The sequence below is a fragment of the Xenopus laevis genome, chromosome 7L (assembly GCF_017654675.1).
Source record: "Xenopus laevis strain J_2021 chromosome 7L, Xenopus_laevis_v10.1, whole genome shotgun sequence".
In the NCBI taxonomy this organism is placed as follows: domain Eukaryota; kingdom Metazoa; phylum Chordata; class Amphibia; order Anura; family Pipidae; genus Xenopus; species Xenopus laevis.
In genome coordinates this window covers 1,962,994-2,208,256 of record NC_054383.1, presented here as the reverse complement: position 1 = coordinate 2,208,256, position 245,263 = coordinate 1,962,994, and the positions used below count along the sequence as shown (strand labels likewise).

Here is a 245,263-nt window from a genome sequence, read left to right as displayed (position 1 = left end):
TATTCCAATTTTTTTCCCCCAAAACACAAGTAATCCCCCTGCTGCCCCCCCGGCGGTGCCAGACATTGTTGTGCGAGTCATTTATTTATGAAGCTGAAGGTTATTGCCGACCTGCTGAGATTAATTAGCCTCGTCGTTTGTGGGTCGGCTGAATCCTGATCAAATGTTCATTCCTCCTCTTTTCATTCATGCGCTTTCTGCTCGGCTGATATTAAATAATAATAAATATTAAAGCTGTACCTTTTCATTTACACTGATTTGGTCTCAAACTGATTTCTTCCCCTTTATTATGCTAATGAGCCCTAGAAGTTTGGGAAGCGGATTCACCCGCTGTCACCCCCACTGATCCGCAAGGTCTCCCACATCTTTATGCAAAACTTCCATATTTGAATTATTTATTGTGTTTTAAATCTGCATTAACTCTTTCATCGACAGAGGATAGGGGAGCCCCCTGGCAATGCCGGAATTAGGCACCTCCCACCTGCTGTTGTGCAACTACATCCCACCGACGGCTAACACAAGATAACAGCTGCCTGGTAGATATTAAGGTCCCCATAAACACGACGATTCTTCTTTGGTGAATGACCAATTTCAACGCAGTCTGACCACTGAAATGGATTTCAGTGCAGATTTCTGCTGGAGCAGCACTATTATTTGAAAAAAATATGTTTTCCCATGACAGTATTCATTTAAACTAACCCCAACTCCCTGCACCCTTCATGTACGAGCCTCCAAGATGCCAAGGCCGGGAGTGACTGAAAAGAATTGATTCCTCCCAGGGATGTAAATAGGAAGGAACATTCCCATGCACTTCTCCTCTTCTCTGCAATTTATATTGTACCGCTGAGCTAAACTATAACTCCCCTAATCCCCTGTAACTCCCCTAATCAAATACACACAGACTAGAGTGCTGCGCGGAACCAATTTGTTAAAACCGAACCCAACCCGCGACCTGCAACCCGCTTGGACCCGCTACCCGACTGACCAACAAGAAACAGGAAGTGCTGTCATTGTAAACCAGAAGTGACATCATTAGAAGTAGGAGTGACCAAAAAAAGGAGTAAAACTCGCTATTGAGATGACCTACGACCCGCAGAACCGCCGACCCGCGTTTATACCCGCACCTGAAACTTCTACCCGCAGGTTACCCACTTTTTTCCGCGAGTACCCGACCCGCTGCAGGACACAGACTACTAGAAAATCCCCCCAAAAAAGCTGTGTACAACAGTAGGTACCCCATGACATTTAGTAATGATCTTATTCACATCATTTGAAAGGCTCTGCCCCGAAGAGCTTACAATCTACAGCACACATTCAATTGAACCCTTAAACTGTGGAAGTCATTTCCGACTACCGAATCCAGGGTTTGATTTGGTATTCAGCCTTTTTCAACAGGATTTGGCCGAATACACCCGCCTGGTCGAGCTGAATCTTTAAAACCATGTGACTTTTTGTCATACCAACATGGAGGTAATTTTTTTTTTTTAAACGCACGTTTCTTTTTCACGCTTCCTTGCTATGATTTGCATATGTAAATGAGGCTTCAGATTCTGTTTGGTATTCGGCAGAATCTTTCATGGAGGATTTGTGGTTCAGCCGAATCCAAAAATAGTAGATTTGGTGCATCCCTATTTCTGATCTCTGAGGCAAAAACTGATTCAGTTCTGCCCCAGGGGTTCAGTTATGTCCCCAAATGAGAGATTTATCAAAGGTCAAAGTGAAAATTCTAATTAAAAAAATTTGAATTTCAAGCTAATTCTTGTATACTTTGAATAGGGAATAGTCCAAATTCGATTCAAATTTGAAATGTATCATGTACTGTCTCTTTAAAAATTCGACTTCAACCATTCGCCATCTAAAACCTGCCGAATTGCTGTTTTAGCCTATGGGGGACCTCATTATAGAACCTATTTGGAGTCAATTGGTGAACTTTGAGAAATCAAAGGTTTTTTTTGGAAAAACGTCTAATCAAAATCGATCGAATGCGCTGTTACTTCGATTCATACGATTCAAATTCGATCGAAAATAGACCTATTCACCCAAAAAAAACCAAAAAACTTTGATTTTTTTTTATAATTTTTTTTAATTCGAATTTCGAAGTTATGGGAGTTCAAAAAAAACTCCCATTACTTCGAAATTCGACCCTTGATAAATCTGCCCCTTATAGTCGATTTAGGTAGGACTACACGGACGTTTAAACCGCGATCCGACACGCTGCGACAAAACACCTGCGACAGATCGCATGCAATGGTAAGGTAAGATATAGAAATGTCGGATAAAGTCGCAGCGTTGATCCAATGCGACACGACTGTCGGATGCGGACGCAGCGTGCAGCGTCTGCATCCAACAGTCGTGTCGGATCAACGCTGCGACTTTATCTGACAATGCATTCACTTACCTTATTTCCATCGCATGAGATTTGTCGTTGCGCTTTGGATCACACCGAAATCCCGGACCAGACCCGAACTGCAACCCACATATTTACCCACTTTGATACGCGACCCAGACCCGCAATTGCCTTATCTGCAACCCGCCGACCACCATCAAACAGGAAGTGGTGTTGCTGCAAACCGGAAGTGACATCATCAAAAGTGGCCAGGGACAGAAACCCGTTTTGTAAAATACTGACAATATAACATAAGATAAGAAATCTAGATGAGACCCGCAACCCGACCCACATCTATACCCAAACCTAAAAATCCTCCCCTCATTCTGCAGGGTGCCCGCTTTTTTTTGCAGGTACCCAACCCGCTGCAGGACTCTACCCGTTCAGGAAAAAACATTCATTCATTCATTTATGAGATATTGTTTCAATGAATGTGCCCAATTTGAGAAGCTAAAATCTATCATTGTATAAATTGTGCTGAAACTCCTCCCATCCCGAAACCACTCCGTTTGCTCGATTGTCAGCGAAGGGCTCAATGGCGCGGGGATCCCCAACAGTCTCTGCAGTCGTTCACTTTCAGGCAGCAAAATTTGAAAATTCTTCTCAAATTTTTCACAACAGCGGTGAGAAACGTGGCGGAATTTTTAGTTGTTCTGTTCCATTCTTGTGAAATGAATGCGAAATGTTTTTCTTGCATCTCGCGAGTTTTCCGTAGACGCCGATGTTAAATCAAAGAGAGAATTCCTGCATAAGAGACGGGATAGAAAGAATTCCCTACTCACAAATGCTGATTCCTGTGGGTTTGAATGGATGTAAATTTGTGGTGGAAACCCAGGTTTTTGGCACAATCAAACTATGTTTTTCATCTTAGTCGTTATTATAAATCAGCCCCAATGTGTCTGGAAAACGGTTGTTGAGAGGAAGATGTAATTTGAAAATTCAAAATAAATCAATCAATACATAGCGTTATTTATCCAAAAATTTAAAATTCTGTTACAGGACCCGCCTCCAATATGAAACCACCCATGTTCACGTTACTGGTCTTCATTTTCATATTCTTTCTGTTTCCTGAATAAAGTGACACCGCCTCCTGGAGGAAATGGGAATTGCAGGAAGCCTGGAGGCTCAGCTTGATCATGGGTTCAAATCTGACCAGGGCACTACTTTGATTTATGTACAGACAGGCTCCCGATATGAAAAAATAAAATTTTTTTTTTTTTGGATAATTCTACGACAATTTAAATTTCTCTTATTTATTTTGCAAATTTTGAGAAGGATTTGTTTTTAATTCCTTTTCTGCTTCTTTCCCCCTGCTGGAGGAAAGGGGTAGTGCAGGAAGCCTGGAGGCTCAGCAGGGTCCTGAGTTCAAATCTGACCAGGGCACTTTCTACTTTCGCTTACATACAGGCAGGTTCAGTGGCTCCTGATATATCAATAAGAGAAAATAAAATATGATTTTTTAGGATAATTCTAAGACAATTTACAATTGCCCTTATTTGTTTTGCAAATTTTCAGAATGATTCCTTTAATTTCCTTTTTGTTTCTTTCCGGAGTGCACTTTATATCGCTGCCTAGTTGCTAGGGGCACAATGCAGTATAAGGCAATGGTAAAAACAATAATAAAAGTCTAGTCTGCCAATGAACCTGCTCGGGGTCACTGACCCTGGCAACCGGAGATGACAGAACAGTAACCACTGAGACCACTGGCTGAATCAGTTCGATTTTTATTATTATTCTACATGTATAACAAAAGTCCAATTTTTTCAATGAAGTTCCCCTTTATGATGTGACCCCTTTTCTACCAATGGTGTAAACTGAACCCCTCCCCATCTATTGAGCTTTCTAGCCATCTGAAAGTCATGTAATTATTACAAATAGGATAAAGTGCCATCATTTTTGTATTCTTTCTGTTTCCTGAATAAAGTGCCCCTGCTGGAGGAAAGGGGTAGTGCAGAAAGCCTGGCGGCTCAGCAGGGTCCTGAGTTCAAATCTGACCAGGGCACTATCTACTTTCTCTTAAATACAGGCAGGTTCATTGGATCCTGATATAACAATAAGGGAAAATAAAACAAATGTTTAGAACAACTAAATTGCAATTGCCTTTGTTTGTTTTGCAAATTTTGAAAATGATTTATTTTTCTTTTCTTTCTGCTTCTTTCCAGAGTGCACTTTATATTGTGCTAGGGGCACGATGCCATTGCAATTGAATAAAACCATAGTAGTAGTCTAACAATGAACCTGTGTGGGGTCACTGACCCCGGCAAGCAGAGATAACAGAACAGTAATCAGAGAGATCACTGGCTGAGCCACTTAGATTTACTTTTTTTTATTATTCTACATTTATACTAATTTTTAGCCCAATTTTCTGCTTTACGACGTGACCTGCGTTCCCCTTTTCTACCCATGGCGTAAACTGAGCCCCCCCCCATCCATTGAGCTGTGCAGCCATATTGTTTTGCATAACGAAGGCTTGTAATTATCACAAGGTTAAATACATCAAACACAATCAGAAGTACAAGAAAAGAACCTGCTGCACAAAGAATGTTCCTGGGGAATAATACGAGATATTTCTCTCCCATTACCTCTCCCTCCGTCTCTAATATTCCTCGGCACAATTGTTCCTTTACATAAGGGGGGGGGGGATTTCTATGAGTCTTTTGAGCGCACGTCCCCCCCGTTTCTCTAGTGGAAATCAGGTTGAATTCTGTTCCATTCTGTTCCATTCTGCGCGTGTGAATCGCTTTAAGTTGAAGTGTCTTCCTACTCGGCAGCTCCCCATTGTTTTAGCCCCACTCGGCTTCTCCAAGGACCCTCGTGTTTATGTGGGAAATGAAAAAAGAAACATGAAAAGGAATAAAAGTGAAAGTTACCGACACTGACGTCTTCCCTGCGCTGTGACCCCCCCACCAACCTGCCCCCCCCCCCCCGGGCTTGTTGTCACCTTCACACACAAAGTCAATGTGAGTCAATAGGAAGGGATTCCATTTAGGCAAATTCTGTCTTTTGTGACTGTTTATGGGAGGAAATTATATAAATCAAGGGGAGCCCCCCATCCCCCCAAAAAAGCAGAAGAATGAAGTTTAGGGAGAGAAATCCTGTTTGGTGATTGTTTTGTGTTTTGTGTCAGACAAAGTTTTCTGTGGCACCAGAGTGTTGGGGAAAAGCAGATAAAGTTGTGTGTGAGACAGAGAGAGAGAGTGAGACAGTGTATGAGAGAGTCCAAGAGACTGAGCAAGAAAGAGTGAGACAGAGAGACTGTGAGAGAGTGTACAAGAGACAGAGAGAGAGAAGTAATAAGACAGAGTTTCTGTGCCAGTGACAAGCTGGAGACTTTGTGCTTTTCCCATGATGTGACCCTCCCTCCTCCTCCTCCTCCTCCCCCGTCCCACATAGAGTTCAGTACTTCCCTGTGTTGCCCCTCCTCCCTGTCTCTTGGTCCCTCCCCTTCCTTCTTTCCTCACTCAGTAAAGTGCACTTGTGTCTTTGTGTTGCTGTTGGTCCCCCAGCTGTAGCCTCTCCCTCCCTCTCTCCCCCCAGTCCCAATCTTTCACTTTTCCCCCCACCCCAACACTTTCTCTCTCTCTCTCACTAAAATGAATCATTTTTTTGCGGCAATTTATTGAGGCAACGTCAGCAGTGTGGCCCCGCCCCTGCGCATGTCATTACCGTTTCCCTCCTTCCCATGCCAATAAGCCGGACTCCTCCCCCTGTGCAGCTCCGCCCCCCGTGCAGTTGTCAATCACAGGCGCGTTTGAAGTGAAAAGCTTCTCAGTGGAAGTTGCTGTGAGTGAGAATTGGGGCGAGTGTGAGTCACAAGTGGCCTCTGTGTGTCTCTCTCTCTCTCGCCACTTATTGGGGGCTGCTGCTGCCTCACGACTCGGACTTGGGGGCTGACACTTCTTCGCTCATTTTTGCCTTTTTCTTCTTCTTCTTCAATTCGGAGACTGAGGAGCCGGAGGAGGCGGGGGCCCCTAACTGGACTCTCGGCTACAAGCAGCCCCCCCTGTCCCCTCCCCCCCAGCAGCACAAACAAGGGGGACCCCCCCCAATCTGCACGAGCGGCCGGGGCGGAAGGGAAAGTTGATTCAGTTGCGGATCTCGGGCCGGGAGTTGTTGCCGGGAGTTGCTGCAGGGAGTTGCTGCCGGGAGTCGCGGGGGGCAGAGATGCCGCAGTTGAATGGCGGTGGGGGGACGATCTGGGGGCGAATGACGAGATGATTTCGTTTAAGGACGAGGGGGAACAAGACGAGAAGATCTGTCCGATCAGTTCGGCCGAGCGGGACCTGGCGGACGTCAAGTCTTCTCTGGTCAATGAGTCCGAGACCCCCCACAGCTCGTCCGACTCCGAGGTGAGTGTCCGGGGGGGTCAGGAGTAGAATTAGGGGGGTCAGTAGATTCCGCACAACTGACTTTGGGTCCCAGGGTTGGGGGGAGATTTAGAGATTTGAGTAACGAGTTTGTTTCCCCCGTGTCAGACCGAGCGGCGACCCCCTCCCAGGCCGGAGAGTTTCCGGGACAAGAGTCGGGACAGCCTGGAGGACGGTGAGTGTGAGCGGGTCGGGGGATCTGGGGTCGGGCCCAGTCTCTTGGACTTTCTACTAAAACTTTTCTCTCTCCCCCCGTGTTCAGCTGCTAAAAGACCTGACGGAGGATTATTTAAAGGGCCGACATATGGGGGTTACCCCTTCATCATGATCCCCGACCTGAGCAGCCCCTACCTGCCCAACGGATCCCTCTCCCCTACTGCGCGACAGGTAAGTGGCTCCTCCGGGGAGGGACCAGCAGCTCCGCCCACTCTCTCTACCTGCGCGGCTTCACTTCTATCTCTGCACTGGTACCCCTCCCCCCTCACACTGCCCCATTATTACTCATTAGTAATTACCCCTCACACTGCCCCATTAGTACTATAAATATTACTCATTACTATTTACCCAGGTACCATTAATACTCTCTACTCTTTTGTACTGCTTTCTTACTCATAAGTAATTACCCCTCACCCTGCCACTGCCACCCATAGTATTTATCATTAATAATTCTTACCCAGGTACCACTAATACTCTCTACTCTATTGTACTGCCAACATTATTACTCATTAGTAATTACCCCTCACACTGCCCCATTATTAATATAAGTATTTCTCATTAATACTTCTTACCCTGGTACCACTAATACTCTCTACTCTATTGTACTGTTCCCTTATTAATTAGTAATTACCCCTCACCCTGACACTGGCACCCATAGTATTTATCATTAATACTTACCCTGTTACTACTAATACTCTCTACTCTCTTGTACTGCCAACATTATTACTCACCGCCCTTCTGTGTTTTTTATTAATTCTCTGCCCTGTTACTCTCCCATTTCACGTTAATACTCTCTATAATAACGAGTCAATATCATTCAACCCTCACTGCCCTCTTTCCTTTTGTATTAATACTCCAATAATTTATTTTAAACAACTCTCTGGTCTCAACACCTTGTCTGGGGTTTTATTAATATTATTAGCCGTAGTACTTTCTCTTGTATTGGATTAATACTCAGTGTCTCTGTTTAATGTACAGATTCTCTGAATCCTCTGTTTATTAAATGTTTTCTCCTCTGCACTCTCTCATTAATCTATTTCCTTCTTTATTATTACTCTGATACTCCCCTCCCGGTGTTCTGCTTGTATTAATACTCTGTCTGTTATCTTACATCTTTTCCCTCATTTCTTTCCCTTTCAGTAGCATTAATAACACCCTTACCATTCTATGCTACTCTTACTCCCTCATTATTACTGGTTTCACTATTTGTCTGTTTTTCTTTTACTTAAGAAAATAAATACATTTTTTTCACATTTATCTTTAATTTGTAGCTGAAGTTAAACTACAACTCCCAGCACCCCTTAAAGCCTAAGGGCAGTGGGAAGGGGGGTCACCAGAGTATAAGGATTATTTTTCTTGCCTTTAACCATGTCCATTCACTTGCTTCTTCCCCTGCTCCCCCCCCCCACTTTGGTTTGACCCCTGTGTTATTATTACACATCACTTTCCCATGTTTATCTCTCTCTATAGCTATATATATATATATATATATATATATATATATATATATATATATATATATATATATATATATATGTATGTGGGTATATGTAAGGAGTATGTATCATTCCATATGTGTTTATACTATGCATGTATTACTGTGTGTAGCAGCTCTGAATCTGTATCTATCTGTTTATATATGTAAATAATGATTGTATTATATCCTGTATATATATATGAATTGTGTGTGTGTGTATTATATGTGTACTGTATATATATATATATGTATATAAGTATATATATAAATACACACACACACAGAACGCGGCAGCACTTCAGGGCACAAAGGGCCCGTGGGACGTTATATTTGCGACGCGGCAGCTCGTTGGGACTGAAGTGCTTATTTATTTCTAATTTCTTTGCATTTCCCAACCTAAAGCCAATTCCAATTTTGTGTAATTGCTGGTGATTTCTGTGGTTACAAAAAAAAACAAAAAACCTTTCTCAAGTCTCCCCTTTAATTGCCCTTTTTATTAAATGTCTAAATTCCCTGTTATTCCCAATTCATCCAAGTTTGATGCTGTTGGAATTCACTGGTGGCCGTGGGATATGGCGGGGGGCTCACCAGGCGACTGGTTTTCTTTACAAGACCCCATTTATGGCGTGGGAAGAAAGTGGATGACAACATTTTTCATACTCTCGTTCAAAGTAAACAAAGGCAAAAGAAATCCCGGCCCCCGAGGTTGTGTTGGGGCGACTGTGAGCAGAACAAGGGCTGGAATTTGTGAACTTGGAGGATTTAGTGTTTATTTCGATTGAAATCGGCGTGTGTGTAGTTTGTGTAACAGCACGACCCTCGTGTGTGTTTGTGCCAGTGAGTTTATTGAGGTTTCTCTATGTAGAAATGTCGGCAGAAAAACAGGCAGTTGCTGAACGCCTTGTTCTCGTCAGTCGGCCACACTGTGACCCTTGGGAAAATCCCGGTATTTTGACTCGGGTGACATTCCTGAAGTCACAATGACCTGCCTCAGCCGAGGGGAATTGGCTCAGATCTGCTTTCCACCCCGGATATTTTACCTTCATCGGCTCATTTTGCTTAAGAGGCCGTTAAAGCCCGAGTTTTACCTGAAACCCTGGGGTCACTAGTGGGGACGACTGGCTGAAACCCCCTTTTATCCCCCAGAAAGTCAGCGCTGAGTAAGAGGCAGCTGTTTAGGGAAGAGCAAACAATGATTCCACTGTGAGACTGTTTATTCTGTGCCAATTGTTCTGTACATTCCAAAAAAAACTACACATAAAATAGAAATCCTGAGCCTGTGAGCGAGGTCTGCTGCCTGTGCCCCAAAATATTTATTATTTTATCACTTTTATCAAGATTATTGGCGTGCGGAATGTGCCAATAACTGTGCCGAGTACTTACATTGGATCACTCACTTCCCCTGAAGCTTCTACAGCTCGTTGGGCAGCGAGAGACCCAATAAGGAGCGGAATAAGAATTTACTGCTGTCACTTTGTGTAGCAAAACTGTCACTTTCCCAATAATAATAATAATAATCCAGTAACCCCATTCCCTAAATATCCACAGTGGAACTCAGTGAGGGACAGTATAGGGACACTGTGTTTTCAGAATTATTCTACTAGTTTCCTAAATTGTAACATTTCTTTAGCACATTGTGTGTGTTCATAGGTACGGCTATATGGGGAGTGTATCATATGAGGACATTTATATATGGTTTATATTATTATATATATATATCTACAAACACACATAGAGTCTGTGTATATATATATATATATATATATATATATATATATATATATATATATATATATCATATGAGGACATTTATATTTCCATATATTATTATATATATATCTACACACACACATAGAGTCTGTGTGTCTGTATATATATATATATATATATATATATATATATATCATATGAGGACATTTATATATCAATCCATATATTATTATATATATCTACACACACACTTTAGATAGAGTGTGTGTGTTATATATATATATATATATATATATATGTGTGTGTGTGTGTGTTTATAGATATCCTTTTTTCTGTATTTCTATAGATATTATGTGTGTGTATTTATTAACACATATACCCCATGCAATATATTGGGTGTATATAAACAAATCTACAGCATGAAATACCTGCAGTTTTATAAATAAACACACATACACCCTATATATTTATATATTGTATCTAAAGCGTATATAATATATATAGAGAGAAAAATAATATTTTTGTAAACAAGGCGACTGCATTTCTAAACGTGACACTTTCAGATTTCTCGGATTAAATTATATATTTATAAATTTAGCCGTTTTTTTGTGAATTCGTTGCCGTTTATGTTCGTGGTCCGCGTGACACTTTGAAAGGGAATTGATTTTTTTTTTTTTTTGCTTCTTTCTTTTGTAAGCAAAATGGGGAATTATTGGATATCAGTGAGACAGCCTGTGATGAATTATATATTAAGGCGGGATACTTGCCTAAATTGTAAGAGACTGGCAGAAGCCTGGGAGATTTCATTCTGTGCGTGGAGGAATATTTGTGTGTGCCGGGGATTTGCAGCGCAGTTGGGGTAACGCAGGAGCAGATTTGGGGGGCAGGCAGGCAGGCTATAATATCCCTTATTATTATTATTATTATTATTATTATTATTATTATTATTGCTGTATCTCTCCCTCTCCTCTGGATGGAACGCTGGTCGCCAGGTCACGGGGGGGAAAACTGAGCGCTCTGTTTATTTTGTGGCACAGGAATGAATTCTTTTGTTTATAGCAATGGCCGGAGACATTAGAAGGTGAGAATGAGTCATTTTCAGCTGAATTTGTCAGCAGTGTGTCAGGGTTAAGTTTCCCTTTCCATTAAAATGATGAAATTAAAAAAAAAAAACAAGGAAACAAAAGAAGGCGATTGTTAACTGCATAAAGGCCCCCGTGACAGCTCAGCAGGGAAACATTCATTTTCTTTTTTGGGTTTGACAGTTTAACCCTTTAGTAGTTTTTAAACACTTCTAAATGTCTATGAAATTGCACCCCCTCCCCCACATCCAAAAGTCACACTATAGCAATTACACACATCATTACAATTTAAATGGGGGAATCATTTCACTTTAAATTATCAAGGAGTAATAGCACAGGTGTCTGCTGACCTCATGTTTTCCCACCCAGAAATAAAGCGACACCCCAAAAATAAAATTATTTATATATATATATATATATATATATATATATATATATATATATATATATATATACTGTCGGTTCAGTGGACGCACTCCTTCCGGATTTGTTTCAATCGATGTTGGTGCGTTGGTCAAAGTGTAATACAATTCAGTAAGCAGGACCCGCACTCGTTCAAATTCAGTGAAATAAAAGTGTCTTTATTCACAGGTTCGTTTTCCAACGTTTCGGTCCTCACTGGGACCTTTTTCAAGGATCCTTGAAAAAGGTCCCAGTGAGGACCGAAACGTTGGTCCGAAACGAGGACCGAAACATTATATATATATATATATATATATATAATACACAAAAGCCATGAATATCTTGTAAATTATATCCTTATAAACGGTGAGTTCTGATGTCATCAGTTATAAACGGTGAGTTCTGATGTCATTTCTGTCACATGACTCACTGAAACTTGTGTATTATAATAAATAAAGTACCCCCAGTTGTAAAATATGAGGATATTAGAAGTTACCTCGGAGTTCCATGACCTGTATAAAAACACTCGGCCTTCGGCCTCGTACTTTTATTTGGTCATGAAACTCCTTGGTAATTATAATATCCTTATATTTTACAAGAGGAGGTACTTTATTTACTATATATATATAGATATATATATATAGATATATATATATATAGATATACATATGATATATAGTTCGCCATTAAAAAACTGCAGCAGTGCCAGTGAGACTGGACATAACAAGTATCACATGGATCGTAAAGGCTTTCGCTTTGTTGTGGACATTTTTAACCCATGGGGTACCAGAGAGCTCTTCATTGTGTCTGTAGACACTGACATGGAGCTAATTTTGTTATTGCAGTGGTCTGCAGCTTTAATTTGGTAGAGGGGCCTGTCAATCAGCCTGAGTATTTGCCTCTGGTAGGAAGAGGGTTCAAATCCCGACTCCCCTGTCAGTGGCAGCTATTGGCAGGGCCAGTATTTAAGGTGAGGCAGAAAAGGATGTGTATATATATATATTACATTGTATCACTCGTTGCATATAGTCAGTATTCAGCTGATTGTGAGCAGGGCTGGTAGACAGAGAATGTATGGGGTCCAGGGGTTATCATGCCCAGCAGGCTATCTAGATTGCATTTTTGGAGTATATGGTGAATGAGGGAGATATGGGTCCCAGGGACAGTGTAAATAAACCCTTGTGTATCCAGACAAATGCTCCATGAGGCAAACTCCTTGGCACACGCCGGCACTTGGGAAAGTGGATTTGGAATTCGAGCACATTGGGAGTAGGATGAGCCCACGTTGTGCCCGCTCCCTGCTATAAAGCTCATTTTCCTGTTCCAGCCCGGAGGAACGAGATGTTTATATAAAGTGCAGGGAAGGTGCAAATAATCGTTTGTTATTTCTGCTCAAATCGATTTCACTCGACAAGTAAAAAGCTGCCGTTGCTTAACGAAGACGTTAAACTGGAGGAAATGCACCTAGAGACACAGGCAGCTTGCAATTGGTCATTATTTGTCTTCTATGCTTATCTGCGTTTCCTACAGTTTGAATTTAAGTAACTATGTGGTTGCTAGAGCTCATTTGCCCTAGTAACCAGACTGAGCCAGAATAAAGAATTCTCCATTAGAGCTAGCCATCTCATTTCCAGGCAGTGTCTAGCTGAAGAGCATGCTGGGAGTTGTACATTAACCTGTTGGAGTTCCATGTGCCAGAGCAACCCCTCCTAAATATTTCCTTAACCCTTTCCAGCTCTGGGAAAGAAAATGGAGGCGGGAAGGTTCTTTCTGTTCCCACAGTGATTTCAGGAGTGGGATTGGGTTTCAGAGAAACACAGTGAGTTGTGGCTCAGGATGGCAGCGCATGGCTGATGGGGGGGAGCGGTTAGAGGTCTTGGGTTACACTGGGGCTGTGGAACAATACAGGGGGCTTGTGTTGGCCCGACTGAGTAGCTGCCATGCTGAATGACACTTTGTTACACTGCAGCACACTGTGAATGGATGGGAGGGACGTTTCCATGAAACTCATTCTTTTCTCTGTTCTGTTTCTGAGCCGGGGCTGTGAGCAATGAACTATGGGAGTGGGGCTGTGGGATACTATGCACTTTAGCCCACAGTTACACTCTCTTCCCTTACTATATACAGTTACACTCTCTTCCCTTACTATATACAGTTACACTCTCTTCCCTTACTATATACAGTTACACTCTCTTCCCTTACTATATACAGTTACCAATAGTTACACTCTCTTCCCTTACTATATACAGTTACACTCTCTTCCCTTACTATATACAGTTACACTCTCTTCCCTTACGATATACAGTTACACTCTCTTGCCTTACTATATACAGCTACACTCTCTAGCCATACTTTATACAGTTACACTCTCTTCCCTTACTATATACAGTTACACTCTCTTCCCTTACTATATACAGTTACCGACAGTTACACTCTCTTCCCTTACTATATACAATTACACTCTCTTCCCTTACTATATACAATTACACTCTCTTCCCTTACTATATACAGTTACACTCTCTTCCCTTACTATATACAATTACACTCTCTTCCCTTACTATATACAGTTACACTCTCTTCCCTTACTATATACAATTACACTCTCTTCCCTTACTATATACAATTACCGACAGTTACACTCTCTTGCCTTACTATATACAGTTACACTCTCTTCCCATACTTTATACAGTTACACTCTCTTCCCTTACTATATACAGTTACACTCTCTTCCCTTACTATATACAGTTACACTCTCTTCCCTTACTATATACAGTTACACTCTCTTCCCTTACTATATACAGTTACACTCTCTTCCCTTACTATATACAGTTACACTCTCTTCCCTTACTATATACAGTTACACTCTCTTCCCTTACTATATACAGTTACACTCTCTTCCCATACTATATACAGTTACCGACAGTTACACTCTCTTGCCGTACTATATACAGTTACTCTCTCTTCCCTTACTATATACAGTTACACTCTCTTCCCTTACTATATACAGTTACACTCTCTTCCCTTACTATATACAGTTACACTCTCTTCCCTTACTATATACAGTTACACTCTCTTCCCATACTATATACAGTTACCGACAGTTACACTCTCTTGCCGTACTATATACAGTTACTCTCTCTTCCCATACTATATACAGTTACCGACAGTTACACTCTCTTGCCGTACTATATACAGTTACTCTCTCTTCCCTTACTATATACAGTTACACTCTCTTCCCTTACTATATACAGTTACACTCTCTTCCCTTACTATATACAGTTACACTCTCTTCCCATACTATATACAGTTACCGACAGTTACACTCTCTTGCCGTACTATATACAGTTACTCTCTCTTCCCTTACTATATACAGTTACCGCCATATTTCCCTGATGTTCTGCAGGTCCAACACAGAGAAAGACTGGGGGACTGGGGCACCCCTTTCACCATAATCTCTCAAACTGTAAAGTGAGTGATGGGGTCAGAGCAGGGGCTGGGGCCACACAATCAGATTAGGGACACGTAAAGCAAAACAGAGGCAACTGACAGCTGCAAATTCTTCTGTTAGACGAGTGTGAGACCGAGGGCCCGCCCCCAGCTGTCTGACAGTTATGGGCAGTGGAGCGACAACCAATAGGATTTAGCAAATGCTTTTTCATACAGGAAGTGGCACATTATTGGGGAGCAGGAGAGGGGGAATAACAATCTCTGGGGTTCAATGTGAATTCCTCCATGGACTGTGTGACTGGGAATGAACAGTGGGGGCATTAAAGGCTCCAGATTTCTGCTGAACAAATTACAATTGGGATATTTATTTGTTTATAAGTCCATAATAAATAGGCAATTCACTGGTGACATTGTGAGACAATTTATGCTGCATTTTTATTTTTTTTTGTGTTTTTTTAATTATTTAGCTATTTTGTTTAGCTGCTCTCCAGTTGGGAATTTTAGCAGCTATGTGGTTGTGGTCTGAATGCAGACTGTGAGATGGATAGGAAAGGCTTGAATAGAAATATAAGTAATAACAATAACATTGTAGCCTCACAAAACAAATTATTATTTTTTGGCTGCTGGGGTCAGTGTCCCACATTTAATAGATGGAAAGAGGCAGAAGAGACCAGCAGATAATTTACATACCATATAAAAAGGCCATTCTATAACATACTAAAACTGTTAACTGTTGCCTTACTTTGAACAAAGCTAGATACTAGAGGAAACATTTTTACCCCAATTTGTAACTTCTGGGAAGGGAGTGTGACTGTGGGATAGCAGGTATAGTAGGGAGAGATGGTGTCTATAGTAACAGTGGATAATAGTCTCTGGGAAGGGAGTGTGACTGTGGGATAGTAAGTATAGTAGGGAGAGATGGTGTCTATAGTAACAGTGGGATAATAGTCTCTGGGAAGGGAGTGTGACTGTGGGATAGCAGGTATAGTAGGGAGAGATGGTGTCTATAGTAACAGTGGGATAATAGTCTCAGGGAAGGGAGTGTGACTGTGGGATAGCAGGTATAGTAGGGAGAGATGTGTCTATAGTAACAGTGGATAATAGTCTCTGGGAAGGGAGTGTGACTGTGGGATAGCAGGTATAGTAGGGAGAGATGGTGTCTATAGTAACAGTGGATAATAGTCTCTGGGAAGGGAGTGTGACTGTGGGATAGCAGGTATAGTAGGGAGAGATGGTGCCTATAGTAACAGTGGGATAATAGTCTCAGGGAAGGGAGTGTGACTGTGGGATAGCAGGTATAGTAGGGAGAGATGTGTCTATAGTAACAGTGGATAATAGTCTCTGGGAAGGGAGTGTGACTGTGGGATAGCAGGTATAGTAGGGAGAGATGGTGCCTATAGTAACAGTGGATAATAGTCTCTGGGAAGGGAGTGTGACTGTGGGATAGCAGGTATAGTAGGGAGAGATGTTGTCTATAGTAACAGTGGATAATAGTCTCTGGGAAGGGAGTGTGACTGTGAGATAGCAGGTATAGTAGGGAGAGATGGTGCCTATAGTAACAGTGGGATAATAGTCTCAGGGAAGGGAGTGTGACTGTGGGATAGCAGGTATAGTAGGGAGAGATGGTGCCTATAGTAACAGTGGGATAATAGTCTCAGGGAAGGGAGTGTGACTGTGGGATAGCAGGTATAGTAGGGAGAGATGTTGTCTATAGTAACAGTGGATAATAGTCTCTGGGAAGGGAGTGTGACTGTGGGATAGCAGGCATAGTAGGGAGAGATGTTGTCTATAGTAACAGTGGATAATAGTCTCTGGGAAGGGAGTGTGACTGTGGGATAGCAGGTATAGTAGGGAGAGATGTGTTTATAGTAACAGAGGGATAATAGTCTCTGGGAAGGGAGTGTGACTGTGGGATAGCAGGTATAGTAGGGAGAGATGGTTCCTATAGTAACAGTGGATAATAGTCTCTGGGAAGGGAGTGTGACTGTGGGATAGCAGGTATAGTAGGGAGAGATGGTGCCTATAGTAACAGTGGGATAATAGTCTCAGGGAAGGGAGTGTGACTGTGGGATAGCAGGTATAGTAGGGAGAGATGTGTCTATAGTAACAGTGGATAATAGTCTCTGGGAAGGGAGTGTGACTGTGGGATAGCAGGTATAGTAGGGAGAGATGTGTCTATAGTAACAGTGGATAATAGTCTCTGGGAAGGGAGTGTGACTGTGGGATAGCAGGTATAGTAGGGAGAGATGGTACCTATAGTAACAGTGGATAATAGTCTCTGGGAAGGGAGTGTGACTGTGGGATAGCAGGTATAGTAGGGAGAGATGGTGCCTATAGTAACAGTGGGATAATAGTCTCTGGGAAGGGAGTGTGACTGTGGGATAGCAGGTATAGTAGGGAGAGATGTGTCTATAGTAACAGTGGATAATAGTCTCTGGGAAGGGAGTGTGACTGTGGGATAGCAGATATAGTAGGGAGAGATGTGTCTATAGTAACAGTGGATAATAGTCTCTGGGAAGGGAGTGTGACTGTGGGATAGCAGGTATAGTAGGGAGAGATGGTGCCTATAGTAACAGTGGGATAATAGTCTCTGGGAAGGGAGTGTGACTGTGGGATAGCAGGTATAGTAGGGAGTGATGTGTCTATAGTAACAGTGGATAATAGTCTCTGGGAAGGGAGTGTGACTGTGGGATAGCAGGTATAGTAGGGAGAGATGTGTCTATAGTAACAGTGGGATTATGTGATTTACAGTGTAGGATACTAACATTCTTATTGCTACTCCCCTCTTACAAATATGTGTATACAACTTGCTGGCTACAGAAATATGCATAAAATTCCAGCCTGAAGAATGAAATTACTATACTTTGCAACCGTCTTGGATTTTCTATGAACACCCAACAGAAGAAAGAGAACATTAATATTTTCCCTGGGTTGATTCCTTTATATAAAACTGTTATTGTTTTTTGCAGTGGTGATACCGACCTCCCCGTTTGGGACAAGTACAGAGCAGGGGGTTGTTTATTCTGACGAGTCCCACCCTAACAATGTCGATGATTTATGGAGATGGGGGCACGGGGGGGGGGGTATAGGGATGAACATGAAAATGGAATTGAAGTCCAGTTTTTGTGTTTGGGATTTTGGGCAGGACATGTGGCTCTGTGATTTTACTGATGGGGATTCATTCTTCTCTGGCTGGAAAATGCTTTTAAGAGAATACGTCCCATGCACTTATGTTCCATATACCATGAAATACAGAATCAATGAATGTAATTAGAAAACCGTAGCGCTGTTGAGTATACCGAGCCCCGCCTGCGTCCGGCGCCACATTTGCGGGAGCTGAATGCATATCTTTCATTTGCTACCAGGAAACAATTACATTGATACCATTTAATTACCCCGTGCCGCGAGGAAACGCTCCGCGCCCGAAACCGCGCTGCTCTGTTTTGCAGCTTTCAGTTCCGAAAATGAGACGGTGAATCAGTGGCATATTTGTGAAATGATTCAAACGGATCGGAGGCCGCTCCCATCCCAACATGTGGGAGACTGTAATGTGAATGAGTTGCAGATGCACGGCGAGGACGCACAACGCACCAATAGAAGGACACCATAGATATTTACTGAGGGGATAACGAGGAATTCCGCTGCTCGGCCAATTACGATGTCATAGGTTTTGGGTCCCAGATTTGTGGGTGATTGTGAATAGGAGGGGTGCCTGTGGGACGGGTGGGTGTTATTGGTGACTCTCGTACAAAGGTCGGAGCGCAGGAATGTGCGTGGAAACTGTGATGCCCACATCAATACACATGAATTAATCATGCATAATATCGCCGTGGATACGGGTGAATTAATGATGGCTGATTAATTCAACAACATTGGCCTTAATGAGACAGAATACTTCACTTCTGAATAAAGTTCTGTGATGGGTCTTGTACTGAGTGCAGAGTGCATGCTAAGTACTCCCGTGCAACTACACCTCCCAGCATTCTCTCTATAAAGCTGCAGAGGGTTGCTGGGAGTTGTATGACCCTGGAGGATTCCATTGTTTTCTCGTGCTGTCCATCGGGATCTATACCTCCCTGCCTGAAATGCTTGGCTCTCTTGTTTTAGAAGCATACTGTATGTCTGTACAGAAACCAGTGCAGCCTGCAGCATGAGGCTAAACAAACTTTCCAATAGCGTTGAGAACATAATTGAAAGGGTTGTTTAATGTAAAATGTGATATTCTGAGACACTGTTGTTTTTCATTTTTTATTATTTGTGGTTTTTGAGTTATTTAGCTTTTTATTCAGCAGCAATTCAGTTTTCAATTTAGTTTGCAATTTCAGCCATCTGGTTGCTAGGGTCCAAATTCCCCTAGCAACCATACATTGATTTGAATAAGAGACTGGAATATGAATAGGAGAAGCCTGAATTGAAAGATGAACAATAAAAAGTAGGGATGCACCGAATCCACTATTTGGGATTTGGCCCTGAATCCTTGGTGATAAGATTTGGCCGAATAACGAACCGAATCCGAATCCAAATTTGCATATGCAAATTAGGGGCAGGAAAGGAAAAAGTAGAAAAAATTCTTCTCTTGCGATGAAAAGTGACATGATTTCCCTACCCACCCCTAATTTACATATGCAAATTCGGTTCGGCCAGGCACAAGGATTCAGCCGAATCCAAATCTTGATGAAAAAGGCTGAATCCCGAAATGAATCCTGGATTCTGTGCATCCCTATTAAAAAGTAGCAATAACAATACATTTGTAGCCTTACAGAGCATTTTGTTTTTTAGATGGGGTCAGTGACCTCCCATTTGAAACTGAAAAGAATCAGAAGAAGAAGTAAAATAATTCAAAAAGTATAAAAAATGAATAACGAAGACCAATTGAAAAGTTAATTCGAATTGCCCATTCTACAACAAACTAAAAGTTAACTTAAAGGTCAAACACCCCTTTAATATCTACCGGCTGTGAGATCACAATGCTACATAGCCTACATTTCCCAGCATTCTCAGTCAGCCCAATACATTATCTCCCAGACAGTAGCTGGAGCACCAACGGCTCCTGAGAGGCATAAAGAGTTCTTAGGGCCCCTACAGCATCAACAAGGAGTGTTCATATTGCACATGGGGAGGTTTTGAATTGCTGAGGATTGTGGGATCTTTATGCAGATTGCGGGAGAGCATGTTCTCTGTTCATTATTAAAAACAGCAACACAGCAAGGAAAGGGTTGAACAGCACCAGAGAGTATTTGTATAGAGGCAGTAAATGTGCAGTCGTGCTGAGACCGAGGGGTAAATGGGTCAGTGTAGGATATGAGTACCGGCCACTTAACCACTACTGCTGATCAGACAGCGGAACAGACTCCTTTATTCTTTACAAATAATTCTGCTCTCAGAATCCTGAATGATACCAATAATATACTCAAATGGATTGTTCAGTACGGATCCAGTAAAATGTCATTACTGAAAGCAGCATCTCTCTGTGTATATTCACTGCACTGCTGGCTCTGACTCATGAAACAATGAGAGAGAAGCTGCTGATTAACAGACCGGGAGGAGAAATGACTTCCACTACATTGTATCAAGAGCCAGAAGCAGAGGACATGTGTATATAACTATAATACAAGCAGTGAGAACGTGTAATAAATGGATATTGGGAGGTTCCTTAGTCCTTCTTGTTCCCCTTTATTCCTCCAGATCGTTTTTTATTTACTTATTTACTTTCTGTGCCCTATTCTGCCTGAAACTGAAAGTGCTATCTGGTTGCCAGGGTCACTGACCCTAGAAACACAAGATAAAGAAAAACACTGTAAAGTGAAATTTTCTTCTTAGCAGTTTAAATTCCAAGCATAAGAGCTGCAGACAGGGCCACCATCAGGGGCTACTCCAGTTAGGGGCCCAAGAGACACAAATTGCGGATGGTAAAGGAGTTTTGGGGAGTAGGTTGAGTTTGTGTAGTTCGTAAGCAGTATTTTTCATTATAGAGCATGACCATGTGTACGCAGGGCATTTTTTTAATTCTGTTTGCAGTGGCCTAATAACTTAATTGTCTCACTAGTACTGACGGCATCCCTGGCTGCAGAACAAAAAAATAAAAATATTTTAAAAAAAAAGAAAAGAAAAGGTGTTGAAGATTGCCTTACATGATATTAAAAATTAATTAGTGAGCTTCCCCTTTAAATTGCTCCATTTGTTCCTTAGAGGGCAATGTGAGTGGTCTATAAAGCATAAAGGTGAATCAATCACAGCTCCAAGCAGTAGTTTTAAACTGCAAAATATTTATTAGCAGTGTTTGCGCACTACATGTTTCGGGCAGAGCCCTTTTTCAAGTAGTTTTAAACTGCAAAATTTTTATTAGCAGTGTTTGCGCACTACATGTTTCGGGCAGAGCCCTTTTTCAAGTGTGACACTTGAAAAAGGGCTCTGCCCGAAACATGTAGTGTGCAAACACTGCTAATAAATATTTTGCAGTTTAAAACTACTTGAAAAAGGGCTCTGCCCGAAACATGTAGTGCGCAAACACTGCTAATAAAAATTTTGCAGTTTAAAACTACTGCTTGGAGCTGTGATTGATTCACCTTTATGCTTTATTGATTACTAAGGGTGTAACACAGACACCTGAATCCACAGCCACAAAGAATACAGCAACAGTGACCTGAATCAGAAGCACCCTGTTTTCAATGTGAGTGGTCTACAAGGCTGGGCAGTGCCAATACAATATACAGGTATGGGATCGGTTATCCGGAAACCCTTTTTCCAGAAAGCTCCAAATTACGGAAAGGCTGTCTTCCATAGACTCCATTATCATTATATAATCCACATTTTTAAAAACAATGTCCTTTTTCTGTGTAATAATAAAACAGTCGCTTGTACTTGATCCCAACTAAAAAATAATTAATCCTTATTGGAGGCAAAACCAGCCTATTGGCTTTATTTCATGTTTATATGATTTTCTAGTAGACTTAAGGTAGGAAGATACAAATTAAGGAAAGATCCATTATCTGGAAACTCCCAGGTCCCGAGCATTCTGGATAATGGGTCCCATAATTGTAATAAAACAGTAACTTGTATTTGATCCCAACTAAGATATAATTAATCCTTATTGGAGGCAAAACCAGCCTAATTGGTTTTTTTAATGTTTATATAATTTTCTAGTAGACTAAGGGCTCTTACACACGGCCGTTCCGACCTGCGCTCCCCTGCGTTCCGTTTTTTGGCGTTCAGCCGCAGGGGAGCGCAGGAATAGACGCAAGTCATTATTTGAAATGGGCCTGTACTCACTCAGGCGCGTGTAGGCGCCGAACGCAGGTTCAGACGCAACATGCTGCATTTTTCCTGCGTTCGGCGCCTACACGCGCCTGAGTGAGTACAGGCCCATTTCAAATAATGACTTGCGTCTATTCCTGCGCTCCCCTGCGGCTGAACGCCAAAAAACGGAACGCAGGGGAGCGCAGGTCGGAACGGCCGTGTGTAAGAGCCCTTAATGTATGAAGATCCAAATTAAGGAAAGATCTGTTATCCAGAAAACCCCAGGTCCTGACCATTCTGGATAACAGCTCCCATACCTGTATGTATTTATTTATATATATATAGAGGTATGGGATCGGTTATCCGGAAACCCCTTTTCCAGAAAGCTCTGATTTACGGAAAGGCCGTCTCCCATAGACTCAATTTTAATCAAATAATTCAAATGTTTAAAAATAATTTCCTTTTTCTGTGTAATAATAAAACAGTCGCTTGTACTTGATCCCAACTCAGATATAATTAATCCTTATTGGAGGCAAAACCAGCCTATTGGCTTTATTTAATGTTTATATGATTTTCTAGTAGACTTAAGGTATGGAGATCCAAATTACGGAAAGATCCATTATCTGGAAAACCCCAGGTCCTGAGCATTCTGGATAACAGCAGTTCTGGATATGAGCCTTGCAGCCACCCGTATCTGCTGTTAGATTTACGGGCGCACGTGATAACTGCCGCCTGCTCTCTGGATAATGGACACGGTTGCCGTGGGGATGAAATATGTTAAATTCAGTCCCTTTTTACGACTCCATAAAACAGGCACCTGGTTTGAGCAGCTGAGAGTCTCCCGGACGGGTCCCACCTGTAGCGGAAATACCTGGGACTTTACTTTGAGTTCCTTTCACTTTGCACGACTGCTGAGCGGCTGCACAGGGTTAATAATTAGCAATAGTTAAACACACAAGAGAAACCTGATTGACATCCACTCGCTCCCCTGGTTCAGGCAAAACAATTCTGCTGTTAACTTGCTTTCTGGCCTGAGATTATCCAACAGCTGGTTCTGCCTATTGAAACAAAGTAGCAGAAAGGAAGTTCTCCCCCAGGTCAGACTTCTGATACTTTGTTCCAAAAATCAGTCCGTGCCCTAAATGTTTCTATGAGATTCTCCAGTTGGGCAGTCCCGGAACTTGCCATAGCAACAGCACCCCTATTGGTCAGTAATACGGGGCTCCTGTTACTCTGTCTATCCCAGGGAATAATTATGGCAACTCCCACTTTGCTCTATAAATACACAGCATTGAACTGGATATTGGGACCATTTTACATTTTTTGGAAGCTTTAACTCTTTAATAAGTGGATATTGTATTTACAAAAAGTTGATGATTAAAATGTGGAGCTCTTCTTGCCTGCTGAGAAACTAGAGTATTGTTTTATATGTCCATTATGTATTATAAGGGATAATGTACCCCCTACTGTAAATGATAAGGATATTAGAAGTTACTGCAGGCTGCAGGCTAAGTTATACAGGGAACTCTGAGTATCACTCATGTATTATAAGGGATGATGTACCCCCTACTGTAAATGATAAGGATTTTAGAAGTCACTGAGGGGTTGTTCTGTGACCATATAAAGGCACAAGGCTGCAGGCTGAGTTATACAGGGAACTCTGAGTATCACTCATGTATTATAAGGGATAATGTACCCCCTACTGTAAATGATAAGGATATTAGAAGTCACTGAGGGGTAACTGTTTTGTTTGTGCCCCAGATTGCAGGCGGCGTTGGAAGGGTTACAGGACAGGGAATGTTCTGAGGAAGGAACAAAAAAACTTCTTTGGCTTTGGGAAGTGACAGACGAATCCAAAACACAAACCGCCAAGTGGGATTGATTAATTGTCTCCAGCTGCAGACGATCTAATTGAGTTGAGCGGCAGATATACTTATATATATATATATATTTCATTATTGGGAAATCTGCCCCTTATTTGTGGTGATAATAAAAATCAGATAAAACACAATTCATTCCAAAGGGGAAGGGAGGTAAAATAAGTCCCCCATGTTTATCTTCTAATCTTACAGACCTTGCCTTACTGCAGTGTCACAAATAGTAGAACTAAAATTGATTTAGTCGCATGCAGCAGACTGCACTGGTTTCTGTGGAGCCATGCAAGTACATTTAGAAGCAAGGTGGCAGCTGTGCTAGTGTAATTCCCATGTGAGAGAGGGGCTGCTGGGAGTTGTAGTTCTTGTTGCCTGCCCCTGACGTACAGAATAACATCCCAGGGTCCCACTGGGCAGATTCATTTTAAGCAAATACAAATGTAGACACGGGGTCGTATTTTCAGCCCCAGTGGGGGACTTTTTCCCCTTCTCTATCCATGAAATGTTCTTTTAATTATCCGTGACATTTGCTTTATGGCTGCGCTGAATGTGTTGGTGGAGAAACACTGAGCACAACAGGTGTCTATTCACATTTAATTGCTGACATGGGAAGCCTGCGGGGCCCTTCCCCTGCCTGCGAGAGGGGTCACTCCTCAGTGTTTCCCCCTTAACTGAACTCAGCTGGGAGAATACTGGCCCTGGGAGGAGAGAATGCTGGGAGAATACTCGGTCCGGAGGAGAGAATGCTGGGAGAATACTGGCCCTGGGAGGAGAGAATGCTGGGAGAATACTGGGTCCGGAGGAGAGAATGCTGGGAGAATACTGGGTCCGGTGGAGAGAATGCTGGGAGAATACTGGCCCTGGGAGGAGAGAATGCTGGGAGAATACTGGGTCCGGAGGAGAGAATGCTGGGAGAATACTGGGTCCGGAGGAGAGAATGCTGGGAGAATACTGGGTCCGGTGGAGAGAATGCTGGGAGAATACTGGCCCTGGGAGGAGAGAATGCTGGGAGAATACTGGGTCCGGAGGAGAGAATGCTGGGAGAATACTGGGTCCGGAGGAGAGAATGCTGGGAGAATACTGGGTCTGGAGGAGAAAATGCTGGGAGAATACTGGGTCCGGAGGAGAAAATGCTGGGAGAATACTGGGTCCGGTGGAGAGAATGCTGGGAGAATACTGGGTCCGGAGGAGAGAATGCTGGGAGAATACTGGGTCCGGAGGAGAGAATGCTGCGAGACTACTGGGTCCAGAGGAGAGAATGCTGGGAGAATACTGGGTCCGGAGGAGAGAATGCTGGGAGAATACTGGGTCCGGAGGAGAGAATGCTGCGAGACTACTGGGTCCAGTAGAGAGAATGCTGGGAGAATACTGGGTCCGGAGGAGAGAATGCTGGGAGAATACTGGGTCCGGAGGAGAGAATGCTGGGAGAATACTGGGTCCGGAGGAGAGAATGCTGGGAGAATACTGGGTCCGGAGGAGAGAATGCTGGGAGAATACTGGGTCCAGTAGAGAGAATGCTGGGAGAATACTGGGTCCAGTAGAGAGAATGCTGGGAGAATACTGGGTCCGGAGGAGAGAATGCTGGGAGAATACTGGGTCCAGTAGAGAGAATGCTGGGAGAATACTGGGTCCGGAGGAGAGAATGCTGGGAGAATACTGGGTCCAGTAGAGAGAATACTGGGTCCGGAGGAGAGAATGCTGGGAGAATTAAGAGAAATGTTCAGACAAAGAGGGGGTTTTGGCTGGGAAAATTGAATGGGGGAATTTGTGCAGATTTTACCCACAATTCCAGGCGGCAGGCACATTTATAGGGTAGGCATCATTTTTATGGCAGAAATATTATCAATTGGGTTCTGCAGTCTAAAGGAAAACTTGCCCTGTCTTTTCAAAGACAAATGAGTTTCTAAAAGGTCTTTTTTTACTGCAAGTCTTTTAGACAGCAGAAGTTTAGATTCAGTATTTACTGCTCCTCTCCCAAAAGCTGTCATCAGAGTGATCTAGTCCCTCCCCCTACTTAAAGGGACAGTTCGCCTTTAAATTAACTTTTAGTATGTTACAGAATAGCCAATTCTAAGCAACTTTTCAACTGGCCTTCATTTAGTTTGTTTTTTTAAAGTTTTTGAATTATTTGACTTCTTTTTCTTACTCCAGCTTTCAGATGGGGGGGGGGTCACTGACCAAAACAAATACTCTGTAAGGCTACAAATGTATTGTTATTGCTACTTTTTATTGCTCGCCTCTCTTTTCAGGCCTCTCCTATTCATATTCCAGTCTCTTATTCAAATCAGTGCATGGTTGCTAGGGGAATTTGGACCCTAGCAACCAGATGGCTGAAATTGCAAACTGGAGGGCTGCTGAATAAAAAGCTAAATAACTCAAAAACCACAAATAATAAAAAAAAAACATTTAAATTTACAGATTTTCTGTTCCTCCGCCTGTAAGCTGCCATCAGTGATCTAGTCCCTCCCAGTACTTGAGTTACAGACTTCCTGACTCTCCCCCAGTAAGCTTCCATTAGAGTCTTGTAGTCCCGCCCACTGCTAGAATCACAAACTTCTTGCCCCACCCCTTTTGAAGCATAGTTCTGTGGACACAATAAGCCACACCCATACTGCATATCTGATTTATAGGAAAATACACATAAGTGAAAGGCAACTGATAAACGCAGGACATTTGTGATGAAACGACAAGGAAACATTAGTAGTGGTACTGCCCGTGAGCAGGGAGTTACGTATATTTCACTCTGCGGTTCTGGTTAGTGGAGAGATCTTTGGAGCGAGCTCAGCACATGACTTTAACATGACGCTTTTGTCAAGAAAGAAATATATTTACACGCAGCTGGGCCATTTATATTCTTACTTTATCCCACAATGACTCCCAGGGGGGACGTATAACGCAGGTGCAGGGAGTTATGTTTAGCTTCTAAAATCACTTATCCTAATTCCACTGTCCCTGATACTTTGTAGGGAAAACATTTATTTTGTGCAGCTTTGCTGGAAACAGCGTGAGATGTGTGGTCAGTGCCGCGAGTGCCAAATAATGCACCTTCCTTGTGTGGGAACCCACAGTGCAGCTTGTATTGAACTGGCCCAGTGCCGTGTGTGATTGTGTGTGTCACAATTGTGGGTCTGGCCCTAAGAGAAATGTGCCCTGGGTACCCCTGGACTATAGCAGGGTGACACCCCAATGTTTCTATATATCTGTAACCTTGTTATGAGCTAAGGGGGTCCAGTCTGAAGGTCAGTTAGGGGGAGATTTGGGGTGAGTGTTTATTTGTACCCTGGGTACCCCTGGAACTATAGCAGGGTGACACCCCAATGTTTCTATATATCTGTAACCTTGTTATGAGCTAAGGGGGCCCAGTCTGAAGGTCAGTTAGGGAGAGATTTGGGGTGAGTGATTATTTGTACCCTGGGTACCCCTGGAACTATAGCAGGGTGACACCCCAATGTTTCTATATATCTGTAACCTTGTTATGAGCTAAGGGGGCCCAGTCTGAAGGTCAGTTAGGGGGAGATTTGGGGTGAGTGCTTATTTGTGCCCTGTGTACCCCTGGAACTATAGCAGGGTGACACCCCAATGTTTCTATATATCTGTAACCTTGTTATGAGCTAAGGGGGCCCAGTCTGAAGGTCAGTTAGGGGGAGATTTGGGGTGAGTGATTATTTGTACCCTGGGTACCCCTGGAACTATAGCAGGGTGACACCCCAATGTTTCTGTATATCTGTAACCTTGTTATGAGCTAAGGGGGCCCAGTCTGAAGGTCAGTTAGGGGGAGATTTGGGGTGAGTGATTATTTGTACCCTGGGTACCCCTGGAACTATAGCAGGGTGACTGTTACCCCAATGTTTCTGTATATCTGTAAGAATAGAGCAAGATAGAGAGAACATGGCCACGTGGAGCCCTGTATTTGCAGTTGAACAAGAGTGCAGTTGCTTTAGGTAGGTCAGTCCTGTGTAAATATAATACAAATGTGGACGTTGCTTTAGTTAAATTGTTTTCAGTTCATTAAAATATTATAGTGAAATGTATCCTTGTGTAATTCTGGGATTCCCTGGTATTATGGGATATCAGGGCTATTACATAGAGAACATCTGATATATATGTATAATAAGGAAGGAGGAGAAGTATTTTGCTTGTACTTTAGCCCCTGACGTTACCTGCTACGTGGAATTAAAGTCTGCTGATTGGGCTCCAAAGTGTTTGCAGAGATGATATAAAGGCCATAACCCCCCTTCTATTGTCATTAAGGTTCAATTGCCCTCATAAATTGCGCAACTTTCGCTAATTGCCACACATCTGTTGCCCTTTATTTTTCATTTTGCAATGGCAGCTTGTAGAACTACCACTCCCAACATTCGTGGTCCTACCTGCTGAAACATTGGGCTTCTGGTTATTATTATTTACTTATTTATGAAGCACCAGCATACAGTATACAGTAACATTGTACAGTACAATAAATGGGGGTATCCGTGGAACATACAGACTTAACATACGTGTGGAATTGCCAATAGAAGGGGTAACGAGGCCCTGGTCAAACAAACTTTCAAGGGAAAACACAAGAAAGTAGATTGTATTTAGGAAGGCTATTTATAATATGGCTGTAATATTATTAATGGGCACAGGTTTCAAGGATAAAACTGCCACATGCTTGTTATGGTCACTGTCCCTAGCAACCCGTTACTCGTTTTAATGAAAGACGGGAAAATTAACTTTTATTAAAACCAGTAACTGGTTGCTAGGGACAGTGACCCAATTTTATCTGTAAAACCTGTACCTACATTAATAGCACTAATGGGGCAAATATTGTCGGCATAAATGGGGAATGGCGGTCAATCTGCCCCATTACCCATTGGCTAGCGGCTACTGTTCAGTAAGTGCCTCTGAGCGCTATGATCCATGCGATAGGAGCAGTCGCTGTTTGTTGCAAGATAATGTACAGCCTCGGATTCCCGAAATGTGCATTTAATCACTCACACATGAACCGTATTACTTCCAACCTGAGCCATTATAGTCGCCTTGCTTTAATATGAATCCACATCTGCCCACAATATATATATATATTTTTGGTGGGACCACCCGCTGTGCTGGCTGAGGATGACGCCCCTGCGTCCTGGGGTGAGTGCACCTCGTTGTTTGCGTTTGGGGGTGAGCTGGCTCATAAAGTGTCTGGTGCCCCTGGGAGCGGTTATAGGGGGGGCACTGAGTGCATAGTTTTGCTCTTTGCCCCCCATTCAGTAATATTCTCATTGTGCCCCTGGCTCAGTCGTTCTGCCTTATCCATAGCAACAAATAAAATTATATAGTTGTGTGCCGAATGCCAAGGCTGTAATATAACCCTCTCCATAAACCCTGCGACTGTTAAACTCACAGCGCAGCATCTTAGTCCCATTAGCACCTCGTCCTGCACTAAAGCACTTCCATTATGGCGTGTTAACCCTTTCCATGCCAATATTCCCTGCAGGCGTTTTAATTTATTTCCATTCAAACATGGATTGCTTATTCCCCCCCCCCCATCACATTCACACACAGTAGGGTCCTTTCTTTTAATTAGGGCTCAGACATCACTGTGTTTATGCACAGCCCTTCCATAAGCAGCAATAGAACAGCGCCACCTATAGCTGCAGTTGACTCTAATAACTTCTGCATAATTTGTTCAGAAATGACCCCTATTTTATTCAGCAGCAGAACCCCTGCATCCTACAAGCTCTGCTGAACTGCTTATTGTAGCGTCGGTACTAAAGGGGATTTGTGCCGACGCTACAATAACTCAGCGTGCACAAATGCCCTTCTGTAGAGGCTTCTCTATAAAAGCAGGTGCTGGGGAAGGTCTAAAATAAACTCTTGTGTGAGGTCCATGAATAGGCTGCACAGAACCAATATTCTGCTGCTTCGCTCCGGCATTTTAGGAATTTCACACCTTAAGGAGACGCGCAAACCCCAGCCCTCCTTCCCCCCCCCCTGAGGACACTTCCGCCCAACCAACGTGACACATGGCACAATGTCACAGGGAACTTGCTAAGACACGTATTTAGGGATTCGTGGTGCTGTGAGGTGCCCGTCGTTTGCTGATGTCTTGGGACAACTGGGCACTCACTGCTGTTTCTTCTTCCTTTCCGTCCGGATGGGGAACTGGCCTTTCCAGCTGGAGGCTCATGGACTCTGATGTGGCCTTCCATGGGATAAACAAAAAAAAAATAGATTTGTAAAGTTCATGCAAGGTAAACTTTCCCTTTAATCAGCTCATTTAATGGGGTGGATATTACATGGCAATGTAAAGCTGGTACAACGGGGCTCTGAGAAAGCAGCCATTCAATCTGTGTTGGGATGTGAAAGGTTGAGCTACAGTTCCCATCATGCTCAGCTTGGTAGCATATTCATTGCAGCAAATTTCCAGTATTCTCTACTGGTTGGTAAGCTGTATGGTTCAGCAATTTAACACTTGTACCATAGGGTCCCACAAGTTTGGTGAAATGTTTAAAGTGCCTTCCATGGCATTCGTGGGCAATGCATGTGTACCCCTGCGATGGATCATGCGATGGTGCATGCAAGATCTAAAATCCCTCTGACATTGGCGGAAACAAAAACACATGCAGTTGTCTCTATCACTTGATGGACAGTTAGGGCTCTTACTCACGAGCTGCGCTCCCCTGCGTTCCGTTTTTCTGCGTTTAGCTGCAGGGGAGCGCAGGAATAGACGCATTACATTTTTTCAAATGGGGCTGTACTCACACAGGCACGTGTAGGCGCCGAACGCAGGTTGAGACGCAACATGCTGCATTTTTCCTGCGTTCAGCGCCTACACGCGCCTGTGTACAGCCCCATTGGAAAAAATGTAATGCGTCTATTACTGCGCTCCCCTGCGGCTGGGAGCGCAGCTACAACCGCTCGTGAGTAAGAGCCCTTAGTATCATTGCAAGCTGCACCATTGAGGTCTCAAAATTCAGCCATTTGCACCTCTGCTGCATTAGAAGCAGCAACGCAGTGAATCGTAAGTGTGAAGTTGCGCTGAAGCTGAAAAGTCACGTGACTAATGCTCTGGGCCAATTTTCTCTTTACAGTTGATGCAAATCAGGGTTCGGATTCCTTATTCAGCCAACTCCAAAAATTAGGCACTTGGCGTGTCTCTAAGTGGAAGCAGAAAGTTGGGTCAAATTCATTTTCTTTGGAAAGTTTGGGTTTTTGGTATGTCCCCCAGTTTGGCAGAGACGTATGTTTATAACTCAGTGAGTTGTGCCCACTGGGTGCTGGAACGGGTGCCGTTCCGAGAGAAGCACAAACCCCCAACACCTCAGAGGGGGGAACTCTGTAACCTCAGACTTTGTTTGACCCCCAACACCTTTTGTCTGAGCCTCGGGGGCCAGAGAAACAAAAGCAACAAGAACATTGTTTTCCTAGTCTGGGATCATCCGCTCACCGGGAGCCACGGGCTGAAAGCAGCACTCGGCCGTTCAGATGCCGACAGTACACGTCGCTTTGTCTCCAAGTTACTAAAAGCTTTGCAGTGAATTCAACCCGCTCGGCTCTTTGTCTGCGGCTCTTAGGAACCTCAGTAACCTGTTCATCTGCGCCTCCCAATCTTTAAAGACTCGTTAGGAACGGTGCGGGGCAGACGCTGCTGGAGGGGGCACAGGTAAATAACCACCAACTTGTCATGGCACTTTCACTTGGACACTCTCATGGGAATAAATAGTTGTTTCTTCTGCTTCTGATATTGTATCACATGGGGAAAACATCGATTTTATTAACTTCGCAAAATGTTCTTGTCACTTTGTGCCCCTGTATGGGGTGGGTATTCCTGGGGCTCTTTTCTACCCGACAAACAGTAGAAAAATGTATAGTCTCTCCTTGCTTTACGGCAGGGGTGCTGCATACAGACAAACAATAGGGAAATATAAAGCTCCCTCCTTGCCTTGCTTTACGGCAGGGGTGCTGCATACAGACTAGGGATGCACCGAATCCAGGATCCGGTTCGGGATTCGGCCAGGATTCGCCCTTTTTCAGTAAGATTCAGATTTGGCCGAATCCTTCTGCCTGGCCGAACCGAATTTGCATATGCAAATTAGGGGCGGGAGGGAAATCGCGTGACTTTTTCTCACAAAACAAGGAAGTAAAAAATGTTTTCCCCTTCCCACCCCTAATTTGCATATGCAAATTCAGATTCGGTTAGGTATTCGTCCGAATCTTTCGCAAAGGATGAGGGGGTTCGGCCTAATCCAAAATAGTGGATTCGGTGCATCCCTTATACAGGCAAACAATAGGGAAATATAAAGCTCCCTCCTTGCCTTGCTTTACGGCAGGGGTTCTGCATACAGACAAACAATAGGGAAGTATAAAGCTCCCTTCTTGCCTTGCTTTACGGCAGGGGTTCTGCATACAGACAAACAATAGGGAAGTATAAAGCTCCCTATTTGCCTTGCTTTATGGCAGGGGTTCTGCAAACAGACAAACAATAGGGAAGTATAAAGCTCCCTTCTTGCCTTGCTTTACGGCAGGGGTTCTGCATACAGACAAACAATAGGGAAGTATAAAGCTCCCTATTTGCCTTGCTTTACGGCAGGGGTTCTGCATACAGACAAACAATAGGGAAGTATAATGCTCCCTTCTTGCCTTGCTTTATGGCAGGGGTTCTGCAAACAGACAAACAGCAGATTAATGCCAAATGTTTTTTCCATGGATAAAACTGCTGTTCTGCATTGCCCAACACAGGCTGCTCAGCCTTGACCTGCCCAAGGACAGTCTAACAGAAAGTACAACTCACTTACCAATCTCTGTGCCGAAAAGGGACTTGGTGCCTGGTCTGGTTGTGGCGAGTCAGGTACATGGACTGGTATAGGAAATATAATATAAATACGGCTATAGGAGTCACCAAAATGGTTCCAACCAACTTTCTGTTACAATGGTTTCAATGCCATTTGCCAATTGCTGCTGAAAGTAGTATCTGTCTGGTTTATATTGTCTGCACTCCTCATTCTGACTCCTGAAACCATGTAGCAGAAGCCAGTTCATCAACAGACCCGGAGAACTGACCGCTGCTACATTGTTTCATTGGGTCAAAAGCTCAGGACACACAGTTCCAGCTTTAAATTCACGGAACTGGATAAAGCGTTTGGCTACATTTTCTGGCGCCCTTGTCGTATTTCAGAAATCCGAGACGGATGAGCGACTATGAATTATGCGCAAATGAATTATTATAGTCGGGAACCAGAAGTCGCGGCAGACAAAAAAAAAAAAACAGAAAAAGTGCAGATGTTTTTTTTCCCCTTTCTCTCGATAAACTGGGATTGTTGTTCTGTGTTTGCAAAGACTGGATGCCCAAGTGGCTGAACAAAGGTATTCTGTTTGATCCGTGGAATCCGAATATCTCTCCGTATTGATCCCCTTTGAGTGAGCTGATGGGTTGCACTGGAATAAACAAAGCCAAATGTCATCCCGCAATCACCTGCTTTTATCATCCAAGAATTTAGGCCATGGTGTAAATAAAATCTATGTTTGCCTGTAGGCTCTGCTCCTGCCTCCTCTCTATTCTTCTCCTCTTTTTAACTTTGCTTCTTCCTTAACTCTTTTCTTTCCGCATTCACCAGAACTTTCCCTGGCTCAGCCCGTTAAAGAAGCCCTGTTTATTATAATTAGGGTTCCTAGAGCATCAGTACAGCATAGAATTGGGATGAAGTTTGTAGAGGCCCCTAGTGATCTCTGTGCCAGCTTATTATTATTATTATTATTTTTTTTTTGCAAGAGGACTACACACTCCCATACCTCCCAAAATTTTGGAAGTAAAAAGAGGGACAAAAATTTTTTTTGCCGCATGTAGCGCAGCAATTTTTTGACCACACCCCTTTCTGCGGCCACACCCCCTAATTACCATGTTTGTTTTACAAAATTTGGCAGGTTATGAAAGTTTGAAAATATTTCTCCTTATCTAAACTGTGTTTTTGTGTCTCAAAATTGTTACAAAGTATCTTATTTGCACCTGTTAGCTGTTGTGGGCTCTCTGCTAAAAGCCAATTAAGTTAGAAACTTTGTTTCTTTTTCTGGCTGTTCAGTGCAGAGAAAAGAGGGACTTTCCAGTACAAATGAGGGACTGCGGGTTGAGCTGTCAAAAGAGGGATTGTCCCTCCGAAAAAGGGACAGTTGGGAGGTATGCACTCCCAGCACACAAACAGGGTCTGATCACTTTTGGGTACAGCCGTAACAAACACTCAAATAGTGCACCCCCCAATATGCTGTATTGCTTGGCATTGCTCAGTGGAGTAACTACATGTTACTGGGCCCCCAATATATCCAGAGAATGTCCTGTTTTACCCATATATATTAAAATTGCTCATTATTTGGCCCTCATGGGGCCCCCTATACCTCCTATATCCCCCTGGCATTGCTCTCTTGTGGCACTAGGGTACCAGTCACCATCTTACCCCACTATCCTGCCCTAATATTCCGCTCTCCCTCAGTCTTCCAAATTACTCTGCTCTTTGGGGGCCCTCCTTTGCATGGAACTCCAGGTTGTGTCCCCTGTTTGAGTATCTCTATTTACCCTGTGCTTTCTTGCAGCTTCCCAACATTCCCCCAGCAGGCTGCCCCCCAGCTTATGGCTATGAATTGAGGTTATGGGGCACTGATAGGGAGGCTGCTGTCCCTGCAGGTAAGGCAAAGGGTGCAGGGAATCTGATGCCCCTTGGCTGCTACTCCCTGCACCCTTTGCCTTACCTGCGTTATGTAAACAATTCTGCCCTTATAACAAGCCTTTGTTTCACCATTTACCTTATTAAAGGGGCAAAAAAGGCGATATCCATAAGAATCAACAGAAAAGCGCAGCCACTGGTTACCTTGTTCCAAACACGATGGAAGTATAAAAGGACACACAGTTATAACACAGATTATGCCAGTGACATGGAATGGCTCCCTTTTTTTATTTTGTTGCTGATCTGTGTACTTTTTCCAGTTCATGGATGACGTGTATATTTGTTGTGCACCAAAGGTATAACAATAATAATGATATTATCATTTAGACTTTGACACTTATTATATTATGGCATTACTTTATATGGACAAAGATCATTAAGGCAATCCCTAATGCATTCCTATTTAAGAGTTGCTTTGTAGGGTGTAATTTGTATGAATGACCTTGCACTGTCCCAACAGACAATTTGTAAATCGCTTTTCATTTTTTATTATTAGTGGTTTTTGACTTATTTAGCTTTTTATTCAGCAGCTCTCCAGTCTGTAATTTCAGCCACCTGGTTGCTAGGGTCCAAATTACCCCAGCAACCATGAACAGAGACTGGAATATGAGTAGGAGAGGCCTGAATGGAAATATTAGTAATAAAAAGTAGCAATAACTACATTTGTAGCTTTACAGAGCATTTGTTATTTTAAATGGGGTCAGCGACCCCCCATTTGAAATCAGGAAAGTGTCAGAAGAAGAAGGCGGCAAATAATTCAAAAACTATAAAAAAAAAGAAGACGAATTGAAAAGATGCTTAGAATTGCCCATTCTAAAAGTTAACTTAAAGAGGAACCACCACTTTAAGAGGTGGGAGGGAATAAAGTACTCTGATTGTAAGTTACAGTATTTACATGGGGAGGATAGAGCGTTTGTTAATGAAGCAGTGGGTGGAACTATAAGCCTCTAACGTCAGCTTACAGGGGAGGAGTAGGGAGTCAATCAGTGGGCAGGGTCATCTTTACCGCAAGCAGTGGGCGGGGCTAGAACACTGTAATGGCAGCTTCCAGTAGAGGAGACAGGGAGTTAAAGGAGTTTAGTTTTGAAGCCACAATATTTGGGGTTCACTAAATCCCATTGAAGCAAACATTTCTTTATTTCCCAGCGGCTGAGTGGCCTGTTATATTTTCCCTTGTCATTGTTGTGATGTTGACTCGAGCGAATTCCTACACAATTATTTGCTTACAGAATTGCCGCCACAGACGCACAAATTCCATGAAAGTGGCAGATTGTGTGACTTAGAAATGTCTCTCCCCTGTATGTAAGTGTGGCTGGTGGCAAGTGAAGGCAAGTGAAGGGCAACGAGAGCAATTCATCTTGGGGCCAGACATTGACATACAGTCTGTCATCAGACTAATTGTTGTTTGAATTACCTGTTATGATCCGATGGCAAATCTGTCAGTGGAGTAGAAAATGGAGCCGGAGTCGGGTGTGAGGTTCTCAGGCGAGCGCTGCACTTCAACAAGATGGATAAACACAATTAGGGGCAGAACCTGGAGAGAGAAAATCCATTTAAATCTCGTAATGTTAAGCAGAGCCGTGTTAATTCGTTTGGGCCAATTTGCCGATGATGTATGGGGGCCAGCGAGCATTAGTCCAGGGGGATGTTACTCTTCTCTGCTCTGATGGGTCCCACCGAGTCAGTGTGTGATAGTAATGGATTCGCTTGGCCACAACGACAGAAAGATGTACTGACGCCTATTAGTGCGGCTGCACCCGGCAAATGAGCCAATCAAAACCCACAAAGCAAAACGCCAGCGCAGAGCCCTAACTGATGTCTCGTCCTGCGCCATTTAGCACGGGCAAGTGGAGCCACAAATACATATATCATTCTTTTTGCACATTTATATATATATATAGATAGATACAGGGCTGCGCTATAACTGCCATTTATAAATTAGGTTAAATACGCAATAATCCAACCATTCCACCTAATCCTGAACTTCAACTTTCATTTTAAAGGAAAACTATACCCCCAAAATGAATACTTAAGCAACAGATAGTTTATATCAAATTGAATGACATATTAAAGAATCTTACCAAACTGGAATATATATTTACATAAATATTGCCCTTTTACATCTCTTGCTTTGAACCACCATTTGGTGACTCTATCTGTGCTGCCTCAGAGATCACCTGACCAGAAATACTGCAGCTCTAACTGTAACAGGAAGAAGTGAGGAAGCAAAAGGCAGAAATCTGTCTGTTAATTGGCTCATGTGACCTTACATGTGGTTTGTATGTGTGCACAGTGAATCTTACGATCTCAGGGGGCGGCCCTTATTTTTTAAAATGGCAATTTTCTATTTATGATTACCCAATGGCACATACTACTAAAAAAGTATATTATTATGATAATGGTACATTTACATGAAGCAGGGTTTTACACATGAGCTGTTTTACTCAGTATCTTTTAATAGAGACCTACATTGTTTGGGGGGTATAGTTTTCCTTTAAGAAAAAATGTCTCTTTTCAGTTTGCTGCAGGGAAGGAATTGTTAAAGTGATTTGGTTTGTAGGCTCCAGTGAATGTGATAGGGGCCTTAGATTGTAAGCTCACTGGGACAGGGACTGATGGGAAAGAGATAAGGACCTTAGATTGTAAGATCACATGGACAGGGACTGATGGTAATGTGATAGGGACCTTAGATTGTAAGCTCGCTGGGACAGGGACTGATGTGAAAGGGATAGGGAACTTAGATTGTAAGCTCACTGGGGCAGAGACTGATGGGAATGTGATAGGGACCTTAGATTGTAAGCTTACTGGGCCAGGGACTGATGGGAATGTGATAGGGACCTTAGATTGTAAGCTTACTGGGACAGGGACTGATGGGAAAGAGATAGGGACCTTAGATTGTAAGCTTACTGGGCCAGGGACTGATGGGAATGTGATAGGGACATTAGATTGTAAGCTCACTGGGCCAGGGAGGTATAAAGTAAAGTGCTGTGGATTATGTTGGTGCTATATAATAATAGGATAATAATAATAATAATAATCCTGAATTACACCCAATATAATGTCGTGGCTGGTTGTTCCACATGCCTCAGAGCAATCTGGTGCCACAGATAAGGAGAGGTGGTTCAGACCAAAGTGGTTAATGTGGTGGAGCCGCTTCTTGGTTTAGTGCAGAAAACCACACGTCCCACGGTGCCGGCTGGAGATTTCAGCTCTGAGCAGTATCAGCGGCTGCTGTGTGTGGCTTTATCTTTATCTTTATGGTTTTAGCCCTTCTCTGTAGTTTGGGGTTGGCTGCGCATTCTGTTCTCTTCCTTTCAAGATCTCAGTTTTACTGACTGTGAATCCCATTGTCTTCTTACCTCTACCCACTTGTGTATATATATATATATATATATATATATGTATATGGGACCACAGCAAGAGAAAGTGGTGGCAAAAGGCAACAACTCTATTTCTATTTATACATATGGGAGGAGGAGGTGCCATATTGATTCCCTTAGACAGTACAGTATGAGGGTATAGCTTATTGTGTGCCCAGAACATTCCTTCTCTGTATATTTGTATTTATACATATGGGAGGAGGAGGTGCCATATTGATTCCCTTAGACAGTACAGTATGAGGGTATAGCTTATTGTGTGCCAGAACATTCCTTCTCTGTATATTTGTATTTATACATATGGGAGGAGGAGGTGCCATATTGATTCCCTTAGACAGTACAGTATGAGGGTATAGCTTATTGTGTGCCCAGAACATTCCTTCTCTGTATATTTGTATTTATACATATGGGAGGAGGAGGTGCCATATTGATTCCCTTAGACAGTACAGTATGAGGGTATAGCTTATTGTGTGCCCAGAACATTCCTACTCTGTATATTTGTATTTATACATATGGGAGGAGGAGGTGCCATATTGATTCCCTTAGACAGTACAGTATGAGGATATAGCTTATTGTGTGCCCAGAACATTCCTTCTCTGTATATTTGTATTTATACATATGGGAGGAGGGAGGTGCCATATTGATTCCCTTAGACAGTACAGTATGAGGGTATAGCTTATTGTGTGCCCAGAACATTCCTTCTCTGTATATTTGTATTTATACATATGGGAGGAGGAGGTGCCATATTGATTCCCTTAGACAGTACAGTATGAGGGTATAGCTTATTGTGTGCCCAGAACATTCTTACTTGGCACAGTCATTCTCTATACACAGACATGTACAATATACACCCAGTGCCCTGTATTCTCTTCCATTCTGTTTCCAATTATTAGAATTAAAGTCAACACACACATTTTGTGGAATTGAAAAGGCCCCCCACCCCGTCTTTTCTCGCTAACCACTTCCAGCGCTTGAGACCCTTCCAGACGTTCATTAAAAACATTTTATGTGTCCTCTTAAAAATTGATTTTCCCGGATAAAAAAAGCTTTGTAAAAGCTGATCCCCCCCTTTCTCATGGGTACCAGGGGCTGACTGGCCGCAAGCTGAAGCCGTAGGTGAGACGCAGGAGATACGGGGGATGTAATTATAAGGAGTCAATTTTTGCAGCCCTCCTGCTGTGTTGCAAGTGATCACTGGGCCGGTCCTTATATCTATGCCAGTGACTGGATTGTAGACACATAGGGGCAGATTTATCAAGGTTCAAAGTGAATTCGGGGGAATTTTCTAAGTAAATAATTTTCGAAGATCGAAGTAATTTTTTAGATACTTCAACCATCGAATAGGATACTACGACTTCAACTTTGAATTAGATTAGAAGTAAAATCGTTCAAATATGTGACCATAATCAAAGTACTGTCTCTTTAAAAAAACTTCGACTTCAATACTTCGCCAAATGAAACCTGCCGAAGTGCTATGTTAGCCTATGGGGACCTTCTACAGCATTTCTCTACGTTTTTTTGAAGTCGAAGTAAAATCGTTCGATCGTACGGTAAAATCTTATGAATCGTTCGATTCGAAGGATTTAATCGTTTGATCGAACCGATTTGACTTCGACCGCAGAATACCCAAATTTGATGAAAAATTTGATGAAAAAAGAATTTGATACTGATAAATCTGCCCCATAGGAGTAGCAGGAATTCTGAACTGAAAACTCAGTATTATTATGTGTTGTGGGACTGGTTGTTGGTTCATTAGAAACCAATGAGACTATTGGGTCAATGGAATATTCACTTAATTACCTAAAACTTTACCAAATTCTCCCCAGGACGACCCTGTGTCCCTGAGTAGATTTGTCACTATTAGTGGTTCACCTTTGAGTCAACTATTAGTAAATTATAGAATGGCTAATTCTAAGCAACATTCCAATTGGGCTTCATTATTTATTTATTTTTTTTAGATTTTTTTTTAAAATTATTTTCCTTCTTCTCCTGACTCTTCCCAGCTTTCAAATGGGGGTCACTGACCCCGTCTAAAAAACAAATGCTCTGTAAGGCTACAAATATATTGTTATTGTTACTTTTTATTGCTCATCTGTCTATTCAGCCCCTCTCCTATTCATATTCCAGTCTCTTAATCAAATCGATGCATGGTTGCTAGGGGAATTTGGATCCTAGAAACCAAATGGCTGAAATTGCAAACTGGAGAGCTGCTGAATAAAAAGCTGAATAAGTCAAAAACCACAAATAATAAAAAATGAAAACCAATTGCAAATTGTCTCAGAATATCCCTCTCTACATCCTACTAACAGTTAATTTAAAGGTGAAGAACTCCTTTAACTATTGTGGGATTTGTAGTATTATTATTAAAACTAAAGGGCCTGGCATTTCAGAGGGGGAGCGGTAAGTAATGAAACACTATATAATATAATAGGACGGGTGCAACTGTCAGTTTCCAGAGCCCTTGTGTGTTCCCAAGAGATCTGGGAGCACCAGGGTGAGGGGGGCCATGTGTTTTTTATTTTGCACATTAGACTCTTTTTTTTTTTTGCTGGAAGCTCCCCAGCCCAATTCCGACACCAGCTAATCAGGTTTGTGCTCATCATTCACGTACACTGGCTTTATAGAGCAGCGAAAATCAGTTTGTGTTCCAGAGAGCATCGGGCCTGTCTTTGTTCAAAACCCCTTAATTCCTAAAATGTAATTTAACCCCCCCCCCTACACTTTCACCTTGCAGAGCTCCATGTGAATTACCCTTGTTTTGTTTCACTGGAAAATGCTCCCATTTACCATCTCTTTTAAAGAGACACTGCTCATGGCACAGGGGCAGCCAAGGCCTCAGTATTGGGGTACAGCAGATGGTATAGGGATGCACCATTGTACCAACTGGATAAAATCAGCCTCCAGGCACAGTAGGTAGTCCAGTAGGTAAGTGCCAGTGGCACAGCTATTACTAGTGTCTGTAAACTGCAGACGGCTCTTGAACGGAGTAAAATAATTGATTTCTGTTGCTGTTTTTGGACGACCAAAAGAGACCTGCAAGCCTCATTACGGGGATAAAGAGGAAGGCGTCATTACTTTGATTAATCAGTTCATTTAGTCGGGCACTGGCCAGCGTAGTTGGGGCTCTTGAAGCCGAAGTAAAGCCCCTTTTCTTTTTAAATCCTGCCCTAGACGCAGCTTGGGGCCAATCAGCAGCAATTTCTTCATTCGTAAGGAAAACAGTTTTCATCGGTTCGGCAGTATTTTTAGCTGATTGGCCATGGATGTATTAATGTAGCCACGAGTGTTAAATCAGGCGACGTCCGAATAGTAACCCTGTCGCCATTTACTTTATAGCTATTTATTGTATAGGTATGGGATCTGTTATCCAAAAAGCTCTGAATTATGGGATGGCCGTCTCCCGCAGACTCGATTTTATTCAATTAATACAAAAAATGATTTCCTTTTTCTGTGTAATAATAAAACAGTCACTTGTACTTGATCCCAACTAAGATATAATTAATCCTTATTGGAAGCAAAACCAGCCTATTGGGTTAATGTTTAAAGATTTCCTAGTAGACTTAAAGGACCAGTAATATCAAAAAATGTAATTGTTTTAAAGTAATAAAAATATAATGCAGTGTTGCCCTGCACTGGTAAAACTGCAGTGTTTGCTTCAGAAACACTACTATTGTTTATATAAATAAGCTGCTGTGTAGTAATGGGGGCAGCCATTCAATGGAGCAAAAGCTCAAGTTACACAGCAGATAACAGATAAGCTCTGTAGAACATAATGTTATCTGTTATCCATTACTTATCCTGTGCCATTTAGCCTTTTTTCAATTTCCGCCATTGCTACAAAGCAGCTTGTTTATATGAACTATAGTAGTATTTCTGAAGCAAACAGATCAGTGTTACCAGTGCAGGGCACCAGTACATGATATTTTCTTTACTTTAAAACACTTTCATTTTTTGGTGTTACTGGTCCTTTAAGGTATGAGGATCCAAATTACAGAAAGATCCCAGGTCCAGGGCATTTTGGATAACAAGTCCTATACCTGTACAGATATAGCCAGAATTATCCCAAGTGTAATATCAGGCTACACCGTTGGACTGGGGGGGAGTCCAGGGCCCATTGGAGCCGCCATCTGATTGCCCCCCTAAAATTTGCCTATGACCTGATAGAAATAACCTGAAATTCTTTCAAGAGTAATAATTCTTTTGACATCCCTATTCCTCTTTTGTTCCCTTCCTCTGAAACCAATGATGTCACTGTGCCTTTATTGTGCTGTGACATCATCATGATCATCATCATTGTAGGAAGTCTCTTCTTGAGCCCCAGACTACTAGTCAAACAGGGTCATCTGCTGGAGTCTGAACAAGAATATAAGGAGAGGAGGGGGGCGACAACTTATTCTCTCTCTCTCCGTGTAGCCCCTGGAATCAAGTCTTCAAAGCAAAATGCTAAAGGCTTTCTCTGGAATCATTGGTTGCACACTTATATCTACTCCCTGGATCCATCATGGGCCCCTGTATGGTACCTCTGTTTAGTAGCCACTTATATCATTTATAGTGTATATTTAGGGAGTCTAGCCAGTGTATGTCATTCTCTATACGCTCAATTGATGTATTCCACAGCACTTTAGTCCCTGCACCTGCTGAGCTTACAATCTAACTTCCTTAGACAAGGCAATGTCCTTAGGAGTGGATACAGTATGTCAATATGTTTTTGGCGTGTGCGAGGAAGAAACCCAGTCAAGAGAACGCACCAACTCTATGTACATAGCACCTTGGTCAGAATCAGTTTTAAGGCCTGAGTGCTCGGCAGCCCCAATTCTAAACCCAAATTATTCTGTAACCTCTGCAACAGCCTTGAATAGGTTGTAACAGTGACCCCATTTCCCTATACTGTATTTGGGTTTTAGGAAGTTTCCGGTGCCACCATGCAGCCCCCAATCCGGCTCTTGTATATTCCCACCGCACCCGACCATGAGGAGGCGTCTGATTAGCCCCTTCCAGAATTGCTCTCAGATTTAATCTGTGGCTCTGGGGTACATCACAATGGATTTCTCCGGTTTTTATCTAATAAAGTCTAAATTAACAGCTGGTTTGGTCTGAAGTCTCCCAAGATCTGACTGAGGGATTAAGGGCCACTCTCCAGCGAGCCAATCTAGTTTCATTTATTTCAGCTCCGTCGGAACGAATCGATGGCCGTTTCTTTTGAACATAAATCTGTAATCGCTCGCTGCCCCAAGATGCCAATCTGACGTCCGCTCTCTTTTCCCAGAAAAAAAGGGGAAAATGAACGGCAAAAACTTTGCCTGACGCCACATTATTTTATAAGAATTATAAGAATCCAACGTTTTTGTATCGTGTTACCCTGTGATACGATGTTGTAATGTGGGAAGGTGCAAGACTTGAAGATGAAATATCTGAGGTCCGCGTTCTGTTCTCAGCGCCAGGGGGTGGGACTTTATCAGTGGGCGGGACTAAGCTCTGGCAGATGATACATTCTTCCAAGCGGTGATACTTAAGTTGGCCATAGACGTAGAGATCCGCTCGTTTGGCAATGTCGCCAAAAAAGCAGATTTCACCCCAATATGCCCACATTGAAGTTGGAGATATCGGACTGATCCGATCGTGGACCCTACGGCCCAACGATTGGATCATAATGGATCTGATAGGGGCGGTCAGATCGCGGGACTGCATAGACGCACAGATGTGACAGGATTTTTTAACCTGCCCCATCGAGATCTGGCCGACTCAGTATGTCGGCAGCTTTTATTGGCCCTTGTATGGGGGACTTTAGTACTAGTGATGTGTGGGCTGGCCAGATACCTGCAGTACTCGTTGGTCGGGCAACTTTGGGCCGACCTCATTGCTCCTCTTGTGAGTAGTGGGCGGGTTTGGGTTGAGCTCTTGTGCCTGCTCTCCTCACCGCGACCTTGGATGCCGCTTCCCACTTCCTGTTTTATAGTCGCACCTGTCCCGCCCCTTTTGTGATGTCATCTGAGGGTGGCGAGGGTCTATAAATGGAAGGGGGAAGTCGGACAGGTGCGGGTCCCGGTTGAGAAAAACTGCAGCTCACAGGCAAAGGCCCAGAGCAATGGCCACTCCCCGGGAGAACAGAAAGAGGAGTTTTAAAGTTTTACCATAAGTTGCACGATAGGGCGACAAGTTGTAGCAAGGTTCAGTAATATCTGGTTTTTCATTTTATTTTGTCATTACTTTGAACTTGAGTATGTAACTGAGGCACCCACTGAATCCCACCAACTGTCACTTGTAATCCAGATGACATATTCATACAAGGAGGATATTCCAAGTGATATCTAAGCGGCCTTGGTTATAATGACTGGATCAGCCTTTCTGGACATGGTTCTGTTGGATCTTATTTGTAAGCAACACTTGGAATCTTAAAGGGGAACTAAACACATACGAATCTGTTACAGAAAGTAAGCCCCGGGGGTCATTATTATCTCGGAATCTGAGATCTATAAATCTGGAAACATAAGAGGTGCCAGTGCTCCACCTCCTGAACCGATGCCAACTGCCTTATTACCTGGTGTAGGGAGAGCAGCACCTACAAACCTACTCACAAAGCCATTCCAGAGCACCTACGTACAAAGCCATCGTACAGCACCCACCAACTAATGCATCAAGCTATCAAACCCCACCTAATAACTAAGCACAAAGCCATAGAGCTCCTACAATTTCTGTGTCCCTTACAATGATCTACCTTTAAAGGGAAAGTTAACTGCATTTTCACTTCTGATATGATGTGTGCAGTGGTTTCCTATTGCACAGTGGTGTAAATACATGTTACTGGGCCCCACAGCAAATAAACATATTCAGAGGTCTTCCTTTTTTACCAATATGTGTTAAAATTGCTCATTAATTAGGACCCCTATACCCTCCTGGGCCCCCTGCAGTCACAGAGTCGGCTTCCTTTGTTACACCCCTGCATTTGGTCTTTCATTATTATGATTATGGTCTTAGGTGGGACTTGAAGTTATTTCTGCTGCATTCTGGGCATTACTATGCTCCTGTCCTTAGCAACCAGGCAAGGTTCTGCATAACAGAACAGAAAGAAAAAATAATATAATAACGAAGACCAACCGCAGTTAAATAATTACCTTTGTCTTTGATGTATCCCTTTATTTTCACACTACTTGCCATGCCCCGGGCCCCTGTGCTCAATGATATAACCTGACAGTGGCACATACCCACTTATAGAAGCCCAATCCATTTACTATATATTAATATAAGATGTTAAATTGTCAAAATAAATAAAATGCCGGGACCGACTGCAGCCAAGTAATACTTGATGTCACTTTAGTTCCCCTTTAGGAAGTCAGTATTGTGTTTGCTGTTGCTTAGATCCATCCAACATGTGAATTCTGTCGCTCCCAGAATTCCCCAATGCCTCGTGGCTGTCAGGGAATGCTGGGAGTTGGAGGTGATGGTCCTCTGGGTTTTAAAATGATATTAGTTTTCATTAGTTATAAAGTACTTACCATAAAATGTCATGAAAGTGTTCAGTTGCTCTGCCATCTAAACTGCATCAGTGATGAAGGTGGAGGATCCCATGGCCTCAATGTATCTGTAATTAAAATGAAAGTGATGTTTTATTAAGGACTGGTGCCCAGTATAGACCTGCAGGGTTTTAGGGTGTCATCTATGGAGGAAAATAGCACCAACGTCTGCAGCTGCTGCACTGGAAAGGGAAAGTAAACATTGTAACTTGATGTATTTCTCTCACTGCTGCTGTCAGGCTGTGGCTTTAAAGGGTGGTTCACCTTTAAAGTTAAATTTTAGTATATTATAGAATGGCTAATTCTAAGCAACATTTCAATTGGCCTTCATTTTTAGTTTTTTCTTTTTTTTTTAATTTTTGCATTATTTGTCTTCTTAATTTGACCATTTTCCAGCTTTCAAATGGGGGTCAGTGACCCCCATATAAAAACAAATGCTCTTTAAAGGAACAGTTCAGGGTGAAAATACAAACTGGGTAAATAGATAGCTTGTGCAAAATAAAAAAAGTTTCTGATATATTTAATTAGCCAAAAATGTAATGTATAAAGGCTGGAGTGAGTGGATGTGTAACATAATAGCCAGAACACTACTTCCTGCTTTTCAGCTCTCTAACTCTGAGTTAGTCAGTGACTATAAGGGGGGCCACATGGGACATAACTGTTCAGTGAGTTTGTAATTGATCCTCAGCATTCAGCTAAAATTCAAAAGCAACAGTTATGACTCATGTGCCCCTCCCTCAAGTCTCTGATTGGTTACTGCCTGGTAACCAATCAGTGGAAAGCAAGAGAGCTGAAAAGCAGGAAGTAGTGTTCTGGCTATTATGTTACACATCCACTCACTCCAGCCTTTATACGTCACATTTTTGCCTAACTAACTATATTAGATACATTTTTTCATCATCTATTTTATCTCCTTACCCAGTTTTTATTTTTACACTGAACAATTTCTTTAAGGCTACAAATGTATTGTTAGTGTTACTTTTTATTACTTATCTTTCTATTCGGCCCCTCTACTATTCAAATTCCTGTTCCGTATTCAAATTAATGCATGGTTGCTAGGGTCATTTGGACCACAGCAACCAGACGGCTGGAATTGCAAACTGGAGAGCGGCTGATTAAAATAACTCAAAAACCACAAAGAATAGAAAATGAAGACCAACTGCAAATTGTCTCAGAATATCACTCTCTACATGATGCAAAATGTTAATTTAAAGGGATACTGTCATGGGAAAAAACGTTTTTTTCAAAATGAATCAGTTAATAGTGCTGCTCCAGCAGAATTCTGCACTGAAATCCATTTCTCAAAAGAGCAAACTGATTTTTTTTATATTCAATTTTGAAATCTTACATGGGGCTAGACATATTGTCAGTTTCCCAGCTGCCCCCAGTTATGTGATTTGTGCTCTGATAAACTTCAATCACTCTTTACTGCTGTACTGCAAGTTGGAGTCATATCACCCCCTCCCTTTCCCCCCCCCAGCAGCGAAACAAAAGAACAATGGGAAGGTAACCAGATAACAGCTCCCTAACACAAGATAACAACTGCCTGGTAGATCTAAGAACAGCACTCAATAATAAAATCCAGGTCCCACTGAGACACATTCAGTTACATTGAGAAGGAAAAACAGCAGCCTGCCAGAAAGCATTTCTCTCCTAAAGTGCAGGCACAAGTCACATGACTAGGGGCAGTTGGGAAATTGACAAAATGTCTAGCCCCATGTCAGATTTCAAAATTGAATATAAAACAATCTGTTTGCTCTTTTGAGAATTGGATTTCAGTGCAGAATTCTGCTGGAGCAGCACTATTAACTGATTCATTTTGAAAAAAATGTTTTTTTCCCATGACAGTATCCCTTTAAAGGTGAAAGACCCCTTTAAGCAGTCATTCCAATTGATTGATAGAGGCTCAAGGCAGGGACTCCTCCTTCTTCATCCCTGATGCAACTCAGTTTTGAAACATGGCCGCCTCCATACAGAGACCAAACCGGCTGAATATGCCCAGAATGTTGGAAGGAAAATCTATATTTATAATTAATAAAGGCCGACTTGTATATTTCACCCCGTTCTATCACCCATTAGCCCCAAATGTAACAAATAAAATCAGATTGAAAAATCCATCTTCTTGCTTTTTTATGCTTTTCTGTTATTTATTTTGGGTTGAGCTGAATAGGAAATGGGATTGTTTGTACTGACATATGTTTCTGTTTGTGCATGTAATGTAATTGGAAGCGCTCAGTGCCATGCTTACGCCAGTTTCTTCTTCATCTTAGTGCGTGAATGTACCACTAGATCTGCATTTAGCCTCTTGTTGCAGCCCTTTCATGCAGGTAGGCCACTTTCAAAATAGGCTTGTTGCTATGGTGAATAATAGAAGTAGCTTTCTGTGTGGGTAACCTCTGTCTCCTACTTGGACTCTCCATTCTGCTCTCTAAAAAACAAATTTAAAACTGGGGGAAAATAATCGTTTAGTTATAGTTACAATGTAACAAGTAGTCTGGTTTAGAGCGGCTCACAAAGTGTCCCCAACATCTTTATATGTATTCATAGAGAAGGAATGTTCTGGGCACACAATAAGTTATACCCTCATACTGTACTGTCTAAGGGAATCAATATGGCACCTCCTCCTCCCATATGTATAAATACAAATATACAGAGAAGGAATGTTCTGGGCACACAATAAGTTATACCCTCATACTGTACTGTCTAAGGGAATCAATATGGCACCTCCTCCTCCCATATGTATAAATACAAATATACAGAGAAGGAATGTTCTGGGCACACAATAAGCTATACCCTCATACTGTACTGTCTAAGGGAATCAATATGGCACCTCCTCCCATATGTATAAATACAAATATACAGAGAAGGAATGTTCTGGGCACACAATAAGTTATACCCTCATACTGTACTGTCTAAGGGAATCAATATGGCACCTCCTCCTCCCATATGTATAAATACAAATATACAGAGAAGGAATGTTCTGGGCACACAATAAGCTATACCCTCATACTGTACTGTCTAAGGGAATCAATATGGCACCTCCTCCTCCCATATGTTATAAATACAAATATACAGAGAAGGAATGTTCTGGGCACACAATAAGCTATACCCTCATACTGTACTGTCTAAGGGAATCAATATGGCACCTCCTCCCATATGTATAAATACAAATATACAGAGAAGGAATGTTCTGGGCACACAATAAGTTATACCCTCATACTGTACTGTCTAAGGGAATCAATATGGCACCTCCTCCTCCCATATGTATAAATACAAATATACAGAGAAGGAATGTTCTGGGCACACAATAAGCTATACCCTCATACTGTACTGTCTAAGGGAATCAATATGGCACCTCCCTCCTCCCATATGTATAAATACAAATATACAGAGAAGGAATGTTCTGGGCACACAATAAGCTATACCCTCATACTGTACTGTCTAAGGGAATCAATATGGCACCTCCTCCTCCCATATGTATAAATACAAATATACAGAGAAGGAATGTTCTGGGCACACAATAAGCTATACCCTCATACTGTACTGTCTAAGGGAATCAATATGGCACCTCCTCCCATATGTATAAATACAAATATACAGAGAAGGAATGTTCTGGGCACACAATAAGCTATACCCTCATACTGTACTGTCTAAGGGAATCAATATGGCACCTCCCTCCTCCCATATGTATAAATACAAATATACAGAGAAGGAATGTTCTGGGCACACAATAAGCTATACCCTCATACTGTACTGTCTAAGGGAATCAATATGGCACCTCCTCCTCCCATATGTATAAATACAAATATACAGAGAAGGAATGTTCTGGGCACACAATAAGCTATACCCTCATACTGTACTGTCTAAGGGAATCAATATGGCACCTCCTCCTCCCATATGTATAAATACAAATATACAGAGAAGGAATGTTCTGGGCACACAATAAGCTATACCCTCATACTGTACTGTCTAAGGGAATCAATATGGCACCTCCCTCTTCCCATATGTATAAATACAAATATACAGAGAAGGAATGTTCTGGGCACACAATAAGCTATACCCTCATACTGTACTGTCTAAGGGAATCAATATGGCACCTCCCTCCTCCCATATGTATAAATACAAATATAATATACAATATAACTGTATTATGTAAAAAAAAAATGTTTTTTTTAAAGGGAAGTTTATGTTAGCATGATGAAGCAATCACATTCTAAGGAAATTTGTAATTGTGCTCATTTATTATTTTACATGTTTATTTTATTTTATGACACTGTTTTATCTACAGTTTCAGGTTTGGAAGTTTACAGGTATTTTGGGCATATATTTAGTTTGGGGAGGAGCTAAGGGCTTATAAAGTCTTTGCTGTATGTAAAAGGTTAAGCGGGGTAAGAAGGGTCCTACAGCTTCAGTGCAAATGTTTCAATTGCCCCACACCCTCACAATTTATTAGGAAAGCTTCTCATATTAAGGGGGGGCACATAGAAGATACACTCCCTGTAGCCTGGCTGTTATTTTTTGGTTTTATTCAACATCACTACTTGTTCTTGGAAGTTCTACTAAGTGCCCCCACCTCCAGCTTCTAACACACGGAGTCTGGAATGGAATCTGGGAAATTCATTTTGAGCATAAAAATGTCATTGGGATAAGAAAAGTTTCTACTTAAAAAGTCACCAAAACGCCAGGATTTCTTGGCCTTTCCTGCTGGTGTAAAACATGTTTTTTGTCTGAGTATAAATAAAATGAAAGGAGTGTCGGAGCTGCTCAGTGATGGCTGCTGGGATTGTTCTTGTTATGTAACTCACCCCAAACTTGTTCTTTAACATTGTAACTGATACGTTTCACCTCCCAATGAATCGCTCAGAGACAAGTGAAAGTTCTACTAGTGTTCCGACCGCATTCCGATGAAATCACCGGCTTCTATATCTCTCCCACACCCTCTCATCTCTCCCATTATATAAACATCTCTCCTGTCCTTTCACTTTCACCCACTCAGTCTGGAGAATACAGTTATTGCTTAGCCGCTAGCTGAGGTTTATTGTATATAATTATTATATATAATTATTGTAATTAAGCCACATCTACTGTCTCTACTGACATTTTATACCCTTGTTCAAGGTCCAACATTAGGTTACAAGGTTACAGATATATAGAAACATTGGGGTGTCACCCTGCTATAGTTCCAGGGGTACCCAGGGTACAAATAAACACTCACCCCAAATCTCCCCCTAATTGACCTTCAGACTGGGCCCCCTTAGCTCATAACAAGGTTACAGATATATAGAAACATTGGGGTAACAGTCACCCTGCTATAGTTCCAGGGATACCCAGGGTACAAATAAGCACTCACCCCAAATCTCCCCCTAACTGACCTGCAGACTGTATAATTACTGTTTATATGTCCCTTAAAGTGGCAAGTTGTCAAGTCCTTCTGTGCCACCCAGTTCAATTATCCCCTTTGTTAATTTCGCTGCCCTTCTCTAGACCCTCTGTGCCTTTTGGGAAGTCTGGATGCAGAACTGCGCTGTTCTCAGGGTTCAGTTGAATAAATGATTTACACAGAAAGCAGAATTACGTTGGTATCCCAGGAATTTAGACAATGAAAACTCTGTTTACAGTTTATTTCCCTCCAGTAAAGAAAAAAAAAAAACCCCCCACAAGTATCTCTTGTGCCCGTGTCACATTTTTTGGTGTGTATTTAACGCACACATTTATTTTAGCTGCATTTCTTCCCAAGCTCTGGTTCCAGCAGAGATGATTGTGTAATGTTCACAGAAATGAGCCAAAAACGGAGTAGAATCCAAATTTGGCCTCAAAACAAACCAGAATATTTAATACATTGTACAAGTGATCGGAGGAGCAATGACAGTGACACAGAACTATATGGCCAGTAATAACAAGGAATGGATGGATATTTGGGAATTTGCTTAGAAAAAGAAGCAATTTGCTGCAGTTTCCATTTAAAGGAGAAGGAAAGGCTAAAAGTAAGTAAGCTTTATCAGAAAGGTCTATATAAATACACCAGTAACCCCTCAAAGTAATGCTGCTCTGAGTCCTCTGTCAAAACAAACATCACATTTCTTTCCTCTATTGTGTACTCATGGGCTTCTGTATCAGACTAACTGTTTTCAGCTTAAACCTCCAGGGCTTGGGCTTGAGCATGCTCAGTTTGCTCCTCTCTCCCCCCTCCCCTCCTGTAATCTGAGCCCAGAGCTATGAGTGAACAGGGAGAGACTCAGGCAGGAAGTGATGTCACACCAAGCTAATATGGCAGCTGCTATCCTAAACAAACAGAGAGCTTCTAGAGCTGTTATAGTAAAGTATTCTGCAGAATGCAGTATTGTGACTACTCTATTGGCAATAAACTGCTTTGGTAACTTTCCTTCTCCTTTTTAGTGATGGGAAGAGGAAAATTTTTTTACTTCCTTGTTTTCTGACAAAAAGTCACACAATTTCCCTCCCTGTCCCTAATTTGCATATGTAAATTAGGATTCGGTTCGGCCGGGCAGAAGGATTCGGCCGAATCCTAATCCTGCTGAAAAAGGCCGAATCCCAAACCGAATCCTGGATTCGGTGCATCCCTACCCAATAGTTCAATCTACCAGAAACTAGTAATGGGCGAATAAATTTGCGAAACTGGAACGAAAAATCCACCAGGTTGGAAAAATTTGGGCGCTTGTCATAATAGTCGCGCACATAAACATTGTCATGCGTCAAAATTATTCGGACGCCTGTTGACTTTAAAGGGGTGATTCACCTTGAAACTAACTTTCAGTATGTTCTAGAATAGTTAATTCTAATCCGCGTTTCAAATGGTCTTCATTATTTATTTTGTATAGTTTTTGAATTACTTGCCTTTTTCTTCTGACTCTTTCCAGCTTTCAAATGGGGGTCACTGACCCCATCTAAAAAAACAAATGCTCTGTAAGGCTTCACATTTATTGTTATTGGAACTTTTTATTACTCATCTTTCTATTCAGGCCTCTCCTATTCATATTCCAGTCTCTTATTCAAATCAATGCATGGTTGCTATGGTAACTTGGACCCTGGCAACCAGATTGCTGAAATAGCAGCTGCTGAATACAAAGCTAAATATCTCAAAAACCACAAATAATAAAAAATGAAAACCAATTGCAAATTGTCTCAGAATATCCCTCTCTACATCATACTAACAGTTAACTCAAAGGCGAACAACCCCTTTAATGCATTTGGCCAAATAGGCGTGTGTATAACAATTGACGCAGGCGTCGAAATTGATGCGCACCAAAATGATGTAGACGCCCAATGCATTTCGCACATTTTTCACCGTTTTGCGGATTTCACTGGAAATTCACAAATTTTACGGCAATCGAAAACGGGACAAATTCGCCCATCAGTAACCCAATTACCCCATCCCTGCAGGTAATTGCTGCCATTGGAGGCCCTTCAGTGAGTCACATGACAGGAAGTGTGTTGTGCATAGGAGAATAGGAAAAGCTTTATATGGGCTGTATAGTTGATTGGGGTTTTGCATATATTGGTTACTGTTCATTTGATATAAATCAATGTCTGTTCCTGATTGACTGTCCCTCGTGGTGCAACCTTGTGGCTCTGAGCTCGTCTCTCCCATTAAATTCCTCCGATGAAAGGAGATTCAGAGTTAGTGAAAGAGCTTTTGTCTGCGAGGGTCATGTTGGGTTTGCATCTCCAGAGGAAGGTTACAGGGTTACATGGGGACAGACAAGAGCAACACAAAATGCTGAACCAGCAAACTTGGATCATAGATTTCCAGACAAGCCTTTTAATATTCCATAGAAGACGGGGCTGCCATGTTTGTTGTAGGGCTATACGAGTCGATGATCTGATAACAAGACCAGCGGAATATATTCCTACATCAGTTATTCTCTTATAATGAATAATTTGAATATTTTGTAAGAATTCATCACACTCTTGGTATAATGGACATTGCTTTGGATTTAAAGGGGTTGTGCACCTTTAAATTAACTATTAGTATGATGTACAGAGTAATATTCTGAGCTAATTTGCAGTTGGATTTCATTTTTTATTCCAAATTCCCCTAGCAACCATGCACTGATTTGATTAAGAGACTGGAATATGAATAGGAGAGGACTGAATAGAAAGATGAGGAATAAAAAGTAGCAATAACAATACATTTGTAGCCTTGCAGAGCATTTGTTCTTTAGTTGGGGTCAGTGACCCCCATTTGAAAGCTGGAAGAAGTCAGAAGAAGGCAAATTATTCAAGATATATAAAAAGAAATAATGAAGACTAATTGAAAAGTTGCTTAGAATTGGCCATTCTGTAACATACTAAGGGGGTTACTTATCAAAATCCGAATTTATCTCATTATTTTCTGAAATATACTCCAACCAAATATGCACAGGTTATTTCCCCTTATTTATCAATTAATTTTCACAAAAAATGTGCAGGAAAAAATTAAATCACACAAATTTTTTTTACATTTTCCGTTAAAATTTTGCCTGAAAACAGCAAAATCTTCGGATTTTTGCACGATACCCAGTGCAGATCAGGATATCTTTGCGACTTCTCCCATTGACTTATATGCAACCTCTGCAGGTCTGAGAGACTGGATTTTTGGATTTAGACTTTTTCCATCCCTGGGGTATAATAAATCCTGAAAAATTTAAGGTGTTTTTTTCACTAAAAATTTATATTTATTTATATATTGAATTTTTCAGTTTATGGCATTCGGACTTAAAATTGAAGATGAACCACCACTTTAAGGACCCAGAACATGATGAGTGTCAGCTTAAAGTCACAGCAGTTAACTGCATTGCTGAACTGCAACTTCCATATATTGAGGAGGGGGTGTAATTTAACATGAGGGTACCATGGTGGGTCACATGATAATAGAATTAGATGCAGACAGTTTGCAGTGGCTGATACATTAAAATAAGTGTAAGTGCACTTTATGTGGATTGAATGTCAGCAGTTGAGCGACTAGTATATAAAATAGCTTTACTTGCCCATAAGGGGTATCATTCCTGCTCCTAACCTGTTGCCTGTTATAAATAGTAGCACAAAGTACTGTTCTAGCCCCAGAGCTGCTGCCTATGTAGAACAGTAGAGAAAAGATATTTCTGGTTCCATGGATAGTGCCTGTGCTCAAGATATACAAAGTATCTCTCTTGGCTTAAAGGGATACTGTCACGGGAAAACATGTTTTTTTCAAAACACATCAGTTAATAGTGCTGCTCCAGCAGAATTCTGCACTGAAATCCATTTCTCAAAAGAGCAAACTGATTTTTTTATATTCAATTTTGAAATCTGACATGAGGCTAGACATATTGTCAGTTTCCCAGCTGCCCCCAGTCATGTGACTTGTGCTCTGATAAACTTCAGTCACTCTTTACTGCTGTACTGCAAGTTGGCGTGATATCACCCCCTCCCTTTCCCCCCAGCAGCCTAACAACAGAACAGTGGGAAGTTAACCAGATATCAGCTCCCTAACACAAGATAACAGCTGCCTGGTAGATCTAAGAACAGCACTCAATCGTAAAATCCAAGTCCCACTGAGACTGATTTAGTTAAAGGAAAGCTATACCCCCAAAATAAATACTTAAGCAACAGATATATCATATTTTGATATTTATATCATATTAAGTGGCATATTAAAGAATCTTATCAAACTGGTATATATATTTAAGTAAATATTGCCCTTTTACATCTCTTGCCTTGAGCCACAATTTCGTGATGGTCTGTGTGCTGTCTCAGAGATCACCTGACCAGAAATACTGCAGCTCTAACTGTAACAGGAAGAGATCACCTGACCAGAAATACTGCAGCTCTAACTGTAACAGGAAGGGATCACCTGATCAGAAATACTGCAGCTCTGTTTATTGGCTCATGTGACCTAAGAAGTATAGTTTGTTTGGTTTGTTTGTGTGCACAGTGAATACAGTGAAAGTGCAGGCACAAGTCACATGACAGGGGGCAGCTGGGAAACTGGCAATATGTCTAGCCCCATGTCAGATTTCAGTGCAGAATTCTGCAGGAGCAGCACTATTAACTGATGTGTTTTGACATGTTTTCCCATGACAGTATCCCTTTAAGGTGAATAGTATACAACACATCTTCCCTTTGTATCAGTTCTTTCCCTTACTCTCACTCTTCAGACTTTCAGTGATACATTTATCTATTGAGACTCAGCAATGGGGCTTCACTGCTAGGCCCTGGCACGTTGCTGGATTATGGAGATCTCAGTGTTATTGAGTGACGGCGGATTAAATGACCGAGTCCTCGGTGCGGTGACAGATTCCATCCGCAGGATATCGGGGGCTCAACTTATTATTAGACTTCCCCGTTCGCAGCCAACATGGATCTCAGCTTCACGTTCAGCCACTTTTCAGTCTCTTCCTCCAGGGTGTTCAGTTTGTCCGGCAGACCTGAAGGAGAACTGACTTCTGCTACATTGTTTCAAGAGTCAGAACCAGAAAACACAAATAGAGAAACGAATCCTGCTTTCAATTGCAATTGCAGTCATACATTTCTACAGCTATTACTGTTCCCTCTTTAATTTGGCGCATGCTGCAGCCTGCACTGCTTTGTATACAGCCATGCATCTGAACAGTGTTGCCTTTGTACAGTAGCACAGTGGAAGGGAAAGAGTTAATTGGCAGTTACTGGATAGCTGGGTCGGTGCTCCTGGCCCACATTCTCCTACATTCATGGCCAATTGGTGTGTTGGTGGCCCCCGGCGTGTGTCTGTGGAAATGGGGGACTAAGGGAATCTTCAGTAAATACCGAGGGAAATTGTCAAGGGAGCAATTAGCACTAAACACAGAGAGCTCGTTCTGATCGGTCTAATGAGAAAGCTCTTTGGGAATGGGGACATTTGGCATTCAGACTCTAGGAAATGTCTCAGTGCCAGCACAGTTCTTGGGTACAAATACTCTTACACACAGGGCTGTGCATATATATAGACACACACGGGTATAGCACATATTTATATGCCGCCATATAGAATAATACACAGGAAGTGCAATGTTTCCTGTTTGGTTTAGTTTTTATGCTGTTTAGTTCAGTATTTTCTTGTCTGTTCATCAATTTATGTATTTTATATCTATTGGGTAACTGTTATACAGATCTGTGCAGCCACTGGGACAGAATGTTCTGTTATACAGATAGCTAGAATCTCAGCTGCCATAAAGCAGGACAGGACTGCTGCTTACAATGGGGATCAGATAGGATCTGTGCAGCCACTGGGACAGAATGTTCTGTTATACAGATAGCTAGAATCTCAGCTGCCATAAAGCAGGACAGGACTGCTGCTTACAATGGGGATCAGATAGGATCTGTGCAGCCACTGGGACAGAATGTTCTGTTATACAGATAGCTAGAATCTCAGCTGCCATAAAGCAGGACAGGACTGCTGCTTACAATGGGGATCAGATAGGATCTGTGCAGCCACTGGGACAGAATGTTCTGTTATACAGATAGCTAGAATCTCAGCTGCCATAAAGCAGGACAGGACTGTTGCTTACAATGGGATCAGATAGGATAATCTGATGCTAAGATGTTGCCTATGAGGAACAGAAACATAAAATATCCCTCCAGTCCACTAAGAGACAGTTGCCTATGGTGACTATTATATAATGTGTATTTCCTTGCCCTGAGCTACTGCTTGGGGTATATATAGAGAGGAACGATTTTTATCCTTCTGATTTCTTTTTTATCGGGGATGTTGTGAGCCCCTTGGGCACAGCTTTTTGCGGGCTCACGTTTTATAACCAGGGCACCCGTCTGGGTAAACTCGTGGGTATCATCCCTTTCCCCTCGCTCCTGATTCTGCAGCTTAGTTTTAGCACCTCGGCAAGTAGATCCTCTCCACCTCCTCTTGGCCGGGATTTTACCATATATCACAGGCTTCTGGGCTAAGAGCCGGGGACTATCCCTCACCGCACTGGCAGCCTTTGATCTGTCGCTTTGGAGGTAACATCAAAGGAAAGGCTGAGAGAGGCTCCCACTGTATGAAGCTCAGCTAATAGTCTGTCTATGGAGCGGCGGCCGCATTGCTGAAACTGCACTAAGCAGCCATTTCATTCCCAGCAAAATGCACCACCGACCAATCGCATTTTGTTTTCCCTGCGCCTCTCTATTTGCAATGTACGTGTTAAATATTCCTTCAGATGTCGCATTGGATTCCCTTCATTTCCATTCTTCCAATAACCGGATAGGTTTTATTTTGGGCCTGGTGTGTGAATAATTGAACTTATAGTTAATCTAGTTATAAAGTGGGATCTGGTTGCCATAGTCAGGGGGGGGGCTCACCTGGACGGGAAGCGAATCTCATACCTGGAGTCATTATATACCAGAGTAATTGCACATGGAGACTAATTAGGTCTTCCAAATGGCATTCTGATTGGTCGCTATGGGTTACTATGCCAGTGCCGAAATTTGCTTCTGTTTTGTGACTTCTATTCTGACATATATCTTACTTTTCCTTTAAATGCTAATTCATGTAAATGTTGTAGACCTAATAACCATTGAATCAAATGGGATCTTCACCTCACTTAAAACTGGATACCATATTAGTGGCAATTAGTTTGAATGTATATTCAGAGCTGCAGAAGAACCAGTACAGCCTGCAGCAGGCAGTTTTTATGATTCAGATCTGGGCCCGGTTCTGAAGCCAAGTCACTGTATCAGGGGACCTCATCTGTATTCCTAAATTACAGGAAACCCTCATTTTGTCCAATACACTGATAAACGGCTTCATTGGGGCTTCCCCAAACATGAGCATTAAGGATAAGGATGTTCTAATTAAGTGGGGATGCCCTTAAAGGGATGGACATCCAAAATTAATATTTTTAGCTTTTAGTACAATTTAGGCACTTGGGTAGTTACATGTGACCCAGTGCCACTCAGTTTTATGTGACAAAGCATATCCCTGCTGAGAGAGTGACAAGACGGATCCAGGACTGTAGAGGGCCCAATTCAATGGGCTGCTGAATGATGTGATATCTGTTTACAAAGTTATATGTCAAAAAAAAGAAAAAATGAAAGCCAATTGAAAAGTTGCTTAGAATTAGCCATTCTATAACATTAAAAGTTTACTTAATGGTGAACCAACCCTTTAACATCTTCATATCCTACTGTCTCCATCTTGTCCTACTGTCTCCATCTTGTCCTGCTGTCTCCATCTTGTCCTATTTTCTCCATCTTGTCCTACTGTCTCCATCTTCCTCTACTGTCTCCATCCTATCCTGCTGTCTCCATCTTGTCCTACTGTCTCCATCCTGTCTTACTGTCTCTATCTTGTCCTACTGTCTTCATCTTGTCTTACTGTCTCCATCTTGCCTTACTGTTGTCATCTTGCCCTACTGTCTCCATCTTGCCCTACTGTTTTCATCTTGTCCTACTGTCTCCATCTTGCCCTACTGTCTCCATCTTGCCCTACTGTCTCCATCTTGCTCTACTGTCTCCATCTTGTCCTACTGTCTCCATCTTGTCCTACTGTCTTCATCTGGTCCTACTATCTTCATCTTGTCCTACTGTCTTCATCTTGTCCTACTAATTTCATCTTGTCCTACTGTCTCCATATTGCCTACTGTTTTCATCTTGTCCTACTGTCTTCATCTTGCCTACTGTCTTCATCTTGTCCTACTGTCTCCATCTTGCCCTACTGTCTCCATATTGCCCTACTGACTTCATCTTGTCCTACTGTCTCCATCTTGCCCTACTGTCTCCATATTGCCCTACTGACTTCATCTTGTCCTACTGACTTCGTCTTCTCCTACTGTCTCCATCTTGTCCTACTGTCTCCATCTGGTCCTACTGTCTTCATCTGGTCCTACTGTCTTCATCTTGTCCTACTGTCTTCATCTTGTCCTACTAACTTCATCTTGTCCTACTGTCTCCATATTGCCTACTGTTTTCATCTTGTCCTACTGTCTTCATCTTGTCCTACTGTCTTCATCTTGTCCTACTGTCTCCATCTTGCCCTACTGTCTCCATCTTGCCCTACTGTCTCCATATTGCCCTACTGACTTCATCTTGTCCTGCTGTCTTCATCTTGTCCTACTGACTTCGTCTTCTCCTACTGTCTCCATCTTGCCCTACTTTCTCCATCTAGTCCTACTGACTTCATCTTGTTCTACTGACTTCATCTTGTCCTACTGTCTCCATCTTGCCCTACTGTTTCCATCTTGTCCTACTGTCTCCATCTTGTCCTACTGTCTCCATCTTGTTCTACTGTCTCCATCTTGTCCTACTGTGAAAAGGATGCTGCAGCTTTATCAAAGGCCTGTAGAACTTGTGTGTTTGTGTGTCCAGTGACTAATTCCCCCCCTACACTGTGAAAGGATCAAGCCTATAAAGTTGTATCTGTTAAAATGCAGAAGCAGCGAGTGCTGAGATCCATTTTGCAGTTTGGCGGCTGCTTTACATGTGCATGTGGTGGGGGGCAGGAGATCAGAGGGGTCCGGCGCTCACGCTGTGAAATATTCAGCCGTGTTCAGGAAAGCGCCGCCAAATTGAAGATCGATATTCATGCAATAAAGTAATTTGTAATTATGTGTCTTCTTGAATCTGTGCCAGAGATCAGACCTTTCAGCTCCCATATACTGCCCGGCGCATATATGAATATTTAGTTATTTTCTCTCTCCCTTTGCTACAAACAGAGAGAGAGACATCAAACGTGCGCCCATGAATAATACACTCGCCCTGTGCGTCTGAACCTCGGGGAGCGTCGAGTTCCTGGGCAGAGCTCAGCGTTGCTTTCATTTGGGACTCGTTTATTAAGCAATTTAGCGTCGGACGCTTAAATATTTTTCGTAGTGGATCTGATTTGTTTTGGGGTTTTTTAGAAAAGGGAAGGTGGAAGGAGCCTGGGGGGCCCGGCAGAGCCTCTCCCTGTTGGCGGTGTGGGGCAGACCCGCTCGCTATGGTCTGGGAGCTCAGTAGATGTGATGGATTTAGCCCGAGGCTCTGAAACCTGCGGCCTGCCCAGAACCCCAGAATTACTTTCCTGCTTGCAAATCGCCTCTGGCTACTTCAGCTGCTCTCTCCTTTCTTTCTCACTCGCTTTAAAGGGAAAGGAAAGCTCTAAAAAGTTACATTTGTGTGTTTTAAAATTCTTTGGTTGGAAAAAACTTTCAGTAATTCTAAAATGTATGATCGGACAGAAGTGTTTCTCTGCATGTTAGAAAAAATATGTCTGTCTGTCTGTCAGCTATCTTTCTGCTGCTTCTATCTATCTATCTATCTATCTATCTATCTATCTATCTATCTATCTATCTATCTATTATCTATCTATCTATCTATTATCTATCTATCTATCTATCAACAATCTATCTATCTATCTATCTATCTATCTATCTATCTATCTATCTATCTATCTATCATCTATCTGTCTATCTATCAACAATCTATCTATCTATCTATCTATCTATCTATCTATCATCTATCTATCTATCTATCTATCTATCTATCATCTATCTATCTATCTATCTATCTATCTATCTATCATCTATCTATCTATCATCTATCTATCTATCTATCTATCTATCTATCTATCTATCTATCATCTATCTATCTATCTATCATCTATCTATCTATCTATTTATCTATCTATCATCTATCTATCTATCTATCTATCTATCTATCATCATCTATCTATCTATCTATCATCTATCTATCATCATCTATCTATCTAATCTATCTATCTATCTATCTATCATCTATCTATCTTTCTATCTATCTATCTATCTATCTATCTATCTATCTATCTATCTATCTATCTATCAACAATCTATCTATCTATCTATCTATCTATCTATCTATCTATCTATCATCTATCTATCTTTCTATCTATCATCATCTATCTATCTAATCTATCTATCTATCTATCTATCTATCTATCTATCTTTCTATCTATCATCATCTATCTATCTATCTATCATCTATCTATCATCATCTATCTATCTAATCTATCTATCTATCTATCATCTATCTATCTTTCTATCTATCTATCTATCTATCTATCTATCTATCTATCTATCTATCTATCTATCTATCTATCTATCTATCTTTCTATCTATCATCATCTATCTATCTATCTATCTATCTATCTATCTATCTATCTATCTATCTATCTATCATCATCTATCTATCTATCTATCATCTATCTATCATCATCTATCTATCTAATCTATCTATCTATCTATCTATCTATCTATCTATCATCTATCTATCTATCTATCTATCTATCTATCTATCTATCTATCTATCTATTATCTATCTATCTATCTATCTATCAATATCATCTGTCATCTATGTATCTATCTAAAGTAGAACCTCATTTTATGTTTTTCGGGGAATCAGAAAAAAATGGTGTAAAATTCAGGAAAATGTAAAATCAGGGAAACGTATTAAGCATAATATATAGGTGGTACCACAAAACAACAATGTAAAATGAGGGAAAACATAAAATCAGGGGATGTAAAATTGAGGTTTCACTGTATCTATAAATCATCTAGCTATCTATCTATTTATTATCCACCAATCCTCTATCTTTATTCTTTTTATCTATTGACCATCTCACTATCTATCTTGGGGATTCTTAACCTCAAATTAAGCTTCATGAACCAAAAATTAGTTTAGAACCAGGTATACTGTATGCGTGTTCCTTTAATTACCATTTTACAATGTACAGGTATAGGATCTGTTATCCAGAATGCTCTGGCCTGGGTTTTCCTGGATAATGGATCTAATTTGAATCTCCATGGCTTAAGTCTACTAGAAAATCATATAAACATGAAATAAACCCAATAGGCTGGTTTTGCTTCCAATAAGGATTAATTATATCTTAGTTGGGATCAAGTACAAGCGACTGTTTTATTATTACACAGAAAAAGAAAATCATTTTGAAATTTTAATAAAATGGAGTCTATCCATAATTTGGAGCTTTCTGGATAACTGGTTTCTGGATACTGGATCCCATAACTGTATAAAGAAATTTCAAATGATTTAAGAGTTATGGAAACCCTTATCTGTGCCCAACTTGTAGGTCAAGAATCTCATTCTTATTTCTTCTGATATATGTGTCTGTCTGTCTATCTATCTCATCCCTCTCTGTTTATCTGCCGTATCTGTATATCTATATATAGTATCTGTCTATCTATGGTATATATATATATATATATATATATATATATATATATATATATATATATATATATATATATATATATATATATATATATATATATATATACTGTATACTGTATATAATATATATATATATATATATATATATATATATATATATATATATATATAATTAATGCAGCTGTGTGTGGCAAACAATACAGCAGCCCTTTGCTCTACTTATACTTTATATAATACAAAAGCCACATAGAAGAGAGAGAAAGATTCCAAATAGAGGCATAAAACTGAATCTGAGCCAGCAGAGAAATGTGCCCTGGTGGATATTAGGGAGTTAGTGACATGTACAGAACTTCCTAGAAACCCTTCCCGTGACTTAGAACTGTGGCGTCCAATTAAAAGATGTTATGTACACTTCTGCCTAAGCAAAGCAAACTTTAATTAGCTTTATTATTGCAAAGAAGTGATTAGATTTCCTGTTCTATTTACTCCTCATCATGCCGCAGAATGAGCCGCAGAATGAGCCGCAGAATGAGCCGCAGAATGAGCCGCAGAATTGAAAAGCTGCCTCTTTAATTCTTCTACAAACCCCAATGGCCATTTTGGATTGGCTGTAGTGGGCACTAGTCACTCCGATTGGACCAGGGCAACCATTCCTGTGTGGATGTAGCATATTGGGGGCTTATTTAGGAGTAACTGTGTCTGAATATGGCAGAGAGGGAGAGTAGATAAGGCATATTGGGCTTAGAGGAAGGTGTAATTGGAGGGATATATATATATATATATATATATATATATATATATATATATATATAGTGCCTTGGGGTAATGTTAGTGATGCGGTTCCTCAAATTTCTCCATTGTTTGCGTACATATGGACAGACAGAATAATGCCAAGAGGAGCTGCGGGAAATGTATCCATTAATTAGCACACGTTTTGGTGGTAGGGCAGAAAGGTCATCTTATAATATGTTGTATAAACAAGGCTGCACATGCACCCCCATATATGATATAAGGCACTAAGTTTGCCCGTGAGCAGTGACCCATGGCAACCAATAAGATTCTCACTGGGTTTTAGTTATGTGTAACTGTCATTTCTATTGACATGCGTCTCCTTATGTTCTCTGCACCGCTGGTTCTAACTCCAAAAACAATGTAGCAGAAGCCAGTTGATCAGTAACGTAACTCCCCTCCCCCCCGCAGGGCCTGGATATGAATGGATATTGGGAAGTTGTATCAGGAGTCAGGACCAGCAGTGCAGAGAAGAGAAAGGGACAGACACAATGACAGTTACACAGAACTATAAACCCAGTGAGAATGAGGAATGAATGGATATTGGGAAGTTGTATCAGGAGTCAGAAGCAGCAGTGCAGAGAAAGGGACAGACACAATGACAGTTACACAGAACTATAAACCCAGTGAGAATGAGGAATGAATGGATATTGGGAAGTTGTATCAGGAGTCAGAAGCAGCAGTGCAGAGAAAGGGACAGACACAATGACAGTTACACAGAACTATAAACCCAGTGAGAATGAGGAATGAATGGATGTTGGGAAGTTGTATCAGGAGTCAGAAGCAGCAGTGCAGAGAAGAGAAAGGGACAGACACAATGACAGTTGCTCCAGGACTTATTCATGTAATTCTGTTGCCAGGCAGGAGCAGACAGTGAGCGGTGCAGTATTTCCATATACATGAAATTGCTCTTTTTCGCCCGGAATCAAATAGAATTTTGTATGGAGGGTCCGTGTTGCTGGAATCCCGGCTTGTTAGTAACACAGCTCCTGGGTGCATTGGGCAGTGAGAACTCAGGACAGATGCAAACGCTGGTGCTAATTGGGTGTCACTTCTGCACTTGATACATTTAGTAACAAGCCATGGAGTGTCCAGCTCACCACTACATTTCCCAGCATTCTTAGCAAGCGATGGTAATGTCATCTGCCTTCCTAGAGCAAATACTAACTCCACTAGGCACTTGCACTTTAATTATTCATGTTAATAGGACAGGCATGTAGAGGCCTGTGTCAGTTTTTTACCTTATTTGTAAGATCAAAATGAAGAGAGATGTGTGCTAATCAGGGGTGGTCAGTCGGCCCCCTCTTGCCTTATTTAAAGAGACATAATTAGCTGTTAGATTGACATTATATGGGGTTTGATCCTTCAGTCCTCACTCCTGCTGCAGGAATAGCCTCCCTTCTCCCAGGCCTCCGCCGCTCTTAATTTTTAAGTACTTTCCTCTCAAATGTAATCACTCTCAGATCATCTTTATTCTGTGAGATTCGCATGGCATTTCTTACAATAAAATCACAGCTTTACCTCTGTGGCAGTGGATATTATAATCATACACAGGGATCCTGTAGATTCCCACGTATCCATAACCATTATATTATGATTATTATGATTAAAGGGACAAAAAATGGCCTGTTGGTCCCCAGGTTTTGTTTGACTACAACAAAAAATCCAATCAGGGACAAGCACAGGAATAAATATCAGGCCAGAGGCAAGCTCGGTGATACCATCAAACCAATCAGAGAAAAGCACAATAAGGCCATCAAGCCAATCAGAGGGAAACACATTAATACCATCAAGCCAATCAGAGAAAAGTGCAATAATGCCAACCAGTGGCAATCCAAAGCCAATCCAGTAGCAGGCATAGTAATAAGCATCAAGCCAATCAGAGGCAGGGAGTGTAATAAGCATCAAGCCAATCAGAGGCAGGCATAGTAATAAGCATCAAGCCAATCAGAGGCAGGGAGTGTAATAAGCATCAAGCCAATCAGAGGCAGGCATAGTAATAAGCATCAAGCCAATCAGAGGCAGGGAGAGTAATAAGCATCAAGCCAATCAGAGGCAGGGAGAGTAATAAGCATCAAGCCAATCAGAGGCAGGGAGAGTAATAAGCATCAAGCCAATCAGAGGCAGGGAGAGTAATAAGTATCAAGCCAATCAGAGGCAGGGAGAGTAATAAGCATCAAGCTAATCAGAGGCAGGGAGAGTAATAAGTATCAAGCCAATCAGAGGCAGGGAGAGTAATAAGTATCAAGCCAATCAGAGGCAGGGAGAGTAATAAGCATCAAGCCAATCAGAGGCAGGGAGTGTAAAAAGCATCAAGCCAAACAGAGGCAGGGAGAGTAATAAGCATCAAGCCAATCAGAGGCAGGGAGTGTAATAAGCATCAAGCCAATCAGAGGCAGGGAGAGTAATAAGCATCAAGCCAATCAGAGGCAGGGAGAGTAATAAGCATCAAGCCAATCAGAGGCAGGGAGTGTAATAAACATCAAGTCAATCAGAGGCAGGGAGAGTAATAAGCATCAAGCCAATCAGAGGCAGTTGGAGTAATAAACATCAAGCCAATCAGAGGCAGGGAGAGTAATAAGCATCAAGCCAATCAGAGGCAGTGAGAGTAATAAGCATCAAGCCAATCAGAGGTAGTTGGAGTAATAAACATCAAGCCAATCAGAGGCAGGGAGAGTAATAAGCATCAAGCCAATCAGAGGCAGGGAGAGTAATAAGCATCAAGCCAATCAGAGGCAGTTGGAGTAATAAACATCAAGCCAATCAGAGGCAGTTGGAGTAATAAACATCAAGCCAATCAGAGGCAGGAATAGTAATAAGCATCAAGCCAATCAGAGGCAGTTGGTGCAACCTTACCCAAGGGACTTTCTGGAATTTAGGGAACAGTTTTTCTATTTCACACCCCCAAAGGCTTGAAATGAACCAAATTCTTTTCATCTGACACAAACTAACTGGAGGGGGGGGGGGTTTGCTGGCTTTTTGGAGATGCTTCATTGTGTTTGGGAGTTGGAGGATTTCTGATAATTTACCACAATGCCAATTGCAGTATATTACATATATGATCAGCTTTGTGTGTATTTTCCCTTTATTCATACGAAGCTTGGGGGTTATTGCTAAGTGAGGAGGCAGCACAGAGCCGTAGACCTTTCCCTTAGACAGTACAGTATGAGGGTATAGCTTATTGTGTGCCCAGAACATTCCTTCTCTGTATATTTGTATTTATACATATGGGAGGAGGAGGTGCCATATTGATTCCCTTAGACAGTACAGTATGAGGGTATAGCTTATTGTGTGTCCAGAACATTCCTTCTCTGTATATTTGTATTTATACATATGGGAGGAGGAGGTGCCATATTGATTCCCTTAGACAGTACAGTATGAGGGTATAGCTTATTGTGTGCCCAGAACATTCCTTCTCTGTATATTTGTATTTATACATATGGGAGGAGGAGGTGCCATATTGATTCCCTTAGACAGTACAGTATGAGGGTATAGCTTATTGTGTGCCCAGAACATTCCTTCTCTGTATATTTGTATTTATACATATGGGAGGAGGAGGTGCCATATTGATTCCCTTAGACAGTACAGTATGAGGGTATAGCTTATTGTGTGCCCAGAACATTCCTTCTCTGTATATTTGTATTTATACATATGGGAGGAGGAGGTGCCATATTGATTCCCTTAGACAGTACAGTATGAGGGTATAGCTTATTGTGTGCCCAGAACATTCCTTCTCTGTATATTTGTATTTATACATATGGGAGGAGGAGGTGCCATATTGATTCCCTTAGACAGTACAGTATGAGGGTATAGCTTATTGTGTGTCCAGAACATTCCTTCTCTGTATATTTGTATTTATACATATGGGAGGAGGAGGTGCCATATTGATTCCTTAGACAGTACAGTATGAGGGTATAGCTTATTGTGTGCCCAGAACATTCCTTCTCTGTATATTTGTATTTATACATATGGGAGGAGGAGGTGCCATATTGATTCCCTTAGACAGTACAGTATGAGGGTATAGCTTATTGTGTGCCCAGAACATTCCTTCTCTGTATATTTGTATTTATACATATGGGAGGAGGAGGTGCCATATTGATTCCCTTAGACAGTACAGTATGAGGGTATAGCTTATTGTGTGCCCAGAACATTCCTTCTCTGTATATTTGTATTTATACATATGGGAGGAGGAGGTGCCATATTGATTCCCTTAGACAGTACAGTATGAGGGTATAGCTTATTGTGTGCCCAGAACATTCCTTCTCTGTATATTTGTATTTATACATATGGGAGGAGGAGGTGCCATATTGATTCCCTTAGACAGTACAGTATGAGGGTATAGCTTATTGTGTGCCCAGAACATGCCTTCTCTGTATATTTGTATTTATACAAAACGCCTTAGAATCTATGGAAAGTTCAAGAGTGGGAATCTCCCTTTACCCTTGTCTCTTTAGACTTCCATTAGAAATAAAGAATGTGCCACTGTACTAATCGAATTACATCAACACCCACAGCAAGTATTTAAGCCCAGTGACAGTTTCCCCTTTAAACGCTCTGGACTCTTCTTTGGCATCTGGATTTATTTAGCCGTCCCGGCAGTTGGGCTGAGCCTCATTTCCGCCCCCCAGTAATGCTATAGAGGCAGCGATCCGGCCCCGTCCTAATGTAATTGAAAATTCTGCACGTTGTAGACGCACAGGCCTGAAATGTAGACTCGTAAAATGTTGCCGGTGCTGGAGCCTGTGGAGATTGGATTTACCAGACAATGATGCTTTTATGTAAAGCCCAACATTAGGGATCACTGAGTGGATATTATATTAAGAGGCACCATCATTCTGTTTTCGGGGGTCTGGAGTCTTTAGCCAGTCCGTCTCCTCCTAAACACCTTTACCTACAAGATTCACGGACAGATTCAATTTGCTCAGACTGCAGGACAGACTCTTAGCTAATAATTCAGTTTTATTTTACTGTTTACTTTGCTCTCCTGCCTCCTAATTAAATCCTTATCCTTCAGCAAAATGGGTCTCTCTCCCTCTGGAGACTTCATTATCTTTATTAAATATCTGTGTCTCCCCTAAATAGAGAGAGTGTTCAGAAGTTGTCTGACTTAAGTCCTCTTCTGGGGACCAAAACAGATATATAGAAACATTGGGGTAACAGTCACCCTGCTATAGTTCCAGGGGTACCCAGGGTACAAATAAGCACTCACCCCAAATCTCCCCCTAACTGACCTTCAGACTGGGCCCCTTAGCTCATAACAAGGTTACAGATATATAGAAACATTGGGGTGTCACTCTGCTATAGTTCCAGGGGTACCCAGGGTACAAATAAACACTCACCCCAAATCTCCCCCTAACTGACCTTCAGACTGGGCCCCTTAGCTCATAACAAGGTTACAGATATATAGAAACATTGGGGTGTCACTCTGCTATAGTTCCAGGGGTACCCAGGGCACAAATAAACACTCACCCCAAATCTCCCCCTAACTGACCTTCAGACTGGGCCCCCTTAGCTCATAACAAGGTTACAGATATATAGAAACATTGGGGTGTCACTCTGCTATAGTTCCAGGGTACCCAGGGCACAAATAAACACTCACCCCAAATCTCCCCCTAACTGACCTTCAGACTGGGCCCCCTTAGCTCATAACAAGGTTACAGATATATAGAAACATTGGGGTGTCACCCTGCTATAGTTCCAGGGGTACCCAGGGCACAAATAAGCACTCACCCCAAATCCCCTAACTGACCGTCAGACTGGGCCCCCTTAGCCCATAACAAGGTTACAGATATATAGAAACATTGGGGTGTCACCCTGCTATAGTTCCAGGGTACCCAGGGTACAAATAAACACTCACCCCAAATCTCCCCCTAACTGACCTTCAGACTGGGCCCCCTTAGCTCATAACAAGGTTACAGATATATAGAAACATTGGGGTGTCACCCTGCTATAGTTCCAGGGGTACCCAGGGTACAAATAAGCACTCACCCCAAATCTCCCCCTAACTGACCTTCAGACTGGGCCCCCTTAGCTCATAACAAGGTTACAGATATATAGAAACATTGGGGTGTCACTCTGCTATAGTTCCAGGGGTACCCAGGGTACAAATAAACACTCACCCCAAATCTCCCCCTAACTGACCTTCAGACTGGGCCCCCTTAGCTCATAACAAGGTTACAGATATATAGAAACATTGGGGTGTCACCCTGCTATAGTTCCAGGGGTACCCAGGGCACAAATAAGCACTCACCCCAAATCCCCTAACTGACCTTCAGACTGGGCCCCCTTAGCCCATAACAAGGTTACAGATATATAGAAACATTGGGGTGTCACCCTGCTATAGTTCCAGGGGTACCCAGGGTACAAATAAACACTCACCCCAAATCTCCCCCTAACTGACCTTCAGACTGGGCCCCCTTAGCTCATAACAAGGTTACAGATATATAGAAACATTGGGGTGTCACCCTGCTATAGTTCCAGGGGTACCCAGGGCACAAATAAGCACTCACCCCAAATCCCCTAACTGACCTTCAGACTGGGCCCCCTTAGCCCATAACAAGGTTACAGATATATAGAAACATTGGGGTGTCACCCTGCTATAGTTCCAGGGGTACCCAGGGTACAAATAAACACTCACCCCAAATCTCCCCCTAACTGACCTTCAGACTGGGTCCCCTTAGCTCATAACAAGGTTACAGATATATAGAAACATTGGGGTGTCACCCTGCTATAGTTCCAGGGGTACCCAGGGTACAAATAAGCACTCACCCCAAATCTCCCCCTAACTGACCTTCAGACTGGGCCCCTTAGCTCATAACAAGGTTACAGATATATAGAAACATTGGGGTGTCACTCTGCTATAGTTCCAGGGGTACCCAGGGTACAAATAAACACTCACCCCAAATCTCCCCCTAACTGACCTTCAGACTGGGCCCCCTTAGCTCATAACAAGGTTACAGATATATAGAAACATTGGGGTGTCACCCTGCTATAGTTCCAGGGGTACCCAGGGCACAAATAAGCACTCACCCCAAATCCCCTAACTGACCTTCAGACTGGGCCCCCTTAGCCCATAACAAGGTTACAGATATATAGAAACATTGGGGTGTCACCCTGCTATAGTTCCAGGGGTACCCAGGGTACAAATAAACACTCACCCCAAATCTCCCCCTAACTGACCTTCAGACTGGGCCCCCTTAGCTCATAACAAGGTTACAGATATATAGAAACATTGGGGTGTCACTCTGCTATAGTTCCAGGGGTACCCAGGGTACAAATAAACACTCACCCCAAATCCCCTAACTGACCTTCAGACTGGGCCCCCTTAGCCCATAACAAGGTTACAGATATATAGAAACATTGGGGTGTCACCCTGCTATAGTTCCAGGGGTACCCAGGGTACAAATAAACACTCACCCCAAATCTCCCCCTAACTGACCTTCAGACTGGGCCCCCTTAGCTCATAACAAGGTTACAGATATATAGAAACATTGGGGTGTCACCCTGCTATAGTTCCAGGGGTACCCAGGGTACAAATAAGCACTCACCCCAAATCTCCCCCTAACTGACCTTCAGACTGGGCCCCCTTAGCTCATAACAAGGTTACAGATATATAGAAACATTGGGGTGTCACCCTGCTATAGTTCCAGGGGTACCCAGGGCACAAATAAGCACTCACCCCAAATCCCCTAACTGACCTTCAGACTGGGCCCCCTTAGCCCATAACAAGGTTACAGATATATAGAAACATTGGGGTGTCACCCTGCTATAGTTCCAGGGGTACCCAGGGTACAAATAAACACTCACCCCAAATCTCCCCCTAACTGACCTTCAGACTGGGCCCCCTTAGCTCATAACAAGGTTACAGATATATAGAAACATTGGGGTGTCACCCTGCTATAGTTCCAGGGGTACCCAGGGTACAAATAAACACTCACCCCAAATCTCCCCCTAACTGACCTTCAGACTGGGCCCCCTTAGCTCATAACAAGGTTACAGATATATAGAGACATTGGGGTGTCACCCTGCTATAGTTCCAGGGGTACCCAGGACACAAATAATCACTCACCCCAAATCTCCCCCTAACTGACCTTCAGACTGGGCCCCCTTAGCTCATAACAAGGTTACAGATATATAGAAACATTGGGGTGTCACCCTGCTATAGTTCCACCTCTGCCCCATAATAAGTCTAACTTGCTGTGTTTTAGCCTCTGCAAATAATTAGTTTTTTGTTTCCACCTTCTTGGTATTGACTTGGGAAACTGAACCTGCCTTTAATAGGCTGTACAATTGTGGTTACTATGGCTAGTGACCCTGACAACTAAAAACAGCAGCAAATCCCAAGGTCACTGCACCACATTAAAGTTTAACCCCTTACTTTCCATATTTTGTAAACTTCCCAGCGCTGTTCAGTGTCGGCTCTGTAGATTTTACATTTCTGGGGGTTTCAAGTTTAAAGTCAGTGCTTAAAGAGGTGGTTCAACTTTTGGTATGTTATAGAATTATATCAATAAATAATCTTCTACAAGTAGAAATTGATGACTCACCACACAAGGGAAGAGGCCCAGAATTCTAATCAACTTTTCAATTGGTCTTCATTATTTATTTTTTTATAGTTTTTATTTTTTTTTTAATAATTCTTTGCTTTTTTCCTTCTGATTCTGTGCAGTTTTAAGGTGGATTGTATAGCTGCAAAATTATTGTTATTTCTACTTTTTATTATTCAGCTTTCTGGTCAGGGCCTCTCGTATTCATATCCCAGTCTCTTATTCAAATCAGTGCATGGTTGCTAGGGGAATTTGGACCCTAGCAACCAGACTGCTGAATTTAAAAACTGGAGAGGTGCTGAATAAAAAGCTAAATAAGTCAAAAACCACAAATAATAAAAAATGAAAACCAATTGCAAATTGACTGAGAATATCCCGCCCCAACTTATACTGAAAGTTAACCCCTTTAAATGCTTAAATGCCACGAAACACAAGAAAAAATGAAAATAAAAAGAAAGATGAAGACGGTTACATTTAGATATAAATATCGCAGCAAAAGTATAAGTTGAATTTCCCTTTATAGGGGCTGTAACCGTAGAAATAAAAATATACAACGGTGACATCTTTTTTTATTGGTTTTAAAGCTTTGTGTAAATGTAATTGTTACTGAGCACAGTGTCTGCTCTGCTGATCTTATCTCTAGACATAATGCAGCTGGTTAGAGGGACCAATGAAGAACTTGCTTCTGCTACATTGTGTCAAGAGTCTGAACCAGCAGTGCCAGAGAGTACAGGCCAGAGTTATTTTATGTTGTCAGAATAGGGAGAACTATTAAAGTGATATTACCATTTGTTTAAATGTTCATTTTCGAATCTAATTGTGTCTTCCTGCCCCCCGTGCAGTATCTGCAGATGAAATGGCCCCTTCTGGATGTTCAGGCTGGAAGCTTACAGGGTAGACAAGGAATGAAGGACACCAGATCTCCGTCCCCGGCTCACATTGTTGTAAGTAATCTTGTTTCTCATCAAAGTTGTGTTGTCGATTTAACGTTGTTTATTTTGAGTGCTCGCCCCTTTAAAACTGGATGCAGAAACTCTGTTCTCCATAGCTGCATAGAAACAAGTGTGGTCTGCGGCAAGCGTGTCTGTTATCTACTGTGTATCCTGTGCTTGAATGGCTGCCCCCATGGCTACACGGCAGCAGTTTATATAAACTATAGTAGTACTTATCTGTTATCTACTGTGTATCCTGTGCTTGAATGGCTGCCCCCATGGCCACACGGCAGCTTGTTTATATAAACTATAGTAGTACTTATCTGTTATCTACTGTGTATCCTGTGCTTGAATGGCTGCCCCCATGGCTACACAGCAGCTGGTTTATATAAACTATAGTAGTACTTATCTGTTATCTACTGTGTATCCTGTGCTTGAATGGCTGCCCCCATGGCTACACAGCAGCTTGTTTATATAAACTATAGTAGTACTTATCTGTTATCTACTGTGTATCCTGTGCTTGAATGGCTGCCCCCATGACTACACAGCAGCTTGTTTATATAAACTATAGTAGTACTTATCTGTTATCTACTGTGTATCCTGTGCTTGAATGGCTGCCCCCATGGCTACACAGCAGCTTGTTTACATAAACTATAGTAGTACTTATCTGTTATCTACTGTGTATCCTGTGCTTCAATGGCTGCCCCCATGGCTACACAGCAGCTTGTTTACATAAACTATAGTAGTACTTATCTGTTATCTACTGTGTATCCTGTGCTTGAATGGCTGCCCCCATCACTACACAGCAGCTTGTTTATATAAACTATAGTAGTACTTATCTGTCATCTACTGTGTTTGAATGGCTGCCCCCATGGCTACACAGCAGTTTGTTTAGATAATCTATAGTAGTACTTATCTGCTATCTACTGTATATCCTGTGCTTGAATGGCTGCCCCCATGGCTACACAGCAGTTTGTTTATATAAACTATAGTAGTACTTATCTGTTATCTACTGTGTATCCTTTGCTTGAATGGCTGCCCCCATGGTTACACAGCAGCTTGTTTATATAAACTATAGTAGTACTTATCTGTTATCTACTGTGTATCCTGTGCTTGAATGGCTGCCCCCATGGCTACACAGCAGCTTGTTTATATAAACTATAGTAGTACTTATCTGTTATCTACTGTGTATCCTGTGCTTGAATGGCTGCCCCATGGCTACACAGCAGCTTGTTTATATAAACTATAGTAGTACTTATCTGTTATCTACTGTGTATCCTGTGCTTGAATGGCTGCCCCCATGGCTACACAGCAGCTTGTTTATATAAACTATAGTAGTACTTATCTGTTATCTACTGTGTATCCTGTGCTTGAATGGCTGCCCCATGGCTACACAGCAGCTTGTTTATATAAACTATAGTAGTACTTATCTGTTATCTACTGTGTATCCTGTGCCTCAATGGCTGCCCCCATGGTTTACATACCAGTCCCCTTGTTTCAGCACCAGTCAGTCCTCTTTTTATGATGCCAGTCCCCTTGTTTAGATTGTATCCCCTTTGTTCCACTACCAGTCTCCTTGTTTCAATCCAGCCCATTATTTAGACACTAGTTTCCTTTGCATGTCGTCTCTTTTGATCTTTCCGGACAGAACTCGTTTCAGCAGATGAAAGTGAAACCCAAAACTGACCTGGCACAATGGTACCTATACGTCTGTGTGGTCCAGTGCCCGTCCTTTCTTTAAATATCAGCCATAAAGTCTCATTGGAAAATGCGCAGACTATTCACTATTTGTTTTTCTGTAAAATTGGAAAAATGAGGCGATTAAGCTTCTGATTGTGAGACGAGAGCGATGTGACTGCGGGTAACCCGGGTGTTTGTGTTGGAACAGGAAAGTTTGGCTTGTCAGAAATAAGAGCCTCTTTCTATTGGCTTCATATATTAATTTGCTGATAAAATACCCCTTTAATCATATTATTCTTAAATGACGGGGGGTATATACATTGATTTCTTTGGGTCTGGTTGTGCGTCAGTATAAGAAAACAATGCCCACTGCAAACAGCTAGACTGCAAGCTCATGGGAACAGACTTCTTGTCCCGTCCTTATAAATTGATACATTGTATCAGAATAACGTAAAGCCTTTAACCATGAATTGCAGTTCAGTTGAATTGCCGGTGGAATTTGGTGCTTTCAGGTCCCGTTCTGGTACAGTTATCGGACCTGTTATTCAGAATACTTGGGACCTGAGGCTTTCCAGATGTCTTCATACAAGAAAATCATGTAAACGTAAATAAGGATTAATTATAACTTAGTTGGGATCAAGTACAGGTATGGGACCTGTTATCCAGAATGTTCAGGACCTGTGAAGTCTTCCAGATAACCGATCTTTCAGTAATTTGGATCTTCATACCTTAAGTCTACTAGAAAATTTTATAAATGTTAAATAAACCCAATAGGCTGATTTTGCTTCCAATAAGGATTAATTATATCTTAGTTGGGATTAAGTACAGGTATGGGATCTGTTATCCAGAATGCTTGAAACCTGGAGTTTTCCAGATAACAGATCTTTCCTTAATTTGGATGTTCCTACGTTAAGTCTACTAGAAAATTATGTAAACGTTAAATAACCCCAATAGGCTGGTTTTGCCTCCAATAAGGATTAATTATATCTTAGTTGGGATTAAGTACAGGTATGGGACCTGTTATCCAGAATTTTCGGGACCTGAAGTCTTCCAGATAACCGATCTTTCAGTAATTTGGATCTTCATACCTTAAGTCTACTAGAAAATAATGTAAACGTTAAATAAACCCAATAGGCTGATTTTGCTTCCAATAAGGATTAATTATGTTTTAGTTGGGATTAAGTTCAGGTATGGGATCTGTTATCCAGAATGCTTGGAAGGCTGATTTTGCTTCCAATAAGGATTAATTATATTTTAGTTGGGATCAAGTACAGGTATGGGATCTGTTATCCAGAATGCTCGGGACCTGAAGTCTTCCGGATAATGGATCTTTCCGTAATTTGGATCTTCATACCTTAAGTCTACAAGAAAACAAATTATATTCTTAGTTGGGATCAAGTACAAGCTATAGGAAATCCGTTTTAAAAATCTAGTATTATTTGTATAAAATGGAGTCAATGGGAGACGGCCATTCCTTAATTCGGAGCTGTCTGGATAGCGGGTTTCCGGATAAGGGGTCCCATACATTTATTGGTGTATGTGTTTATGCTTTTTTTTAAATAAAATTTTAAATAAATGTGATAGAATTCTTTCTCTTCATCCCCTACTCATATCCATTGTCACATTATAATATTTGTTTTATAACCAGAATCTTACATATATATTGGTACAGAGTTTCCAGCTATGATCTGTCATATTAATCTTATTAATCTCTAATATCTAAACGTTATTTCATTTGTATTGAGTTGATAGAGTGACACTTCTAGTCCTTGTTTCGTTGTGTATTTCTGGCCCCTGGAGACTCTCTTCTCCCTCGTTGCGTTTGGAAATCCCGGCGCTGACACTCGGAACATTGAAATAAATCTTTTTGTGGTGTTTGGGGCGACAGAGGCTCTTCTGTGGGAAGTCATTTAAACTTGACCTCTTTTGTGCACTAATCGGCCGCCACTATAATAATGAGTCTCTGCAGAGCCAGTCGCTTAATAAATACCAGTCGGAGGGAAGAGAATTGATTCTATTGTGATGCAAATGTCCCGGAGGCCAAATAACTGCACAGCAGGAGATGGGACACAGAGCGCAGAGGTTTATAGTTGCGCCTTCTTCTTACAGGAGGGTGAAAAAGATTCCCTTAAAGACAACGGCCTTCACTACAAACATAATGTGTAATTAAGTGATAATGACTGTCGGGGAGGGCAGATCCGGCCTGTTAATGACCAGCTTCAGGGGCTGCCGACTCGAGGAGTCCGACTTGATCATTAAAACTCTGCCTTTTCACTCTCTGGGAGAAGAATAAAAAGTACAACCTGCCCCCCCGGGACCTTTTTGCTTTTGAAGGATTATATAGGGAACCCCGGGCTTGCACCCATCTAGCGCTCAAATAATTGCGAGACAGCGCTGTGCCATTATGGAGATGCCTTGAGCAAAATCATTAGGGAGAAAATAGAAAGAAATGAGAGTAAATTGTGATTAGGATTTACAGAGAGCGCAGGGTCACTAGCGGGGTCCTAATTATCAAAGCGGCCGATTCATTTCTTAAGGTGAGAGAAGACACGTCTTTATCTCATTATGTTATTAAATGACTAATGAATGTAAATGTCATTCTAAGCAACTTCCCAATATATCTTATTTATTCCACATTTTCTCAGGCTTCCATATTTCATCCCAAGTCCATCGGCTTCTGCAGTTACTCAGAACTATAAACCCAGTGAGAATGAGGAATGAATGGATATTGGGAAGTTGTATCAGGAGTCAGAAGCAGCAGTGCAGAGAAGAGAAAGGGACAGACACAATGACAGTTACACAGAACTATAAACCCAGTGAGAATGAGGAATGAATGGATATTGGGAAGTTGTATCAGGAGTCAGAAGCAGCAGTGCAGAGAAAGGGACAGACACAATGACAGTTACACAGAACTATAAACCCAGTGAGAATGAGGAATGAATGGATATTGGGAAGTTGTATCAGGAGTCAGAAGCAGCAGTGCAGAGAAAGGGACAGACACAATGACAGTTACACAGAACTATAAACCCAGTGAGAATGAGGAATGAATGGATATTGGGAAGTTGTATCAGGAGTCAGAAGCAGCAGTGCAGAGAAGAGAAAGGGACAGACACAATGACAGTTACACAGAACTATAAACCCAGTGAGAATGAGGAATGAATGGATATTGGGAAGTTGTATCAGGAGTCAGAGGCAGCAGTGCAGAGAAAGGGACAGACACAATGACAGTTACACAGAACTATAAACCCAGTGAGAATGAGGAATGAATGGATATTGGGAAGTTGTATCAGGAGTCAGAAGCAGCAGTGCAGAGTAGAGAAAGGGACAGACACAATGACAGTTACACAGAACTATAAACCCAGTGAGAATGAGGAATGAATGGATATTGGGAAGTTGTATCAGGAGTCAGAAGCAGCAGTGCAGAGAAGAGAAAGGGACAGACACAATGACAGTTACACAGAACTATAAACCCAGTGAGAATGAGGAATGAATGGATATTGGGAAGTTGTATCAGGAGTCAGAGGCAGCAGTGCAGAGAAAGGACAGACACAATGACAGTTACACAGAACTATAAACCCAGTGAGAATGAGGAATGAATGGATATTGGGAAGTTGTATCAGGAGTCAGAAGCAGCAGTGCAGAGAAGAGAAAGGGACAGACACAATGACAGTTACACAGAACTATAAACCCAGTGAGAATGAGGAATGAATGGATATTGGGAAGTTGTATCAGGAGTCAGAGGCAGCAGTGCAGAGAAGAGAAGGGACAGACACAATGACAGTTACACAGAACTATAAACCCAGTGAGAATGAGGAATGAATGGATATTGGGAAGTTGTATCAGGAGTCAGAAGCAGCAGTGCAGAGAAGAGAAGGACAGACACAATGACAGTTACACAGAACTATAAACCCAGTGAGAATGAGGAATGAATGGATATTGGGAAGTTGTATCAGGAGTCAGAAGCAGCAGTGCAGAGAAGAGAAGGGACAGACACAATGACAGTTACACAGAACTATAAACCCAGTGAGAATGAGGAATGAATGGATATTGGGAAGTTGTATCAGGAGTCAGAAGCAGCAGTGCAGAGAAGAAAGGGACAGACACAATGACAGTTACACAGAACTATAAACCCAGTGAGAATGAGGAATGAATGGATATTGGGAAGTTGTATCAGGAGTCAGAGCAGCAGTGCAGAGAAGAAAGGGACAGACACAATGACAGTTACACAGAACTATAAACCCAGTGAGAATGAGGAATGAATGGATATTGGGAAGTTGTATCAGGAGTCAGAAGCAGCAGTGCAGAGAAGAAAGGGACAGAACACAATGACAGTTACACAGAACTATAAACCCAGTGAGAATGAGGAATGAATGGATATTGGGAAGTTGTATCAGGAGTCAGAAGCAGCAGTGCAGAGAAGAGAAAGGGACAGACACAATGACAGTTACACAGAACTATAAACCCAGTGAGAATGAGGAATGAATGGATATTGGGAAGTTGTATCAGGAGTCAGAAGCAGCAGTGAAAAGAGAAAGGGACAGACACAATGACAGTTACACAGAACTATAAACCCAGTGAGAATGAGGAATGAATGGATATTGGGAAGTTGTATCAGGAGTCAGAGCAGCAGTGCAGAGAAAGGGACAGACACAATGACAGTTACACAGAACTATAAACCCAGTGAGAATGAGGAATGAATGGATATTGGGAAGTTGTATCAGGAGTCAGAAGCAGCAGTGCAGAGAGAAAGGGACAGACACAATGACAGTTACACAGAACTATAAACCCAGTGAGAATGAGGAATGAATGGATATTGGGAAGTTGTATCAGGAGTCAGAAGCAGCAGTGCAGAGAAAGAAGGAAGGGACAGACACAATGACAGTTACACAGAACTATAAAACCCAGTGAGAATGAGGAATGAATGGATATTGGGAAGTTGTATCAGGAGTCAGAAGCAGCAGTGCAAGAAGAAAAGGGACAGACACAATGACAGTTACACAGAACTATAAACCCAGTGAGAATGAGGAATGAATGGATATTGGGAAGTTGTATCAGGAGTCAGAGGCAGCAGTGCAGAGAAGAGGGACAGACACAATGACAGTTACACAGAACTATAAACCCAGTGAGAATGAGGAATGAATGGATATTGGGAAGTTGTATCAGGAGTCAGAAGCAGCAGTGCAGAGAAAGGGACAGACACAATGACAGTTACACAGAACTATAAACCCAGTGAGAATGAGGAATGAATGGATATTGGGAAGTTGTATCAGGAGTCAGAAGCAGCAGTGCAGAGAAGAGAAAGGGACAGACACAATGACAGTTACACAGAACTATAAACCCAGTGAGAATGAGGAATGAATGGATATTGGGAAGTTGTATCAGGAGTCAGAAGCAGCAGTGCAGAGAAAGAGGACAGACACAATGACAGTTACACAGAACTATAAACCAGTGAGAATGAGGAATGAATGGATATTGGGAAGTTGTATCAGGAGTCAGAAGCAGCAGTGCAGAAGAGAAGGGACAGACACAATGACAGTTACACAGAACTATAAACCCAGTGAGAATGAGGAATGAATGGATATTGGGAAGTTGTATCAGGAGTCAGAAGCAGCAGTGCAGAGAAAGGGACAGACACAATGACAGTTCACAGAACTATAAACCCAGTGAGAATGAGGAATGAATGGATATTGGGAAGTTGTATCAGGAGTCAGAGCAGCAGTGCAGAGAAGAGAAGGACAGACACAATGACAGTTACACAGAACTATAAACCCAGTGAGAATGAGGAATGAATGGATATTGGGAAGTTGTATCAGGAGTCAGAAGCAGCAGTGCAGAGAAGAGAAAGGGACAGACACAATGACAGTTACACAGAACTATAAACCCAGTGAGAATGAGGAATGAATGGATATTGGGAAGTTGTATCAGGAGTCAGAAGCAGCAGTGCAGAGAGAAAGGGACAGACACAATGACAGTTACACAGAACTATAAACCCAGTGAGAATGAGGAATGAATGGATATTGGGAAGTTGTATCAGGAGTCAGAAGCAGCAGTGCAGAGAAGAGAAGGGACAGACACAATGACAGTTACACAGAACTATAAACCCAGTGAGAATGAGGAATGAATGGATATTGGGAAGTTGTATCAGGAGTCAGAAGCAGCAGTGCAGAGAAGAAAGGGACAGACACAATGACAGTTACACAGAACTATAAACCCAGTGAGAATGAGGAATGAATGGATATTGGGAAGTTGTATCAGGAGTCAGAAGCAGCAGTGCAGAGAAGAGAAAGGGACAGACACAATGACAGTTACACAGAACTATAAACCAGTGAGAATGAGGAATGAATGGATATTGGGAAGTTGTATCAGGAGTCAGAAGCAGCAGTGCAAGAGAGAAAGGGACAGACACAATGACAGTTACACAGAACTATAAACCCAGTGAGAATGAGGAATGAATGGATATTGGGAAGTTGTATCAGGAGTCAGAAGCAGCAGTGCAGAGAGAGAAAGGGACAGACACAATGACAGTTACACAGAACTATAAACCCAGTGAGAATGAGGAATGAATGGATATTGGGAAGTTGTATCAGGAGTCAGAAGCAGCAGTGCAGAGAAGAGAAAGGGACAGACACAATGACAGTTACACAGAACTATAAACCCAGTGAGAATGAGGAATGAATGGATATTGGGAAGTTGTATCAGGAGTCAGAAGCAGCAGTGCAGAGAAAGGGACAGACACAATGACAGTTACACAGAACTATAAACCCAGTGAGAATGAGGAATGAATGGATATTGGGAAGTTGTATCAGGAGTCAGAAGCAGCAGTGCAGAGAAGAGAAAGGGACAGACACAATGACAGTTACACAGAACTATAAACCCAGTGAGAATGAGGAATGAATGGATATTGGGAAGTTGTATCAGGAGTCAGAAGCAGCAGTGCAGAGAAGAGAAAGGGACAGACACAATGACAGTTACACAGAACTATAAACCCAGTGAGAATGAGGAATGAATGGATATTGGGAAGTTGTATCAGGAGTCAGAAGCAGCAGTGCAGAGAAGAGAAAGGGACAGACACAATGACAGTTACACAGAACTATAAACCCAGTGAGAATGAGGAATGAATGGATATTGGGAAGTTGTATCAGGAGTCAGAAGCAGCAGTGCAGAGAAGAGAAAGGGACAGACACAATGACAGTTACACAGAACTATAAACCCAGTGAGAATGAGGAATGAATGGATATTGGGAAGTTGTATCAGGAGTCAGAAGCAGCAGTGCAGAGAAAGGGACAGACACAATGACAGTTACACAGAACTATAAACCCAGTGAGAATGAGGAATGAATGGATATTGGGAAGTTGTATCAGGAGTCAGAGGCAGCAGTGCAGAGAAAGGGACAGACACAATGACAGTTACACAGAACTATAAACCCAGTGAGAATGAGGAATGAATGGATATTGGGAAGTTGTATCAGGAGTCAGAAGCAGCAGTGCAGAGAAGAGAAAGGGACAGACAATGAATGGATATTGGGAAGTTGTTTAGAATTACAGTTTATTTTATTAGGCAACTTTTTTTGTTTTTGTTTCACATCTCCTTTAGTTAAATACAAATTTGCAATTGTAACACATTTTGTGATTACTAAGGCTAGTGACCGTAGCAACTGAATAACGGGTGAATTGTAAAAAGACTGAGTAGGGAAGTTTAACAGATAAAAAAGGAGTAAACAAAACTCTTTTTTTAACTGTTTCCCTAAATGCCACGGAAGAGACTGTTGGAATTTATCTGCCGGTTCAGCGACTGGTTATTTTATTCCTTATTTGAACAGAACATGTGACACAGCCTCGCACAGTCATTGGCTGGATCCTGGCACCTGAGCACTGGCACAAAGAACTGACAGTTTCTCTGCTAAAGCAAATACTAAAACAAGGTTACAATGTTTCTCAATATTCATATCAATCTTCTCATCGTCCTCAGAGGACTTGTTGTGCGACCTGATTGCAGTCGTTGACCAAAATAGACATTATTTCCATTGATTTGAATATTTATCCGCTGTGTGTGGTTCTGATTAGTCAATACACTGACGTTCTACTGATGTATGAGCTGATTGGTCATTAGAATTAAAATTTATTATTTCATGGGGTACAATTGCTCATGATTCTTTCTATCCTTTATATTGTCGCATACAACTGGCCTATCGAGTGCATAAAAGCAAATACTGATATAATCACCTTCGATCACAACTCAGACCTTTCTTGTTCTCTGACTGCGATTTTAAGAGGATTTTGGTTGAAATTTATTGCAAACGGTGTATTTGTTTTTTTAAAAAAAAATGAAACAAAATCTCATGTTAAAGTAGACTCCGATGCGCTCAAACACCCCTTTGATGATCTAATGGTTCTGAGAATGTGACGTTGGGGAAAATAAATAAACAAACAGAAAAAAAAAAACGAGAAACGTATTTTCTAACGGCTTCTTGGCAAATTCCCATTGATTTACCGCTGGTGTCAAATATTTATATTGGCCGAGGAGCTGCCTCCTGTGAATTCCTCTTTCTTTTCCTCTTCTGCTTCTCTCCAACGATGCGGCACAAACGGGAGCGGAATAATGTGGATCCCGGGTTCTGTCCCAATACGGCACTTACTAGAAATTGTTATTTTCATGGTCAAAATCAGTTGGACTTTTTAGTGTATTATACAATTGCCTATTCTTATCAGCTATTCAGTTTTTTTATTGTTTCTGAATTATTATTAGATCCAGATGGGGGTCACTGACCCCGGCAGCCAAAAAACGACTGATCTGTAAAGCTGCAATCTTAGTGTTACTTTTAGGGGCAGATTTATTAAAGGGATCCTGTCATCGGAAAACATGTTTTTTTTCAAAACACATCAGTTAATAGTGCTGCTCCAGCAGAATTCTGCACTGAAATCCATTTCTCAAAAGAGCAAACAGATTTTTTTATATTCAATTTTGAAATCTGACATGGGGCTAAACATATTGTCAATTTCCCAGCTGCCCCTGGTCATGTGGCTTGTGCCTGCACTTTAGGAGAGAAATGCTTTCTGGCAGGCTGCTGCTTTTCCTTCTCAATGTAACTGAATGTGTCTCAGTGGGACCTGGATTTTACTATTGAGTGTTGTTCTTAGATCTACCAGACAGCTGTTATCTTGTGTTAGGGAGCTGTTATCTGGTTACCTTCCCATTGTTCTTTTGTTTGGCTGCTGGGGGGGAAGGGAGGGGGTGATGTCATTACAACTTGCAGTAAAGAATGATTGAAGTTTATCAGAGCACAAGTCACATGACTTGGGGCACCTGGGAAACTGACAATATGTCTAGCCCCATGTCAGCATTCAAAATGAAATATAAAAAAATCTGTTTGCTCTTTTGAGAAATGGATTTCAGTGCAGAATTCTGCTGCAGCAGCACTATTAACTGATTCATTTTGAAAAAAAAAATTTTCCCATGACAGTATCCCTTTAAAGTTAGTTTTTTCCCTGAAAATTCAAGTTGTAATTTTTGGTCAAAACTCACATGTTGGTTTAGAAAAAAAAACTTTTTTTTTTTTTATAGAAAAAACTTGAATATAAAAGATTTATTGTACCTCGACCCTGGAAATAGCTTGAAGCTGAAAAAACACCACCTAAAAGCTGTGGAGTTTCTGTAGAAGTCAACGGCAGAACCATTTGAAGAGGTTAACAACCTGCTTGATGTTATGGGGGTTTTTTTTGAGGGTTTTGATAGAAAACTAACAATTTGAGATTTTTTCTGCCGAAAACTCGATCAATTTGATCTCGCAGAATCATGTTTTTGCCATTCCGATTTTTTCTTCAATAAGATACTATTCAAGTTTCGAGGTCATTCAAGTTCATTCGAGGTAAAAAAAAAAACTCTTGACCTTTGATAAATAACCCCCTTAATTACTTATCTTTCTTCAGGCTTCTACTGTTTGTCTTCCAGTCTGTGAAAGGGGTGGTTCACCTTTAAGATGACTTTTAGTATTTAATAGAACGGCTAATTCTAAGCAACTTTTCAAACGGCCTTCGTTTTTTCTATATTTTTATAGTTTTTGAATTATTTGCCTTCTTCTTCTGTCTCTTTCCAGCTTTAAATGGGGGTCACTGACCCCATCTTAAAAACGAATGCTCTGTGAGGCTACAAATGTATTGTTATTGTTACTTTTTATTACTCATCGTTCTATTCAGCCCCTCTCCTATTCATATTCAAGTCTCTTATTCAAATCAATGCATGGTTGCTAGGGGAATTTGGATCCTAGCAACCAAATGGCTGAAATTGCAAACTGGAGAGCTGCTGAATAAAAAGCTAAATAACTCAAAAACCACAAATAATAAAAAATGAAAACCAATTGCAAATTGTCTCAGAATATCCCTCTCTACATCCTACTAACAGTTAATTTAAAGAGGAACAATACCTTTCAGCACCTTTGTGAGCAAACGGTTTTTCAGAGACCGAATTAAAATTTAAGGCTACAAATGTATTGTTATTGCTACTTTTTATTGCTCATCTTTCTATTCAGGCCTCTCCTATTCATATTCCAGTCTCTTATTCAAATCAGTGCATGGTTGCTAGGGGAATTTGGACCCTAGCAACCAGACTGCCGAAATTGCAAACTGGAGAGCTGCTGAATAAAAAGCTACATAAGTCAAAAACCACAAATAATAAAAAATGAAAACCAAATGCAAATTGTCTCAGAATATCCCTCTCTTCATTTGAAGGTGAACAACCCCTTTAAGTAAACCACGGGTTGGTTGCTAGGGGAAACTGAACCCTAGCAACCAGATTGGTGTTGAAATTCCAAACTGGAGAGCTGCTGAGCAAAAAGGGATTGTTCTCCTGGGTGCTTAAGGATACAGAGGCAGGACACTTGTTTTGTTGCTGAGGCTGCGGCAGGACAGTGGCCAAGGTTGCCTTTGGCTGAACAAGTGCCGACTCCAGACTCTTTGTTTCGTAACACAAGTTCATTGGGTGTTTGGCCCCATCCCAGCAAGGCTGTTCCATTGATGGAGAAGCTCAGAGCGGCCAGAGGACCCTTAAATCATTAGTACAGACACATTGGGATGTGAAGGTCTGATGCAGCGGCGGCAGTGTGTGCGCACGTTCATGTTCTGACCCCACCAGAAATGAGAAATTAGGGACAGAATGTTCCGCCGAGTCACAAGGACGGCACCCAACACTCACCCTGCCAACACTTTCTGGCTCCCTCTTCCAGGCACAGAGACTGAGGTTTATGGATCTTCATTGCCCATTGTGTAATAATGACATTTATATTCGATTTACTCGCTATAAAGGGAAGCGCTTTTCTCCTGCTCTGATTGGTCACGTTCACACGGTTATAGGCAAATCACAACTTGGATTCCCCTTGCTGTTGGGTTGGATCCAAGATGAGTCCGTAGTAGTGATGGACGAATAAATTCTCCAGGCGCAAACTGGCGGCGATTCAATTTGCGAAACTCCCATGAAAATTCGCTGGCGTCAAAAAATTTTGGGCACACAACAGTCGCTTGCATCAAAACCGTCACGTGTCAACACTATTCAGACGCCCATTGACTTTAAAACCGCCATCAAAATTAACGCAGGCATCAATTTTCGAGTTTCGCTAATTTTTCACCGTTTTGCAGGAAATTTGCTAATTTTTCGGCGAAAGGGGAGAAATTTTCCCATCACTAGTCAGTAGAGTAAGAATGTGCAATGTTGAAGAGTATTGAGGGTTTTGCAAGATCAATACAAAAGATTTCATGAGTTTGATCCTGACCTGTTCACTATCACTGGGTGTGATCCCCATGTCTGCGGAACTTCTACTCTTTCCTATTTCCTCCAACACCCCCAAAATATACAGGCAGCCTCCTAATAATACTGACCCTCATGTCTATCATTGTAGTTAGATTGTAAGCTCCAGGCGTCAGGAACTGTCTATCGTTGTTGTTAGATTGTAAACTCCACTGCACCAGGAACTGTCTATCATTGTAGTTAGATTGTAAGCTCCACTGCACCAGGAACTGTCTATCATTGTAGTTATATTGTAAGCTCCACTGCACCAGGAACTGTCTTATCATTGTAGTTAGATTGTAAGCTCCACTGCACCAGGAACTGTCTTATCATTGTAGTTAGATTGTAAGCTCCACTGCACCAGGAACTGTCTATCATTGTAGTTAGATTGTAAGCTCCACTGTACCAGGAACTGTCTATCATTGTAGTTAGATTGTAAGCTCCACTGCACCAGGAACTGTCTTATCACTGTAGTTAGATTGTAAGTTCCACTGCACCAGCAACTGTCTATCATTGTAGTTAGATTGTAAGCTCCACTGCGCCAGGAACTGTCTATCATTGTAGTTAGATTGTAAGCTCTACTGCACCAGGAACTGTCTATCATTGTAGTTAGATTGTAAGCTCCACTGCACCAGGAACTGTCTATCATTGTAGTTAGATTGTAAGCTCCACTGCACCAGGAACTGTCTATCATTCTAGTTAGATTGTTAGCTCCACTGCACCAGGAACTGTCTATCATTGTAGTTAGATTGTAAGCTCCACTGCACCAGGAACTGTCTATCATTGTAGTTAGATTGTAAGCTCCACTGCACCAGGAACTGTCTATCATTGTAGTTAGATTGTAAGCTCCACTGCACCAGGAACTGTCTATCATTGTAGTTAGATTGTAAGCTCCACTGCGCCAGGAACTGAGGGAAGTGCTAATGCAAAACAGCAGATGCACAAGTAACGAATGACATTGGAATTTCTCCAAATATCCCACCTTTGGGGCAAATTTTATTTTTGGTCATTATTTTGTGCCTCTCTCTGGCTTGTGAGACTTTATTTTTGTTCCCCTTTAAATTAACTGTTCGTATGATGTAGAGAGGGATATTCTAAGACAATGTGCAGTTGGTTTTCATTTTTTATTATTTGTGGTTTTTGACTTATTTAGCTTTGTGGTCAGCAACTCTCCAGTTTCACCAATCTGGTTGCTAGGGTCCAAATTCCCCTAGCAACCATGCATTGATTTGAAGAAGAGACTGGAATATAATTAGGGGAGGTCAGTGACCCCTATTTGAAAGCTGGAAAGAGTCAACGTCTTCTTCTTTCTCTTTTCAACTTTCAAAAACCACAAATAATAAAAAATGAAAACCAATTGCAAATGGTCTCAGAATATCCCTCTCTACATCCTACTAACAGTTAATTTAAAGGGGAACAACCCCTTTAAGCACCTTTGTGAGTAAATGGTTTTTCAGAGACCAAATTTGCAAATTGATATTCTGGAGGGGGTTTTGGTTATGAGAACAATGTGGTAGTGGCCTGAATGTGTATGAAAATCTCCTCGTCTCCCCTAGAACATGAGCTACTTTCCTGGCCGGGCGCAAGTGTATAAATCAGGCGGCACCTCTAGCTCTGCCATTAGCTTTTGGCACAGGGATGAGATAGAGCTTGACTTTAATCCTGACGGAGGGCTATAAATTGGCAGTTTAGCAGCAGTGAGTGTGCGACAGTTGCACTTATTATTATTCCCAATGTGGTAGTCGTGTAACACAATAGTCGCATCACGTCTGCGAGGGGCAAGTGCTGCTGAAAAGCTCACGGCTAATGAATGTTTGTGGCTTTGGACTCACAGCAGCCCCTGGACCCGGCACAGACAGTCCCATCTCTATGAGGCTGCACTGGAGGTTTAGACTCCGCACACACTGTTCCCTCTGCTATAGCCGGGGGTCTCCCAGGGGAGGAGTAAATCTAACAGTAATATATTGGGCAGGATTTTTTTTTAAATGGGTAGTTTACCTTTAAGTTTATCTTTTAGTACGTTATAGACTGGCCAATTCTAAGCAACTTTTCAATTGGGCTTCATTATTTATTTTTAGATTTTTTTTTTTTAATTATTTTCTTCTGACTCTTTCCAGCTTTCAAATGGGGGTCACTGACCCCATCTAAAAAAAACAAATGCTCTGTAAGGCTACAAATGTATTGTTATTGCTACTTTTTATTCCTCATCTTTCTATTCAGGCTTCTCCTATTCATATTCCAGTCTCTTATTCAAATCAGGGCATGGTTGCTAGGGTAAATTGGACCCTAGCAACAAGATGGTTGAAATTACAAACTGGAGATCCGCTGAATAAAAAGCGAAATAAGTCAAAAACCACAAATAATAAAAAATGAAAACCAATTGCAAATTGTCTCAGAATATCCCTCTCTACATCAAACAGGTTTACTAAAGGGCGAAGTGACTAACGTTTCTGATGATTGGCTAGCGTTACCGATTGCAGGAATTACCTGGGCACAGGCGTCACTTCGTTGCGAAGGAGATAGACGCTAGCGGTGAATCGCACTCTAACGCCAGGCGACTTTTCACTCTGGCGAATGGACGTTACTCCGCAAATTCTCTAAAATGCAGATTTTACTGAAAGTTACCTTTTTTCGCCAGGCTTGCCTTCGCCATCTCAGACTAGACGAAGTGCAATGGAGTTCATAGGTCTTCCTCAATCTTCTGTCACTTACATCATAGAGTCCAAAAACCGTTGGCGTCTAGTGATGGGCGAATTTCTCCCGTTGCGCTTCACAGAAAAATTCACAAATTTCCCGCAAAATTCACGAAACTGCAAAAAAATCGTGAAATCGGAAAGATCACTAAAAATCAGGACATTCTAACGTTTTCACGAAAAAATCTTGAAATCCAAACATTTTCACGAAAAAATCGTGCAATTCGAACGTCGTCCAGGACGAAACTTGCATTTTAGTAAATTAGCATTGTCTGAGCGAATTTTCACCTGCCGAAGTGTTGCGATGACTGCAAAGCCATCGCTAGTGAATTTTCGCTGGTTAGTAAATTTGCCCCTAACCGTTAATTTAAAGGCGAACAACCCCTGTAAAACACAAAATCACCTTACGAAAGTATTGTGGCTGATTTGATACTCTGTACCTTGCTTGGTGCTAATGGCAATAGCAACAGCTCCCCCTGTGGTTAAACAGATATTGCATTGGCTGCCCTAGACAAAAGCTTCAGCCGCAGCAAGCAACATGGCAGCATCTGCCTGTAGGCACAATAGGGACTAACTGAGTATAAATCGGGGCCCATTCCCTATAGAGAGCACTGTGATATATACAGGAGGTCTGGGTCGCAATACTAAGGGTTTATAGGGCAGGACTTGTTACATAACTTTGTGTTTAGCTCTTTTCCACTTCACATGGAAATTATCCGGGATGTTTTCTTTCCAGTCGTGTTGTGTTTAAGTGGCGGCCTAAAAATAGAGTCTGAGAGGTTACAAAATGCCATTCATATCTCCTTCTTTATATACAGTGTATCTGTTTCCTGGGCTAGAAGCAGTCCATAGGTTAATAATTGTCTTGTTCCTTTTAACCCTCTGTGTCTAATTGTGCCTGGAACTGGGAACCAGATGCAGTTTTATTGTATCTCTCCATACAGGCTAAAATAAACATATGGGCTGTTCCTGCTGAATTGTGCTTAGTACAGGGAATACCTATACTGCCATAGTTTTATGGGATCTCTCTGTACAGACTATGAGCAAACTTAGGGGACTGTTCCTGCTGAATTGTGCTTAGTACAGGGAATACCTATGCTGCCATAGTTTTATGGGATCTCTCTGTACAGACTAAGAGCAAACTTAGGGGCTGTTCCTGCTGAATTGTGTTTAGTACAGGGAATACCTATGTGCCATAGTTTTATGGGATCTCTCTGTACAGACTATGAGCAAACTTAGGGGCTGTTCCTGCTGAATTGTGCTTAGTACAGGGGATACCTATGCTGCCATAGTTTTATGGGATCTCTCTGTACAGTCTATGAGCAAACTTAGGGGACTGTTCCTGCTGAATTGTGCTTAGTACAGGGAATACCTATGTACCATAGTTTTATGGGATCTCTCTGTACAGACTATGAGCAAACTTAGGGACTGTTCCTGCTGAATTGTGCTTAGTACAGGGAATACCTATGTACCATAGTTTTATGGGATCTCTCTGTACAGACTATAAGAAAACTTAGGGGACTGTTCCTGCTGAATTGTGCTTAGTACAGGGAATACCTATGCTACCATAGTTTTATGGGATCTCTCTGTACAGACTATGAGCAAACTTAGGGGCTGTTCCTGCTGAATTGTGCTTAGTGCAGGCAATATACCTGTTATCTCTCTGGCTATTAGAAAACTAAAAGATACATTTCTACTATGGGTTGGTCCCTTTGCTGTGAGGCTCCTTTCACTTCTGAACTGTCCAGCCTGAGAGACAATGGGAGCCTGAGGCTACAACTGAGGGCAGAGTCCTCAATAGGAAATTATTAATATAAATTCAATAATAAATGGCACCCCATAACTATTTCCAATACAGAAGCACAAAGAGAAAGTGAACAAGGAAATGCTTGCAGCAACAAAAAAATAAAAAGGCTTCATTAACTTTTAAGTACATCTAATAAAGAGAATTTCTGGGAGTTTTTCTCCCTGTATCTTTCATCCCTGGGGTGTGGGAAGGCCCGAGTTTGACCCGTTCTGGTTATATCTGCTCCTGAGAACAAAAGACATTTCTAGACTTAAACGAAGTTACCGAACAAAAAATAAGTGCCCTGAAGCTGAACAAACTTGATTTTCCACCTGCGTCACAAGAAAAGGAATTTCACTTGTAAAATGGTAAAATCTGAAAGCAAATACAGCAGACTCACAAGTGCAACAGTTTTCATATTTGTATGGGGCTTGTCCTTTTACATGAAATTAGAGTCAGTCCTGTCCTGCTTTATGGCAGCTGAGATTCTAGCTATCTGTATAACAGAACATTCTGTCCCAGTGGCTGCACAGATCCTATCTGATCCCCATTGTAAGCAGCAGTCCTGTCCTGCTTTATGGCAGCTGAGATTCTAGCTATCTGTATAACAGAACATTCTGTCCCAGTGGCTGCACAGATCCTATCTGATCCCCATTGTAAGCAGCAGTCCTGTCCTGCTTTATGGCAGCTGAGATTCTAGCTATCTGTATAACAGAACATTCTGTCCCAGTGGCTGCACAGATCCTATCTGATCCCCATTGTAAGCAGCAGTCCTGTCCTGCTTTATGGCAGCTGAGATTCTAGCCATCTGTATAACAGAACATTCTGTCCCAGTGGCTGCACAGATCCTATCTGATCCCCATTGTAAGCAGCAGTCCTGTCCTGCTTTATGGCAGCTGAGATTCTAGCTATCTGTATAACAGAACATTCTGTCCCAGTGGCTGCACAGATCCTATCTGATCCCCATTGTAAGCAGCAGTCCTGTCCTGCTTTATGGCAGCTGAGATTCTAGCTATCTGTAAGATTATTTGTATTACTGACAGTTGGGGAAAGAGTTTGTGCAGGGAAGGGGGTCGGCAAGGAAACAGGAGAGTGAGCTGAAGAGTTTCATTCCCTATAAATCCCCTAATTCTGGCGGGGGCAGGTACGGGTGAGATTAAACAAACGTCTCTCTTGTTCGGCCTGTGTTTTCTGTACTTGATTTGCCGATAAAACTTTCCTGGCCCCTTTCCCACGCAGGGATGTCGGGGTATATAACAAGGAAGAAAGCCTGATGGATTCTGCATTCCCAGTCCGTCTGTACTTGGCTGGTGTCCCTGCTGCAAGCGGAGTGTGGAACCAGCTGGAATATTTCCCCCGTGCCCTTCAGTTGGGAATAGAGATCCTTTTTACTGGTTATTCCATCGGAATCTCCTCGCTCCTCACTGCACACAAATCCACGGACTGGAAAAAAGAGTTAAGGTTTGATGTTAGGGGAAAAAATGGGAAACTTACTTTGGGTTTGGATTTCCTAAAGTCTTCTACATGTTTTCCGATTTACACGGGACACCCGACCTTATGGAAATGGATTTTGGAGAACTCAGGTGAATTTACCTTTTCTTCTGTCCCAAAAAGCTCTCAGGCCCCATAGAAACAGGTGTGAGAAGGTCAGTACACATTGTCTGAAATGCTCTTCTACTATATGGCTCAGGGATCTACTATCTGGGAACCCATTATACAGAAAGCTTTTATTTATATATATATATAGGTATACTTTTTGTTGATATAACAACTGCATAATTTTCGTACTGCATCATTATACAGATATGGCATACCTCCCAATTGTCCCTTTTTCGGAGGGACAGTCCCTCTTTTGACAGCTCAACCCGCAGTTCCTCATTTGTACTGGAAAGTCCCTCTTTTCTCTGCACTGAACAGCCAGAAAAAGAAACAAAGTTTCTCACTTAATTGGCTTTTAGCAGAGAACAGCTAACAGGTGCAAATAAGAGACTTTGTAACAATTTTTGAGACACAAAAAAACAGTTTAGATAAGGAAAATTATTTTTAAACTTTCATAACCTGCCAAAATTTTTAAAAGGAACATGGTAATCAGGGGGTGTGGCCACAGAAATGGGCGTGGTCAACACATTTCACTGCGCTACGTGCAAAACGTTTTTTTGGTCCCTCTTTTTACTTCCAAAATGTTGGGAGGTATGATACGGGACCTGTTATCCAGAACGCTCAGGACCTGGGGTTTTCCAGATAACGGATCTTTCTGTAATTTGGATCTTCATATAAGTCTACTAGAAAATCATATAAACATTAAATAAGCTCAATAGGCTGGTTTTGCTTCCAATAAGGATTAATTATATCTTAGTTGGGATCAAGTACAAGCGACTGTTTTATTATTACACAGAAAAAAAAGAAATCAGTTTTAAACATTTGGATTGTTTGGATGAAAATGGAGTCTATGGGAGACAGCCGTTCTGTAATTTGGAGCTTCCTGGATAACAGGTTTCCGGATAATGGATCCCTGCATATAATATATGTATATATATATATATATATATATATATATATATATATATATTCATGTAGAAAGCTGACGCGCACTGGGATTTATCAAAATAAAACTTGTTTTATTTTGATAAATCCCAGTGTGCGTCAGCTTTCTACATGAATATACAATTTTTTCTGACTAGCACCTGGGTCTTTGCTTCAGTAAGTGTGTGCCACAGCCCTTCTACATATATATATATATATATATATATATATATATATATATATATATATATATATATATATATATATATTATTTGGGCTTTTATGCAAATATACATAGTAACATGATCCTCAGTGTTTCAGGATAATGAAACTAAATTGATGTTTGCCGATCTTCAGGTATGTCCTGCCCATTGTTTGCCTAAGGAGAAGCCTAAATAATTGCAAAGTGAGGGGCAAAGAGAGGTGAACGTACATTGCTTATCTGAATTAATTTTCTTCCAAATATCAAAAAAAACCTGAACAAAAAAGTACTTTGTTTTGAGGCCTTGGAAGGATTCTCTGTACATTCATTCATCTTAAAGGGGTTGTTCCTCTTTAAATTAACTTTTAGTATCATAATATTCTGAGACAATTTATGGAATTATTTAGCCTTTTATTCAGCAGCTCTACGTTTTGCAATTACAGCAATTGGGTTTCTAGGGTCCAAATTCCCCTAGCAACCATGCATTGACTTGAATAAGAGACTGGAATATGAATAGGAGAGGCCTGAATAAAAAGATGAGGAATAAAAAGTAACAATAACAATACATGTGTAGCCTTACAGAGCATTTGTTTTTTTAGATGGGGTCAGTGACCCCCCTTTTGAAAGCTGGAAAATATTTAAAAAAAAAAAAAGGATAAATATATATATAAATAAAATAAATATTCAGCCGGTGGGTTTTTCAAACCATATGAGGCCGACTCTTCTGGTCAGACCCCACTTCTGATTGTGAATTAGACTATCATTGTGTGCAGCATAGGAATAGTTAACATTAGGGGACGGTTTAATGGGTGGAAATGCTGTATATCTAGAAATAGAAGCAGATTTGTATCTGGGGCTGGGATAGAATCCCCGGCTTGGAATGCACTCGGCAGGCGAAATTGTTTTTACATATTTGGAAAGATAATAAGTGCCGAGAGGATCGGGGTATTGGGATACAAGAGTCCTTTATTTATGGAACTCGTTCAACAGGAAAACCTTCCCCGAGCGTCGGACGCAGCCTCATTCTCTCACGGGGAACGCACGAAAACTCCAGTTCCTTCTCTTTCATCGAATCTGTCGGCCCAACCGCAAACCATCAACACTCGCCCTTTGTTTGTTACGCAATTGCTCTTGTGTGTGATAATGAGCTGTGAGATATACGTTCTGCTCCTGATTTATTGCTTTTATCCACAGACCAATCATTGCACCCCGTACCCTCATACTGTACTGTCTAAGGGAATCAATATGGCACCTCCTCCTCCCATATGTATAAATACAAATATACAGAGAAGGAATGTTCTGGGCACACAATAAGCTATACCCTCATACTGTACTGTCTAAGGGAATCAATATGGCACCTCCTCCTCCCATATGTATAAATACAAATATACAGAGAAGGAATGTTCTGGGCACACAATAAGCTATACCCTCATACTGTACTGTCTAAGGGAATCAATATGGCACCTCCTCCTCCCATATGTATAAATACAAATATACAGAGAAGGAATGTTCTGGGCACACAATAAGCTATACCCTCATACTGTACTATCTAAGGGAATCAATATGGCACCTCCCTCCTCCCATATGTATAAATACAAATATACAGAGAAGGAATGTTCTGGGCACACAATAAGCTATACCCTCATACTGTACTGTCTAAGGGAATCAATATGGCACCTCCTCCTCCCATATGTATAAATACAAATATACAGAGAAGGAATGTTCTGGGCACACAATAAGCTATACCCTCATACTGTACTGTCTAAGGGAATCAATATGGCACCTCCTCCTCCCATATGTATAAATACAAATATACAGAGAAGGAATGTTCTGGGCACACAATAAGCTATACCCTCATACTGTACTGTCTAAGGGAATCAATATGGCACCTCCTCCTCCCATATGTATAAATACAAATATACAGAGAAGGAATGTTCTGGGCACACAATAAGCTATACCCTCATACTGTACTGTCTAAGGGAATCAATATGGCAGCTCCTCCTCCCATATGTATAAATACAAATATACAGAGAAGGAATGTTCTGGGCACACAATAAGCTATACCCTCATACTGTACTGTCTAAGGGAATCAATATGGCACCTCCTCCTCCCATATGTATAAATACAAATATACAGAGAAGGAATGTTCTGGGCACACAATAAGCTATACCCTCATACTGTACTGTCTAAGGGAATCAATATGGCACCTCCTCCTCCCATATGTATAAATACAAATATACAGAGAAGGAATGTTCTGGGCACACAATAAGCTATACCCTCATATTGTACTGTCTAAGGGAATCAATATGGCACCTCCTCCTCCCATATGTATAAATACAAATATACAGAGAAGGAATGTTCTGGGCACACAATAAGCTATACCCTCATACTGTACTGTCTAAGGGAATCAATATGGCACCTCCTCCTCCCATATGTATAAATACAAATATACAGAGAAGGAATGTTCTGGGCACACAATAAGCTATACCCTCATACTGTACTGTCTAAGGGAATCAATATGGCACCTCCTCCTCCCATATGTATAAATACAAATATACAGAGAAGGAATGTTCTGGGCACACAATAAGCTATACCCTCATACTGTACTGTCTAAGGGAATCAATATGGCACCTCCTCCCATATGTATAAATACAAATATACAGAGAAGGAATGTTCTGGGCACACAATAAGCTCTACCCTCATACTGTACTGTCTAAGGGAATCAATATGGCACCTCCTCCTCCCATATGTATAAATACAAATATACAGAGAAGGAATGTTCTGGGCACACAATAAGCTATACCCTCATACTGTACTGTCTAAGGGAATCAATATGGCACCTCCTCCTCCCATATGTATAAATACAAATATACAGAGAAGGAATGTTCTGGGCACACAATAAGCTATACCCTCATACTGTACTGTCTAAGGGAATCAATATGGCACCTCCTCCTCCCATATGTATAAATACAAATATACAGAGAAGGAATGTTCTGGGCACACAATAAGCTATACCCTCATACTGTACTGTCTAAGGGAACCAATATGGCACCTCCTCCTCCCATATGTATAAATACAAATATACAGAGAAGGAATGTTCTGGGCACACAATAAGCTATACCCTCATACTGTACTGTCTAAGGGAACCAATATGGCACCTCCTCCTCCCATATGTATAAATACAAATATACAGAGAAGGAATGTTCTGGGCACACAATAAGCTATACCCTCATACTTTACCTTATACACAGTAAAACATACAGGCTGGTTTATTGGTGCCTAATAAAATGGACTTAACTGTGGGTATGATAGGGACCTCAAGTTGTAAGCTCCTCTGACAAAGATTTGGATTAAGGGAAAAGCATTGGTAAAATGGCTTCTCTACATGAGGTTTACTATTGCAAGCATTTGCGTAAAGGACCTGCTAATACTTTTCCATTCTTTTATTTGTCCTTTAACCCCGTGTGCGCATAACAGAGATATTTCTGCAGGTTGAGTTCCCAGTGAATAATAAGAGAACAATGGTTAAACCCGAGCAGTTTATAATGTTTACATTGGGCTAAAAGATGACAAAGTGAACAAATCCGTTCTCACAGAATGACAGGAAACTAATGTTTCTTTAAAAACTGTATAAACATTTTATTGTTCCACCAAAACTATTTTCATTTCAGCAGCAGCTTATTCCGAGCACACGTCGTGGGCATTTGTAACGTTTCAAATAGTTGTAAAATTCACACGTTTCTAAAATTACTAATCGCCTTTCAAGACACATTGTGCACACGGGCGCACCTTCTTCGGGAAAACAGCTGGGTGCATGGCACCCTGAGAATCACAAACGTGTGCACACACCTGGGAACTGGTTGGACGCTACGTGATTAAAGTTGCCCTTTAATTTAGCAGAATAGAATCAATGGACAGTTGCAGCATGTGACTAGGATCTGCGCACCCCTAAAACTAGATGAGCACAAAAGAAGCGGAATATCACTGTGATTTTATTTTCCTAAATAGCTGATTAGTAGGAATGTATGGGTTTTGGGGAGATGCAATCCATATGGAGGTTCAGGCTCTTTGGCGGAAAACTAGCCATTTGGGAAGGATGAGCGTTTTTGGGAGAGGGGGTCCATATTGGAAGTGAAGAATTTTAAGAGATTTAAGGAGACTCCAGTAGGGAGAAGTGAAGATTAAGAACATGCAGTCAGTAGGGGAAGTGCAGAACTCTGGGGAGATGCAGCAGAAGGAGAAATATTAAGCCAAACGGATGATTGTAGTGATCTGGGAGACACAGGCAGTAGGGCAATTGCAGAGCCTTGAGGAGGTGCAGGTGCAGAGTCTTGGGTAGACATGGGCAGAAGTGCAAGTGCAAAGCCTTAAAGGACAAGGAAACCCCCAGGGCGCTAAACCCCTCCCCCCCTCCCCTGTGCTGCCCCCCTCCCTCCTCCCCCCTGGCCTACCTGTCCCCCTGGGCAAATGCCCCTAACTTTTTACTCACCCCTCTGCGCAGGTCCTGTCCACGGAGTTCGCAGTCGCCATCTTCTCCCACGCGCGTCTTCTTCCTGCTCTGATCGGCGTTTTCTGGCGCATGCGCAGTAGGAACAGGTACCGGTACGGCTCTACTGCGCATGCGCCGAATGTCACAAAGTTTTCCGATTTCACTTCGTGACATTCGGCGCATGCGCAGTAGAGCCGTACCGGTACCTGTTCCTACTGCGCATGCGCCAGAAAACGCCGATCAGAGCAGGAAGAAGACGCGCGTGGGAGAAGATGGCGACTGCGAACTCCGTGGACAGGACCTGCGCAGAGGGGTGAGTAAAAAGTTAGGGGCATTTGCCCAGGGGGACAGGTAGACCAGGGGGGAGGAGGGAGGGGGGGCAGCACAGGGGAGGGGGGGAGGGGTTTAGCGCCCTGGGGGTTTCCTTGTCCTTTAAAGGAGGTGCAAGTGCAGAGCCTTGGGTAGACAACAGAGGAGTTGCAAGTGCAGAGCTTTGGGTAGACACGGGCACTAGGTGCAAATAAAGTCTTTGAGAAGACACAGTGCAGTTCATTTGGGGGGGGGGGGGAGTCCAGCCCATAAGGTAAGTGTAGGGCCTTTAGGGAGATGCAGCCCAATATCTTAACTGCATTGTCAGGATGAATAAACAGGGATTGTGAGCATTTGTTTTGCGGCTCTCGAGATGATTCATCCTCTTGTTATTTTTATTCTCTTTTATGGGTTTTTAGTGCGTTCCGAAGTTCATAAGCATCTCCAAATGATAATTGCTTGTTTCCGGCATTCCTGGCAGGCTGAAAACACGGAAAGCTGTGCATGCTTTTGGCATGTGCTTATCAGAAAGCTCCCAGGGATAGGTGGATTGGCTTACAGTAATATCTCGGCAAACACTGGGCTGAGCAAACGTCTGGCCCAGAGCCCGGCTAAAATGAAACCCTCATTACTCTGATATCATGTCCAGATAAGCAGCCGCAGGGACGGGTCTTTTATGGCACCTGATGGCTGTATGTTTGCACACACACAGATTACCTGGTGACTCAGTCGGGGCACAGATCGAGATCTGGATCTTTATGTGTTGACTCATTGGGGGACGATTACAACAGAGGCGCCATCTGGACACTATGGAGACCACTATTCCTTCAATTCAAGGCACATTGTACCTACTGCATGGTGGACTTTTTGCTCAAATTAATGGATTTTGGTTTCCCTTATCCATGACCCAATTGTTATATTATTCCAACTACGCACTGTGGGACTTAAGGTGGTCATACATAGGCCAACAGGAGCTTGACGGGCTTCCCCCATTGATATGTGGCCAAAAATTGGCCTTATAGCTACTGGACAGGTTGGAAAATCCCATTGGAGCTGCATGGGCTTGTTGACTCAATCCTCCCTCTCACCACCTGTATCTCCTTCCTTGTGATCCAATCAAGATGGAAGTTTTGGGGAAAGATCATTTGTGTGGTGACCTCCCTCAAGTGTATGGGTAACGTTACCTCCTATTAGCAAGGACCAAATGGATCATTCCTTAGCTCTATTCCCACAGGCTACATGGGCTTGGGGTAGAATAAGGCCAATGTCCAGTGGTGGAAAACATCATTCACACAGATACGGCTCTAGAGGTCCAGTACTGATCCTTACAGTGATCCAATAGAGATGTCTCTTGAGGTGCAATAACGTTGCCTACAGAGATTCCGAAATATTAGTCATTTATAATCTGATACTTGCAATAAACCCATTTGGGCTTCTTTATAATTGGGCTCATCACCCAATGCGAGTGGTGCCATTTATTTTTGGAGCAGGTGGCAGTTAGACGAATGTTATGCAGCGACACTTTAATTCGATTCATCCAATAAGGTCTGGTCTATTGACGAAGCCCACCCCTCGACATTCCGTCCAGTCAAAGGGAAAGTTCAACTTACAATGAAATGTATAATTTGATGAGCCAGTTTACAAGAGACCTGTTGTTGTTGTTGTTGAATTGTCTGCACTTTGAGAAGGATGGTTTCACACTGCCTTAGAATTCCATTGTCCTATTTATATTAGACGTTTGCTTTTAGGGCGTCTTTTAAACCCCGGCATCAGCATTGACTTGTTCCCCATAGCTATAATGCAACTTTTATTTTTAACAAACGCTCCCCTTTTTTGCAGCCCTAAGACCCCTTGAACTTTTGTAAGAGAGAGAATGATAAAACTGTTTTGTTTGCATTGAGCATCTCGATTTATACATTTTTAATAAAAAGATTTCTTTAAAAAAAAATTTTTTTTATACTCTTTAAAAAGAAGACAGAAACAAAACCCATTTCTTTTCCCCTTGTCATGTATAGTGCAGCGCAATCAGATGAAAGGATCATTGCTTTTGGCATTGTGTGTATTGCAGCCTTTTTTCCCTGTAAAATACCACGTTTTATGTTTCCTGTTGTTGTTTTTCAATTTAAAGGAACTCAGTCATTTTGCACAAACTTCGGTTACATATCAAAGCTTTTGGCTGGGAGTATTTTCTTAAAGCAGTTGCCAGGAAGCTAGCGAGATTGTGTTAATAGAGAATAACCTACACTGATACATAATGTATATCTATATATATATATATATATAGAGAGAGAGATAAATGGCTACTGTTTGGACACAATCTGCCATGAGTCAGAATTAGACTGGACATTTTTTGAGTTTGACAACAAGAGACGTTGTGCCTCTAGTGGGGCCGACTGAGAGAGGCCGAGGAAAGGAGATTCATGGTTTGGGAAGACAAAAGAACAAGTAATTTGTATGAATTTATTTTTATAGGATGGTTTCGTGCTATGAATGTTCTAAAGTTCTGATTGGCTTTATCCTGGTAGAGCTGGGAGAACTACTTTTCTGGTTGCTTTTGCCCAACGATGGTTCTAATGCTCTGATTGGCTTTATCCTGGTAGAGGGACATGAAAATTAATGCTTTGGTTGGTTGCTCTTGCCCTATGATGGTTCTAATGCTCTGATTGGCTTTATCCTGGTAGAGGGACATGGAAACTAATTCTCTGGTTGGTTGATTTTGCCCAATGATGGTTCTAATACTCTGATTAGCTTTATCCTGGTAGAGGGGCATGATAACTAATTCTCTGGTTGGTTGCTCTTGCCTTATGATGGTTCTAATGCTCTGATTGGCTTTATCCTGGTAGAGGGATATGAGAACTAATTCTCTGGTTGGTTGCTCTTGCCCTATGATGGTTCTAATACTCTGATTGGCTTCATCCTAGTAGAGGGACAAGAGAACTAATTATCTGGTTGGTTACTATTGCCCAATGATGGTTCTAATGCTCTGATTAGCTTCATCCTTGTAGAGGGGCATGAGAACTAATTCTCTGGTTGGTTGCTCTTGCCCTATGATGGTTCTAATGCTCTGATTGGCTTCAGCCTGGTAGTGACTGGAGAACTAATTATCTGGTTGGTTGCTCTTACTCCATGATGGTTCTAATGCTCTGATTGGCTTTAGCCTGGTATAGCGGGGAAAAATGATTCTCCTGTTGCTTGCTCTTGCCCTATGTAGGTTCTAATGCTCGATTGGCTTAAGCCTGGTAAAGACAGGAGAACTAATTCTCTGGTTGCTCCTGCCTCATGATGGTTTTAATGCTTTGATTGGCTTCAGCCTGGTATAGCCGGGAGAACAAATTCTCTGGATGGTTTCTCTTGCCACATGAAGGTTCTAATGCTCTGATTGGTTTCAGCCTGGTAGAGACAGGAGAACTAATTCTCTGGTTGGCTGCTTTTGTCTCATGATGGTTTTAATGCTCTGATTGGCTTCGACCTGTTTGAGCTGTCAGAACTAATTCTCTGGTTGGTTTCTCTTACCCCATGATCATTTTAATGCTCTGATTGACTTCAGCCTGGTAAAGCCAGGAGAACAAAATCTCTGGTTGGTTGCACTTGTCCCATGACTGTTCTAATGCTGTGATTGGCTTCCAGTTGGTTCTAGCTGAGATGAATAATAAAGCAATGACAAGACAGAAGATCCAACTGGCATGTACCAGCCTTTAATGATAAAGTAGACATCCCACTAAGGCCAGCCATCAGACCATCCATGATTGGGGTCATGTTGGACCTTAGCTGGTAAGACTGATCTGCGAGATCCTTATAGACATTTGCTTGTTTTCAGTTGGGGTTCCTTAGGACCCAGACAGCATCAAAGAATCTAATCCTCCCTTATTTTCACATCTCCTGAACTGGGCTGGCACTGGGAGTTCTACCCGGCCCGATACAATAACAGAGATATTCGCCTTCCGCTGTGCACTGGTGAGAACGTCTCTGCCTTCGACTAAATGTACGCTCACCCCTCGCAGGGGTCGGCAGGTTCACTCAGAAAGAAAACATGCGAACAAGTAAAGAGACGCAGAGCAGCGCAGGGAATTCATCTCTTTTTTTTTTTAAAGTGGGAGAAAGGAAAAAAGGAAAGAGGTGAGACATAGAGCAGAATGCCCGGGGCACATAGAGAGGGCAGTGCAATGGGCGTGAAAATGTTCTGAGTTTCTCAAAGAGAATTAGTAATTCATTGTAACGTCCGACCAAAATATCTGAGAAAGGAGGGGTGGAAACGAAAATATGCCATTCAGAGATGACACACAGTTACACAAACAGTTTCAAAGGGAAAGCAAACCCCTATTATTATAAGGCAGAGTTATTTTACATTTATTTCTCTTTAAACAGTAGAGGAATCTACCCTGATACACCTCATTCCACCTGTGTCTCAGTGAGCTGTGTCTTCATACTGTCTAATGGAATCAATATGGCACCTCCTCCTTCCATATGTATAAATACAAATATACAGAGAAGGAATGTTCTGGGCACACAATAAGCTATACCCTCATACTGTACTGTCTAAGGGAATCAATATGGCACCTCCCTCCTCCCATATGTATAAATACAATTATACAGAGAAGGAATGTTCTGGGCACACAATAAGCTATACCCTCATACTGTACTGTCTAAGGGAATCAATATGGCACCTCCTCCTCCCATATGTATAAATAGAAATATACAGAGAAGGAATGTTCTGGGCACACAATAAGCTATACCCTCATACTGTACTGTCTAAGGGAATCAATATGGCACCTCCTCCCATATGTATAAATACAAATATACAGAGAAGGAATGTTCTGGGCACACAATAAGCTATACCCTCATACTGTACTGTCTAATGGAATCAATATGGCACCTCCTCCTCCCATATGTATAAATACAATTATACAGAGAAGGAATGTTCTGGGCACACAATAAGCTATACCCTCATACTGTACTGTCTAAGGGAATCAATATGGCACCTCCTCCCATATGTATAAATACAAATATACAGAGAAGGAATGTTCTGGGCACACAATAAGCTATACCCTCATACTGTACTGTCTATGGGAATCAATATGGCACCTCCTCCTCCCATATGTATAAATACAAATATACAGAGAAGGAATGTTCTGGGCACACAATAAGCTATACCCTCATACTGTACTGTCTAAGGGAATCAATATGGCACCTCCTCCTCCCATATGTATAAATACAAATATACAGAGAAGGAATGTTCTGGGCACACAATAAGCTATACCCTCATACTGTACTGTCTAAGGGAATCAATATGGCACCTCCCTCCTCCCATATGTATAAATACAAATATACAGAGAAGGAATGTTCTGGGCACACAATAAGCTATACCCTCATACTGTACTGTCTAAGGGAATCAATATGGCACCTCCTCCTCCCATATGTATAAATACAAATATACAGAGAAGGAATGTTCTGGGCACACAATAAGCTATACCCTCATACTGTACTGTCTAAGGGAATCAATATGGCACCTCCTCCTCCCATATGTATAAATACAAATATACAGAGAAGGAATGTTCTGGGCACACAATAAGCTATACCCTCATACTGTACTGTCTATGGGAATCAATATGGCACCTCCTCCTCCCATATGTATAAATACAAATATACAGAGAAGGAATGTTCTGGGCACACAATAAGCTATACCCTCATACTGTACTGTCTAAGGGAATCAATATGGCACCTCCTCCTCCCATATGTATAAATACAAATATACAGAGAAGGAATGTTCTGGGCACACAATAAGCTATACCCTCATACTGTACTGTCTAAGGGAATCAATATGGCACCTCCCTCCTCCCATATGTATAAATACAAATATACAGAGAAGGAATGTTCTGGGCACACAATAAGCTATACCCTCATACTGTACTGTCTAAGGGAACCAATATGGCACCTCCTCCTCCCATATGTATAAATACAAATATACAGAGAAGGAATGTTCTGGGCACACAATAAGATATACCCTCATACTGTACTGTCTAAGGGAATCAATATGGCACCTCCTCCTCCCATATGTATAAATACAAATATACAGAGAAGGAATGTTCTGGGCACACAATAAGCTATACCCTCATACTGTACTGTCTAAGGGAATCAATATGGCACCTCCTCCTCCCATATGTATAAATACAAATATACAGAGAAGGAATGTTCTGGGCACACAATAAGCTATACCCTCATACTGTACTGTCTAAGGGAATCAATATGGCACCTCCTCCTCCCATATGTATAAATACAAATATACAGAGAAGGAATGTTCTGGGCACACAATAAGCTATACCCTCATACTGTACTGTCTAAGGGAATCAATATGGCACCTCCCTCCTCCCATATGTATAAATACAAATATACAGAGAAGGAATGTTCTGGGCACACAATAAGCTATAACCTCATACTGTACTGTCTAAGGGAATCAATATGGCAGCTCCTACGTGTATGTAGGAATATGCAGTAGTTTCCTTTTCGTGTAGAAAGTGTGATGGATAGAGAGGAACTGTCTCTCTCTCTCTGTCTCTCTCTCTCTCTGTCTCTCTCGTTCCTATGGACAGCCTGACTGTGTGGGGAAGTAAATGAAACAGGCAGATCATTTAATATGCACAATAATGAGCTCAGTAGAAATAGGCAGAACAACAAGGTCGTCTATAGAATAAATGAGAACAAAGTAGGTCTCCCCCACCTCCAAGCTCAGTTCACGGCTCCCCGAGGCAAAGTGGAGGCGCGTCCCTCGCTGTGTCACGTTGCTACTAACTGTCATACTAATTGCGTGCGAGAGGCAGCGATCAACAATAGGGCCTCATTCTCCTCCGCAACCACAATAGCCACAATCTGCTGAGTGACAGCTAGGCCTGTGAATGGATGTATGAGATTTAAAGGGGAAGTATGATCTCTTAGGGCAAGGTTGCTTTGATTTTACTGATGTGGAGTCCAATATTGCCATCACAAGCTCCCATTTATTCCCATCTACCTTCTGGGTAGCGCTAGAGGTTTATAGATGACTGACTGCAGTTCCGCTCCCCACCACTATAAGCCAAGGCCAGTGTTTCCCATAGGGTTACCCTAAAACTGGGCCACATTCTGAGGATTAGTGCTGCACATTAGGGGTACAAATGGGAAATAGAATAATTTTCGCGTATGTTTCTCCCCAAAAGGGGAGCCTATTTATCATGCTGTGTAAAAAGTGGGGTGAAGCATTACCTGTGATGTTGTGCAGAGCAACCAATCATCAGTTAGATTCCAACAGTTAAAAGACATAAGCAAAGATCTGATTGGTTGCTATGAGCAACGTCATTGGTAATGTTTCACCCCACTTTTTACACAACATGATAAGTATTCCACTTAAAGGAGAACTAAAGCCTAACTAAAGAAGTAGGTAGAAATGTTGTACATGCTGTTTTGTGCTTCTGTACCAGCCCAAGGCAACCACAGCCCTTTAGCAGTAAAGATCTGTGTCTCCAAAGATGCCCCAGTAGCTCCCCATCTTCTTTTCTGCTGATTCACTGATTCACATGCTCTGTGCTGCTGTCACTTACTGAGTTTAGGGAGCCACTCACAATATACAGTACACATAGAATAGAAATGTCACAATATAAGGCTGATTAGTAATTAATACACATAATTACTACATGGCAGCACAGAAACCAGTGCAATTAGCATCAGAATTGAATAATCAGCAAACCTGTAGCATCAGCTTATATTACAGCCAGGGAAGGTCATTTTCTGCTGGATAATTAGTGACGAGCCCTAAGCTTAGCTTCTCAACAGCCAATCAGAGCCCACTGAGCATGTGAGTGTCACAGACACTTTCCAAGATGGTGACCCCCTGTGACAAGTTTGAAGTCCTGGATCATTGCTGCTATTGACAAGCTCAAACTTTAGCCTCGTGCAATAAGTTCACTATATAAAATAGGACATTTTTAGTCACATTCATTTTTAGGGTTGAGTTCTCCTTTAATGTGCTCAATACAATCCAACAGCCTACACAGTCCCCCCAAGAAGAAATAAAATGTGTTATAAAGTAGTTATTTATTAGGGATGCACCGAATGCACTATTTTGGATTCGGCCGAACCACCTAATCCTTCCCGAAGGATTGAGCCGAATACTGAACCCGATCCTAATTTGCATGTGCAAATAAGGGGTGGGAAGGTGAAAAAAATTTACTTCCTTGTTTCGTGTCAAAAAGTCACGTGATTTCCCTCTCCACCCCTAATTTGCATATGCAAATTCGCTTCGGCCGGACTGAAGGATGTGGCCGAATCGGAACCCTGCTGAAAAAGGCTGAATCCTGGATTTGGTACATCCCTATTGTTAATTTTTAATATTTACATCAGAGATCTGCAACCTGCTGCCCTCCAGCTGTACTGCAACTCCCAGCACCTCCCTGACAGCCGCCAGCTGGTATTGTGCTATTAAGGCACTTGTCTGGGTTGGAGCCACTAGTAAATCATAGTAATGGCCATTACTTTTCATTGTGCAGAATTCCCCCCTCGACAGGTGCTTTACACATTTTCCTTTGCACCCTAAACCTGTCACCCAGTCGGCTGTCGGAGTTCCCTTGGATTTATTACTCTCACCTGTTCTGAGCTGCTTCTAAGAGAGCCTTCCCAAATAAGCATGGGAGCCCCTAGGAAATCCCTAGCACAGGGCGCTGGCATGTGGCATATAGTAAATAGGCAGTATGGCAGCATAATATGATAATGATTAAGGGCACAGCGAGTGCAGCAAATGAATATTCAGACTTCACGCTCGGATGACTTGTTCCCGCTGCTGATAATGGATAAGATCACGACATTGGCAAGTTTAAAGGCACGAGGCCCAGGTATCATCTCAAGTAACATCACTCCCTCTCTTGTAATTACTTGGAGATGAGCCACTTGGACGGCCACGAAGGGAGAGCACTGACCCGCGGCCGTGACGCTGGCAACTCTGTGGCTCATTCACAACTTTAATGGCTCAATCAGTGCCGGAGACACGACTTCAGGCATAACATTGGGGGAACTGGGGAGGGGGAACATGCGACAGAGGCCACACTCTTTTGTCTGGAAGACCCAAAAACTTACAGGTTGAGTAGTTCATGAAACCAGTGTTATTATTAATAATAATAATAATAATAATAAAACTGTACCTAGTGTGGGAGTAAAGAAAATGAGATTGCACTTGTGCCCTGCTTTATGGCTGAGGTTTCTTCATAATATTCTATCCATCAGGGGGGTCTCTAGACCCAAGTCTAGTGGATAAAAAAGATCCCATATTATACTATAAATAAATGATGATGATACAACGAGGCATTATTACTTTAAGCAGCAATAGTAAGGTAGGTGCTTTTGCAGCAGGACGGTGTATATTGTGCTCGGAGCAGGTGCTTGATCTGTCGATATCGGTAGTTTGTGAGACGCGTTTGGAGAGTAAATGACTGTCGCTGCTTGTGATCCTAATCTGAGCTTCAGCAGTGCCTCTAGGAGTGAGAGTGATCACTGCACACGGACTCCCATCAGCCTGACGATGCCACTCGCTTCCATCGAATTCACCTTGTGCCTTATTATTATTATTATTATTTGTAGTCTGACGATTGAATTGAAAAGCAGCTGTGGCTGCACCCGGCACATTTATTTTGCCTTTCTCTGCCTCTTCATGTTGGAGGGGGCTCTTGGAATAAGACAAAACATCACTCAGATTCTTATTGTGCCACAACCCGTGTCACTCAGCTGACGGAGAGCCCTTTCTGCTTGACCGGCAGATACACATTATTTTATCTAAGTTATTAGTCAGTATATTGGGGGTATTCGCAAGCCAATAATGTCTTGATTTCTTTGGTATCGCTGTAAAGTAGTCATTAGGCTCAACTTTCCCTTTAATAGGCAAGCATTATGGTGAGGTTATAAATAAAGTATAAATATTTATATATTAATATTGTACAGCTTCTTCTATGATTAACTTTAGCAATACTCAAGGACTGTATATAGTCTAACTATGGTGTCCATTCTAAACCTTCCCCTTTCTCTGCTGGGTTCTGTAGTTTGGTTCCTTCTTACTTCCTGCTTGAGGGAGCCCCATGTCCATCACAGACTTTTTTTCCCCTGTTGGGTTATATGTTTCTTTGTTTACTGGCCCATCCGGGGTCGGACTGGGTCAGCGGGACACAGGGAAAATAACCTGGTGGGCCCTGCTGACCCTCTCCCCGTCTGAAGACTTGTGCAGAGCTGCCCCCTGACCTCCTTGCCCTGATTGTGGCCATGAGAAGAGTAAGGTATTCGCCAGGGTGGAGCGGAGGGGGCCTGCAGCTGGGACGGGGGGATTTGGTTGGTGTGGGGACCTTGGGGTGTGGAAGCCCCTGAAGAGAGAGCCCCAGTTTGCCCTAGAACCCCCAGTTCAATGCTGGGCCCATCTAAGCTACCCATTTCTTGACTGGCTATTAAGCTTCAATCTTACTACAGTTCAGACAGCCCATCAGTCCATCCCATACTTTCTTCCCTTAGTAAAGGGTCCAAGCTGTGCTAATCATAGGCAGCCATTCCCTAAATTTCTAAAGAAGATTTGAAATAATGGTCAATGTTTGCACCAAATATCATTAAAAAGGCACTTTGTGCCCAGGACATGCCACTTATTCTAGTTTGGAGAAACAATAATACAGATACTTAAATGTAAATACATCTCTATGCTCGGTCTGCTATTGTGTATTAATTGGGCCCGGCAGCTTTGTGCAGATAATTCAAAATCAATACACCCTTGCGCCATTTTCACGTCACCGGATTTGACCCAGAATTTCATACTTTAGCGGAACATTATTATATTGTCTGAAACAGACCTAGGCCTCGTTGTCTGATTAGATACGAGACTTGGGGTGCATTATTTTATAACAAAAACCATGGCCTCTGGATTTAAATATTTCATTAGAAGTATTAATTGGTATTAACATCAATATACAGAAAGAATAAGTGGGAGACTGTGAAGTCAGTAGGATGGGAAGCTACAGTGGACAGAGTGGGCATATGGGGGGTAGGGATGGGCGAATTTGACCCGTTTCGTTTCGCCAAAAATTTTTATTTTGACGCACAACACCATACAAGTCTATGGGCGTAATTTTTTCGGCAAAACAAGGTGAAAAAAATTCGCCCATCCCTAATGGGGGGTAACATATAAATGGGAATAGATATCATTCATCTGAAACTTGTTGAGTTTGGTGGGAGCTGTGTACCCGACTTTACTTGTTTCTAAGACTTCAAGTTGTGAGTGCATTTGGCCAGACCATTGACTGTGGGTTTCCTAAAATACTCTTTACTTATAGGTCTTCTATCTAAAGGAAATTTAAAAAACTGATTGGCCATTTAGAAGAACACAAGTCTTAAAAATTAATTCATTATAGTTTCATGGCTTTATTGTGATTGGCGTGTGGTAATTGTATAACCCTTACACATTCCCTACCCCTTAGCCAAAATAAAGAAGCTACTGGGATGGATGGTGGAACTTCTTCAGGATCATGTAGCAAGTCCAGTTGATTTAGATTTAACTACTGAGATATATGATGACCTTGATGAACCCTTCATAGTCATAACTTTGGCCCCAGTACATTACCTACTGGGCACTGTTTGATATTTCTTTGGACAGTAATTAAATTGAGGGAAGAGATGGCCCTAGGAAAGACGTTGAACTTGCAGTAGATGGTGAAATGGAGAAAGTAGCTGTAGGATAGTGTAATGGTACACATAATTTAGCACTCTGGTATAATTGTAATCGAAGGCCATCATTGGAACTGGTAAACTCTATAGGGTGTAGGGAGGAGAAGAAGCACAACTAATTAGTGCAGGTTGATTGGATTGAAGAAGAAAAAGGATAAGCTTCTGTGCAAAGATGGACTTTTAGGAAGAGTTGCTAGAAAGCTGAGCCTTATTGAGTGAGGTAGAGAATTCCATTGATGGGGTGCAGCCAGGGAGAAGATGTGTAGACTGAAATGAGATTAAATTATAAAAGGCCAGCACAGCAGGGGGCTATGGATGAAGTGCAGAGTTTAATGCAGGGAGTGTTTTGGAATAAGATATTTTTCAATGCAGATTTACGAAAGAAGAGTTAGTTTAGAAAACAATGGTCCTACCAGGGGTAGTATCACTAGAGGTCAGGTCCCCAGAAAGCTGATATTCATTCTGCTGCCATTGATTAGGCATCTTGACATCATCTTCTTTTTTAAATGATTATATAATATTTCATGCCAGTAGGTACTGTCTTTTTCATGATGACAACCGCAAACCTTTTTCGAAACACGCATTTATTTATAGCTTTATGAAATGTTTATGAAGGGATGTTGTCAAAGGAGATATTCACTTTTAATGGGAGCTGGATTTTATTTAAAAATGGTGTTCTTAGTAATATGTATCTCTGACCCTCTAAAGTCATCTGATCCACGTTGGCTCTTGGCTTGTGTGTGGAGTGTTTTGGAAGCTGTATCAATCAGCAAACAAAGATGCCATCTTTAGTGGTTATGAGAAAGGGGGAAACAACACACATTTGGCTGCTGATGGATTTATATGAAATACGACTGTTAACCTGTAGCCCCTTGTAAGGTGCAGAGGGTTTTCAACAAGAGCAGAAGCTTTGTAGCTTGGGTAACACTAATGTAAAGTATATTTGTAAGCATCCTGCCCTACTGTCTCCATCTTGGTCTACTGTCTCCGTTTTGGCCTACTCTCTCTGTCTTGTCCTACTGTCTCCTTCTTGCCATACTGTTTCCACCTTGTCCTCATTTCTCTATCTTGTCTTACTGTCTCCTTGTAGTCCTATTGTCTCCATCTTGCCCTATTGTCTCCATCTTGTCCCACTGTCTCCATCTTGTCCCACTGTCTTCATCTTGTTGCACTGTCTCCACCTTGTCCTACAGTCTCTATCTTGTCTTACTGTCTCCTTTTAGTCCTGTTGTCTCTATCTTGTCTTACTGTCTCCTTGTAGTCATGTTGTCTCCATCTTGCCCTACTGTCTCCATCTTGCCCTATTGTCTCCATCTTGCCCTATTGTCTCCACCTTGCCCTCCTGTCTCCATCTTGCCCTACTGTCTCCATCTTGCCCTACTGTCTCTATCTTGCCCTGCTGTCTCCATCTTGTCCTACTGTCTCCATCTTGCCCTACTTTCTCAATCTTTACCTACTGTCATCATCTTGCCCTACTGTCTCCATCTTGCCCTGCTGTCTCCATCTTGTCCTACTGTCTCCATCTTGCCCTACTTTCTCAATCTTTCCCTACTGTCATCATCTTGCCCTACTGTCTCCATCTTGCCCTGCTGTCTCCATCTTGCCCTACTGTCACCATCTTGCCCTACTGTCTCCATCTTTCCCTACTGTCACCATCTTGTCCTACTGTCTCCATCTTGCCCTACTGTCTCTATCTTGTCCTACTGTCTCCATCTTGTCCTACTGTCTCCATCTTGTCCTACTGTCTCCATCTTGCCCTACTTTCTCTATCTTTCCCTACTGTCACCATCTTGCTCTTCTGATGTCTCTACTGTGGACCTCTTACTTTCTGTGTAAGCTTTCATTATTATACCTATTTGCTGTGTGGAACCTTAGCTCTGAGGTCTTGCATTTGACACCAGAAGATTAATAATCTTTTTAGGTTGAATTTATAAAAATGCTTCCATTAACAAATATTTCATTGCTCTACCCGCAGTATCATCAGTAGTGGAAACTGTAATATTCAGTGTTATCTGGATTCTCTAGAGATCCAGTTCCCTTTCACACAATTTATCCCTCTCTTTCTTATTTTTTCAACCTTTGTGCTGTTATTTTCGGATTCCGAAATTCTTGTAGCCCTTGTTTGCTTTGGCTTCTTATTGTAGCGATACCGCATTGTACTTCTGCCTTTAAAAACATTGATTCCAATAGAGAGATTTGTAGGAATTCTGTTTGGATGCGTTCCGTGCCCCTGTGCGGCCGCTGCATTGTGCCGAAGACACCGTTTTCTTTTCAGATCTTCATGCGACATTAGCTTTGTGGGTTAGGAAACGCATCAATTGCTTTAATTTGCAACACAATCAGTATCTGTGACCCCCTACGGCCTCTAACAATGAAGACCTCTCAGAGATAACTGGTAGATACTCTTAGAGAGGGCAATGATCTGTGTTAGAGAAAGACATCCCCAGTCAGACGGCATTAACTGCTCTTTCTTGCGCCATCCATAATATTGCGGAGCCCGGCACTTCCACTCAACTGGGCTTTGTCACTATTAATGACAACTATCCATCAGTCTGCGTGGCCTTAAATGAAGATAAATTGAATTAATACAAAACATTAAATGAATGTTTCCTATAATTACACAGTCAGAGTTGTCTTAAGTGGAGCTTAACGCATTTTGTTAATTGTAGGGTCCTACAAACAAATCGTAATCTCTATCGTTTCCGTTGACTTTTCCACCTGCCATCGGAGTGTGAACATAACTCATTTTTTGTGATCTTTCCACTTTTTTCTCTTTGTGATATTTTTTATTTGTTTGTATGAACTGAGTGTTTTTGTAATTAGGCGCGAGGCATGTTTGCCATATATTTCTTTGCTTTTTTTTACATGAATAAAAAAACCCTGGGAAAATGTTTCATTCTTTGATTTGACATTGAGATAATCGGTTGTGATTTGACATTGAAGGGAAATAGTGAATGCAGACGGACAAAGAATTCTTTATTTTTTTTTCTCCTGCTTCTAGAATAGCAATCAATATACTTTGCTGTTTTCATTTGCTCGCTGCCATATCCACAAATGGTTTCAGAAAATAAAAGGCGTTTGTGCTTGGCATGGTGGGAGTCTGTGATGGATTGTTGGAGATAGATTGACTCCCATTGTCAAAGAACACTTACATCCCACCTATTGTAAAAAATGCCGGTGTTTTGGGAGGGGGGGGAGAGAATAAGGGATTATTTTAATATGAATAAAGGAAGTTCTTGCACTTGTGTTGTGTGTTACCAGAATAATAAAGCACAAGCGTAAAGGTGCCATGCTCTTCAGTAATTAACATCAACTCATTAAGGGGTTTCAGCTTTAAAGATTTAAGGATCGCATTGTGGATTGTAGAAGAATGCGTATGTGTGATTTGTGGCCCTCCAGCCGTTGCAGCTTGAAACACTTCTTGGTTTAGAGTCTTCCCTATATCACTAATCGCCGCCCCGTATACCCCTTCTCTTAGCTCTACGGCAATGGACGCAAGGTGTTCACGATTCAGAGACATAGACAAGTTGTCTCTTCTGGGCATGTCTCAGTATTTTGCTGGGAACGGTCTCGGCAGCAAATTATTCTTTATTGACGGTCGATGAACCATCCGAGCAGAACTTTCTGCCGAAAGAACCTAAAATTAAATTCCACCTATATAAATATTGGATGGACGTATGGAAGGTTATTAAGAGGAGGAGAGAAATATAAATTGTACAGTTATATTTACCAAATACCCCACCTTTCTACTCTTACTTGTAGCCACACGGGCCTTTCAGCATTTCTCTGCAGGGGTCTATGTGTCCATCAACTTCAGACTGATTCACCATTAGATATATTAACCCCTGTGGGATCTCCTGTTATTTTATATATATTGATATAAAATCAGTTGTTTTCCTCCCCTTCATATGCCTGCCCATGTTATTCACTCGTTGGCTTGATTTTGCATCCCTTGTCTTGTACATCCAAAGATCTTACGTGATGCAAGTGAAGTGTCTACGATCACTTAGACAATGTAGGGTTTTCTTCGTAAATAATACATCAATGGATTTGAAGTCTCATCTGATGGAGCCGTATGTGGCCTCTGATTCAAGGACAGCTTTTGGCTGATGAGAGGAGAAGAAAAAAAAAAAATAAGCAACCATAAATCGCCCACCAGCAAAGTGCGGTTGGACTGCAAGGGTCTTCGTAATACCCATCAGTGGCCTTGAACCTCGTGTAGTGATCGCTAACAAAATATCACACGGGTAGGGACCAATAAACTGGACTGAGATGCAAAAAAAAAAAAAACCCTTACAGTTTTCATGAAAAAACTTTGGATTTCTATAATTAAAAATTTTATGTTGGGCTGTTAAATATATATTTAGAATTAAAAACGTATTGGTGTGCATGTATCTATATTATGTGGCTTATAAATAAATCATAACTCCATTTTTTTTACCTATATGTTAAATATATATATAAAAATATTTGGGGAATATTTAGAAAATAAGTCATTGATCCAGTATACAAAAATTGAAATAGTTTCGAGACAATTAAATTAATAATAGATAAAAGAAACTAAATTTTTTACAAAAATTTAAATAGTTTCAAGACAATTAAATTAATAATAGATAAAAGAAACTAAATTTTGCATTTATTTATTTTGTTTTGAAATTCATTTGTAGGAAAAAAAAAATAAACAATCACTTATGTTCCGTTTTGAGAAATTGAACAGATCAGAAAAAGAAAAGAGCAGCAAAAAAAAAAAAAGGCATTTGTACTTAAAAATAAATAATAAATCAAATTGCCTTTGGGATTCCTTGTGGATATTTTTACTTGGATATCTCGCAGCTGTGTGTAATAATGCAGGGTCTTCTGCTAAAAAAACACACAAATGCCCTATCAGAAAAGGCTGTGTTTCTTTATGTTTTATGGGGTTTTTTTCCTTCTCACCTGAGGGTGAAATGAGATTTCTAGCTAAATATATCCATCTGATCTTTTCCTTTGTGTGCCATTATCCCGCACTGTAATCTTTGCCTTAACACAAGTTTCCCCTCCGCTTTCCATGTTACAAAGTTTCAAATCGTTATTAGAAAATATTAAACTTAAAAGTTTTTTTTTTTTTAATGTCTTTAAAAATTGGGGCATTTTCGATTTGGTAAATTCAAATTTCAAAAAGTAAAACCATACTGTTCTTTATGTATATTTTTGTTAACGGGTAAAAATTCAATGAAAATCTATTCAAATTCTGAAAATATTTTTTTTCTTAAAAGAAGGAATTCTGAGCAACTTTTACCAATACAAATTCATTAACAATTTCCAATAGAGAATAGAAAGGGACGGAAGGAAACTGCTTTCAGTTACATTTAAACATATCTTTGAAATCACGGGCAAGTTGGAAATCCTTTATATCGGGAATGTTTTTCTAAAATGTTTTGAAATGTTTTTGTTGGGGTGGCTCACTGTATTTGCAGTATATTCCAGGTATTTTTCAATGAAACTCTTGTGTAGGGATCTATTCAAGAGGAACACAAATTCTAAGATTTGAGAATTGAAGCAAACGATCCGGTTATTCTCCTTACCAGTTCTCTGTGCTACTTAGCCAGTGCTGGGAATCCATCGCCTTGACGGCTAATAGATATTCCTGTCATCTTTTGTTTAGATATTTTTGTCTTCGGTGACATTGAAGAAAATATAAGAGAGGGGGGGGGTCCGGGAAGTAACCCCCCAAAAAATGTCAAAAGATCAGGAAATCAATGGTTTAGTGGAAAGTGATCTGTTCATCTGGGCTCTAGTGTAAGTGCTTTCTGGTAGCCACTAAATTTGCTTTTTATTCTGTCCCTGGGAGATACAAAGGGAAACATTAAAAGGCAACACAACGGCAGAAAAGACAGAGAGAAACCCCCATAGCTGACGACTTTATCTTTGTTGCGTTTCTTTTTTTTCTTCAAAAAAAACCCCCGAAATAAACAGATTTACAATTTCCTTTTGGAGCCCACTGGTCCCATTTTTTATTTTACTCCAAATAAACCGTTTTTTTGTGATTGAAACTTTTGATTTTATTTTTCATTCTGTTTTTTTTTAAGGAACTGTCGTGCCACATTGCTACTGTTTCTCATGGAAGACTTTATTTCTGTGGTTCAGATCATCATCATTTACCCAACATATTTGCTCAATACAATTGGTAAAACCAATAGACCCTAGAACTCACCTTCCGTGGTTTTTCCTACATGTTGCAGGAAAAAATGTGTGAAACTGATACCAGTGCACAAAGACAGATTCATATTTTGGCCCAAAAATATCTTAACAAACTCAGCAGTATTGCTACGGAAACATCAGGCTGAATATTATAAAGTTCCATTAAAGTTGTGGCGTGTTATCATAAAACTGAATTGCGATACTTTGTATTACACTCTGGGATAGCGAGATAGACACAGGATTAAAAAAAACAATTTCGAGCCATTTCTAGATGATAAATTTAATTTTCTTTGCTATTTGGAGGTCCGCTTTGAAAATGCAATTGTAATGAACGCATTCAGAGCTGGAGAATAGATTTACCCTTGGCTTCAAATAGTCGACGTTATCGGTTTCTGTCATTCGTTCCTTCCTATTTTCAAGCTGCTAATTGATGTTTTTGATGTCAGCAAGAAAATTGAAGGAAATGTCATGTGTGAGGCAGTGCGGAAGTTAATAAGATTGACTTCGTTGACAGAATCTACAATGAGCGAAGAGACTGCATAATGGGACCGCTGCGAATTTGTGTGCTCTCTTTGGAGTCACAATGGACACCTCATGCTAGGCCTGCGGTCGATAGAAAGATGGAACATTTGGGGAAGGATCCTAATCTCGTCTTCTTCTTTTTCCCCCTCCAACTTTGGTCTTTGGAGCTTATATGGTGGAGCCAACATCTGTTTATCCGGAGGGCTTTCCTTCTGGACTGAGCCAAAGTCTTAGTTCAATCTCCCAGTGCCCACCAACAATGCAAATTTTTTATGCTCTTTTGAGTTTGAAAGCCAAAGAGTCTGAAAAAAAAAAGGCTAGATTAAGGGGTGTCTCAAGAAGAGATATAACCTACATTGGGCAGAGTTATTTTGTATGCTTAGTCATAGAAGACGCAAATCCCTGAGCACGAGTAAAATGAAAAGGAGCGGGTCCCTGAAAGATTCTTTCACAAAGAATAAAAGAGGGCTAAAGCTGATATTTTTGGTTAAAATGCAAAATAAAGCCAGAAAATCGCAGGGTAATCTCTTTTTGAGTGATGGGGGAAAACTTTCAGGACTAAGCCAAGCTTTTGTTGCTTAATTTTCCAGTAATATTGGGAAGTTTATTGGATTTGCAGCCTGTATAATTATGGAATAGATTAGCTATGTTTGGTTCAGCGCATCTGATTATTTCAGGCCTTTAGAGAGAAGCGCTAAAACCATAATATGTCCACCACCCCCCAAGCGGTCTGCGTTTGAAGCGGCAGCTCAAAATTGCGGTCTTAACAAAGCGCCTGGCCCCGAGGATCATCAGGCAGACATTATTCTTAGAATATCCAATTAATTCCACGGGCAGTGATCAGTTAGCGCTTCTTTTTCCCATTCTCGCCATTTGAAATGCAAACACAATGGAAAAAAAAAATTCTCAGTGGTCTGCATCCCTCGGTTAAGCCGTTGCCGCAGGCAAAGAATATTATCGAGTGATGAGTCCAGGGGCTGAGCCGATAAAAAGGTTACAGTGCGTGATTTGCATGGAGAGTACGATTCGCTTTGGATCCATGAGCGTTAAAAGTTCATTTAACTTTTATTTGACTTTTTTATGCGCGGGCGTGTCTACCAAAAGGAGGAGAGGTCATGGATTTCCAATAGCAATAGATATAAAGTGTTCCAATATGTAATATTTGTTCTAAAAAGACATTTTGATACTTGTATCTACCTGTATTTGTGTACATATATATATATATATATATATATATATATATATATATATATATATATATATATGTGTACATTTCCATACACTCACTTGTACATTTACATGGCGGGTTTTACATAGATGATCATTTTTCTCAACAATAATGTTTTCTTGGCAATGAGAAGTGGTGGGTGGAACTAAAACCAGTAGCCGCCTGAACTGCCCAGACGTTTCAAAAGATTATATTGCTTCAGTCAAATCGGTCTACGTTATTAAAGGTGCCAAATTTAGAAGTAAAAATGGTACAATGTGCAGCGGGGAAGGTGACGCCCTAAGAGAGTCCGCTGAGAACTTCAGCCCGTCTTTAGCAATGTTCTCTAGGTGAGCTTCCCTCCATCTTCCACCTCTTGAATGGAGTAAGTGCTGGGCAGTCTTTGTTGATTTAAAGATGTAACAGATGTGTATTTTTATCCTTTCTTGATCTCTAAAAGTACCTTTTTTAACACTCAAGAAAGCGAGGGGGGGGAGCAGAGGGAGGGATCACCCAACTTCAAACCACATTAAATGCACTAGGCTGGCTACTTGTGTTGGAGCTTTGACATGTTTCATTTCGAATCCTTGGTACCCCAACTGAATCCGCTTGCAGAGGGGATCGGGAAAGCTGATCCCGACTTGGTCCCCTCCTTATTCTTGACTTGTGTGTGAGGAGTGAGGCAGGTGACTCCCCGTAGCTCAGTTTTCATGACAACGTGCCATTAGAAATTGCAGCCCCGTTGATCAATCCTCCGTACGTGACAGTTTTGCCGCAAGGCCTGGTCCTTTGACAACCAGTGCTCTCTGCCTTTTCCCTCCTATATTTTTCCTTCCACTAATTGGGGAAAGTTTTTTTCTCTGTGCTTGTGGCATAAGGAATCCTTTTGAACATTGTCACAATTGAGTGTTGACTTCTTTGCAATTGTAAGTAGGTTAAATAGCCGCATTAAAACACAAACGCTATTACTTTAAAAACCTGCATCAAAGTCCAATTATATCATTTTTTTTGGAGGGGCTATAAAGGATTCATTTCCTATGTTTATTGCTTTATTTGTTAAATAAAAAAAAAACATTTTGGAGTAGTATCTCTATACGTTAACTTTTAATGACATCAATTGTTCTGTCTAAAATCATAAAGCCAACAATCATTGTATTTAGTCCATTTCTGTATGAAATAAACACGTTCTATTTTTAAACGAATAGAAAAAAAATGAAACGAACAAAAATGGCTTTCATATTCAAGCTCGGTAACCTTTAACAAAATGTAAAAAAAAATTGCTAATAAATACCGTGCCAATTTAAATCGTTTTAATTCAATTATATTTGCGGTATCGTTTGGTAAAAACAGAGGTTCTTAATCAAGGCTGATAAGCAGAGGCGGTTGCTTTCTTTACAACACACGGAGCCATTTAAAACACAATTGCTTTTTTCTTTTTTTTTGTGTTTCTAATATGTGTTGGCTGACACGTTCATTAAATGCATCGGCATTTCCACGTCTCCTAAAATTCCATCAAATATTAATGGAATCCATATGACACTAAATGCTACAAAACGGCTCCGAGTTGAGGAAAGGGGAATTATTAAAAAACAAATAATCCATCATGGAATCTGTTGAGGGGGGAATTTCTGCTAATTTCTCCAGCGTTGGTGCGAGCGTGAGCTCTTTAGAAACCTGTAATTGCTGCAATTAGGTTTTTTTTTGTTCCTTTCTTTTTGATTGGTTCGGAAATCATGTTACAACGACGGGTACAATTAATTTTTGCCATTGTACAAATCATTTGCTAAAATTTGCCTTATTAACATTATCAGACTGTGACTGGTATCACATCAGACGCAACGTGGGAGAAGGCCAGGCTTGGGGAGAATTTGGCTTTAAACCCTCCGCAGATCGGCGTGAGGATCAAAGCAGCTTGTTTTATATGGCTGTGCGAGACTTTGAAGTCTTGACTTCACCTACAGCACTCGTTTCATCAAGTTCACTAGTGTCTTAATAGCAGATCAATAAGTTTCAAAGTCGGAGAGTTAATTTGAAACTAGTGCCGATGCCTTCGTGCTGGGGAAGCGGGGGAAAGAGAGAAACGGAGCATTAGAAAAAAGAAAAAGCCGAGTGTGATGTGTACTTAGTAGCTGTTATTTTAATTTGTGAAATCAGATTTGAAACATTAGCAGCTCCAACCTTGCGCGCTCCTCGCAGGATTAAGGACTTTGTAATATTCAAATAAAACAAGAGGGGAAACGTTTCACTCCAAGACGAGTGTTTGGCATCTTCCGACACGTCGCAACCCCATTGTTGTTCCTAAATGAATGGCCATTGCACAACAGTGAAAAGCCAACATCGGTTTCCTTATTCAGAGAAAAAAAAAAAAAACGATATGGAGAATAAGAAAAAAAAAAAGGAGAATTTTTTTATTTAAGTAGCGAAATGCGTTGTTTGTTTAATGTGCAGCCGCGATCGAATGCGGCAATGAATGCGTTTAATAAATATTCATTCTGACGTCACTGAATATTTCCAATCTTCACCTTTTTTGCAAGTGTTGCCCTAATACTGTACTTTTTTGTTTTTTTTCGGCGAGGAAAAAGTCTTCATTGCGCCGCGTTCTTTATTCTTAAATAATAATCCCTTCTTTATTGACAGATCCTTTTCTTTTAATTTGCCCAAAGTGCGGACGGAAAATTTCTGCGACAGACGAGGCTGGGAAAATAGATAAATAGAAAATCTTTTAATTCTTTTTTTTTTGTGTTTTCCCTCCACCTTCTTAAAACCATCTGCATGCGGCGTAGTGTCTTTTTAAGGATTTTTTTCTTATTATTGTGGCACCGGGGGTCAAATTCACAGCCTTCTGGAGCAAGTCTCTAATTTAGAATGTTCATCTAAGGGTTACTAATGGTATTAGGGGCCATTGGCATGGACAGTGGGAGCTGGAGATTAGCGCGGAGCCAAAGAAGCCTTTACCTTGATGATTCATGGGCCAGATTAGCTCCCACATCTGTCATTCTGCCTCCTTGATGCTCCTTTAAATACATTGAAAGGGTAAATAAAACATAAATGCTATGACAAACAAATTACAGGGTAAAATTAAACAATATTATATCCGTTTGCAGTTGAAGAAAACATTGGCGATTTCTATGTGAATCAAAGCGAAAAATATATCATTTTAGAATTTCAGTTGTGAGGCTTATTTACTTTGGCACATGCAATATTTGGTTTTATATAATAGATGGATAGTCCAGTTGCATTTTTATTCTGAAAAATAAAAATCAAAGATCTGGAGCTTAAATCCCCTGTTTTCTTTGAAATTTCAATCCCTTTATTTCCCTCTCCCTTCAGAAAAAAAAGGGACACGTTTTCTGATATGTTTATTAGTGGGAAATTGTTACTAGAAAAGGAAGGGAATGGATTTTTTTTAAAAAAAATTGTGTAAATGCAGCAATTTGTCTAGAAGAAAGTCTGGGAGACACCAGAAGGGGATTGGGAGTCAAAAGAACCGGGGGAAAAAAAGGTGTTTTCCTGGTCAAATTCGTGTAAGAATTATTTACTGTGCAAGGTGCAAAGTGAAGATGTAGAAAATTAACCAGATGCGACTAGTGATCTGTGTTTTTTTTTAAAAAAAAATTAAAAAATCCATGATTTTATTCCAAAACTCAAAGCCCCCCCCCCATAACGAAATAGTTAAGTACATTCTGTGCCACTTCACACGTAATGATCTCTACTTCATTAAAAGCGAATTAATCTGTTCCCTCCTGTCCCCTGGGAGACACCTTTAAGATGATGATGATATTGTATTTCCCCCCCCCGAATTGTTAAAAAAAAAAAATCTAGCAGATTTGGTCCCTGTCAGTCAGAAATAATTGTGTTCTTAATCTTGTCCCTGATGGATGGCTCCGAGTTCAGCAACGGACCAGCTCCAATGACAAATACAATATTAATATTCATTAAGTGCTTTGACAATGCTAATTCTGATGCACTAGTAAAGGCCCTTCCAAAGTTAGCGGCCAAAAGCTTCAGAGCCTCGCAAGGTGGCAAGATAATTTGTGCTGGTTTGCTGAGCTGAAGGCTTTTAAAGTCTTTCGCAAAAAAAAAAAAAAAACACCTAGGTACCAGAAACAAAAAAAAAAACGGGGGAAAAAGTTCTGAAGCATTGGAAGGCAGGGCTGCGGAAATAATACGATCACAGCCCGCGAAAAAATTTGACACATCCGATGAAGCTTCTTTGAGCGAAAATTTCTACAAAGTTGCAACGAAAAAAGGCAGAGCATGGTAAGTCGGCACAATTTCTTTTTGATTTTGTTTAATCTTTTTGATCTTTTCAATTATCGCTATTTGAAGATCAATAGTCATTTCTTTTTTTCCCCCCTCTACTTTCGGAAGACACAGCGGCGGTTTGATATGTGCCAGGATACCCATCGGTTTTTTTTTTGTTTGTTGTTTTTTAAGAGGAGGCTTTTACCTCAAGTTTTTCCCTCTCCAATTTTTCTCCTTCTTGATCAGGAAGGAATTTGCCACTGGACTAGGGCAGAATCAATTCACCTGCAGGCGCCTGGATTTTACCCACTTTTAGGGTAAAAGGAGTAGGGAGAATTTTTTATTCATTTCTCAAAAATGTAGCGTTTTGTGCGGGGCTTTTCACTCGTGTCACACATTGACGGTGTTTGCTTTTATTTTCCCTGGTTCCACTGGCCACGTTTCCGCACCACATTAGGGCTTAGGAACTTCGGAAACAGACGGGGGGGATTTTTGCCTTTTATATTTGCCAAGTCGGGAGGCAGAATATCTGCTTTTGTTTGAACGGAGGGTTCGAAAGAAGGGGAAAAAGGCGGGGAGGGAGGGTGGGGAGAGAGAGTCAAGAATTATGCACAGGGAAAAAAGCTTTCATAAGAGGACCCTCGTTGAATTGGGGAGATCTTAGTAATTATGCTGTTCCCTGCCAACCACGATAATACTCTGAATGCCTAAACTTGAGTGAAGATCTGCTGTGGATATCCTCGCTCGCTCCCTCTGCTCTTTTCTATCGTTTGGCTCGGAGTCATTTGGGGTACGGTGCTGCCCTCCAGTGGAACCACTGGCGACTCCCAGCTAAACACTTGCCCACCATGTCTTTTTGTGGAATACACTAACGGCAGCATGTTCCAGAGCCAGCACACTGAAGCACCCCTAGTAATACTTGTAAATGGTAAGAGGAGCCCGTCCTCCGTCTTTCTACCTGTCTGTCCTCTTTCTCTTCTTTTCTGTCCAGTAAAGTTGCCTTTTTATTAGTATTTCTGCTCAGCTCTGTAGAGTTTCATTGTATCAAACGTTGCACCTCAAGGTCTCCTTTGACTTTTATTGGTTTTTGCCTCGAATGTTGTGCAACTTGAAATGTAGTTTTGTGTGAATTGTGGGGACAGAGCTGCTTAATCCATGTTTAACTTTTGCTTCTCTGTCCCCTTCTTGTTTTAATTTCATCGTTTCCACCAAGGACATTGTACCCAACCAAACCAATGCTGAACCTTAACCATAACCCGTTTCCAAGCTCTGCTGGATATGATCCGTTTCACTTTTCATTTTCCCACATTTTCCCACCCTCTCTCTGATTTCTTTCTTTTTCAACTTCTCCATTGGGGAAAGCATTTCCAGCATTTCCTAATATTTGTTTTTGATTGTTGGGCGTCAGGGCACTGTCCATCAATGGAGAGCAGACTTTTTGGTTTACTTAGGAAATTGCACGTGTTACAAAGGGAGTTGCTGGAGTGAGGTGGCCGCTCTGAATAGAGGGAGGAGGTGGCAATTAGCAGTCTCTTGTTGGCATTTTTACTTGTCAAACCTAAGTCCTGTGGCTTTTGTTAGCCCCTTGTAAAGGGAAATCACTGTGTTTTGTTTTGGTATTAGGGGCCTTTAAGGTTTCAGGCTGACACTGCAGCGCTAGATAATGTGAAAGGGGAAATAAATTTGGAGTGTGTTCCCAGGGGAGGTGAGAGTTCACTCTGTAATTGATTTGTTCCCTCGTTCTCTGATTCACTTTGCCTAAAATTTGCAGATAATCCAGATTATCCATTTTACTCGCTGTCCCCTCTCATTTCCCCGAAGCCCTGACGCTCGCTCGTTGCAAAATGAACTTTTGCGTTTGCTGAAATTCAATCTGTAAAAAAAAAAAAAGCTGATTTTTATTTTCATATCAATCTCGTGGTGACCGACTCATACCATCGTTGTCATCTTAGAATATGTGGGCGAACAAGATTGGAGAAAAATGTGTAATTTGCATGAAATTTACATGACTAAATCTCAGGGCCATCGGAAATGGGGATATATATATATATATTTTTAGGCCGTTCTTAAATGACAACCGGAATCCTGCACATGTCCCGAAAGCTTCTTAGAAGCCCCTCTTCCCCCTTTTGAGTCACCATCATTCAGACAATAGCTGCCGGAGTTGTTGGTGTATGGGGCAGGCTGGAGAATTGACCACTGGGAGTCCAATTTCACAAAAGCCTCCCTGCCATTGTCTTGTTTACTAGTCACTTAAACCAAGATTGAGAATTAATTCTGAGTGAAAGGCAAGAGGGAGGCTGGTGGGATAAAGTGCACAGGCCACACAGGCTCAGTTGGGGACGCTCAGGCAACGAAACCTTCCCCGTCTCCAGCCCATCCTCAAGGAGATTTGACTGTGCAATTCTTTGCTTCTTCCTGCAACCGATTGAGCTTCTTCTACTTTAGCAGTTCTCCTCTGTTGGCCATGGCATGGGTTGGGCTGTGTCTCTAGAATGCAGAGGACTTTTTTTAAGACTTTTTTGGCATGACTGGTTCTAGTGGACGTAGTTAATGAGCCGGCTATGAGGCAGGAACATGCAGTGAAGGCCGGGAAGCTCAGAAGGAGGCACGTGAAGTTGGGATGTAGCAATGTCATTGGGTGTCCAAGTCTAGAACGGAGCTATTGAGTGGAGAGAACGGAAGCCGTGGGAATTGGGGTTAGAGGAAGGAAGGTTGCAATGTACACTGGGGATGCAGCTTTAGTTGGGATGGAGGTACCAAGCGATAAGCAGCCTGTGCCAAGTTGTGGATTATCTCTGCTGCAGGACATTGGCACTTGGCACCTCAATCTAAATTGCTGGGTGAGTACAGGAACCTTTTTCTTATTATTCGAATTAGATTTGTTTTGGGGAAACCTCCATGATCCCCCTTTTTCTCTCAATAATCAAAGTCCCCCCTCCCATTGGTTCATTTGACAACATTTTAACCAGTTAGATGCTGGATGTGGCCTGCAATTTCTTGGCTTACCCTGGCGACTTCGTTCCGCTTATAACCGTTGACACTTGGATTCCTCCTTGTCACAAGAAGTATATTACACCAGCCCCAGCAAGTATAAGGTTAAATTATTCATTGGGCAGTTGAGCGGTGCACATTTCTGGCCTTTGTTTCCTAAAAAGACTCACGTGAATCTGCCGAGAGAGACCCAGGAGGGGAAATAGAATTGGGCCGATGAATGGATTCATGCGACTATGTGAGCGAGGAACAGCCGGGGACGGGGGGAAAGTATCAATCAAGTGCTGTAAATGAACAATTTGGGTGTTAGAGGGAAAACTAGAGTTTAGTGCTTCCCTGGGGATTAATAAAAGGTTAATTCATAAGGGCTGAATGAGATTTCAGAAGGAGACAAATTGAAAGAGGCAGAGAATGATTCTGGTCACTGGCGGTTTCTGCTGGAACCTGCTCCTGATGGATCTCTATCGCATTCACTGTGTCTCAGTGGGACTGGGAAGATTTGGGGCGGAGGTTGAGAGGGGAATATGGGATTTTTAGTAACATCCGGTTTCCATAAAGTAGAGGATTTTATAGAGAGGGGGAAAAAGAAAGTTGGTTTTGGAAACTTTTCCTACTTGAAATGCAGAACAAGATACACATTTCTGGATGTATTACAACTCCCAGAATCCCCCCAACAGCCCTGTAGATTAATGACTGGATCTTGCTGATATTTTGTTGTTCAGACAACGTTATGTGCAGCAGCGTAAGGGTTCATGTCAAATACATTACATACAAAAACTGATAATAAAAATAATTTAATCTCCCCTTTATACATAGCAAAAAAAGCAATATCAGCTGGGTTCCCCCCTAGTTTCTTTTCAATAACGTTTTTCAATGTGCCAATTGCTGGGAGATGTTAAAAATGAGGACCAGGGGCCCAATTATATATATATATGTGGGCTTATTTATCTGACCTACAGTTGGCCTTTTAAAGGAAAAGATGTACTGAAATACAAGTCCTTGTGATGATATGATGACATTTTCTCTTTCTATTGACACCTTGGGTCCAACTGTTGTACCAAACTATGGTCTTCAGAGTTTGCAAATTGTGCTGCTTTTTTTGGGGTTATTTAATGTATTTTTGCAGATTTTAATTGTGTACACTGTTACTTAGTTGTTTTGCTTAACTGCCTTCTGTTGGGGGGGCATGAGACAGGCCTGGGCTGGCAATGTGTTGGTTTTGGCAAATGCCAGAGTGACTGCTGTAAAATACTATACACAGTCCATATTTATTTGGGCCCCTCTGTACTTGGAATGCCAGGGCCTATTTTGGGTCTCAGTCCAGGTCTGGATACGACCAACTGCTCTGGGCCCTAAAACATTTACTGTAGATAGCAATAGAGAGGCATCGCAGGACAACATGGAGACTGTATGGCAAGATGAAGACAGTAGGACAAGATGGAGACAGTGGGGCAAGATGAAGACAGTAGGACAAGATGGAGACAGTGGGGCAAAATGAAGACAAAATACAGACAGAAGCCAGAGATATGGAGACAGTAGGCCAAGAAACTAAGGTAATATGGAGACAGTGGGACAAGATGGAGACGGTAGGCCAAGATAGAGAGGGTAGGGCACGGTAGAGAAAGTAGGGTAAGATGGAGACCGTAAGCCAAGATGGAAGGAGTAGGGAAAGTTAGAGTCAGGCAAGATGGAGATGGTAGGACAGTATAGAGACAGTATAGAGACAGACGTAGGACAGTATAGAGACAGTAGGACAAGATGGAGACAGTAGGGCAAGATGGAGACAGTAGAGCAAGATGGATACAGTAGGGCAAGATGGAAACAGTAGGACAAGATGGAGAAAGTAGGACAAGACGGAGACAGTAGGGCAAGATGGCGACAGTAGGGTAACATGGGGACATTAGGGCAAGATGGAGACAGTAGGGTAACATGGAAACAGTAGGGTAACATGGAGACAGTAGGACAAGATGGAGACAGTAGGGCAAGATGGAGACAGTAGGGCAAGATGGAGACAGTAGGGCAAGATGGAGACAGTAGGGCAAGATGGAGACAGTAGAACAAGATGGAGACAGTAGGACAAGATGGAGACAGTAGGGCAAGATGGAGACAGTAGGGCAAGATGGAGACAGTAGGACTAGGACAAGATGGAGACCGTAGGGTAAGATGGAGACAGTAGGACAAGATGGAGACAGTAGGACAAGATGGAGACAGTAGGACAAGATGGAGACAGTAGGACAAGATGGAGACAGTAGGGCAAGATGGAGACAGTAGGACAAGATGGAGACAGTAGGGCAAGATGGAGACAGTAGGACAAGATGGAGACAGTAGGGCAAGATGGAGACAGTAGGACAAGATGGAGACAGTAGGGCAAGATGGAGACAGTAGAGTAACATGGAGACAGTAGGGCAAGATGGAGACAGTAGGGCAAGATGGAGACAGTAGGGCAAGATGGAGACAGTAGGGGAATATGGCAACAGTAGGCTATGAAGTTGAAAGAAGGGCACAGTGGCAGCAGTACTATTGACATACACAGGCTCATTCTGTGTGGTTGAGTAGCCATTAGCCATGTCTGATTTACATACAGATACAACTACATACAACTCCCTGTATATTCATATATTCATTGTAATTGTCAGGCAGACAGACATTCTTTACAATATTTTGTAGAACATCTTGTAAATTACTTATAAGTAGGATAAAAGGAATACAGCAACTTCTTCTCCCTTCTTGTAATGGAAACAATATGGCAGCTCCCATATTAAATACAGTGCATGTGTGTGTGTATAGTATAAAATGAGTGGGACTCTATAAAGTGTATATATATATATATATGTTTATGTATTAGCCCTTGGCTCATGTCGGCTGTAGGAAAGAGTTTGCCGGGCTCTGGGAATGTGCTGCAGAGCGGGAGATGTTGGGGGGCGAGAGAGTTCAAGCTATTTTTAAGGATCATTTTGGCATGAATTGAAGCTCCCGCTCAGCTCAGGAACAGCAGCTCCAGGGGGCTCAGTAATTCAGAACTGACGGACCTTTGCAATGAAGTGCCAGGGTCTGACCAAACCTCCTCCGTGTTACTTTTTGTGTTATTTGTACTTCTTCATAAAAGCACCCGGGCTCGTCCCCCACTTGTGCAGAAAAAGGAACCTGTAGGGGGGCATTGAGGAGAACTGGGCCGGGAGTCAGGCAGAGCAGTAGCCCAACTTGTTTCCTCCGTCTGTTGATTATCAGTCTCTACTGTGAGGGGCAACCTTTCCCCCCTCCTGGCTTGTGGCTCATAACCATGTATAGAGAACATGGAACTTTCTCTCTTGGCACCTTCCAAAGTAGGAGGAAGAATAGGGGTGTTCAGCTTTATCTCCCAAAGAGCAAAATGTATTTTCTGAATCCTTAACATCATGTCATTTTAAATATATATCTCTGCCCTGGGGCAGTTTCCCCTTCTCTGTATATTTGTATTTATACATATGGGAGGAGGAGGTGCCATATTGATTCCCTTAGACAGTACAGTATGAGGGTATAGCTTATTGTGTGCCCAGAACATTCCTTCTCTGTATATTTGTATTTATACATATGGGAGGAGGAGGTGCCATATTGATTCCCTTAGACAGTACAGTATGAGGGTATAGCTTATTGTATGCCCAGAACATTCCTTCTCTGTATATTTGTATTTATACATATGGGAGGAGGAGGTGCCATATTGATTCCCTTAGACAGTACAGTATGAGGGTATAGCTTATTGTGTGCCCAGAACATTCCTTCTCTGTATATTTGTATTTATACATATGGGAGGAGGAGGTGCCATATTGATTCCCTTAGACAGTACAGTATGAGGGTATAACTTATTGTGTGCCCAGAACATTCCTTCTCTGTATATTTGTATTTATACATATGGGAGGAGGTGCCATATTGATTCCCTTAGACAGTACAGTATGAGGGTATAACTTATTGTGTGCCCAGAACATTCCTTCTCTGTATATTTGTATTTATACATATGGGAGGAGGGAGGTGCCATATTGATTCCCTTAGACAGTACAGTATGAGGGTATAGCTTATTGTGTGCCCAGAACATTCCTTCTCTGTATATTTGTATTTATACATATGGGAGGAGGTGCCATATTGATTCCCTTAGACAGTACAGTATGAGGGTATAGCTTATTGTGTGCCCAGAACATTCCTTCTCTGTATATTTGTATTTATACATATGGGAGGAGGAGGTGCCATATTGATTCCCTTAGACAGTACAGTATGAGGGTATAGCTTATTGTGTGCCCAGAACATTCCTTCTGTTTATATTTTTATTTATACATATAATTTTAATGGCAAAAAAGCATCTCAGTTCTGCTTTATAACTGTGATTCCAGAAAGGATTATAACAGAATATCAGAGGCTAATAAACTAATAGGGGGACATCAGCAGCAGTCAGTAGACCCACCAAGGTTGTTTCTTTCCAGCAATTCCACCTTCAGCCAATAGATGACACTATAGAAGTGTTTATTTGTTTTAATCAATAGGCCAACAGAGTATTATGTGCCTGTCGATACTGACCCATGTCATATATATATATATTGTGTGCCTCAATGTGGCTAGTATGTTGTGACTGTGACTCCTAAACTTTCTTTATTTCCCTAAGTAAACTAAAGGGTTCATGTGTGTGGGGGGTCAATCCTTTGTATCTGCATTTACTAATTGTGTTCTATTCATTGGAGCAAACTATACTAGTACATTAGTCAGAGTTAATTTAGTTGCTACATGGTAACAAAATGTTTTGTCCATTTCTTCTACATTGTTTCACTGACCAAACTGTGATTCAGGTGGCCGGCTACTAAATATGACTTTTGTTTGTCATGTCTGTGTGTGGCTTGTAGATGATGTACAATTGTGTAGCATGACATGTGTAGTATTTAAGAGATTTCCATAATGTGTATTAAATAAACAGCCTCTCACCTGTCACACGAACCTACAGAAATCACAGAATTATCAAAGGCAACAGAAATGAGCTGCTTTCATTTGCTCCCTGCATGTTTCATATCCAGATATTTTAACATAAATCACAGAATTTCAGTTGCTTTCAATGAGTTTGTACGAGCCCCACTTATCTCCTGCTCTCTCATCACTCGAGCTGTCTCCCAAAGTCTAGTGCCATGAGCTTCCTATGTTCCTCCAGAGGAGCAGGGTGGGCAAGAAGCTGGCAGCAACTGGGCAATATGAAGAGCAAGATGGAGACAGTAGGACAAGATGGAGACAGTAGGGGCAAGATGGAGACAGTAGGACAAGATGGAGGCAGTAGGGCAAGATGGAGACATTAGGGCAAGATGGAGACAGTAGGGCAAGATGGAGACAGTAGGGCAAGATGGAGACAGTAGGACAAGATGGAGACAGTAGGGCAAGATGGAGACAGTAGGGCAAGATGGAGACAGTAGGGCAAGATGGAGACAGTAGGACAAGATGGAGGCAGTAGGGCAAGATGGAGACAGTAGGGCAAGATGGAGACAGTAGGGCAAGATGGAGACAGTAGGGCAAGATGGAGAAGGGCAAGATGGAGACAGTAGGACAAGATGGATGCAGTAGGGCAAGATGGAGACAGTAGGGCAAGATGGAGACAGTAGGGCAAGATGGAGACAGTAGGGCAAGATGGAGGCAGTAGGGCAAGATGGAGGCAGTAGGGCAAGATAGAGACAGTAGGACAAGATGGAGACAGTAGGTCAAGATGGAGACAGTAGGGCAAGATGGAGACAGTAGGACAAGATGGAGACAGTAGGACAAGATGGAAACTGTAGGACAAGATGAAGACAGTAGGGCAAGATGGAGACAGTAGGGTAAGAGTGAGACAGTAGGGTAAGAGTGAGACAGTAGGGCAAGATGGAGACAGTAGTGCAAGATGGAGACAGTAGTACAAGATGGAGACAGTAGGACAAGATGAAGACAGTAGGGCAAGATGGAGACAGTAGGGCAAGATGGAGACAGTAGGACAAAATGGAGACAGTAGGACAAGATGGAAACTGTAGGACAAGATGAAGACAGTAGGGCAAGGTGGAGACAGTAGGGCAAGATGGAGACAGTAGGGCAAGATGGAGACAGTAGGGCAAGAGTGAGACAGTATGGCAAGATGGAGACAGTAGGGCAAGATGGAGACAGTAGTGCAAGATGGAGACAGTAGGACAAGATGGAGACAGTAGGACAAGATAAGACAGTAGGGCAAGATGGAGACAGTAGGGAAAGATGGAGACAGTAGGACAAGATGGAGACAGTATGGCAAGATGGAAACAGTAGCGCAAGATGGAGACTGTAAGCCAAGAAGGAGAAAGTCGTGCAAGATGGAGACAGTCGGGCGAAATGGAGAAAGTAGGTCAAGATGGAGAAAGTAAGTCAAGATGGAGACAGTAGGACAAGATGGAGACAGTAGGGCAAGATGCAGACCGTAAGCTAATATGGAGACCATAAGGCAAGAAGGAGACAGTAGGGCAAGATGGAAAGAGTAGGACAAGATTTAGACAGTAGGATAAGATGAGTAGGACAAGATGGAGACAGTAGGTCATGATGGAGACAGCAGGTCAAGATGGAGACAGTAGGGCAAGATGGAGACAGTAGGTCAAGATGGAGACAGTAGGTCAAGATGGAGACAGTAGGGCAAGATGGAGACAGTAGGGCAAGATGGAAAGAGTAGGACAAGATTTAGACAGTAGGATAAGATGAGTAGGACAAGATGGAGACAGTAGGTCATGATGGAGACAGCAGGTCAAGATGGAGACAGTAGGGCAAGATGGAGACAGTAGGTCAAGATGGAGACAGTAGGTCAAGATGGAGACAGTAGGGCAAGATGGAGACAGTAGGGCAAGATGGAAAGAGTAGGACAAGATGGAGACAGCAGATCAAGTTTCAAGACCATGGCAGTAGGGTAAGGTGCAACTGTGTAACTTTATTACACCTTGGTTGATTACTATAGTGAGTTGTACTTCAGTAGTAGCCAATGACCATAGATCTGACATCTCTCCTTATATAACTAGGGAGATCCCAAAAATGTCTGTACTGCTCCACTACTGCTATAGGCCACTGCGCTTGCCTCCCGGGTGTCCTGTGGTATGAGCACAAGCTACTTATGGAAATGAAGGTGCAACGTGAGAGCCTAATCCGCTCATGTGTTTGTACAAGGGCCTCTAATCTGGTTAAATGTTCCGCCTTGTGAGATTTCAGCTCAATTCCTCCATTGGGAATTGGGATTGTTGGGTTGGATTACTGTGTATTGTGCCGGGATGCAGTCAGGTGCAGCGCTGAGCTCTCGGCCTCGTTAGGGGGAAAGCACTTTATTAACGGGAAACTAATGTTAAAAAGAAACTTCATTCACAGCTAATCACAGACATTTGTTTTCATACTATTTGTGTATCTACTGTCATGTATTGAATCTGCTCATTAATTCAGGCCTCACTGGGACAGGGTCTGCTTCTTGGACTTTCCTTGATGATCAATAGAATTGTAGACGTGTCTCTATATACTGTATCTCTATTACTACCTATGGTAAAGGGGTGGTTCACCGTTAAGTAAACTTTTAGTATGTTATAAAATGGCTAATTTTAAGCAACTTTTCAATTGGCCTTCATTTTGTTTTTGAATTGTTTGCCTTTTTCTTCTGACGCTTTTTAGCTTTCAAATGGGGTCACTGACCCCACCTTACAAACAAAAGCTCTGTAAAGCTACAAATGTATTGTTATTGTTACTTGTTATTCCTCATCTTTCTATTCAGGCCTCTCCTATTCATATTCCAGTCTCTTATTCAAATCAGTGCATGGTTGCTAGGGGGATTTGGATCCTAGCAATCTGATTACTGAAATTACAAACTGGAGATCTGCTGAATAAAAAGCTAAATAACCCAAAAACTACAAATAACAAAAAATGAAAATCAATTGCAAATTGTCTCAGAATATCCCTCTCTCCATCCTACTAACAGTTCATTGAAAGGTGAACAACCCCTTTAAGAGCTGCCTTATTGATTCCCTTAGACAGTACAGTATGAGGGTATAGCTTATTGTGTGCCCAGAACATTCCTTCTCTATATATTTGTATTTATACATATGGGAGGAGGAGGTGCCATATTGATTCCCTTAGACAGTACAGTATGAGGGTATAGCTTATTGTGTGCCCAGAACATTCCTTCTCTGTATATTTGTATTTATACATATGGGAGGAGAAGGTGCCATATTGATTCCCTTAGACAGTACAGTATGAGGGTATAGCTTATTGTGTGCCCAGAACATTCCTTCTCTGTATATTTGTATTTATACATATGGGAGGAGGAGGTGCCATATTGATTCCCTTAGACAGTACAGTATGAGGGTATAGCTTATTGTGTGCCCAGAACATTCCTTCTCTGTATATTTGTATTTATACATATGGGAGGAGGAGGTGCCATATTGATTCCCTTAGACAGTACAGTAATGAGGGTATAGCTTATTGTGTGCCCAGAACATTCCTTCTCTGTATATTTGTATTTATACATATGGGAGGAGGAAGTGCCATATTGATTCCCTTAGACAGTACAGTATGAGGGTATAGCTTATTGTGTGCCCAGAACATTCCTTCTCTGTATATTTGTATTTATACATATGGGAGGAGGAAGTGCCATATTGATTCCCTTAGACAGTACAGTATGAGGGTATAGCTTATTGTGTGCCCAGAACATTCCTTCTCTGTATATTTGTATTTATACATATGGGAGGAGGGAGGTGCCATATTGATTCCCTTAGACATTACAGTATTTGTATTTTATTTGCTGCAGATTTTCTCCACTTGACAGTTTTACCATAAAGTTACCAAAACCTCTGTTAAAGTTCCCTCTGTGTCTCCCTAAGTTTCTCTGGGGCCCCACTTTTTCTTTGCTTAGTTTTTTATGAAGCTGCCACACAGTTGGTAACTACACCAGCCATTGCAATGGTGACTGCAGAACAGACCAAGGCTTTACTTGTCCTTTATTTTGCATGGATTTCGGTCAGGCCGTTGTCTCAGGTTCTGTTCTTGTCTGTACAGAGTTATTATGTTACATTTCAATATGATGTAGAGAAACACAGTTTGCAGTTGGTTTCATTGAATTTAATCTGATTGCTAGGACCACTTGTGCTAGCAACCAGACACAGGAAGGATAGAATGACGAGAGGCAACAAATCATAATATTGTTGCCATAGAAGCTGGCCATAGCAACCAGCCTGGTAAGGGAAGGTAACCAGTACTTGCTTGAGTGATCATAAAGGTGAACTTGCGCTTTGGAGTTTTAGTGTTTTAGTGTTGCTAGGGTCAGGGTGCTTAGCAACTGTAATACTGTGTATATACCAGAGTGCTAGTGATTGTTTCTAATATTCTGGTTTTTGTTCCCACAGTCTAACAAGGTGCCCGTTGTACAGCACCCTCACCATGTCCACCCCCTCACGCCGCTCATTACCTACAGCAACGAGCACTTTACCCCAGGGAACCCCCCACCGCACTTACAGGCAGACGTGGACCCAAAAACAGGTGAGTTCTTGTTCCATCAGGGTACGGGGAGTTATTACTCTGCTCCACTGCCTGCAGCTCATTCGTTATTATATAGTATAATATCATTATTATTACACTATTTACTGTGCTTGATCCATCTTCACACATTCTTCTAAAGGGGAAGAAAAGGCTAAAATTAAGTAAGATTTATCAGAAAGGTCTATATAAATACACCAGTAACCCCTCTGACAAAACAAACAGCACATTTCTTTCCTTCTATTGTGTACTCATGGGCTTCTGTATCAGACTTCCTGTTTTCAGCTTAAACCTCCAGGGCTAGGGCTTGAGCATGCTCAGTTTGCTCCACTCTCCCTCCTCCCCTCCCTGCGCTAATCTGAGCTCAGAGCTATGAGTGAACAGGGAGAGACTCAGGCAGGAAGTGATGTCACACAAGCTAATATGGCAGCTGCTTTCCTAAACAAACAGAGAGCTTCTAGAGCTGTTCTACAGAAATGTAAAGCATTCTACAGAATAAATATAGTGTTATAGCTTGTACTAATCTATTGGCAATAAACTGCTTTAGTAGCTTTCCTTCTCCTTTAATTCTATAATATTTCCTGATTCCTCATTCTGCCACAAGGGGGAGCATAGTGTGATCACTAACAGTGGGGAAACGTCTCCCACTGAAATACTTGGAAAACGGCAATGCTGCAAAGACCAGCGCTCTCGCCATTCTTATCTCTCCCCTCTGGATAAAAGACCTACGATCTGATTCCTCCGTAGACTTCACAATGTGACCCACAGGAGTCTATGACTGCAGATAAGAGAGACCTGACTGCTGTGCTTACAGAGAGGCCACATAGACACTCTCTCCCCAAATCAAGCAATAGAAATACATTTTCCTTTGTTATAATATATAGATTCAATCCTGGATAAATGAAGAATTCCCCTTTCAGCACAGCAAATGAAAAAGTGGTAGTGTCTCTTTAAGAAGGGGAGGGGCTCAGGTGCTGTCAGTCACACATTAAATATAGCTGCAGCTGCCTGATTTTAAAGGGACATTTTCATTTTCCAGCCAAGCTGTAGTCATACTGTTTCATTAGACCCAGAGTGTGAATAACAAGACAGTGTTGCTTGTGGGCTCAGCCCCACATCGTTCTGTTTAACTGATTCTTCCCTAATTTTCTTTCTTTTTCTCCAGGAATCCCAAGGCCTCCACACCCTCCAGACATTTCCCCGTATTACCCTTTATCCCCGGGCGCCGTCGGACAGATCCCCCATCCGCTAGGATGGTTAGTACCACAGTAAGCAGTTCCAGAATTTTTTTTCCTTTACTCCCAATGTTTTTCTATGTCTGTGATTGTCTGTCGCTGCCATCTGTGCCCAGTGTCGTACTGTGAGTCTTATAGTTCAACAATGTCTGAATGACATGAGGTCTGACAGTTCACCTTCAAGTTCAATTTTAGTATGTTATAGAATGGCTAATTCTAAGCAACTTTTAAATTGGCCTCTTTTTTTTTTTTTTAGTTTTTTGAGTTATTTCCCTTCTTCTTCTGACTCTTTCCAGCTTTCAAATGGGGGTCACTGACCCCATCTAAAAAAACATATGCTCTGTAAAGCTACAAATGTATTGTTATTATTACTTTTTCTATTCAGTCCTCTCCTATTCATATTCCAGTCACTTATTCATATCAATGTGTGGTTGCTAGGGGTATTTGGACCCTAGCAACCAGATTGCTGAAATTACAAACTGGAGAGCTGCTGAATAAAAAGCTAAATAACTCAAAAACCACAATTAATAAACAACTGAAATCAATAGCAAATTGTCTCAGAATATCCCTCTCTACATCATACTAACAGTTAATTTAAAGGTGAACAACCACTTTAACATCCATCTGTCATTCTGTCATCCCCAAATCCACCATTTTTAGCTTTCAGCCTCCTGTTCCAGCAGAGCGATCTGGAATGCGGGAGTTATTGAACCCTAGATACTGTCCCTAATGTGGATAAATCTATTTGTTGGACCAGGGGAATCATTGGCTGTTCTTTGTGCCCTGGTGCAGTCAAATGCTCCTAGGAGTTTGCAGCAGGATTAAGCTTTTTGCAACCAGAGTAAAAAATGAAGGAGAGTGAAAGCCAATCACAGGCCCCTTCTCTCCAACCCCACCAAGTAGTATCTGAATGGGCCCACTAGAGAACCTGGGGTCCAGGAGCCACTCTCACCACAGTAGATGGAGACAGTGCAAATGCTACAGAGTTTATATAGGCTTCTGGTGAAAACCATAAAGGGCCAATGACTAGGGGCCCAGGGCCGGGCCAAGCCCACCCTTGTCTAGCCCCGCCCCCATGCGTGCGCTCACCATCGTGGAGGGCAATGAAAGGGGAAATGTTAGGGCATGGGAGGGACAGAGGAGAGGGAGGGACAGAGGAGAGGGAAGGGGAGGGACAGAGTTAAGAGACAGAGGAGAGGGAAGGGGAGGGACAGAAGGGAGGGTCAGAGGAGAGGGATAGTTGGAGGAGAGGGAAGGGGAGGGACAGAGGGAAGAGATAGAGGAGAGGGAGGGTTGGAGGGAAGGGGAGGGACAGAGGAGAGGGAAGGGGCGAGACAGAGGAGAGGGAGGGTCGGAGCGAAGGGGAGGGACAGAGGAGAGGAAAAGGGAGGGACAGAGGAAGGGATGGAAGAGAGGGGAGGGACAGAGGGGAGAGACAGTGGAGAGGGAAGGGGAGGGTCAGAGGAAGGGATGGAGGAGAGGGAGGGGAGGGACAGAGGGGAGAGACAGAGGAGAGGGCCAGAGGGGAGGGTCAGAGGAGAGGGAAGGGGAGGGATAGAGGAAAGGGGAGGGACAGAGGAGAGGGAGGGACAGAGGAGAGGGAAGGGACAGAGGGGAGAGACAGAGGAGAGGAAGGGACGGAGGAGAGGGAAGGGGAGGTACAGAGGAGAGGGAAGGGGAGGGACAGAGGGGAGAGACAGAGGAGAGGGAGGGACAGAGGAGAGGGAAGGGGGAGAGAGAGAGGGGCGAGAGACCAGGGTAGGCGAGAGCTGCAGACAGGAGAGATTCCGAACTAAGGATAGACAGAAGAATCTTAAACAGGTGCCTACCAGCGCCCCCACATCGTTGCGCCCTACCCCTAGTTCTGGCCCTGTGGGGGCCACTTGGACCTAGACCTGCTGGGTGGCCCTCTGGTACTCAAACATGCCAGTCTGGCATCCAGAATGGCCTTGCCCCTCCCCATACTGGTACTGTTAACCAACTCCCCTGTGCCAAGCACCTAAGGCCTTTGTCACGCCTGACATTTTTGGCACCACTGCCAGTTTCTGTACTTGCCATTATAGTTGCCATTATCGTTGCACTGGCAGAATTCTCCAATAAAAAGCCATCAGGGCTGCGAGTGCCACATGCAATTGGTTGTTTCGGCCCAGTAATCAGATTTATTCTGTGCATAGAAACAGCGCTGAGTAGAATCCAGCAGGGATTTCACCAATCCGACGCTTCCTTTGCTTTTTTATTCCACATATTTGGGACCCGCGAGGCCGGAAATACACAGCAGCCCCTGAGCCCCACGCCTTTGTAATTATTAATTATCCTAACGAGCTGTGACTCTCTGCGGGTCCCCCACAACCGTAAGTGGGACTTTCTCCCGGAAAATCTTGTCAACACTTATTAACGTGACAAAAGGCTACAAATTAAGCTCTGTTAATTTAATGTTTTCTCCCCAAGATCTAAATAGCACGAGGGGCCCCAGGAGCCGCTCAACCCTTTGATTTGCCTCTATTTTATTTTGGTATAAATTTACATTCATTATTGTGTGTCTTTGGCTCCGTAGCTCTCAATTAGTGTGATGGCTCCATTAAAGCAGGCCACATTTCGCCTTTAATTACGACAACAAAACACATAGTGCCAGCTCTGGGACCAGGCCGATATTGACATAAGCTGAGGTTATAAAATTTAATTAGCCGCCCGGACTTCATTTATGGCATTAAAATTGTTCCACGCTTCTCTGCCGCTTTGATCTGCACAATCCCCAAGATTTCTCCCCTGATCAAATGAGAAAATTGCTTATTCTGAATTTCTTTTTTTTTTATTTTCCCTCTAATTTTCTCAGGCAAGGTCAGCCCGTTTATCCAATCACAACGGGGGGCTTCAGGCACCCCTACCCCACAGCCCTTACCGTCAATGCTTCCATGTCAAGGTGAGTGTCCGTTTTTAGCTTCAATGTTTAATTGTGCCAGAAATGTTCCAAAAATGTCACCCAAAAAGTAACAATGTCAGGTTTGGAGGGATTGGTTAAAGGGAACTTAACCCTGACAATAGTATGAAGTTCTAAGGTAGTTGTGTTTTTTTTTTAATTACCCAAGACTGGGCTCAAATGCTAAGATAAGCAATAAAAAAAGGAAGCCTGATGGCCAAACTGGGGGGAAAATTAGGTGCATTTTTGATATTTCAGCCTGAATAGAATCGTCCCTTGTCTGTTGTACTTACATTAGGTTTAGGACTAGGTTAAGCTAAGGTTTTGTCATGTTGAGTTGAGGCAGTAAAGGAAGTTTGTTGGGACCACTCCATGATCATCCCCTGTAAGCTGTCATAAATGGTCTAGTCCCACCCACTGCTAGAGTCACAGACTCCCTGTCCACCTGTAAGCTGGCATTAGAGTGTTCTAGTCCCACCCACTGCCTGAGTCACAGACCCCCTGTCCTACTGTAAGCTGGCATTAGATGGTTCTAGTCCCACCCACTGCTTGAGTCACAGACTCCCAGGCCACTTGTACACTGCCATTAGAGTATTTTAGTGCCACCCACTGCTTGAGTCACAGACTCCCTGTCCGACTGTAAGCGGCCATTAGAGCGTTCTAGTCCCACCCACTGCTTGAGTCACAGACTTCCTGTCCAACTGTAAGCAGCCATTAGAGCGTTCTAGTCCCACCCACTGCTTGAGTCAATGACTCCCCAGCACCACCTCTGTGAACTGCAATAATTTTCTTCTAGTCCCACCCACAAAGCTCCTGCCCCGCCCACTCTAAGCTGCAGGGACGTAGAACTAGCATTCCCTTAGCACCGTATCCATATATGGAAAAGGATTGGTTATCATTACAAGACACCGGGGGGGGGGGGGCTGGGTAGGGACCCCGAGGGACATGGAAACCTTTTTGGGGGTTACCCCGGCGCTCAGATGAGCAGCCCATGTGCTTATGGGATTGTGATCTCTCCTCTGCCTTCCTCTGGGCTCTAATTAATTTCAGCTCGTTTTCTTATGGCTGCGAGTTTATTTACCAGCCGCTCGGCTGCGCAGTGTTTTAAGTCCTCGCTAATTACTGCTAATGACGATTTTATTTTCTGCTCATCTGATTTCCAGTCGAGTTAATTAAATCCATGCAGGTTACTCTTCCCACTGATGCCTTGAAATGCCTAATGGATTTCAATGATGATGATGATGATGGCTAATTAGATTAGTGCAGCTGTCCCAGCTGTGGGCCTGGGGTTGTGCTAACGATGCGAAGTATCAGAGAATTTAGCGAAACTGTCCCCCATTCTGTGTGGTATGGGACATAATGACTCCAAAAGGGGGAAATATTCCACATGTATCAGCAGGAACATTACCATGTTCTTAAACAGCAAAGAACATTCCTTCTCTGTATATTTGTATTTATACATATGGAAGGAGGAGGTGCCATATTGATTCCCTTAGACAGTACAGTATGAGGGTATAGCTTATTGTGTGCCCAGAACATTCCTTCTCTGTATATTTGTATTTATACATATGGGAGGAGGAGGTGCCATATTGATTCCCTTAGACAGTACAGTATGAGGGTATAGCTTATTGTGTGCCCAGAACATTCCTTCTCTGTATATTTGTATTTATACATATGGGAGGAGGAGGTGCCATATTGATTCCCTTAGACAGTACAGTATGAGGGTATAGCTTATTGTGTGCCCAGAACATTCCTTCTCTGTATATTTGTATTTATACATATGGGAGGAGGAGGTGCCATATTGATTCCCTTAGACAGTACAGTATGAGGGTATAGCTTATTGTGTGCCCAGAACATTCCTTCTCTGTATATTTGTATTTATACATAAGGAAGGAGGAGGTGCCATATTGATTCCCTTAGACAGTACAGTATGAGGGTATAGCTTATTGTGTACCCAGAACATTCCTTCTCTGTATATTTGTATTTATACATAAGGAAGGAGGAGGTGCCATATTGATTCCCTTAGACAGTACAGTATGAGAGTATAGCTTATTGTGTGCCCAGAACATTCCTTCTCTGTATATTTGTATTTATACATATGGGAGGAGGAGGTGCCATATTGATTCCCTTAGACAGTACAGTATGAGGGTATAGCTTATTGTGTGCCCAGAACATTCCTTCTCTGTATATTTGTATTTATACATATGGGAGGAGGAGGTGCCATATTGATTCCCTTAGACAGTACAGTATGAGGGTATAGCTTATTGTGTGCCCAGAACATTCCTTCTCTGTATATTTGTATTTATACATATGGGAGGAGGAGGTGCCATATTGATTCCCTTAGACAGTACAGTATGAGGGTATAGCTTATTGTGTGCCCAGAACATTCCTTCTCTGTATATTTGTATTTATACATAAGGGAGGAGGAGGTGCCATATTGATTCCCTTAGACAGTACAGTATGAGAGTATAGCTTATTGTGTGCCCAGAACATTCCTTCTCTGTATATTTGTATTTATACATATGGGAGGAGGAGGTGCCATATTGATTCCCTTAGACAGTACAGTATGAGGGTATAGCTTATTGTGTGCCCAGAACATTCCTTCTCTGTATATTTGTATTTATACATATGGGAGGAGGAGGTGCCATATTGATTCCCTTAGACAGTACAGTATGAGGGTATAGCTTATTGTGTGCCCAGAACATTCCTTCTCTGTATATTTGTATTTATACATATGGGAGGAGGAGGTGCCATATTGATTCCCTTAGACAGTACAGTATGAGGATATAGCTTATTGTGTGCCCAGAACATTCCTTCTCTGTATATTTGTATTTATACATAAGGGAGGAGGAGGTGCCATATTGATTCCCTTAGACAGTACAGTATGAGGGTATAGCTTATTGTGTGCCCAGAACATTCCTTCTCTGTATATTTGTATTTATACATATGGGAGGAGGTGCCATATTGATTCCCTTAGACAGTACAGTATGAGGGTATAGCTTATTGTGTGCCCAGAACATTCCTTCTCTGTATATTTGTATTTATACATATGGGAGGAGGGAGGTGCCATATTGATTCCCTTAGACAGTACAGTATGAGGGTATAGCTTATTATGTGCCCAGAACATTCCTTCTCTGTATATTTGTATTTATACATATGGGAGGAGGTGCCATATTGATTCCCTTAGACAGTACAGTATGAGGGTATAGCTTATTGTGTGCCCAGAACATTCCTTCTCTGTATATTTGTATTTATACATATGGGAGGAGGGAGGTGCCATATTGATTCCCTTAGACAGTACAGTATGAGGGTATAGCTTATTGTGTGCCCAGAACATTCCTTCTCTGTATATTTGTATTTATACATATGGGAGGAGGAGGTGCCATATTAATTCCCTTAGACAGTACAGTATGAGGGTATAGCTTATTGTGTGCCCAGAACATTCCTTCTCTGTATATTTGTATTTATACATATGGGAGGAGGGATTGTGTAGATTACTATGGGTTAGAATAATATAGTGGCTGAGGTGCCGGGTCCTGAGCTTATTAGTAAAAAACACTTTTCTTTCCTGGGCTCTATAGCAGGTATGTAGTTAAGGCGAGTATAGAGCAAATGAAAGAGCCGATTGGGATAATGGGCCGGTACAAATACTGGGTTATTATACGTGACAGTTGCAGGAATGTTGGCCGCTCACCCCGTTCTGCCGTTGCCTTTGATATTCATTGAGTGCAGCAGTGGGGCCAGGGCTCGTCACAATAAAGTGATGGGTCATTATACTTTAAACAGCTCGGAGAAGCCTAGATTGGCAATTAAACTGCACTTGCTGAGACTCGTCGGAGACACCCCGTGACCCCCTTTCCGACGGAGACGTCGGCACTCGGGGGCTCTCAATAGGCTAAATTGGTGAAAGCCACTTCTCCTGACGTGGGCAACTCTGAGTATCATCCGACTTCAAAGAGAGCCCCATCATGTATAAACCATAACTTGGGCTCACAGTGGCTCGTGGGGGGGGGAGAAAATAAAAATCACAGGCAGAAATAGATGAAAAAAAAGTTACATGTGCAGGGGGGGTCCGATGGGATAATGGCAAAGCCACTGAGAAAGGCGACGTCCCGCCGCTCACGCATAAAAGGCATCAGAAGAGCTGACACTTTAATGGAACCATGATAAGGAATAGTTACGTCTAATCAGTTTCTCTTTCTAGTCTCAATCAAAGACATTAAAGGCGACAGGAGCATTTATTGAGCTGCTTTTAAGGGGGTTGCATTGTTATTTTATGGGGGGCAGTTAAAGCTGGTGATTACATGAGAGCGCTGCCATTCCTGGGAAGTGATTGGTTCCAAAGTTATTCTTTCAGCCATCAGTATCTTAATTGTGGGGGCGCTGTTCCATTGTATCTCTACGGGAAACACTGGTGGGAAGCGGTACTGCAACTGGATTCATTTAGCCCATGACTGGATACAATGGGGTATATTTATCAAAGAGTGAAGTTAATAGTGAAGTTCCGCCACTAGAGTGAAATTCCGCCACTCTCCATTCATTTCTATGGGATTTTTATAGGCGTATTTATAAAAGGGTGAACTTTCACTTTCACCCATTGATAAATACGCCTTTCAAAATCCCATAGAAATGAGTTAAGAGCTGCGGAATTTCACTCTAGTGGCGAAACTTCACTCTTTGATAAATTTACCCCAATGTATATGGTTTGGGGTGTGACTTTAGAGATGGATCATTTCAACCAGTTTGTGGCATCTGTTTATTTGCTATTATGGAATGTGTATATTAGTGGGTCACAGTGGCAGGAGTACCTGTTTTAACCAATTCTGATGTTTTTTTGCTGTGCTTTTCTTCCCCTTTCATTCATTTTTATTCTGACGATTTACACAGCTTCCTTTCCTCTAGATTCCCTCCTCACATGGTGCCGCCTCATCACAGTTTGCACACAACTGGAATCCCTCACCCCGCCATAGTCAACCCTACTGTCAAGCAGGAGTCTTCCCAGAGTGACATGGGATCCCTCCACAGCTCGTGAGTATCCTCTTACCATATGGAAGTCTGTCTGTCTGTGTCACATGGTATAACGGAATCACCACGGGAGAACTGATAAGTTGGCTTTCTCCCCCATCAGGAAACATCAGGATTCCAAAAAAGAAGAAGAAAAGAAAAAGCCGCACATAAAGAAACCTCTAAATGCGTTCATGCTGTATATGAAGGAGATGAGGGCAAAAGTCGTGGCCGAGTGCACGTTAAAAGAAAGCGCAGCCATCAATCAGATCCTTGGCCGAAGGGTGAGTAGGGAGTTAGTTACCCTTTAATACAAAGGCGTGGGCTTCTGATGCAAGGGGCTGACTGTACTGCAGATAAGGGACAGAGGGTTGTCCTCTACTAGCCCCCCATGTATTCATCTGGGACTGTCCAATCTGTCCCAGGAAGCTGAGCAAAGCAAGTAGGGCTCCATACTTCTGTCTGATGAAGGGTCCCAGTGTAGCTTAGCCAGTCACATAGAGGTGCATTATATGCAGGGTTGTCTCTAGTAGTCACAGGGGCTAACAACAGACTTGTTGGTCAATGTGTTTATATAATGGACCTTTAGCTGTCACTGAGTTCTAACTTAACAACTGGCGCTGTCTGGGTATTACTGATAAAGATAGGAGTCATTTGTCCTAGAATATTGCCTTACTGTCTCCATTTTGCCCTACTGTCTCCTATCTTGTCCTACTGTCTCCCTCATATCCTACTGTCTCCCTCATATCATATTGTCTCCATCTTGCCCTACTGTCTCCAACTTGTCCTACTGTTTCCATCTTACCCTACTGTCTCTATCTTGCTCTACTGTCTCCATCTTGCCCGACTGTCTCCATCTTGACCTTCAATCTCCATCTTGCCATACTGTCACCACCTTGTCCTACTGTTTCCATCTTGCCCCACTGTCTCCATCTTGCCCTAATATTTCCATCTTGTCTTACTGTCTCCATCTTCACCTTCAGTCTCCATCTTCACCTTCAGTCTCCATCTTCACCTTCAGTCTCCATCTTGCCCTACTGTCATCTCCTTGCCCAACTTTCTCCATCTTGTCCTATTGTCTCCTTCGTGTCCTATTATATCTTCTATATTGTCTCCATCTTGCTTTAATATCCATCATATCCTTCTGTTTCCATCATGTCCTACTGTGTCTATCTTGCCTTACTGTCTACATCTTGTCCTATTGTCTCCATCTTGCCCTACTGTCTCTCACTGTTGTATTCAACCAAGGTTCAGTAAAGTTATACAGTTGCATCTTATCCTACTGCCATGGTCTTGCAACTTGCTCTGCTGTCTCCATCTTGACCTACTCTTTCCATTTTGCCCTACTGTCTCAATCTTGTTCTACTGTCTCCATTTTGCCCTACTGTCTCCATCTTTCCCTACTCTTTTCATTTTGCCCTACTGTCTCCATCTTGTCCTACTGTCTCCATCTTGTCCTACTGTCTCCATCTAGCTTTACTGTCTTCTTCTTGCCCAACTGTCTCCATCTTACCCTATTGGCTCCATGCTGTTCTGCTTTCTCCATTTTGCTCCAATGTCACCATCTTATTCTACTGCTGCCATCTTTCCTTTACTATACCAACTATACTCTTGGATCATTCCTACCTATAGTTGCTGCTGTGAGGCCCCATTTGGAGACAGGCAATAGTGGTTCATGATGTGGTTGTAGTGAAGGAGGAAGGTTAGAGGGGAGCTTGTGACAGGGGAGAAGGGAGTTTATTAAAGTGCAGTCGTATTTATGCCCATATGATGCCATCTCATGTGCTTCTCTGTTACACAGTGGCACGCATTATCCAGGGAAGAGCAAGCGAAATACTACGAGCTGGCGAGGAAGGAGAGGCAACTCCACATGCAGCTTTACCCCGGATGGTCGGCACGGGATAACTATGTAGGTGCCTATGTAGGTGATCATTATTACATTACTAGTAGATTTTTAGATTTAAATGTTGATTGCCTGAGAAGAAAGCCAATCACTGCATGGTATGTATGGGGGCGTGGCTCTCTGTATAATGGGGTTATACCATATCACCAGAAAATTAGGGGAACACCTGTCTTTAATTATAAACTTGGTATAATGAGCCTGTGTTATAAATCATATAATCAGTCTGTTGCTTTAATGTAATATAGGTTTATACACCTTAATGTGTCTGAGAGCACAGGCAACAGAGAAGAGAAGGAGAAGGTTATTATAGCGAAAGTCCCCTTTTTCTTGCCTCTCCTGAGACCCATGAGAGAAATCTATGTATAAAGTATTTCAAGGTATGTGTGTTTGTGTGTGAGAGAGGGAGCAATGGTAGGTCTTTGTTCTGCAATGCTGAACAGTCTGGACCAGCCCAGTGCAATATAGCCAAAGTACTCTACATAACCCATTGTATTGTACAGAGCTTGTCTGCTTTGAGTAGTTAACAAAATGCCCCTGTCTCTGTTGTGCCTTCTGTAGGGCAAGAAGAAGAAGAGGAAAAGGGAAAAGCAACAAGGAGAGGCCAATGGTAAGTATATCTACTCCATGATGTGCCTGGAAGCATGCCAGCCAGTGCCACTGCATTAGGGGGCTATTGACTAAACACTGGGCTGGGGGTTCCCGAGCCTCATTGTGGAGATTGGATAAAGGAGCAGGGCGTAACATATACAGATGTATCTGCAAAGATGCCCCAGTGGTGGCAGGACTTGTGTGTGTTGTGACCAAACCTTAACCCATCAGAGAAGACAAAGCCAAACCATGTCTTCTTCTCCTTCCCCCAACCAAGCATTACTGAGCTCCTACCTCTAGTGAGGCCCAAGCCCCTTGTGACGGCTGCTAGAGAGGCCCCAGGTGAGAAGCAGCCCAGGAGCCCTTTTATGTCATAATGTCTCGGGTTGATTTATTTTATTTGGCAGGATAGAAAGAAACGCAACCAGAATGTTTCTTATCCAAGAATCTACTTTCTGCTCCCATGACTTGGGAGCCCCTTTATGGAGTCCTGTCTCCAGTGTCTCTGCTTCCAAACATTTTTCCAAAACGCCAATGTGGCCTCCTGTAATGAAAGTAAACTTTACTGATACATCTGTGTGTGTTGCAGTTGCTCTTGTTATAGTTCCCACCTCATCCCTTTAACGCTGACCTCATACAGACGGAGCAGTTTGTCCTGCCGTTGGGTGGCTCCCAAGGAACAACTTGATTTCAGTGGGAAAACCTCAGCCGAACATCTAAGGAAATTCTGCTCCGTCTGTATAAAAGCCTCATGCTGCAGGCGGCACTGGCTTCTGCTCAGCCATGCAGTCTCCATATAAATGGATTCTGTTCAGCCTTTCAACATGGGTGTGACTGTAATGAATAGAAATATAATAATAAATATGTATTAGCATCCCTGTCCAGTTATGGATGGGTTTATGTGTAATGTTACCATATTTGCATGATTCCATAGATTTATATTTAGTATTTTACTAGTTGAGTTTAAAAAAAACCAGCCATTAGCAGTGATGTTGTGTCACATAGCGTGCGCTTATTCCTGCGTGTGTGCACGTGAGTGTGTGTTGGTGCGAGGGCGATGCTTGGGAGCTACTCTGCATGCTCTAACGCAGTGATCTTCAACCTATCCTGAGACAGTTTGGAGATCATTGCTCATCCGCCATCATTTCCCGCCCCCGTTTAATTAAGGAGGTTTGTGCATAATGACACCTACTGCATAGACTAATTAATATTCATGTCCGGACTGTGTATAATTTGTTCTTTTTTTTCAGAACACAGCGAATGTTACCTAAATCCTTGCCTTTCTCTTCCTCCGATCACAGGTGCTAAAGCCATTTTTTTTGGGGAACCTTTACATTTTATCCTCTTTATAATTATTATTATTATTTTTTTTTTTCCTGAAAATGCTTTTTATTGCCATTATAATTTTATTAACATAAACCACTTCTGAGAGGGGATAGGAAATGAAACCATCCGTAAGCCGCGACTCGCTGAACCTGACACTGTTGCTCTGGCTTTAAGCGTGGGGATCAGGGGAGTGGGGGTATTGTTTACTCAGGGGGGTGAACCCAGGGTGCGTCCTGCTTACGGACGCGGGACAAACTAAACCATTAACATCCGACTTAAGCTGGCCACAGACGCAAAGATCTGATCATATGAATCAACGTACCATTGGACGTCCCCATCTCCCGACCTGCCACTAACCATTCCGATCAAATAAAGTAGAAAAGAACAGATCAGCCGATATTCTGCCCCTGACAGCAATCGTACGAAACAATCAACCAAACGACCGATCGCCGGACGAAAAATGTCAGGACTCTCCACACACGGTCCAAAAATCATACGAATCCTTGATTTATACGATCAGATCTTTGCGTCTATGGCCAACTTTACGCTTGGCCATTTCCCTTCAGCCATTAATCTCCTCCCTTATCCAACTCATCGGTAGATTTGCCTTTAGTCCTTGTGTTGGTCTGTAGGGCACAACCCCCTACCCAAGTGGCAAAACAATATATATATTTATATAGAATGTCATCACTGTGGAAGCGACTACTGCTCTGATTCTGGTCATTACCAGCCAACCCAATTCTCTGAATATTAGCTCTATAATTCATGAGCAGGACTTCCATACTGCTGTTCTTGGTTCTTGCTTGAGATATGAACAGAAAAGAGCGTTTTTGTATGCAAAATCACCCCATTTCAGCAAAAAAAATATATTTTGCTCCCGTTTTTCTGCCTGCATGAAGAAACTCATGTCCTGTGGATCATGTGACATATTTATTCACAAAAAAAAAAGATGCGTAAAACGTTCTAGGGAAAGTCGTCGGACAAAATCATGGGGCAAAAAGAATATTTTTAAAAAGGAGGTTGTCTTTGGTAACAAATATCTTGGTATACAATCATTATTTCATTGGCAAGCGGAAATTGGGATAAAAAAAAGAACCAGAACAGTAAAATCAAATTAGTCTTCATAAACGCCCCCAAAAGTCCTACAAACCTAATGTTATTCTGTCCTTGTGTTTCTCGCTCTGTAAATACTGAAGTTGGGTCATTCCTTGGCGTTTTTCTTCTAAGTACTGAGCCACCTACATCTGGATTATCTGTAGCGTTGTGTAGCCCCTCATCAGTACTCACGGTCCAGCCGTTGTACCTTGTAAGGACAGTATTCATACAATTTGTCTATTCCAAAAAATACTGATAAAAATTTTGTACTCCCCATTGACTCTTGTTGGAATAATACAATTAAATAGATGTAATAGAGCAAAGAAATATCGCAGATAGATATGAGATTGATAGACCAAGAGACAGATACAATGATTGATTATATTAGGGATATTAGAGGTGCAATTTGGGTGTGAATTTGTGGATGTTTGGAGTCTCTCTTTATTGTTAATTCCCTTTATCCTTTTCTATAAACCGTTCCGTAACACGTCACCATCTCTCCTCAGTGAGCAGAATTCTGTAGGTTTGGGGTTATTTCTACCTCATCCGCAGACGCCCATGGCAGAATCATCGCTTGAATATATACCCAAGCCAAGGCATGTGAACAGTTCCTCACTATTTTGGGAGGTACTAGAAAGAGAAGTTGTATGAGTGTCATGAACAGTGAGAATGAGTTACCGTTTGTCTTACCATTTTTCGCAAGTACTATATTTATATCGATCATCATTTATTAACCTACTTTATAACTACTTTATAACCACCCTGGTTATATAATTCCAATGCTTTTCTTATATTAGTGCTGAAAAGTCTGTGTAGCAAGCCCTTCAGACTCCCTTTCTGCCCCCCATCAACTCTTCTTCTCACTAAAGGAGCCTGAAAAGGTGGTGTCTCTGGATCACTTTCAGACCCATCCCTAAGTAAGATCACAGAGAGTCATTTGCAGCACTAATATAATAAGATGAGTCTTTAAAGAAAATAGAACCCTATGCTACTTGATGCTACGTGAGGCCTTAATGATACAATGGGGTTGTTACAAAGTAGAGTCATAAATAATGATAATATCTGTTAAAGGGACTTTGAATGCGTGCCAGATCCATCCACGTTTAAAGCCAGAGCATCTTTGTGAGGACCACATTATTGGAAGCCATTGTGCTGGACACACTGGGAAGACTGATGCAGATCAGCTCGTGGGCTCAGTCTGCCTCCCAGTTGCCTCATGCCTATTCTGAACCTTTTTTTTTTTTATTATTTCCTATCACCTTTCCAACATTTCTAAAAGTTCCATGCCTCAGCTTCCAAGCACGTTCTCTACTGCATCCTAATTATTTGTCTGTATGTTTCTAGATAACGTGTTTCCTCATAACAGTCTGTACTCAGAGCTCTTACCAGACTTTTGGGCAAGGCACTAACTAAGCCAATAGAATATGCAGTATTTCTGTTTTTTTCCTGCAGAAAAAAGCAAAGACTGTTTAAAAAAAAAATCCTATAAAAACCTCCTTAATCTAATTTTTATTGCTCTCATGAAGTGTTCTCACTACAGCATGCTGACGCTCTATGTTTGAGTTTGCTGTGGCTAGTATTGTGCTTCTGTAGCATGCTTCATAGCTTTTGCTAACACCCCATCCCGCCGCCTGCCTGCTTTTATCCATTCTCTTTTCTTTACACACGCTTGAACCTTCTTCTTTAGAAATTATATAAATGAACGAGGAGCATTTCACAAAAATGCAGTGTCCCTGAAATTGTAATAATGTTGGAAACGATCAGAAAACTCCAAACTGTTCTGCAGAAATAAAGCGCAGTATTATATTTTTATTGGGGCCATTACTTCTTAGCAACCATACAGTTTGAGACTCAACAAGGAGTATACTGTATACTTAGAATGTTAAATAGACGTTCCCCTATTATAAGTAATCACCATCTCTTAGAAGAGGGCTATACACCACGAAAATTTAGATAATATTTTCTTAATATACTATAGTTAATAACCATCCTTTGAGACAATCCCTTGGTAGAGTTGAGGACATAAAACCTTTCCCTGAGATTCTTCATGGCCATCCCTTAGTATAGTTGAGGAACAGAAACAGAAATTAGGCAACCTTTTCCAGAGATACTTCATGGCCATCCCTTTTTAGAATTGAGGACCAAAAACTGAAAAAGTTTAAACAAACTTTCCCGGAGATGTTTCATGACCATCCATTGGAAGAGTTGAGGACCTGAAATTTAGACAATATTTCCCTGAGATACTTCATGACCATTTCTTGGTAGATTTGAGGAACAGAAACAGAAATGTAGACATCTTTTCCCTGAGATACTTCAAGGCCATCCCTTTTTAGAATTGAGGATCAGAAACTGAAAAAGTTTAAACAAACTTTCCCAGAGATGTTTCATGGCCATCGATTGGAAGAGTTGAGGACCTGAGACAGAAATTTAGACAATATTTCCCTGAGATACTTCATGACCATTCCTTGGTAGATTTGAGGAACAGAAACAGAAATGTAGACATCTTTTCCCTGAGATACTTCATGACCATCCCTTTGGTAGAGCTGAGGACCAGAAACTGATAACGTTTAGACAACCTTTCCCTGAGATATTTCACAACAGTCCCTTGATAGAGTTCATTACCAAAAAATTATAACATTCAGACAGAAAATATAACCAAGATTTACCCTGAGATAATTCATGACCATGCCTTAGTAGAGTTGAGTGCCAGAAACAGAAATGTAGACAATCTTTCCCTGAGACACTTCATAACCATTCCTTGTAGAGTTGAGGACCAGAAACAGAGATTTAGACACCCTTTCACTGATATACTTTATGACCATCCCTTTGGTAGAGTTGAGGACCAAAAACTGAGAATGTTTAGACAACCTTCCTTGAGATCTATCAAAGCTACCAAGGAATGGTCATGAAGTATCTCAGGGAAATATTGTCTAAATTTCTGTCTCAGGTCCTCAACTCTTCCAATGGATGGTCATGAAACATCTCCGGGAAAGTTTGTTTAAACTTTTTCAGTTTTTGGTCCTCAATTCTAAAAAGGGATGGCCATGAAGTATCTCTGGAAAGGTTGCCTAATTTCTGTTTCTGTTCCTCAACAATACTAAGGGATGGCCATGAAGAATCTCAGGGAAAGGTTGTCTAAATGTAATTTTTTTGGTCCTCAACTCTACCAAGGGATTGTCTCAAAGGATGGTTATTAACTATAGTATATTAAGAAAATATTATGTAAATATTTTTGGTGTATAGCCAAACAATCCTTTGGTATAGTTGAGGACAAGAAACTGAGAAAATTCAGACAGAAAATATAGAGAACCTATCCCTGAGATACTTCATCCCTTGGTAGAGTTGAGAACCAGAAATTTCTTTTTATAGCGTTGACCCTGTTTTGGGTACTATTGGTAATATTCCCTTGGTACAGTTATGCAATCTCTTCAGTTTAATTTGAAAACCAAGCATTTGGTCTAGTTAAAATTCTGTAAAATAAATAAAATGATCCTAAATGAGGGACACTGCAGTTTTGGATGCTGAGAAGCACTGAGTTTCCTATTTTTATAGAAGTCTGTAATTAAACAAAAGAATTAAAATTTCTTGGATTTTTTTCGCAATTAGTTATCAGTTCATTGATTTTTATTTTTTATCATTCTTTTTATCTTTCTCTCTCTCTGTTTTTTTTTTTTTATCTTGATCTTTTCCGCTCGCTTCTATCAGACCTGAGCGCTCCTAAGAAATGTCGAGCGCGCTTTGGCCTTGATCAGCAGAATAACTGGTGCGGTCCCTGCAGGTGTGTATGGATTATTCTGGACTCGCTCTGGCTGGTTTGACCTGTTTTATTTGGTAATTCTCTCCTACCGCCCGTAGCTACCGCTTCCATGATGTCACTATTCCCAAAAACAGGAAGCTCATGTGTATGGTTTATTTCAAGAACTAGTATCTTTTTTTTCAATCTCAGCTGCTATGTTTGTTACAATTTAGTAGACGTAGCTCCTCCTGATCCATTTTATGATATCATCCTGAAACCTGTTGCATGTGTGTGTCAGTGTTCGGGTCAATCTGTGTGAAACGCGTTACCCTGTGAGCAATTCAATTGTTTAACTTAACCCAATTCTGGTCATTTTTCTTGACGCATAACATATTTCCACTTGCAAACATAACAAATGTAAAAAAAAAAAAGAAGCCAACTGCTATAATATAGAAGAGCCCCAAAGGGATCCCGAATACTCAGGAAAACCTCTTCTTTTTACTTGGTCAACCAGTAGAGGAGTTGTCCTTATCAACTGACCCATATGGAAACTGTACTGGTGGGGATTCTGGGAGTCTGAAGTCCATTGAATAGAATATTCACCATAAAATTAGGCTGTTGTGAGTAACTTACATTTCCTTTCTATTTTCTCAACTTGACATTATAGATCTCAACGTCCACTTCTTAGATAGATCTCAAGCTCTCCTTTATATTAAGGACATTGAGTAGGGGTGGGCTTCCTACTCATGGATTCACCTGGAAGCACATGAACAGTTCCAAACACAGGAAGGTTATATGAGTCAAATGAGACCCTCAAAGTGCCAGAAGGGGGGATAAATACAGGAATTACTGCTAGAGGTCAGCACAAGGTTGAGGCAGTTGTATTGGTGAAGCCAGTTTGCTATCAGTCAAAGATGACTCAATATCACCTACCTGGCTTTGGAACTGTTTATGTACCTCTAGAGTTGGGCATACGCATACCAACAAAATCATAATACATGGACAACTTTTCATGGACAACTTTATGGCGCATTGGCAGATGAGAAAGTGAACAGGAGCCAAGGTTCCTCTTCACTTTGTGCTGTTCCAGTTGTTCGATCTTCTGGCCAGAACTGATGTAACAATAAAATCATGTCCTAACCACTTATAGTCACTCATACTGTCTATGTCCATTCATCCCACCAGCCAGTTGGTTTGATACCAAAGATTGATGGCCACTGTATGACCACCTTATGTGTCAAAGATGTTTCCATATCTGATAGACACAAATTAATCCAGTCCAAATTAATCTGGGGTGAAAAATATTTGTATAGAATCAGCCTGGGCTAAAAAAACTGGGAAACATGACATATATTTATGGTTTTCATGGAAACAAGACCCCTCTTACTGACACATGCACAAGATTTCAGGTTGACCCATTTCCCATCTTTCACATGACCACTTCCATCTTGTTGCCTCCAGTCAAGAGATTGATACCATCGCTTTGCCACTTTCATCGCTGGCTTTTGACATCATGTATGCTAGCCCGCGGCATGGAGTGGGAGGTTACCAAATAAAACCAAGAGAAACGTAGGGAAATGTAGGGCAAGTAATGACTTCCACGTGAGCAGTGTCCACCATTGTGTTGTACTCTTGTGTCTGTTTACATTGTGCTAACAGATACCAATGCGCCTAAGAAGTGTCGGGCATTGTTTGGACTTGACAGACAGAATTTATGGTGTAAACCATGCAGGTATCTAACGTCAAGGCCCCTTGGGAAAATAATGAGCCCTTCTGTCCTTCCTAATATTCTCTTGTGATCAAACTCATATTATAGTTGTATCATCTTTCTATTCAAATGCCTCCCCCTTCTCTGTTTTAATTGGACATTTTTGGTGGTTGGTGCTGTTTCTTTACCTCCTCTTGGTACATATGGGTTATGGTAGCCCCCAACATCTAAGCCTAAAGGAAAATATACCCTATTTATGAGTAGTACTTTATAATATTTATACTTAACTTAGACAGTACAGTATGAGAATATATATTAATGTGTGCCCAGAACATTCCTTCTCTGTATATTTGTATTTATACATATGGGAGGAGGGAGGTGCCATATTGATTCCCTTAGACAGTACAGTATGAGGGTATAGCTTATTGTGTGCCCAGAACATTCCTTCTCTGTATATTTGTATTTATACATATGGTAGGAGGAGGTGCCATATTGATTCCCTTAGACAGTACAGTATGAGGGTATAGCTTATTGTGTGCCCAGAACATTCCTTCTCTGTATATTTGTATTTATACATATGGGAGGAGGAGGTGCCATATTGATTCCCTTAGAGAGTACAGTATGAGGGTATAGCTTATTGTGTGCCCAGAACATTCCTTCTCTGTATATTGTATTTATACATCTAGGAGGAGGGAGGGGCCATATTGATTGCCTTAGATAGTACAGTATGAGAGTATAGCTTATTGTGTGCCCAGAACATTCCTTTTCTGTATATTTGTATTTATACATATGGGAGGAGGGAGCTGCCATATTGATTCCCTTTAATTAAAAGAAAGATGAATGAGGCCTACAATAGGGTATATTTTCCCACCATTACTTTTATATCCATAGAATTAATTCAAGGCTTATCCAAACCTTTGTATGTCCAGGAGGACAGATTTTTGGGCATCTCTGGTGGAGGTAGAAGTGTTTGCTCTTCTTTCTGTCTGTTCCTGTAATTAATCCTTTGGTTAAATCTGTTATTTCTTTATTCTGATGCAAGCAGTCTTTGAATATGGAATGTACTAATGGTAGGTATATATTTCCAGCCCTTTGCCTGATGCATTGTGTCCGTCAGTCTCATTTCCTTGTGCAATTCATGTTCATACAATCAGACCAAAAACCATTTATATTTAATTTTTGGTTCCTTCCCCCCTCATTTTGCTCAGAGCCAACAGTGCCCCCACATTCATACCAGTTGGGGATTCAGGAGTCTAAATTACACAAACTCCATTTAGTCTTCAGTTCTCTTAACAAACATATTTAAGTAGTGAGATGCCAAAGGGAAGTGTTGCCTTTAAATTTTACCCTTCTTGTCCCATAATTCCCTGTAGTGCCAAAAAGCTATCGATAGGCCTTTCTGGGGCCAAATTGAATGAACCGAGAGGCAAATTCTAGATAACGGGAGAGATATGTTATGCAGCAAATCAGTAAAGACGACCAAACAATGGGGCTGTTCAAATGGCGCCCCCGCGAGGGAGCCGCTTTTCCTCTGATTGACGTCACTTTACCTCCAGTTATTCATCATCAATATGTCACTGCATGGGGCTCCTCACTGGGATCATGGGAGTGGATGTTGGAATCAGCCAGACATGTTCATGATTCTGATTTTGATTTCTGAAATGGATAATTTTATTCCCCAAGGTGCAGTCAGTCACTTATTATATTCAGTACATTGAGAGTCTCATTTCAGTTCTACTCATCTGTGGCATCATCAGCGAGACCTCCAGCCTTATTCAGGGGGATTTTACCCCATTGTGCCACTGGGACAGAATGTTCTGTTATACAGATTGCTAGAATCTCAGCTGCCATAAAGCAGGACAGGACTGTTGCTTACAATGAGGATCAGATAGGATCTGTGCAGCCACTGGGACAGAATGTTCTGTTATACAGATAGCTAGAATCTCAGCTGCCATAAAGCAGGACAGGACTGTTGCTTACAATGAGGATCAGATAGGATCTGTGCAGCCACTGGGACAGAATGTTCTGTTATACAGATAGCTAGAATCTCAGCTGCCATAAAGCAGGACAGGACTGTTGCTTACAATGGGGATCAGATAGGATCTGTGCAGCCACTGGGACAGAATGTTCTGTTATACAGATAGCTAGAATCTCAGCTGCCATAAAGCAGGACAGGACTGCTGCTTACAATGGGGATCAGATAGGATCTGTGCAGCCACTGGGACAGAATGTTCTGTTATACAGATAGCTAGAATCTCAGCTGCCATAAAGCAGGACAGGACTGCTGCTTACAATGGGGATCAGATAGGATCTGTGCAGCCACTGGGACAGAATGTTCTGTTATACAGATAGCTAGAATCTCAGCTGCCATAAAGCAGGACAGGACTGTTGCTTACAATGGGGATCAGATAGGATCTGTGCAGCCACTGGGACAGAATGTTCTGTTATACAGATAGCTAGAATCTCAGCTGCCATAAAGCAGGACAGGACTGCTGCTTACAATGGGGATCAGATAGGATCTGCTCCTTAGAGGGGGTTGTTTTGGTTTAGCGCCCACTTTGGTCGTTTCTCTATATTTCCATCTGTCACTCTAATCATCTCTTTTAGTGTTTTTTTGCCCGTTATTGACTGTTTTGTTCTCTCCTTCTCTCTAGAAGGAAAAAGAAGTGCATTCGCTACATACAAGGTGAAGGCAGCTGCGTTAGCCCGCCCTCTTCAGATGGAAGCTTATTAGACTCTCCTCCTTCTTCTCCCGCCATGCCGGACTCCCCCATATCAGACTCCAAACTCCAAACTGAACAAACTCAACCTCTTTCTTTAACCTTGAAACCCTACCCCCTGACACGGATCTGCGGGCCCCATTCACCTCTGGCCGAGAGCCCCGTGCGAAAGCCCAATACACTGGCAGCCGCCATTTGCCATAACGGAGCAGAACTCAGTCACCCGCACAATTCTCTGCACTCGTCTCTGCACTCGTCTCTGCCCTCGTCTCTGCCCTACAGTTTGTCTCTTACACAACCGTCCACCTCGTTCCTTCCTTCCCATCGCTCCTTGTCTGGAACTCAACTTCAGCCCCTGTCCCTGGTCACCAAACCCTTAGAGTAGAACCCAACACCCACGAGTAACTTCTTTTATTTTTTACATTTCTTGGGGGGGAGGAAAGTTTCCCCTTTCCATAAATTTCAGTTTTTTTCATTTGTGCCAAACGGCTCCTTTTTTTGTAATTAGATGTTTTATGAAATTCATTGGTCAATATTTGACCCGTTCCTTCACTTCTCCGATGTGAGTCGCAGACCTCAACGAAATCTCACAATTCTGCCAAAATTTCTATATCGTCCGATGTCACGTTCAAAAAGTATCATCGGGAGAAGGGGGGAAATGATATCGATATATATATGAAAATGACCACAAAAAAAAAAATACCTAACTGTTGTGTAGTTCTGATCGGAAACTCGGAAAAAAGACTGATTTAAAGAAGAATAATTAAGGAAAAAAAAAAAAAAGCAATTTTGAAGCCGCCCTCGCAGAAGGAGTTGGTTCTTTATTATTTGTATTAAATACGAGCTTGTGAACCAATCATTTTACATCCGGTTTTTAACCTCTCGGTGCACAACGAATGCAGTGCCACTAAATCTCTCGTGAAACAACTTTTATTGTGATGTTACTTGTTCTTGTTGAAATGTACAGAAAAAAAAACAAAAAATGGTAAAAACTGAACAAAATGTGTGAATATGCCTTGTTCCATGGTGGGGTTCATTTTTGGGGGTGCGGGGGGGGCTGGTAATTACATGGACAAAATGTGGGGGGAGGGGTGGGGTTGCGGCGGGGGCAGGTTTTTGAATATATCAGAGCCATGGACCTGTAGTATTTATTGCTTAGATAAAGCGCTTGTGTCCTGTTTGTCGTCTCTTTTAAAGAAAAAAAAACGTTTTTCCCCCCCCTCCCGTTTCTTGAAGACGTTGTACAAAGTTTTCTTTTGTTAGTGTCAGCATCTTATATATAAATATAAATATATATCATTTGTACAAGGTTTTTAAGTTTATATATAAATTTATATTTTTCGTTTTGTTTCCGCTGTTTCAAAAATTGCCACCAAACCGACATTTGTAGTTTAAAGGATCCACGTTGTACAAAGAAACGCAATTGCTTTAAAAAATTTAAAAAAAAAAAGCCATTACACAAAAGACTTGAAATTGTTATAAATAAATAAAAACATGACAAATCCACGTGCCAAAATTTCCAGCCACAAAAACTCCCACTTCCTCCCTCTTCTTTTCCTTCCGTTTTGATGTGATGTTACATAGGTAGGTATGTACGTAGTTTTATTGTCAGCGATAACAGGTGTATTTGCTAGGGAGACCGACGGGGAAATAGAAACTAAAAAAGCAAAACGTTAGGTACAAAAAAAAGTGAATTTTTTTTTTTTTTTTTTTTTAAATCCCGCATGGGACAAATTCCTGTTGAGTTATTTATAAAGGAAACTACTGCCATTTTTATGTACATTTGCTACGTGTAGGTAGCAGACCTTAAAAAGAAAAAAAAAAGGCATGTTGATGTTGCTCCAAAAATATGAGAGGACGAAACTGAAAAAAAAAAAAGATAAATTTTTCGTCCATTTCATCCAGTGAAATTGTAGTTTGACCTGAAGCAATTGTAAAATCTGTCTCTGATGTTTTCTGAAGATGCTAATGATGATGACAATTTTATTTTGTGAATACTTTAAATGTTTCCTAACCGCTGTGATGTTGCCATTCGGTTTTATTGCTCTTATTCCAATTTTTATTTTTTTTCCAATTTCAAAAAATGGTTTTTCAAACCTGACAATTTTTTTTTGTATTGAGTCATGTTCATCCTGTACAGTATCTGTAGCATGCAGTTCTGGATTAATAAAAGCAACATAGTATGTGCACTTTGTCAGACTTTCCTTCCTTCGCTTCTTACGCGTTCCTGTGAAACGCAGTTCGAATCCGGGAGGGAGAAAATGATTTTTGTTGCAGATATTAACATGTTAGATTGCAATTCCCAAATCAGAGAGAGAAAATTATGGTGTGCACGTGAAAAGACAATTTATAACTCAAATTCCTTTTAAATTTACAAATTTGATTTCTTCTAATTCATAAAACAGTATCGGGCTGATTAATGATCAAATAATGAGCCAGATTCAACTCAGTGAGAAAAATGTATCTCCCGGTTTATCACGTGAAAACTCATGGATGTGATTTAATTCAAGGAGATAAAACTTGTATCCCATAGATTTCAACTGATAAATCATGAGATAAGTTTTTCTGAATTGAATTGAATCTTTTCACGCGATGAACGTTTTTCTCACTGAATTGAATTTGGCCGAATGTATCAAAAATCAGGTAAATTATTGAAAGAAAACATGAGTTATTTAGGTTTTCTTGTGATTGTTTTATTTCATGTCCATGCTGGGGTTTTTGCCATGAGATTTTTATTTTTAACCAAATTCCACGGAAAGATAAAAAAAAACAATTAAAGTTCATTCATGTTCAGGTAAAATGTTGAAAGAAAACACAAGTTCTTTAAGTTTGCGATTGTTTTCCTTTTTTTCCTGGTGGGAAAAAAAGCCAATGCAACGAACGTAAAATACTGGAAGAAAACGTGAGTTTTACAAGTTTGCTCGAGTTTTCTTTTTTCAATTTTTCTTCCTTGTGTGGAATTTTATTCAACTATATTTTTTAAAAAAATACCTGCTAGGTTTTAGGTGCCCATCATGGGGGAAAGAATATTAATATTTCATGAGAAAACAATTCATATTGAACTTTTTAATCTCAATGATTCACACAACCACGGCCTTTTGAAATGCTACTATTGGAAGAAAAAAAGTTGCACACATTTTTATTTATTGATTGTTTTTTTCCCCACAAGCTTTTTTTTTTTTTTTTAAAGAAAGAAAAATCTTGCTGGATTTTATAGATGGTAACAATTTAGAAAAAAGCACAAGGAAAAAAACAGCAATTGAAGTTTGATTGTGTTCAGGTAAAATGTTGGAAGAAAACATGAGTTCTTTATGTTTGTGTCGGCTTTCGTGCAATTCCTTCTTTCCTTGTGGGAAAAAAACAGGTGTTGGGTGAAATGATTTTTATTTTTCAAAAAACTACACTTATGGGGAGAAAAAAGCAACTGAACTTCAAGTAAAATATTGAAAGAGAACGTGAGTTCTTTAAGTTTGCTCAAGTTTTCTTGCATCGATTGCTTTATTTCCTTACGTGGGATTTTTATTGCTAAAAAAATCTTGCATGAGAAAAAAATCAAATTGAACTGTTTTATTTTAATGATTCACACCACCATGGTCTTTGAAAACTATATTTTTTAAAAAAATACCTGCTAGGTTTTAGGTGCCCATCATGGGGGAAAGAATATTAATATTTCATGAGAAAACAATTCATATTGAACTTTTTAATCTCAATGATTCACACAACCACGGCCTTTTGAAATGCTACTATTGGAAGAAAAAAAGTTGCACACATTTTTATTTATTGATTGTTTTTTTCCCCACAAGCTTTTTTTTTTTTTTTTAAAGAATCTTGCTGGATTTTATAGATGGTAACAGTTTAGAAAAAAGCACAAGGAAAAAAACAGCAATTGAAAGAGAACGTGAGTTCTTTAAGTTTGCTCAAGTTTTCTTGCATCGATTGCTTTATTTCCTTACGTGGGATTTTTATTGCTAAAAAAAAAGGTGCAAGGGTTCAGGTGACCATCATAGGGGAAAAATCTTGCATGAGAAAAAAATCAAATTGAACTGTTTTATTTTAATGATTCACACCACCATGGTCTTTGAAATGTGAATATAGGAAAAAAACGCAAGTGAGTTCTTTTAAGTTGCTCACTTTTTCATGTATTGATTGCTTTCTTTTCCACAAGCTTTTTAAAAAGAAAAAAAGCTTGCCGGGTTTTAGGTGGCAAGGTTTTTCGAAAAAAACACGGATAAAAATTCTACACAAATAGAAAAAAAAACTATTGAACTTAAGTCGTATTTGGGTGAATTATTGAAAAATGCGATGATGATTCTTGCAGTGATTTTTTTTTTTCTTGTGTGGGTTTTTTTTTTCCGACAAGCTTTAACTAAAAAAACTTGGACTTTAGGGGCAGATTTATCAAAGGTTGAATAGTAAATTTTAATTCAAATTTTCGAATTTCAAAATTCACACATTCGAATTTTACTAATTTGAGCGATTCACACACGATTCGAAACGTGGTTATTGGAAGAAAACACAAGTGAGTTGGTCTTGTTTTCGGGCATTGATTGTTTTTTTTTTACCCACAAGCTTTTTCTATTTTAAAAAATAAAAAGCTTGCTCACTTTTGCACACTAAGGGGCAAATTCATCAAGGGTCAAATTTCGAGGGTTAAATCCCTCGAAATTCGACTGGGGAATAGAATCAAATAGGCAATTCGGGCGAATTTACGCGCTGGCGAATAGTCGAATTGGCGAATATTCGTCAGGCGAATAGGCGCTCGATCAAATATTCGCTCGAAGGATTTTCATTAGATCGAATGCCTTTTTATTCGATCAAAAACTTGGAAAACAAGCCTATAGGCTTCCCATAGGCTTTTAAAGCAATTCGGTAGGTTTTAGGTGGCGAAGTAGGCAGTCGAAGTATTTTTAAAAGAGACAGTACTTCGACTATCGAATGGCGAATAGTCGCAGCGTTTTTGCGCTGGATCTATTTGAATCATTCTACTCAGGCGAAGATTTTTTACTTCGAATCCTTCACTCGAAGTTAGTGAATCGGCCCCTAAAAGTTGCTAAATTTTTTGGCATTGCTGTATGTTTTACACTTTTTTTAAAAAAAAGTTACACACATGAAAAATTATTCTGCATAAGGGCAAAAAAATAGTACTTGCATTTCTTCTTTTTGTTTGTTTTGCTAAATCTGCCTCATAACAGAAGAGTGCTCTGAATGGAGGATTTTTTAGATGTGGATAAATAACAAATCCTTTAAAAAAAACAGGAATCTCCTTGACATTTTCAGATTTGGGCAGGATCATTAAAACTGTATCATCTTGGCCTTTAAATTGTCCAGAACGTTAAAGTCTCATGATGCTAAGGAATGTTGATACCTTCATAACATTGTTCTCTGGATTTGCTCCATGTTTAATCAAATGGGCTGTATAACCAATTTTTTCATATTTGTTTTATTTTAAAAAATTGCTACTTGTGGGAGTCACGACGGCTGGACCTGGACACTAACTACGGGGCAAATTCATCAAGGGTCGAATATCGAGTGTTAATTAACCCTCAATATTCGACTGGGAATGAAAATCCTTCGAATGTCGAAGTCGAAGGATTTTGCGCAAATACTTCGATCGAAGGAATAATCGTTCGATCGAACGATTCGAAGGATTTTAATCCAACGATCGAAGGATTATCCTTCGACCAAAAAAACGTAGGCAAGCCTATGGGGACCTTCCCCATAGGCTAACATTGGGTTCGGTAGCTTTTAGGTGGCGAACTAGGGGGTCGAAGTTTTTTTATCTTAGAGAGAGTACTTAGACTATCGAATAGTCGAACGATTTTTAGTTCGAATCCTTCGATTCAAAGTCATAGTCGAAGGTCGAAGTAGCCCATTCGATGGTCGAAGTAGCCAAAAAAACACTTCAAAATTCGAAGTTATTTTTTCTTCTATTCCTTCACTCGAAGTTAATGAATTGGCCCCTAGGTGTTTAAAATTAAGGTTTCGCTGTATTTTCACCGACTTTCAACTCCCTGTTGGCAATTTTAGCCGGAATCAGATTTCTAAATGAATCTTCCCAATCAGACTTTTATTAAAGAAATTATTTAATTGTCCAAAAAAAATTGCATTCTAAATTTCTGACATTGTAGGCCAACCTCTTCTTGTTCTTTTAATTAATTTGTTCTTCGTACTTATGGATTCCTTCTCCGCTAGTGACCAGACAATAGAGTAGAGGCTTCTAGAAAATGTTGGGTCTTGTGTTATATGAAAGAGATCCTAAAGTAATCAAGAGGGGGGTTCTAGAGCTAAACAGATCAGTTTCCAAATATTTGTATTCTTGTAAAGGTTGGGAAGTCAACAGTTGGCCTGATGTGGTTGAAGGAATGTTTTCAAGACTTGGACAAAGTGGTTTGGGTAAGTTCATTATTTCCTGGCTGAATCTGGTTCAATGAAACTTTGTATTACCGCACACCTCCTTCCACTTTTTCTGCGTAGTGGTGCTGGTCCACCGTTGACCTTGCCTGGTCACCTTAATGCTTTGTATTCTCGAAAAACGGTCCGCACACACCAATGTTGCAGTCGGGGATAGTGCCCCTTTTATTAATGCCACCAACAATGAATATTCAACGTTTCGGGGGGACACAGCCTCCCTTCTTCAGGATCCCCCCGAAACGTTGAATATTCATTGTTGGTGGCATTAATAAAAGGGGCACTATCCCCGACTGCAACATTGGTGTGTGCGGACCGTTTTTCGAGAATACAAAGCATTAAGTTCATTATTTCCACCATCTCAGTTACTCAGAGAATCATCTCTAGACTCAGTTTGGTTGCAGACACGTGTTCTAGAGATAAGGAAGTCAACCTGAGAAAATCTGTGACTGAATGAATTACAGTTAATTGCTGTAAGACTCATTAGCTGGCCGGGATCGGTCGTAGTACGATTTTGAACCATTCGTGGCTTTCTCTGGCCTAGTAAAGTCTGCAATGTTCTAGGCATTATACACCTCAATTCTTTATATATTCTGTGTTTATTAGAATATGTCCCATTCTATTTGGACCCTTTTCAGCCTGGTGGGAAAATGCTACCCTGGTTGTCTTGGGTCCTTATCTAGAATATGTTCACCATGTGTTGCAGGAAGGGTTTTGCTTCTCTAACCACAAATCTCTGACACAAGGGAATCTTGGGCAACTAGATCTACATTATATCCCCTATAGTCCTTAGTAAGGTACCATGGCATTGTTTAACTCATGACTCCCCTGTTGCCCCAGCTGGAGATGTTTGTGTAGGGAAAGTCAATATCAACCCTGAATTTACCCTAAATGCCAGGACATGCCTCATTCCATCACTAACATGAAATTGTTTGCGGCTAATCATGAGTTTTAGCCTCCAGGGAAGCCTTAATATATAGGAGCCACATTGAGGAGATGCTGCAGAGACAGAGGCATGTGAGAAGTTGTAGTGACTAGTCATGAACTTTTATAAAGGAGCAGCAGGTGTCACATACAATGCAGGGTGAGCTGAACATTACTTCTATTAGAGGCTCTATTAGAGAGGCAGAAGCTTGAAGAATAGGAGGAGGTGGCTATGTGCACAGGAGGTGAAGGTGGATGTGGTGTAGGGGTGTTATACGGGGGGGGCGGGGTGTGAGTATGGCGGATTCAAGTTTCTGATTCTTATACATGGTCTGGCCTTGCAGAAACCAAAGGTTATATCTGGACTAGAAGCAAGGGTATAAATTCAGGGGGAACCTTAATCAGGTTTCATTAAGTCAAGGAATTCCTCTCCGAGAACAGCAGGAACTTGCAGTGAGGCAGAAACATGAGGGGTAAATACATGAGCCAGGGACTCTAGGTCTCCTTTAGAATCATTTCTCTCCCTCTGGCCACCCCAACACTCTCATGTATGTTTGGGGGGCTCCAGACGTGTAGACTTCTTGTCCAGGGTTATTTGGCTTCCATACAGAGATTATTGGTTGAAAGTATTGATTGAAAAAATGCAAAATATGGACAGACAGAGATTGAAGTGTGTGTCTTTGTTGCAAATGCACAAGGCTGTCTTTGAAGGTTGAAGGACAGTTGTGTTGGACCCTGAATATAGTGGGACCACTCAAAGCAAAGGGAGATGAGTAAATTCATGAAGGGGAAGATGATCTTACTGGGACAAAAGGGAAGAGTTGAAAATGGAGACAGATAGAACAAGACAGAGAAAGTAGGACAAGATAGAGACAGTAGGACAAGATGGAGACAGTAGGGCAAGATGGACACAGTAGGGCAAGATGGAGACAGTAGGACAAGATGGAGACAGTAGGACAAGATGGAGATAGTAGGACAAGATGGAGACAGTAGGGCAAGATGGACACAGTAGGGCAAGATGGAGACAGAAGGACAAGATGGAGACAGTAGGACAAGATGGAGACAGTAGGGAAAGATGGACACAGTAGGGCAAGATGGAGACAGTAGAACAAGATGGAGACTGTAGGACAAGATGGAGACAGTAGGACAAGATGGAGACAGTAGGACAAGATGGAGACAGTAGGGCAAGATGGAGACAGTAGAACAAGTTGCAGACTGTAGGACAAGACAAAGACAGTAGGGCAAGATGGAGACAGTGGGGCAAGATGGAGACAGAGCAAGATGGCGACAGTAGGGCAAGATGGAGACAGTAGAACAAGATGGAAACTGTAGGACAAGATGGAGACAGTAGGACAAGATGGAGACAGTAGAACAAGATGGAGACTGTAGGACAAGATGGAGACAGTAGGACAAAATGGAGACAGTAGAACAAGATGGAGACAGTAGGACAAGATGGAGACAGTAGGGCAAGATGGAGACAGTAGGGCAAGATGGAGACAGTAGAACAAGATGGAAACTGTAGGACAAGATGGAGACAGTAGGACAAGATGGAGACAGTAGAACAAGATGGAGACTGTAGGACAAGATGGAGACAGTAGGACAAAATGGAGACAGTAGAACAAGATGGAGACAGTAGGACAAGATGGAGACAGTAGGACAAGATGGAGACAGTAGAAAAAGAGGGAGACAGGAGAACAAGAAAATGGCAGTAGAGCAGGGTGGTGACTGTGTAGAGCAATACCGTAGTAAAGAAATTGCAATAAGAAGATGGGAAGGTGAATATCAGTGTCTATTAGACTATTGCCCTTCGGTTGCGGTTTAACTGCCAGCACCTAACAGATGTCGCCTCTCAGGGCATCTTAGAGTTGTAGTTCAGCTGCAGCTGAAGGCCCATTGCTCTGACTTACTTATATAAATAAGGGCTGCCAAAGGTATTTTGCCCTGAGCTTTGCCACTACTACAAATCCCCCTGGAAGCAAACCCATAGGACAGAGTAGGTCTGATGCTTAAATATCTCCATCTGCCCTTTCTTGGCTGCCACATTGGCACGTGGGACTGGTGGATAATCATTTTCTTATATCTGAGATCCCTCAGCCTTGATACAGATTCAAGGTTCTTCTGATGCTCCGATAAGGCTCAAAATGGAAAAGGAAATAGAAATTCTAATCTGTCTTCTGCTTGTTGGACCCTCCGACTGTGCTTCCTCCAGAGAAGTGATCTCACATCTCCCTCTCTCCTCGTGACTCCCAGCGACGGATTATTTCCATCAGCAGCTCATTTATTAGGGAAAATATCTCATCAGATACATTAATTGTCTAATGGAATGCGTCGTTGAGTAGCACTGGGGTCCAGAGGAACCAACTCCTTGTTTTTCACTCATAACCCGTAACCTTCCAATTGGATAACCCAGCCGGTCCCTGGTTCCTGTTGTAGTAGATAAATATATATATATATATAGCAGGGATGCACTGAATCTACTATTTGGGATTCGGCTGAATCCTTGGTGAAAGAATCAGCCGAATACCGAATCGAATCCTAATTTGCATATGCAAAATAGGGACAGGAAATTAAAAAGTCGAAAAAATTCTTCTTTTGTGATGAAAAGTCACTTGATTTCACTACCCGCCCCTAATTTACATATGCAAATTCGGATTCGGTTTGGCCAGGCACAAGGATTCGGCCGAATCTGAATCCTGCTGAAAAAGGCCGAATCCCGAAGAGAATCCTGGATTACGGTGGATCCCAAATATATAGCTATATTCCTGGTCTCTTGCCATAAACCAGCCAGGAGCTGAGCCTCCACCATATTTTAATTTCATTCGTTTTATTTATTCCAATAAAATACTGGGGTCAAGTCTAGTAACCAATGGCAACCAATTAGATGTTTTCTTCCAACTGACCTGTAACTCTTCCGTTGCTAATAAGAACTAATAAGTGAATTGTGACGTCATCCTTTTATTTGTGGCGGGGAGTTTAACCCCTTGTGTGGAAGCTAAATTGGACGGATTAACCCCAGATATCGTTGGATACTTAATTCCATCATGTTCTGTTGGTTTTTATAACAGAAAATGATGGGCAGAATTATCTGAGCCCCCTCAGAATCCCCCAATCAGAGGCGCAGAGCTTTTCTTCTATAATGGCCGCCACCGCTGCGCAGATAAAAGGACTTTATTTTACTTTTCTCTCGTAACAAATCGAACTCCGTGGTGGATTCTCATTGTGAAGCCCGACCACAAAGAAAACCCCAACACCGTATCCGGCGCATCTTTAAATTTTAATAGATTTTCGTCTCCCCCTCTGTAAACGCTCCTTTTTAGCGGCGCCGGAGGTCGCTGCTTCCATTGTTCCCGGTGAGAGTCTTCTCCAGTGCGTGTCCTACTGTGTTACTATTGTGTAAGTCCCAATCAAGATTACAGGTAACAGGGAAGAGAAAGGCAAAGAAGAGAAGGTCGGAACCTCATTTCGGCGCTTGAGAAGAATCTGCCAGCGGGTTTCGGTTCGAGACGGTAACGCACTTGAAAGAGACAGAGCGAGAGGAGTCCACTGAAGTCGAGCGGCTCACAAAACCTCCATTGTGACTCTCACACACAGGGACACAAATATAGGAACAAGCCTGAACATCCATCGCTCTGATAACAAGGGACAATAGGAAACACCATTATCTGGTGCCTTTTCTACTCAAAAACGTGACCCCCCCCCCCACTCGTGCCGCAGGTTCACTGGGAATAACTGAAATGGGAAGAGAGAAAAGAGAATGAAATGAATTCCCTGCAACAGAAGCTGTTTAACCACTTACCTGCCATTCAGTCTATAGAACGCAGTAATGATACTAATCTCACCATAAAGGAGAACTAGAACTCAGCTAGAAATGCTTCTGTATCAGCCCAAGATTCCCACAGCCCATTAATCTGTGCAGTGTTGGACTGGGGGGTCTGGGACCCCCGGGGGTTGTGACTCAAGGGCCTGTGCACACCCTCTGCCTTAGCCCCAATCCCCTCCGCTGCCACAATTGGGGCCCAGGGTTTTCTAGCCAGAGAGCAGGTCTGGGTTGGTGGAGCCCATTGGCCCAGTCCAACCCTTGATTTTGCCTCCCAATGTTCCTCCACATTTTCTTTTTGCAGCCCCCAACACATGCTCTGGGCTGCTGTCACTTACCTGAGCTTAGGCCCCCACTCACTATATACATTATATACTAATACAATATAACAGTCACAGTTATGCCCCCCCCCCACCCCCAAATACTGGGTTAGAGTAAGTGAATATCTCCAGAAGTGATGAGCGATATTTTACGGCAAGATTTGTCGCGAAAATGACGCCCATAAACTGTAATGGGTGAAACAATTAGTCATGCGTCAAAAAAAAAAAAGTGTTGCACATAGACTTCAATGCATTTTGGGGAATTTTCGCAGCATTTTCAGCGAAACGAGTCGGATTCGCCCATTACTATATCAAGTTGGGAATTTACCTTCCTATGTAATTGCCAGGGTCACCGACTCCACTTAGTGGTTCTTTCTACTTCAGTCTATTTGGGTTTCCATGGGCCTTTACCCAATTCAGATTCTCCAATCAGGAAGCTTAAGCAGCCATCACTGAGGTTTCTGGGTAACTGTTCTGCCATTATTAAACAAGTTTGGAGAAATTAACCAGGATCCCAAAAGCTTTGATCAGCATGGCAGCACCAACAAACCCAATGCAAGATTTCATTCTCTCTGGGTTCTAGAGGCAGATACTCAAACTAAGAGGCAACAACTGTGCTGTGTCCTCCAGAGAGTTTGGAAGAGTCTGATCCTTCCACTGATTGAGTATCTTTAGCCTGCGGGAAAGCAATGGCCGCATTTGTAACCTATGATGAGACTTTTCCACATTTGTTCTCTAGGCAACTCTGGACAATTATTGGTCAATGTAAGTTAGTTTAGGCAACTCAAGTCTAGGTGACAGTAGACCGGCCTAGGCAATTGTAGATGACTGTAGGCAACTCTAAAAGGCAACCCTAGTTAACGCAACTGCAAGCAACAACAGAGAAGAATAGCTGAATGTAGGTAAGTCTAGGCATTTCTAGACAAGTCTGGGCAACTGTAGGTGACTGCACTCAACTCTACACCCCTAGGTACGTCTAGGCAAGTCTAAATGATTGTTGGCATGTGGAGGCAGCTATAGTCAACTAAACAAGTCTAGGCAAGTTTAAGCAATTGAAGGCAACTGCGGCACCTCTTGGGAAGTCTAGGCAACCCTATGCAACTGGGTGATTGTGGAGAAGTCAATCCATGAAACGCAAATAGATGGCATTCCCTGCTTTGTGCCTCTATGTTTGTCTGTTTACTGGGGCTGATCTCTATGATGTTGATGTTACGCAGCCCCCCCCCCTTTCTGAGTTATGATGGGAGCCTAATTTAGTCAATTGTGTGTAGCACAAGGTTTAGTAAAAGAACTTGAGATACAGGAAGGGCTAATGAGGCCTCCAGATGTTGGCATATGGTCCTGCCAGGGGGGACAATGGTTGTCCTGTGATTCTGACATGGACAGACCTTTTGGATCTCACTGGTGAAGGGAAACACGGGGCACAGATGCTTCCCAGTAGACTTGAGCTTGTCTATACCGGGCCTGGGAGATGTTCTGCCTCTGCTAATAAAACCTGTAACATGAGCTCCGAATGGTTTGGCCTCTGGGCCCCGGAGCTGAATGGGGCGTTGCTTTGCCTCGGATACACCAGCAGCTGTTATTGTTGTCACTCTGGTGATTGGACGGCTGCTTTTGGCATCAGGACCAGCCAGAGTTCACCCACTGTGCTTGGAATGCTGGGAATCAGTTTCATGGGTGAACCAGGGTCAATAGCTGTTGGGAATTGAATCCGCCCCCTGGTCTCTAATGGTAAAAAGTATAGGGGAACCTGGAATATGAGAATGCTCCAATTGTGCATTATATATAGGTGGGAGCAGCGAAAAACTATGCAAAATGTGGGGAAATTAAAAATCACTGAAGGGGTGTTGGATTCACTCGGCTATTAGTTTTCTTTTCCTTGGCCCTTGTACCTCCTGAGCATTTCTTTTTGAGAAGGAGGAAATAGTCAGGGGGCTTCGGAAATTATCTTCATGGAGAAACAGCCAATGAGAAATAAGTTTAGATTGCAACAGCCATGTAATTGGAAGGAAGTAATGGATAGGAAATAATGATTAGGACAAGGAATTAAAGGATAGGAATTAATGTATAGGAAATAATGATTAGGACTAGGAATTAAAGGGTAGGAAGTAACGAGTAAGAAGTAAAGGGTAGGAAGTAATGTATAGGAAATGAGTTGGATTAGGAAGTAATGGGGTGGAAGTGACGAGATGAGAATTATTGAGAGAGGAGGAGAATAAAAGAGAAGAGGAGAGAGGGGATATTTACATTTGTATATGGGGGAGGGGGAAATCTATGCAATGCTGCCCACATTTTGATAAGCAGTTCCCAGTTTTAAGAAGCCACACCCTCTCTAATGCTAATAAAGTGATTATAATATTAGCAATATTAGACACATTGGGGGATGATTAGGGGAATGAATTGGACATATAGGAGCCAAAGTGAAGATGGAGAAGCATCAGGAGGGAATGGGGTGAGATAATTGGGAGCAGTGTGACTGTAGTTCATTCATTTAGAATATGGGGGTGTAGGGGTGCCATGTGCCTGATTTCTCACCAGCCCAGGAGGCAAATATGACAGTTGGTGTTTTGTATTAGTAAAGGGCAGAGATTTATGGGGGGTCTGTGCTGCTGAAGTATATTGGGCAGTAAAGTGCAGGTTTTATTTGGCAATTATTAGGATATATCAGACTGGTTGGTTACAAACAGCAGATTAATGATTGTTGGACCAAATATATTTGCCCCCATGGACTTGTTTTTAGCGTGACCTTTAAAACACCTGAATGGGCCCATGTGTACAACGCCATGGACGCGGGAGGCGCAGAGATTTAGAAAACACATGCGGTTCGAGAGACTTCGCCATTATTCCCTGTTTCCACTTTTGTTGAACTTCATTCTTTTCAGAGTGCGGCTTCTCCTTCAGCCCCGACCGTGTTGCCTGGGCCACTGCATTGTCTGCCATTGTCTGCGCCGCTACTTAGTGCTCCCACCAACTGCACTGCTGTTCACCCCTCCCCAACCTGCATTTGTAAGAGGCTGGAACCTTCATTCACCAATAAAGCCTTTTACACTCCATTTCACCCAACTCTCCCTTTTCTCTCTTTTTTTTCCCGGAAAGCAACTGTTCTTAATCAAAGATGTTCCTGACAAAGGAGGGCGAGTGTTAGTTCATGGGATTTAATAATGCGCGGGGGCACTTACACCACACCTGCACTACCCCCCGCCCTCCTCTCCTTTCACTTGGAACTCAAAGCCTCCTCTTTGTTTGGCTCCTATTTCTCACTTAACCTTGATGCCGCCTGCAGGTTCCGCTCACTTCTACCTGCCACGGCTTTCAATTCCTTTGTTGGCTGAATGTACATTTGTCCTACAGAATAACATCAAATTGAAATGGCTTTTTATTCCCCCCTTATACCGTATATCTCTGGGTGTAAAGACTGAGAGTTTCTTCTAAAAGCTACAGTAGGGTTAGACTTATAGCGCCAGGGCCCAGAACTAAGAACTCTGTGGGTAAATGAAACTAAATTAAGGGGTTACCAGTCTAAAACATAGTACAACCTGTCACCCCTCTGTGCATAGGTGGATATAATTTGCAGAACCCCCTTAAACACCCAATGGCACCTTTATTTCTGTGTGTGTTTATCTTCCATCCCCATTACTGGCCTTCCTGGAAGCACCTAAACAAGGGTTGGCTGAATTTTTTTAGTTCAAACTTCCCATCTAGAGTTTTTACCTGTGGTCAGGGCCCCATTTAGTTCATAACAAGGCTACAGATATTGGAACACATTGGTTTATCCATCAGTCAGCCATACTTCCAAGAATATCTAGGGCAGCAAATAAGGGTCCATCCAACTCTTACATGAAATGGTTTAAATGTAGGCTTTCAGGAGACTCTAGGAGAAGAAAAGGACATTCATTCCAAATTAACTTTCAGCAGGAGCCCTCTTTCCACTGGATCCATTCCGCCAGGACAGCCAGCCCTTCAGTTTGGGAACCACTAGTTTGGCCTTCACAATTTGTTCTATTAACTTCCTCCTCCCTGGTGTTGACCCACTGCTAGATGTTGGCCACCTGTACAGATTGGCAATACCTTGATCTGGTCTTCACTCAATGCATTTGGTAGTGGACCATTCCTTCTTTCGGAGGTCAACAACCCACAAGGGTGAAAACTTCCTTTTCTTATCTCCACCCAAGGTTAGCCATGTCCTTGATCTGTCTCCACTCTCCCCATATAGTGGTGTCCCATTCCAGATCACCATATTATCACACACACTTCTCCTTCATCTAATCCTCACACTACTGTTGTGTTCAACAACTTACACATCTTCTCCAAATTGTTCTTAGCTCCCCAGATCCCATGATGCACCTCAATTTAATTACTATTTCCTATTGTTGGAGAATTCAAAACAGAGGGACGACAGTGACCCCCATAAATGTTCCAGTGACGATGGCAACTACTAAACATTCAGGTTTTTATTCAGTTTTATGTTTTTATTCAAGCTCTTTCACATTCATCTTTTATCAGCCCTCTGCTGTGTGTTCTGGGCTATTTGGACTGTCATGTGCAATTGACCAATCAAAACTAGGCATCGGCTTCCATCACTGTATCCAGTTTTATGTACAAAAGGGGGCAGTTGTCCAGGGCCCACCAAGACAGGGTCCCACCATCAGACTCATATTCTACAGCCTTTTACTGAGACATCCCCCTGACATGACGGACCCCTCATTTTGAAGACAAGAAAATTGACAAGTTCCTCTTCAAAAACTGAATATTTTACTTTTTTTGTTCTCCCATTTTATAATTATGGTTTATCTGCTCCCAAGTCAGAAGTAGGTACCCATATGGGACAGTAACAACAGACACACAGAACCCAGTAGGAAATCTGGGATGGACTCAGGGTTCCCAAGTAAATGTAGGTGATCAGACAAGTCATCCCCTGTTTTTCTGTCTATGACATCATCCAGTCTAGTTACAGGCTGGAGAGGCATCTGATTGGCTAGGAGCCCCAGTGCATCCCTGGGAGAATGGAGGCCCCATGTGAGTTCCTTACTTTGGAGCCAAATGCACGGGGTTACAGAGAGACCAGCCAGAGCCAGAGAGACCCAGAAGGGCCAGAAATCTCAGACACACAGAACCCAGTAGGGGAAGGAAATCTTGGCTGGACATAGGGCTCCCCTGAGCAGGAAGTGAGAAGGAAGATGAATAGTCTGATCTCAGGAAGTCAAGGAAAGGCCAAGTCTGCCATAATACTAAACCACTCCAGTCCTTACTCGTTACCCCAAAATAATTTATACAAATCCTGCACCCCTACAAGGGGGACGTGGGCATCTTTGGCCACCGAATCCCACCAGCGCCCACTGGTCAGTCCGTAAAGCCATCAACCTTTGAGTTGTCTCAGTGGGAGGCCGGGGATTGTCATTTGGAAAGTAGGTTGCGTCGTCTTTGAAGATCTGGTAAGAAATGTTGAAGGGAGTCGGTTTCCTTCCTCGCCCACTTTGATCACAGCGTCGGCTGATTAAATCCGGTGTTTTGTCTCGGCTGTCAGGCCCCACAACACTCACCGAGCCGCCCTCACGTTACATAATTTGTTCCCCAATAAACGAAGGAAGAAAGGCGGATGTTTCTTTGTATTATAATGCGACGACTTTGTAGTTCTTGTTCGGAAGCAAAGGCCACCGCTCTGCGTCTTCGCACCTCCACGCGCTTGTGATTTAATTATTAGGCCTTAGAGCTAAATAAAACGCCTTCAAAGGCTCCTCTCCCTTCCACTAGAAAGGAGAAACATTTTAAGCTGATGAGCTGACACTTGTAGACGCAAATATATTAAATAAATCATGATTCGTTTTGGGGCAAAGTCAGACTTACATCAATTTTCAGCAAAAGCTGGATTCTAATGAGTGACAAGCAGCGGTTGGCTGTCACCAGCTCAAGTAATGCCCCGGAGCTGACACCTCACTGGGGGAGGCTAATACTTCTGAACAAAACTTGTTTTGGAGTGAGACAGACAAGGTAGAAATCCCAAGGTGACTGCTTGGAAATGACTAATGATAGGAAAGATATATTTACAGGCAGACGAGATGTAAGCACTGACAGCTGACACACTCTGATTGTAAGAAATAGAGCGCGGGAAGGCGAGCGTGACAGCCAACGAAGCAAAAAGACGCTCACTTGTAAGAACTCAGCCCCCCCTCTCGCCTTTAATCCCCAGAATTAGCGACATTACGTCCCAATCACTAATCATTTCTCCTTTATTTACCCTTTAATATTTGAGGCTTTTCCAAACAAGCTTTTTTACTATTCGTACTTGCCCTTTAAATGGAGCCGGGGATAATTAGCTGCTCGTTACTCATTTCAGTGGCTGCCAATTAAGTTACCTGGGACTGATTACACAATAATTAAGGGAAATGGAATATACAGTATTTCGTGAGCCAATAGGAGATTTTATAGGGGCTGTATAGGGTTCTGTGCACAGTGGGTCCTTGTTCAGAACCAATCAGGGTCCCTGCCAGACACAAAGCATTAGGGGGATGCAGAGAGGGGCCCCTCCCTATATAAGGCCCACTGGGGGTGGGGGAACACTGACCTTTGGGTTTTGTGTCTAATTTATTTAAAGAAAAATTCAAATTGGCCACAAGTATTATCCTCCTCAAGTGCAGTGTCAGCTCTGGGGACAAGGAGAACATAATGATGCGCCCAAAATTAACCCTTATATATGTCTAAATGCACTGATAGCTTTGATTCCTAAAAATGATGAAACAGAAGTCAGACACAATAACAGTTACACAGAACTATAAACCCAGTGAGAATGAGGAATGAATGGATATTGGGAAGTTGTATCAGGAGTCAGAAGCAGCAGTGCAGAGAAAGGGACAGACACAATGACAGTTACACAGAACTATAAACCCAGTGAGAATGAGGAATGAATGGATATTGGGAAGTTGTATCAGGAGTCAGAAGCAGCAGTGCAGAGAAAGGGACAGACACAATGACAGTTACACAGAACTATAAACCCAGTGAGAATGAGGAATGAATGGATATTGGGAAGTTGTATCAGGAGTCAGAAGCAGCAGTGCAGAGAAAGGGACAGACACAATGACAGTTACACAGAACTATAAACCCAGTGAGAATGAGGAATGAATGGATATTGGGAAGTTGTATCAGGAGTCAGAAGCAGCAGTGCAGAGAAGAGAAAGGGACAGACACAATGACAGTTACACAGAACTATAAACCCAGTGAGAATGAGGAATGAATGGATATTGGGAAGTTGTATCAGGAGTCAGAGGCAGCAGTGCAGAGAAGAGAAAGGGACAGACACAATGACAGTTACACAGAACTATAAACCCAGTGAGAATGAGGAATGAATGGATATTGGGAAGTTGTATCAGGAGTCAGAAGCAGCAGTGCAGAGAAGAGAAAGGGACAGACACAATGACAGTTACACAGAACTATAAACCCAGTGAGAATGAGGAATGAATGGATATTGGGAAGTTGTATCAGGAGTCAGAGGCAGCAGTGCAGAGAAAGGGACAGACACAATGACAGTTACACAGAACTATAAACCCAGTGAGAATGAGGAATGAATGGATATTGGGAAGTTGTATCAGGAGTCAGAAGCAGCAGTGCAGAGAAGGGAACAATCTCTGGGGGTTAAAAGATATTCAGTGCAGGGAAGGGACAGAGGCTACACTTGGTGCCCCCCACGTAAGAAAAGTTAATTGGGTGAGGGGGGGGGGCAGCATTGCAATTCGCTCATCTTTAATAAGGAATGAAATGTAACAAAATATTTTGAGGATTCTTAGATATTTATAAGAAGGGGTTTGTTACAGTGAGAGTTGAAGTTGTGGAATTGTCTCCCTGAATCAGTGGTACAGGCTGATACATTAGATAGGTATAAGGAAGGGTCGGATGCTTTATTCACCAGTAGCTCCTCCCAGCAGACAGGAAAGAGCCAATGAGATTAGAGGAGGGAAAGGGGTGTTACAGGGAGAGCTGGGAAGTGAATCAGGGGTACAGGCTGATACATTAGATAGGTACAAGGAAGGGTTGGATGCTTTATTCACCAGTAGCTCCTCCCAGCAGACAGGGGGAGCCAATGAGATTAGAGGAGGGAAAGGGGTGTTACAGGGAGAGCTGGGAAGTGAATCAGTGGTACAGGCTGATACATTAGATAGGTACAAGGAAGGGTCGGATGCTTTATTCACCAGTAGCTCCTCCCAGCAGACAGGAAAGAGCCAATGAGATTAGAGGAGGGAAAGGGGTGTTACAGGGAGAGCTGGGAAGTGAATCAGGGGTACAGGCTGATACATTAGATAGGTACAAGGAAGGGTCGGATGCTTTATTCACCAGTAGCTCCTCCCAGCAGACAGGAAAGAGCCAATGAGATTAGAGGAGGGAAAGGGGTGTTACAGGGAGAGCTGGGAAGTGAATCAGGGGTACAGGCTGATACATTAGATAGGTACAAGGAAGGGTCGGATGCTTTATTCACCAGTAGCTCCTCCCAGCAGACAGGAGGGAGCCAATGAGATTAGAGGAGGGAAAGGGGTGTTACAGGGAGAGCTGGGAAGTGAATCAGGGGTACAGGCTGATACATTAGATAGGTATAAGAAGGGGTTGGATGGTGTTTAGTAAGTGAGGGAATACAGGGATATGGGAGAGAGCTCATAGTACAAGTTGATCCAGGGACTGGTCCCATTTTGGAGTCAGGAAGGAATTTTTCCCCCTCTGAGGCAAATTGGAGAGACTTCAGATGGGTTTTTACCTTCCTCTTGATCAACTGGCAGTTAGGCAGGTTATATATAGACTTAAGGTTGAACTTGATGGACGTGTGTCTTTTTTCATCCTGACTTACTAGGTTACTATGTTACTGTGTTACTGTGTTACTGTGTTACTATGATTCTCATTAGGATGAATGTCCTTCTTTGGGTGGGAGTTTGAAGTCTGCATTGATATAGTAGGGAGCATAACACCCCCCAACCAAAGTTGGCCATGCACATTCTCTAGGCTGAGTCACCAAACAAACCAATTTTTGCCCCACTGGTTCACCCAAGTCGTGGGCAGATTGGACTGATCAAATTCTGGGCCTTTGGGTCAAAGATCAGTCGGCATTCAGCATATCAGTACTGATCCGAACCTTGATCCAATGAAGGTTCTCCAGCAGGACCCACACTTAGTATTAATCCAGAGGAGGATGATCATTTCGGTTCCATGTTTGTGAAGTTCCTGCCAGTTTGACCAGGTTGGCAGTTGATTTTGCCCGTGCGTTGGTTCCTTCAGGTGATAAACAAGCTGAACATCTTCAGAATTAGGAATGAGTTGGGAATGAGCAAAATTGGGAATGACCAAGAAAGATTAACAACTGAGGTGCATAATTATAATTCCTAATGGTCTGGAGAATGCACATTAGTGGTTGTAATGATCAGGGGTGGGGCTTTAGAGAAAGTGGGTGTGGTTGGAAAGCATCATGGCGGTGGCTGGACATAAGTGGGAGGGGTGATGGTGATTGGAGGCCTTTAGAAAGAGCGTTGCTAAGGACTTTTCAACAAGACGTCCCCCTCCTCCAGACATGGTGTAGGGGACCCTCCTTGACCCATAAATAGTTGAATTTTTTTTATAAAGAACCAATGGGAAGGATAAGAAGGGGAAGGGGCTGTAGCGCCCCATTAAAATATTTATTGGGACATATATTGGGGGCTCGGTACCTTCAATATAACAACAAAGGTCCCACAAAAGCCGGTGCTTTGGAGGGGTCATAGCAGAGAGTAGGCGGGGGGTTCATGGAGGATTGGGGGGTTCAGAGCTCTTTCCTGTTTTTTCAATAAAAAGTACAGGAAGTTAAGGGGAGATGTTATTGGTATTTTTCTGCTGTTTTTGTTATTTTTTTCTAGTTGGAATTAAAATCAGAAGCCCCCGGTGTGTCTGACAGGTTCCCACAAACCATTCGTTAGTCCGCCGGCCGCACAGAGAAAAGGAGAACAGGCGATTAGTTCGGCCGCGCTTGGGTTTAATGAGGGGCACTTTAAGCAAATCTGCCATCTCAGATAAACGAGGCAGCGATCCCCCCGCAGTGAGAATGTCAGTTCTGCCGCCCGCGCCTGTCAGATTTGCTATTTTTGCATTTGTTGTAAAACCCTTAAATAAGTGTTTGCTCCGCGTGTTTGTACTCCCTGCGGCCATGTTGGTTTTACATCCACAGCTCAGTGTTCTGCTCTCTCTGTAATGTGCTGGATACCTGTCCCAGTGAGCTTACAATCTAAGGTCCCTATCACATTCCCATCAGTCCCTGTCCCAGTGAGCTAACAATCTAAGGTCCCTATCACATTCCCATCAGTCCCTGCCCCAGTGAGCTTACAATCTAAGGTCCCTATCACATTCCCAGCAGTCAATGTCCCACTGAGCTTACAATCTAAGGTCCCTATCGGACGTGTTTCAGGCAGGAGGCCCAGAGTTACTAGCGCTGGATCCTCAGGAGCCCCACAAGCTGCATTTTCTTTGGCAAGACATGAGTTAAAGGAACAGAAGCCGCCAGTAGGAAACTCGTTTAGAGAAAGTTGCTCGTTACATTAATTATGGGAAGTTGAATTTTTCTGTTATTTGGAACAGTTTGATAAACATGACGGAAAGTGAAAATTAAGCTCCTTTGATTTCAATTGCAAAATTAGAGCAGATTTGATAAAGTCGACGTCGGGTCCCTTTGATGTCCCCCCCCACATCAGCAGCCGGGCCCCTCAGAACACTAACGCCAACGAGTTTAACACTTTTACTAAAGAATCAGCTCAGACTCTTCACTGAGGATAAAGCTACTGGCGTTGCCCCGGGCTCTTGACTAACTGTATCTCTCCTGCAGGCAAGAAGCAATTGCTAAGGATCCCAGACTTTCTCTCTATTCCCAGGCACAAACTTTATGGAGAAGGAGGGGATAAGGCAAGAGGGGGGCCCTGCTGTGGAGATGAGGATTGGGGTTTATACAGTGTAGGTACAAAACTGTATTACCCTCATACTGTACTGTCTATAGGAATCAATATGGCACCTCCCTTCTCCCATATGTATAAATACAAATATACAGAGAAGGAATGTTCTGGGCACACAATAAGCTATACCCTCATACTGTACTGTCTAAGGGAATCAATATGGCACCTCCTCCCATATGTATAAATACAAATATACAGAGAAGGAATGTTCTGGGCACACAATAAGCTATACCCTCATACTGTACTGTCTAAGGGAATCAATATGGCACCTCCTCCTCCCATATGTATAAATACAAATATACAGAGAAGGAATGTTCTGGGCACACAATAAGCTATACCCTCATACTGTACTGTCTAAGGGAATCAATATGGCACCACCTCCTCCCATATGTATAAATACAAATATACAGAGAAGGAATGTTCTGGGCACACAATAAGCTATACCCTCATACTGTACTGTCTAAGGGAATCAATATGGCACCTCCTCCTCCCATATGTATAAATACAAATATACAGAGAAGGAATGTTCTGGGCACACAATAAGCTATACCCTCATACTGTACTGTCTAAGGGAATCAATATGGCACCTCCTCCTCCCATATGTATAAATACAAATATACAGAGAAGGAATGTTCTGGGCACACAATAAGCTATACCCTCATACTGTACTGTCTAAGGGAATCAATATGGCACCTCCTCCTCCCATATGTATAAATACAAATATACAGAGAAGGAATGTTCTGGGCACACAATAAGCTATACCCTCATACTGTACTGTCTAAGGGAATCAATATGGCACCTCCTCCTCCCATATGTATAAATACAAATATACAGAGAAGGAATGTTCTGGGCACACAATAAGCTATACCCTCATACTGTACTGTCTAAGGGAATCAATATGGCACCTCCTCCTCCCATATGTATAAATACAAATATACAGAGAAGGAATGTCCCTGACTTTGCACTTGCAGCTCTTCTATACAAATAATGGGGTCAGGGGATTTGGAGGGGGATCGTTTAGAGGGAGTTGAGGCTTTTGGTTCTATTACAAGGAAATCCAGATTACTGTGATTGCCCTGGGCCTCGGGGACTAATGGGGTTGCCTAATCCACACACTAAACATTCCTAATGAGATGTAATGAAACACAGATGGAGGAATTATTGTCATCGTTGAATTGGAGATGGAGAGGAAACGCTGCCCCGGGAGATGTTATATAAGAGGCTGTGCAGGCTGCAGCGAGCTGTGTGTGACATCATAGCATGAGCTCATGGCCAGGATTTCTATGGGACTCACAGTCAAACTCACTGGGAATCTGGATCTGCTGGGGCTGCCATGGGGATTTCCTGAAGGAAATATCTAGATTATTATCATTCGTTTTTTCTTAATGAGTTTTTAGAAAATATTTTATCTCCAGCTGGAAACAAATGTGTTGTGTTTAATTTAACAAGTTTAGGCTGGAAAATGTATATTTACATATTATGATTTCTACAGTTTTAGAAATAAAGGTTTTGTTTGATGAGAATTTTGTACATTTATTTGATCATCTCCCCCATCTGTTCAGGGATGGGACTAAAGTTGGCCATAGACGTTACAATAAGGATCTTACCAGGAAAAGATATTTCCATGAAAGATCATTCGTTTCAATACAGACGCGTAGAGCTGAATGGTCAGATATAGAAACAATAGAATTCTACCTGGATCTGATCATTCAGCAATAACAACGGCCGATGTCCAATCAAAATTTTCTGGCCAGTCCAATCGATGAACCGACCCTTATCCAAGTCTTCTACCAATATCGGTTGTAGGGCTGCCATCTTTTCCCCCGACGAACTCCGGGGGGGGAGGTTGGACTGTGACATCACAGGCGGGGCGATGACATGGCGATCGGCAATTGGTTGATCACTATCTCAGGAAATTCTTACCCTTTTTGCTAATTTGGAGAACCGGGCAGCCAGTTTTGACCCGAAACAGGCTGTCCGAGTCAAAACTAGACAGGTGGCAACCCTAATAGCTTGGCTCGTCTCCCCCAAACACGCACTGAATATCACACGAAAATTTGTTTTGTACTATTTTATTGGTGTGTCTATGGCCATCTTAAAGGCCGCCATAGACGTAGAGATCTGCTCGTTTGGAGATCAGGCTGATCATAATCATAATGGATCTGATACGGGCGGTCGTATTGTGGCAAAAGATGCAGCCGAGATCCAAGTGGATTTTTTAACCTGCCTGATCGAGATCTGGACTTTCAACCAATCCATTGGGGAAGCCACACATGGGCCTTAAGATGAATAAAGGGATTGAGACATAGTCATGTGACCAGAAGAAATCAGATAGGCCCATCACTCCCTGGCAGCATGGTGGGCTTTGATGTGACTTTTTTGGGTGAGTGACTGGTTGTTGTGGCCAGATGAAGCACGGCAGTGATTTGGTGGAATCGTCTGACCCAGGTCATGGGACCCTGTTTCTGGGGATGATCTTGGGGTCTTCATTGTGCACTGGGCAGCCCCTCTGGGCCATTGTCCTTCAACTGGGCACCATATCTACAGTAACCAGAAACATGATCCCACAAAGAACATTGGCACCAAATTCTGTACTCGCCCCCCTAGGGACAGCTGACTCATTAAAATTCAAAATAACCTTTATTGTGTTATAGAATAGCCAGGCCTAAGCAACTTTTCAATTGGCCTTCTTTATTTATTTATTTATTTTTTAAAATATTTCCCTTCTTCAGACTCTTACCAACTCTCAGTTGGGGAGTCACTGACCCCATCTAAAAACAAAATGCCCCTAAAGGACAAGGGTCAGCACAAACATATGAGTGAAACATTACAAATCTCTTCCTTTAAAGTAAAGTAAAGAAAAAACAAGTTTAAGCATAAATAGACGTAGTAGAAGAAAGTCCCTCTGTTTTCTGCAAAAAGGTCATAACTTGCACCAATGTTTTTTTTGTCCCACAGAAATTCCATTTTTAAACTGAGGTGGGTGTAATTTGTAACATTAAGCAAATAATTGGTGGCAGTGGGTTTCCTACTATAGAACTTTATTCAATAAACCCTGCAGGCTAAGAGGTTTGGTCAGATTCAGGAGGTCCATTGGTTGACTTGAGTTTCAATATCTCAATAAACTCATTGAAAAAAAACCTTCTGATCCAAATAAAATATCATCGATATAATGCCACCACCACTAAATGATGTGGGAAGTCCAAACCTTATGGACCACCTGAAAAACCAAATAATTTCACCACCAACATATTTGCTTACGAGGGGGCACACTTGGTCCCCATTTCCGTTCTTGATAACTAAAACTTTCCATTGGAAGTTGAACAACGATCACTATGGTAACGGGGGGCTATTGCCTAAGTTTCTGCCGTTTTGGCACCACCGGAGACCAGAATCTTCTGTTGTTTGATAGGACATTGTTCTACTGGCAACTCTATTGTCCCTTTGTAGAAGCTAAATTGGAAAAAATGGGTGGATTTGAGATTTCATCCTGGCCTTCCTTTATTTTAGTATCAGATGCTGTATTTGTTTTCAGCTGTTTTTGTCATCAGCTTTCAAGGACTATTTCTGGACCTCTGATAGAACAATTAAACAGCAGTCTGTCCTTCCTCCTGATGTCTGATTCCTACGTCATATCCTTCAGCCAAAATAGGGCAAAAATCTCCCTATGTAAGATAACAGCAAGATGGCTGATATAGAGATGGGAAGCAGCATTCTCATTGGTGGATTCTCTTGCATCTGTAATTAAGTTATTTTACAACAGACAGCTAGGGGGCGCAGTGAGGCAGTTTTATGGTTTAGATGCTTTAGAAACAAGTATTGTAACACTATAGGCGCAAGGAAGGGACTAAGGGCAAGTCCATAGCAACAGGAGAGGAACTGGGTTGGGTTCAGGTTGAGTTTTTGACCCTTGCATTACTACTGGAATCCTAAGGAGCTGGTTTGGGGGTGTGGCTTGTATAGAGAGCAACTTTTTTCTTAAAGGGGTTGTTCACCTTTAAAATAAATTTTAGTGTGATATAGACTTGGTTTTCATTTTTTGTTATTTGTGGTTTTTGAGTTATTTAGCTTTTTATTCAGCAGCTCTCTAGTTTGCAACATAAGCAATCTGGTTGCTAGGGTCCAAATTCCCCTAGCAACCATGCATTGATTTGAATAAGAGACTGGAATATGAATAGGAGAGGCCTGAATAGAAAGATGAGGAATAAAAAGTAACAATAACAATACATTAGTAGCCTTACAGAGCATTTGTTTTTTAGACAGGGTCAGTGACCCCATTTGAAAGCTGGAAAGAGTCAGAAGAAGAAGGCAAATAAATCAAAACCTAAAAAAGGAAAACTTGTTAAATATATTAAGAGTTAACTTAAAGGTGAACCATCCCTTTGAAGAAACCCATAACTGTCCATAGACTGTAACGCAGTACCAAGATGCCCTCTGAACCCATTTGCAAAGGTTATTTCTATTGGCACAGGCTTTTTTGGGAAAGGGACCTGTTTACTAATGTCTCTTAAATGCAATTTTGTTTTTCATTTTAAAATGCATTTTTCTCCATTTATGAAATATATTTGGCACAAGTGTTTTATTTTTAACTTGGCAACATTTTCCCACTATTCACTAGTTTCTGCAACTTTTTTTCCATATTTTTATTTTTGGTTGAAATGATGGGCAAGTTGTATTGAACGTTTCCTAAGGAGCCTCTCTGTGATGTCAATTTTCCAATCTGTTTTTTGCTACATTTTCAGTTTATTTTCTGAGAATAAAGTTTGTTTTTTTGCAGCAGGGGGTGGCAGGGAGGATTATATTGGAATTATGGGGGATCTCCTCTAGTTGTAGGATGGTTGGACACCCCTGACTCCCCACCTCTGGTTCTTTCCATAATGAGTTTCCTTCTCTCTTTATCTCATTCCTGCTCCCACATGTTCCCCGTCTTTGTCATGTGACCTCTATGAACCTTGAATTGGGGCCAAAAATCTCCGCTCCCAATGCACCACCTGCTGCCCCTGCACAGTTTGTACAAAGAATGTAGGGGGACGAGGGGCTTCTCTATGGAGGGGATCATCATTCTGGGAAGCTGATGTCATGGAAAATACAAGAAAAAGGTTGAGTGTCTCCCCCATTCATTCCCAGTCAGTGAAGTACCTGCAAAGCTGGGGGAACCTTTGTCTTAGAGAATGAAAGAATGTGCTGTGGTGGGTTCAATTATAATTAAGAATAGGAGCAAAGTTCTGCTACAGGGGCGGGAGGGGCCACAGCCTGGGCATCGCTTTTTGGCCTTTAGAGACAGAGAACATTCCTATAACATTTGCTTTTGCTTACACAACTGTCACCCAGCTATAGTTCCAGGGGTACCCAGGGCACAAATAATCACTCACCCCAAATCTCCCCCTAACTGACCTTCAGACTGGGCCCCCTTAGCTCATAACAAGGTTACAGATATATAGAAACATTGGGGTGTCACCCTGCTATAGTTCCAGGGGTACCCAGGGTACAAATAAGCACTCACCCCAAATCTCCCCCTAACTGACCTTCAGACTGGGCCCCCTTAGCTCATAACAAGGTTACAGATATATAGAAACATTGGGGTGTCACCCTGCTATAGTTCCAGGGGTACCCAGGGTACAAATAAGCACTCACCCCAAATCTCCCCCTAACTGGCCTTCAGACTGGGCCCCCTTAGCTCATAACAAGGTTACAGATATATAGAAACATTGGGGTGTCACCCTGCTATAGTTCCAGGGGTACCCAGGGTACAAATAATCACTCACCCCAAATCTCCCCCTAACCGGCCTTCAGACTGGGCCCTCATTGGGGTTACTGCTGCTCTGTGTCACCCACTCTATTCAGACCCCCATGGTTTCCCCTTTTTACAAGCCCCCCCCAAGGACATCAATGAAGATTCTGAAGTGGAGCAGAATAAGAAGCCAATGACAGTCTTATATCAGGATTTTCTGGAGGGGGCGAGTGGGTAGAGTTTCGGCCGTGTGGGGTTAAATAGGGGCAGAGAATAAAGTTGCAGAGGTGGAAATGTGCCACTTGGACCTTCAGGGGACAGTTTGGTGTCGGCGTCGTTTGATCGGATCTGAGGAGCTGCCGGTGCCGCTGTTTCAATGACTGATCCCTGAGCCTCGTGTCTGAGCAGCTCCGGCGAAGCCTCGTCCTTTTCATCTGCCAAATAAAAGTCTCTATTTTCCCCGTCACATTCCCCTCAATTCACTGGCCCATAACTTGCCCAGGGCTCCCCGATAGACAGAGAGTCTTTATTTCAGCTAAAGATCATCTGCATAAAATTTATTATTATTATTGCCATTTTCCTCACCATTTGGGAAGATACAAAACCCCTTGTACACTTACCAATTAGCAGTTGTATTTGCTCAGTCTATTCCAATTAGGCTGCAATTTGTGATGCAATACATCCTAAACCCTGATTTGCATACTCTAATCAGATCAAAATTTATGCAAAATTGGTATGGGTATGAAAATGGCCGGGGATCGGACTGTGCCATGAAATGCTCGGGTAGGGACTGTGCCATGAAATCTTCAGGGGATGGACTGTACCATGAAATACTCCGGGGACGGACTGTACCATGAAATGCTTGGGGGACGGACTGTACCATGAAATGCTCAGGGGATGGACTGTACAATGAAATGCTCAGGGGATGGACTGTACCATAAAATGCTCATGGGATGGACTGTGCCATGGAATGCTTGGGGGACGGATTGTACCATAAAATGCTCAGGGGATGGACTGTGCCACGGAATGCTTGGGGGATGGACTGTGCCATCAAATGGTTTTGGTGGATGAAACAAGGGAGAAATGTAAACAGACAGAGTTAGTCAGCAGAAAAAAAGGGAGAGACAGGCAGTATTTGCCCACCCAACACCACAGCCCCTGCAGCCTGTCAGTCAACAAGACCCAGCCTAGGGGACCCCATGAAAATAGTTTAAATTGGACCCCGCAGTTGATAAGACTGGCCCTGACTGCTTGTCACCCTAACCTAAAATCAGTTGATTTTCAGTTCTGCACTTGTTTCTCATGAGGTGATTGGCTGGAGGAAAACCCCCTGTTGTGACCTTCTTAACTATCTAGATTGGCAGTTGGAGTAGGCTGGGAGTTGTAGTTTCAACCACTGGCTGTTCCTGCTTAATAAAAGGAAAATAGAGGAAGGACTAGTTTTATTTATTCAGTAATTGGTTTTGGAGGGGGACTGTTTTGGAAGGCCATTTCCCAGACTGAGCAAAATAAAAATCCGTTGGTACATGTGGGAGTGCTGCTGGGAGTTATACAGCTGGGGGGCAGCAGGTTGGACACCCCTCTATTGGTCTTACCCTGAGTTAAGGCAACAGGGAGTTTTGGGAGCCCACAAGTTGGCCGGTTCGTATTTGGAAGTGACAAGTGACGGAAACTCAGGGAATTCTACTCCGATCCGCGGGAGCCAGTTCTGAACTTCTTTGCCCGTCATAAAGATACAATTCCTAATACATTAATACTCAGAGCCGGAGAATAAAAGGAATATGGGATGACTTCCAGTGGATTTTGCTTTTATTTATCCCAGGTTATTTAGCATAGCAGTACACAAGTCCTATCACCCTGGTGAGCTCATTATCCGCACCATCCGTGGCCACTCGTGGGACCCTCGCCTGCTGCCAACCCTCATTCCACTCACTGTTTGTTTCCTGAACACCAAAGAGGATCTCACTTTCCCCAACATCCCAGTGGCTTTGTCGTTTCAAGCTGAATGTGAGCGAGTGAGGCTTTGTTTTATTTAGTCTGCCGCCTGAATTCTTATGCACCCCAGTACCCCTTCTACTGCCTCTCATTTACTGACTGCAAGGATAATAGCACCCCGTTATCTAATCAGGCAACAAGTAAAGCTCACTGTGAGCCCAGAACACTCCTTCTCTGTATATTTGTATTTATACATATGGGAGGAGGGAGGTGCCATATTGATTCCCTTAGACAGTACAGTATGAGGGTATAGCTTATTGTGTGCCCAGAACATTCCTTCTCTGTATATTTGTATTTATACATATGGGAGGAGGAGGTGCCATATTGATTCCCTTAGACAGTACAGTATGAGGGTATAGCTTATTGTGTGCCCAGAACATTCCTTCTCTGTATATTTGTATTTATACATATGGGAGGAGGAGGTGCCATATTGATTCCCTTAGACAGTACAGTATGAGAGTATAGCTTATTGTGTGCCCAGAACATTCCTTCTCTGTATATTTGTATTTATACATATGGGAGGAGGTGCCATATTGATTCCCTTAGACAGTACAGTATGAGGGTAGAGCTTATTGTGTGCCCAGAACATTCCTTCTCTGTATATTTGTATTTATACATATGGGAGGAGGAGGTGCCATATTGATTCCCTTAGACAGTACAGTATGAGAGTATAGCTTATTGTGTGCCCAGAACATTCCTTCTCTGTATATTTGTATTTATACATATGGGAGGAGGAGGTGCCATATTGATTCCCTTAGACAGTACAGTATGAGGGTATAGCTTATTGTGTGCCCAGAACATTCCTTCTCTGTATATTTGTATTTATACATATGGGAGGAGGAGGTGCCATATTGATTCCCTTAGACAGTACAGTATGAGGGTATAGCTTATTGTGTGCCCAGAACATTCCTTCTCTGTATATTTGTATTTATACATATGGGAGGAGGTGGCATAATTTTTCCAATACACAGAACAGTACAAGCCCCGACCCAAATCTCACCCTACTTGCTGCCTGTCTGTATATAATATGGGGGTGACACTATGAGTGGGTTTGATCCTTCTTTTGCCCCTGATAATGCCCATTAAAATAGCAGAAACATTACAATGAGGCTGTGATTACAAGTTCTCATGTTACTCATGAATCAATGCAACTATTCCTTTTTCCTACCCAGGTAATATGATTATAATCCCTCCTGAAGCCAAGATGGGGGTCCCGGGGGACTCAGAGCCTGAAACATGTGCATGAAGCACATCAAGAGCGAGCAGAGGAGATTAGTTATTCAGAGAGAGAGAGTGTCAGTTCAGCTCCACCATTGGGTGTCAGCTCTAATATCTGTTGCTGCTGCAGCTTTGAAAGGGAAGGAACAGTCCCATTGTAATTCCCCAATTAGACCGAGCGCCTGTACAGCCCCCCATATAAACATTGGCAAGTACAGGAGATGGGACATAGTGTCCTTGACACAACAATCTCCATTTAATACCCCCCCCTAATTATCTCCTAAATCCCCTGCTTGTGTTTTTCCCTCTCCTGTTTCATTTAATGAGGGGCCTGATTTGCCGGCGACTCGGCTGAATTCATTATCCCCCCGTGTTTACGGTTCAGGTGGAGGGAACCTTTCCGACTAATATTCCCCGGCCTTTGAAGACCAAAGAGGGAATTGTCCTGAGCCTCATTAGATAATAAAAAATTGAAAGGGAGAAAATGTTTGTGTGATAAAAGAATGTCTTTCATTTAGTGCTGGAGGCTGGCATGGGAAGAGCTGGCACATAGAGGCGGCACAGAGAGGCGGCACATAGAGGCGGCACATAGAGGAGCAGCGGGGCACCTTCAGCTACTGGTGGGTGACGGAGATTCAGATGTTGCTGATAAAAGCACCACAACAAAGAGAAGGAAATGAGATTTGGGTCTTAGGGAGAGTAACCCCAGGCTAAAGGGAGGGAGGTCAAGAAGGGCATCAGCCTGTGCATGGGCTGCAAGAACCCTCCCTGAAGGCAAGTGCTGGCCCACTTGAAAGTCATCAAAGATACTGTGTGACATGAAGGATCCATTGATTCCAGAGCCTGTAACAAACATAACACTACCACCCACCTCTGCTCCCCTCAACTGCCACAATGAGATCCATGGACATCAGAAACCCCTACACTGGGTACCCCATCTCCACACCTATCATTGCATTGCCACCCACTGCACTCAATGCCCCACCATTAGCTTTGAGAATTCTTCCCATTGCATTGTGAACCCCCTAACTGTGTTACATGGGAAGTGTCAATCTACCTTGAAAATCAATGGAAGAATGGACATGCCCAACGTTCCCTTTAAGCTCAGTGATCCCTAAATTCCACTCATTAGACAGTGGTAACATAAAAAGGAGCTAGTAGGCAGTTAGTGGCCAGCCTATAATCCCATTCTATTATACAGATGTTTGACACAGAATAACTAAACACAGATACAGTGCTACGCAATATGTTGGCGCTATATAAATACATGTTAATGTTAATAATAATATCCCATTTAACACAGAAAATTGCGTCCCAGCATCCCATCTAATTAAAGCATTCATCATTTGTGAACAATGGTGTTTAGGTATGCTAATGAAAAGGTTAAATGCCTTAAATGAGTTAAGATGACTTTAGATAACACAGTTTCTTCAATTAATCTCGAGTCATGACGCATTTAACTCACCAATCCAAGTGGCTTCATCTGTATCTCACCTTCCACATCAGATTAGGCACCTTGACTCCCCAATGTCCAGGAATTGGGTTTATATTTGCCCCCAAAACCTTAAAATACCTTGTTTAACTTGTCTGTCCTGACTAGCCAACAAAACCTCATAATTGTCTCTTCTCATCTTCCCTCTCCACACCAAAAAATAATGGAATTCATCTGCTCCTTCCCACCTAGTCTCCATCCTGTCACACTCTTTCTAGCTTGTCTTACTCCCTTCATCTTGTCCTACTGTCTCCATCTTGTCCTACTGTCTCCATCTTGTCCTACTGTCTCCATCTTGTCCTTCTGTCTCCATCTTGTCCTACTGTCTCCATCTTGTCCTACTGTCTCCATCTTGCCCTACTGTCTCCATCTTGTCCTACTGTCTCCATCTTGCCCTACTGTCTCCATCTTGTCCTACTGTCTCCATCTTGCCCTACTGTCTCCATCTTGTCCTACTGTCTCCATCTTGTCCTACTGTCTCCATCTTGTCCTACTGTCTCCATCTTGCCCTACTGTCTCCATCTTGTCCTACTGTCTCCATCTTGCCCTACTGTCTCCATCTTGTCCTACTGTCTCCATCTTGCCCTACTGTCTCCATCTTGTCCTACTGTCTCCATCTTGTTCTAATGTGTCCATCAAACTTTGTTGCATCCATCCTTCCTGCGTTCATCTTGCCCTACTGTCTCATCTTGTCCTGTTCTTCCCATCTTGCTCTGTCTCAATCTTGTCCCATAATCTCCATCTTGTCGTACTGTCTCTATCTTGTCCTACTGTCTCCATCTTGCCCTACTGTCTCCATCTTGTCCTACTGTCTCCATCTTGCCCTACTGTCTCCATCTTGTCCTACTGTCTCCATCTTGTTCTAATGTGTCCATCAAACTTTGTTGCATCCATCCTTCCTGCGTTCATCTTGCCCTACTGTCTCATCTTGTCCTGTTCTTCCCATCTTGCTCTGTCTCAATCTTGTCCCATAATCTCCATCTTGTCGTACTGTCTCTATCTTGTCCTACTGTCTCCATCTTGCCCTACTGTCTCCATCTTGTCCTGCTGTCTTCATTTTGTCCTACTGTCTCCATCTTGCTCTACTGTCTCCATCTTGTCCTACTGTCTCCATCTTGTCCTACTGTCTTCATCTGGTTCTACTGTCACCATCTTGTCCTAATTTATTTATCTCATCCTACTCTCTTCATTCTGTCATGTCCTACTCTCTCCATCTCTTCCTTCTCTCTCCACCTTGCTCTACTGTTTCCATCTTGTTCCATCCCTGTGATTGGCTACAGGCTGTTCTAGCCCTATGAATGTTCTTGTGCTCTCTCTCTCTCTCTCTCTCTATCTCTCTCTCTCTCTCTCTCTCTCTCTCTCTCTCTCTCTCTCTCTTTCGCTCTCTCTCTCTCTCTCTCTTGCTCTATCTCTCTCACTCTCTCTCTGTCTTCAAAGAAATCTCTCCATTTTGTTTGTTTTCATTACATTTTGTGCTTTTTCTCCAGTCCAAGCACTGAGCGCCCAGTTTGCCTCCTGGCACGCGCCCTACACACGTTATTTGCATGCTGCGCCAACGCGCCCGTGTCTAATGGCGGGAAGACGACGCGCCCTGCACAGTAATCTTCCCCGAGACCGCTCCTCGCTCGCAAAACCACTCAGTTTAACAGGTAAAATGGAGACAAATTCATTCGGCGCTGAAAATAAGAAAAGACAACATGAATAAATTTGCCATGTTTTGCAATAATTTGTTCCCCTGACATCCCGCAGGTCTGTTTCTCGCGCAACATAAAGAAACGCTTCTGAACCTTTTTTTCTATTCGATTTTATTTATTTTTTTTTTAACTTCCAAGCTCTTTCATATGGTTTGTAATTTCGCCCGAGGCAGCGAGCATCCAGCGCCTGTGATTCCGAGAGAATATGTAACGCGCACTCTCCTTCTCACAACACTTAACCCTTTCACTCCTGGATGCAAGCCTGGAAGCAACAATCATGGGCCCCGCTGCTGTCTGGGGCCCTAAACTTGAGAAAAGAAAATGACTTTAATCAATAATGTGCAACCAGCGGCTCTTTATCCAACTCCCAGCACCCTCCTGGCAGCCAAGATGCTTTGAGCTATAGTTAAACAACTGCTGGGCCCCAAGTTAAACAACTCGGAGATAAAAAGAACCAAATATCCGTCAGTTATTACAGAGAGGAATGATGATAAATGTGCACAATAAGAACACGCTAGTGGCAAATATAGTAAATGACTCCAATAGAGAGAAGTCTAATGGGAGTGTTGTACAATATTAAATAGAACACAAATATATTCAATATAAAGTCAAAAGGATTGTTCTTCCCATTTGTGCTGGAGATTTTCGGCTATTGCAGTGTCTGGACATGTTTATGTTTCTGCTGCAGGGAAATCGTATAAATGGGCGATGCCAGAGAAACAAATTTAAGCTTTTAAAAGCCAAGAACTGTATTCTTTACCCAGCAGGCTCAGTGTACAATATGATATTTTCAGTCCTGTTATACCTCCCCCCCCCGATGGGTCGGCCCAGTTACATACGAAGGAATTCAGAGTCATATAAATCCCATTATTTACCTCAGCGTTAGAATATTTTTAATTTGAATCCACGCGCCCCCGGGGAATGCTAAAATATGACCGGTATTACACAAATGTATATATGACCTGTACAGACCCCCAAACTGGCAGCAACACAGAAGAGATTATTAAGGAACTAGGACTTGGCTCGTAGAAAGGCAAAATATCTCACAAAGTATTTATTTCCGAAATTCAGAGTTTTGTATGGAAGCACGGTTCTTGTTTTAATAAGGAATTAATACTCCACTAAACACAGGGCACATGAAGGGAAAGAATCAATTTTATATACATTTTTAATGCGATGCCTGATATTGAGACAATGCTACTCTATGGTTCTTACTGGTCAGTTAGTCATGGAGACCTTGATGTCCTGCTCAGAGTTGGAACTACCTAGAGAACTGTGTTTCTGTGTTTGAGAAGTTACTACTCTGTGATAGAACAGGAGATCTAGATTTCATACTCCATATAAAGGAAAACCAGGGAGCTGACAAGCTATTGTTGAGGTGCCCACTTGAACATCACCTTTAATCCTACTGGACCAGTCTCAACCAACTACATTGGGGGCATAAACAAGGAGACTTTTTTTTTTTTTTTTTAAGATGTAACAAAAATGTGATGCCTGATATTGACAGTACTACTCTATGGTACTAACTGATCAATTAGTGATGGAGACCCTGATGGCCTATTTTTATGTGGAACTACCTAAAGAACTGTGTTTCAGATGGTGGCCATGCTTAGAAGCCCACCACTCTAGACAAAAGCTTGCTATTCTGTGATTGAACAGGATATCCAGATTTCACACTACAGAGAGAGGAAAGCCATGGTGCTGGATATGTTTGAGGTGCCACTGAAACCTGGGCCCACTTGAACATCTCCTTTAATCCTACTGGATCCAACATGGAGATCCTGATGTCTTATAGGTGGAACTACCTGAAGAAATGTGTTTCTAATGTTGGCCACGCCTAGAAGCCCACCACACTGGACAAAAGCACATCACTGAAACCTGGGCCCACTTGAACATCTCCTTTAATTCTACTGGATCCAATATGGAGATGCTGATGTCTTATTTATAGGTGGAACTACCTAAAGAAATGTGTTTCTGATGGTGGCCATGCTTATAAGCCCACCAATCTGGACAAGAGCACATCACTGAAAACTGGACCCAACTGAACATCTCCTTTAATCCTACTGGACCAGTTTCAATCAACAAACAGTCAACAAACTGGTCACGAAACAGTCACCATCCCTGCATAAACAGGGATACTTAATTTAACATAAACATGAAGCCTGATATAGACAGTACTATTCTATGGTGCTAACTGTTTAATTAGTCATGGAGACCCTGATGTTCTACTTGGAACTACCTAAAGAACTGTGTTTAAGATGGTGGCCATGCTTAGAAGTCTACCACACTGGACAAGAGCACAACTACTTGAACATCTCCTTTAATCCAACTGGACCAGTCTCAACCAACAAAATTCACCAAGCTTCTTAAATCAACCGGCACCAGAACAAAGAGCCCCCAGTTAAAAAATAAAGACAGGAGCATTAGGGGTAGTTGTGTAATACAGATCTCTAATAGCCAAAGTAGATTTGTGGCACCACTACCCAACGTGAGCCTCACGCCTCCTTCCCAAATGTTTATTGTTCTTTCTCCAAGAAGCTGAAGCTGCTTCTTCCACTTAAAGGCTCCAGTCTTAAACTGTACAATGTGTGATTCTGTAAACAGGCTCCCAAATCCCAAAACAAACAGTTGAAGTAAAACAGATGATGGTCGTGACCACAAAATCTGTTTTGTTTCTTTTGTGTGTATATTCAAATGCAACTAATCTTTCTCTCCTGATATTGTACAGCATAGATGGAGATGTCTGTAGTGTCGGGGGTTCTGCTCGCTGCACATACAGAGCAAGTTGGCTAGCCACATGGTGGCAAGAGAGCAAGATGGTGACAGTGGGTCTGAAGATTGTTTGGGGGTTGTTGTGAGTTCAATGAGAGATAAAGTATCAACTGGTTGGACAAGAACTCATAGCTATTGATGTCCATTTAGAAAGCTAAAAGCTGATATGCCCACAGCTGGGTGTTGCCAAAACCAAGAAACACTCTCCAAAGGCTTTGGAAAGCATCAAGTTTCCTAATGTCACATAAGAGGCCCAGGGTCCCCATGCGGCCATCTACTCTAAGGTCCTTTATGGAATATGATCATACAACTAAAGTTCATTTATTTGTTATGGAATGGACTGGTTTATACAAAAAAGACCAAAAATGAACCAAACATAGGAGGGCAAGGTGGATCTCTTTTCACTGGTGGGGGTTTCCTTGTATTTGAATAAAGCTGAGGATGATGTTGGTTGCTGAAGATCAATCTGCCCTTTACATCACCGTTAATGGCAATGTTTGCTCATAGTGATCAATTCTAGGTTAGCCAATCATACAATTTCTTGCCCAGTAAAGCAAGATTCACCCAGACCTGTCTTGTACCTAGAGAACTGTAGGAATAAGTTAACTAATCCACAAAGACCACTTGTCCTACCTGATTGACCTCAAGCTGGACTTCTGGTGGTTCACATTTCAATGGAACTGCTAAGAAAGGGTTTAGGTGCAGATTATTGATGGTGGGTAACAGATGGTGCCTGGTGAGGGAGGCTTTAATGAGGGTAATTCATGAAAAATATGGGTAAGTTGATAGAAAGACCTGAACGGGCTTATTCTAGGATAAAGACCCACCAGATCCATAGAGGCCACTTTACAGACTCCATCTGCAGCCAATGATGGTTCCATGGTCATTTAGGACCTGATTATAATATAACAACACTATAGGGGTCGTTTAGGATGTACAAGTGTACAAAGTGTAAAAAAGCAGGACTTTTTACCCTGCCCTGCCTGGGTTGGCAGTTCTGTATTCATGAGGGATGGATGAAGGCATGAAGGGGTCCCCTACCCAATACCCTATATTGTGCATCATTTATATCCTCAAGTTAGGGAGTAAGTGTGGGTGCAGTCTGCAATTGGGCCCTATGATACACACAAGGTGCTCAGATAAACACTGATCCCCCAGGTGTGGATAAGCACTAAGGGGCACACTATTGGCAAGGGCATTTGTAAATTGAATCACCTTCTGGAGAAGCCAAACATTGCAGCTATAGAGGGGAGTCAGATATTATACCCCTGTCTGTGAGTTGCAATTGTAACATATAATGAACTTCAAGGTTGCCCTGAAGGCTCTCATTGCTGCCAAACCCCAGGCTGATATCCATTCAACATGTTGAACTTCTCATTAGGAGCATGCTGCAGAGAGATGGAGACATTTAAATGAAATACTGATACCCCACTTCTCTTTCTTCCATGAGACCCCAGGACAAACGCTATCCCTCTCTCCCCCCCCCCCTATAATCTCTCCGGACCCCCATAGTGGCCGAGGAAAGCGAAGCCAAGAGGCAGAGCAAGAGACGTGATGTGTAAGAGTAGATTTGGGATGACTTGGCCCATCTCTGCTTTGCCTCAATGCTAAGCCCCCGCACTAATTAGCCTAAGTCCCCCTATGAACAAGAAAATATGTTTTCTATTGGGTTTCTCGTCAGTTACAAGCGATAACGCTGTTAAACGTAGTGCCTAATAAATCCCCCCCAAAGCAGGACCATAAATGTAAGTGGTAACCAAGGTGAATAATAAATTAAACACAGAGCGCCAGGAATGTACCACATTATTTTTTAAGCATTCTGCAGCATGAGGTTTAAATTATTCAGTTTGTCCTGTACACCTGGACTTTATTAGAGTCTAATGCAAACTAAACAGTCTCTCGGAGAGGCCAGCGAGAGGGCTCCATGTAAAATAATATACAAGCTCCATGCGGAGAAGTGACCTTTCTTCCTCATTACAAAACCACAGCTTTGGGACCTTATTGCAGATTTATCCCAGAGACCAAGTGCGAGAGTTAATTTGGACCAGTCAAATGTCCCATTTATTGAAGGTGAACGTTTTAGTGCATCCAAATTGCAGTCTCCACATGCAGGTTCTGCCGGCTGTGACTGTCAGTTTAATAAGTGTCTGGGCTCAAGCCCTAAATGATTCGTGAATAGGAGGAAAGATGCTAAAGTCATTTTTCTTCTGACCAGGATCTGGGATGAGATAATGGTAAAAACGACTGTCTACGAGACGCGGAGCCATTCTATCCTAGGATTCAGAGCTGTCCTTAGGGAATTCTGCCACCAGCCGACTCATGTCCCACATGTGGTGGTAACATAAGTTAAAAAAGACACACGTCCATCGAGTTAAAAGTTTTCTGTCTATATAAAACCTGCTTAACTGCCAGTTGATCCAGAGAAAGGCAAAAATCTTTCTGAAGTCTCTCCAATTTGCCTCAGAGGGGGGAAAAATTCCTTCCTGACTCCAAGATACAATGGGACCAGTCCCTGGATCAACTTGTACTATGAGCTATCTCCCATATCCCTGTATTCCCTCACTTGCTAAACACCATCCAACCCCTTCTTATCTAATGTATCAAAAACTTCCCAGCTTTCACTGAAAAACCCTTTCCAAATATTAAGATGGAGCCTCCTTTTTTCTAATAGGAATGGATGCCCTTGTGTCTACTAGAAGGACCTACTACTACATAAAAGCATTAGATATATTCATATATAGTTATCCTCGGGGCCGGATTACCCACAAGGCACCCTTCAAAACATAAGGGTGACATTAGGGAAAGAAGGAGACAGTGGGACAAATGGAGACACTAGTACAAGGTGGAGACAGAAGGACAAGACGGAAACAGTGGGACAAGATGGAGACAGAAGGTTAAGATAGAGACAGTGGGACAAGAGGAGACAGTAGAACAAGATGGAGACAGTGGGACAAGATAGAGACAGTGGGACAAGATGGAGACAGTAGGGCAAGATGGAGACAGTGGGACAAGATGGAGACAGTAGGACAAAATAGAGACAGTAGGACAAGATGGAGACAGTACGGCAAGATGGAACCAGAAGAACAAGATGGAGACAGTAGGGCAAGATGGAGACAGTAGGACACGATGGAGACAGGAGGACAAGATGGAGACAGTAGGACAAGATGGAGAGAGTATGGCAAGATGGAGACAGTAGCGCAAGATGGAGACAGTAGGGCAAGATGGAGAGAGTAAGGCAAGATGGAGAGAGTAGGACAAGATGGAGACAGTAGGACAAGATGGAGAAAGTAGAACAAGATGGAGACACTAAGGCAAGATGGAGACAGTTGGACAAGATGTAGACAGTGGGGCAAGTTGGAGCAATACAGATAGTAGGGCAAAACTGAAAAGAAGAACAGGATGGAGATGGGTGGGAAAATGGCAAAAGTTACAAAAAAGTATATTTCCATATTATCCCAATTATGAATATTATGCAACATATGTAACTTTAAGAGACAAATTTCTAGTTTTAAACTTGAAGTTTCTAGTTTTAATCTTGATGTACCAGAACAATGGAACCCAAGGCAAAATTAAGCCTCATTGGGTAGCAGCCTGGCATAGACTGGGATATGTTGGGAAGTGTGGAGACCTAATTTGGTCATAGGTAAGTGAATGTTCATAGAGCACAGAGATAATCACACGATGTATAGGGGTCACAGTGGTCCCCAGAGCAGCTCTACATTTGGTCACCAGATATGAGGGAGCAGGTCATTATGGGGGTTGGAAGGCAGCGCTGCTAGTTAAAAAATGATAGTGGTTTAAAGTCACTTTTAAATGAGCATTTTAGGGAGAACAATTGTCTTTTAATTAAATACATTTATTTAGATACATTTTCTTAAAAAAGGGAATCAGTGAAAAATAATTTTATATTCACCAATATAAAAAGTGCAAGCTCTTTAAACATGTCTAGGCCTCTAGTGATTTTGCAGCACTGCTGCCCAGTGTAGTATAGTAGTAGAACACAAATCATCATCTTGTTTTTACAGAGCGAAGCTTTTAAAACCCACATTTAAAATGATAAAAAAAAGCAGAAAATTGCAGCTCAGGCCTAAAGAATCTGCCCCAGAAAGGACACAGGGGTGGATGAGGTCTGGCTTTCCTTCACCCAAATGGAGATTCCCAAAACACTTCCAGTAGCGGAACTGGAATCCTTCGCCCCATGATTAAAAGCAGGTGAGAAAATGAGTTTTTCCAAATGTGAAGGGGAAATGTACTGCTGAGCTTGGGGATCCCACTTAGACCCTGATTTAATATTCTCTCCCTTAGTGTTAAGGAGAAGCCGTCCATTAGGCCTTGTGTTTTTTGGTGGAAGATCTATAAGAAGGGTGAGAAATGGCACAACCATGAAATAACCTATTGGCAGGAAAAGTTCCCACTCAATCACAAAGGCCAAAGGCAACTGAACCCAGAGCAGCCGGGGTGGTGGTCCCGTGGTCTTTAGTCTGTGCCAAAGGAACGTCACATACCGACATGGCAACTTAACTTGATTTAAACTCTCGCTCCATCTGGACACTTGCAGAAATGGGTCTGTCACCCACTGTCAGTAATTTGCACCCAAAACTGAATTTAAAATGCATAGAATGGTCCTTCCAATATGACGCAGGGGGGCAAGACTAGGGCAGAACCAAGGTGGACAGTGTTGGACTGGGGGGTCCTGGGCCCATCGAGCTGCCTTACCGGGGCCCATATGCACCCTCTCCGACCCCTACTCCCAACTACCCCCTCTGCAGCTGCCCTCAAACCCGGAACTAAGGATGGGTGGGTCCAGGTGCAGGGCATACAGCTTGGCCCCACCCCACCTGCACCTGCAGTTTTCTTTGCACCAGTGTCTGGAGGACCCCAGGGGGGTGTGGACCCGGGTGTGATTGCACACCATGCACCCCTGGTAGTTATGCCCCTGGTCAATCCGCCTCCACCCCCTTCCTGACCAGCACATACTTCCTATCAGTCGGGGAGAAATCGCAAGGCAGGTGGGAGTGGATCTGGGTCCCACCGGGTTTTTTCCCAGTTTCCCGCCAGTCCAGTACGACCCTGGGGGTGGAGCTAGGGAAGTCAGGGCATGGACATGGAACCACAGACAAACACAAGTCCCAGGTGCTGTTGGGCACAAGACATCTCTATAGTTATTAGTCCCAAAGAGATGCCCATGTGCCACCCACAGCCGCCCCATATAAAGGCAAAGCTCTTTGCACACAGTGTGTCCCTTTCAACTAGAAATTCTGTATTATACGTTCCAAAGAAAACTCTGCAGGAAACATTTCAGATTTATTTCATTATTTTGGCCTTATAAAGAGCATGGCTGCCTGTTCTGGGGAATCCATTGAGCGCTCATTAGCCCAGAGCATTCCCCTGGCTGAGACTAAGAGGATTAATAAAGTAGCAGCAAGTTGCACCAGAACCATCACTGGGGTGGAATTAGGGAATGGGGGGGGTAGAAGCCTTTGAAAGGAAATAGAAGTTTCAGCGTGAGGAATGGGAATTCGTATAAAGATTCTGGGGACGGCGAATAAAACTTGCGCTGCTGGGTGGCCTGTAAATTTCTGTCTGTTCAGCCAAAAGCCAGAGGAACGTGCAGCTGCAATAAATGCACGTGACGCATTGTTAAACTCGCACTTACTCAGCTACTCGCCATCTTCCTGCTGCCGCTGTCTCCAGTTTCACATTTTACCTGAATTTGGCAAAAAATAAAGAAGCAGGAGAAAAACACACATACAGTATTTATAAATATTACTTTTTAATCCAAATAACAGAATTCTTCAAATTAATAAACTACACATGCACCAAACTGCAGCGGAGGTGTGTTGGGGGGTTCCCAGTGCCTGGGACCCCTCATTAAGATTTGGCACCCCGATTCCTGCTCTGTAGTACCATTGGTTGCAATTTCAGCCATCTGGTTGTTATGGTCCAAATTCCCCTAGCAACCATGCATTGATTTGAATAAAAGACTGGAATATGAATAGGAGAGGCCTGAATAGAAAGAGGAGGACTAAAAAGTAGCAATAACAATACATTTGTCGCCTTACAGAGCATGTGTTTTTAGATGGGGTCAGTGACCCCCATTTGAAAGCTGGAAAGAGTCGGAAGAACGTAAATAATTTAAAAACTATAAGAAATAAACAATGAAGACCAATTGAAAAGTTGCTTAGAAGTGGCCATTTTATAACAGACTAAACGTTACTTTGAAGATGAACCACCCCTTCAACTCACACCGTCTGACATATTGGGGTACAGGGGAAAAGCTTCAGGGATCCCACTTATTATCACACGTACAACTGATACATCATTAATAGTCAGTGCAATGTGATCAAACTGGACTCTGCTCCCACTACCTACAAAATATTTTCTCATAAATCAACTTTGTGTCCCACAAGGGGCCCCTGGAAGAGCCAACGCAGCAGAAATGATGGGCCCCGGCCCTGAGAAATTCCTCCCCCACTCCGCAGACTCAGTTCATTTTCTCTCTCTCTCTGTTTGGGGAATAAAGTGGAGTATTTGGGCTGCCGAGTGTTAAAGGCACCTCATTACTATCCTGCAGAAAAGAGGCTCCACATGTGCTTCCCATTCTCCGGCCAATAATCCCGATACCCCGGGGGGGGGGGGAACAGGTGAAAACCAAAACGACAGTTGCAAAGGTTGATTTATTCAGCTGCTTAACTCCGGAACTCATTGCCGTTTTGCCAGATAGTTTTCCTCCGATGAGCATTTGGTTTTACTGCGCGGCTATTAAATGAAGTCACTACTTTAGCTTTTCTCTAATTTCTTTTTTTCCCCTCGGTTTTCCTGTTCTGTTTATTTGGGGCGCCGCACCTCACACGTCGCTTCTCTTCCCATTTGCCGTCGCCTTTATTTGTTGTTGTGTAAAAGTTGTTTTTCTGAACGGCTGAAATTCCCATTAAAATATATTTATGGGCTGCGAGTGATTCTGGGAGGATTACACTTAATTTGGCCTGCAGGACTCTTAAATTGCATCACTTCTCAGGGCAGGATTTGGTTTAACCAGTTAAATGGGGGGGTGTCATTTTTTGTAATAAACAAATAGAGGACTTTTCCCTCCAACAATATATTATAAAGGATATGGACAAGAAAAACCTTCAAATAACAAATGTGGGAGTCATCAGTTTTAATACTCTCCCTAAATTCACCTTCTCTCTGGCCCTGCCACAGGCAATGGGGAGACGCCAGAGCAATTAGCCACATCCTAACCTTAACCATAACCCTAACTATAAACCTAATCCTAACCATAAACCTAACCCTAACCCTACCCATAACCCTAACCCTAACCATAACCCCTTACGCTAATCATATACTTAACTCTAACCATAACACTAACCCTAACCATAAACATAATCCTACCTATAACCCTAACCATAACCCTAACCATAACCCTAACCATAAACATAATCCTAACCCTAACCCTAAACATAAACCTAACCATAAACCGAATCCTAATCATAAACCTGACCATAACAATAACCATAACACTAACCATAAACCTAATCCTAACCATTCCCCTAACCATAAACATAATCCTAACTATAACCCTAACCATAAACCTAATCCTAACCATAACCCTAATCCTAACCATAACCCTAACCATAAAAATAATCCTAACCATGACCATTTCCATAAATGTATCTGTAGAAATAAGTCAAATCAACTGATTTTCTGTGTTTTTTCCTTGAAGACATTTCACCTGTCATCCAACTGACTGGTGAAAAGTCTTCAAGGAAAAAACACAACAAGTCCAGTTGATTTAACTTATTTCTATAGATATACCATGACCTGGATGAATGAGAATCTTCACAAACGTAACTATAAACCTAATCCTAACCCCACTGTCCCTCTATACTCCTGCACCCCCAAACCTTGGGGATAATGATCTGTATCTCACACATATATTGATATTGTACATCAGTCAGGAACCCCACTGTCCCTCTATACTCCTGCACCCCCAAATCTTGGGATAATGATCTGTATCTCACACATATATTGATATTGTACATCAGTCAGAACCCCACTGTCCCCTCTATACTCCTGCACCCCCAAACCTTGGGATAATGATCTGTATCTCACACATATATTGATATTGTACATCAGTCAGAACCCCACTGTCCCTCTATACTCCTGCACCCCCAAACCTTGGGATAATGATCTGTATCTCACACATATATTGATATTGTACATCAGTCAGGAACCCCACTGTCCCTCTATACTCCTGCACCCCCAAACCTTGGGATAATGATCTGTATCTCACACATATATTGATATTGTACATCAGTCAGAACCCCACTGTCCCCTCTATACTCCTGCACCCCCAAACCTTGGGATAATGATCTGTATCTCACACATATATTGATATTGTACATCAGTCAGAACCCCACTGTCCCTCTATACTCCTGCACCCCCAAACCTTGGGATAATGATCTGTATCTCACACATATATTGATATTGTACATCAGTCAGGAACCCCACTGTCCCTCTATACTCCTGCACCCCCAAACCTTGGGATAATGATCTATATCTCACACATATATTGATATTGTACAACATTCAGGAACCCCACTGTCCCCTCTATACTCCTGCACCCCCAAACCTTGGGATAATGATCTGTATCTCACACATATATTGATATTGTACATCAGTCAGAACCCCACTGTCCCCTCTATACTCCTGCACCCCCAAACCTTGGGATAATGATCTGTATCTCACACATATATTGATATTGTACATCAGTCAGAACCCCACTGTCCCCTCTATACTCCTGCACCCCCAAACCTTGGGATAATGATCTGTATCTCACACATATATTGATATTGTACATCAGTCAGAACCCCACTGTCCCTCTATACTCCTGCACCCCCAAACCTTGGGATAATGATCTGTATCTCACACATATATTGATATTGTACATCAGTCAGGAACCCCACTGTCCCTCTATACTCCTGCACCCCCAAACCTTGGGATAATGATCTGTATCTCACACATATATTGATATTGTACATCAGTCAGAACCCCACTGTCCCCTCTATACTCCTGGGCCCCCTGAAGCTGCTGGGACTGCAGTTACCATTATGGCTTTATATTTAATACACTGAAGTTGCCATAAAAAGTAGAAAATATTGCATAGAAATGACAAGTGAAATGTATGAACATAACCAGAGACCCGACACACATTCCAAATACGTCCTGAACCCTCTTATCTCCCCTTTTCTCTGCACAGACAAACTCCCCTGTTAGTGGGGAAAGGAAACAAATGGAGAGAATTACACTGATTCCCAGCGCCTCGGATCTGTACAGAGGGGAAAATTAAAGCTGCGTAAAATAAACTCATAAAAAGCAGAATTCCTGGGCAATAAAAGTGAATATGCGCTGGGCAGGCTAATATCAATACAGGCAATAAAATAACCTGAAGGAGGAATCGGCAGGGATTAGGAGAGAGGCTGGAGTTCATCTCCTCTGCTGAAAGGGGACATTGGGGTTAGGAAATATCAAAATAATTTGAGCAGTTACATTGTAGCAGAGTTTGGGGATACAAAACTACCCATCAGGGTACTGGGGTGGCCTGGTAAAACATTGTTGCTGGGAGTTGTTACTGGGAGTTGCTTCCATTCAGCCACAAGAGCATTAGTGAGGTTGGGCAGTGATGTTGGGGATCAGGATCAGAGTCGGGGTTCCAATTCATCCCAGAGGGGTTCAGTTGGGTTGAGGTCAGGTTCTTCCCATCTCAGTTAACCCATTCTGTATAGACCTGGCTCTAATCATGGGGGGGATTATTGTGCTGAAACAGGGAAAGCCCCCCCAAACTGTTCCACAAAGTGGGAAGGATGGAATTGTCAGGAATGTCATTGTAACCTGTACCCTTAAAGGAGAAGGAAAGCTTTGGAGGCATTTGATTGCCAATAGATTAGCTGCAATAGTACAAGCTATAACACTATATTTATTCTGTAGAGTGTTTTACCATACCTGAGTAAAAAGCTCTAGAAGCTCTCTGTTTGTTTAGGATAGCAGCTGCCATATTAGCTTGGTGTGACATCACTTCCTGCCTGAGTCTCTCCCTGCTCACTCGTAGCTCTGGGCTCAGATTACAGCAGGAAGGGGGGGGGAGAGGAGCAAACTGAGCATGCTCAAGCCCTAGCCCTGGAGGTTTAAGCTGAAAACAGTTAGTCTGATACAGAAGCCCATGAGTACACAATAGAAGGAAAGAAATGTGCTGTTTCTTTTGACAGAGGACTCAGAGCAGCATTAATTTGAGGGGTTACTGGTATATTTAGGTTGACCTTTCTAAAAAGGCTTACTTAGTTTTAACCCTTCCTTCTCCTTTAATGTTTTACTGGAACCAGAGGCCCAAACAATAGAAACAGCCCGGCCCATTATTCCTCCTCCATTGACATTATAGAGTCTGGCAGTTAGTGTTCCCCTGGCATCTGCCCAACCCAGACTTGTCCATCAAACTGACAGATAGTGAGATGCCATTTATCCCTCCTGGGGACTCATTCCCACTGCTGCAGAGGCAAATGGAGGTGCCTGTACCCCACTTCACCCCCACACTCCCTGCAGATAGTTCTTCAGCCAATGTACATCACCAGTGATTCCATTAAGAACCTGGATCTGATCTCAATGGCTCCGTCTCCAGGTTGGCAAGTTCCGGAATACACAGGGAACACTTTAAATAAAATAGGGATAAAATAACCCGTAGAACACAAAGACATATTCCAGCTCTGAGTCTTTTTCAGCAGAAAGTGACGGAGTCTCTGGCCGACACCTCGACACGCAGACAAGGTGACACCACAAACTGTCGTCAGCTCTTTGTTTGGGGATGAAGTTGGGTCAAATCTACTATTTTACATTCGTTTTTATTGCTTTTGGGACCTGCTGACTGTTCAGCTCATGGGATGAAACGAGGGATCCCTTTCCATGTGCTTCAATCCTTTGTGAAGCCGTGCAAGAGTCAGAACTGGCAGTGCACTCACTGGGAACCATTACGTCAGCTGTTTACTGAAACTGGGAGCCTGATTGGAAACACATGGAAATCTATCAGCTCAGCGTGTGCTCAGGGAAAGGCAGGGAAAGGGATCACTGGGTCAGAGCGAAGACATGAGGATGTGACAGGAGGTGTTGTGCAACTAGAACACTCAAACAGTGACACAGAGCAGGCGCCTCTCCTAGTCCCAGGCCAGCTCAGGTTCAGGGTCCCCCCCCCCAGAAGCCAGAAATTAACCCAGGCCTCTGATTGGTGGTCACACTAGGGCCAGAGGTCGAAAGTCCTGACCCGTTTGCTGACAATGGGGAGATTAGTAAATCTGATGCTTTCAGTGTTGGCAGCCGATGACGTCAACCGTTACCCAAATTAGGAAAACTGTCAGAGAGTCAAGTTTATTCATTGGAGGACGTTATTATAACTCAACGCAGCCTGAGCATGAGATCATCAGAGTGAGGGAAGGGTTAATGACAATACCCCCATAATCCCATTGTTTTACTCAGCATTCTGCTCCCCACTGCAACACATTGTAACTTTATTACTGGGGTGAAACCAACGTCTCTATAGAGAAATACGAGATTCCCAGAACAGAACCAGAACCTCCTGCTGGTGACTTGGTACAACTAGAACTGGGAATGGAGGTTCTGTTTCATGGCATTTTATCTTGCCAGGCTCTGATGTTTCTTCCTCTGGTGACATCTTAGATCCTTATCATTTACAGTAGGGGGTACATTATCCCTTCTAATACATGAGTGATACTCAGAGTTCCCTGTATAACTTAGCCTGCAGCCTTGTGCCTTTATATGGTCACAGCACAACCCCTCAGTGACTTCTAATATCCTTATCATTTACAGTAGGGGGTACATTATCCCTTATAATACATGAGTGATACTCAGAGTTCCCTGTATAACTCAGCCTGCAGCCTTGTGCCTTTATATGGTCACAGAACAACCCCTCAGTGACTTCTAATATCCTTATCATTTACAGTAGGGGGTACATTATCCCATATAATACATGAGTGATACTCAGAGTTCCCTGTATAACTCAGCCTGCAGCCTTGTGTCTTTATATGGTCACAGAACAACCCCTCAGTGACTTCTAATATCCTTATCATTTACAGTAGGGGGTACATTATCCCTTATAATACATGAGTGATACTCAGAGTTCCCTGTATAACTCAGCCTGCAGCCTTGTGCCTTTATATGGTCACAGAACAACCCCTCAGTGACTTCTAATATCCTTATCATTTACAGTAGGGGGTACATTATCCCTTATACAAATAGCATATCAGCAGGGTAAATCTGCACTATTCCAGATGTATCAGGGTCGGTTCTAGTCCAACAGTTCGGGGTATTGTGTCTCCTGCGGTAGATCCTGGTGGGGTTAAAGTTAACAAAATGAGGGGGTGGAACCGTAACCTCAAACCTGTAAAATATAGGTTTTCTACCAGTTTTAAACCCTGCGGTATAAATAATACTTGGAGAAATTGCATCTTCCCCCTTAATTACCGGTCTCCTTCTGATAATTATACCGTGAGATATTCCCGTCGTACAGAGAATCTATAACAGAAGAGACAGTAAACACGGGCAGAGTCTGAGAGAAGAGACTCGTTAGTGTCGTTAGTGTACTGAGTCGCAATCAGCAGTGAATAAAATAAACATTCTGTGTATTAGAGGGACACAATACACCCCCCGTGTCTTTGTTTCATGGAATTATATTTGGTGAATTGACATTATTTTCATGTTACTTTGTTTCCTTCTATGGTTCAGTTTCAGTCTTCCCTAAGTTGCCATTGTTGCTTCTTGTCTGGACACAACCTCCTTTATTAACTCCATTTGTCTCCTGTTGTGTTACAATCCCATTACAAGAAGGCAGCAGGGTGTGTGATATTATGTCGTGGGTGAGATGTATCAAACACAATAACGATTCAGAACGTTCACATTTGGTGGAAAAGTCCTGAGTTTGTTTATCCGCGAGTCACTTTGGGTCACCGAGGCCTCGGCCGGCAGAATTATCTTTAGGCTCCGGATTCCAGAAATATCTCCACAAATATTTTCAAACGGCCGAGAAAACTAAAAATACCAAATAGTTTGTCTTTCTCGTTGGCTCCGACGCTTCCAGCCGCAAACTCTGGGACGCCTGCGAACAAAATACACGAAAATAACAGAGGGGAAAAAAAACATTTTCTGTGTTTTCCTCTGATTTTATAGACAAGGCTGAAAAATATATCAAATTAAATTATCCCTCAGTCCAAGCAGTTCCGACTGCCCAACAAAATGTGCTCAGAACAAACAGACGAATGGTTTTATTTCTTGATGCACAGACGTGAAATGGTTAAAGAGATGCCAACCAATCCCATTGTTCCTAGATTAAAGGGGAAGTATACCATTTACTCTTACCAGCCAGGAGGTAAAGGGGCAGCTGAAAATGCTAGAAGGTTTGGACCCCATCAGGGGAAACGTGTTAAATGAAACTATGGCAGCATAGGTATTCCCTGTACTAAGCACAATTCAGCAGGAACAGTCCCTAAGTTTGCTCATAGTCTGTACAGAGAGATCCCATAAAACTATGGCACATAGGTATTCCATGTACTAAGCACAATTCAGCAGGAACAGCCTCTAAGTTTGCTCATAGTCTGTACAGAGAGATCCCATAAAACTATGGCAGCATAGGTATTCCCTGTACTAAGCACAATTCAGCAGGAACAGCCCCTAAGTTTGCTCATAGTCTGTACAGAGAGATCCCATAAAACTATGGCAGTATAGATATTCCCTGTACTAAGCACAATTCAGCAGGAACAGTCCCCTAAGTTTGCTCATAGTCTGTACAGAGAGATCCCATAAAACTATGGCACATAGGTATTCCCTGTACTAAGCACAATTCAGCAGGAACAGTCCCTAAGTTTGCTCATAGTCTGTACAGAGAGATCCCATAAAACTATGGCAGCATAGGTATTCCCTGTACTAAGCACAATTCAGCAGGAACAGTCCCCTAAGTTTGCTCATAGTCTGTACAGAGAGATCCCATAAAACTATGGCACATAGGTATTCCCTGTACTAAGCACAATTCAGCAGGAACAGTCCCCTAAGTTTGCTCATAGTCTGTACAGAGAGATCCCATAAAACTATGGCAGCATAGGTATTCCCTGTACTAAGCACAATTCAGCAGGAACAGTCCCTAAGTTTGCTCATAGTCTGTACAGAGAGATCCCATAAAACTATGGCAGCATAGGTATTCCCTGTACTAAGCACAATTCAGCAGGAACAACCTCTTATGAATATTATGAAGAACAAATTAAACATTAAGGATCCAACTTGTAATCACACAGACCAATGACAGAGATGATTGACCAGACCCCGTGTGTATCTGTATCTGACTGGCTTTGTATGTACAGACACATTAGTGCACAGGGAGACAATAAGAATGAACTGTTGGCCCAAAGTGTTTTTCTCTTCCTTATTGTGAAATCCTCCCATTTCATTCTTTTTATTACTTTCCAACCAACAAACCCCAAAACTCCCAGCACACTTCACAATAAGGCTGTGCAGAGTCAAGTAAATATCAACCTTTAGGGACAAAACTGGAACATAAAATAAGTGTGAAATTCTCTCCCCCCAAACGCCTCCATTTAGTCCTCAATATTCTCTTTATTATACACTATCGCCACCTGCTGGTTGCAAGCAGCACCTGCATCCTCATGATTATGTTTTTGTATCTTATTTTTTATTTAAATAAAATCTATTGTGTGTGTGTGATACTGGGATTGGTTGGCCCATATAACACTCAAAAAACTATTTCATTAATCAGAAATCACTATATTCTTTATGGATTTTTTTTTTGTATTAATTTTTAAAACATAAGCACGCTGACTGCTTTATCCACACTGGGAATGCAAGGGTTAATCATCAATGGGGATTTCTGAATATTAGCAACGCTGCCATTGACATTTTTTTTTTTAATTGACAATTTTATTTAAGAACTGAATTTGCATTCTGTATAAGATTTATACAAAATCGCACAAAATGTTCTACACTGTAGTGTGAAAGTTGAAATGTTTAGTAGATTAATTGTGTCTTTTCCTTCATTTCAGACACAAGAAGAATATTCCTTGGTGGGATCAGTATTTCCCTGCAGAACTAACAATCCCAGTTTGTGGAATGACAGACCAGGAGATACAGATGGACGTTTCCATTTTTCATATGGAATTGTTCTAAAAAATTGGCAAAAAATTCTGCACAGATTCCTTCACAGTATCCCTTGGCAAACCCCACATATAATATCCCAGGATATTTAAGATACATGCCCCAGAACACACAACATAAATACAGACCCAATTCCATGTATAATACCCCAGAACACACAGCAGATAAATACAGGGCCAATTCCATGTATAATACCCCAGAACACACAGCAGATAAATACAGTGCCAATTCCATGTATAATACCCAGAACACACAGCAGATAAATACAGGGCCAATTCCATGTATAATACCCCAGAACACACAGCAGATAAATACAGGACCAATTCCATGTATAATACCCCAGAACACACAGCAGATAAATACAGGACCAATTCCATGTATAATACCCCAGAACACACAGCAGATAAATACAGTGCCAATTCCATGTATAATACCCAGAACACACAGCAGATAAATACAGTGCCAATTCCATGTATAATACCCCAGAACACACAGCAGATTAATACAGTGCCAATTCCATGTACAGTATAATACCCCAGAACACACAGCAGATAAATACAGGGCCAATTCCATGTATAATACCCCAAAACACACAGCAGATAAATACAGGGCCAATTCCATGTATAATACCCCAAAACACACAGCAGATAAATACAGAGCCAATTCCATGTATAATACCCAGAACACACAGCAGGATAAATACAGGGCCAATTCCATGTATAATACCCAGAACACACAGCAGGATAAATACAGGGCCAATTCCATGTATAATACCCCAGAACACACAGCAGATAAATACAGGGCCAATTCCATGTATAATACCCCAGAACACACAGCAGGATAAATACAGGGCCAATTCCATGTATAATACCCAGAACACACAGCAGATAAATACAGTGCCAATTCCATGTATAATACCCCAGAACACACAGCAGATAAATACAGGGCCAATTCCATGTATAATACCCAGAACACACAGCAGGATAAATACAGTGCCAATTCCATGTATAATACCCCAGAACACACAGCAGGATAAATACAGTGCCAATTCCATGTATAATACCCCAGAACTCACAGCAGATAAATACAGGGCCAATTCCATGTATAATACCCAGAACATACAGCAGGAAAAATACAGTGCCAATTCCATGTATAATACCCCAGAACACACAGCAGATAAATACAGTGCCAATTCCATGTATAATACCCCAGAACTCACAGCAGATAAATACAGGGCCAATTCCATGTATAATACCCCAGAACACACAGCAGATAAATACAGTGCCAATTCCATGTATAATACCCCAGAACACACAGCAGATAAATACAGGGCCAATTCCATGTATAATACCCCAGAACACACAGCAGGATAAATACAGAGCCAATTCCATGTATAATACCCCAGAACACACAGCAGATAAATACAGGACCAATTCCATGTATAATACCCCAGAACACACAGCAGATAAATACAGTGCCAATTCCATGTATAATACTCCAGAACACACAGCAGATAAATACAGGGCCAATTCCATGTATAATACCCCAGAACACACAGCAGATAAATACAGGACCAATTCCATGTATAATACCCCAGAACACACAGCAGATAAATACAGGACCAATTCCATGTATAATACCCCAGAACACACAGCAGATAAATACAGTGCCAATTCCATGTATAATACCCCAGAACACACAGCAGATAAATACAGACCAATTCCATGTATAATACCCAGAACACACAGCAGATAAATACAGGGCCAATTCCATGTATAATACCCCAGAACACACAGCAGATAAATACAGTGCCAATTCCATGTATAATACCCCAGAACACACAGCAGATAAATACAGTGCCAATTCCATGTATAATACCCCAGAACCCACAGCAGATAAATACAGGGCCAATTCCATGTATAATACCCCAGAACACACAGCAGATAAATACAGTACCAATTCCATATATAATACCCCAGAACACACAGCAGATAAATACAGTGCCAATTCCATGTATAATACCCCAGAACACACAGCAGATAAATACAGTGACAATTCCATGTATAATACCCCAGAACACACAGCAGATAAATACAGGGCCAATTCCATGTATAATACCCCAGAACACACAGCAGATAAATACAGTGCCAATTCCATGTATAATACCCCAGAACACACAGCAGATAAATACAGTGCCAATTCCATGTATAATACCCCAGAACCCACAGCAGATAAATACAGGGCCAATTCCATGTATAATACCCCAGAACACACAGCAGATAAATACAGGGCCAATTCCATGTATAATACCCCAGAACACACAGCAGATAAATACAGGGCCAATTCCATGTATAATACCCCAGAACACACAGCAGATAAATACAGGACCAATTCCATGTATAATACCCCAGAACACACAGCAGATAAATACAGTGCCAATTCCATGTATAATACCCCAGAACACACAGCAGATAAATACAGTACCAATTCCATGTATAATACCCCAGAACACACAGCAGATAAATACAGGACCAATTCCATGTATAATACCCCAGAACACACAGCAGATAAATACAGGGCCAATTCCATGTATAATACCCCAGAACACACAGCAGATAAATACAGGACCAATTCCATGTATAATACCCCAGAACACACAGCAGGATAAATACAGGACCAATTCCATGTATAATACCCCAGAACACACAGTAGATAAATACAGGGTCAATTCCATGTATAATACCCCAGAACACACAGCAGATAAATACAGGGCCAATTCCATGTATAATACCCCAGAACACGCAGCAGGATAAATACAGGACCAATTCCATGTATAATACCCCAGAACACACAGCAGATAAATACAGTGTCAATTCCATGTATAATACCCCAGAACACGCAGCAGGATAAATACAGGACCAATTCCATGTATAATACCCCAGAACACACAGCAGATAAATACAGTGTCAATTCCATGTATAATACCCCAGAACACACAGCAGATAAATACAGGACCAATTCCATGTATAATACCCCAGAACACACAGCAGGATAAATACAGGGCCAATTCCTTGTATAATACCCAGAACACACAGCAGGATAAATACAGTGCCAATTCCATGTATAATACCCCAGAACACACAGCAGGATAAATACAGGGCCAATTCCATGTATAATACCCCAGAACACACAGCAGGATAAATACAGTGCCAATTCCATGTATAATACCCCAGAACACACAGCAGATAAATACAGGACCAATTCCATGTATAATACCCCAGAACACACAGCAGATAAATACAGTGCCAATTCCATGTATAATACTCCAGAACACACAGCAGATAAATACAGGGCCAATTCCATGTATAATACCCCAGAACACACAGCAGATAAATACAGGACCAATTCCATGTATAATACCCCAGAACACACAGCAGATAAATACAGGACCAATTCCATGTATAATACCCCAGAACAAACAGCAGATAAATACAGTGCCAATTCCATGTATAATACCCCAGAACACACAGCAGATAAATACAGGGCCAATTCCATGTATAATACCCCAGAACACACAGCAGATAAATACAGTGACAATTCCATGTATAATACCCCAGAACACACAGCAGATAAATACAGTACCAATTCCATATATAATACCCCAGAACACACAGCAGATAAATACAGTGCCAATTCCATGTATAATACCCCAGAACACACAGCAGATAAATACAGTGCCAATTCCATGTATAATACCCCAGAACACACAGCAGATAAATACAGTGCTAATTCCATATATAATACCCCAGAACACACAGCAGATAAATACAGTGCCAATTCCATGTATAATACCCCAGAACACACAGCAGATAAATACAGTGCCAATTCCATGTATAATACCCCAGAACACACAGCAGATAAATACAGTGCCAATTCCATGTATAATACCCCAGAACACACAGCAGATAAATACAGTACCAATTCCATGTATAATACCCCAGAACACACAGCAGATAAATACAGGACCAATTCCATGTATAATACCCCAGAACACACAGCAGATAAATACAGTACCAATTCCATGTATAATACCCCAGAACACACAGCAGATAAATACAGTACCAATTCCATGTATAATACCCCAGAACACACAGCAGATAAATACAGGACCAATTCCATGTATAATACCCCAGAACACACAGCAGATAAATACAGTGCCAATTCCATGTATAATACCCCAGAACACACAGCAGATAAATACAGGGCCAATTCCATGTATAATACCCCAGAACACACAGCAGATAAATACAGTGACAATTCCATGTATAATACCCCAGAACACACAGCAGATAAATACAGACCAATTCCATGTATAATACCCAGAACACACAGCAGATAAATACAGGGCCAATTCCATGTATAATACCCCAGAACACACAGCAGATAAATACAGTGACAATTCCATGTATAATACCCCAGAACACACAGCAGATAAATACAGTACCAATTCCATATATAATACCCCAGAACACACAGCAGATAAATACAGTGCCAATTCCATGTATAATACCCCAGAACACACAGCAGATAAATACAGTGCTAATTCCATATATAATACCCCAGAACACACAGCAGATAAATACAGTGCCAATTCCATGTATAATACCCCAGAACACACAGCAGATAAATACAGTGCCAATTCCATGTATAATACCCCAGAACACACAGCAGATAAATACAGTACCAATTGCATGTATAATACCCCAGAACACACAGCAGATAAATACAGGACCAATTCCATGTATAATACCCCAGAACACGCAGCAGGATAAATACAGGACCAATTCCATGTATAATACCCCAGAACACACAGCAGATAAATACAGTACCAATTCCATGTATAATACCCCAGAACACACAGCAGATAAATACAGGGCCAATTCCATGTATAATACCCAGAACACACAGCAGATAAATACAGGGTCAATTCCATGTATAATACCCCAGAACACACAGCAGATAAATACAGTACCAATTCCATGTATAATACCCCAGAACACACAGCAGATAAATACAGGGTCAATTCCATGTATAATACCCCAAAACACACAGCAGATAAATACAGTGCCAATTCCATGTATAATACCCCAGAACACACAGCAGATAAATACAGGGCCAATTCCATGTATAATACCCCAGAACACACAGCAGATAAATACAGTGACAATTCCATGTATAATACCCCAGAACACACAGCAGATAAATACAGACCAATTCCATGTATAATACCCAGAACACACAGCAGATAAATACAGGGCCAATTCCATGTATAATACCCCAGAACACACAGCAGATAAATACAGTGACAATTCCATGTATAATACCCCAGAACACACAGCAGATAAATACAGTACCAATTCCATATATAATACCCCAGAACACACAGCAGATAAATACAGTGCCAATTCCATGTATAATACCCCAGAACACACAGCAGATAAATACAGTGCTAATTCCATATATAATACCCCAGAACACACAGCAGATAAATACAGTGCCAATTCCATGTATAATACCCCAGAACACACAGCAGATAAATACAGTGCCAATTCCATGTATAATACCCCAGAACACACAGCAGATAAATACAGTACCAATTCCATGTATAATACCCCAGAACACACAGCAGATAAATACAGGACCAATTCCATGTATAATACCCCAGAACACGCAGCAGGATAAATACAGGACCAATTCCATGTATAATACCCCAGAACACACAGCAGATAAATACAGTACCAATTCCATGTATAATACCCCAGAACACACAGCAGATAAATACAGGGCCAATTCCATGTATAATACCCCAGAACACACAGTAGATAAATACAGGGTCAATTCCATGTATAATACCCCAAAACACACAGCAGATAAATACAGGGCCAATTCCATGTATAATACCCCAGAACACACAGTAGATAAATACAGGGTCAATTCCATGTATAATACCCCAGAACACACAGCAGATAAATACAGGGCCAATTCCATGTATAATACCCAGAACACACAGCAGGTAAATACAGTGCCAATTCCATGTATAATACCCCAGAACACACAGTAGATAAATACAGGGTCAATTCCATGTATAATACCCCAGAACACACAGCAGATAACGATGTGATGTCATATTAAATTCTCAGATATAAACGTCAGTTTCCGTGGGGTTGGATTAGGCCCGTGGCTGAGGGTAAATAGAGAGAATGTTTATTTAGACACCAGAGGGGCGGGGCTCTCAGATAAACGATCACATTCTAGAAGCAGGAATGGGGTTATTTATACAATAAATGGGAATAAACATATAAACACTTTATATAAATACCTGGTGTCAGCCTACGGGACCCTAATGGGTGGTTTGGAATCCTGCCCATTGCCCTTGTCTGAGAGGTATGTGCAACGTGTGACTACAAGTCCCAGCATCCTCGGCTCTACCACTACTCAGTGTAAGGGTATAATATAGACATAGTGTATTTCTTTACTTGCGTCATATCCCATCATTCCAGTCCTTTCCCTCCTTTGAAACCCTAACCCTCCTTCTGCAATGGATTAACGGTGAAGTTCACAAAAATATTAAAATATTAAAATCCGGCAAATGTTAAACCTGGTTGCTAGGGGGTTCATTACCCTAGCAACCAGAGAGCAGTTTTTGAATCAGTGCCCAGGATGAATGGTAGAGGATGTGAAATAAGTGATAAAAATAAGAATAGTAAAAAGTGAAGTCTCATCAGATCGGTTGCTGGGGTCACTGACAGTAACGTAAATACCTGGCGCAGGGCCCGGGTGCAGGACATGTAGACAGGAACCCCGCCCCCTCCGGAAGCAGACATCGATGTGGATTCGCAAGTGCGCGAACCGCAGTTGGGCCTCAAGGGGGTGCGGTACTGATGTGCGGGATTTCCCCGCACCCGACCCTAACCCGTCCTCCCTTAGCCCGCGCCCACCCGCATCCGAGACCCGCACCGACCCTGCCCCACTGATGATGTCACGAAAAGGGCGGGGCGAGCAGGAGCAGCATCTAAAGAAGAACCCAGAAGTCGGAAGCCGGCTTTTGACTCCACCCACAAAGAAGAGTGCGAGGTTGGCCCGAATCCGGCCAACCTGCGGGTAAACATACGGGTCCTTCAGGTATCTGCCTGACCCGTACATCACTAAGGTGCAGTCCCAACCCCCTACTCCCCCGGTAATTCCACCACTGGCCACTGACCCCCCAAAAATTAACTTTAGGCTGAAAAGAGGGAGAATCAGAAAGATGATCATTAAAAACCTTTAGGGAATGAATTGCTTAGAATAACATTTAGTTCCCCTTTAAAAAATGTATTCTGGCCTCCACAGTGGGTAGGTTCAATTTGCCCCCAAGTCTTTGAATGAGAATGTCACCTCATAAAATACATTTTTTTTCAAACAATCCCCCCCCCAGAAGTGACTTTACTGGCAAATATATTGGACAGCTTTAAGGAAGGGTCGGATGCCTTTTTAGTAAAGGTTACTGAAATTAACTCTCCGAATGCCCCTGTGGATCAGCTGGGGGTTAGTGATGGGACGTGTTATCTACAAGGAAACAATGTATCAGAGATATTTAGTATTCACCCCTCTGTGCTGCACAAGACAACTAATTGGCTGGGGGGAGGGGTTCATTAGAATGAAACAGGCCGAGCATCGGCTTCCAGACACGACTTTTTATTACCGCACATTAACATCTCTTTGGCACAGCCGAATGACAGCGCCAAGATAAAAATATGATGAACCCCCGCCGTCCCCGCCACCGAAACGGTAACTCAGGTGCCTCGCGGGCTCCCAGGAAGGAAAGCGAATCAAAGGGACGTCGTTAAAAAACGATTTATTCATTGATAATTGGTTGCGCCGGTGACAGGATAAAGTGACGCGTATTATCCCAATCTCTAATGCGTCGCCTGATGTAAGTTCATCAATCTGATTGGAGCCGTCAGTGGGTTAAATTGCCGGCAGGGATATTCAGTCGGAAGCAGCAGTGCAGGGATGGGAATAGATATTTATAGTGACTTAGTGATGGGGGGCACCTGAAACAAGACAAGGGGGTGTAAAACAATTTACCAGATTTCGATATAATGAATAGAAACATTTGGGGTCACATTGCAGAGCCCCCGTAATGTTCACCCGCCCCTTTAACATCAGCAGATTTTCTCACCTTCGTTATCTTATTTCTCGCTTTCATTTTTTGGCTAAAAGAGCAATTTGATCGCTCCGATGGGGAGGGGGCACTTCCAAAAAGAAGTTGAGACTTAAGAGCAGTTCTAACAAATTCATCTTTGATGGAGAACAGAGTCGATGCCAACGCAGGGCGCGCAGATTGGCGCTACAAAGCCGTGGGGAAGCAAGTGGCCCCCAAACTATAATGTGCCGTATACGCCATGAAATAGAAAAATATTCATCTCTTGAAAGTTCTGCTCAGCGCCGACCCGAGAGACAGAGACGGGGTCAGTCATCCTGAGCTCATTCATTTCACAGGGAGATTTGGGTTTGAGCAGAAAATTCCATGGAAATTTGAACCCGCCATTATCTGCTGTTTGACCCAATTGCCTCTTTCTACAGAGTGAAACCAAATCATTGGATCTAAAGGGGTGGATCGTCTTTACGTTAACTTTTAGTACGTCGTAGAATGGCTAATTCGAAGCAACTTTTCAATTGGCCTCTGTAATGTTGTTAAACTGGTGTGGGAAGGGAAGAAAGAGGAGGCTCCTAGGAAAACCGACATTATTAAGACACTGCTGGAAGGATCAGCCAAGTTTAAGGCCAGTGACCTGTAGGCCTTCATTGTCCAGTCCCCTACAGAGTGGGATGTCCGCTTCAAAATACCACAGGGCTTAGATGCATTCTGCCATCGCTTTGAGACACTTAAGAACCAGAATGGGAAAATGTTGATGCAGATCCCCCCCCCTCCGAAAGATCAGAGCACTAAGGGCAGGAAGGCACAAAATCAGGAAGGGGGCACGAGTAGTCAGAGGATGATTATCAGAGACCATCATCACAAGCAGGCCCATCATGGACTACTAAAGGCCAGTCATAAGTCTGTAACAACCCAACCCTACTTCAAGGACAGTTATTCCCCAACGCTCTCAGGAATCTAGCCTGAGCCTTGTACCCATCTTGCAGGAACACTCACCCAAAAAAAAGAAAAGGAGATAAAAGCTTAAATCAAAGGAAAGGAGGGAACAGGGCTGGCAGTTTGTTAAGACCTCAGGTAAATGAAGAAGTCCCCCCCCGAGTCATGACTTCCAGCCCAGAGACATCCAATCTTTATGCCCAGTTACAAAGCGAAAGCAAAGATTTGGATGTCTTGGGGTTCTAAAGTGTATCAGGGAATGGATAAACTGTAGAACTTTCCCTGGACCAGCAGGGCAGCAATTAGCTGCATTTAGTCATTCAACCCCTATGGGTGGTGGGACCATATCAGATGATGTGTTGTGCAGTAAAACCTCATCAGAAGTGGTTGGATCAACTATGGCCTCATAAGAAGGGGTTGAACATGTCTTGGCATCATCAGATATGGTCATATCCCAGAGGAAGAAATGGTCCCTGTTGGGGATGAGGGCCCTATACCAGTAGAGTTTTGGAGAAGGAGTATGTAAAGAGGAAAGAGAAGGTAAAAAAGTCAAAGTAAAAAACCAAAATGGCTACTGTACATCTAATGTCTGTAGCATTTGCTTGCCCAGGGCTAGATTTCTGGCCTTCTCTAGTCTCTTAACATCCGATGGAGAAGTTTTTTCCTTCAGGAGACTCGATTGACCACCAGGGCTGACATTCGAAAGGCGACTTCTGAATGGTGTCATGGGCCTTCTGTCTGGTCAATAGCGGCTGAGCCATGCGGTGGTGTTGGGGTGCTGTTCAGAGCTGCATTAAATGTTGTCATTCATCGTTTTATTGAGATCCAGGTAGGCAGGTGTCTGCTCCTTGATGTCACAGATGGGGGTAGGAGGATTCACCTCATTAATATCTATGGGCCACACAATGCACAGGAAAGGAATACACTGCTGTCTGACACGGGGCAGTGGTTCTTGCTGGCGAGTTTAACCAGGTTTTAAGGCCACAAGATAGGACAAGTGCTAGAGTCAACAGGGCAGAAGGATATTTCCTTAATAATATTATCCAGCAGGCAGGCCTGGTTGATGTTGCTACCAAGGATGAGCCGGTACAGATCTTTGGTTCTGGAGAGGGACTATGGGAGTTTTCACTCGCCGGACCCTTTTCAGAATTACAGAGAATCTGTGGCCAGGAAGTTAGTAACAGGCCTCAAGGACACCCAGGGTAAGTTGCAAACTACTAGGGAGGGCATCCTGGGTGTTGTGAGGTCTTACTATGCCGACCTTTTCCGGAACAAGGCTTTGGATGGGGACAGGCTGACTGACTACTTGGAGGCGACCCGGGGACTGATAAGTTTAATTTGGACTTTTACCCTTTGGAAGCAGAAGTAACGGAGGCTGAGGTAAGAGCAGCTATTGACAGCCTAAGAAGGCGCCAAGCCCAGACGGCTTGACAGCCAAGTTTTAGAAGACTTTCAAAGATGAGTTGGCCCCTGTCCTTGTGGAGGTCTTAAGAGACAGCCTGGCGGAGGGCATCTTGCCCCCTCCATGAAGGTTTCTTCTTTGATCCTGCTTTCAAAGGGTAAGGACCCGGAGCATATTGAGAACTGGAGGCCTATTGCCCTTCTCAATAACGATAGGAAGATTCTCGCAAGGGTACTTTTTGACATACTTATTCATATCAGGCTTTCAATTCGGCACGGTGAAAGGGCGGAGCATCTTTGGGGCTTTTCTTACTATCAGGGAGACCTTAGAAGTATGCAAAGCTCAGAGCAAGGGCTGAACATTGTCTCTTTGGACCAGGTCAAAACTTTTGACCGGGTGAATCATCAGTACCTGTGGTCTACTTTGTACGGCATCCCGGGCAAATTTATCCAATGGCTGGCAGTTTTGTATGAAGGGGCCGTAAGCTTCCCACTTGTCAATGGTTAGAGGGGAGATGATTTCAATGTGGAATCTGGAGGTTGCCCCATAAGCCCACTCTTGTATGTATTTTGCCCTAGACCCATTCCTGCGCAGTCTGGAGAGCTGTGGCTTGAGGGGTATATCAGTACGTGTATCCATTGGCAGAATCTCTCTACTCCAGGGTCCACAGTCTGTTTTTCTAGTTGCTCTGGGGACACAGGCTGAATCCAGTCAAAAGGAGGATAACGTACCTGCAGCGGAAGGAGGGGGGTTTGGGCATGTTGTGCCCAGTGGTTTTCTTTGGGTCACTTTTCCTGTAGTCTAAGTTTGGGGGTTTAGCCCAAAGAAGCGATTCCCTGTGGGAAGTTTGTATCAGGAACTGGGTATCACCTTTTGTAGGAACATGGTTACAAGGCGGTAGAATGAAGAGATTTCGGATAGTACAGGGATCCCTCCCATCACACCTAGTTCTCACTCTGAAGATGAAGAGGTGGGATGTCAGGGTGGGTGAGCTGGTCACATCTTCCCGAAGGCAGTTGTATCACAGGGGGATCAGGGACTATTTTGCTGCTCCTCTTGCTCTGAGAGACTGTGTAGGGAACATCCTTCAGAAAAGCCTTCACTTTCTTAATGGCAAGAGACTCCCCCCCCCCCTAAGTTTTTTGACAACTGCTTTCACTCCAAGGGAAACTCTATGTCCGAGACAACTTGACTTATCTCACCATTAGCAGCAAAGATTGTCCCTGGGGGTGTGGGGAGGTGAAGACCCAAGTGACTAGAGATGTCTATAGTCAGATGGCAGCAGCTCTTAATATCCCACTCCTGAACAGTCTGAACTATGCAGACTCAGCCTATGGGGTTCCCGCTATACACCACCCACTGGACCGTGAGACAATTTACATCATACTTGCATGCACGCGGTACCAGATCTGGCAGCATAGATGCAGGAGATCTTTTGGCCAGTTGGGCGCTACCCCAGATAATATAGTGAAGGCAGCTCTGGCTCAGTTGAGTTTCCTGAAGGGAATTGAGATAAAGAGGTCATCATCATATCAGAACCTATGGCGAGGGGTGAACCTTACTCTTCCATCTTCATGAACATGCCCTCATCTCAAGGTATGTACTTATTGTATGTATATGGCTCCCTGGCACTGATACTGCTCCTCTCTCTCTCTCTCTTTGTGAACTGTTTATGAAATGTTGAATGTAAAGTGATTTAATAAATAAAAGAATTCCTATATATTAGGTACTTCTGTTCTAGTTGTGACCCAGCTCTACAGAACCTCCTATGCTGACAGAGACAGTTCAGTGCCCGCTGGTTGGTTTCCCGTGTGTTTGTGCTGTTGTGTTGGATTATTGGCAGATTGGCAGCAATTCCGTATTCAGGACTGAGCACAATGGAAACCTGGAGCCCATTGTTCCCCGTGTGATGCTGGTGGGAGACGTTATTTGAAAGGCCGGTGTTGCTCTTCATGTGTCAGTAACAAAGCTCAGGTATGTGTCTCCTCTGAATGCAAAGCTGGATCCTCTATAGGAGCGACGAGCCCACCAGCAACTGTGTTTGTCACCAAATAGATCCGGATGAAAGGAAAAACCTGGAACCATCTCGGCTCGGCCCTTGATCTTCCCGAAGAATCAGAGACACGGGGAGGGAGCGGCTTTCAAAGTGGCTTGTGAACATGGAAGCGTTGCACCCGCAGATCAGTCCGTGGCCTCAGAACCAAATAACAGTGAATGGGATCAGAGCACCAGGGAGGAGGCAAATGTTCCCTTTAGCTGCTCTTAACTGGAGCAAGTCCTGAGTAAAGGGCAAGCAAACCCCAGCAACAATTAACCAGGACACTATCCTTTATATATATTTATATATAAAAATACATCCTTACCTCTGACTTTGTGCCCAGTAGCTCCTACGAAGGTGTCACCAATTCATCTTGTAGTTTTAGGGAGAGATTTACTTGGAGGTTTCTAAAAATTTCCCAGCAATTACCTGGAAGTTTGAATTTTGTCGCATATACTAACTTATGCCTTATATTCTTGACATGCACCCATCTCTCATATTTATATGTTTCCCCCACTTGTAAAAAAGTGACCTGCGCAGCTTTTGGTGCTCGAATTCTATTGGTGACACAAAACTGCATTCAGGGAAATCAGGGAACCCACCGAAAGTTATGTTAATTGAAAATAAATGCGAGTGTAAAGCAGCGGCGCAACTGCCAGGGGCACAGGGGGTGTAACTGCACCTGCAACCGACCCCCGGGCCCACATGGGATACAATGGCAGAATTATTTAGGTAAAAAGGAAGCACAATTGTGTTTGTGGGGTTCATGGGGGGCAGACAAAGCAAATGTTTTGGAGAGCTGAGACCTGCGCCTGTTTCTCAAGGTGCAAAGGGCAGAAAACATGGAGGATTGCTCGTGTATCCACTCTTCCCTGCACTTACTACACAACCCCTAAAATGTTTCTATTGAAACTGGATTTAAAGTTTGTTTTTAGGAATAGGATTCTATTGATTGGGAATGTTTCTGTCACTGATGTTCCAACTTTCTCTGACCCCCACTCATGCCGACTCCCCCATACAAGCACCAACTCATAGAGAATAAATGCCCATATGAAGAGAGTTATTTCCCCTTCATTCTATACGGGAATATCATTCGCTGTTGCATTTCAGCATCACATGATGATTAACAACATTGCGCTTATTAATGAGCACACTGATCACCATGATTAAGAGACACAGGTTTTCATTTTTTTTTGCTTTTTATTTAGCAGCTCTCCAGTTTGTAATTTCTTCCATCTGGTTGTTAGGGTCCAAATTCCCCTAGCAACCTTGCATTGAGTTTAATGAGAGACTAGAATATGATTAGGAGAGGCCTGAATAGAAAGAGGAGTAATAAAAAATAACAATAACAATAAATGTGTAGCCTTACAGAGCATTTGTTTTTTAGATGGGGTCAGTGACTCCCATTTGAAAGATGGAAAGAGTCAGGTGAAGAAGAAAAAGGTAAATAAAAAACTATAAAAAATAAATAATGAAGGCCAATTGAAAAGTTGTTTAGAATTAGCCATTCCATAACATACTAAAAGTTATGTTGAAAATGAACCAGTGTGAAGGGTAAGTCTGCCAACTTGTCACTTTCCTGCTGCCAAGACATTCAATCCCTAAATCTCCCGCTTCCCTTCTGACTTTGCATTGGCCGCACTCCAGGATGGATCTCACTGCTGAGTTACCTTTGGGCTCTAATTCTCAGTCGCTCAGCATGAAATCCTCGTGTTTCCACAAACTCGCACACTATAAGAACATTTAGAGAGCGCCCTAAGAACATTAAACAATTGCCCTTGGGTGTGAAGTGGGCGACCTGTGATCATCAAAACCTCACCCCTGGGATCCTTTGTCTGCTGACAGGATACTTGGCAAGGTGGGACCAAAGTCACCCTGGTGGGTTTCCCTGACTTTGGGGTCCCATCAGTTATTTGGGGTAGAATGCTTGTGTCAGTCCAAGTACCCCAATGTTGACTTTCATGCAAAGAGAAGGAAATGACCGACATGTACTGACCATCCAGTGAAAGACTGACCACAACATTGACTTTTGGAAAAGGGCCTGTAGATTCTAATGGGCAGTGGTGATATTTTTAGGGGGCTTAGGGTGTTTCCCGTTCATTACAAAACCCCCATCTCTTTGGGGAGCCTTTTGGCTAAGTTGAATTGTCATCTGGACCTTTTGCCTAAGATCAAGTGTCATCTGGGCCTTTTAGCTTGGATCTAGTATCTGTTCTTATGATCTTATGTGAAGAACGGAGAAACACTTGAACCTCTTTTCTAGGCCGGCAAGCTAAGCTTCATGAAAGCAGAGGCGCTGTGCTCCTGGGAGGAGTGTTTGATTCATTTTTTTGGGTCTTGCACCATGCACATGCACTTCGTCCTTAATCTTGCTTCATTGGATGGGTGTCATAGTTCTCTGGTTAGGGGTCATCGCCCTGGGGGAATCTTCAGCAGTACTCAGGGTAGACGGGACTCCCCCTAGGCGCAAGATGAAGGGCAGTACAGCGACCCCAAACCCCCTTGGGAGGGCAGGGTTGATGCGGCTCACCCTAGCTTTGGTGAAGGTGGACCCATCCGCTCATGCTGTTCTTTGGCCTGGGACACTTGAGCAATGGAGCCCATGCCTTCGGGTAGGACTCATGAAGGATGATTCAATATAATCTCTTTGGGGAGCTCAGAATTTGTGTAGAAAATGAAACCTGAGATTTGGATATTAAGAGATTAGTTTCCCCTCTCCCGTCTATTCCTGTGCTGAAAAGCTGATGGTCAGTGGGGTTTTGCCTTACTGGTCCCCAAGTATGACAGTGGCCCCTAAATAGGAATAGACTGCAGGAAGAGGGGGCTTTAGCCTTCAGGCCTAGTGAGGGTCCAACTGTTCCGAGTGTCCCCTTTCGCTCATGGGCCGGTGGAACAGAACTCTCGGCCTCCCCGTGCTGGTAACAAAGACGCAGCTGGTGCACAAGCAGAAATGTGAGATGATTCGCACTGGTCTGTGAGGGGTTTCCAGTCTCTTATTAATGTATTAATGTATTATTCTATTCTGTATTATTCTATGCAGCAACATCTGCTCTTGGAGCCCATCCAGCCTGTTTCACTGGATCAGACGGATCTGCAGCCCTGAGTGATAATCGAGTGCAGGTTTATGGAACAAGCGCTTAATACTTGGCAGGAACGAGTCGGTTTTGTGCAGACGCAGTTGTGCACCGGGGGTTAAACATCTACCACTTTCCCTCCCCTCCTCGTCTCTGGAATTCTTCTGCAGAACAGCATTCCATTGTGGGAAACGATTCACTGAAATGATGGTCAGAGGAACATCTGCAATGGATCGTGGGAAGGAAAGAAGAGAATAGTCCCGAGGTGGGGCTCACTAACCAAAGACCACAAGCCAAAGTCACGCTCATTACCATCCCCAAAAGCTCACGTTGCTCAATATATTCTCCGACATGAGATGAGGAAAGAGGCAGAAGAAGAGAACCTTCCAGGGGTTGAGGAGTATTGAGGAATATTGAGGGAGGAGGACAGTGTTTGGCAAAAGGTTGAGCTGGAGCAATAACAGGGGGTGAAGCCTGAAGGCCCATTAGAGAGACGTAAACTAAACCCAGGGTTCAAAGATTTTTTTTGACCAAATAGAGAACTGAATATGCAAAAAATTGCTGCCACCAATGTTCCTGTGGGTTAAAGAGTCATGACTCTCAGTGATCAGACTCACATTGGCCCAGCACTAACGATTCAGCCACATCCTATTGGTGCAGACAGTGATGAGGTTCTGCCCAATCTGTGACTGAATTTCTGGACTCAGTGCTTCCCAATAGAAATAATACAGATCAATAGTAACAGTAAAATACTAACTTTCTCTTCTGATTGGCCATTCTTGGGGGGGGGGAGACAGGCGTAGGGTTGTAACCGGTCTGAGTTTGACCCAGACCAGCTGGTTTTCTGGAGAGCTGGTCGAGTCAAAAGTGCCTGCCCGGTTTTCCAAATTAATTGCTGATTAATTATATGATCTCACGCAAAGGTGGTAACCCTGGATAGGGGGCTTCATTTATCATTCATAGGCAGGGTGCAAAATTTATTAAAGGGATACTGTCATGGGAAAAACACATTTTTCAAAATGAATCAGTTAATAGTGCTGCTCCAGCAGAATTCTGCACTGAAATCCATTTCTCAAAAGAGCAAACAGATTTTTTTATATTCAGTTTTGAAATCTGACATGGGGCTAGACATATTGTCAGTTTCCCAGCTGCCCCCAGTCATGTGACTTGTGCTCTGATAAACTTCAATCACTCTTTACTGCTGTACTGCAAGTTGGACTGATATCACCCCCCTCCCTTTCCCCCCAGCAGCCTAACAACAGAACAATGGGAAGGTAACCAGATAGCAGCTCCCTAACACAAGATAACAGCTGCCTGGTAGATCTAAGAACAACACTCAATAGTAAAATCCAGGTCCCACTGAGACACATTCAGTTACATTGAGTAGGAGAAACAGCAGCCTGCCAGAAAGCATTTCTCTCCTAAAGTGCAGGCACAAGTCACATGACTGGGGGCAGCTAGGATACTGACAATATGTCTAGCCCCATGTCAGATTTTAAAATTGAATATAAAAAAATCTGTTTGCTCTTTTGAGAAATGGATTTCAGTGCAGAATTCTGCTGGAGCAGCACTATTAACTGATTCGTTTTGGAAAAAAATGTTTTTTCCCATGACAGTATCCCTTTAAGTCTTAAGTGCAACTCATTGCGCTCACTACACAAAGTACACAGTATGAGTAGTTTCAGGAACGTATTTATATATAAGCACTAGGGATGCACCGAATCCACTATTTTGGATTCAGCCCAACCCATAATCCTTTGTGAAAGATTCGAACGAATACCAAACTGAATCCGAATCTTAATTTACATATGGAAATTAGGGGTGGGAAGGGGAAAACATTTTTTACTTCCTTGTTTTGTGAAAAAAAGTCACACAATTTCCCTCCCATCTGGATTCGGTGCATCCCTAATATGCGCCTGGGGGCCTGTGCTTAGGGCGACAGATATTGGTGAGTGGCCCTTGGGTGCCTATATGATAAATTTAAAAAATTAATAAATAAATAAATAATAAAATTCCCCTATTTCCTATGTATATCCAGTGGCAGAGCTGGGGGGGTTGAGGGGTACCTGGCTGACATTGGCTGAAGGTGATGACACCCGCTGGAGGATTCATACATCGCAGCTTTGGGGGGCACACTGAAGTCTGGTGCCTACGGTGGCACCGGACAAAGATACAGCCCGGGGCAGTTTTAGTAGCACTAGCCAGCATGGCACATATATATATATATATATATATATATATATATTTCAATGGGTGGTTGGTGGGTTGTAGGCTCCATTATACCATCCCTTAACTTGTGTGTCGTTGAGAAGTGCAGGTATGAGCAATGCAACTGGGTGCAAGGTACAGCCAAACCCTGTACTTACTGCCTTTCCGGTGGCCCATTGTGAGCTACAGCAAAGGTGCTGAACCCAAAATCCACAGCAGCTATACCCCCGGACACAAATACTCTGTACGTGAGCCCTAAGGGGCTTTAATAAATGAGCCATAATCAGCTGTAAACTCAGAATCAATTGTGACATTATCCCCTTGAAAGCTTCTCAGGGGAGCACGAGTCGTGGCCCAATAAGTGACAAAACTGCAGAACACTGACCTCAGGACCATGGACAGCGCAGAACAGATCCCCACAAACCTAACTCCCATGGGAATGGCTTTTAATCAGACACGGCTATGGGAAGAGTGGAACTCTGGGAAGTCAGTTGAGATTGGAAGACACTGGGCTCTCGTGGGAGCAGAAATGAAGAGCTTGTTCTTTGCACCCCCCGGAGCAGGGAGAGACCTCGGTGCTGAGCCCTCGCATTCCTGTGAAGCTTTCCAAATGCAAAACCCACTTGAAGGGACACAGGCCTTTGTTTTGCTGCGGAGAGAACCATATTGATTGTGCCCCGAATGAAAGGTCATGACTTGCTTTGAGGGTCCATTCTCCCGAGGCCCCCGGGATGTGGTCCACTTGCTGCACATTGCAGGTGCCCCCGAGGTGCCGCTCAGCTCCAAACCAGTTAATGATCATTAATGTGCGAGCGGAAAAACTTTCCCAATGTCTCACAAATGTCAGGGTGACTCGCATGGATTTGTCTTGTTAATTGAATTGGTTAATTAGGTCCCAGAGGCCCGGCTGCTAATTATGAAACCCGCGTTCTCCGCGCTCAGCCCTCGTGCAAAGCAGTTAAAACAAAAGGCGCCCCCCCAAAACAAAACCCTCTTTGTATCACTTTGCATCCGCATTCCTGTTTCCCCCTCATTTCTGACCCACCGCCACATGTTCCTGCGCCTTCATCTGCTCTTTAATTCTTATAAATAAACCTGAGCCGAGAAATTCTCAATCGGAGCATTTTATTCCTCTCCGGCATCTGCTCTGAGCGACATCATTAATTTTCTGCCAATTAAGGGAAAACAGGAGAAAAGTGAGAGGCCTGTTCATAAAGCTCTGGGAAATATTATATTCCAGAAAATGGAGTTAAAGTGACAATAAAGTATACGGCGTATTTATAATGTTCCACGAGCGATTGTGGTGTTTATAAGGGTCTCTGAGACTCCAGTATAATTCAGCTCCCTGACCTGGGGGGGTGAAGTCAAGGAGTCTTAGGAATTCTCTGTTAAAAGTTGCTTTTTTCAATCAATTACTCCTTTGTCCTACATAAATGACAAAGAAAATTTGAAATCCATCTGATTTTCAAATCAAGGTTCAAATTCTAGATTTTTTTTCGAAAAAAAATTTGCTTTGAAAAATATCAGAAAATGTAAATATGCCTGGATGTCGAATATACACCACCCGGAGACTTCTCTAGAAGCTCGGAGGGTTTTATTTCATATCAAGATTTTTCCCTTGAAAATTCAAATTATGAATTTTGAAAAACAAACTTTGAATTTTAATAAATTTGACAAGGGGCCCATTTACTTAGCTCGAGTGAAGGATTAGAAGAAAAAATACTTTGAATTTCGAAAAGGCTACTTCGACCTTCGACTACGACTTCGATTCAAAGTAAAAATCATTCGACTATTCGTCCATTCGATAGTCGAAGTACTGCCTCTTTAAAAAATACTTCGATCCCCTAGTTCGCCACCTAAAACCTACCGAGGCCAATGTTAGTCTATGGGGAAGGTCCCCATAGGCTTCCTGACAATTTTCTGATCGAAGGAAAATCCTTTGGTCGATGGATTAAAATCCTTCGAATCGTTCGATCAAGCGATTATTCCTTTGATCGTTCAATCGTTGGAATATCGCTAAATCTTTCGACTTCGATCGAAGGATTTCAATTCGGCAGTCGAATATCGAGGGTTAATTAACCCTCGATATTCAACCCTATGTAAATCTGCCCCCGAATGTGGTGACGAGGTTCAGTGTATTTGTCCTTAAATATATGTAAGAAATAATTAGCGCTTTGTAATGTTTATTTGTTAGGTCTGAAAACATCGTAGAAAGCATTCTGATTGGTGGATTGGTTGTAAACAGAACAGTAGCTAAAGGGGTTGTTCACCTTTAAATTAACTGTTAGTATGATGTAGAGAGGGATATTCTGAGACAATTTGTAACTGGTTTTCATTTTTTATTATTCAAGGTTTTTGACTTATTTAGCTTTTTATTCAGCAGCTCTCCAGTTTGCAATTTCAGCCACCTGGTTGCTAGGGTCCAAATCCCCCTAGCAACCATGCACTGATTTGAATAAGAGACTGGAATATAAAAAGTAGAGGCCTGCATAGAAAGATGAGGAATCAAAAGTAACAATAACAATACATTTGTAGCCTTACAGAGCATTTGGTTTTTTTATGGGGGTCAGTGACCCTTATTTGAAAGCTGATTCATAAGAAGAAGGCAAATAATTCAAAAACTGTAGAAAAAATCCGAAGGTTAATTGAAAATTTGCCTAGAATTACCCATTTTATACTATACCGGTTTGTGATACAGATATGGGGCCAAACCAACTTATTATCGGATCAGGACCAACCCAAAGCCAGACCGGTGTGAGTTCTGTTTGTGGCCGGGCTTCTATGCAGGCGTTAGATCTCTAATAAAGCCAAAGCTGGTTTTAGGGTAGAGCAAATACTGGGCATCTATATTGTCTGGGTCCCAAACATCCAGGAGGGAGTTAAATAAATCAAATAAAATGACAAAGGACTGATTATATTGTGTAACTGTTTCCATTCCTGCACTTTCCCATTGCACTTTGATCAAACCTATTTCTGAAATGTTGGCAAACTGTAAAATGAAAATATTCTAAAATTCAACAGCTCAGGCCCCGACCAATCCCGTTATTTCCCACAGCAGGAAGTAGAACTGCCTTAAATCAGAGAGGAAATCATTAATAGATCATATATAGAAATAAAACGAAGACAAATGTTGAATAACGATACAATGTCAACACAACCCTGACCATTGTTTCCTTTCTTTACTTCTCCCCATTGATAAGCATTAAGATATTTTGCAATTTAGACCCACTGATTCCTTAGGGGAGGCAGATGAAAGACTTCAGGTAAAATACATTTGAGATGGAAGAAATGTTTCTTGTAACAAAGTATCACTAAATACTGATGCTGATTTGAACATTTTTGTATTTTTTATATGTAAAGGCAAAAAAATAAAATCCCATTTTTACTTTCTTTAATGAAAAAGAAACCTATCTCCAATATACTTTAATTAAAAAATGTGTACTGTTTTTATAAGAAACCTGACTGTATGCAGTGAAATTGTCAATTCATTTACTGCTGTGGATAGGAATTGTCAGACGGTCCCTAACTGCTCTGCAGGGAAACAATCATACTTATGTACAGCAGGGGGAGCCCCCGCCTTACTTCCCAGCCATGCAGAACTCAAGCAGCTTTGTTTGTTTCCCTGTAGAGCAGTCGGCGACTGTGTAGAGATTTTTATTGGATTTTATTTTTGCCTTTACATCCCCTTTACTGTTTCCAACTCCAGCTGCAGGGACAAAGATCATGGAGCCAGATTTAAACAGATAAACTGGGATTCTATTTGGAGGATTATTTTGCTGCAGCCGCTGGTTCTGCAGAGTTGGATAAAGTTTATATTAAACAATACAAAAACTATAAAATCCACATTAGATTACATGACAACACAGGACCCAGTGCAGTCTGTATATTCTGATTATGAATCAGTCTTGCTGTATCGGCTTCTGGCAGATATTATTTGACTTGTGCTGTTTTGATCATTTATGACGATCCCTAAGCAGCCCAGATCACACTGAGCATGTGCACAGTCTTGGTCTTGCAAAGATGTATAACAAAGTTACAAGATGGTGACCCCCTGTGGCCAACTTTGAAAGCATAAATCATTTGTTTGATTAGGCTTGTGGTGCAGTAAGTTCATGTTTATGTTTAGTATACAAAATACAGCATTTCTAGCCTTATTCTATTTTACACTTTCCTTTTCCTTTAAGTTGCATTGTAACTAAACAGTAAGGGGCAAATTGATCAAGGGTCGAATTTATATTAAGTAATGGGAGTTTTTTTAAAATCCCATAACTTTGAAATTCGAATAAAAAAAAAAAAAAATTTAGTTTTTGTCGTATAAGTCAGTTTTCAATCAAATTTGAATCGTATGAATCGAAGTAACAGCACATTCGATCGAATTTGATTCCAAAAAAAAAACCTTAGATTTTTCAAAGTCCACCAATTGACTCCAAATAGGTTCTATCCCATAGGCTAAAACAGCAAATCGGCAGTTTTAAGATGGCAAATGGTCAAAGTCAAATTTTTAAAGAGACAGTACTTGATAAATTGTCGAAATTCAAATTTGAACGATTCCCTAGTCAAAGTACACAAAAATTAGCTCAAAATTCGAATTTTTTAAATTTGAATTTTTACTTCTACCTTTGATAATTCTGCCCCTAAATATCGTCTCCTTTGCTCTTGAAATCGATCCGATTAATCTCTGAAAGGAAGAACGTTGTCATTTCCTAATCCTTTCTTTGCTACTGGACGGGGCTCCTAAACTCGGGGAAATTAATTCTTTAAAATAACTAAAGGAAGGAGAAGAGAAATCCCTGCAGAATAATTCCATGAAAGTTTTGTTTTTGGAGGCGGCATGAGCATTAAAGGGTAAGTATTGACACGGCACCTGTAGAGCGAGCGTCAGCTATCGATAACCGGCGTCGTCCCTCTCCTACTTCAAACGTTCTCAAAGCACTTTAATGTTTATAAACAGTATTGATCTGCATAATCAGCTCCCCATTAGAACTGACGATTAAATGTGAGAGACAAGAGATCATTTGGGAGATTAAATCTGGAAACAGTTAATTAAAAGTTAAATCCAGGAATGGAAGTCTTGCAATTAGTGCTGTGACAGGGACTCCCCAGAATGCTTTGTGGCCTTATATACAGTTGTATTGTCATTACATAAATGTGATTTATCCCAACTTGCCTTTCCCCATAACTGATCCTTTCCATTCCCTTTATCAGTTTAGTCGCTCTTCTCTGTACTTTCTCTATTTCATTACTGTCCCTTATATATTTATATATATATATTGATCATATCCCCTTATATATTTATATATATAGTTATCATATCCCCCTTATATATTTATATATAGTGATCATATCCCCTTATATATTTATATATAGTGATCATATCCCCCTTATATATTTATATATAGTGATCATATCCCCTTATATATTTATATATAGTGATCATATCCCCCTTATATATTTATATATAGTGATCATATCCCCTTATATATTTATATATAGTGATCATATCCCCCTTATATATTTATATATAGTGATCATATCCCCCTTATATATTTATATATAGTGATCATATCCCCTTATATATTTATATATAGTGATCATATCCCCCTTTTATATTTATATATAGTGATCATACCCCCTTATATATTTATATATAGTGATCATATCCCCCTTATATATTTATATATAGTGATCATATCCCCTTATATATTTATATATAGTGATCATATCCCCCTTATATATTTATTTATAGTGATCATATCCCCCTTATATATTTATATATAGTGATCATATCCCCCTTATATATTTATATATAGTGATCATATACCCCTTAACTGTCTCTTCTCCAGTGTAACTAATCCCAACTTGCCTTTCCCTATAACTGATCCCTTCCATTCCCTTTATCAGCTTAGTTGCTCTTCTCTGTACTTTGTAGGGTTGGAGGGAGTGAGTGGGAAAAAGCAGATAAATCAGAAAGGAAACATGATATTTTATGCAGTAATTGATAGTTACAGTATATAGATGAGTGATGTTTGCTGATCTGTGTGGATGCAGGAGTGAAAGTGTTAAGCACAAGTCAGTTCATTATAGAATCTATAGACAGACAATTTGCAGCCTGCGCTGGTGTCGCTCATCTTTCCTATAACAAAACACACAGCTCGTTGTGCCGCAGCCTGTGCCGGAGCCTTTGGGACACGCAGAGATTCGTTCTTCCCTGTAACAATGGACCTCTCAGCGCCGCGGCTCTTGGCATTATGAGCCGACAAAGGACGATCTTTGGGATAAATCTATTTAAACCCAACACAAAATAAAAGTCGCAGGCGCTGAGCATTTAATGGGAATCACAGCCGCGCGCCGGGGTGGAACAGAAACCAAAGAAAAGTCGCTTCTTTTTTTCTCTTCGAAATCCAAACTTTTCAGAAAACATCCTGTGATCCCGGTGCTGCGTCGCTTTTCAGCCGCACAAAAAAGGGCCTTTAGGCGAATTGTAAAGGCGAAAGGGAACATTAAGGGCAACTCCGCCAACGTGGAGGGAGCGACGACCGCCGCGTGCGGAATAAATGTGCCAATAAAACATGAATATTGAGTCTTATTATAATATTGAATAAAGCCTGAGATCTAAATCTCTATTTATCATTATCATACATGGGGGGACTAATTAATCAGGGAGACCCCGAGCTACTTATCAGTTAGGCGGTCCCCTCATTAAATCAGGGCAAGCCCTATGCTGGCAAATGAATGTGCTGAATGAGCGAGCGCAGTTTTATACTGCCATTAAATACAGGCTGCACAATGGTTTGAAATATTTTATTTGGTTTTCACAATAAACCATAAAAATCAATATGATAACAAATAGTATGCAGAATAAGAAGATTAATACAATGACATATTAAACAGAATGTATAATTTACAATGAAGTAATATGTAAAATAAAATAGAAACTAACAAGAACTATCACTAACTAAGCCAGTGAGGCTGCACAATGGGGTGACTGTAATAAACATAAATGTGTATATATATAATTACTTCTGCCTCTTGCTATTCTCTGCACTGCTGGTTCTGACTACTCACACTGACACCAAGTAGCAGTAGCACCCGAGACTTCACTCTCCCTGCACAGAACAGACCTGGGAAAGTGGGAACAGAATGGACATTTTTGTTGTTTCTCGTTGGCAGTTTTAGACAGGTACAGTGTCAGTTTTATGGCAGTTAGTGTCTCACTGTCATTGCTCAGCACTCAGAAATTCTCAGTAAATAAATGGGGGCCCCCCGATGTGTATCCGATTGATGCCCCCCTTCTCCCGGCTCCTGTCTCCCATCATTACTCACATCTCACATCAACATTGACCACAGAATCTCCTACAATGGCTCAGAGACTGGTGTTTTCCCAACATGCACTGGGCCTCGCAGCTCCAACTTCCCTCTCCAACTGTGCAAGTGCTTTGGGGTCTCCTGCCGGGGGCTCAGCCTGATCAATAAGAAAAAGAGCTTTTCTGGCAGATCTTGTCAAATAGACTGAGTGATCTGCCTCCCCCTCCTGAGCCAAAACCATAAAAGCATCACCCCCCCCCCGTAACCCACTTCTCTCCAGCAGTAATGATAGAGACTTGGGGTGAAGTGGAAGTTGACTATGGACGCCATGTTGTTTCCTTCAGCATTCTACACATAGGGGCAGATTTATCAAGGGTCGAATTTCGAGGGTTAAAAAACCCTCAAATTCGACCCTCGAAGTAAAATCCTTCCAATATCGAATTCGAAGGATTTTAGCACAAAAGCTTCAATCAAATAAAAATCATTCGATCGAACGATGAAATCGTTCAAAACGAACGATTTGAACAATTTTAAGCGATCGATCAAAGGATTTTTATTCAACCAAAAAAAACTTAGAAAAGTGCTGGGGAAGTTCCCCATAGGCTAACATTGGACCTCGGTAGCTTTAATTTGGCGAAGTATGAAGTCGAAGTTTTTTTTTAAAAGACAGTACTTCGATTATCGAATGGTCGAATAGTCGAACGATTTTTACTTTGAATCGTTTGAATCATTCGATTCAATTGAATTTGACCAATTCGATGGTCGAAGTACCCAAAAAATTACTTCGAAAAATGAAGATTTTTTGATTCAAACTATTCACTCGAGCTTAATAAATCTGCCCCATAGTATTACTACCACTAGCAGAGTCAGACTGGGGGCCCACCATCACACTCCCTTCCCAGAGACTATTATCCCATGCCTACGTCTATAGTAACAGTGGATAATAGTCTCTGGGAAGGGAGTGTGACTGTGGGATAGCAGGTATAGTAGGGAGAGATGGTGCCTATAGTAACAGTGGATAATAGTCTCTGGGAAGGGAGTGTGACTGTGGGATAGCAGGTATAGTAGGGAGAGATGGTGTCTATAGTAACAGTGGATAATAGTCTCTGGGAAGGGAGTGTGACTGTGGGATAGCAGGTATAGTAGGGAGAGATGGTGTCTATAGTAACAGTGGATAATAGTCTCTGGGAAGGGAGTGTGACTGTGGGATAGTAAGTATAGTAGGGAGAGATGGTGTCTATAGTAACAGTGGGATAATAGTCTCTGGGAAGGGACTGTGACTATGGGATAGCAGGTATAGTAGGGAGAGATGGTGCCTATAGTAACAGTGGATAATAGTCTCTGGGAAGGGAGTGTGACTGTGGGATAGCAGGTATAGTAGGGAGAGATGGTGCCTATAGTAACAGTGGATAATAGTCTCTGGGAAGGGAGTGTGACTGTGGGATAGCAGGTATAGTAGGGAGAGATGGTGCCTATAGTAACAGTGGATAATAGTCTCTGGGAAGGGAGTGTGACTGTGGGATAGCAGGTATAGTAGGGAGAGATGTGTCTATAGTAACAGTGGATAATAGTCTCTGGGAAGGGAGTGTGACTGTGGGATAGCAGGTATAGTAGGGAGAGATGGTGTCTATAGTAACAGTGGATAATAGTCTCTGGGAAGGGAGTGTGACTGTGGGATAGCAGGTATAGTAGGGAGAGATGGTGTCTATAGTAACAGTGGATAATAGTCTCTGGGAAGGGAGTGTGACTGTGGGATAGCAGGTATAGTAGGGAGAGATGGTGTCTATAGTAACAGTGGATAATAGTCTCTGGGAAGGGAGTGTGACTGTGGGATAGCAGGTATAGTAGGGAGAGATGGTGCCTATAGTAACAGTGGGATAATATTTTTTCGGTAAAGGGTTTGTTTCTCATTTAAAGGTAAACAACTCCTTTATGAATGAAATCTTTCAGACACAATGTCCCGGGTCTCCAATAGGCAAGAGCAAGAGTTGCTTCCACCTCGGGCTACAGATGTTTCCGTGATGTTTCGAGCACCCGGTGGAACAATGAGGAGCCATTAGAGCGGGTCGACGATATGAAGGGCTCGTTTTTGCCTCTGGGCAAATTGTCAAATGACATGGAAGTTTAGTAAAACACTCTCCTTGCTGAGTATTAGGGGGGCTGAGAGGAGCGGAACCAGACATTTAATGAGAAATTACACTTCCCAGGCAACTGATAAACAATCATTATTAGGATTCCATATTATTCCTGTAGCGCTATAGTAAACTAAATTTACTGTGGTCAGTTTTAGCTACTTCCAGTGTGGGGTAATACCACAAATGAGTCTCTTTTTTTACAGGGGTAAGCCCTCGCAACGGGTGGAGGCAGGATGTAGTGCAACTGTAACCCTGTGCAATGCACAAGAGATTGGGTGCCAGTGGTTTTATTTTGCTTAAACATAAACTGAGTTTATTAACCAAAACCAAAGTTCACAGTGGAGTATGGAACATAGTATAAGACATAGATCAACCAAAATAACAAGGTATACTCACAGTAAAAATATAGAATGACTCCATGCAAAGCAGAGAATACACAGCAGAGATTTCTGCAGCTTGTGAGAAGGTATTTCCCAATCTTCAAGATCACCTTAAGTGGAATTCAGAAGACTACATACTTCCCTGAGTCTAACACTTAGTCCCTACTATGGGGTCAGTAATACCCGGGATCTTAATACCTCTAATATCCTAGTCGGAGCTTTGAGCTGCTCAACTACATACCCTATCTATCACTCCTAGCGTGATCTATTAAAGGGTATAACTATCACTTCACTAGACTCAAACTCAGTTCCACCACCCTTAACCTCTGCTGCTTAACAGAGGAAAGGTTCAACAGCAATGGCCGCTGACCACATGGTCTTAAAGCCTTTTATACTTTCCCACAGTACCATCTAGCATCCACTGTGACAAGTACAGGGGTTACATAAACACAAGGTCCCCATAAGGAGCCACTTAGGCGTCCATATTACTAGGGATGTGCCCGTCAATAATGAGTAAGGGTGTCTAAATGATCACATCCCTACATTCACAAATCCCATAAAGGGAAACCTAAGGAAAGATCTTTAAAATCTGTTGGAATTTCAGTCATTGCAGGGGATAGATATCCAAGTATACAGGTGTGTGTGCTTCAACCACCTCGTATAGGTTCCTTTCGGGCAGGAAATATTTCCTCTTTTCCCCTTTCTGAACAGCAAATAACATTACTAAACAAAGGTTTATCATTTTGCCCAACCAATCGGTGTGATTTTTTCACCGTAGACATTGACATGGAGAGGTTTTTTAGAAGCCTAAGACTCAAGTCCTTCTTTAATACACCCAGGCCATTTGAATCCAACTATTGAAATACTGGGTTAGGACACTCTCAACTTAGTTTGAAAAAACTTGGCCTACGAAATAAAAAGCACATTTGTTCCCCCACCAGGTGATAATGCTGTTGAAACATACATTAAGCTGGTCAAAAATGATATTGATTTGGTCAAAAAAAACAATATTGATACCATTCCTGCTAATATAAGGTATAATATGTCTAGGAATGAACAACGAGAATTACGTACTTTGATGAGCAAACCAGACATAATATTCAAACCAGCAGACAAAGGGGGCGCCCTAGTGGTAATGGATAAGGACCAATACATACAGGAGATTCTAAACCAGCTAAGTAACGAGGAGGTATATAAAAAAGTCAGCAAGGACCCCCTCCCTGAGATACAGAAACGTATAGCACAAATCATTGACCAAGGGGTAGAGGATGGCATAATTGAGACAGACACAAAAAAATTTCTGATAAAGGAACACCCTATGACACCAGTTTTTTACACGCTGCCCAAAATACATAAAGATCCCGCTCATCCACCGGGTAGGCCCATAGTGGCAGGCACAGATTCAGTATTTTCCCCTCTAGCAACCTATCTAGATAGGGTTTTACAGCCACTGGTGGTCAACACTAGATCATATCTAAAGGACAACATGCAACTGCTTAATCAACTGCATAACATTATTCTACCAAACACGGAGGTTCAATTGGTAAGTTTGGATGTAGGCAGTCTGTATACTTCAATATCACATGAGATGGGGATACAAGCAGTAAGTGACAGTCTCCAATATACTGATCACAGTGAGTCGGAACGATCTTTTCTGATTGATCTTTTAAAAATAGTGTTATATGAGAACTACTTTCTGTTTGGAGACTCATACTATATGCAATGCCGGGGCACAGCCATGGGGAGTAATGTGGCGCCAACCTATGCCAATCTGTACATGGCAAGCTTCGAGGAACAGTATGTATATCCAAATGTTTTGTTTTCTTCACACTGTATTTTCTATCGTCGCTATATAGACGATATCTTTATGATTTGGAATGGTGATAGGGACACCTTACGAGAATTTCACAACTGCCTCAATACAGCGGTACCCACAATCCAATTTACACTCGTCTCTGATCAAAAATGTGTCTCTTTCCTAGATTTGAACATATACATTGACAACAACCGTCTGGAGACAGACTGGTATAAAAAACCAACTGACCGTAACACATTACTACACTATAAAAGTTGTCACCCTCCAGCTCTTAAGAAATCTTTACCTAAGACACAATTAGCTCGAATCAAAAGGATTTTATCAGATCCAGAGCTATTACCCCTAAGAGCAGCTGAAATGATCGAACGCTTCAGTGATAGAGGATACCCCAAAGAGGCCCTCACTGAGAGCGATGAACACATGAAAAATATCCCAAGAGAAACTTTGCTTGAAAACAAAAACATACCCAAAACACAAAAGAGATTGGCTTTTGTAAGCCAATATACATCGGGCAGTAAACATATAGCCATGGTTTTACGCAAACACTGGCATATACTACAAAAATGCTCCCCAGACATTGAGGAGTTCACTTCTCCTCCACTGATGGCTTACAGGAGAGGGAGGAATATCAGAGACACCTTAGTAAAAGCAGATATTGGCCCAACTAAAAAAACAGGCCAGCAATACCTAGCTGATATTAAACCGGGAACTTTCCCTTGCTTAAATTGTGCACAGTGCAACAGTGTGACCAAAGGACAAAGCTTCACACATCCCCACACTGGGAAAAGATTCAGTATTAAGCAATTTTTTACATGTGAATCTACATATGTCATCTATTTAATCAAATGCCCGTGTGGACTAGGATATGTGGGAGAAACAACCCAGAAAATGAAAGACAGAATCTCAAAACATAAATCAACCATAAGATGCGAAGACCTGGAACTCCCTATACCTGCACACTTCCATACAGCAAAACATACACCAAGTCAGCTGAGATTTCAGATTATTGATGGTGTCCCCAAATTAAGAAGAGGGGGCGATCGGTTAAAAGTCCTCAAAAGAAAAGAAATGTACTGGATAAATAAATTGGGTACGCTTTGGCCCAAGGGCCTTAATAGGGAATATACACCTATGTGCTTTATTTAAGTTATAATACCCTTTCTATTCCACCTAGGTCAGACAACACCTTCTTTTGTTCTGATTGGTTTTAACCTTTTACTGTATGTTTACAATTTTCTGAACATGATTTTTGTCTTTTAAGGTTATCAACATTTATGAAGAATGGGTACATGATCCCGGACTGCATCGAGGAGATTCCATTTGATTCCATTTGGAACCATCCTCTCCGGGTAAAAGGTACTGCAGTCTCTATAACCTTATATATTGTTTTACTTTTATCACTAAGTGTCACTATTAAATTTCTGTCTTATAAGTACAACTAAATACCTAGTATGGAATTGGACTGACAAGACACATGGAAAATGCATAACGCTTGGACTTTACTGGACTTTCATGATGTCCTCACTTGATGGGTTAAACTTAATTGGGGGTGGGTCCTGATATTGTGCACTCCCCCAGTGTGGGGGATAAATGTTTGTATCACACACTATCAGGCAGGCTTGAGAAAGGGCAAAACAAGGCCCGAAACGTTGCCTGTTACTGACCAACTGTAATAAATTTTTCACATTTTTCAAACAAGAGGTGCTGCAGTTTTTCCTGTATTGCAGGGGATAGAGTGATATCACAGGGGGGTAATTGGGGTTTTATACAGTAGTCGTGGGGAACAACCCTCCATGTTATTTTCTTCCCCTTCCTCTTTTCTTTCTCCTCCTTCTGTTTCTCATTTCCAATGTCTCCCCATATTCTCCCAGTCCTCACCAATATTCTTCTCCACCTCTCTTCTTTCTCCTCTCTTCTCACCGTCTTTCTCTCCAGTTTCCTTCATTTTTTTTCTCCCCTCCATCCCTCTCCTCTATCATTTTTCCCTTTAACCTGCATCTCCCTCTCTCTTTCTCATTCCACCCAATGGTATCTCCCTCAGCCCACATTTACTTCTGATTTCACTCACTTTCCACCCTCCCCTTGCTTCTCTCCCAATTATTCACCATCTCATCTGGATCCCCCTCTGTCCCCATTTCTTTTCAACTGCTCTTCTCCAACTTTCTCGCCATGTTCTCCTTTTCTGGTCATTGGTGGAGGGCAATGTTGGAGTTTGGGGTGATAAATGAAGACATGTTCTACAAAGTTTCCCTCCTGGAATCCATAGTGAATTGGCATAGTAATGGAAGGGTCCAAAACATCCACAGGGAGCAGATCCGGGTTGGTTGGGGGCCCATGGAGGCCGGGGCCCACCAGGTTTTTTTCCCGGGATCCCATTGGCCCAGTCCAAACCTGGGGGCAGCTTTCATTTATAACAACCCACAACACACAACAAGACAAAAACCATAGCTAGTTCATATACAGTATAATACACCTCAGAACCAACGGCATGTTGAATGCATTGCCTATTCCATGAATACTGCCCTCAGAAGACACAGCAGGTAAAATACAGTGTTGATTTCATGCTTGCAAGGGTTAATACACCATTCAGCACTGCAGGATAAAGTGCCAGTTTTAGTCATAATAACACACACACAAAGGGAGCATAGGGCAGACAGAGTATGGCACACACAGGCAAAGTATGGTACACACAGGGAGAATAGGGCAGAAAGAGTATGGCACACACAGGCAAAGTATGGCACACACAGGGAGCATAAGGCAGGCAGAGTATGGTATACACAGGGAGAATAGGGCAGACAGAGTATGGCATACAGAGGGATCATAGGGCAAGCAGAGTATGGCACACACAGGGAGGATAGGGAAAGCAGAGTATGACACACACAGGGAGCATATGACAGAGTATGGCACTTACATGGAGCATAGGGCAGGCAGAGTATGACACACAGGGAGCATAAAGCAGGCAGAGTATGGCACACACAGGCAGAGTTTGGCAAACACAGGGAGCATAGGGAAGGCAGAGTATGGCACACAATGGGAGCATAGGACAGACAGACTATGACACACACACAGGGAGCATAAGGCAGGCAGAGTATGGCACACACAAGCAGAGTATGGCACACACACAGGGAGCATAAGGCAGGCAGAGTATGGCACACACAAGCAGAGTATGGCACACACAGGGAGCATAGGGAAGGCTGAATACAGCAGGAGACAGGGAAACCTATCGAGACCACTCTAAAATGTACTACACACAGTGACACAGTTCTGGTGCCCCTCTCCAGAAGTGTGAATAGGTGAACAATGTGGCAGTTTCTGTCTGGATCTCAGATGTGAACAGTAGAGGGCTTTACATGTGTGAACAATAGAGGTGTTTCATGTATGAACAATACAGGAGATTACAGTCTGAATTTGAGGTGTAAACAATGCAAGGACCAGTTAATCTCAGTACTGATACTTTTACTTTAGACAAATTATTGGGTGGGACTGGGTATGACCTAACTGCCTTTGTACATATTGGTACTAATGACAAAATAAATGGTAGATGGAAGACGTTAAAGAGTTCAGGGATCTAGGCTCTAAGATTAAGGAAAGGTCTTTCAATGTAATTTTTTTTTTAATTTTGCCCTTTCATGTGCAAGTTTAGGAAGACAGTGGGAGTTTAGGGAGCTAAATGCATGGCTCAAGTCTTGGTGTAAGAAGAAGGGTTTGAGTTCCTAGAGCACTGGGCTGAGTTTTCCTTGGGGTACAACCTATACAGTCGTGACTTTTTGCACCTCAATAGAAGGGGGTCCGCGGTGCTAGGGGAAAGAATGGCGGAGGTTGGAGGAGTGTTTAAACTAGGCAAGGGGGCATGGGTGTCCACAGAAAATTTTCCAGGGTGGGGCAAGGAGGCATCTGTGGGCGGGCCTGTGACATAGGTGGGTGTGTCACTGCCATCAAGGGGTGGAGCTATGCCACGGCGATCAGCCGATCGCCGGGTCAATCAAGGGAATCCTGCACAGTTTCCCTAATTTGACCCGGGCAACCCTTCAAAATACCGGTTGTCTGACAAGTGGCAACCCTAGTTCACACAAAGATGGCAAAGTGGCAAGTTCATGTATAAATACCCCCAGAACTCACAAACAGATGGCACAGGGGCACGTACATGCATAAATACCCCCAGAACTCACAAACAGATGGTACAGGGGCAAGTTCTTGTATAAATACCCCCAGAACTCACAAACAGATGGCACAGGGGCAAGTACATGTATAAATACCCCCAGAACTCACAAACAGATGGTACAGTGGTAAGTACATGTATAAATACCCCCAGAACTCACAAACAGATGGCACAGGGGCACGTACATGTATAAATACCCCCAGAACTCACAAACAGATAGCACAGGGGCAAGTACATGCATAAATACCCCATGTAGCCACATGTTCTTTTTTACAATTCATTCTGCTGGGTACCTACATAATCTAGATGACAGTCCCAGACCCAACACCACAGTAATAAAAGCCACACAAACATGGGAGATAAAACAAACACTAGAAACCCACTGGTTACCAGGGACCCCCATACAAGTTAAAAAAAACAATTGGTGGTTAGGATAGGGGCCCCCCATAAAAGTTAAAAAAAAACTTCATTGGTGGACAGATAGAGACTGTAGAAAGAGAGGGACTCACAGAGAGAGTCAGAGTGCAGAGAGAAGCAGAGTGCAGTGAGACAGAGTGCAGAGAACAACAGAGTGCAGAGAGAGAAAAAGACAGAGTAGAGAGAGAGAGAGAGACAGTGCAGAGAGAGACAGAGTGCAGTGAAAGAGAGAGTGTAGTGAGAGAGGCAGAGTGCAGAGAGAGACAGAGACTCACAGAGAGAGACAGAGTGCAGTGAGAGAAAGAAAGAGTGCAGCGAGAGAGAGACAGAGGGACAGAGAGAGAGAGGCAGAGAGAGAAACAAAGACTCAGAGAGAGAGAGGGCTAGAGAGAGACAGAGTGCAGGCTAAAGAGATTCCTGAGAAGCACAGTGACTGCTGGCTTCCCCTTCTTACCACATCAGTTCCTGTACTTCCGTCTTCGGCATCAGTGATGTCCACGCTCGTAAGGGGGGCTGGCTAATCCCCCTTTGAGCCTAAATCCTGCCTGGCCCAAAACTTTCTTCCTTGTTCCCCCCTGATGGCAGGCAGGCAGGCCTGCACACAGCACAGCATGAGAACGGAGACGAGTGGAAGGGGCGGAGCCACAGTGGGAGCTGGGACGGAGGAGCGGTCCTAGAGCCCACAGTTTGAAATGAACATTATAGATCAGGAGCGGCCCACATTACAAAATGCCCGAATAAACAGATGGTCAGTCTGCTGGTCCCAGGGGGGGGCACTGACCCCTCTTGCCCCCCTCTGTGGACGCCCATGCAAGGGGGTGAGATAAAGAATTATGGGAAAGCTAGGGTAGATGGGGCAGTGGGATTAGTAAAGGGTCATGGGGGAGGAGTGAGGGGGCATACAGATAACCAACTGTTACAAGAAAATCAAACCTATAGTAACTTTAAATCTAATTCTCCATTAAATAATGTCAGGTAAAATGGGAGACCTAAAATTAATTGCATGCTCTAACAATTATGATATAATTTAATCACTGATACCTGGTGGGCAGAGTATGGCACACACAAGCAATATGATTGGACTGTGAATTTAATGGTTACACCCTTTTTAAGAGGGACAGAGGGATTAAATAGTGGGAGGAGGAGTGTGTTTTTATGTAAAGCCTGAATTAAAGACATGCACTAAAGAAATAACCATTGCTGACACTGGTGAGGAAGTGGAATCCCTCTGGGTTGAGATTTCAACTGGGCATTTAAGTTTAATTTCTTACGGTGGGGGGGGAATTAATTCTGGGAATGTGGGAGCACAGTGAGTGGTTAGATAAAATCTTGGTTTCTTGAGTACAGAACCTACTTGTTAGGGGGCAACCCCACTGTTCTATTCTATGTTACAGAACAAAGTAAAGGAGCACATTTGGGGGGCTCTAAATACAGTTTTGAAGGGGCCCA

The 245,263-nt window shown here is 42.1% G+C and overlaps 1 protein-coding gene across 4 annotated transcripts; it reads left to right on the top strand.

Annotated features, from left to right (window-relative positions):
• The first annotated feature begins 6,550 nt into the window (after nucleotides 1-6,550).
• On the top strand, nucleotides 6,551-159,395 carry tcf7l2.L (transcription factor 7 like 2 L homeolog). Of its 4 annotated transcripts, none has more exon segments than NM_001090397.1 (15): nucleotides 6,551-6,575; nucleotides 6,578-6,735; nucleotides 6,862-6,928; nucleotides 7,016-7,140; nucleotides 48,038-48,094; nucleotides 73,075-73,176; nucleotides 134,847-134,979; nucleotides 136,142-136,244; nucleotides 139,045-139,131; nucleotides 144,016-144,156; nucleotides 144,257-144,416; nucleotides 145,934-146,041; nucleotides 146,594-146,642; nucleotides 147,874-147,924; nucleotides 157,143-157,598. In NM_001090397.1, coding segments are annotated over 15 exon segments (1,446 nt in total). In that variant the 3' UTR covers nucleotides 157,223-157,598.
• The last annotated feature ends 85,868 nt before the right edge of the window (nucleotides 159,396-245,263 follow it).

Excerpts from the sequence above, each read along its gene's own strand:
- tcf7l2.L (XM_041568442.1), top strand. The coding sequence starts at position 6,601 with ATGATTTCGTTTAAGGACGAGGGGGAACAAGACGAGAAGATCTGTCCG. Across the intron at positions 73,177-134,846 it reads CGTCCCCGGCTCACATTGTT|TCTAACAAGGTGCCCGTTGT; the intron begins GTAAGTAATCTT and ends TTGTTCCCACAG. Across the intron at positions 146,643-147,873 it reads GCAACAAGGAGAGGCCAATG|AACACAGCGAATGTTACCTA; the intron begins GTAAGTATATCT and ends CTTTTTTTTCAG.